This window comes from Meriones unguiculatus, chromosome 3 (genome assembly GCF_030254825.1).
Source record: "Meriones unguiculatus strain TT.TT164.6M chromosome 3, Bangor_MerUng_6.1, whole genome shotgun sequence".
NCBI classification, from domain to species: Eukaryota; Metazoa; Chordata; class Mammalia; order Rodentia; family Muridae; genus Meriones; species Meriones unguiculatus.
Genome location: NC_083351.1, coordinates 25512949 through 25798734, shown reverse-complemented (window position 1 = coordinate 25798734; position 285786 = coordinate 25512949). Strand labels below are relative to the sequence as shown.

The 285786-nt window shown below is 51.0% G+C and overlaps 1 protein-coding gene across 1 annotated transcript; it reads left to right on the top strand.

Moving 5' to 3' along the window:
* The first annotated feature begins 52509 nt into the window (after window positions 1-52509).
* Window positions 52510-270367, top strand: Grik3 (glutamate ionotropic receptor kainate type subunit 3). Its single transcript, XM_060379565.1, has 16 exons — window positions 52510-53084; window positions 182453-182629; window positions 192397-192654; window positions 199878-200059; window positions 202130-202183; window positions 210234-210407; window positions 211045-211188; window positions 216609-216716; window positions 219975-220088; window positions 228710-228913; window positions 243970-244193; window positions 248550-248668; window positions 250752-250969; window positions 261180-261402; window positions 261834-262084; window positions 264173-270367. Exons 1-16 carry the CDS (start codon window positions 52970-52972, stop codon window positions 264365-264367), a joined length of 2760 nt encoding a protein of 919 aa, XP_060235548.1. The 5' UTR covers window positions 52510-52969; the 3' UTR covers window positions 264368-270367.
* The last annotated feature ends 15419 nt before the right edge of the window (window positions 270368-285786 follow it).

Genomic DNA, 285786 nt, shown 5'->3' with positions numbered 1-285786 from the left:
CACTGGCTGCTCTTCCAGAGGTCCTGAGTTCAATTCCCAGCAACCACACGGTGGCTCACAACCATCTATAGTATGATCTGATGCCCCCTTCTGGCATGCAGGTGTATATGCAGATAGATCCCTCATATATAAAATAAAATTAAAAAAAAAAGAAATATACATATATTTTTAAAAAGTGTGGCATAAGGATAAAGAAAATACTGAAAAAAGCTGGAGATACAGCTCATCTGGTAGAAGGCTTGCCTAGCAAGCACAAACCCCTTGACTTAATCTCCAGCACCACATAAAACTGGTCTTATTAGCACATACCTGTAATCCTTCAAGCATACCTGTAAGCTTTCAAGGAGTGGAGACGGGAAGATCAGAAGTTCAAGGTAACCCTTGACTGGGCAGTGAGTAGAAAGCCAGGATAAATTTAATGAGACTCTGTCTCAAGAGAAATGGATTAATTAACTAACAATTAAAAGAAAGAGTTTTGGTGCTCCTTATTTTGCCAAGTGTAATGGTCGTGGCATTCTTTGGCACTCAGCCTGCTCCCTCTTTGCAAGGCAGTTGCTCTCTGTGATTCCAGGCATCCCCTCTTCAGCATTCCGTGCCCTACCTGTTGGCCACTCCCCAGCATCTTTACAAACTCCTCCTCTATTGTGTCTTTACCTTTGACCTTCTACCGGTCCCAGAATCTCCTGTCTGTCACGTTGCAGGCCTGACAGTATGTCAAGGGTACCTATTGGGCATTTGGGGAGCATACGGTCAAAACTGAGCTGTGTGTCCCCCAGAAACCTCCGGTCTGCAACTGTCTCCTTTCAGGCAATGCCCCACCCTGTTGCCAGTCTCCCCGGGGCTCAAGCTGCACCAGTCAGCTACACCTTTGATCCTTACTTTGTGCCCCCCTACCACTGGGCGAGTTGTGGTATGCACCGAGCTTCGTGTTCTGAATGCTGTTCTCTTCCTCTTACGCCGTGGTGTGCACAAACCCACCTCACAACTGCCAGATTTTTCTCCAGTCTGTCCCTTCAGCTAAAATGCAGCCTGTACCCCCTTGGTCTGTCCCTCCCTAAGTCTGTGGGAGGGACGTGTCTGTTCTGTGGGCTGGGAACCTGGTGCTCTCTCTCTCTCTCTCCTGAAGCAGGACATCTCACAGGGTTCAAGCAGCTCAGAGCTTCCTGCTGAGGCTCTGTTGCAACTTCACTGTGGCCTAGCGCCCTGTGCTGCTCATTTCTACTGTCCTCATGACCTCTCCCTGGGTGTTATTCTCATCGGTACCTCCCAATAGATGACCTGCACAAACACCCTGGATAGCAGGGTCCATCTCCTGGGAAACCAGACTCACAGCCCTAGTTAAAGCAACCTTGATTTCTCTCTCACTATAATCACCATCTAACTCATCTTCTGATTTTGCCCTTGCAAAATAATCCATTCGTCATGCAGCCACCAGAGTGATTTAAAAAAAAAAAAAAACTTAAAAAAAATTTTTTTAACAAAACGAAAATCAGGTCAATGACTTCTCTGCTTTCAACTCTGCTGCTTCACCCTTGCCCTCGGAACACCGTCATGCTCCCTGCCCCCTGTCCTGGGGTGACCTAGCTGAGCTGATGGCTCTTCTCCTGCTTGCTCTCACAATTCTGTTTTAGTTCCTATTCTTCTGTTTGTTCCTTGAACACCCTGGAAGTTTCCCCACATGATGGCCTTTGTGGTGTCTATTTTCCCCAACTTAACAATCAACCAGCCTCAGTAGTCTGTTGGCTGACCACCTCTACAGAGGGAGCCTTCCCTGACCACACAGTCTAAGCTAGCCTGTCCAGTCACAGTCTCTACCTCTTCCTTTATCCTGGCTTTCATCATAACACACACCACTCTGAAATCTTGGTGTTCGTTCATAGTGTCAACTTATCTCCCTCTGCACCTGGAAGAGACTCTCCGCTGGCAATAAGGACTGTGCCTATATCACTAAGAGTTTAAGTCCTGCATCTGCAGCACCCGAAAGAGTGCAAGTGGATGTAGTCTGTATGGATAAACTGATGGATGAGTGGACTGATAGAAATAAATGGGTGGAGGTCACTAGGATCCACCATGCTGGGTCTGATCAAGTTAGAGCCTTTTTGAAAGGGACCTGGATTCCATGTCTCCTTTGGACAAAGCTCTAAGGTCAAAGATATCAAAGGTCTCAGAGAAGCAAAACATAGGCAGACCCCAAGCCATCCACGGGATGTAGTCCACTAAGGGTGAATGGTGACCTTGAAGAGAACAGCTTCTGTGGAGGGGAGCGAGAGGGGTGAAGCCTTCCCAAAGCAGGGTAAACAGAAGGACAGGAAGCAAACACAGGAACCTGGCAAGACACTGGCTCAGCAGCAAGTGAAGAGGGTTTGCTTCTTTCTGCCCATTTCTTGAGGTGGGCTTAGCTCACACGAGCTAAGGGAAGGTGCTGATGTGTAGCCAGCAGCACCAACCAACAGTCAATGGCTGCTGGTTGGGCCAGGTTCTCTGTGATCTCTTTATCTGTGATCATTTTATGTCTCTGAGTTACCGCATGCAACAGCACACACTTCTTTATTTACAGTCTTCCTTAGTCCTGATATGGCTGCCAGGGGCCCTGCATAGGGTCTCATGGGCTCCAAACATGGAGCTGGGTGTATCTTAGCTGGATATGCAACTGAGAAAGGACACACGCAGTCTTAGAATCGATGGAACTAAGTTCCCTGTGGTTACTGCACCACAGGCCACGGCTCCCCGTTAGCTATCTGCCAGTTTCTGTATAGTTTCCAGAGACCCATCGATACTCCCTCCAGAAGCTACCCAAAGCCCTGCTGACCATGTAAACCCATAGCTTGTCACTTCAGCCTCTCCAACACGGCCACTTACCTCGTCAAGCTGGTACCTCGTCAAGCTGGTAGTCTCTATCCAGGTCACAAAGATGGAAGTTTCTATAAAGTGAAAAAAAAAATCAGAGTAGCATTCATTCCATCCCCTTCTGTTAGAAGCATGTCACAGATCCCGATCTCACTCAAGAGAAAGGGCTTACTCAAAGGATGGGCCAGCAGGCGGGGGGAGGGGTGTCAAGGAGGCCACTTTAAAAATCTGTCCACCCTAACTTCATCACTTTGTCTTCACAGAAACACAACAGGTGGGTCTTGTGGGTAACCTCATGCCGTGTGTGTGTGTGTGTGTGTGTGTGTGTGTGTGTGGAGAGAGAGACAGAGACAGAGACAGACAGAAAGAAAGAGTAGCTGAATGCATAAAACTCCCAAAACCAACAGGGAATGAGGGAGTACAGAGAACAGGCAAAGAGTTCTATAACCAGAGGAGACCCCTTAGTCAGTAATGTTGGGGATGGAGGACAGAAAGATACAGACACGCTTACAAGATCTAGTTACCATCCTGGCTTGTCCACCCAAGACAGAGGGAGATATGTGCACACAGAGACTTCTGTACTGTTGTGGTAGTGTCATTCTTTACCTTTAAAAAAAATGCAGACAGAACCCAAACATTCCTCTGTGGAGGATCCCTAAGCACGAGTGTTAGAGCCACACAATACCACAACAAAAGGGGACTAACCATTGAGAGGTGCTTCTCAGAAGAACTTCAAAGCCATTATGCTAAATAAAAGAAGTCAGACACAAAAGACCCCTTACCGCACGATTCCATTTATATGAAACGTCCAGAACAGACAAATCTAGAGAGGCAGAAAGCAGATTAGTGGTGGCCCTGGGCTGGGGGTGGTACAGCTCCTTTCTAAGGTGATGGGGATGTTCTGAGACTGAACGAGATGACAGCTGCACAGCTCTGTCAACACACCCCAGACCACTGTATGCTTCAGGGAGAGGACAACTCACAGGGAGAGAAAGATTTGGTCCTAAGTTGTCAGAGTGCCTCCAGCCCCTGTGATGGGCCTCTTCCTCTACCTCAGACACGGAGGGCGAGCCCTGAGGTTGGGATGAGGGCCACGGGGAAGAATGAGGACCAAAAAGGCCAGTGAGGGTGGGGCTGGAAGAGCTGCCGACGAAGTTGACACAGGGAAGGTGATGGAAGGTCACGCTGACAAAGCTGAGGCCTGACCCAGGGTGGAGACTGAACTGTGGACAGTCTAACAGTCTCTAATCCTGCTCCCCTCAGAAAGCCAATACCTAAGCAGGAAAACAAATAAAAAAGGGATCAGTTAGATTAAACCAGACTTGGCATTTAGCTGAATAAGGTGTGTGGGGGGAGACAAAGAAGGTTGGGGATGTTGGCAAGAGCAGGGCCATTGTGAGGGCGGTTACATCTCTAATGAGCAGGGAAGGAAATAATATCTGGGAATGGGGAGTAGCTGTGGGCTGAAAGGGCTGAGCCCAGTATGGCAGGGTTTTGAAGTACAATCAAAAGGGGACGGGACATGGTGCATGCTGGTCCGTATTTACCCTTCTTGCCCTCAATTTTGCATGCCATTCAGGAGCCTTTCCATCCCACTATGCCTGAAAAAGTCAGAATCGACTGCAATCTTCCTTAGTTACTCTTAGCAGAGGCTAAGAGCGTGAGATTTGTCAGCTCTCGAGTCCATCACTCCTGAACCCCAGTCTTCACCCCTCTCAGCATTAATTTCCTCATTGGCAAATAAGGAAAATGGCAGCATCAACCTCTCTCTGGGCCATCGTGGGGATTTGACAGGGCATTGCTGTAGAACCCCAAATAGGGCATAAGACTGAAGAAAAAGACTGGCACATGGGCAGCCAGTGGCAGAGTGTGGGCTGATACTGACACTGAGCTCTCTGTTAGGGCACAGGCCTGGAACTGGGCTGTTGTGAGCCAGCAGTTGGGTTTGGGACTCAATGGCAAAATTGCACATTTGTACTTAGTAGGTTTCATCTCCAGCCTCCTGGTCCAGCCTGAGGAAGTCTGTTTTAATCCCAGAGTGCCAGCAGCAGCCTCCTGTGGCTGTTTATTGTGTACAACTCAAGCAGCTGCCTTGAGTCTACGGTAGAAACACAGGCTCCTGAACCACGGTACCACCTCCCATTGTCTGACGCTGGGGCTCTGGTATCAGAGAGATTTAAATAAAAAAACACCCCCTTGGGGCCTCCAAGCATTTTCAGGGGGTGGGAGGACCCCACTTCTTCCATTTGGTTCCCCTTTGGGGCTCACTACCACCTGTCCCTGGACTGGGAGCCCCTCTGGAGGTGGAGGTGATGTGCCCCACCCCCTCAGCCTTCCCGCCCAGAGCACCTTCCATTCATGCTCTGCCTCCCCTAGGAAGAGGAGAGATCGATGCTTTCTGTGTCTCCTGGAGACAGACCTGTGCATTCCTGCAGAACTGGCTATCGACAGCCCTTGCCTCTCTCCCATCTTCCATACTTCATTTGTGAAAAGAACCGTAATTACCCTCGAGGAGTCATTGGAGGGAAAGTGTGCAAATTGAAAAGGGCTGGAAATGGGCACCCCTGGCTGCGTGGAAAACACTTTCCATATCGAACCATTCTCTCCCCAGCCCATGTACTTGCCTGGCCCTTGCCTCTCTGCCGCAAACCAGAGCCAGCTCTGTGCCCACCCTGACCATGGTTGTTTGACATCAACACTGCAAATTTAGTGAAGGATCGGGTTTTCTGTCCCCCACCTTCAATGGATAACCACTTTCTTTTCAACCCCTACCACTAAATAGCTTGAACAATTCAAATAGCTCCAGTTTTCTTTTTTTCTTCTTTACTTCCCATCTGGTTGTTTGCTTTCGTTGCCTAAGCCTAACTAAGCATCCAATGTCCTTGTCAACTGGCCCAACAACAACGTTGAGCTGTCAAGTGGGAAGTGCTCCGGATGCAGCAAAGAAAAGATCCCTCCCTGCTCAGAGGACAAGAGCTTTGACCTATAACTGAAGAGCGGCCTGGACCAGGGCCAGCCCCTGAGCCTCTGTGGCCACTCACAATGGTGCCTTTTAGCCCCGAGGATTTTCTGTTTTATAAACTGTATCAGAAAGGTTTGGAACCAGAAAAGTTCAGAGAGTTCTGTTCTTGTTGTTTAGCTTTTAGAACATTCTCACAGGATACACAGAACAGGATATGTTGGACTGTATCAGGTTTGGGGCTTTCAGATTCCCAACACTCAACTTGAACTGTTTTAGTGGGGAGCGGGATCTGCCATACAAATGACCACAACTAAAATTCATTCTTTCTCAATTTGGATGAAAAAAAATCAAGGTGTCCATTTTGTGGAGGGTCTGAGGAAAGGCCTGTTCCATGCTCTCCAGCCTTTGAAGCTGCCAGCAATTGGCAGGTCTCAGTGCCTTGCTAATAGAGGCAATAACCACAGACTCAGTTTTTAAAAAACATTTATCATCATCATCATCATCATCATCATAATCACCTTGCCCTCCCTATTTTTTTCATGTCTTTGCTTCTGTCTCTTCTAAGCATGCCTGTTGCTGAGTTTAGGGACAACTCTACTTCAGCACGGCCCTCCATCCCCAGTTCATGACCTCTGCAAAAACTCTGATTCTAAATAAAGCCACCTTCTAGGGGGATCTTTGGGGGAACAGGATTAAACAATTGCAGGAAGAAATCCAAATTGAAATGTTCTCCTTGTATGTAGGCCTTGTATGTGTTATGGTGTTACAGAAAGACACAGTATAATTGTATGCTGAGTATATCCCACCTCATTTCTACCCTTCCCTTCCTCCTCCTTCTCTTTTGCATAGGCACCCTCTGTCTCCCTAGACGGCTTCTTGTCTACTTTTATGTCACATATACATACAGACTGCATGTGTCTATGTGAAATCTAGGAGTCACATGTGGAAAGGGAAATAGATGATATTTTCCTCTCTGAGACTGGCTTAACTCACTTAATATGACCAATCTGTCCCAGTTTCGTTCATTTTCCTGCAGATGGCGTAGCCTCATTTATTTTTAAGGCCGAAAAAACTCCATCATTCAATGCAAATTTTGTACCCCTTGAAACTCAAATGCCCAGATGTTTCCAGTCCCCATTCTCTGGCCAGTCTGAGGGATGGCCATTGTCCAGGGCACCTAGTAGCTGCCCTATGACATTAGAGAATGCCATGGGGTAAATGTAGAAAGGGCATGAATAAGAGCCACTGCAGCAGTGGGTAGAGGGATGACTCCTATTTCCTGCTCCCCTCCTGTCTGCCCTGCATGCAGGAAGCCCTCAGATGCCATCCAGGGCTGGGGGAAGCTGGGGAACCCGCTGCTCTAAGCCCCCTTTCTTTTCATCTTGTCTGCCCAGTTCTAAACTCTCAACTCCAAACAGCCTTCAGTCAGGGCCCTGTGTTGGGCATTGTCCCCTTCTCCCGGTGACCTGTTAAGCTTTTCTCAGCCCTGATTCCCTCTGTTGACTTTCCTGACAAACAGTATTAAAAGCAAACTCCTGTCATGATTTCTCTGTGCCAGGCATCGCTCTAAAAGCATATATTGTCATTTAAACTTCATGGCAGATTGATAGAGAGGGTGCTGTTTCCATCACCTCTATCTTCTACATGAGGAAACTGAGGCACAGAGAGCTCTGCCAACCTGTGTACGGCAGGGTTTCTAGACGCATTGACGCTGTGGGTTGATAAGTCTGTTGTGGGACTGCTCCCTGCCTAGTCAAACGCCCAACAGCAACTTTGGCTTCTGTCATTCAGTGCTGGCCATGATAGCACCTTTTGCAACCCTCAGGCACGACAACCAAAAAGGTCTCCAGAGTTTGCCTAATGTCTTCAGGGTGGAGAGAGCGAAGTCACCCCTCAGTTGAGAGCCACTGAGTAGAAGTCATAAATGACAAGTGGCAAGGCCAAGGAGAGAAGCCAGAACTCTCCAGCTGGCCTCCTCCATCTATCTGAGCCTTTGCCAGAGTCCACAGTCAGTGAAATCCAAAAATGAGCCTCACTCACTTCACAGATTTCAGGTCCACCCAGCCTGTCACTTAGCATGCCTCCAATCCACCAGGGCGGGACCCTCAGAGGAGGGCACCGGCTTTTTTGACCTGCACTGGGCCACTTGTCTCTAGACTCAGACAACAACCTTGTGTATAATAAGCATAGCGTCACCAGCTGACACACCTATCTTCTGCCTTGGTTTCTCACATCTCCATCTCAGGGCAGGAGAAGGGATCTTACCCACTAAGGCTGTCTTGGGAACCTTGAAAGGACCACAGTCCACCTCCTTGAACAAGAGAGATTCCCATCCTGCTCGTAGAATTGGGGAGGGACACCTCTCAGCACTCTTGGACCGTGGCTGGTGCCAGCTCTAGAAAAAGCAAGGGTTTGGATGTCTATGGAGAAGGCAATTAAATGCTGTGTTAATTGTCCCAGTGGCCATGGCTTCCCGCCCTGGCTCATGTCCAGCTCCTCTTCCACAGAGAAGAAAGGAAACCCCCACTGCTCTTGTACACACACACAGCGTTCACACACACGGCAATGGTGAACGGCTCTGCATAGCTTTAAGAAGAGCTCTTCTCCATCCGATCCTAGAGCAAACAAGAAAGGCCCCGATCGTGTCACTCTCGGGAGAAACATACCTACTCCTTCTAAATACACACCGTCTCCGAGGCACTGGCTGCTTTTCATCATCTGCTATGATCACTCGTTTTTTTTATTGGCACATAAAAGGACTTCCTGTAAAACATATTAAAGCTTCCAATTCAGTATGAAAGGCACTGGATGTAAGACCTCCCCATGAGCAGGTAGAGTGGGGCTGTTGCCATGCTCCCTGCGTGGGAGGAATGGAGTCTACTTCTACATCGCCTGAACACCACCCCTCCAGGAAACGGGAATGGGAGAGACAGAGGATGGCTGGACCCTATAGAGCTCTGGACATGAACTGCCTCTCATAGGCCAAAAATGGCGAGGCGGGTTCCCACACCTGCCTGGAAGATGCAGAGTGAACCCCAGGCAAGCCTGATCCTCAGCTCCCAGGTGCCTGCTTTATTATTTGTTTTGAACAATTGCATTCAGATGATTGAATGATGAAAAGACTGTCATTATCTTCACGCACAAATAAGTGTGGAAATATTAGGGCATAGGATACGGAGACTACCAAAGTGGTGTGTAGTTGAGATGAGAACACAAGATTTCGGAGTCCCTCCTTGACTTCGGGCAGCAGCCCCCTCTGGCAGAGGCTCTTTGACAGCAGTGCTTGAGCTGCAGAGCGGTGCTGCCTCTCGGCCTCAGTTCTCCCGTGAGAGATTCAGAATCCTTTACAACCCGGCTCATGGCTGGGCGGAAAAAGGCCACCTGCCTCACAAACAGGCTCCTTGACTGCACTCTGTGAGGTCACTGGCACCCACCATGGTGCCTCTTGCACCCGTGCTGGGGGTCAAAGTTCAAAACAGACAATTAGCAGCTGACAGTAAAATCGTTGGAGAGCGGGAAAGTTCGCCGAATATCCCGCTGAGCTGAGAGCTCCATGCCAGCCCAATCCAGCGGCACCTCCTCCTACCTACAGTGCCCTACCCTTCACCTCCTCTTTTTTCTTTTCATTCATTTAATCAGGAACCAATTACACCTTCTCTGTGAACAGCCTTCCCCAAATCCCGCAGAAGTCATCCCTGCGGTCAACCTACTTTTCTAGCGATATGTCAGTCTCCTTCCCTCAGAAGGGACCTGTCTGAAGCAGGGACCTGACCTGTGGATTTTTGTATTGTTGTCCCTGAACACTTCATAGATGATCAGTATATTGAGTTGGCTAAGTGAGATGGAGATGAAAAGAAGTAAGGGGAGTTTGAATCCTGTCAGTATCTGTGGCTGTGGCTATAACAAAAGACTAGAACCCAGGTCATTTAGGGTGAGTGGAGGTTGATTTGGTTCTTGGTTCCAGAATGCCAGCATTTCTGAGTATCAGGTGAGGACCTCCTTGCTGCACCATAACATGGCAGGATGGATGGAGGACATGAAGAGGCAGAGCAGGTGAACCTGCTTTCTTCCTCTTTATATGAAGCTCCTAATGCAAGCTGGGCATGCTGCTGCTCAGTTGGTAGAATGCTTGTTTGCCTAAGGTCCTGGGTTCAATCACCAGTGCTGCATATAAGGAGGCACAGTGGTGAATTCGTAATTCCGGTACTTAGAAGGTAGAGGTAAGATGATCAGACATTCAAGCCTAGCATGGGCTACACGAGACTCTGTCTCAAGAAAGGAAGAAAGGAAAAAAGAAGGAAGAAAGGAAGGCCACTAATGAAGGTCCCCCTTTCATAACTTTATTTTATCCTAAGTAGCCCCCAGGAGCCCCTCTTTCCAACACTATTAGTATAAGATGTAAGACTTAAGGCTGCAGTGCATGAACTTGGGGTCGGGGCATGTCTAAACTATGAAGGCTCTGATTTGCAGCTTTGGTGGTATGATGACAATGACAGAGCTTGGAGATTTGAACCTGAGGTTGCAGGGACATGCTGGGCAAATTTAACACTGCAGAAGCCATCTTTGGGGAGCAAGGCTCAAAGCAGCCATGGTTTTGAAACTCTGCGCCTGTGTGCATTCATAAGCACACATGGGGAAGCCAGAAGAGGGCATTGGGTGTCTTCCTCTGCTAATCTCTACTTATTCCCTTGAGACAGGGTCTCTTAGTGGATCTAGAGCTTGCCATTTTGGCTAAGCTGGCTGGCCAGCAAGCTTCAAGGATCTGCCTGCCTCTGGCCTCCAACCCCGGGGCTCCCGGTGCATCGTGCAACCATGCCTCGCTTTTACGTGGGTGCTGAGAATTTGAACTGAAGTCCTCATGCTTGTGCCACAAGTGCTGTTACCCAATGAGCCAACCTCCCGGATCACTCCTGGCCCCTGTCCGTCCTAAAGACATGCGTGTGCTCTGTGTTCTAGCCACTGACACCGTCATGCTTGTTCTCCAGTAAGATAACGGGACTCGGTGCAGGTCTGTGATAAAATCAATGTCTGGAGTCACAAGTGCTGTGCAGTGTCAGAAGCTGTTTCTGATCTCTCGTGCGCTCCCTCTCAGATCACGAATCACTGTCTCCCCACACATCCTCCTTGAACACTTCAAGACCCACACCAGCTCAGGCCTTCCAGGATGAAGAGTTACCAGGCTTGGGGCTCAGCCCGTGGGAGCCAAGTGCCAGGCCTAGAAGCTTTGCAAAAGGGCAGACTACGTAACTTCTGTTTCTATGTCCATGACCATGTGAGGGGCTGCGACAGATCATGCAGTAGATCACGGGGTGACAGTCACAGACAATGTGTCTGGGGGACAGCTGCATCAACATCATTATCACCAGGCACCTCATTGCCCTGCCTGGCTGGAAGGACAGCAGCAGAAGGCCACTGTCCTGGCCTCACTTTCCCCAGTGACCTAGAGGCCTCTCTGGGGTTCCTTAGGAGAGTGGAATTGAGCCAGGGATACATGTGGTTTAGAATGAAAGAGTTTCAGGGCCCCAGGGCCAGTCTGTAGTGTCTTCTCTGTGCTGCTAGTCCCTGCAGGCCTCCTCTCTTTCCAGCCTGCCCAGAGCATGGTTTCTGAACCAGCAGCAGTGGCAACAGCAGAAGCAGCAAAAGCAGCAGCAGCAGCAATGAGGGTCCCACCCAGACCTACTTATGGTTACAAGATTGCCAGGTGATTAAAAGGTGAGACCCAGCCCTGTGAGCCAGGACCTGGCTAAGCTCTCCAACAATGCTGCCTCAGACCACTCCCTTCCCTGAGAGGCTCTGGAGCAGTGGTTGTCAGCCTGAGGGCTGTGACCCCCTCCCCCAAGACCATCAGAAAACAATGTCTACGTTACTATTCCCAACAGTAGCAAAATCACAGTTATGAAGCAGTAACAAAGAAAAATTATGGTTGGGAGAAACTGTATTAAAGGGTCAGAGCAGTAGGAAGGTTGAGAACCACTGCTTTAGAGACTGGGGATGGATTGAGTGTGGTGTCTGCTCAGATGGGTGACCTGGGCCATAGATGTTGGCAAAAGTAAAAGTAAAGATCTAACTGGTGCAGACAGCCAATGCCACAGGGTCCCATGTCCGTGGCATGGCCTCCAGGTGTACTATGACAGCATAAGTCCTCAGTCTTCATGTTGGCCCTGCTCAGAGCAGTGCCGTAAACAGCCCTCCCTTCCAAGAGCAGCCGCATGCAGAGGCTATATTCACACAGGCTGTATTCACAGATGGCGAGGCTCTCAGCACACACTCTAGCCTGGCCGCCTGCTGGGAGGGCAGGCCCTATTCCCAGGAAAGATCACTCAGCCTCACAAGGAAGAACGGGCTTCCCCAGCATCTCCTGGAGGAAGTGGCAGTGTCTGAACTGGAGCCTGGAGCGCCTGACATCAGCTCAGTGCCCCTGCCTCCCCCACAGGCTGCCTTTGAAGGTGGCTGCCCTGGCTGAGGCCCCTTGTCACAGGGTCCACAGAGCCAGCATCATAACTTACCAAGAGTTAGGGACCCAAGATGAAGTGGTGGCATGGTCCAAGGTTAGGGCTGCAAGAGACAGATGAGACTTCTGGAACCAGAAGTCTCCGGAATAATGGAAGTGTCCGGTCCCAGTGATCCCCTGTCGACCATATGCAGGCACTCCTCCGAGAGCTCTGTGTGTGCCAGTCTATTTGATCCTGGTAATGACCTCATTGCTATCGTTGTACCTATTTTTCAGACAATGAAACTGAAGCACAGACTAGTTAAGCAACTTGTCTAGGGTCACTCAACCAGGAAGTACAGGAGTTCAGAATCTGAGCACAGCTCATCCGGCTATAGAACAAAGTTTCACTTCCTTTTTGTGTTTGGTAGTATATTTGAGGGTGGTGAAGTATGAATGTATGCATGCTTCTGGAGGCTTGGGAGTCCATGCTTGGTGGCTTCCTCAATCTGTCTCCATCTTAGTCTCTCACTGAACGTGACGTTTACTGATTTGGATATACTTGGCTGACCAGAGCATTCCAGAGATCTGTCCTTCTGCCTCGCCAGCACTGGAACTACAGGTATATGTTGTTTTTCCTGGGTGCTAGGTATTGAATTCAGGTCTTCATGCATTTTATAAGTAGGCACTTTACCAGCTAAGGCCTCAACAGGCCCCAGAGCTGCCTCTTAAGCTTCATGGCATCTGCTTGTGTTCTCAGGGGCCAGCAGAACGAAGGCCCCGTACCACCTAGGAAATGGTTAGACATTCATTCTCAGGCCCTACCTTGAGTATGTACAACAGAAATGCTGGGGCTGGGGCTCAGCATCTGATTTGGAGAATCCTCAAGGGGTTTGTGTGCATGGTAAAGCTTGAGAATCCCCCATCACCCCATTGGAGGGTTCCACGGAGATGTTCTGGAAGTCTCAATAGAGCCTTTGGAAGATGTTAGCTTTTGCTGTGATCAGCTTACTTCTCAAGGGGAGAAAAGTAGGGCACTTCCTTAGAAAAGTGCCCTACTAGCAAAAGATGATGGTGATGGTGATGGTGGTGATGACGGTGATGGTGATGGTAATTGTGATGGTGGTGATGATGATATTAGACAAAACCTGACAGGAGAGATCTTAACAAAACCCACAGACTTTGCTCATCACCTGATCTGCCTAAATGAACGTAGCTGCCAGAAATGATCACCATCCATTTTTGTACCGGAAGGGCCCTCAGCCTCCTCCAGGGCCCCATCGTAGAAGGTCCTTATTTTGACCCGCTGACCTGATGGCTAGCTTCAGAGCTGGACCTGACCTCACTCTCCTCTCAGATGCCCCTATCTGCCCATGTGACCTTCTCGCCAGTTCTTAGCCTTCTGGGCATGCTTAGGAGTCACCAAGACCCTCTCCCAGTAGGATTGGCTAACCCCTCTTGTCACTGCAAGTCACCATTGGAGGTAAGCAGCCTTCCCCTTCCCCGGGCTGGGTATGTAATTGGCCTGGCGTTCCCCAGCGGTCCCTGGGGAATTGCTTCTGTCAGGGGCATAACAAGCTTATCTGTTAGCCTGAGTTATGTCACCATGTGCTCAGCGTAAATCTGACCGCCTTCCTGATGCGCTGGGCCTGGATGGATCTGTGAGTAATTTCACCACCACAATTATTTTACAATTTTGAATCTTCCCCGGCAACTTAATGCATAGTTTGCCGGGAGAAGCTGCATAAATCAAGATTTCAAACAAAGGCTCTCCATCCAGGCCAGGGGCTCCCTGGTCGCTCCCAGGAGAGAGGCTGAGAAGCCAGGGAGCAGAGTTGGGCTCTGTCTCCATCCCCCAGTGCAGGTCCTCAGCTCAGGGCTGACTCCTGCCAGAGGTGTTTGCAGCACTGTCCCAGGCAGACTTCTCTCCTTATTTTGGTGGACTGAGCCAATTTCACCATTTATAAATAAGGTGAGGGGTGACAGTGATTTCACCTCCTTTCCCGCTTCTAGAGCTACTTTCCTCTACAACTTCAGAAGCCCAGGAGGGCAGAGCTCACTGCTGAGGAACAGAGAGAAGTATGAGATTTTCCCCCGCCTGTCAATGCAAGTCCTATCTCATAGGACGGGCTCCTGTTGGAGTAAGAGGGTTGAGCTACTAACAAAATTCTAGAAGTCCCGGTCTTATCTAACCCTGTGACGTGAGGCTTAGGCACTTCAAAATGATTGACTGATAGGTTGATTGAGGTGTTGAGTCATTCTGCTGGAAAAGTGAGTTAGAAAGCTGAGCTTAGGAGTAGAGACCCCGATCCAGCTTCATTCATTAACTTGCTTGTGTGTAATTTTAAGCTAAAGGAGGCTTAACCCTTTAAGCATTCATTTCTTCATTCTGGTAAATGGGACCCAGAAGGTCTGTCCTGTGTAGTAAAGGAAGTAATATATGAAGTGCCTATTCCTGTGCCTGGCACATTCTGTACGCTCAGGGCATCGGTAAACTCAAGCTAATGTCATTAACTTGGGTCTGCTAAGCAATAAGAATGAACCACCCTGCAGCAGACTCCAGCTATGGGGAAAAGGAGAAACCAAAATGAATGGAGCATCCTTCACCTGCCAGGGACCTGCCATTTTGTCTTTACAGCAGGTAAGGGGGTGGGAGAGGGGGGCTCCCAATCTCCCTTTTTCTGGAATGAAAGCTGCAGGAGTGGCAGAGTGACCTTGAAGCCCCCCATTCTGGCCCTGGCCCTCCTTCCCCATATCAGGCATGTGCTGGCAGGAGCCTCCTCAAGCCTTCTAGCCAAAAGGACTCTGCAGGCTTGCAGGCTCTCAACCCAGCCATTAGCAGCTCTTTACTCCGCGTTATCTGTTTGCTCCCAGAATGTCTCATTAGCAGACTTTATTTAGGCTTTGCTGGCCTGACCAGGCTTGTGTTCACAGCCTTCTAGGCATGTTTATTAGCCATACTTTTGCCTGGTTGGGTTTTGTTTTGCTTTCGATGCTTATGCTAGTGCTAAAAGGTTTCCAAGGCCTTGCAGGTGGGAATAGGGAGTCTGGGGGGTGGGGTGGGGGGGCAGGAGTCAGGGGAGAGGGCACTGCTCTTGGTTTTTAGATTCCAGAAGAAGTCATTCTTCTTTTGGACATGGGAGCAGCATTCATTCATTCATTCATTCTTATTTATTCTTATTTAATGACTATTCTTTAAGCTTCTGTTTATCCTGAAAGCAAGGTGGCAAAAGAGATAGATCTCTGCCCTCTTAGAGTTTAGAGTCTAGTGGAAGAACCCTAGCTTTCTGAGCTGTGGGAAATGTGTGGGTCCTTACAGGAGAGAGTACTTTGCTAGCAACCGGATCTCAGAACCCAAGTCAAGACACAGCCGAGCAATGGTCCCTGTGGGGTCTAATGAAGAAGAGTCCCTGGAACAGGATCGTGCAAGCTCTTACCACAAACATGCCCATCTCTTGGCCATCTGGTTTCCAGCCCAGCCTGCCCATAGCTGCTTCATACCCCTTCCTCCTTGCTGATACTGGCAGAGCTAGGTAGAACACTAGCCCCTTCTGCTGTCACTGATGTTCTTTTTCCAGGCCTGCTTTTCTTTCCTGGCATCTGTCCAGGACCTGGGACAGCGATGAACAGAACAAAACCTTCCATTTATAATCCACATGTATGTGTGTATATGTGCATACATGTACAGGTGCCCACTTCACATACCTGCACATAGACTTGTACAAACAGGTAGGCAGGCAGGCATAAAGACTTATTTTCCCACTAATAGGTGCCTGCAAACACACACACACACACACACACACACACACACACACAGAGAGAGAGAGAGAGAGAGAGAGAGAGAGAGAGAGAGAGAATAAATTCATGCACATAGGACATGGAGGATGGAGGGAGAGTGGAAAGAGACAAAATCCCTAAATCATGGAGTTTAGATCTGAGGAGGCAAGGAAAAGACAATTTAACACAAAAATAAATACACAACATCAAATGGAAAGAACGCATTGCAGGAAACCAACAGGACTCCACGAGAAATAATAGCAGGGAGCATGTACTTGAATGTCAGAAGCAGAAGCAAACAGCAGGACGGTTTCAAGCATAGCGCACACTCATGCGGAAGCCCAGGGGGGGGGGAAACATGTGACACATTCAAGGACTAAAAGACAGAAGCCGGGGTCCTTAGGAGTGCAGCCCCTGCATGAGCAACTATGTGGATACAGAACACACATACAAGCAAGCCGGGCCCAGCACACAGAGAGTCACGGAGTCTCACAGTGCGCACACACAAGTGCATACCTATAAACAGACGACGCAGAACTGTGCACAGACTCGGGCATAGCAAAGACAAATGCACGCCCCGGGAGAACACACCGGCACGGCACAGCTGCCTAGACACACAAATTCGTGTTTGAACGCACAGACACTTACCGTTTCCCCTCATGGACACAGATACTACATAGGTGTAGTCTGTATCTTCACGGATCTGCCCCCCTCCCCCCAGGTAGCATTCACTCGTGTGTACACACGACGCATACGGAAAACCACAAGCTTCTGAAAGCTTGAAGATCCCTGAGCTGGAGATCATTGAATTTAACAATGGCTGTTAAGTAGCTAATCCCTCATTCAGGCCTCTGAACATTTAGGGGGCATAATCCTTGGCCTCCTCCATTTCTGGTGGCTTTGAAAGGATTCCAGAGGGTGAGGACAAGAGACAGGAGATTGGAGTCTCGTTAGGGCCCTTGCCAGCACTAAGCCTCTCCTCGGCAGCGGCTTCTCCTCCCCTGGGCTGCGGGCAGCTGCAGATCTCCTGGCTGTAGAGGGATCTTTCCTCTGTAATCCGTTTTCTTTTGCTTTTCTTTGGAGATTAGACACGTTCCCTGCTGGTCATTATAGCCTGCCTGAGCTGTCTGGGACCTTGAGGGCCTGTCCCCAGCCAGAGAGGGATTCTTGAAGGTCTGGGCAGCCTTCTGCACTGGTGGACAGGGGACCTCGGGGACCTCGCTCTCTCTAATGAGATATGGGTCAACCAGGGCGCCAAGAGACTTAACCAGAGTGAAAAAAGACATAAAGTAAACTTTAAAATAGAAACTGAATGGGCGTCAGCTAAGCCACTCACAAAGTCTTTATTTTGCCATCTGTAAGATGGGTCTGAGGGTACTTAGCTCCTGTTTCCATGGGCAGCTTGGAAGAATTGAGAAAGCTGCTCTCTGGCTTCTTCCCAGGACTACCAAGGCCTCTCTGAGCCCCTTCCACCTCCCTCACCATTAGTCCCCTCCTCTCCTTGCCCTCTCATGCCCCAAGGTCACATTACCACAACAACTTGGAAGAATGCCCCACTCTTTTTGAGGCCCCGCCTTTGCTTTCCAAGGAATGCCCAGCCCACGTTTGCCTGCAGGAAAATTGCTTCTGGCTTTTCATGCCCCACCAGGAGGTGTGGCCTCCTCCCTGGAGTCCACCTGGATCAGCTCTTGGTCACAGGACATTTATCCTCCAACTGTCCAGCTTCTTTCTGGTATCCCTGGGAAGCTCTTCCTCTTTGTTGGTGGTGCGCCTACAGCTGCTCCTGACCCGTTTACAGCCCTTGTGAGGAATTGAGGTTTGTCCCAACCATCTTCTCCATGCATTTATTTCTGAAGAGCTCAGAGCAGCAGAGATGACAAAGCATGCTGAATAAGGGAGGCCCTATCCATTCCAAAGTGACAACTTGTTTGTTCACTGTCCTGGAGACTGAACCCAGGCCCTGTCACACACTGGGCAAACATGGTACCACTGTGCTTCATCACTAGCCCTCCATTTTTACCTTGAAACACTAAGTTGCCAAGGCCGGAGCAGCAGCATGCAGTGAAGTCAGCCGTGAGAAACAGGTGCAAGTTGTCCCCAAGGCCCCCCTGGGGTGGGGGGAGACCTCCAGGATCTAGCAGGAACCCAGTAGCAGGACCTGCCCAGGAACTGGCGGGGCGAGGTGGATCGCATGATCACGTGCTACGGTGGGATTCCCAGCGCCTGGGGTGGGAGTGCCATGTGAGGGTGCACAGCCTCATTTTCTTGAGTTTGGGCCTCGGGTCTTCCCAGAGCTGAGGAAGACTGGCAGGACACCACCAGGTTTGATCAGCCACGTTGACTCTGTAGCTAAGAGGGCTTCTTAGGTGATACCTGTCCCTTCCCTAGCCGATCCCAGAAGGCGACGGCCCATGGGGATCAGTCTGCAGCTGCTCCCTGGCCGAAGTAGGCAGAGGCTTCATTGAGATCATTCTGACCCTCTGTGAGAGCCACTGTGTCAGCCCCTCCGCCTCAGCCCCTCCTGACTGCTGAGGACCCACAGAGCACGCGGGAGGCTCCAAACATGCCTATCACTCCTGCCCCTGGGGAGGCCTCGTAGAGTTCTCTTCACCGGCAGCCATTCGGCATGTCTATTAAATTAGATTGAGCAATTACCCTGGGCTTCAAGGTAGAATGATGGAGGGGGAGGCAGGCGTGTCAGGGAAGAGCATGTGATGTGAGGCTCCAGCCACAGCGTGAAGCCTTACACAGCCCAGCCTCAGGGTGAAAGCCATGCTCACCCATGCCAGGTTGTCCTGCCTCCCTGAGTGATGAGAAAGCCATCTGAACCTAACTTGGGCTCTGTGGCCCTCGGTGACTCAGGACAAGCCAAGAGAGAGCTCTCGACTAAAGGACTGAGAGGAAACACCAGCGAACAGGGGTTAGAACTGGAGGAGCTGAGCCTGGCTGGCTTGAGAGGGAGGCACAGAGTGGGGACACCATACTGGACGGCTTAGGAGGAACCCCAGAGCCTGCATTGCCAGAGAAGGGAGCAAAACTCATTTCTTCTTTTTGTCCAGCAAATATTTATTAGGAACCTCCTAGGGACCCAGAGTGCCTGGCCTTCGGGAGAATTTCTGCTGAGCAATTAGTTTGGGAAGTGGATGTCAAGACAAAGCACAGAGCCCCGAATGTGAACTTCAAGCCCCAAGTTCAAGTGCTTTTATTTCCTCTTAATCAAGAGAAGTTGGAGGAAGCATCCTTGACTTGACAGGGAGGTGGGGACGGGGAGAGGAGCCAAAGGTGGAAGTAGGAAATGAACTTGGAAGTGTCAGCAACAGCCTGACTAATGAGCCTCCGGTGCCAACCCAGTGGATCCTGCCTGCGCCTGAGGGCTGGCACCAGCCACCTCTGCAGACAGTGATGGAGGCCTTTTGCACTCTGACCAGCTGAGCTAAGCGGGACTGTGTGTGTGCCGAAGGGTGCTGGGTAAAGAGGTTGAGGGGCTGAAGCCTCGCCTTGCAAGGTTTCAAACCGAAGCCAGGGCTTATGCTCAATGTGTGTGTGTATGTGTGTGTGTGTGTTGGGGGGGTAGTGTCTCCCAGGTACAGGGAGCTAAGGGTGAGGTGGCCTGGAGACTACCCCTGCCGGTAACCTCTAAGCACTTGGAAGGGCTCCAATAGGCAGCATGGAGTGACTGGCTGAGGCCCTGGGCAGGCAGCACCTTTGACAGTGAGCTTGCATCTGGCTGGGATGTGGCTCCTCTCTCCCTGCCCCAGGGGCCAGCCTCACTATAGATTCAGGAGCCAGGTGACTAAGTGAATAGAAGGGTCAAAGGAAAGCCAGGCCAATGGAGCAGAGAAACTCGGCCAAAGCAGAAACCCCAGAGCAGTGCTTGCCTCCCCCCAGGACACCCTCCAGAAAGCCTAGGGGCCAGGTACATTCCCCACTGGCTTAAGCTATGTCTGGTTGTCATGACAACATTCATTTGGGCTTACAAAAGTGTTGGGGAGAGGGTTTTAGAGGAGGTGCCTTTTTAAGGCAGCCTGTCCTGGGGTATAGGACCTCAGCTGGCTCTGGTCAATCTCAGGCCAAGCCAGGTTGTCACTCAACAACGTTAGGAAAATGCATCTGAAATGAGAGGCTGCAGAAAACCGTGAAGACATCGGGGGAAGAGCATGGTCTGCTCCCGTTTTGGTCCATTCAACCAGTAACAATAAAGAAACATAATGGTACCTTGCAGAAGAGGTTAGAGAGCTGAGGCTGAGGAGACTACAAATTGGTAGCCCTCCCCCAAAGCTCACGTCTTTACTGTCTTGTAAAACCAAACAACCCAAATGCCCTGTGCCTTGGTGGTGCCTCTACCAGTTATAGATGAATAGAGACCCTATCACCGGTGCCCTGGGGGACACACGCTCAGGGCCACAGAGCAGCTGTGCTCCTCCCAGTCAAGGTAAACACACCTGCTCTTCACAGTGTCTGTTCTTAAACATAAAAACACTGGCATCTGGAAAAAGCCCAAACGTCCAGCGCTGGAGGAATGGCTGGGTGAATTGTGGCGAAGCTCCCACGATAGACCCGCACAGAGCAATGGAAAAAATGGAGGCGTTGAGACCACACACAATTGCCTTCATAAATCCCAGGAACGGGATGGAGTGGAAAGGGAACTCTCCAAAGACTGCAACCAGAATAAGCAAAACTTCCAGTTTTGTGTGCGAGTAGGTTCATGGTAAGGAGGAATGGAGGAAAAGGAGTGGAAGGAAGGGAGAGAAAGGGAGGAGGAAAGAGAAGGGGGAGGAGGGAGGGCAGCTGGGATAGAAAGGAGGAAGAGGAGGGAAGGAAGAAAACAAAGCAAGCGCCACCTAGAATGATGTGAGGGGAGGGCCAGTGCAGGATTAGAGCCCAGGGGAACAAGGCAGCTGTCTATGCCCTAACTAGCTGGGCAGAGACCTGAGTCCCTGGTTGTTTGTTATTAAGTAAAACCAAAAATAATTTTTTTTTCAAAAAAAAGAGGGTTGTGACTAAAGACTGAACACCCCAAGTAAAAGTTTTTGGCTAATCCAATTTTGTGGTCAGAGGTATTAAAAAAATTGGGGGTGACACCCTTAGGAGCCGCTTGGGAGGCCTCCTCTAGCCTGACTCTGTTGTCGGGGCTCCTAGACCACATTGCTCCCTTCATACAGTCACCCACCTGTTACACTGCTCTCAACAGCGTCTGACTTTGCTCAGCTAAGAGGGGCCTTTAGCAAGTGTTAACACTCAGAGCTGGGGTGCGGCTCCGTTGGCAGGGCCACTGAGTTGGCTGAAGTCACAGCCCCAGGTTCCATCCCAACGTAACTCAGGCATGGTGGCCCTTGCCTGCCATTGCATCATTTGGAAGATGGAAGCAAGAGAATTGAGTTTCAGGTCATTCTAAGGGACATGCAACCCTGTTTCAAAACCAAACCAAACCGAACAGGGTAATGGCACCAAAAGAGCCCCACCCACCCCAGCATGGGAGCCACCGCTGCCTCATTTATTGCTGCAACCTTGTCTCCAGGCTGCAGCCCAGGGAGAGCGGTGAGATATTTAGCCAGAATGGGAGAGGGTCGGCCATTCAGCCTCTGCATTTGTTCTCTGCCCCTCCTAGTCCCCTCAAGACAACTTTCTGCCTACAGGAAACTAACACTTAGAGGCTCAGAAACTAACTAACTAACCAACTTAACTAATTAACTAACTAAAATAACACTGTTCCTCCCACCTTTCTGGCTGTATCCATAGCTCCCTGGATATCCACTCTGTCAAGTGTTTTGGTTAAAGAGCTACCTTGGCCTGGCAATAGTCCAGCCTCTGGCAAAGGGAACCGCACCTTTGCCCTAAGTGGGGAAGAGACAGGGTAGGGAGACAGACAAGAGAGATCAGCTTGACCAATCCCAGTGTAGCCTGTGAAGTGCTGTGCAAGAAAGGAGTGGGGGCAAAGGGTCGATAGGGAGAGAGCCCGGGGTCAAGGCAGGTTTAAACAGAGAAGCATCAAGACGAATCCTACTTGAGGGATAACCTGGCAAGCAGCTGAGGGAGGTGAGAGGGAACATGAGGGCCACGGCGAAAAGCACTCTAGCAGAGGGCGTGGTGACACTTAGGGTCCCGAGAACAGCAAGAAGAGCCGGGCAGAGGAGACTCAGGGACCAGGGAAGAGGAAGACACAACAGCCAAGGCTTGTGAGGCCTGTGGCTTCCATTCTGAGTGACCCGGGAGTCACAGGGTGCCCCGGAGGCATGGGTCCCAAGGATCAAACTCATTTCCTCAGGTTTGGCATCAAGCTCTTCTACCCGGAAGGGCTTCTTGCTGCCCTGTACGTACCACGGGGGAAGGTGGAGGGTGAGCGCACACATCTGAGAGAGGCAGCAAGAACTGAGCCACGGCAGGAGCAAACCCACACCGCAGTAACAGCACTATTCCGAGCCACTTACTGACTTCCCAGAGGCCCCACTTCTCAGCACTGGCACACCAGGCTTCACTTCCTCCTGATACCTGGGACCCACATGGTAGAAAGAGGGAGCTGACTCCCACATAGTTGTCCTCTGACCTTCACACGTGTGACGTAGTACAAATGCATACATGCACACACACACACCACATGTACACACACGTGTGCATACACACATACACACACACACCAAATAAATAACATGTCATAAAATTTTCTTTAAAACTCCCAAAAATGTCAATTCCCGGTCCCCAGCCCAGGGTCCTCAACCTGTGGCCTTGTTTGCTGAGGTGAGGCTGTGGCCTCCTATTTCTAGCTCTGTATCAGCCTTTGGACTATAGTTGGGGCCATGAGCTGTCCTTCACTGGGCCTCAGTTTCCCCCTCCTGCAGAAATGGGGGTTGAAAAGAATCCAGCCTAGAAGAGCATGTGGCTAGACAAAGCCTGCAGAGCCATGGCTGATCCCTGCTGTGTCTGTCACAGGCCTCTGCAGGTACGTGTTCCTGAGGCTCAGATAGGTTTGGACACAGGAGCAGAGAGGTCGCCGCCACCCTCAGAGCCGCATTGTCACAGGATTCCACTCAGCTCTGCCACCACCCTCAGCTCAAACGCTTACCCCACAGCTGTGCGCACCTCTCATCGCTCAGCCCCTCCTCTTCTCGCTGTCTCCCTTCCTCCCTCTGCCTCTCACCTGCCTCCCCAGATCCTGAGAGAGGTTCATGGCCATTCTGTTCAGAATCACTTGTGAGACTAGCAGGTGCTTGGGGGACAATGGACTTGAGGCGAAGCCTGCTTCCTGAGGCCTCTTAGAAATTGGGGACAGCTTCTGAAGACACAAGGTTTGCTTTTTTTTTTTTTTTTTTTTTTTTTTTGGCCCTGGTACCACCAGTCCAAACAAAGGCATTTGCTGCTGGGAAGGCGACAATTGTTTCTGTTCAGCAAGCACTCGCTGCCAACACCAGTGTTTTCTCTTGGAAGCCAACGTTTGGTTGAGAAGACAATGCCAAGCTAAATATTTTTCTCTGCATAAAAATCCCTTTAATTTTTTAATCATTTGGCAAACATCTCCTCCTCCCTCCCCTCACCCTTCTGTTCCCGGGCTCCCTCTTCCTCTATCTGCCTCTGGCTGGGTCTCTGTGACATCCAACATCTGGGCAGGCTGGAAGGTTTGGTGGGCCACACAGATGTCCCCAGGCCCACAGATGCCAGGCTGTGTACAAACGCACGTCACATCTGTGCAATAACATTGCTTTTTAAGATGTCTTCCCGGGATGTTTGGCTGAATAGTTGAGATTATATGTTACTCTTTATCTCATGCACGGGATGGTAGCTCCATGTTTTAGGGTTTCTTTTTTTGTTTGTTTGTTTGTTTTGAGACAGGGTTTCTCTGTGTAGCCTGACTGTCCTGGACTCCCTTTGTAGACTAGGCTGGCCTCAAACTCACAGCAATCGCCTGCCTCTTCCTCCCTTGTGCTGGGATTAGAGGTGTGAGCCAGGGAGCCAGGCTCATGCTCTGTGGTTAATGAAAGCACTTGTCTGTTCCTTCTTGATTCCTCCACCCCTCTGAGAAAGAGGCCACCTACCTGTTCCACCTAGTGGCTAGAGCCCCTGGTTTCTAGGCTCTTGGGCTTCATGGGAACAGCGTTCCTGGTTCTCCACTCTGGATTCCATCTCTGCTGGACCTAGACTGCTTTCTTGTACTGCCATGTCCCCTTCTGAAGCCACCTCATCTTTAGTTCTCTTGGACTCTGTGGATACTCATGTCCACTGGGGGTGGTTTTTTTTTTCTATGCCAAGCCTTTAATTTGCATCACATGCAACTCTCCTGAGCAGAATCAAGAACCCCAAGAGAGGTGATGTCGTGAGAGTGGGAGCTGCAGAATGAACACAAATAAATAACTCAATAAACAGAAAGGGAGTGGATCATGGAACCTGTGAATAAATAGGTGAGGCACCAAATGGGTGAGAGCAGAAAATGAGCCCAGCCCTGCACCTGTGCCTGAGGACCTAGCATTTGTACTGTCATCAGTGGTGAGGCCGATAAATGGGAAATTGTACAGAACGAGCCTCGGTGGAACGCTGCGCTGCAGAGGGCGGTCATGTTTTCTCATCCTTCGTGACAAGAGCTCCTCCATCCACAGAGTCCCAGCGTTGTAATGTGGACCCTGTAGCTAGGCTTGGCTCCTGCCTTTGCCAGTGTTTGGTTTGTGTCCCTGACCAGTGGCTTTGCTCCTTTGAGCCTCAGCTTCTCATCTCAGCTTATGAGATGGTGTGCACATCCTTCATGGGTGTGCAGGAGCGGTGGGGGTCTGACCAGATGGCACTGGTTTTACCTTGCTTCTTGTATACATTAAGGAGGGTGAGTCTTTAGGCTTTGGGGCTGGAAAAGGCTAACTGTAGGCTCCAGGGACCATCTGTCCTTCCTCTGCAGTGACATGTGAGCGCCGGGACCTTTAACTTCCACAGGAACACCAGTATCCCTAGGAGTCCATCACATCCCTGTATCCTCTCCATAACCGTCCTAGCCTCTGATAGCATGTGGTCCAGGTCACACAGCTATATTTAGAGCAATCCTCCAGAGAGGAAGGAGGAAACGTTCTGGGACGAGCCACAGTGGGATGCCAGCACAGGAGATCAGTGGGCTCAGTGGTTTTCAGGCATGGTGCCCACCACAACCTCTGACCAGCAAGAAAAAGAGAGAAGGCCTCGCTGCTGGGCGAGGACCTAAGCAGGAGATACGTGCTGGCTTGTGACCTTGGCCATGTGGTTTGACCAGCCTGCCTCTGTCACCCTGTCTGTATGGCACAGTGGCAGCATCCTCCAAAATGCCTGGAACAGAGCGAGCGACGCACAAGCGTTAGCCCTTGCTGCAGACTCCAGCTCCTCTCTCCGCAAGAGGACTGTGTGACCTCACCTCACTGACTTTGACCTTGGCCACATAACTTACTTTGGCTGTGGAACGTGGGCAGGTGGGAGAGAAGAGGCCTTTTAAGGACATCTGCTGCTTCTCTATCAGAAAAGCACCGGGTGCTGAGAAATGGTGACTCCTTCGTCCTGGAACCCGGGATGAAAAGATGTGTGAGACCCAGCCAAGCGCAGCCGAGTGCAGGTGAGCCATAGCCCTCATGTCACAAGAGCAAGAGAGAAATGTTTGTTACCATAAGCTAAAAGATTTCAAGATTGCCTTTGCAGCAAGTGTGGACTAGTGGTCTCATGGTGGTCATTTTTCCATTTTATAGGTGAGGAGAATAACCATCGGAGTGACTCGCTCACAGTTACAGTCATTAAACAGCGAGGACTCAAAATCCCACTCGCTCAGCAGCTCTTAGCACAGCTGCTCTGTGCGGCTCTCGCAGGGAACCTACCTCTGTACAGGTAAGAAACAGAGTGCTAGAGAACAGACAATAACATGCCAGGCAGGCATACAAAGGACTAAAGAATATGAAACAGGATGATAAGGGACAGACACATCACTCAGTTGGTAGAGTGCTTGCCTAGCATGTTAGGGATCCTGGGATCAAATCCAAGCAATGCTTAAATCAGGCGTGGTATAATCCTAGCACTAGGGAAATAAAGGCAGGGGGATCAGAAGTCATCCTTGGTTACTCGGGGTGGGGGGGGGTGAGGCTAGCCTGGGCTACTTGAGGAAAGAAAGAAAGAAAGAAAGAAAGAAAGAAAGAAAGAAAGAAAGAAAGAAAGAAAGAAAGAAAGAAAGAAAAGAAAAGGAAAGGAAAAAGAAAAGGAGGAGGAGGAGACAAGACAATAAGTTCGTAGCTGAGAATGAGGGAAGGGGTGGTTTATAGGGAAAGGGAAGAGGATCTCCAAGGAGATCACATCAGCAGAGTTGTGAAGTGGAGGAGAACAACCTTAGAAAGGGTCCAGCACATTCAGAGACCCAGAGGCAGGAATGAACAGGGCACCCCGGAAGCCTGAAGGAGCTGCAGGTGGTTAGAGAAAAATGAAAGGCAGAAAAGAAAATGAAAGTGCAGAGTGAGAAGGGCCGAGAACAAGGGCCATGTCTAATGCACTCACTAAGGAGTGTGGAGTTTATGCTTAGCTGGGGGGTGAAGCACAGGAAAGAAGTATCGGGGCTTGTGTTGTCAAATCGCTGCTATTATGAGTGGAGAAGGGATGCAGGCGGTCAAAGATAGAGGTTCCTTGGGAAGGATAACCTTCCTGTGCCTTGGTGAGAGTGCTGCAGGCTCTAAGCTGGAGGAAGTGGGAGCTGGTGTGAGTCCGGAACAGAGGGAGAAACCAAGGACTCTGCATGAGACTGACTGCACAGCCTCCCAGGAAAGCTGTGAGAAGGCCATGAAAGGTTTCACACAAGAGGCCAGTGAGAGGTCAGGACTGGAGGGCAGATGTTGGCCCTGGTGTCTATCATCAAGTAGAATTGAATTAAGAAGATGTGAGGGAGTTGAGCCTCCAGAGACAGCATAGCCTCAGGACTTGTCGCTGCTAAATTCCAAAGGTGAAGCCCATTGTCTGTCAAGGATATTCCTTTGACATCATATAGAAGTCAACCCAGTGTGCTCAAGCACTCAAAACAAGGCTAGCCCACACTGAGATGAGTGGTGGGTGTACATTCGGAGCGGGTTCCAATATCTGACTGTGCAAAGCAGTGTGCAAAATGATCCCCCACTCATGTTCATATTGATTACACAACGAGACAATAAGGCTTCAAGTGCGATGGATCAAATTTAGTGATCAGACTGATTTGGCTTGATTCTTCCATTTCTTCTCATTTCAAAAACGGTTTCGTTGTTTTGTTTTGTTTTTGAAACATAGAAAATTGTTTTTGCGTGGTGGTGCCCAGCTGTAGTTTCAGGAATCCGAGGGCAGAAGGATCACTGTGAGACTGGGGCCAGCCTGGAAGACATAGGGGAGACCTAGTCTCCGAAGAATGAAGACGGTAACACCAAAAGGAAAGCATTCGGTGCCTCTGAACCTTGAAGCATGGGTGTGCTGTTCATGGGCAATCCTGCTGTGGAAGGGTCACCACAGGGGGCGCCCCCAAGTATTGTTCTTGTTGAAGCAAAAGACAGTCCATAGGTGTCCTCAAGACTTGCCTCCCTACACTCCAGGGTTCTCAAGCTCCCCAGCCAGAAGTGGGAGTCAGATGCATCTGCAAAAGCAAGAGTGAGACGGGGTCTATCTCCAGCCTGGACTAGACCCGGAGTCTCAGAAACCATTTTCATGAGAAATTTCTCAGCCAGACAGTTCAGGAAAGAGTGTGATGTCCCCAGTACTTTTCCATGCTACTGTTCTGCCCCTAGCACCTTCTCCAAACACAAAAGAGTTTGTCACATGGCCAAAGGACTCATTTGGGAACGTGTCTGGAGACCACAGTGTGTTGCCCTCTGGCCTCTACCTGCATCAAAAACGGATGCCCTTGCTTTTCAGAGCCTCCCCGTGGGTCTCAGAATATCCGTGGGCTCCAAGCAACAACCACTCGTACTTTGGCAAGGAAATCTGAGTCCAGGAGAGAGCTCAGGCAGTTTCTGGGAGGTGCCATCTTTTCCTTGGTCACCCACTGTTCACTGTAGGACACTTAATGTGAGGTAGTACTCCGGGGATGAGCCCAAAAAGCCTGCTAAAGTGCACAAAGAGAGCTGGTGAGAAAGGGACTCCAGGGAACACAGGGCAAGGAGGAGGCCTTCAGGTGTCCAAGCTCCAGGGACTAGGCCTAAGGGTTGCTGAAGGAACAGAAGGAAGAAAGTAATCCATTTTCACTTATGCCAATTCTTCCATCTCCTTGTACTGAGGAAGGAGCCAAGAGTGTGATAGAGTGGGATAGATCTGCCTCCTGCCTCCTGAGTTTACACCAGCTAACAAAATATGAAACAAATGAGCATGTAAGCCTATGTCTAATGAAATGTGACAGGCGCTATGAAGGATAGGAATATGGCGGTGTGAGGTTGCCAGCAGAGGCGTTGGAATGAGTCTGAGAAATGAGGAAAGGCTTCCCTAAGGATGACATCTGGGGCAGGCATCTAAAGTTCGGTTAACTGCACAGAAAGGAAATTGAAAAGGACAAGTAGAGAGAACAGCATGTGCAAAGATCCTGCGGGCAAAGGAATCAATTGGTATCTGTAGACTTTAGTCCAACCTAACCAGTACAGAAACGATTGGGGAAATGTGGTAGGAGATGTGCTTGAGAAGAAAGGAATGGCCATGCGAAGCTACATGGACCCAGCAGACAGAAATGGCAGACACGGGTGGGGCTGAGACTCAGAAGCCGCGAGACTCAGAGACTGGTCCACCAGTAAGGTAGGAGCATTGACTCGTGGCTGAGGGAGTAATAGAAAATGGTTCTAAACCATCCGGTCACATCTGGATACGAGCATACCCATTTGGTTCTCATCTCTCTGTCATTTTCTGGTTCATTGGGCCTTGGGCTGGGTCTAGAAACCCTCTGGGATTCAATATCCTCATCTATGCAGGATAGATGAGCTACTTTACTTTGTGAAGGTATTAATTAAACAAGACAACGCCCAGGAAGACTTGAGCAGAAGTCACTGTTGTATTACACTGTGAAGTAAGGATGAGGACTCTCGTGGAAACTACAGTAGAGCTGAGGTTTGAGGACAGGGTAGGTCCAGCTGGTAAGAGGAAAAGCAACTGTTGGGGAGGCGATGGGAGCAGGACAAATTCAGGCTCCCTACCTGCCAATCCTGGTCTAGGGACCTCAGCTCCGATGTCTGTTCCCACCAGCCGTCATGGTCAAGGGACTGCTCTTCCCATGTCTGTGCATACCTACCTGCTCATGGTTGGGCTGATGGCTGGTGTCTCCCAGGAGGGAGGTGGAAGCAGGGACATCCTGAGGCTCAGGGCTTGCATCTCTGTCTCAGCAGGGTCCTCAGTTCTCAGCCTCGATTAAAGAAGGAAGAGCCCTATCCTTACCCGGGTGACAGGGGACCTCTCCTGTGGAATCTGGTTGCCCTAGAACCTTCTGGATGGAGCCTTCAAGGGGGCAGGGAGGGCAAACTTCTGCTAAGGCTAGCATCAAAGGACAACCAGACTGAGCACAGGTTCCACGTGTGGGTTCTCCCAGCTCCCAAGCTTTCAGTCTGCCTTTAATTTTAAAATCACATTTATTTGTGTATGTGGGTGTGTGGGTGTGTATGCATGCCATGGTGCCACACGTGGTGGTCAGAGCACAACCTACAGTTTCCGTTTCCTCTTTCTGCCATGTTGGTATCAGGACGTGAACTCAGGTCATCATGTCGGATGGAAGGCAGCTTTCTCTCCTGAGCCGTCCTGCAGGCCCTTAGTCCGCATTTAAAAATTGCTCTCATCAGTTCAAAAGGTTTGAGGGTTTTCGTTAAATGTGTATAAAGAAACGTGAACAAAATAACTCGGGGAATTGGGGAGGTAATTAGTACACATGTAATATTTATTGGCTTTTGCTTAATTATAAAAGTAGCATATGTTCAACCTGGAAATGAGTAAACCCAGAATAAAAGCAAATTGAGTCACCGAAAAAGACCCGCTCAGCACAAGATTCCTACTGCTAAGCGTATTCATGTGTATTGTGTATGTGTACTGTAATGTGTGTGAGAGTGTGTGTGCGTGTGCGTGTGTGTGTGTGTGTGTGTGTGTGTGAACTCTTGTTAGGAAAATATAACCAAACATGTTGTGGTTTGGATGTGAACTGTCTCCTGCGGAGTCATACTTTGAGCAACGGTTTCCCCAGCTAGTCTCGTTATTTTGGGAAGCCATGGAATCCTTAGGCAATAGAGTCCTGGCTGGGGAACACGAGCCGTTGGACAGGCTTTTGAAGGCTACACCCGATGCCTGGATCCTGTTTCCTCCATGCTTCCTGGGCCGTGATAACGTGAATGGTCTCCACACATTCCGGCTGCCATGACAGGCTCTCCCATGCCTTCTCCCCCATGATGAAAACCCGACCCGACGCTTCAGCCGTTTTGGTCAGGTATTATGGTCAGAGCAATCGAAAGGAAACAAGCAGAGTCACTGGACAGGTGAGGTGTTGGGAGCAAGGGCCCTCATCTGTGAAATGAGCTTGTCTACAGCACCTCCTTATAGAATCCTCATAAAAAAAGAAGGTTCAGGCCACTCTCCGGTCCTTTCAGGGTCATTTGCTCGGGGTGAGCAGAGGCAGAACCAGCAGCACACAGAAGCCAGCCTGGCGCTGAGCTCCCGGAAGCCCCATCCCGCTTCCTGCCCAGGTCTCGTCCATGCCGTCCGCCTCTCTCTGCGAGTGTGCACACTTATATTTATACTTTGCTGACGACACCATCAGGCCCTGCTTTACTCTGCAGCGTCTCCTGTGTGCGTTGGCTCAAATCAACATACATTCTTCTGGGGCACTATTTTGAATGTCTGCATAGGATTCTGCAGTCTAGACAAGTGGCTGGTAAGCTTCTCTCAGTCATCTGGGAACTTGTTGGAATGCAAATCCTCAGCCCTCCACCCCCACCCTGATCCTTCTTGCATCTGAGATTCTGACGATGCAGTCCAGGAAGCCAGGTCTTTAACGAGCTGCGTCTTTAGATGTTCTGTGTTCTTTATAGCTAATCTCCTAACACTCGGTGAGGTCAGACTTGTTCCCAGGTTTGGACAATCAGGGTTCTTCATCTGTTCATATCTGTGATGATCCACAAAAGATTGTAAAATAAGGCGGGTATCGAAACCCAATCAAAACAAACACAGATGTAATCGGTGAGATATTTAAAAAGGAAAGCTGAGGAAGTTTTGGTTAGACTTAAGAAAGTACTGTCTTTCCCGGCCAGGAGGAATAGGGCTGAAGCTTTGCAAATCACGTTTGAGGACAATTCAGTCATCCTGGAAGGTTCCCTGTCTCCAAGCATTTCGGTGAGTGCAGGCCTTTGCTAACCTGGTGACTACCGGTTGAGATGTTTATTAACGAGACAGCTGCTGTCCAGGCCCACCCATCAGGGGGAGGCCAGAGGGCTCCGGAACTGCGGAGACAAGAGCAGGAGGGCAGGCTGGCCACTGTGAGGGCTTGGACAGCTCCTCACAGCTGCCCTGCCAGGCTGCATCCTCATTAGCCCAAGGCTAGTGCAGGCTTTCAAAATCCTCCCAAGCCCTTCCCAGGGTCTCAGAAGATGCCGTTTCCCCCTCCCCCATCTGAGACCACGCCGATCTCAGGCAGCAGGACCCTGCAGGACCTATCCTGTCACCAGCCTGTCATGACTGCCTGCCAGTTCTAACTCTCCAGTCAGCTCCCCCAGCCCTGCTTGCTGGCAAAGTTCCCTCTAATCTGCTAGCCTGAGAAAAGGCGTCTCGCTCAACCAAGAGGAGCACATTCAGGTTTTGGCACGTCTCAGTTTTCATGCCTGTGAAATGGGAAGGCAGTCCTGGAAAAGGGCAACCCACCCAGGCCATGATGGGTCTGCTTCCATGTTACAGGATTTTAGCATCATTGGTGTTTGCCCCAGGAGCTGCCGCCTCCAGCTGGAGAGGACACTGTGGGTACAGATTAGGGCTGGGATTGAAATCAAAGCTCACCCCTTACTGCCTGTGCAACCTTGGACAAGGTATGTCTTTCCGAGTTTCAGCCCGTTCATCATGGTATTTGCTTCACCAGGCCCAAGGAGCACATGGGCAGCTGGGGTTGGCATACCCAGCCGAGGAAAGAGCATGCAGGAGGTGGAGGTTTGATGGACTCAGGTCTGGGGAGCTCACCTGCCATTTTGGAAAGGTGGGACTCCTGTCAAGAACTGCCTTGTGACAGTGGGTACCACAGCTCCTCTGTGAAAGTGGGAGTACCGAAGCATCTGCTTGTGTGAGCACAAAATAAAATCATGCTCTGAAGATATGAGCGCCACCTAAGTATTGTTACGACCACGTGTGCAGACGGGACAAAGGCTGATTACGTGTGTTATCAGATGTGGGAAAGGGAGACAGCCCGGGGTGGGGAATGAATGCCTTTTAGTTTTGATCAGATATTCAGTCAAGAGACAGAGACTAAGCACCACTGCTAGCTGGCCATTTTCTGGCATCCTACCAGTCCTTTGAATTTGGCATCTGTGGAGGAGTTCACACTTGACAGAGAAGCCCCTGTATTGGGGATGGGAGGGGGTGACCACAGTAAAGGTCAGAGGAGGAGGTGGGTCAACCTCACTACCTTCAGGCTAGAAAGCCAGTTTTCTCGGCTTAGGCTCACATCCATGGTCATAGCCGACAGCCTCTCTCCCACAACCTCCATGAAGGTAAGACCTTAAGAAATTTCAGGTTAAAAATCGGCTCTCAGATTCCATTGTAGGTTATTCAAAGGAGAAAAAGAATAAAAATCAATGTGAACCCCCTCTCCTGCTCTGAGGAGCCGTCGCATCTTGTTTGTAACCCGAAGGGATCAATAAGAGATGCTCCTTCTGTTCTGTTTTTTAAGCTCAATACGATGGATGCAATTTGGTTGACAATTATGAACAATCAGTTATCTTGTAGGCCCACTCCCGCCGCCGGCTGCCCGATCGGCAATCATGAGCTATTACGGAGGTGGGGGGCGGCGCTGCGGAGGGACTGTTCCTGCGCCCTCACCAAGGATCTCTCAGAAGTGACAGAGTTCTCCGATCAATGGAGCCACTGGGATGTACAAGTTATGAATGCTTCAGCACCGAGTCCCGGCTCCTCGAGTTTTCAGACCCATTAGCCAGGGTGAAGTTTTTTTATTGATGAAATCATCTATCTCTCTCCCTTTTGGAAGTTACAAGGGGATGAGACTCTGGGTTAGGGCTTGCTGGCCTCCAAAAACCAGGTGTCCCTGGTTGTCCGTGAGACTCTGGGGAGGTGACGGGGTGTGACACAGAGAACTGAGCTAGGAGGATAAAAAGCAGGCAGGGGTTGGGTAGCTGGCTCAGTGGGTTAAGAGCTTGCCAGGCAAGCATGAGGACCCGAGTCTGGATCCCTAGAACCCATGTAAAACCATAGGATTACAGCAGTGTGTGTAATGCCGTGGATGGATAGAAGGCCAGAGAAGAGCATCCCTGAAGGCTCACGAGTCAGCCAGCCAGGCTTTGCAGCAGCAAACAGCAGGAGACTGGTCTCAGACAGGATGGACTGTGAAGATGGACCCCTGAGGCTGTCCTCTGACCTCTGTATGGTCACCAGGGCATGTGTGGCATCTTCTCTCTCAGCCTCTGTTTATCTGTCTTTCTTTCTCTCTCTCTCTCCCTCTCTCAGCCTGAGCCAGGAAATCTGCTGGCGAGATACAGAACATGTGGCCACCCCCCTGTGGGACGAAGCAAGCTGTCTGGCTGAGCCTCAGGACTGAGCAACTGGGCCTCCACTGCCTTTTGGGATCTTGCACCATTTTTGGAAAACTGCTATCAGCTCAGCATCTCATTCAGCAGTTCCTCAGGTACTCCAAGAGCTGCACATGATCTTAGGTGGCCTACGGAAGCCAGGATCACCGTGTCAAGCTAAGGTATTTGGACTCTGGCAACTTTTGGTTGGGCTTTATCACATGGAAGCTGTGCTACCCCGAGCAACCTCCCTTCATGCTCCAAAACAGCATTTTCTTTCTGTAATGTGGATGCAAATTACATCCACCATACAGAATTGCAAGATAATCCATGGGGAATGTAATCCATTTGCATAGTGTATAGTAAGTGATTAATAAACATTAGCAGCATTGTTAACGTGAATAGTAATGATGGGAACCAGTTTTAAGTCATGGGATATCTTTATGCTGCATTGATAAAATGAGAATACGTCTCACTATTTGTATTTACCCATTTGTTCATGCCTAGCTTCTTCACCTGAGTACATATTTCACAAGGCTAGGGATCAGCAGGCCAGCTTGTTTCACCTCTGATTTCCAGCTCCTATCTATGTGCTTGTCATGAGGTGGGTTATCCGTACATATTTATCAGTGACTAGATAGATGGAAGGATGGATGGAGAGGTTGCAAGGTATTCTACCTTTGTCTCTGTTCTAGTTTCCTCCTGCTATAAAACACTCAGACCAAAAGAAACTTATGGAGGAATGGGTTATTTCAGCTTATAAATTAAAGTCCACCACTGGGAGAATTCGGGGCAGGAACTTGAAGCAAAAATCATAGAGGACTGCTGTTTGCTGGCTCTCATACACAGCTCATGCTTACCCCTGCCTAGGGAATGCCATCACCCATAGTGGACTGGGTAATCCTGTATCAATTAACAATCAAGACAATCTCCCACCTACATACCACAGGACAATCTGAATCCAATCATGTCTTCAGTTGAGGAGCTCTTGTCACACGATTCTAGCTTGTGTCAAGTTGATTAGTAAGCTAACTAGGACACAAGAGCATCCCTGTATGACAAGGGAAAGGGAACAACTTACCATGGACAGCTCCTTCCGAACACTCAAAGGGGGCAGTTCAGGGGTGAGGGGGGAGAATCTCTGGGTGGGAGGGGGACTCTGAGGAGTATCTTATCTCTGAATCAGATTCTGGGTCTCCTCTGCTAGCCCAAGACATTGCTTCTAAGAACAGGATGGAGCCTGAGATCCTGGCTACATGTCAACTCTTTTGTCCAGCCTTTGCAACCTTGCCCTATTTTTCTTCCCACGAAATGCTGTGACCTTGTGGCCCATCTAGTCACTCAAGCCATCTCCAGTTCAGGAAATGATCTGATTCACTCAGAGTCCCTGAGATTTCACTGGATTCTATTCTTGAGGCTATTTGCATTTTAATGACGAACGATAAAAAATTTAAGTCCAAGGAGTGATGTAGAGCTGTGGAGACAGCCCTAGCCCTTGCACTGAAGCCCTTTCTTATGTTCAGAGGGAAAGCCTCTGGGTAAGAAGGTATTGGGCCCTGGCTGATGTGCGCTGGGGCAGGTCTGCAGGCCTCATGACATATTTTTCTGTCTCCATACCTAACTAACATCTACTGCTCCAAATTACAGAACAAGACTGAAATCTCAATGTTGGGTATCAGAGATCATTTCAGACCCTTCTCTGGGCTCTCCCTAGCCTTTCCCCTCTTCTGTCCTAGCCAGCCTGGCTGCAGCCCTGATTCTGTGTCTCTCAGAGAGGTGATAGCTGCAAGGAGAAACAGAGCTAGACCTAAAGCAAGTGGCTAAGCTAGACTGGCCTGCAGACAGTCTAGCCCCTCCCTGTAGTTAGGGAGGAGCTCATAGAGGGAGGGGCACCGGGGGCACGCAGACAGCTGGGAAGTGCTCCACAGCTTCCTTTTAAACAGCCCCCACCCCAGAACCCCACAGCTAGCAAAGACTCCGAGAACAGACAGAGGCAGCAGAGCAGAGAGAGATGGGCCAGGGGGAAAAAAGCCATCCCCCAGGCTTCCTGGGCAGGAAATTACTCCCCCAAGGAAAACCAGGCATGTTACAGCCCAAGTGGCCTGTCCATGCAGCGCTCACAGGCATGCACAGGGGTGGCATTAGCTAATGGCAAAACACCACATCTCTGGCCTGAAGACTCAGCATGACCTTACATACAGCCCTCTCCTCGGGCCACTCCGTGGCTTTCCATTAGTGAAAAGAGCACAGATTGACAATGGCCCGGTCTGCTGGACAGGGCCACAGACACACATCTGTTCATGCCTGCCTCCAGAGGCATGGCGGACTGGGTCCAGACCCAGTGCTGAAGTAAGAGTGACAGAAAAGGTAGCAACAAAGCCCTCTGAAGATCCTCGACGAGATATTAGATGCAGCTCATGTCACAGGGTGCTAGAGAGCTCAGTCAACAGGCTGGCTCTGTGGGGGAACACTTGCCTCACCTGCACAGTGCTCTGAGTTTGGTTCCCAGCACTTCAAGCAGCAACAATGAAGCAGGGTCAAGAGAGCGGGAGTCCAGTGCAGGAAAGAGGTAAGGACTGCCTGTATGACTATACCTGTGACACTGTACTGAACACAGCATAGGCAGAATAACCCTGAATCTCACAACGAATGTTCAGGGTGGTGTTACCAGACCACTCTACAGAGGAGGAAACTGAGATCAGGTGATTCTTTTAAGATCATGCAAACAAAAGGCAAAGCCAGAGTTCAGAGCAGTGGGTTGGATTCTAGCCCAAACATCAGGAAGTACTTCCATTCCATCCCACTGACCTCGTGACCCTAGATCCTCAGTTTCTCCATCTGCAAAGTGAAAGACCTTACGTCTTTTTCCCACAGAGTTATTGGAGGAAAGCAGGCTGTACACATCTCTACAGATGGGCAGACAGACAGATGGACATACAGAACTTTCTAAGCCTTAGATTTTTTTCTTCCCTTTCAGTCTTGGGATTAGGGATTCAGAATGTGTAAGCTGGCAGCAAGCATTCCAAATACTCTCAGCACAAAAATCCAAGCTCAACAACTTGAGAAACTTTCTTTAGCAAACGAGAAAGAGTGGAAGGGATACGGGGAGACAAAGCAGCCTGTGCCAGATTTGGCAAGGTCTAGGAAGACTTGAAGAGAGAGCGGTTCCTGACAGCTTGTACCTTGGCCTCTCTGAGCCCTGGCTCTCACCCATCCAGGAAACAGACAGGCCCAGAACCTCTTCTGCCTGTACCCAGTCATCCTTTGTCTGGTTGGCTTTGCTCCAAGTCACCTCTCCCAGGGCCAAAGCCAACACATTCACCGTGTCTGTCCCTGAATCAGAAACCACAGGGGAAGCCCCACGTCGATTCTCTGAGGATAGGGAATGATCAGCCGGAGGCTGCTTATCATACATGTCAAAGGGCACGTGACAGGCAGAGCCATCAAGGTATAGGTGACCTGGGAAGAATGTGGCACCAGACTTGCCATTTTGAATCTGCCCTTTCTCTCTTCATTCTTCCAGATAACAGCAAATCTGTAGCCACCCACAGCCACTGGTGGGGTATCTGCTGGCCAGGCTGCTTCCCCCAGTATGTAACACTCCAGTCATGGGCCTTTGAGATGAGTGTATTCCTGGAGAGGCAGATGGTGAGAAGCAGCAATGTGATGAAGTTGATCTACTGAATGCTTTGTCCATAGCCAGGAGGTCACTGTGAGCAGATTACAGGGTCCTGGGGGAAGGCCCCAACAGGGGCTGAATCTGAGTCATTGAATGAGGCCTTGCCTCCTCCTGCCCATCCTCCCTTTACTTGAAGAACTTTCTCCTCCTCTCTTTTGTTTACTTTGTTTTTGAGATACTGTCTCTGGTAGTCCCAGCTAGCCTCCAGCTCACTATACAGGCAAAGATGACCTTGAACTTCCTCTTCTCCCGCCTCCGTCTCCCGAGTACTGAGATTATAGGCATGGACCACCAAGCCCCATTTGTAAGGAGCTGATCACCCAAACTAAGGCTTAAACTCTCTACCAACTTTACACATCCCCCTTTGTGAGACTCTGCTCTGTCAAATGTGTGGGAATGTTTATGTTTATACGTGTGTTGCACGTACACACATGAGTGTGCTGTATGTGGCACATGTATGAATGCATGTGTATAGTAATTGATACTGTGTGAGCCCGTGTGTTTGCGTGTAAGTGAGCACTCCTACAGCTCCTCCCGACTCCCATCCCCACCTGGGTAACTGGGCTTCTGGGGTCTATTCTTGGTTTCTTCCTTCCAGAGTCTATGCTCTCTCCTGAGGCGCTCATTTCGCCCACAGCTCCTCCAGGAAACAAAGAAAAAAAAACCACACACACACAATCAAATATGTACCTCCAACACAAAGCTTTTTCCACACTCTCACACCCACAAAAGAAGGTCCGTAAGATCTGAAATACGGGAGACCAAAATTGTCTCCTCCAGTTTTCCTAAAGTCCCTGCAGACCTAATGGTGTCCACACTGGCACTGTCACCCTTCCGGGTTCTTTCACACTTTCATCTTCATAAGAGGCCTAGCTCCTTCCTGCGGTCCTCTCACCAGACCCTCACTGGCTCCCGACCCATCCGTTCAACTGGAGACAATAATAATAATATATATATATATACTATATATTATATATAGTATATATAGTATTATATATAATATTATATTATATATATTATATAATATATATAGTATATATATATTAAAGCAGATGTGTGGAGCCTGGTGGTACATGCCTATACTCTCAGCTAACTGGGAGGTGGAAGCAGGAAACTGGCAAGTTCAAGGCCAGCCTGGGCAACTTCATAAGACCTTGCCTCAAAGCGACAAACAAACAAATAAATAAATGGCTAGGGATGTAGCTCAGTGGGTAAAGGGCTTCCCTAAGATGCACAAGGCCATGTCTGGGGGAAAAACACCAAAACAAAAAAAAAAGAAAACCCCAGAGTTTTCTTGTTCCCCATTCAGACCATCTCCGGTTTGGTTCGAATCTCCCAAGCTGGTGCTGGCAACCTGTGGGAACGTGACCGAGACCTTTGAGAGTCCCACAGAGTGATGCAAAGCCAGCACAACAACACGGGGAAGTGCCGCAGAGTGTCTCATGTAATATACATGCTATGTAAACATGTTTTATATGTTGTATAAATATGTATGCGCATTATATAAAATATGTATTTTCTTAATTTCGGTTCTTTGGTTTGAGAGAGAAGCAGTGTAGCGTGTGTGTGTGTGAATTGGCGGATGTGTAAGGGAATGAGTACTGCAGTGTGCGCGGAGAGCCTGCCACTTAGCTGTCTTTTACTCCTTCATTCAGCATCTACTGACACCCGCTAAGTCCTATATGGTGGTTCAAAGATAGACAACGATACAAAAGTTCCGGCTTCAACATTTGGAATCCAATATGAACATCCTTTCAATCTTTAAGCCTGGGGCAAAGAGAGAAATCCAGTAATTTCTGTAAAGAAATTACCTTGTAACCTCCTAGAAGCCTGTTTCTGAGTTAGAGTTCATGAGGTGGTCGTGTATGGGAGGACTGGCTGGCCCTTTCCCTTCTCTGCAGAGGGTCTGGAGCCTCACCGCCTGGCGTGTGGGCCCGAGGCCCCACAGTCCTTTTATAGCCTGAAAGGGCTGTCATCTGTGGTGCTCTGCTCTGAAGTGTACGAACCCTGGCAGGTACAGGTGGGGGGGCCCAGGTGAGGGGCAGAGAGGGGGAGAGAAAGGCAGACAGGGGCAGAGGGAACAGAGGGGGAGCAAAGAGGGGCAGAGGGGACAGAGAGGGGCAAAGGGGGCAGAGAGGGGCTGAGGGGACCAGAGAGAGGCAGAGGGGGCAAAGAGGGGCAGAGAAGAACAGAGGGGAGCACAGAGGGGCAGAGGAGACAGAAGGGAACAGAAAGGGGCAGAGGGGGCAGGGGGCAGAGAGGGGCAGAGGGGGCGGAGAAGGGCAGAGAAAAGCAGAAAGGGGCAGAGATGGGAGGTGGAGGTTGGTGAGGCTCGTCAAAACTGAAGTCTCTCCAATTCACTTTCAGGAAGGAGCTCCATTAACAGGAGCGTTTGGGGAAAAAGACAAAAACACTAATCACCATCCGAAATGTACATGCTATTTCCCATCTGGTGTGCGGAATTGGATCGTCTCGGGAGTCTCGGGAAAATGCGGCAGATGGGCTGGGCTTGGAGCTCCTCTCCCCACAGGCAGTGGGGAAAAGAGGAAGTGGCTTGGCACGAGAAGCTGGCTTGAGCAAGGGATGGTGGGCCCCACCGGGTACCCATCAACTGTGGCCTGAGGAAGCTGCCCCGCCCTCTGACGCCTGGTGCCCGCAACAGCTGTGCTGGCTGCCCTGTGGATTTAGATCTGATCTGGAGAAGCGACGTGGGGAGCGCTGGGTTTACTGAATCTATGCTTAGTCTGCAGCGGTGCTGGGAAAAGATGCTCGGGTGTAAAACACCTGCTTGTGCACTTTTCTAGCTGTGCTTTTGGGAAGGGGAGGAAGGGCAGGGTAGGGTGGGGTGGGGTGTAGAGGGTGGGGTGTCACCAGGGATCATAGATGTCTCTAAGAGGTTCTCATGAGGCCACTGAGAAGCGATCTGTGCCTGGAAGTCACTACTTGTCTCAGACACCCTGAGCAGGACGGAGTTCGTCATGGAGAATGGGGCCTAATGATACACTCGGGCAGGAAGAAGACTCAGCCTAGAGCTCCTGGCCTGCCAGGACAAGTAAAGAGCTTCCCAGGGTCTCCTTTCTGTGCCACTACGGAGCAGTTGTGTGTCACAGGCCTGTGAGTGCTGTGAGGTAGGAAGGCTCTCTGGGAGCAAGCAAGAGTCTGGACCTATTCCTGGCAGGCAGAAAGAGAGAGATTGGAAAGGAGTAAGCAGAGTGAAAAGCTAGGTTTCTGGCAGGAAGGACCACACAGAGCGGGTGCTTATGGGACCATCTACTGCTGGGGTCCCATCTAGAGAGGACACAGCCCCTCCTCACATTATGACCCACTGATGACTTTTGTCCTATCAGACAGCAGGATGCTACCAACACTCTTCCTCTCTGCAGTGACTTTCAGTCTTTCTCCCCTGGGCGCCCCTCCTCCAACATCTAATTAAAGGGAGGAAAGTAATTAAGGAAGGGCATGTAACATTCCCTGTAATGCTGAACCTGGTAACGCCCCCAGCCCCTCCCCCACTCCCAATCCATCAACATGGCATGCAGAACAACTCAACCCAACACGGAGTTGTTTATCGCTTGCGAGGCTGAAAAGCACTTGAATTAACCTCCAGCATAAGTGGAGTTAGGAAAGATCCCAGCGTCTTTAAGTGGAAAGAAGATGGGGGCTTGACAGGCTTCTTTCAGGGAACTGAGGATGGGGCCTCATCTACCCATGTACCACCATCGTTTTACCAAGTGTCCGCCATGGTCTAGATCCTGTGTTCACATCTAGGATATTGAGGAAGTGAGGAGATAAATTAGCATTGATTCTACAGCTGGAAACATGTGATCCTCTGCAGTTTGAAAAAATGGCAGCTCAGGCTCTGGAAAGGGGAGGGCCAGAGGGGGGTGGGGGTGGGGAGCGGGAGAGGACTTGCTACTTTTCAGAGGAGGAAGACACTTCCTCCAGTGGAGCTCAAATGAGAGGGTTGCACAGCCTGCTGCACAGCTTTGCTGCTCCCGGCTGGACCGTAGCTCTTCATCACTCCTATCCTATAGTCCAGGCACTGTGGGGGCTGTAGACACCGTGAGGTCACTGCCTTGATTTGGCGGGGATCACGGTCAAAGTGGGGAGCCAGACAGCAAGGCTTTCCTTGTCCTATAAGGAAATTTGCTCCTTAATTGAGATGCCTGCAGAGCGCAGGGGAGAGGCGGGACTGACTCTGTCTGGGGAACTTGAAGAAAGGATCACAAAGGCACTGACATTGAGGCTGGATTTTGAAGCATCAACGGCGATTCCCAGCGGAGAAAAGGGTGTGGGAAAATCTAGGTAGGAGGAAACACTTGTGCAAAGGCCCCAGGGCATAAAAGGGCGGATGGCTTGTCTGAGTAGAACTAGGGAGGGGAGGAGGGACAGATCCAGTACAGTCTGTGAACGGAGGTGCACCTAGACATTAAGCCTTGAGAGCTGGCTGCCTGGGTTATGAACCTGGCTGATCACTTCCTAGCTGGGTCTCCATTATCCATCACATGAGAAGAACCGTGGAAATTTAAGAATTGATTTATGCCAAATGCCTAGAGCGGTGCCCGACACATAGCAAGCACTCAGTTCTTATAAATACCATTTACCTTTCTGGGAGGGTGGGGTGGGAGGTGTCTCTCTGTGTAGTTCAGGCTGGCTCTAAACTCAAGATCCTCCTGCCTCAGACCCCCAAGTGCCAGGATTACAACAGCATGTACCGCCGCGACCTGCTCATCATTTGCTTTTTATTGCCAGGCACCTTGAGATTCCTCTCTAGGAGCCATTTGATGGTTAGGAACAGAATGCCCTCTCTTCATTTGTATTTTGAAGAGGCCCCTCCAACAGCGGCTCAGTACCCACCAAACACTGATGTCCCCAAATCAGCTGGAGAATATGCTTAGAACATCGTCCCAAGAACCCCACTCCCAAACTGTTAATTCAAAGTCTTCTAGATTAAAAAAAAATGGGGGGGAGGTGTCCTAAGGAATATTGAAAGAAATGACAAAAGTGCTTTAAACCTGAACTGTAGGGATAGCTGCCCCACTGTGTAGAATAACCAGAAATCACTGAATTGGACTCATTGAACAGACGGTGTTTCTATTAGGTGACACCTAAATGAAGCCCATTAAAAAAACAAAAAACAAAACTCTTCCAGGTGATTCTAGTAAGTAACTAGTGTGTGTGTGTGTGTGTGTGTGTGTGTGTGTGTGTGTGTGTGTGTATTTGTGTTCACATGCATGTGTCAGAGTCTCCGTTCCTGACTGCAGGACTCATGGGTGCAGTGCGGTAGTGGACAGAGCCAGGACAAAGCTTGCTCTGTGCTCACCTGACATACCAATCCAGGAGGAACTGGAGGAAGAGGAGCAGAACACTCACCTCTGTTTCCATTTTAGAAAAGCCTCTCCAGCAGGCCTTTCCTGAGCTGATCTCCATCAAGGAAGCCAATGGGGTTGACTGGGGCTCTCTCTTTAGTTTCCAAAGCATCTCCTTGGGAGTGCTTGGTCCAAAATATGGAAGCTCTATTGCCAGGCTAGCCTCTTCAGGTGTCCTGAGAGCTTCTGTAGCGCAGGGACCGAGAGCTGTGGACAGAATAGGTGGCCACTGGACACACTCTGGGTACCCTGACAGTGTACTGCCCCCTGCCTTCCCACACTGGGCATAGGTGGAGCTATTTCATGCGACCCCGGGTTTCTGCCCTGTCTGCGTCTTCCTGAGAGAAGCCTGGCCTCCAGCCTGTGAGTCTGCAGCAGCCACTCTTGCTCCACCTTCTCCTCCTTTTCCACTTACACCTGTGTTTCCCTTGCTGGGGGGCAGAGACCACCCTATGGGGCAGAGATCTTGCCTCTGACACTGAATGAAGCCTTTGACTTTGTCCCCTCTGCTCTCTCTTCCCTTGGACATCACAGTCCCATGAGTCTTCCTTCGGCACTGGCCTGGGCCCCAGGGGTTCCTGCTTTGTATATGAACCCTAGGCTTGTTTTCTGTTGTGAGAGCTCAAGCCACAAGCATAGTTAACCTGCCCCTCAGCACCGAAGGTCAGTGGGCTGTGTCCGAGTTGCCTGGATGCCCTGAAAGATGAAGATGCCTGTTCTTTGTGCTCTAGTCTGGTCCCCACCTGTCCCCATGGGCATAATCTCTTTATCTTTTCCTCTGGCCCCAGGGACTCTATCTGCATCCCTCTGTCAGGGCCCCTGCATCTTGGCTTGCCCATATTGACCTCTTGAAACCCCACTAGTAACTCTACAGCCTTCCTGTGTGCACTCGACAGGCCTGAAACACAGTTTTCCAGTGATGCTTGGAATACAATAATGAATGGGTGAGGGAAGCAGCTGGGCAGGTTTGGGAAGTAAATTGTCCTGTGATTGGTCTTAAAGTGCTCTCCCTTGGACGATCTGGAAACTGGCTTCTATTTTTACTCAGTGGCCTGTGTGCACTTGGCAGGCATAGCCCCAAGCTTCCCGGCACGAGCTTCAGTATTCTTTCTCCTCCACACCTTTGTCTTTTGGTTCCTGCCTCTGGTCACAGGAGTAAGAATCTGCAAGCCCTTTTGCTAGGATCACTTGACTCCCTGAGACAGTTACCCCAAGGCTCTCTCAGGGACAGAGTATGACATACTGAAGCCATCCCAGGCCTCTCCTGTGTTTGTTCCTCTTCTTCCTGAGGCAGGGAGGGCAGGTTGCCTGACACAAACCATGAGCATAGTTAACCTGCCCCTCAGCACCAAAGGTCAGTGGGCTGTATCAGAGTTCTCTGGATGCCCGAACAATGAAGATGCCTGTTCTTTGTCCTCTAGTCTGGTCCCCACCTGTCCTCAAGCTCTGAGTACCCTGGGGCTTAGAAGGGATGTGTGTGCACATTCAAGAGGAAAGAGGCTTGGCTGGCTGAGTCTATATAATGAAATGAAGCCAAATCAGAGCAATGAGCCTGCGTGCCTAGCCCAGCCAAACCCAGGTGGAGGGTAGAGCCTGGGATTAACTGATTGGCAGAGCTCTGTTCTCTTGTCACTCGCTCCTCCTGCTGCCTCAGAGATAACAGAGCTGAGCCCGGCTCCAGCAGCCTAGCCTCCTCCATCATGGTCCCAGCCTTGCCCCTAGGCTCCTCTCTGCTGCCTCTGCAGCTGCTTCCATTTCTTCTGCCCCTAGAAACACTGGGGTACCTCACCCTAAGCAGTCAGACCTCTACATGGCTGGTTCCGAGCTCTCCAGACCTCTATCCAGGAACTTCTTCTCTTTCAAAGTGGCTCTCTGAAATGTCCCTTCATCTCAGAGGTCTAGCAGCTTCCCTGGGGAGGGGCAGGCCTTCGGCTGAGACATGGGGAAGCGTCAGCCCTTCCAATGACGATGGGATGAAGAGGAGGCCCAAGTAGGCAGGACTCTATTTGGGGCTCCATAGGGAGAGGCCTGAGGAATGTGAAAGGTGGCAACCCGTTGGTCCACTCGCCTTTAATTCTAGTGCTCAGGAGGAATAGGTGGGTGAACCTTTGTGAGTCTGGGGGGCCAGTCTGGTCTGTATCCTGAGGCTCCAGGATAACCAAGGCTACACGGCGAGACTCCGCTCTAAAGACAAGCACAAACCCCTAAGAGTAGTAGCTGGGAGGCAAGCCTGCATATGTGTGTGTGTATCTGTGTATACTCTGTATATTTATATGTTAAATGTATGCATAGTGTGTGAATATATAGTGCATAAAGTATGTGGTATACACGCATGGTATGTGAATGTGTGTGTATGTGTTGTGTGTAGTATGTATGTGTGTGTGTGTGTAGTGTGTATGAATGTATATGAATGTGTATGTGTATGATAATGTATGTGTATGTGAATGATAATGTGTATGAATGTAGTGTCTGTGAATGCATATGTGTGCTATATGTATGTATACATGTTTGTATGTGTGTGTGGCGTATGCATGTAAACGCATGTAGGAGCACACATCGGAATACTGTTCTTTCTAATAAAAGCTAGAGGAGGGCATTTCCCTATGGACCCAACTCTAGAATCTGGCAAGTCCAAGCAAGGAGGACAGTTGACTGCCAAGTGCTGCTTGCCTTCACAGAGGGCCAGACACAGTCCTAAGCACACTGTACATTCAACTCGCTCACCCTCTCAACAGCCTTGCAGGGAAGATCATATTATTATTTCCGCTCTAAGGACAGAGAGCAGAAGCATGGGAAACAAATCAAGAGCTAGGTGCTCACCTAGGAAGGGCTCATTGGCAGCCAGGACACCTGGCTTTGGAGTTTGTGGTTCCTTTCATCCTAGGTGAATGGTAGGACTTTGCAGAGCGTGTGTGTGTGTGTGTGTGTGTGTGTGTGTGTGTGTGTGTGTACCCGCACGCATGCGTGCAGTGGCATGGGTATACGTCTGCACCTATGTGTTGTTCGTGGCAAAGCACAGCTCTGGGGACAGGTTTTCTCGATTCTCATACAGAAATGAGAAAAACTGGTTCCCACTGAAGAAATCTTAAGGAATTTTCTTGTGCTCCCGTTTTCCCAGTGAGACTGTCGCTTTCCCCTCCCCAGACTGCCTCTGTCTTGGGTCAGTTCTATGAGGTTTTCTGGCCTCCTAGCAGCAAACAAACAAACAAAAGCAGAGGCACATCTGCATGCAGAGGTTCTGGTGTGTGGAGTGGGCATGATTCCCATCGTCTGCTGTGGCTGAAATTTTGGCTGCCTTCAGCCCCATTCTGGGCACAAACCCCAAGCGCTTTCTCCAGCATTTGCCCATTGCTAGAAATATCTTCTTTCTCTGGAGCAAGATGGGACAGGGGGAGGATGGATCACTAGGGATCTGCTATCCATGACTGGGGTGGGGCCTAGGCCTGCAACCCAGTGCCCACTTCTCCTCGCTGGCCCGCAGCGGGCAGGCAGCAAATCCCTTAGCCTGCTCTCCCAGCTTCCTCCCAGCTCCTCCTTCTAAGTGTCCAGGGCAGGCGCTTCTCCACCGGCAGCCTGGCTGCTTGCCACCTTGCCTGTCTTGCGGGCAGAGAGGCAGCATACCTGTGTGCCAGAGAGGCACAGGTGTGCCCGCGCCACTCACACGGCGTGCCACCTGCTGGAATCTTGGCGGAAGGCGGCCTTGGGATGGGATCCACGGGAGAGACAGTCTGTGGCATAATTAAGAGGGAGCAAAACAGAAAACAAAACAATGTTTTCCTTCCTCTCTCTTTTCTACCACTTGCCCTAATTATTTTCCCACTTTCAGATTCTACATTCAACTTTAATTAAGCTGGCCCCGGGCAGGGAAGTCTGGCAAACTTGGAGAAGTTCACTTGTTTATTTTCCTATCACTCAGTGATTGGATTTTTCACAGCGCACGCACTCTGTCTCTTTCTAAGGGGCGGGGGGAGTGCCAGCCTCCTGCCTAAGGAGGGGGAGATGGGTGCCTCTGAGAACTGGTTCTGCAGCTGCCCATCTCCACCCAAATCTATAGTTGGCCAACTATGCTTTAGCTCTGCCTCCTGTCCCCACTGAGCCTGCCCCTGCTTTTTTCTGAGGGCTGAAGATATGATAGAGGATGGTGTCCTTAAGAAGCAGAGACAGCGCTGGACTTGAGGGCTAGAAATTCTGTTTTATTACTTATTTGGGGGGGCACATCATTCATGCACTATTTCATTCATTACTCTCTCGTTCTTGTACATGTGGACTCGTTCTTCAATGTTCTTTCCCTGTCACAAGCAAAGGGAATGGCCTGCTTCCACTCTTCCTTGCAAATTCCAGAAGGTGGGTTTTTTGGCTCCTCTGGGCCTTTTCTTTGTCCCTGCACGCTTAGGTTATTTCAAGGGCAAGGGGGGAGAGCTGCAACCGGAAGCCGGTGTGACTCCTGGCTCCGCGTGGTGGCACTACATGACCTCGATAGTGTTCCATCCATCACCACACAGGCGCTGGGTCTTTCTGGACCTTCTTCTGTCTTTGCGAGGAGGACAGATGCTAGACCATTCCCAGGGCCAGAGATGCAGACTGAATCCTGCAGGTTGTTGAATTTCAAGGCTCTAAAGGATGCCTTGTGGGGAGCTCAGCACATTTCTGGGGTGTCTTGGTTTGTCATAAGCGAATGGGCGGTGTCTGAGGTTCAGCCCCCAAGGGGCTGGGCTAAGCAGCAGGCAGGTGTTTTGCTGGGTCTGCCGGGGAAGAAGTGTGAGGGTGACAGAGCGAAGGAGTGAAAGGACTAGTAAATGAGTGTGTGAGTGGACAAGCGAATGAAAAAAAGGAGCAGGTGACTGAGTGAATGTGTGAATGAAGGAAGTGGTGGATGTGAGAGAATAGGGAAGGGAGTGAGGGCTCTAGCGAGCAAATAAACAAGCAAAGGCTTCATGTAAGAGGGTGTCTAAGTGGATCAATGGGGGGGACTGGATGAATTAATTCGAGATTGACCATGTGAATGGATGAGGGGAGAATTTGGAAAGGGATTGAAAAAGAAAAGAAGTCAATGAGTGAAGAGCTGACTAAGGGGATAAAAATGAATGGGTGTCCTTATGAATTAATGAACGAATGACTACATAAATAAATTAATTAGGGACTATGAATGACGGTTGGAGCAAGCCAGCTATGCTAGAATCAGGAAGCCAGGAGGTGCTGGCCCCAGTGGGCATTCTCTGCTTTCCCCTCACCTCACAGCAATGGCTCCCTGACCCTGGGGCATCGTACTCACTTACAGCTGTTCTATCATGTACACACACAATAAGAATCTCCACATACGTGTATCTGTATAGCGTTCACTTCTCTACCAGAACTGTGCCCAGACCGTTGAAGAGCAGATGTCAGTAAAATAACATATCTCTCCGGTAGCTTGTCTACCTGTCTTCCTCACTGCTGAGAAATAACTTGCAGCAGCAGGTTAAGCTGACAATAAACACAGGAATTGACTTCGGTGGGAATGAACTTGCTTGACTGTTGACAAAAATCTAAGGTGATGTCATTTTCAGAGGCTCACAGTTCGGTAGTTGGTGGTTGAGTTCTGCGTCTTTCTCCCTCGGCACAGGCGGAAGGGATGAAGGCACCAGACTGATGTGCCTGTCTCTGAGCCTATAGGTCACAGTGTCCTGCAAAGGAGTCTTGGCTTTTGTGGTGAGCATGCATTTGGCCACTGAGGAGAGGAACTGGGTTTGGAGGCCTCCATCTTTCAGCCTCCTACGGTCACTAGAGATCGTGTGTGTGTGTGTGTGTGTGTGTGTCTCGGGAGGTGGCAGCTACCTCTTTCCAAGCCTGAACCCCTGTGACTAGACGGGGGAGATTTCCTTCTCTCATTCTCACCAAAGTATCAGACAAGAGGGTTGTGAAGTATAACCCCAGTGGGCCCTTTTCTGAGACACAAAGGGAAGGGTCCAGAGCCCACAGGGCAGGCTGGGCTTCAGTGTCCGGCCCATCAGCACCTGCCTGCAAAGCAGTTGACAATAAGCAGGCTTCAGCAGAGGGCACTCAAGTCCTAGGAATCTGCACTCAGGAACTGCGCTCTGCTCACTGGCTTCCCGGGGAAGCGGAGTCATGAATCTCAGTAACTCGAGCCCAGGGCCTCATCACTCACAGTGATTGTGGAGGGACTGAGAGCCGAGTGGATCAGTCTAAACAAAACATGCACACAGGGGACTCATCCAAAGGAGCTAGCTTGGCCACCCCTAGGGGCTCCCCTCCTTAACCACACAAGTAAGGGGTAGAGGAAGGGGCGGCGAGGCTGGGGGGGGGCTCTGACAGTGCCATCCCCTTCTTCCAAGCCTTATCCACACCCCCACCTGGGAGCCAGTGGGAGGCATGAATCTAGCTGGCAGCGGCTTGGGCCAGCTCAGCCGTTTTAGGGGATGTTAATGAAATTCGGGAGCACTTGTCCTTTCAGACAGCGGCCCCTTTTATTTGGGAATGAAAAGCTGCATTAGTCTGAATGAGGTTTGGAGCCTCGTAAATCCAGTGCTGGCTGCCTCCTGGGGGAGCGGGGAGCCGAGGCCTGGCTGGTGGGTAGGCTTGTTTACCAACAATTCCAAAAGCCACGATTGGCGGCTCCCATTCTCCAGAGATGGAGCTTGAGAGCTTGCCAATCCTGCTATCTGCTGGCTCTGGGGGTGGCCTGCAGAGGCACGTGAGAGAGGACTGCAGATCTCTCTTAAGATTTGGGGGTGGGGGGATGAGGTGGGGGCTGAGTACTCTCGTTTTCAGTTAAGGATCCCTGTCCCCTTCTGCTTCCAGCCTGCCCTCAGGCAGCCAGAGGCTCCAGGAGTTTCTGTGGAGGCCAAGAGGCTCTTGATAGAGCTGTTTCTGTTGAGCCCAGGTGGTGGAGGGCACCACAGGGGCAATACTGTCAACTTAACAGCCTGCTGGGCCTGTGTGCAAACCCGGCCTGGCAAATGGTACCATCTAATAAATATTAGTGGAAGGAAGTGAGGAAAGAAAGGAGGGGGCAGGGAAGGAGGAAGGAAGATAGCTGTGTGTGTCTTTGGATTTCTTAAGCCCTCTAAGCTTGGACTCTTCACCTGTAAAGTGGGAAAAAAAAATGACAAAAGATTCTCTTGGTGTGTCGTGGGGGAAGACTGGATGAAGTGATAGCCAAGGTTGTGCGTACCTTTCCTGGAACGCAGAAAACACGCAATAAACGCGAGAGTTGTGTTTGCCATCAAGGCTGATTTTTGTTGTGCTGAGCTTCCCACCCTTCCCCCATGGCTGGAAAGGAGGAAGCTGCTGTCCGTTTGGAGGCCCAGTGCAGTACAATGACTTACAGTTGGGTCAAGAACAAGGGTCAGGCCCTGGGCTGGGGATAGCAACTTCCACCCAAATCTACGCCAGGGCTCCAAGAGGAGCTGAGCCCTGGTTGAGTCTCACAGCCTCTGCAGCCAGGAGGCTGTTCCCACTGCAACCTGAAGGAAGCCTGAGACAAGCCTGAGCTAGGGAAACCTACCTGCTTGGGGATGCAGCTGGCCGGGCTGCTTCCTGGGGATGGTGAGGGGTCTCTGATGACAGAGAGAGACACACTCTCACCTTTGAGGTAGCTCAGATTTCCTTCTTCATCCATTTACTGCTGTGCTGCCCCCTCAGCTAACTAGCTTTTAGGGAGCCTGTTCATCTCCCCCACTCTTCAGCTCCTCCCTCTGGGCACACCTCTACCTTTCGGCTTCTTTGATTTCCTGCTAAGCCACTTGTCTCTGTACCCAGCCTACTCAAATCGGGGGGGGGGGGGGGGTTCTTGCCTGCAGAACAGGCCGCCTATAGAATTAGCCAGCCTTAGGCACAGGTCACAGCACTCTTTCCAGCCCTTTTCCTTTCTCCCTCAGGGCACAGAATTATCTTCCTTAGAGAACAGCCAGATCTTTTTGGTTCCAGGAACCGAACAAGCCAACTGTGGAATCTGAGTGCCTGAAATGGGCTGTCATGGTGTGTCTCCAATGACAAGCTCTCAGCTGTGTCTTAGGGGTCCTCTGCTCCCCTCTTCTCCATGCCTCCTTCATGGGTGCTTGGGGCCTGTCTTCTAAAATCTCTACTCCCTATGCAGAGGCGGCAGCTGCTGATTCCGAAGCTGTGATCTTTGTGTCTTTGCCTGTTTCTTTGGGCAACATTTGTCAGAGGCCGACTGGGGAACCAGCCAGTCTAAAGCCGGGGAAGGCCCCAAGTATGGCAGATTCGGAGACCTTCGTTTAACAGCTGATCACCTAGAATGTTGGGGGGGACGAGGTACACACTCCTCTCTCTTCTTGGCGTAGCCCAGGAACTCTGTGCCCCCAAGGCCACCGATGCAAGTTCAGAAGAGAAGGAGCCCCATCCTAATTGCCAATTGGCTCTACAGCTCTATTCACAGCCCCACACAATGCCTCGGAACCCGGATAGGGCGGGAAAGAAAAGACGGCAAAATTAACAGGCGGGTTTGAAGCGCTACACATTATCTATTTGTAGGAAAATTAAAGATTTGCTCTTCAGATGTAGGAGGCCATGCTCTTACCAGACAGCTGGCAAATGGGAGAGATTGGAAATGATTGAATAGATCAAATTATTTAAATGAGAAAAATAAATTCGCACACAGCCTAGCCGCAGCCCGGTGACAGATCCGTTTATTTATCTACTGTATCGGTACTGCTTTGTCTCTGTCAAAAAGGTCATTAAACTCGCCTAGCTGCGTAATTCGCAGCCTCCTGCTCCTGCCTCGCTCCACAGCCCTTCTCTTCCCTCGACACCCAGATCCACTTGGAAAAAAAATTATTTTTGGTAATAAACAGCATTTCTTTTTTAACCCTTTCAGCTTGCTCCCCCGCGAGTCCTACTCTGTCCCGTGGAAAAACAAAACAAAACAAAACAACAACAACAACAACAAAAAACCCAGTTTCCTCTGTATTGTTTCTCATGGGGAATCCGGGAGAGGGCTCCAGTTCCTCCCGCATAGTTGCGGAAGAGGACCGAGAGACCAGCGGGCTCCAACTCCAGCGGCCCTCGGAAGCGAAGGCTTTAGCGGTCTCTCTTCACAGCCCGCCCGCTGACGGTGCGCGGTCAAGCCCTACCTTCCACACAAGAGGCTCTCTCCCTCCCGGCTAGTTCCCGAAGCTCTGCACACCCCAGCCCAGCACCGCCAGTTCCCTGAATTTTACATGGTCCCCATCCCCATCCCCAACCCTCAAGCCCAGGGCCAACCCCGCATTCTCGTGGGCTGGAGATCAGGAGGGAAAAGCAGCTCCAGGTCAGTCCCCTGCCGCCGCCGTCGTCCAGCCAGCGCCGGCCGCGTGGGAGCTGAAGAGCGAGGCTCCGCAGACGGCGGGCTCCGGGCCCCGCGGCTCCCGGCAGGCGCGTCTCCTCCAGTCGGTCGGGCCGCTGGGGCTGCCGACGTCTCCCCGGCTCGCGGTGCCAGCCCTGCCGCTCCGCGCCGGGCTCCCCGGCTCCGCGCCTTGCCCCGGGGTGGGGGGTGGGGGGGCGGCAGGGGCAGACGGGGACGCCTGAGCCGCGGAGGAGAGTCTCCATCCTCCGGGGGTCCTCCTCACCACCACCCCCTCACCACCTCCCAAAGCCGGTCCAGGGTCCCCTTCCCCGCCCCCTGCGCAGGTGTGAGCGTGCGAGTGTGCGCCCGGGCGAGTGTGAGTGGGAAGCGCGTGTGCGCGGGGGAGTGCGCGGAGGGAGCGGCGGGCGGCGGGCGGCGCGGGAGGCGGGAGGCAGGGCGCGGGGGAGGGGGCTGGGAGGGAGTGTGTGCGCGCGTGCAACTCCACTCCGGGGCTTTGTGCGAGCCCGGGCGATAGCATCGGCGGCGGCTGGAGGAGGAGGAGGAGGAGGAGGAGGAGCGGCCGGAGACGGCGTGCCAAGCCCGCCCGGCAGCCGGGGCAGGTGGGAAGCCCGCGCGGGAGCGGAGCCGCCGCGAGCCGGAGCCTCCGCAGCCGAGTCCGAGCGGAGCCCGGGGCGGAGCCCAGGAGGAACCTCAGCTCCCGGGCTGGCCCCCGTGGGCGGCGGGCGAGGCGGGGCGGGCGCCGGCGGGGCGGCCCCCCAGTAAGATGTGCGCGGCGCCGCGGGGCGCCCCCCACTCGCAGAGGCGCTCGGGAGCCGGGCGGCTGGGCCAGGCGGCGCCTCGGGGGCTGCTGCGCGCCCGCGCCTAGAGCTGCCGCCCCAGGGAGCCCGCCACGGCCGCGCCCCGGGCACGCTCGGTGGCGCCCAACGATGACCGCTCCCTGGCGGCGCCTCCGGAGTCTGGTTTGGGAATACTGGGCCGGGCTCCTCGTGTGCGCCTTCTGGATCCCAGACTCGCGCGGGATGCCCCACGTCATCCGGATCGGTAAGGGCTCCCCTGGAGCCGGAGGGGGGTTGTGGGGAGGGTGGGGGTGTCTCTGCGCGCCCGGGTGAGGACGGGAATCGGGGTGCTGGGGCCCTGAACGTGATCCGGGAGATGGTCCCGACCTCCTTTTAGGCTGCAGGGCTCGGGGGTCTGCTGGGAGCTCCTGCCGGGGGAGGACAAAGTTCCAGAGCCCGGGTCGAGGGGCCTTACTTACAGGGAGGAGGCAGCCCGCGGCCACGGTGGCGAAGGGACCCGGGGGAGGGGGGCACGCTCCGGGGAAGGCGACTCGCTGGAGTGTGGCGAAGCTTCCGAGCCCCACGCCAGCGCCTCGGGGGGAATTTCGCCGCGACTGTCAGCGCGGATGGCCGCAGACCGAGTTGTCGGGACTGGCTTCCGCGCAGAGTGGGAGAGCCCTGGGGAAGGCGCCAACTTCTCTCCCCTTGTCGCCCCCCGTACCCCACTCCCCCCGCCACGGGCTCCTCGCCGGAGCTCAGGGACGGGCACGGGCAAGGGATGCAGGGGAAGGATTCGCTGGACGAGGGCAGCGGATCTCCTTGCCCCTGGCTGGCCGAGGCGCGGGGCAGGAGAGGGACAAGTCCCCCGCACGTCGCTCCGGAGGATGCCCCAGGCCCAGGCTTTTGGCGGCCAGGGGGAACGAAGGCTGGGGAAAAGGGAGCGCGGGAGGCAGCCCGGCGCAGCCGGGGACGGCGGCCGAGGGATGCGAGTGGCTTTGAAAGTTAGCCGAAATCCCTCCGCAGCTGGCGGCGGCTGGCGGTCTGCGCGCGGCTTTCTGGGGCTCCGGCTTCTCCGCTTCTCTCACCGCTGCGGATTTCTTACTCTGGGCTTTAACTTTGTTGTGGCCGCCTGAGGCATCTTGCGCGGCAGCACTCAGGGCTGGGCGGGAGCCGATGCATGTCTCTGGCCAGCTGACCCTCCGGGTTGGGCCAGGTTGGGCAACCAAGGAGCCTCCTCCGTTTACGGCGGGCCCAGCACCCGCGCCAGGCCGAAGACCTGAACGGCTCGGGTTCGCCAGGCAGGAACATCTGGCCAGCCGAGCTCTACCCAGCCAGGGCCACCTTCCTCCTCCTCCTCCTCCGGGGCTCTCCTCCAGGAGCCAACTTTGCTCCTGCAAGAGCGGACTTTGGGTGGCCAGCGGGGTGATGAAGATGCAGGGAACTCGGACCAGGCTTGGTTATCTGTACTTGAAATTTTTTCTAGGAGGGAGTCCTCGTCGCTCACTCTCCCTGGAGCCACGTCCTCTTGAACTCGGCTTCTGAAGGGGAGCATAGAACAATTATTCCTGTGCATGCCTGGGACCCAGGAACAGATTGGGCAGGCACACACCTGAGGCAGGGAAGGCCAGGCACCGGAGGGTACTCTGGGGACAGCCCTCACAGTCAAGGTTTAACCCTTTGAAGTCCGGGTTTCTCCAGGCTAGCCAAAAATATTCCTGCCCCAGTACTGGCTTGCTTGACATTCCAGCCAGTCGCTTAGCTGTGGGCCACTGTTTCCTTCATTTCCTCTCTCAGTTCTGGTGATTTTTAGGGGACCTTCACGGTAGAGTGTCCTTGAGATAGAAAGGAAACCTCAAAGGGTGCTGTGTGCCCCCCCCCCATGCTTTGCAGGTCTACCTTTCTTGCTCTTCCCTCCACAGAGAGGGATTAGTGTGTTTCCAGCCCGGTTTTAGGAATGGAAATCTTTGGAGACCCTAGAGAGACAGGAGCAGGATAAGCTCAGCCTCAGAGGTATGGACTGCAAATGGGCAGGGTAAAGGGCCCTTGTCCCTGGGACAGTATGTAGACGCACACATTCCAAACCTGTGGCCCTTTCTTGAGCCACAGTGTAATGGCGTGATTAAGGACAGCAGAGTCCCTCTCTCTTCTAATCTTCTTCATATTAAGCCCCAGGATTAATTAGCGTGTCGGCCTAGGCCATTTATATCCGAGATCCCTACCCTATTTGACTCCCAGCCTACGGACGGACCCGGGTGCTGAACGGATGCCAAACGTGATTCCTGGAGCACAGCCAGCTCTGGGTGGAGGATGGGAAGGACCTGAGACCTCTGAGCTTCTTTGGTGCTGCCCCGGGGAGGGGAGCTGAGCTTCTCCTTCTGGAGCTTGAGGTTGAACCTCAGCTGGGGTCAGGGCACCAGGAAGCAGGAAGCACGGTGAGAGGGAGGAGAGGGGGAAGAGAAGGAGGACCTGCTGCAGCCCAAAGATACTGCCTTGGCTAGAGGTCTTTTCCCATCTCTGAGATCTGAGGCCTCTTGACTGGGGCTGCAGGGATGGAAGCCCTGGAAATTGGGCTCCTCTGAAGCATGCTGGGTGCTTCTGCTTAGAGCCTGAATCCCTTCTCCAGCAGCCAGGCGTCCCCTGTGAGCACCAGACCAGGGAGGGTTTACCTGCAGGTGCAAGATGGGCTCTCTGGCCTGGGGAGCATGGTACCCGCCCTTTCTCTTTGTGCCTCTTTTGGGGGCTGAAATTCCCTCTCAGACAAGGAGATGGATAGCTCAGCAGTGTGACAGAGTGTTCAAACAATCTGTCTTGAATAGATGAATTGCATTGCTCTGTCTTTTTGTAATTGTGTCTATCAGAGGGAGAGGTCAAGGCATTGATTGCTTGGATGGTTTGCAAGTAACAAAGGAGAGTGAGGGAGAGAGAGTAATTGGATTGTAGTCTGCGGAAAAAAATGATCATTGATTATTTTATATGAATATGTGGAAGATGTATTCTGTGTGTGATTATCAAGGGCTGCCAATGAAGGCTCGCGAGGCATATTGTTCCACATTTTATTATTATTGTTGACATCGTTATTGTTTGGATGGATCCTGGTCTTAACTTAGGACAATAGTTAAATGCAGCGTCTTCTCAGCCAAATGAGCCTTAGTGACCCTCCACAGGGGACTTGGATTTATAGGTTCATATTCTAGAAACTGAAGAGGAGGGGTGACAGTCGCAGAGGCCGGAGGCTTGGATTTTATATTTCCGCTCCTAGCGAACTGGATCACTTTGATAAAATTCTGTTCTTTTTTTCCCCCCACTTTGGTGATCACTTTCCCCAAATGTATACAATTTAGTTGACATAAACTATGGTGTCAAGTTCCTTTTAAAACACGCCGGCGGGAAACGCTCATTGTCGCCCTAGGTTTCCTGGTTGCATCTTCCCCAGGATTACAGACCTACTCTATAGGGTTGAGGGCTGCTTGGGACCTGAGAAAGGAACCAGGCAGTGGTGGCAGCAGCTGGGGAAGCCTGCGTCGTCCTTGTGATGAGGAGCTTGGTGGCTGGTAGTGATCTCTGGCCAGCCAGTGGGGAAATTCAAAGCCAAATGACTGCGGAGACATAAAGCAGGTGTAAGGGGGCGGGCGGGAAGGGCACGCCCGGCTCCGCGTTCTTAGAGCAGCCACAGGCAGGGCAGAGCTAAGCCAGCCGTGTCTGAACCTCCGGGAGTCCAGCAGCCCTTCTCGGGGGAATGAATGAATCGCTGCACCACCACCACACTCTTCTCTCCCCCCTCCCCCCGCCTCCACGTGCCACTCCTCTGGTCAGATCATCAACATTGTCCCGAACACTTGTCTCTTGAGTTTGAAAGTCACTGCCTGTAAAACAATGAGGGATTCTCGTGACTGGCGATGTGCGGAGGCATTGCGCCTTGTAGGAACAGACAGCCGCTGAATGAAGATCAATAGGGTTTTTCCCCCCCTAGAAGTAAATAGCTTCAGACAATACCTGGCAGTGGCCCGAGGGGACTTAGAAAGCATTAACTTGAGGAATTTCTGCCTCACTTTTCTGCCCAGCTGCTCCTGTCAGCTCAGGCTTCCCTCCTTCTCCGGCTGGAGTCTAATTTCTCCTAGATGCTGGAACTGCACTGAGCAGTCTTCTGGCGTCAGGATGACCTGGGGTCTTCAGGATGCTTTGTGTGGGGTGAGCCAGGCCAGGCTAAGCTTTTCCAAGGTCATGGGCATCCTCCTGTGGCGGCTGTGCGGGGTGGGTTGAGTTTAGAAGTCTAGCCGGCAGTGCTTGCTGCTCTAAAGGGGTTTTCAATGGGTCCCATTCAGAAAAGCAGGAGTGCTTGGATCCCTTTAGTGTCCTTGGTGACACCCCGCCCCCATGCCCACCCTGAGCCTCTTTGAGCCCCCATGCTCACACAGGCATAACGTTCTAGCATCGGGAAGTAGAGTACCCTGCAGAGACAGAAAGTCCAGGTGAACTACCCTCTTCAGGGGGCAAGGCCTGTGGAAGGGAAGCTGCAGGCCCCAGGACTCTTAGAGGAAGAGGTCTGTGCTTTGTAGCTAGGCCTTCCTATCCCCTCATGGTCAGACACCCCTTTCTGCCTCCTACAGCTGCAAGCTGAGCCCTTGTGCCCAGGACCTTCTGGAGGCAACTGAGATCTGCTCATGGGTCATGTAAAAGTAGGTAGGAGATAGAGGTCCCCAAGATCTGCCTGGCAACAGAGAGGACGGACGTGCAACAATAAGGCCGGCAGCCGGCAGACCCTGGTGTATCCTCTAGAAGCTAGAGTGGTGGGATAGGAGCCCTGAGTAGGAAGAACCCCACAGAGGGAGCTGGGGCCTTGGCCTTGGCCTTTCCTGGAGAGAGCTTTGCTTCCAGCTGCCGATTCCTCAGCGGCAGCACCAGAGGGCAGTGTGTCTGTGCTTGATGGCCGAGGAGTCCCCTGCCTGGGGCCCCACCGAGTCTGGAGCATAATCAAAATAATAAGACAGCAACAATACCGTGGCCATAGTTTATTGAGCACTTAATAGCTGCCAGGCTGTTTGGAGTGCTTTCCAAACAATGACAAGTAGCAGAGAGGTAGTAAGTGCTCAATAAATGTCGCTGCAGCATTTTCTCCATTATCTGATCGAGCCTCTATGATGCTGCTTGCTGGTGCCTGCTCCCCATTTAGCAGACAAAGAGACTCAGCTAGGTGAACTCACTTGCCCAGGAGCACGTGGCTGGTCCTTGGTAGACACAGGCCTTGAACTGCAGTCAGATAGCCTGCAGATCTGACACTTGGAGCTGGCCTAAGGGGCTAAATGCAGGTCTGATGCCCATGGCTCTGGAAGTTGAGCTAGGTCTTGCTTGGTGGTTCTGGCTCTCACTGGCCCTGGATGATTTCTGTGCCACGTTCAGGCCCCTCAGGGCTCACGTGTAGGGTCAGGCTGGCTTACTGATGAGTCACATGGCAGGCTGCTTCCTTCTGTGAAAAGGAATGGATGCCCAGGGTGACACACACTCTTATGGTTTTTTTCTGTCCCCCCCCCCACACACACCTGGCTTCTTGACCATCTAGAGCTTTAATCCAAGCCCCGGATAAAGACTGGATTCTTCTGTGGGTGGGGCCAGTCTACTCAGAGAAACCCCTGTGCTTGGAGTTTCTCAAGCTACCCTCAAAGACACTGCCAACGCTTTGAGCCCCAAGGGCCTTGTGTGTACCTCACCTCCAGCCTCTGCCACCACTGAGCTGGCAAAGGGAGATTATGTTGCGGGTGGGCTCCCTTTGTTCTTTCTTCCCCGTCTCACCTCCCTTTTGCTCCCTGGATCTCATCCTAGTCTCCTCTCCATCATCCTCTCCAGGCTCCTGATAGTTTTATGTTGTTCTATTTTTAAGCAAGAGTCACATGCCCATCTTCTAAATGGAGCCTATCTGGTTTGGAACTGAGACTGGTGGGCAACGTACAGGGCATGGCGGTTGCTGTCGGCAACTGCCACTCTGCTAGTAAATGGAGCTTTATTGTTTACTCGCTGCAGCAGTGACACATTTAGGATTGGCTCGGACAGAGGGGTCGTCACTGTCCAGCGTCCCTGTCTACAGAGCTGGCAAATATATAATGCCTGTCTCTCAGGGTCAGATAGTGTGATGTCTTTCCAAAAAAGCTTAAGTCGGTCCAGGTCCAAGGATCAGCATTACTTCTTTGCTATTATTCTTGTAGTCAGAGTGGTTAGTTCAGAGCCTGGACTGGGGTGGAGGTCCCAGGGTGTCAAGATTTAAGGAAGTTCCTGAAAGGTAAAGACTTTGAGCTTGCCCCAGTGACACAACAGTGAGTGTCTCCTTAAATCCCCCCCCCCCCCCCCCCCCCCCCCCCCCGGTGAACTCCAGGTTCTTTGGTTCTTGGATTTAGAAAGGCGTAGCTGTGAGACACAACCTTAACCAATGGGGCTTGGAGAGGTGAGGCTGGAGGAGGAGCCAGAAGGGCAACAAGCCTCTAGATTTTGTTTCTCTTTCCCTTTTAACACATCTCACAGCAGCTGGGCCTCAAAGCCGTCAGCGTCAGTCACCCTTCCTTCTAATGACGTTGTTTCATTTCTTTGAATCACCTCCAGGGCCCAGGCTGTCCCCTCTCCCTGCCTCCTCTCCCGCTGGCATCTTCTTCTCCTCACAGCTCAGTTACAGTACAAGTTCTTATCTCTGCTTCTCTTGACCTTTATATACTTGTTTGTTTTATATACTTTCTATATAATAACAATAGTGCTATTGAGCTTGAGTGTGGTTAGGCCTGGGGATGGATTTGGACTTTCTCTAATGCTCGTGATTCTATCACCCGCTTTAGAGAAGGATCAGTCCAAGGTTGCCCACAGCCATCTTTCCTACGTCGATACCAAAATGGATGTTTCATAGTGATGAGTTTTATGAATGCTAACCCAGATTTTTTTTTTTTATGTTTTTACATAGAAACTAGCATGGGCCCTTTGTGCCACATCTGAGTTTATGTATGGATTTTTTTTTCTTGGCACCGCCAAATCATGGTGTGTGTGGGTTTGGTAAGATGTAGCTGACTGGCATTTCAGTGTGAATCTACTCGTGTGTGCTTGCTGCATGACCTCAGCTGAGTTACTTCCCCTCTGATCCTCTATTTCCTCTCTGGTGGAGACAGAAGTAGTAACATTTAGTGAGATTCTAGTCTGTTGTTTTTGACCTACAAACATTTTGTGTGGCTGAGCCTTACAGTGCTGCCTTCATGGGGCTGCTGTGTGGATTAAGGGAGATAACGCGTGTGAAGCTCTTTGTACAGAGCCTGACGTCTAATAGCTGAGGAGAAGGAAGGGGGCTCAGGAGCCTGTGCTCTGTGCTTTGTGTTCCCCCTGGCGCGCATACATGCAACTCTCAATGTGGCGTTTTCTCGTTGCACACATACCAGCATGCCCTAATGTGGAGTGGGCAAGTCCAGCCACTGTGCCAATTACAGGCGTAAGAGAGGCGCCCTTCCTGGGATACTCCTAGACCATTATTTATCACACACCTGCAGCCTGGGGCACTGTGTTTGCATTCACAGCGATTTAATTGAAATGCTTTTTAAAAGCATGCGTTCAGAGCTGGGAAGACCCAGGGGACGCTCTTGAGGGATCAGTCTGGGAAATTCTGGTCAGCCAGCCCCTGTTTGAATAGGGTGCTCAATGTTTGTTTCTTGGACAGGTCAGTAGGAATGGGAGAGGGTCTGTGGCTGGGTCAGAAGGACAGACATTGCTGGCTCTTTTGGGAGACTACAGGTAATGAAGGTAAAAGGCTGGGGAGGGGAGTCCCCACAGTGATGGAAGGATGGAAGATAATGAACCCAGTGAAAACTGGGAGGGAGTGTCAAGCCTGTACTCCGGGTCTTTTGGCGCTGTGCTGAACGGTGGTTAAGGGCGGCAGACGGAGAAAAGGAATGCTGCTGAGATTCCTGTTTGTGTCAAAAGGGTTCCAGTCCACAGAAGACAATTAAGTCCTCGAGCTATTCAAGAGACGAAGGGGTTTTATAGAGTTCTCAGAGCAACGGCAGGAACGAGCTCTTTAAATATGGCAGGCAGCGCCGGGGACCTCTGCAAAGCCTCCCTGCCTCTGCTTTGCAGAACTGAATGCGCCATTCCTAAAAGCTGCCCAATTGGGCGGAAAAGCGGGATCGGAAAGCCAAGGACTTCCCAGGGCTCTGAGCATCCCATTTCCTGTCTGCAGTGAAGAATCACAGAATCCAGGCTGCAGAGAGCTCCAGGGGTCGTTCTGGGCTTCTGGTTCTCCAATATTAGCATTCATCAGAACCATGGAGAACTCCTTCAAACACTGACTGCCAGGACCCCAGCTCCACAGGGCTGCTACTCGGCAGGTCTAGGGTGAGGCCTGTGGGTTAGCCTAAAGTGAGTGCTGCCAGCCTGAGACCTATTTCTACCTCACTCTTTTCTTCCCTCCGTTTCTCCTTTCTTCCCTCTCTCCCTCCCTCCTTCCCTCCTTTTTTCTTCCCTTCCTCTCCCCACCCCTTTTCTTGTTTCCTTGTTTCCTTGCTTGAGTCAGTGGCTCCCTTTGTAGTACAGGCTGGCCTGGAACTTACATAGCCCAGGCTAGCCTCAAATTCTCTGCTGTCCCTTTGCCTCAGCCTCTGGGGTGCTGGGATGATGGAGAGCCATCATGCTCAACTTGAGTGCTACCCTTTGAGAGACCACTGTCACAGCATGGTGGAGGATTTCCATGTAGTCTGTCTCTACCTGAATAACCCCAGTCTCAGGGAGCTTGATGCTTTTAGGGTCCACCTGTCCTTTAGCACAGCGTTGGCTGCAGATGCCCCCCACTTCATAAGCTGAAATACATCTGCCTGCAGCTCTGAAGAGGCAATGGGACTCCTATCTTGGGACCTCGAATTCTAGCATTCAGCTATGTAGGCTTAAAATCCCTTCCTTCTGGTTGTGTAGATTTGAATGAATCACTTCCCAGACTCTAGACCCCCTCATCTGTGAAATGGGAACAGTAGCTTTCACCTCATGGGATTTTGTGAGAACCAGCTGCCCTGGCACACACAGACACGCATGCCAAACACACAACACACACACACACACACACACACACACACACACACGCCAAAACAACAACCAGCGAACTTTTTTCTATTGAACATTGTGGTTAAGCTTACAGGCTCCTGCATCCTAACAGCATCCAGCATCCAGCAGACTAACTCGAAAGCCTGTCTCTGTGACATCACACCTGTGTGACCTTGGGCAAGTGGTTACGGATCTTGAGGTACTACTCACAATGATCACACCTGTCTCCCGTGTTTGGTTAGGATTGGGTGAGAGCTTAGAATTTCCCCTTGTAGGTACTCAGTAGCTACTCCCATCACTCTAGCTGTTAGATCAGGACCCTGTTTGAGGCAGGCTCCATGTCCTACCCTGACAAATACAAAGGAATTTCTTTGTCCCAGAGACGCCCAGCTCCACCACACCATGCTGGCCATTATACTGCTTATTTATTGAAGCCAATAAGGAAGTTGCTATCTCCCCGAATATTAGCCTTGACCTATAAATAATGTGACTCCCCGTTATTTCAGACATTTAAGCAGCCATTTCTCCTTACTGAGATACTACAATACCAGATGGTGATCATAAGATTTTTTTTCCCCTTTTGATACAGGGTCTCACGATGTAGACCAGGCCAGCCTCAAATTCACAGGAACCCACCTTTTGTCTCCAGAGTGCTGGGGCTAAAGGTGTGCACCACCACACCCAGCTCGTGCGATCTTAACCACAGGTTTCTCTGTCAGCCTATAAATTTTCATCCTTTTAATGACAGTTGATCTAAGCTTCAAGGTAGGGTCAGTCATTCAAGGGGTTCTGTTACTGAATTTTCATGTAGTTTTCTTTTTTCTTTTTTTCCTTGTCCACTGTTGGTGGACCATCCAGGCCTGTTCCCACGGCTCCATCTCAGAAAGTGGGTATGGATGTCACTGTCCCCTTCCTCCATGGCTTCCTTTCCTGGGGTCAGTAGAGATGAAGTACCTGTGGGCTGCAGCTAGGGACCCCTGTCCAGAGCAGCAAAGCTTTGGGGGACCACCTATTACATTGTGTAGCGTGCCTCATGTCATTGGAGCCTGAGATAGACAGGTCTTCCTTTATTTCAGCCATGTCTGGTTTGCTACAGGACATGGCTGACTTCTGAGCCCACTGGATTCATCATGTGGCCTTGGATTCCCCCACCCTAAGCCACCGTAACCAACTGCAAATAAGCATCAGTTTCTTACACCTTCAGGCCTTGGCGTTCTCCATGGCAGTGGCCATAGTCTCTGGACTCAGGCATGACCCATCCTCATCTCACACCCTCTACCGACTGCTTGAAGCCTCCCAGGAGGCTCTGCATCTCCACTCTCACCCCGGACATCCACCCTGCTTTTCTATCTGACCAACTCCTTTATACTCATACTCCCCTCTCAAAAAACATGTCTCTTCCTCCAGGAAGCCTCTCTTGACCTCCACTGCCTTCTGCAAGCCCCCATGGTCCCCTTCACTGCCCTGAGTAGAGTGCTTAGTGTATTGTTCTCGGTCACCTTAGAGAGAAGCACAGGGAAGGCATGGAGCAAGTCCTGCTTACTCTCCGCTGTACTCTGTATCCAGCACAGTTTGTGCTTGGCTCATCATAAATGATGAGTAAACATTTGTTGAGCAAATGAATACATCCACAACTCTGGTCATGTGGACAGAAGGCCCCTTCACTGCCTTGTCATTCAGCTCAGCACCTTCTCTGTTTAGTCCATGAGGATTTCATAAACAATCTGCATTCTTCTCAGAAGTCAAGGTACTCGTGAGGCCTCTGGTATTCTCCCAACACTCATGGAAGAGGTTGGCCTCTTCCATGCCAAGACCTTCTCCAGCTAATCTACTGGGTTCTACTGGAGTGGCCGGGGGCTATTCTTTCCAAGCCCAGGATTAGACATTCCATCCATTGTCTGATTCATATCGTGATAGCTGTCCCCTTGAGAGAGACACAGCTGTCCACTTCCAGAAGAGAGTGAGGATGCAGTCATGACCCCGCAGCCTTTCTGACCTCACCTCTCTCTTTCCCTCTTGCTCCTCAGCGACTTTGCTCCTCTCTTGGGAACTGGTCTAGGGATATGAACTCTGTGCCTCCTGGTCCTCAACATGCTGGTCGCTCAGGACAGCTGTCAGGCAGAGTTCTGGCTGAGCTGCTTGCACCTCTGCCAGTCATAGATGAGCTCTCCCTACTTCCTCTCCCCACTGCTTCTCTGGACCCTGCTGGGATGTGGAGACAGCAGACTGACATGACAGCTGAGGTGTAACGCAGGTTAGCCGTCATCCTGGAGACTCAGGATGCACGGTCAGCCTGAGCTGTTAAACCCGTGTCATCCCTCTGGGGGCTTGAAGTGTGTGTGCGTGTGTGTGTGTGTGTGTGTGTGTGTGTGTGTGCAGGGCTTGGTAGCTGTTCGTTGTCCGAAGCCCAGTGAGCGACAGCAGTCTTCCCTTTGGCTAGCTCGGGAAACAGGACTTTGGTGCTGGTCTCAATTCCCCAGTGACCTTTCCACCGCCATGGCATAGCTGAGAGATATGAGCTTATGACATAGCCCTTCCTACGCCCTTCACAGATGTAGCAGATGGGGACAGCCCCCTTCTGCAGCCAGGCCCTCCCATTTTCTCATGTCCTTCTGAAGGGAAACAGCGACACTTCCCGAGCAGCAAGAGCCTGTTGCTGACAGGGCCATTTTTTCCCTCCAGTTTAATCGTGGTGACAGCCGTCTATTTTACTTGTCTCGTAACGGTAAATAAAATAAGGGGGAACTCTCAGGTTAAACTGAATTACAGCTGATCCCTGGGGAGTGAGGGTTGGGGGAGCCTCCAACAGGAAGACCGAGTCTCTGACTTCTAGAGCCCGGGTCTTCCAGCTGAAACCAGGAAGTACTTTTTCATGCGGGAAGAGAACAGGTCACAGCGTTTGATGCTGTCAGAGGCCATGGAAGAACCAGATCACCACTGGAAGTGTCAACCACGGCCAGTGTTGGGACTTGCCACAGATAAGGACTTCGAGGACACAGAGAAAGGACCTGTTCTATGCTTTTCGGTGAGCTGTGGGAAAAACGAGATTGAAGCCTCGAACCCCTGGTGTTGGCATCCTTGAAGCCTTAACTTCATAGGCTTATTTACTGTTAGAGTCAGGAGCTCCCTTTGTTTCCCCGGGCTGGCCTCCTGAGCTCAGGTGATGCCCCTGCATCAGTTACTTAAGCAGCCTGGGCTGCTGACACATATCACTGCGCCTGACTAGCCACGCAGTCTTCAGAGATCTACATAGACCAGAATTTTCCAACGTGGAAAAAAAAAACACCTATGAAATATCTTTCCACACAGAGAGCATACAGATTGGGTCTGTAGGTGTTGATAAAAGCTCCCGGATAATAACCCTGCTAGGAGGGCCGCCCCGGACTCAGTTCAGCACCACGGAGAGCATCCCGCTTCTGGGCAGGGGCACACAGCTCTGTGTTGTTCTGAGGCTCCTCTTTCTGGTCCTTGTGTGGCCTCAGGTGTTGTGCCTTCCAGGACAGGTCCCCTAGGGCTCTGGTAAACACAAACAGGACATCTGTGTCCAGAGGCTTTAAGAAGCCCACAGCTGGTGGGGAAACACCAGGAATTTTGTTAGAGCCCAGGAATGCGCGGCTAAGGAAGATGAAGCCTCTGGGTGGAATTTCTTTCTTTTTTCCCCCCCTTCCACATAAACTGTTCTTAAATCTTCGGTGCCATGTACGGCTTGTCTGCTAGGGAGCGGTAGCAGATGACAAAATGCATGAGCATCCGCCTGTCAGATATCACACCTGATACGGCGAGTCTCGGCTCGGCCTGCCGGCGTCATCTTTCACATTGCATTTGGTAAGTGGGCTTCTGTAATGTAGTTTTAGTCTGCTCAATGTGATTTCTTAAACGTGTTTTCCATGTTATTGTTTCCCGAGTGGTGGAGCCCCGTGCACCTGTAATAGAACGTTATTTTCTGCTAATAAATAAAATTACTATTCATTCAAGTGATGGGAAGCCAGCGTGTCACAGCGTTGTGGTGTTCCCTCAAAAGCCCCAGCTCCAGGTACGTTGTCACCTGGCTGTGTCAGAGAAGCCTGGTGACAGGATGGCTGTGACAGAGGCCTCTCTTGGGCAGGAAGATGTGAGAGAAGGTCATGCAGAAGATGGAGGATGAGGGAGCTTTTGTCCATCGCTGGGGGACAGAGAATTGGCTGGCAGCACTTACCTTAGAGCCCAAAGAGACAAAGAAGGCCACGCATGTCAGAATAACAGAGGTGTTGCCTTGTGGGCTCTTGGGGCTTGGGAGGCAAGATGACCTTAGAAGCCTGCAGCAGATAGACCTACAAAGCGCCGTGGCCAGCTGCAGGTCGGGCTGCTTTGGGAGACTTGAGAAATGTCAGCGTCAAGGGACTGGGGATTTTTTGTTGTTGTTGTTGTTGTTATTGCTTCCCTCAAGAAAGCAGCAGGAAAAAAAACTGCTTTGGAAATGTGGCTATTTTTATGCTGTTTGTAATTTTGTGTTTATTTCCTGTCTTTTTCACATCGATTCTGGGCTGACTCATCGATTCACCAAACATTAGTGCAGCGCCCACTCCGTGTTGAGGAGTGCAGAGCACAGGGGACCGCCGGGGTGGGATGCATCCTGAGTGAGGGTCCTCATGGTAGGTCCAGGTCGTGATAACAACCATGGTCCCTCACTCTGCGTGTGTGCAGCCTACTGAAAGCCCCGTGCTTGGAGCATCCTTGTATTTTTTTTCTATATCCTGGGGAGAAGTAACAAGGCTCAGAGAGGCTAGGAGCTGCAGGTCACAGGGCAGACGTGGGTGGGAAGCCCATCTTCTTCAGCTTCTCTTTGCTTCTGCCCTACTAGCTTCCCTTACCCCTTCCAGATTAATTTTTTTTTCACCTGGAACTGTCATGCATCATGCCTCAACTTCCAGCCTCCTCCAAGGTTCATTTTATCCTGCTCCTAGACAGAATTTCACCTAACTCTTCTAGAAAGAGAGGAAGTTAGCGTGTGTGTGTGTGTGTGTGTGTGTGTGTGTGCGTGTGCGTGTGCGTGCGCGCGCATGGGAATGTGCAAGTGTACATGTACATATGTGTGTGTGTAACTCACACATGTGCATTTAAGTTAGCATGAGCGAACCTATACAAGAGCACCTGGATGCCTGCCTAATTACTTCTCCACCTTAGTTTTTGAGCTCCTTGTTGGGCCTGGGGTACACCATTTTGGCTGGACCGGCTGGCCAGCAGGACCCTGGAATCTCCTTGTCTCCCCCTTCCAGCACTGGAGTCCGGGTGTTCGAAGCCATGCCTGGCCTTCATGTAGCTGCTGGGCATCTGAACCCTGGTCTTTATGCTCAAACAATAAACACTTTCCCCACCGAGCCATCTCCCCGCCCCCAGCATCCACTTTTTGAGTGTCTGGGGGATGGGATTCTCCTTTATCTTAAATAGTTCAGATTCTTCCTACTGCAGGGTAAGGCTCTCCGGTCCAGGGTAGGACCTGGCCTTTCCTTAGGGCATAAGGAACCTCTAGTTTGAGACCCATTCATTTCCAGGGCTTTTCCTTTTGGAGCTACAGCAAAGAAGCTCTCAGACAATTAAATCGAAATGGCTACACACTTTCCCTCACAGGGGTTTGGACAGATTTATAATATTTTCTTTTTTAAAAAATTGGGCCCTTTCTCATAGAGACAATGATTTATGGAATAATCAATTTCTTTATCTACCTAATACATTGGAGTGATCCGTCAGTTCAGGCATCAATCTCCCTGGGGCTGGGGAGGGCAGACGGTCTGACAGACCGGCTCATCAGGCAAAGGGCAGATTTTCCTGTGAGAGCTGTTTTGCTGCCCAGACTGGACGGAGGGGCTCGGCAAGACGGCCTAAGCCTCCTGTAAACCCCACTTCTCCTCTGTCTCTGCAACCCCAGGGGAATGGGCACAGTGCAGACCGTCCCCATCACACAGCTTTGGAGACTGAGGGAACGGAGGGCTCCGCTGGTAAAATGCTTGCCAGGCGAGCACGAGGGCCTGAGCTTGATTCCCAGAAGCCACACAGAAACACCGGCTGTGGCTGTGGCGGTGCACACATGTAATTCCAGTGCCGGGGAGGTGGACATAGACTCTCTGAGCTCACTGGCCAGCCAGTCCGTTCTTACTTACTGAGTTCCAGGACAGTGAGAGACCCACTTGAAGTTGACATTGTCTGATGCCCGTGCACATGCGCACATCCGTGAACACATGTGCACACACACGTACACAGAGAGAGAGAGACATTCACATATGAGAAGGACAGGAACGTAAAGGCGTGAAAGCAAGAGTGACTGTCTGTAAAGTCCAGGCAGGTGAGATGGTTCAGCCAGTAAAGGCATTGGCCATCGAGCCTGCGTGAGTTCCAGCCCCAGGACCCACTTGGTAAAAAGAGAACTAACGACGTGAGTCGTCTTTCGATCTCCACACACGCATCTTCCTCCAGTGTGCAAATAAAATGTGATAAAAAGATCTCTGAGGTCTGTAGCAAGTCGGGGGGCAAACCTGGCCTGAGAAGTCCCTACAGGGCTGAGACTCGTGAGTGCTGGCCAATACCAGCTGTTTTATCCTTACTGCTATTTGGAGAGCCAGTAAACTGTCTCATGGGGGTAGTGGGCTTCCCGTAATGGAGACACACACAGCTTGGCTGCTGACGTCACGGAGGAGCCTGGGATTCTCCCCCTGTGAAATTCCCAGTCTGCCCAGCTGCGTGACTAAGGCTGTTGCTGAGGACATCCAGCTTTTCTGGGTTCCCTGAAAAGGCCAAGGCCATGCCAGTTCCGGTTCATGCAAACCCCACAGAGGCCAAACTCAAGGCGCTAGTTGTCTGCCAAAATGCCCAGAACCCACAGTCTGTTGCCTCCACTGCTCATCTTTGGTGATGCCTCCAGTCAGTCAGTGAGGGAACTGGTCACTGTAGCCAGCTGGACGTCTGGGAGATATTGCAGTAGGCACAGCGCAGACCTCAGCTTGCTTGGCTCCCGTCTCTGATGTGTGGAGCTTCCTTCTGCGGGAGCAGAGGCTGATGTCTGAAACGGAGGGCCAGAGGCCAGGCAGCGAACTGTCAGCGTGGGAGCTTCGTCCACAGCGTGGTGGTTCACCACAGGTGGCTCTACTTTGTACTCGCTGTGGGTCAGTGTTGTGCCAAGGTGAGCGAGGCAGGCGGGATCCTTGTCCTTTGGAAGCTCACAATCCGGTAGGAGAGGCAGACAGGAAGGTATGTTCCAGGAGTCAAGTTCGGGATTAAGAAAATGACTTCCATGTTAAGACTCAACGCAGCAAGAGGGGACAATTTGAAGGTGAAAGGGGAAGAATGAGGAAAGAGTTCTCGGGCAGCAGATACAGTGTGCTTGAATGCCCAAGGGGCCGGCAGTGGTGTCATTTGGACTGTGAGACACTACCAGCTTTGGGAGGCAAACACAACCAGCAGTTTCACATTTCAAGCTAACATTGAAAACCTCAAGGAAGTCCAGATGTGAGCCACATGTGGTGGTATGGGAAAGTGGTGCAGGTGATCCTCCTGAAGGATGTTTGAGTGACAGCGATGAGGCTGAGGGCACTGGGGAGCCACTGAGAACTCAGTAAGGGAGACGGACAGAACCAAACCCACGTCTCTGAGAAGCGATCCTGGTGGCTGTGGCACATGGCTTCAGTGGAAGCTGGAGGCCCATTGCTTGCTTTTTTCAGAAGACTAGCACCCTGCTTCACTGCCTTGGGCTCTTCCCGCAGGCCCGACTGTTCCTTCGCCCTGGGCCTAAGCAGTGGATGCAGGCTGGCTGTGTCTGAAGGCCCTGGCCCTCCTGAGAACCCCACATTCATGTCCTAGGTACACATGGGTGTCATCAGATGCAACCAGGCCTTCGGTCTCATTCACAGCTCCCTCCTCTCAACTGAAAATCCACAGCAAGTTCTGTCCCTGCTCAGACCGGCAGGCAGACTGCCGGTCTCTCAGCCCCCTCGTTGATCAGGCAGGGCCTGAAGTGTCTGGCCACCAGCCGGGTCTGCAGTGAGTCCGAGGGCTTTTCAAGGACCCAGCAGGGAGGCCTGAGAAAGAAAGTGACAGGGTCATTGTCTGACTTGGCCCTCATGCTTGGTCATTTGGTCGGTCGGTTGGTTGGTCTTCTTGGGTTCTGGAGCTTGGCGTGGATGAGGAGTCTTTCTGTGTGCCGAACATGAAGCAGTCTCGCTTCTCTTTAGCAGAGGGACTGGCAGAGGGAGAGCACAGTCCACAGGCCCAGTACTGGGCAGTACCAAGGACTGCTGGGGCAGGATCTTTGGCTCCGGGAGATCTGCTCGGGCTGGGCTTTTTTCCCCCCTTCCACCTTTCATTTACAACTGGCCCCGTCAATACAGTGTCACGTGATGAATCCAGACAACAGGGATCCATTGACAAGAGCGATCTATTGTGGACTCAGCCCAGGCCAGGCACTGTGTGAAGAAAGTTCCAGAGAGCCATGTCATGCACAGATTGCCTTTAAGAGGTGGGGTGCAGCCCTGACTCATGAGGAGAATGGCAACCTGGGCTAACAGAGGGGCTGTTCATTCAGCCCACATGGCATTGCTTTTCTTACCAGGCAGGGGGTGGGGGCAGAAACTCCATTTATCTTGAGGCTAAGCACCTCTACTTATTTCGTTGTTTAAATGTTTTTAACTTCTAATGAGAAATTGTAGTTGTCTGTGTTACCCAGGTGGGGACACAATACAATGTTCTGACATGTTGTTGCTAGTGTTAATCTCAACTAACAGCCAGGGAAACTCACTGCCCTGCTCTGCCCCCGCTTGTCAGGGGTGCTGGTGTGTGTGTGGAGGTGCACGTGTGTGTGTATGTGCATGTGTGTGCACGTGTGGGTATCTGTTTCCTTAGCGAGAAGCTGGCCGAGTGGGCTGGTTCAGCACAAGCTGGAGAAAGAGCTCTTCCTGACTCCCACAATGCCCCAGGGCACTTCCTCCTAGCAGCTGTCCCAGTTGAAGGGACTGGCCCTGGGAGGCAGATGCTTCCCTTCTGGATTTTGCGCTGCAGTTGCCCCCACCCCACCCCTCAGCCACAGGCAGCGTTGCTAAGACCCCCGAGGAACCGTTTCACCTCCACCATGAGCGGCTTGGCTGGAGTGCAGCGGTTCCAGCTCTGGCGCTTCGCATTTCCCCCGCGCGCTCCGATCGCAGCCTCAGCTCACCTCTGCCTCCCGTTGAATCACTTCCTTCTCATACTTCCTGCCTAGCAGAAGCCCTACCTGCTCTGGGAGTTCTTCACGGACGCACATCTCACGACCAACCCCTAAGCTTTTCTGGAGACTTCCCCTGCCATTGGAGGGGTGCTCGTGGCTACTGAAAACCTCTTCTGTCCCATTGGTCTTGCTGGAGGTTCTGGGTTTCAGGACTCCAAGTTCTGTGGACCTCTTGTGCTTGCCTCTGGCTATTTTCCTTTTAGGCTTTTTAAAAAGAAATTTTTATTTTTATTAAAACAAAACAGCACACCCATGGTTTGTGAGATCGGTCAAGCAGTCCTCTATGTGAACTTAATTTTTGTGTGTGAACCTGATTTTTTTTTTTAATCTGTGCCCCTCTCATCGATTCAGTTTTACGTTGCGTTCCTGTTTCTGTTTTGTTTTGTTTTGTTTTGTTTGTTTTCAGTCAGCCAGCCTTCAGACACCATCGGAACTTGTCTGCACCGTTTCGGCAACCACCTTTCTGCACAGTCTTCAACACCACAGAGCCCACCTTCCTTTTTTCAGGACCCCTTAGGTTCCTGCTTCAAACTGGCTTTCAGTCAAGTTCGGAGAGAAAAGGAATGCTTTGTGGAGCTGTGTTTTATTTTCAGGGGGAAGCAGAGCAGAGCCAGTACCGCTCCCTCTAACTTCCCTCTCTGACTTGTCCTGTTTCTATTTGGTGTATTCTCAGCCCCCCGAGTGGACAGGAGGGAGGGATTTGGTCCCGGTCTGTTGTGTTTTCATAGCTATGGGACACCCGGGCTTCTTACCAGTCCCTCCTAACCCCCATAGTCTCATCGGGTGAGTGGAATTGTTCCCTCCTTCCAGGTAAGGAGCAGGAGCCTCAGATGAAGAGAGCCAGTGAGTAAGAAGTCCAGGCTGGGTGTCCCCCCCCCCCCCAGTATGATTACCGATATGATTACTGATCTGCCCGGATGCAGCGGAACCCTTTTGCTTGTCCCCAGTGGCTGCTGCAGCTGCTCTCTGTGGCTGATGAGTAAGTCCTAGGAAGGCAGGTTGAGCAGCAGTCACAGGTGAGATGGACCAGGCAGGACCTGCCCCCTGCCCGAGGTGGGGAGCACTCGTCATGTCCCCAATGTTTCCGGTTTCACCTCCCCTCACCGGGAACCACTGTGCCTTTCCAGAGCACTGGTGCCTTCAGTTAAGCGAACAGGTGCTGGGTAGATATACTGAAAGCGCCCCACCCCACCCCCATGCACCACGATGTCTTTCAGGCAGGAGGACATGGTGAAGGTGTCAAGCTCAGCAGGAGCATTTTAATAACCTCTGTCCTTGTTCGCTCTCCGTACTGCCCGAGGTGGCCACAGGCTCATCACTAACATGGTCTTAACCACTAATTGGGCCCAGATCATGGGCTGGGTAAACGCCCTTTCCAGTCTCCTTCTGGGCTATAGTTGTGCAAGGCCAAGCCTTGTGCTTGGCCAGAAGTTGGGGAGAATTGCGGCTAGAAGGCAGGTGGTCCCCTGCTCCAGGCAGGCACAGGCTGCTGGGTACCTCACACCACCCAGTGGATTCTCTGTAACAGGAGTGGGGGGGGTTATCTGTTATTCAGAGTGCCTGTGGACATCGTCAGAAGGTGGCTGCTAGAAAGAGGCTCAACAAAGGATCCCGGCTCTCCACGTGCAAGGATCTGTGCCTGTGGCCCGCTCCTGCCATTGTGTCATCCTGCCGGTCCCTCTGAGCAGGTGGCCTGGGAAGCTTCAGAGAGAGCTGGCAGTGTTTTCTTTGCCCAGTCCCAGCGCTCTGTGCAAGTGGATTAAGTTCTGGATCAAATAGGGCCTTTTGATCTTTTGGCTCTTGGGGCTGGCTTCGCTTTTCTGCCTGTTGGGTTACGTGTTGGATAGTGTGGATTATCCCCCATATCCAAATTTAGGGATCCTGAGCCTCTGATTGTTCCAGTCTGGGAATCTAGACATCTGGCCTTGCTGGCCTGGAAATAAGTCCCACTCTGGGGATGGGTACTGGATGTCATGTCAGAGGTGTGGAGTGAGCATCCTGGTCCTGATGCCACCTAGGAGGGAACTTCTGCACGCTGTCTAAGCCCTGTGTCCTTGGACCATGTTCAGACCCCACAACCCACCACGGGAAGGGAGAGAGCCTGACTTTAGGGAAGTGACAGTGGCTGAAGAGATGGGAGTGGAGGCCCAGCTTCTGGGAAAATCTGTCTCAGCGTACCTCCTTGTTCCCAGGGTCTGGAAGTCATGCTGAGGTCAGTTACCCACCCGAGAGGCAGCCTCTCTGTATGGTCTCCACCTCCCGAGTGCCTTCCCTGGGGCCTAGCACTTCCTGTTGCAGCAGGCTCCACTGTGACAGGAGGTGCTAACCCCTTTCCTTGGGCCCTTGCAGCGCTTGAAGGGAGAGGAGCCCCCTCAGAAAAGGGTGACCCTTGGCATCTCTACTGTATCGCCTTTCCTTTCTCTTTCACTCATGGTGACCGAACTAGCTACCCTTACCGGCCCAACCAATAAAGGCTCCAGACCAGCCCTCAAACCAAGCAACCGAACAGAAGAACCAGACTGAAACCAGCCGTAGCTACAGGAACCACCGCGTCTGCTGGAACCAGCCATGCCTGACTGAACATTCATTGCACAGTGGCGTTGTTTTAGCACTTAGCAGTATGCCGCCTAAATCTGCATGCGAGGAAACCGAGGTCTTGCGAGACCAAGCCAAACTAGATAAAGCTGACTCAGGAAAGCCACCTGTATGAGGACGGTCCCTTCGATTTTAGTTGCTTTGTTGCTTTGGGAACAAAAAGCCAACGTTATCTGAAAATGCAGAAGAAAAAAAAAATCCAGGTGTCAAAGTGTCAGGGTATCTCTGCATGTGGTGGGGGCGGGGAGCTTGGTAAGCAGGTGCTTAGTAAATGTGACCCTCCTTCCCCCCTTCTGCTCTGTCCTTGGCCTTGTGGAGTGGGGGAAAAGCCACATATTCTCTTCAGCCCACTCATCCTCCCAGCCTCGCAAGCTCCAGGTTTGTTGTTGTGGCCTTGTTCGAGAAACGCCTTGATATTTGTTACCAGGTAGACAAAACATCTGGAAGATTGACCCATCTTTTTCTTCCGTCCAAATGTTTTGGTGTCATGAAGATAAAGCCACAGAGATGTAACTGCCAGGGCGCAGTTCCCAGAAGGCCATAAAACACGGGAGATCCTGCCGGGCCTTGCATGCCACAATCCAGCAAAGTGCTCCTCGCATTCAACACATGGTGATTTTTTACAAAATCGCTGAACTAGCCATGTTCTCTGTATTGATCAATAAATTACTTTGATGAAAACTCAATAGGCAAAGGCCCCTGGCATTCATTCTCTCACAAAGGAAGGGGCTGTGCACCTTCCCATCTCAAAAACCTTGCAGCCGTTCCCAGACCCATATTTTCTCTTTGGTGGGTCACTCCTAGGGCCGGCACCTGCTCAGACAGGCCTGATGGTCCGGGGATCGTAGGCAGGTTCTTGTCTCACCTAGACGCATGGAGGCTTGATGGGGTGAGAGTTAATCCACCTGTCAGACCCCTAAAGAACAGTTTCTGCTTTCTTGGACACTGAGTCTATGTATTACCACTGCTGTGTCTGGGCATTGTGAGACCCACATCCTGCTAACATCAGCAGCTACCATGCCACCCTCCTGCCGGGAGGAGTCCTAAGTCAGAATGGACCCATGGGCTGCCTCCAAAGTCACCTCCTCATTCGTTCGTGTACATCTTTTGAGCCCCTCATCCTTGCTGGAACTCTCTAAGTGCATTACTCAGTTTGGTACCTGAGATGAATCTTCTACGCCTTGGACAGAGCAACAGCCTTCCTGGTGTGCGTAGCAGGCAGGAAGTCCCTCGGGTTGGAGGGGACCTCAGAGTATGGTGGTTACAACCCTGGTCCACAGCACAGCTCATGACCTTCCTCAGGTTCTTAACCTTATCAATTCATTCATCCGTGAACAAGGCTAGAAAGAGTCTGGAGTGTGCGGAGGACGAGTGGGGGTCTTGTGGGGAGGCCTGGTAGTAGCCACGTTGGGCAGTTAGGATAAAATGAACACATGCATATAGTCCACAGACCAGTGTGTGTCCCCTAGAGCTGGTGTACGGAAGCCAGGACCACCCGCCCACGTAACTGTCACACTGGTACGGGGAGGCATTGTTAGGCTCCCCGCTTGGCAGATGAGAAAACAGAGGCTCTGTGAGGGCCAGGTGGACATCCCAGGTTTCACAGGGCTGCCTTGACCTCCGCTCATGGCATTTCTCCCAAGTGCAGGGCCGGTCACAGCTCTTTGGAGTTGGAAAGGAGCTGGAGGAGGCTGGGCCAACAGCGTGAAATGCAAACTGACTCCCAGGGAGAACGGTACAATCATACAATCCCTTCAGGGGTCACGATGCAACTGGGCACATCCGGATGGCTGACTGTTAATCCTGTCACCCCAGGTAGATGGGAGTCCCCTCCTCTCCAGGACATCTCCCCCCACCCCATTTTTGAGACTAGTTTTTCTTTAATCAGCCCAGGCTGGCCTTGCTGACTCAATCCTCCTCGCTATTCTAAGCACTGTGGCTTTGATTTACAGAAGAATGTCACCACGCCAGCCAGCAGCAAGCATCTTTGACCTGGATGTGGCATTGCTGTTCAGAGACTAGGCTGTTGAATCGGAATCACTGAATTGAAATCCTAAACCCCTCACTTTCCGACTTTGCCTCAGTTTCCCTAGAGCTATAGCAAGGGTCCAGGGAGATATGATACAAGTAACCTATAGGAATGTACCTATGGTCTGCTTTTACTTATTTAATTATCTGTGTTATAGTTATTTATTGTAGACAGAATCTTACCGTGTAGCCTAGGCTCGCCTTGAACTCACAGCAATCCTCCTACCTCAGCTTCCAGCGTCCTGGGATTACAGGCGGCCATCAGCGCACTCAGCTTTATTTATTTTCCAGCTAAAACGAAAACAGTAATTGTCCATTTTTACAGCTCTAAATCTATTTCCAGCCCAGTCTGACCCCAGATAACACTGGGGGACTAGAAGGTGGAGCTTAGCTTTACTCCCTCGTGACGGAGCCCAGTGCGGGGGTGGGGGGGAGGGAGGAACTCATTCAAGGTTACACAGCTGGCCGGTGGACTAGGCAAGACCCAGACTTCCAGCTGAGGGTTTTCCTTCTGCACCACAACTGTCCTCCATGTCAAAGCCCCAGGCTGCAGGGGAAGCCCAAGCCTCCCCAAGGCAGCTGGCATCTGCAGCAGAGCTGGCCTGGTTCTGTCTCCAGCCCCTTCCTCGGTGGTGTGGCCTCCCCTCCACTGCAGTCCCCACATTAGCTGCCTTTCTCGAATTAAATGGCCATTAGCTACCCCACCAGGCCCAACACCCATGCCCCGCTCTCTCCCGCAACATCCTCAGGACTCTGGCTTTGGGCCAAGGGACATTTTTCCCAATTACCTCGATCGCCTAAGTTCCTCCTGCAGCTGGCCAGGCCCAGCCCCATTTGCATACCATTAGCTATGATGCCATGCATTATGGATTCATATTTAATTTTAGTACTTTTTGGAGGCAACTCTAACCTAATTAAAATCTCCTTCTCCAAGAATCTGACATTTCCCCGAACTCTGGCTCTGCACGAATGGACTGCACACACACACACACACACACACACACACACACACACACACTCACTCACCTTGGTCTAACTATAGCTGTATATTGATACCTCGGCTCTAGCTCTTTAGATTCCTTTCTTAAATAAAAAGGAAGAATATTTTTTTTTTTCTCCCAAGGAAATTGCCAGCCTCAGTTTCTCCTCCTACTATAAGCAGTAAGAAGAGCACAGTTGTAACCTATACTGTACTCATATCCATAGCTCATTTGCACTTGGGAGCAATGAACTGAATGACTTTTAGGCCTTTTCCTTCCTTGAATCAAACCCAATAGCCTAATGTCTCCTCGGTGACTTGCCCCATGTCAATCAGACACCTTATTTCTCCCAGGGTTTGAGGCCAGCATTGTTGAGACATGCCCATTTTACAGATGGAAAGACCAAGCCCCAAGGGTGTAAGTACTTTCCCAGGGCCACCCAGTATTGGAGGCTGGATTTGACCCCACACTGCTTTAGCCCCGAGCCTTAGCTAGACCACAGTTTCCCGATTCCTTTCTAAAGGAAGGGATTGGGATAAGAGGCTGGAGTGGCTAATCCCCAAACCGATCCCCAGATGACGCAGGCCAATGTGTGACTGCCGTTCGTCTCCATACTGCGTCTCAGCGGTCAACCCGTCTTAGCGAGTCAGGCTCAGCATATTCTGACCTAAGGCGTCCAGGAGTAGCAGAGCTTGGGCGGGGCCTGGCGAGCTGGGCAGACTGCAGGTAATACCCATCTCACAGAGAGAGGGCTCAGCCCACCGCCTACCCGTGCTGGGAGCTGCCTGCCCACCCTCCAGTTCTTTCCTTCTTCACGTGGACCAGCCAGAAGGATGTAGCAGGGTGACAGCTTCGTCTGGGCCTCTACAGAAGGAAGAAAATGGACTGCTCAGCACCCCCAGTGCTTAGTTGTGACAGGACACAGATCATGGCACAGGAAAGTGCGAGGAGTGTGCAGTGTGCCTTCCAGGCATCTAATCCGGGCCTGCTTTGTGCTCCAGCACTGTCCCAGAAGGCTCCCTACTGACCCTTCAGCCCTTCCCCAGGCTTGGAGCCCTGTGGCTTCTTGCTCCCATTGCACAGAGGAGCAAGTTGGGGCACAGTTGGGTGAAAGGATTTGTTCAGCAGATGAGACTCCCCCATGGTGTTGTCAACAGCAGGATGCTGAATCCCCTGCACACTGCAGGCAAAAGTCTTCCTCACACAGACCTCTCTGGGTGTGGGTGCAGCCCGAGGAAAGATGTGGGTGCCTGTAGTGCCTGGCCTGGGAAAGATGCATGGCTTGGGAGGGAAGGCTTGCCTCAGCCCAGGCTGTTGGGGGGGTGTCCCCAGAAGTTCACCTCTGCTGCTGCCCCAGTGAAAGCCTGGCTTGGGCACCACTCCAAATGAGCCCTTCTGAGCCTTCCACAGCTCCCTCTGTGTTCAGCCACCCAGGACCACGCCTTTTCCCTGCTCCCACAGTGGCCTTTCTTTCACCGTGGCCTGAATCAGCCCTAGGTGGTTGACAAGAGTGAGAAAACACCTCCAGGGTGCTCTGCCTGTGGGGCGGGGGTATGGCTCAGTGAGCAAAGCGCTTGCTGTTCCAAGCATGAAGACCTGAGTTCGGATCCCCAGCACAGGGTAAACTCTGAGCATGGCAGTGTGTGGGCCTACCTCTGGAGGGGAAGCAGAGACAGGCAGATCCCAGATGCCTGCCAGTCTAGCTGAAAGAGCAAGCCCCAGCTTCAGCAAGAGACCCTGTTTTAAAAATATGTAATGGAGAATACAGAGAAGGACATGCCAGAGGTGACCTGGCTTCCACACACATACCCGAGGGTGAATGCACACGCACAGGCACACATCACACATGGTAGAGGAAGGAAGGAGACAGGAGTGAAGGCGTGCTCTGCCCAGAGCCTGTTGCACGGTAGGCAGGTTGCGTGGGTGCTGTCTCTGGGGCATCTTCTAGAACTTCCTAACAGAGCTCTGCCTCAGGCTCCATTGCTGCCAAATGCCGCTCTGTGTTCAGGTCTCCAAGCTTCTGTGTGCCTGATCTTCTCTTCCTTCTGGGGTCATCTCAGTTAGGGTTCTGTTGCAGTGAAGAGACACCATAACCGCAGCAAGTCTGATATAGGAAAACATTTAACTGGGGTTGCCTTACAGGTCAGAGGTTTAGTCTAGTATCGTCATGGCAGAAAGTATGGAGGCATGCAGGCAGACACAGTGCTGCAGAAAGAGCCAGGAGTTCTCCCTCTTGATCTGAAGGCAGCAGAAGGAGACTGTGAGCCACACTAGGCCTAGCTGGAGCATAGGAGACCTCAAAGCCTGCCTCCATAGGAACAAACTACCCCAAGAAGGCCACACCTCCTAACAGTGCCACTCCGTATGGGCCAAGCATTCAAACACGAGTCTGTGGGGGCCACTCCTGTCAAACCACCACAGTGGTCAAGGTCATGCCTTTGTTCCACCACGTAACTCAGTTAGCAGTGGAACCCAGGCCAGGACCTGGCTCCCATCTGTTGCCTACTGTCTGCCTTGAGTCAGCTACCTGTATGCTCCATGCCCAGCTGCCTCATAAGTAAGTCCTCACCAGGGACTGAAGCATTGCCATGGGACACTCTAAGCAGTGGTACTCCTTGTTTGCATCTTCTTTTCCTCCCTCTTTCCCTAGGAAGGCCTCAGAGACAGGGGTGTGGGCCTGTTTCTTCTGACAATCTCTTTCACAGCCCTGGAGCCTCACCCAGCTTCTTGAAGAGACATACCTGCAGAGCGGGGTGGCAGTGTTTGTAGTTCAGAACCATGGACAGTGCCTTGGCCCTAAATCCTGGGGTGGGGGATGGGGCGCAGATAGGCCTTAGTTCAAATCTTGGTGGTGACACTTTAGCCAGCCTGGGCCTCAGTTTTCCCATCTGTGGAGGGAATGCAACAATAGGTCCCAGCCAAGATGTTCCAAATAGGCTGGAGCTTACCCCCATCTACTGCCTGAGTGGTTCACTGAAGGCAGAGGCAACCAACCTCCCCCAGCCAGGGACTCAAGGAAGGCTGAGCGTCCGTATCCCCACAGTGTCTTCCTGGTGACTCCCCTGTCCATGGGTAGCGGCACCTGAAGTCCCCTGGTCCTCTGACAGGCCAGACTTTGGCCTGAGACATTCCTCCTTCCTTGGTCCGGCTGCCTCCTCCTTTCACATTCCACAGTGAGGCTTTGCAGGAAAAGTATTCTGTGTTTCCGTGTGTAGAGACAGATCCATGACTCTTTCTAGCCTGGCTGCTGTGATGTTGGAGCATCAGTCCCTGTGGGATCGGCCAGCCTCTCTGCTCCTGAGTGGCTTCAACTGCACGTGGCCTGCTTCTATATTTAGACCTGGTCGGGACTTTGAGTCCCTCTGTCCCTGCAAGCATTATTAAGGTTACTGATCCTGCTACAGAACTAAGCCGGGGGACTGAGGCAAAGCCCCTGCCTCAGTGGCCATTAGAGGGTCCCTCCAAGGTCTAGGACTCCTGTTGATGCCTCTGAGGGGACAGGAGAGAAAGGACAGTGCAACACAGGCACCCTTTCTTTTGCCTTTTTTTTTTTCAGAGCTGAGGACCGAACCCAGGGCCTTGCACTTGCTAGGCAAGCCCTCTAGCACTGAGCTAAACCTCCAACCCCACAGGCAGCCTTTCATGAGAGAGAGAGAGAGAGAGAGAGAGAGAGAGAGAGAGAGAGGGGGCAGCTTCCAGCCTTGGGCCTTCCATGTCCCCATGTCACCCCCTTAGGCTTAGGTCCACTCCATTTGCTCCTGCAGTTCAGCCCTGTTTGACTTTCTTGCCAGTAATCCGGACACGGCTCTGTCTGTCATCTTGCCCTCATTCCACAGTCCCCGAGGGCTCCCTATTACCTGCAAATGAAGCCTAACCTTAGCCTGGCATTCAAGGTCTTCTCCAACCTACTTCTCCATCTGCAGTAGCAGCCCTGAGCCCCTCCCAGAGTGAACCTTCACCGGGGCATAGGTTCTGTCTGTTTCACTGACCACAGACTGCCTTGGAGGCTGAACAGAACACTACGTGACCTGTGAATGCCTGCTGACCCAGTGGCTAAAAAGTGAAGCATGGTGTGATCATCTGTAACTTCCCACCCCTGTGCACACTTGACCTCCACCCTACCTCAGTTTAAGCTTCAGCTGGCCATCAGAGACCTCTGGTGGCCCAGTGTCCTCCGTGCTGGGCTTTTCTATGGCACAGCTGCTTCCACACGAGGCTGACCCTCCTTGAGGTCTGTAGAAAGAAGATGCCTCAGCCTGTGACCTTCAGTCCCTTTGAATTCCTGTGGTTTATGGAGGATGAGGCAGAACGAGCTCTGATAGAGCAGAGGGGGAGAGATGTCACCCCAGGCAGCTAGGGGACACAACATGCATGGTCTTCTCAGGACAGATTGAGGAGTTCAGAGGGGCTGGCAGCTGGCATCAGCTGGGTGGGCCCACGTAAGCAGGACTCCAGAAAAGCACAGAAGGTGGCCGAGCTCAGAGCAAGAGCCGAGGGAGTGGGAGGGTGTCAGACGTTCAAGGCAGCAGGTAAATGCTGGTGGCCAGAGCTGTGCTTCTGTCCTCATGGAAGCTGTCCTGGGTTGGTGGAGGGAGGGAGTGGCTGCTAGGCAGGGGTCTGAGGTGAGCCCCAAGGCCTGGAAACAAGGCAGGAACTGTGTGCCACACCCGGGTTAAAGTTAAGCCTCAGCTGGCCATCAGAGACCTTGCCTGCTCTCTTGCCATTCTGGGACGACTGACCAGGGCCCTCCTAGTTCAGCTGCACTGTACTTGCAGGCCCAGCAGGCTGGGGTTGAGGGTGGAGTGGGAATGTTGACAAATACGGTCTGCAGCCATTCAGATAATGGCTGTTCCCACTGTTGTCACTATGCCTGAGTCACGTATACCATTACCCCAATGGAAGGCATCAGAGGATGCGCGCTCGCGCACACATGCACACAGAGAGAGAGAGAGAGGAGAGAGAGAGAACAATAACGGAGGACCCATCCATGGCCCTGGAGACCTCCTCCTTCAGACTTGGCCCCTGCCAACTTGAGGCACAGGAGGGAGGGGCTGGGAGCCCTGTGGTGAGGCCACCACTCCCGCCATCCACATCCTCTGTGATTGTTTGGTTCCCAGAAGGGACAGTTGCAGGACCGATGATGTCCACATCCCTCACCCCTCCCCAAACCCTTTGTGCACTTTTCCCTCCGTGCACCCCTGTGATACCCAGATCATACAGGATTAGCCGCTCTGCTTTACAGATAAGGCAGCAGCTGAAGAAGGTCCTGGGGCTTGTCAGGGAGAGCACTGGGGTGAGGATTAGTCTAGAGCAGCTGCTTTTCCTCTGCTCTGATACGAAGCAGAGTTTTTGTCTGGCCAAGATGTCCTGAAGTTTCCAGGAGCCACGGTGGGAGCTAGGAGAAGGCCAAATAGGCCATAGACGCTCCTCTTCCACTGCTGTCTCTTAAAATTGGCTTTGGGATCCTGACAAGTGGCAGGGTCAGTATGGGGAAGAAGAGCAGGTTCTGGGGAGCCTGTGGCTGAGGAGGGGTGGCAGGGAGATAAGGGACACCTGTGGCAATTCCTAGGTACCTTGTCTGAGGACTCCAGGAGGAAGTTAGGAAGAGTCTAACAGGAAGGACAGGTAGTTGCTCAGAAAGCTTCAAAATGTGTGTGTGTGGATGTGGGTGTGGGTGTGGTGTGGGTGTAGGTAGGTATGTGTGGTATGTGGTGTGTGTGTGTGTGTAATTGTATGTGGTGTGTGTAGGCGTGTCTGGTATGTATGTAACTGTGATATATATGAGTGTGTGTAGGTGTGGTGTGTGTGTGGGTAGGTTTGTGTGTGAAGGGTGGGGCTTTTTCTGGATAGGATGTTGAGGTTTCCTGAGGAGTGGCTAGGAAAGCTCAGGCAGATTAGGTTATGTGCCACACCCAGGAACTGACCTGGGAGGGCATCTGTACAGTTTCCCATCAGTGATGTGGGCAGTGACTGGGCTTGGTCACTAGTTAACGAGTTGGTAAGCGCTCCATCTCACTCCACAAAAGTAACAAGAAGTTAGTTGTTCACAAGAATTGCAGCTCAAGAGCAAGGTAACCCGATGAAGGATTCACTGCCAGGAAAGCTGAAAGAATGTTTCTTGGGAATAAAGTAAAATGTCGGGTTTCAGTTATAGTGACATGTAGCTTCCATCACTGGGTCTCAGGGACAAGGGAAATACAGTTACGAAATTTACCTTAGACAAAAAAAAAATCAAAATTGTTAGTTTTTCCGTTACCCCCTCCCCCATTTAAAAAGAAACATTCATCCTGGCTTTAACATGGAAGGCTTGAAAAGGCAGCATCCTTCCAACACGTGGCTAGTGTAAGTCAATCTGGTCCTGACGGCATCGTAGCCTAGGGGAGAGTGTGAACCTGTGAGAGGAGCCAAGACTTGCCATGCCGTTCAAGGGTACAGTTCCATCGGGGCAGAGTTTAGAATAGCTGGAGAAGGGTGTCAGCCTGCTCCCCCAATGCCGTTTCTTTCCTTTAGACCTCTGACCGATACCGTCTAGTTGATGGTTGAGGTCACATCCATGTGACTGCGGGGCCGTTCCCAATCGTCACCAGCAGTGATGGTCGGCTTCCCCTGATGACCTGCCCTGGGAGGGCAGGTTTAACATTCACCCCAGTAAATATGACATTCTTTGTTACAAAGCTACACACCAGTACAGCCACGTGAATCTACAGACCTTACAAATTGCAGGCCATAGTTAACGAGAGTGGGACTTAAATAAGTAATTAAAAATGGTGGTATTCAGAGCCAGGTGTTGTGGCTTACACCTGTAATTTCAGGGGAGGCTGAAGGAGAATCTTGAGTTTGAAGCTAGCTTGGGCTACACAGTGAGACCCTGTCTCAAAAAAGCTGTGAGCGGTACATCGGCCCAGGTGGATGTTACTGGTGATGCCTGCCTTGTACTCAGCTATGGCCAGCCTCTTTGGACCCTTCTACGTTCTCCCACTGTGGCGGCTGAGCCCATGCTGTCACTCAGGAACACCACGATGGAAGAAAGTTAATGCTTCCTCCACTGGCATGCGGGGGCTTAGCCTTTGTGAGGACCCCTCCAGGGTCCCGCACCTGTGCCTGGCTGCCCTCCTGATCTGCCTCCCTTCCTCTTCTCCCACCCATGCGTCCTGAAGTCGTGTCTCAGGTGAACCACGTGATCTCAGTCCTCCCAGCCTCTGCCATGGGGAAGCCCTTCGAGGGTGGACCTGCCAGCAGAAAAATCAAGAAATCCAGTAAGGACTTTGCCTGACAAAAGAGGGATCAGCTTTTCTTCCCCTTGGAAACCAGTAAGGCGTCTCTTCGCCCCACTGAGAGTGGGCAGCTCTGTGCTGTGGTGAAGGTTTTCCCATGAAACATTCCGGGCCCTCACAAGGAGCAAGGAGAAATTGCAAGAAAGCTGGGGCCTGATCCGTGTGGCCTGCCACCCGCGGATCTGTGTGAAGTGCCCCGGGAGTAACCGAGTTAAGTTCTAAGCTAAAGGGAGCTTTGAATATAAGCTCATTAAATTTGCGAGGACAACTGCCAAATGCAATCGATTTTTGCTTTAGGACAATTGATTCCAGCCAATTTTTTCTGACAATAGGCAGATAAAGGGCCACTTGTCTATTGCAGCCATTCTTGGGTTGCGACAATAAAATGGAGCAATTGGCCCAGAAGCTCATCTTTCAGAGTCCTGGGGGCAGTGACATACAAACATATACATAGGTTCATACACATATGCAGAAATGAATACATTCATATGCAAACATGTACATGCAGACATGCAGACATAGGCACATACATACATAAACACATATACTACACACAGACATGTGGATGCAATTCACATGTATGTATATACAGATACACATATATCATATATCTACATAGACAACTCACACACATACATACATACATAGACACATAAGCATGCATGCATGGACACATATAATACATACATACATGCACATTCATATAGGTGTACAGTATACACACACACCGTACATATAACACATGAAGCATTACATGCATGCACACACCCTTGCATACACACGTGCAATCATGTGCACTCACATGTACACACCAAACATACATATACATGTATACACATTTATGCATAACACACGCACACACAAGCGTGGATACCCCAAAGCACACATATGCACCCATACGCACTCATACGCGCAGCACACACACGCATACATATTTCTCACACCGATTGTGTCTGATTTGGGGTTATTGCATCCAGATGGCTGCCTGGCAATCTCAGGAGCGCTGTGGAGAAGTTACTGGCAGGGATTGGCACGGGAACTGACTGGCCGCCTCTGCACATCACCCCCACACGCATCGGTTCTGCTCTCCTGGACAGGTGTTCAATGAGTTGGGTGCCCTCGCAATGCACTTGCTACCCCTCAAATGTGCATTTCAGACCAGGGAAACCCTCGAAGGTTTTTCACGCCGTGAAAGCAATTTAGATCTGGCCACGGTTTTCAAGGCTCACCTTCCTGCCACTGTGGCCTCAGGCCCTTGTCACTTCTGATGGGCTCTGGCTGGCCAGTGAGCCAGCTTGGATGTGGATGAGTGAGGGTGGGTTCTTGGCCCTGCTTCCTGCTCGTCTTTGAACAATCATGTGTCTCTGGACTGCAGTTTCTTTTTCTGTAAACTGGAATTATTGCCTGACAATAAAACAGTCACGGGCACCCACGATGAAGTGCGCATAAAGCGCTCAGCATGGCGTCGGGCCCAGGGCTGTGTGAGCTTGGATATGCTATTTTGTTTCTCTGAACTTCATTTTCTCCATTTGGTAAATTGGGTTAATAGTTTTCACCTTCTCGGGTGATTTGGAAACATCAGTTAATTAGATTAAGTGTGAAAAACCTTGACTGTGGGACCTGGCATACAGTAAGTGCTCAATAAAAGCCAGGTATTGGTACCTTCATTATTCCCTCCTGTATGCAACAGAGCTAATAAAAATAACAGTTTTCTTGTCTATCTTGGCAGTGAGGGGGGTGGTTGAAACGGGCCAGCAATGGGTGGGTTAAATGACACTATCTGGAAAGCTGCCTTGGGGCCCCCGTGGGTGAGGAGACAGAAACAGGGTGCTTTTCCAGAAGCTGCCCCGTGTAAAGCCTGGAAAGCCAGATCCTGAGTCCTGTGTTCTCCAGCTGTCTCAAGGCTCACGTGGCCCCGTACTTGCCTCCTGCAGTGTGGTTTTCTTCCCGCTATGCGCACTGCCCAGCTGGGACACTGTATCTGATGCTCCATCCACCTTTTGGGTGCCTCTTCCGTTCATGGTGTCTGGTTCCTTCCTGACTCCACCTCACAGACTCTCCTCCCTGGACTGTCAGGGCCACAGACTCACCCTGCCTCTCACTTGATGGACCTGAATTGCCAACCTTGAACACCTGAGCCTTCCATCGTCCCCTGTCCTTCACATCCCCATCAGACTCTCAAAACCCTCTCATTTTTGCCTCCTGTCCTCAGCTCTTAGTCTCTGTCTCTGTGTCTCTCAATCCTTTCTTCCCCCCTCTCCCTGTCTTTGTCTCTCTTCCCCAGAAGCTCAGCAGTATAAGACAGGGCTAGAAGAAACTGTAAATCCTGACAGACTTTAGAGACTAGATGCTGAAGCCTAGGCTAGACCTTGACACTCACTATGCTCCTTCCATTGCCTTGAGTAGAAATCCTAGCTGCTGTTCACAGTCTGGAGGAAGGGCTCTTCTCAATACCAGAGGTTTTGGGAGACCAGGGTAAGGGGGCATCCCTGAGCTTCAGACTCATTTTCTATAAAATGATGATATCTCATGTCATAAAGCCATCAGGAGTGTTAGGTGATGTGGTGGTTTGAATAAGAACGATCCCCAAAGGCTCATATATTTGAGTGCTTAGTCACCAAGGAGTGGCCCTATTTGAGAAGGATTAGAAAGATAAAGATAAGGAGGCGTGGCCTTGTTGGAGGAAGCATGTCACTGGGGGTGGACTTTGAGGTTTTAAAAGCCCACACCAGGCACTCTCTCTGTCTCTGTCTCTCTGTCTCTCTGTCTCTCTGTCTCTCTGTCTCTCTGTCTCTCTCTCTCTCTCTCTCTCTCTGCCTGTGGATCAGGTTATAGCTCTCAGCTCTTTCTGCAGCACCATGCCTGCTTGCCACCATGTTCCCTGCCATGATGATAATGGGACTAAGCCTCCGAAACTGCAAGCCAGCCCCCAATTAAATGCTCTTTTTATAAGAGTTGCCTTGGTCATGGTGTCTCTTCACAGCAACAGAACAGTGACGAAGACAGCTGAAGAGTCGGGCCCAGGACTCCCTAGTAGAATCTGACAAGTGACAGCCACGGAGGCCGAAGAGGCTGCTGCTGGGACCTTACGGCGTCCTCATGCCCATGGACGCGCACTAGTGATCTTCCCTGCGGAAGCCCTTGGCTGTCGCTGGAGATGCAGAATAAACTAACCCGAGACAGGTTCTTGGCTTCTACTGTCATTGCAAAGCCAGGGTTAAGCCCAGGTCCTGTCATAAGCAATCTGGCAGGGGTGGAAGGGAGCCCAGGACAGAGAAGGGGTCTTATTGACTCTGATGGAGAACTGTTCTTATTGGGTGGAACGTCAGAACGCCTGGCCAATGGGACACAGCAGCCTAGCCAGCTTGGGCCATGTAAGCTGGGCCTGGACTCCATTGCTCCTTCACAGCCACTCACTCATTTCTTTATTTATTCAGCTAGACCTGCCATGTGCCCAGCATTGCCCCCTGCTTTGAACTTCACAGCAGGGAACAAAACATACCTTTATCCCTGGACTGGCAGAGCTTAAATTCCAGTGGAGGAAGAGATAGCTATTAAAATGGGTTGGTCATCCTTTCCCACTGCAGACCCACTCTGGGACCTAGGCCAGCTACCGTTGGCACTGCTGTGGTTAAACTTGATCGTTCCTGGTCCTTCTGGGGATTTGACTAGATCTGAGCATCATGGCATCCCTCATACAGGTGGGGTCACCCCAGCCTCTCTTAGGCTGAACCTGGTCGCTCATTTCTTTGTCCCCAGAGCAGCCTGAGAAGCAGAGCTGGCAGCAGCTTACATCTGAGCCTCCCTGCCTTGGGTGTCCACGGCCATGCACGGCTGTAGTCTGAGGCTGGGGTTCATCCGTCCAGACCCCGCTGCCCCTTTACCAGGGTCCTGGATCTCTGCAATGACGTCTCCTGCCTTAGCATCTGTGTGTGTTCACTGCAGCTTTACTGCCTTAAAAATGTTTTCTAATAACCCCCAGGTGTTTCTCTTGCATACAATAGCCTGGCTTGTTACAGCCCAATTAAATCCTTATTTGAGACGCTTAATTAAAACTCTGAACAGAACAAGCCATAAAGCTTGCTCCTTGCCAGCCTTTCGCCAAAAGTGCCTGTCCCTACCCCCACTGCGGCTCCTTCCAGGACATGGTGCTGATGCCTCTCTCCTTCTAGCATTCATCTGGAGGGGTGGAGGCGTCCACCGTATTCCCTGGGGGCTGAGCTCCTGGGACCTGTGAGTTCCTAGCTCCTTTTCTGGGATCCATCTCAGGCAGCCAGATGACCTATCTCAGGGACAGTGCTGTCTGACTGCTAGTGCCACCTTCCTGGAGTTGCTGTCCCCCACACACCTGGCCTCTCTCATAGAAGGCTAGTGGCCTCCCCCCTGCCAGTGGTGACAACCAAAAATATGTTTCCAAACATTGTCAGGTGACCCCTGACAGGTGAGGAAGAAGTCACCCTCTCTGGGGTACCACCGTCTCAAAGGGAGGCGCCATCTCCTGCTTTTCCCAACACAGTCATCAAAATCGTGTGTGCCTCACCATCTCCCAGGAGATGCTAAACCCAGTCAAGGCTGCAACCTAAACAGGGCAGGCAACAATGGAGTTTAAACCACTGCTCCCACTATTGGAGTCCCTGCAGTCTGGGTGGAGCAACCCCTTGGAAGCGGGTTCCAGCTTCCTCCCCTACAAACAGAGAGAATTCTAACACATGGGGGCCACAGGAAGTAGAAGGTCCTCAGAACCCTGGGAGAAGAACCAGGGTGTGAAAGTTGATGGGCAGGACAGGAGGGGGCACAGCTCCATCCACAAATCAGCTCTTCTGCCCACAGTCTTGGTCGTCCCACTTTCTCTCACCTCTTAGCACAGAATACACTAAAGCCAAGCCACTTGCCCACAACTGTCTGGAAACCAGAGACTGTTGGTTTGGGATTCTAATCTGGAAACCTCCCCTAGCTATCGCTGACATGGAGACAGTGGATGGTCCATGTCAGCGACAGCCTCAGGCCCAGAGATACAGGAGGAGGGCATGATGGGATGGCTCACAACTCTGGCTCTCAGACAGAAGCATTCCTAACTGTGTTGGAAGAACCTGCTGGTTGAGGTTGTGGTTCTTTGTCTGGGTAGCCATTCTGAGCTCGGCACTAAAGTGCAGGGTTCCCTCTTTTCAGCAGGGCCTCTTGCTCTCAGCCTGACTTCATCTGGAGAGTGTCTTTAGACACAGACACCCCTAACTACATTTGATATATGGCCCCTGACATAGCTCCCTGCTAGCTTTCTTCTCCCCGCACCTATAGGATAATTAGGTACTGTATTTCCATTCATATGATAGGAGTGTGCTGTATAATGCAAATTGAGCATCCTTGAAGTGCCTAGTTCCAACCAATTAGGTACACCTATCCTTGGAGCCCCACCCACTCCCCAAGAGGTATATAGCCTCTGCCTTTTGGAATTAAGGTTGAATTAGCTCCCTCCGGATTCCCAGGGTGTGATCCCTGTATGGTGCTAGCCAGCCATCCTAGGCTCTCTTCTCATGCCCCTCCTGACTGCAGGGAGACAGCCCCCAGCCAAGAGGAGTACCAGGAAGCTGTCCTGGTGTCAGTCCAATTCCCAGAGTGAAGAGAGTGTGATGGGAAGAATCCACGGAATTCTGACAGGGAGGAGTCTAGTGAGAGAGCATGACAGGAAGACGGGAGGAAGCCACTTTGTCTGCTTGTAAGGCCCACAGCTGGGAGGGTGTAGCCCGAGTGTCAGCATGCAACAGGAAGGGAGGAGACACATGAGCAAGGGCCTGTGGTCGGGAGTAGGGAGCTTAGAGAGATGGGTCCCCTGAAAGTTCTTCTTTCAGTGAGCACTCAGAGCCTCACATCTGAATTTTAGGGAAGCATGGGCTGGAAGTATTATTTTTTAAAAGAAGTGTGTGTGTGTGTGTGTGTGTGTGTGTGTGTGTGTGTGTGTGTGTGTGTGTCGTTACCGACTGAAGCCCGAACCTGGAGTGGCAGGCAGTTGTAAGACACTCACCGGAGGTTCGGAAACTGAACTCCAGTCCACTGCGAGAACAGTACGTGCTCTTGATCGCTGATTGTCTCTCTAGCCCCACTGGAAGTATTTAAAACAAAACTGAGCCTGCGCTGAACATACACAGAGTCGTTCATTACCATCTTCTAGGAACCCTTAAGCAGTACAGCGCGACAGCTACTTTCGCAGCAAGTATATTGTGTTGAGTGTTCTGTCATCCAGAGGTGACTCGAAGTGGGGTTCGTGTGTAGTACTACATACATACGAATACCGTTGCATCTTGGGTAAGGGACTCAGGCAACCCTGGACTGTGCTGTCTATGGCATCCTGAGGCCAGTACTTCGTTAGTTGCTTTTCTGTCTCCATGAGGAGTTAGCTGACAGAAGCAACTTTAAAGGAGAAAGCTTTACTCATCCTCACTGGTGCAGAGGGCTCTGTCCACAGTCCCTCCACCCCATTTGCTCCAGTGGAGTATCACGGCAGTGAGAGTGTGACAAGAGGTGGGTGGGGCAAAGCCTTCTCAAGGACCTGCCCCACCCCCACCTCAGTGACTTACTCCTTTTAACCAGGTCCCACCTCCCAAGTTTTCCAGAGAACCTCTCAGAATAACACCATCATTTGGAGATCAAGTGATCAACTCTTGGATCCGTGGCGAACAGTTCCTATTCAAATCATCACAAAAGCCATGTGGGCACCTAGGGTCAACTAGCAAATCGAGCTAAGGAAATCGGGTTTGGGCTGTGTCCTGTGGAACCTATATTTTCTGGGATGCCCTACGAAGGCTGGATTTGTAGAAGGTGCATTTCAAAGATGGAAAAGAAAGAGGGTTGATCAAGAGGGCATTGCCTAGGGACCTGATTCTTAACCACACCATTCCCAAGGAGAACCTTGAGTCTGTTGGTGGGGAATGGTTTGAGACAGTCATGATGAGCTGTTGTGTACTGAGCACCTATTATGTGTGGTGCTGAATGCTGAATGGGTAACAGCTAGCGAGTCTTCAAGTAGCCCACAAGAAGGAAGAATTGGTCTTGGCTGTCCAGATGACCTGCCCAAAGTTATGTGGTCGGTGGTAGTGTGCCAGTGCCCCTGCACTGACTCTGCTCTCATCATGGTGGGATGATGAGAGTTGTTATTGGTCTTTCCTTTCTAGACAGGTGGTATTGACCTCGCCTCTGGGATGGGTGTACACAGTGATGGGTGTGCAGCTTGGGCTCAGCCCCTGTGGGGGCCCTTCCCTTTCGAAGTCCCATGGGTGTTGTGCAGGGCAAAGTCATAGATGGGCTAGGGGATGGAAAGAGAATGCAGCAGAATTGGAACTGGACGTGGGCAAAGGCTTCCCAGTTTGAAGGAAGTGTAGGTTGACCTGACCCTCAGGCAGAGAGGCAATTCCCAGGTGAAATGTGGAAGCCCCAGAGCCTGGACACAAGCGCTTTTACCTGAGGTTGTTGAGTGACCTTTGTGTGACCTCAGAATAGGATGGGGCTCCCTGGAAGCCTGAGGACAGGGGGAAAGAATCTTCAAAATCACAGGACAGAAAGCTTACTTGAGGCCAAGGTTTGGGGACACTTCTCTCCATCCACAAAAGCACAGCTTTGTTGAAGATCATTCTTATGTCACATGCTATGGTTCAAGGCCAAGGTCTGCTAGGTTAAACTTGCTTTTGGGGGGAGGGGGGCCAGAGGACAGCTAAACTTTAGGCCAGCAAGGTGCAGTGTGCCTGGTATTCAGAGTGATGTTTGAAAAACGTGTCGCCCTGCTCTCATGTGTACAAGATGGAGACATTCCAAGTATCCGGGAGGACCGTGGAGGCTCGTGTGGTAGAGGGCTTACCCGATGTGCACAAGGCTTCCTTTCCTGGCATCATGTAAAAGTGGACGTGGTGGCATGTACCTGTGATCCCAGCGTTTGAGACCTGGAAGTGGGAGAATGAGACGTCGTCATCCTCTACTCCCTATGACTACATAGGGAGTTCAAGGCCAGCCTGACAAACTGCGACTTTTCTTAAGGAAAATGGCCAACAAGATGGATCAGTAACCAGCCCAACTCTGATTTCCAAGACACAGCTGTCAGCTCTGTCCATGTGTAAAGGAGTCAAGAGTACCACAGGGCTCTGTGAGTTTTGGATGCTAGAGGAAGACTTCCTTTAGACTTCCTGCGGGTTTGTAGCTGGAAATGTGTGCATAGCACCCCACGACAATGTAGGGCTTGGAGCTTGGGCAGAGCAGGGGCTGAAAATCCAGCCTGGAGCTCTCTCTTCTAGACATGGCTGTCTGCCCGGCTTTCTGCCCAAGTCCTTCTCACTGCATCTCTGGCCCTGAACCTGTGCTCACAGACTACTACTCCTGTTGCCTTGTGCCTGCCGTTTGGGCCATGGCCTCTCTACCGCTCACCTAATGATTTTCTAGCTCCGTTTGCCAGGAGCACCACACCTCAGATTCCAAGGAGAAGGGTTTGGTGGGACTGCCAGTTTATTCCATGGGCCTTCGTCAGCCCTCAGACTGACTGCCAGCCTCAGTCGATCGTATGAAGCTTGAGCGGATGGGGGAGGTTGATAAGAGGCAAAGAAAAGGCACACAAGGACTGCCTTTGGACGGAGGTGTGGCTGGAACATGACCGGCAAACAGTTGTGATAATGAGTGGGTTTGCTTGCAACAGGGACAGGCATGCTTATTAAATTCATGTGTGAGGCAGAATGGTGGGAGATTGCAATCTCCCTGGATGACAACAGCCGCACGTCTGAGCTTCTCCATGGCTCTGGAGTCTGCAGGAAAACCACTCTGTCCCACGCTCAGGCACCTGTAAGGTTTCAGGTTTCCACTGCTTGCTTCCCCTCAGCTTGACACAGGAAGGCAACTCTCCATATTCTGTTTTATGGAGGGTTCCATCCAGGCTGACCAAATCACGCGAAGTAACAGTTACAGGTGGAAAATGGTTCTGAATCCTGCAGGAATCAGAGGCCTTTCAGAACTGGTGTGTGTGTGTGTTTGTGTGTGTGTGTGTGTGTGTGTGTGTGTGTGTGTGTGTGTGTTTGCCAAGAAGTTTCGAATGGTCAATGCAGTATGGCAACTGATAAAAATTATTCTTCAAAACTTCTACCATTATTGGAGATAAATGACCTAAAACAGGGCCAGTAATGGTACCCCCACTGCTCTACATGGGTAGCCAAGGGCTTTGCATTAGCTACCGCCTGGTGAAAGGGGAGTTCTGAAGGTCACAGCTGACATCTATGGAAATCTGTGTTCCAGACACTGTTCTGAGTATAATAGCACATCAACCCAAAGGGATGGATACTATTTCACAGGAAGTAAAATTGAGGAACAGAGGTTCTTAATTGTACTGGGGTAGGTGGGCCAGGCCAAACTCCAGAAGGTACAGTGGTCACCTGTGGAAGGAGTGTGACTTGGAGGAATCCCATGATGATGCTGGGTTAAGGCTAGCCCACAGCATTGAGGGTGATCTGCAGGACATCATGGTGCTTGCCATGCCCCCCCCCATCTCAGCCTTGTCATCCTCACCCATCTTGCCCAGAGGCATCCTATTCTGTCATTACAAGGACACCCAGCTACTGCCATGAACAGCAGGCTCTGAATTCCTGGGTAATCTCATGCTCTCTGGGGCCTCATGGGCCCGTGTTCCACTAATGCCCCGCTTTGTGGAAGGGGCTTGCAGATGCTCAAGAGTTTAAAAGGCTAGTTCAAGGACAGCCATCCAGTAAATCAGCACACGTGAGCTCCCAAACGCAGCTCCTGACCTAGCCGCTTGCAACTCACAGCAAGTCCCTGAGTCTCCTAGGCAGGTGACACCTGGTGACCACGCTTGATCACCTTGCCTGGTGGTTGAGCCGCTGAATACTCCTCTCCCCTCTCCTCACCAATCCCAGGGCTTCATCGCCCATGTCTCTGAAGAAGCTTCTAGAACGTCTCTTTTCTCCCAGCTCTCCTACGCTGATGTCCCAAGATCCCTCTAGACTCCATTTCTAACATCGGCTCATCCAACCCTAGTGTGAAAGGAGGTAAAAGCCTTGATTCTAATGCTGGCTTACCATACTCTAGCTATGGCCTTAAAAGGTATTTAGCCTCTTGTGCCTCAGCTCTCTCATCTGCAAAATGGGGATAATGGTGGTCTGCCTATCCCATAACTGCTGTTGATTTACCTGTCCCACACACACACAAGAGCACATGCATACACATTTACATGTGTGTGTGAGTGCATGAACACACACACATGGCAGGAGCAGTTAGCAGGTATTCCTCATCCTGTGCCTCCCATGGGATAAGTGTTTCCTCTTCACTTCTCTGTGTCCTGACCCTTCACCCCCAGCCTCCCCCATCACCACCAGCCCAGTGATGGTCTCGTCTTTCTCTGTTTCCTAGGAGGCCAGTCTAGCCATCACCTGGCTCTCAGGGCTGAGTAAAACGTTTCCTTGTGGCCCTCGGGAGGAAGTCCAGTTTGTCCGCATAGACGCTGCTGGAGACCCTCTCCTACCTCTGAACCTTCGCTTCCCTCTTGTCTCAGGCCACTGAAGGCCTGGCTTCTCCCTCTCTATTCTGCTCTGTGATCTTTCTCGTTGATGCTTTTCCAACTTCAAAGTCAGTCTCCTTAGTTCCCAAAGCCCACCAAGGGCATGAAAGGTAGCCTGCTCCTCTCTATGCCTGTGGTCCCTTTTCCTTTCGGATATCCATAAACTATAACTCTTTGCATGAGGCTCATGGCACCAGCTGCAAAAAAATATGCCTTTACTTCTCTGAGATCAGCAATCCCCAGGGCCACTTCCCTAGGCCCTGCAACTCTGGCTGCCACCCCAGGGCCCTGGCTCAGTGCCACAGCTGCCTAGTTGCCTAGGACATCGGATCAGTACTTTTGATGTCCCCATGCCATGCTTCCTACCCTCTCTACAACCTCCAGATTCCAGAAATGCCTTCCTTCATTCCCATTATAGATGGAAGGCATTTTGTTTTCTTCCTTTGTGAGTTGGTTCCCAGCCCAGGCATCTCCTTGGAACTCAAATATGATAAACAGCACATTCACAAGCGCTTGCCTGGGGTGCAGCCCCGAGAGTCCAGATGTTCCTCCAGAACTTCTCACTGGTCCTCCCACTGGCTTTAGCCACAACGGATCTGGCTTCCCCCCAGGAATCCTCCTGGCCTCTGAGGTTTGGGCCCATTGTTGGATCTGATGCAGAGGCACTGACCCTTCCAGGGTGGAAGGGAGGCAAGGGAAGATCTCATGTTGGAGGACCCAGGGGTGATGTGCAGTTGCACTGGGAAGGCCTCACCCTGGATCATCCGAGGGATGATGTAAGGGTGGGTATATAGGGAATCTTGACGGTCCAGGCCTCCCAAGCTCCAAAAGCAGGTCTCTAAGGGAGGTGGGGTGCAGGGCTGGGCAAAGTCTTTAAGGGTCATTAGGCAGGTGTAAGGATCTGAGGCTGCATCGTGACTGGCAAGCTGTGGCTGAGTTGGACAGCTCGCTTTGTTACTGGCACCTACCCCCACCCCTACTCCAACACACACACACACACACACACACACACACACACACACACACACCCTGACAAGTAACATCACTCCCCTCATCTGCAAATGGCATAAAGATCTCAGCATCTGCTCGTAGGTTCTTAGTGAGGTCCCAGGGGCATTGATTATGTCTGCAAGGGCCTCGGGCATGGTGCCACGATGGAACAGGAAGTCATTGCTCAATAAAGGGGGTATGGTTATTGCAGTTTGTGTGTGTCGGAGTGAGGGAGACTGAGTTAGAGTACACCTTCTGGCTGAACCACGGTGACTCTGGTCCCTGCAGCCCCCGAAGTAAGAAGACCGTGTAGTACCCGGGAGCCTGAGCCTAGCCAGGCTGGGCCTGTGTCCCCTGTGCTAGGGGCGTGGCTGGCAGGGAGCAGGAGGGGCCCAGCCTTATCAACATGAGGATCCCAGAGATCCAAGCATGTGATTCACAGGGCCATTTTGCTGACAGCTTCTTCTGCCTCACCAGACTCCAAGCAATTAACCAGCCAGGCCCCAGGGAGGGACGTTTGGCGGCAATCAGGGTAACCTTGACCTCCTTTGCAATGCACAGCCAGGCTCCAAGGTGCTCCGGTGCTGTTGAAGGGCAGCTCCTCCCTGCACAGAGAACTCCTCCTTCTAGGCCAGTTGGAGCAGAGGCCAGGGTCCCCTGCCTCAGCCACAGATGATGACACACAACTGACCTTATGTGGCCTTTACACAGTAAGGAATTTCTCATGGTCCTGCACATTTTGCTTCCTTGGAAATGTACAGCCTCAGGAGCTATGTTCTGTGCTGTGTGCTCTGTGTGTCTGTGTGTTTGTCTGTCTGTCTGACTGTGTAGGAGGGTGAGGGGTAGGTACATGTGCTAGGTAGCATATAGGAATACAGAGGAATGTGAATGGAGATGCAGGCGTGTCTGTGTGGGAATGGGAGGTGTGGACTGGACTTGGGGAGGGGGTGCCAGTGTGTGTGGAGTAGAGAGCATAAGAGCTCAAGTGAGTGAGGCAGGAGGAGCATGGCTGAGGGTGTGGGGAGGTAGGTTTTGGGATGTGGTGATAGCCCTCCCCTCCCAACCCCTCCCCAGTGGCTCAGGCCTGTACGTTTCAAATACTTCATTGTCGGCCCTGGTAAAGCCTTTATTTATAAAGCTCGGGTGTTTCATTCAGCTTAACTGAAAAGGCCTTTAAATCACCGCAGCTGGGAAGGGCTAATTGCAGTTAGAGTTGTCAAGGACTCTCTTGTCTGCTTTCGCCATCTGTGACATAGTGAATGCAAAGATCATTTTAAACATAGGCAGTTAATGTAGAGAATAATTTGAGAGCTTTAGATATTTATGGTAAATTATTTAACTTTATAGTTGAGTTTTATTGCCTCATTATTCTATGTGTGAAGAATCTTGGCGTTTCCTGTGACTCGGCACTTTGTGGAGTTTTACTTTGCAATGCTCTGGAGGAAAGTTACTCCGCCATGCCGAGCCTGGAGCAGACCTCCAGGCCACCCACAGAGAGGCTCTGGACCGATGTCCACGGGCACAGACCACGGCTGCTTTCCGCCCTGAGTCAGGGTCATCAGGTGCTCCCCAGGTCTGCCCAAGTTCCTCTCTCCTCCCCTTAAGGTCCCTACCTGATGGCCCTCCGCCATGAGGTGCTAGGATCCCAAGAGGGCAGTGTGCAGGCCAGGCTTCCTGTTTCATTTTAGCCTTTTGGACCCTAGGTTCACTCTTTCATCCCTTGCCAGAGTTCCATCAGGGCAGGTGTTTTGGTTACATGCTTGTGCTGCCTCTTGATCATTGCTCAGGGTGGAGCCTTCCTCTCTACCCAGGTTTCTCTAGAATGTCCCAGAAAGGAAGACTTCCCGTTATGCCGGAAGACGGAAGACAGTCCCTACCTCCCTGACACTCTCCCTTCCAGGTGGGATTCGGGTGACCCTGGCCTGAGCACTGTATCTGTCCCTGTGGCACTTGCATCTCAGCAGGATTTTGTCCCAGCTACTTAACGGAGGGCCTCTTCAGGCAACAGGCCCTGGACCCCTGAAGCTGTGTGGGGTGGCCCGCAACCGGCGATGTGCAGGAAAAGGAAGACAAACACCCTATTCTTCTGCTTTCTGGCAGGGTTAGCTCAGAGGATAGTCAGCATGTCTCCAAGGTTTCCCTGCAGGACCAAGGCCATCTTATCCCTGGCGACAACCAGTTCAGCCACCTTCCTCTTTCCAGCTTTCTTTTTCTCCAACTTACCTTCCTTTTCTTTTTTATGGGTGTTCTCTGGAGTGGCTCTCAAGTAAATGACTTGGATTCAAACCCTGTATCAAGCTCTGCTTCTATAGCAGTGGTCCTCAACCTTCCTAACGCTGCAGCCCTTTGATACATTTCCTCATGTCATGGTGACCCCAACCATAACATTATTTTTTGTTGTTGTTGTTGCAACTTCATCACTGTAATTTTGCTACTGTTATGAATCATCTGTGTTTTTCTATGGTCTTAGGTGTCCCCTTGGAAAGGGTTGTTCGGTCCTAAAGAGGTTGCAATCCACAAGTTGAGAACTGCTGTTCTAGGGGATACTTGGCCTGGCGGCACCGCCTGTCTGCTGACTTTAGAGCTAGGAAGTGGAAGGCTGCCTCCTTAGCCCATTGGCTTGACTTGGGCAGTGATGTGTCCACTGCTTTGGGCTGTGTTCAGCCTTTGTCAGACTCTCTTTAACAGGACAAAGGAGTGTCCAGGCAGCCTGAGTTAAGCACAGCCCCCCTACATCAACACACTAGGTAGTTCTAGGGGAAGGGTGTGTCTTTGAGAGGTTTGGGTAATTATTTTCTGTTCCTAGTCCATGGTCCCAAATGACTGTCTGAGGTTTGAACTTAATGTCTGGAGTGGATTTAGTTTGAACCCCGAAGTTATTAGTTGTGGAACTAAGGCTGTCACAGGATATCTCTGAGGTACAGTGGAATGGGCTCTCTGCTATCCCTGGTTTCCACACTGCCACCCGTCCTTCAGGACTCTGCGTAAATGTCACCTCCTCTGCCAGGCCTTTCTTAAGCGCTCCTCCAGGCTTGGGCTGAAGTGTTTTCACAGCACTTTGTTCATAGCTTGGTAATTGCACTTATCATAGTGTCTTGGCATTTATCTGCCTCCCTGTCTTCGTCCTCTCCAGGCTGGGAGTACCTTGAGGGCAGGAACAGTTTGATTCATCTTCTTCGTTCTCGGAGCCTAGTGCCTGGCAGGACCCCAACTCAGAACATGTCCTGAATTAGCAGATAAGGTATGGATGGATGGGTGGGTAAACAAATGAACAAATAGATGAACAGATGGATGGATAAATACACGGAGAGATGAAATGGACAGGTGGATGGGTAGATGAACAGATGAGATGGATGGATTTACAGATGGATAGATGGATGGTGTTTCCATCTCATTTCTGTTGCTGTGATAAAATGCCCTGACAAGAAGCACCTCAGGCAAGAAAGGGCTTGTTTTATCTCACAATCCCGGATTACAGTGCATCACTGTGGAGTCACAGAGGCAGGGGCTCCCTCAGCGGGTCACATATCACTTCCATAGTCAACATCTGAGAGGGAGAAATGCATGTGTGCTTGCTCATGCTCAGCCTGAGTTCTTTATTCTGTCTCCTCTCAGTTCACAACCCCCTGCCTAGGGAATGGTGCCACCCACAGTGAACTGGGTTTTCCTGCATCAACTAATTTAATTAAGACAGTCCCGAATTGACATAACCACAGGCCACCCCATTGCAGGCAATCCTTACTTGAGACTGTTTCTAGGCAAGTCTATGTTGTGTCAAGTTGACAATTAAAACTACCTGTCTGTTGTAGATGGACAAGTGTGTGAATGGACAGACGGATAGATGGATGAACAGATGAATGTATGGACTGACAAATGGATGGATGACAAACAGATGATGGGTGGGCCAACTGGTGTGTGGACGAATGCAGACTATCATAGGGGTGTTATGTGCTCACGTTAACACTCAGAACCCCAAAACACCAGCTTCCTCCAATAACTTTCTTCCTTAGGATTCTCCAGGGAGTGTTATTGCTGAGAAAGCAGGAAGTCTGGGTCTCTGGGTATAGGACCCTGAGTAAAAGTTCTTTTACCTTTGCAAACCCCAGCCAGAAATCAAGGCCGTCCCAGGAAGACTTGTTTTGAGACCTGTGTTCTGAGCACAGCTAAGTGGGGAAGAGGGTGGATTTGATGTTATTGTGGGCTGACTGGCAGGAGGAGGCCCATCCCCTAGGGAAACACCAGGTTTCCTGGGCTGCTGGCAGTATTACTAGGGACAGACAGGCTACTCTGGGGCCTGTGGAGAGGACAGGATAAGCAGAATCACAGCAGCCTGCCTGCACTCTGCCTCATTTTCCCCTGGAAAGCTCTGTAAAGAAAGTTCCTGCTTTGCTATCTCAGGTGTGTCCTATGTCCCCGAAGTTGGGAGCCACCCTAGCCTCAGTGGTCCTGGACATCCATTGTGGGGTCACTCTCTTTCAAAGCATGCTGAGTGTCAGGAATGTTCTTTTCATTTTTTTTTTCCTTTTCTCTTCGCCTTCCTTCTCCTCCCCCTCCTTCTGTTTTTAAAACAAGGTCTCTCTATGTAGTCCTAAATGACCTGGAACTTGATTTGAAGACCATGTTGACCCTGAACTTAGAGAGTTCCACCTGCCTCTTTCTGTGGAGTACCAGGATTAAAGGCTGGGAATATTCTTTCTCTCCTTGTCACTGACATGCAGGGCCCTGCCAACCTGGTCCCCATACCCCCTCAGCTGCCCATTCTGCATGCGCCAGGCTCCTCCTGAGCTGTCCCCGAGGCTTGGCATGTCCTGACTAACCCTCAGTCCTGTGCTCTGCTTGTTCGTGATGGCCCTCCTGGCAGGGCTCCATGGTCATAGGCTATATGCTCAGATGCTGCTGGTGTGAAGGTGCTTCTTCATCCGGTTGAGGAGGAGACCTGGAGGGAAGGGTTCTGGCTGTCTCTCCACAGTAACTCGCTATCTTCCCCCTGTTCTGTTCAGAGTTTTAGGCTCCCTGTTCCCTTCTGTCCCCACAACCCACCCTTCGCTTGCTCCACACATATGAATGTAGTCTAAAAAGTGTGCATGGGTGTGTTCAGTGGCTGTATAAATGTGAGTGGGCTGAGAGTTACAGTTAAATGTATGTGTGTGTGCTGTGTGTGTGGGTATGTATGAGAGTTGTGAGAGAATGTGAGAGTGTGCAAGCATGTGAGGGTCTGTTAGATTCTGTGCCCATGTGTGTGTGTTTGTACACTTGTGTTTGCCCGTGTGACAGTCTACCCATAAGAAGGTGGAAAATGAGGATGGCATGTGTCTTCCAGTCAGCATTTGAGTCTGGGGACCCAACACGCTTCACTTCCATTCTCATGTGTGCAGAAGTAAGACTATTACAGTGTGACCATGTAGCCCATTCATTCATTGTCTTGCACTCTGGATTGGTGGCACTCATGAGTGGTGGCTCATGCCTAAAGCAGAAGCCTCGCCTCATAGTGGGCAGCAGTGGGAGGGCCAGAGACCAGGTTCTAGCAGCCTGGTGTCTGGCAGTGCCTGGCACCATTAGATGCAGAAGCGTAGAGGTGACCGGAGGCCACGTATCAGAGGGTCAAGAAGGGCCTCCATTGTGATGGTTGCATGCTGTGAACATCACACAGTTGAACAGTAGAGAGCAGTGGCCAAGGGCTTAGATTGGAGGCCCAGATCAGCTGTTTAGTAGTTCTGTGACTTTGAGGAAATACCTCCAGTTGTGTGGAAAGAGAATGGTCGTGGCCTCCTCTTCTGGGTCACAGAAGACCTAGAAGGCCATTAGAACAGAGCCTGGGACATTTGAAACTCCCAGCCAGTCTTACCTGCACTTATTGCTTCCCCTGCCTGGTGTCGGGAGAGGTGAGCAGAAGCCTGAGGGAGAGCATGGGCAGAGAAGGTTCAGTAGACACTTCCATATACCCTATGGTAACGCTTGCATGGTTGGGTGCATGTATACAGGGTGAGAATGTTGTGTTTCATGGGGCAGGGTATGCATATGTGTGCGTGCTCATGAGCACCATGCCCAAGATAGGTAGAGTCCAAGAGCGCATGTGATTTTGCAGGGCCCTCGAAGAGAAGGGTACGTGTGAATGCATGCTTGTGCTCATGAGGATTGCAGTGAACATGTCACTGTGGCCACATGCTACTGTGCACAATGGCTGGCCTGTGCCACATGCAGGTACAGCCACAGAAGCATGTGGGCCAAGGTCTGCTAGGACCTCTTTGGAGAGTTGGAGACAGTGGCCTCTAAAACTGTGATAGGAATGACAGGTCCTGGAATGGGGTGCTTGGTTGTCCAGGGACCCCTGACAGCACCGGTGATCCTTGCTCTACCTTTTGGCCAACAGCTGCCTCTTCCCAACCATCTTCTATTCTCTATTCTCCCCCCTTTTGTCCAGCCTCAGATCTGGTCCGCCGTTCACCATGCCTGCCTGATGACTGGCTTGGAAAGGTTAGTGACCATCCCTCAGAGACTCTGCCTGGGCTGGGGACAGAGCACTGCGTAGTCCCTGAGTGCCTGTGGAGGTCCCTTAAATAAACGGCCTCAGGCAGAGGGGGATCTGTCTGCATTTCTAGCATGACCCCAGATATACACTTGGAAGAAGGACCTTTAGCTGGAGACTCAGTGGTCCTTCTCAAGGACTGCATCCCTTCACTCTTGCTGTCCTCTCCAGATGGTGGGCTGAGCCCTGTTTCCATGGAAACCATAGGGACAGGTAGAGTGTGAGACTGAGCGGAACCTGGAGGATTGCCCCCACCACACCTGGTCCAAATCTTGACCACCTACCCAGACAAGCAGGGGTGAACATGCACGAGAAACATGGCTTTGGGGTATAAGCACCTTCCCCGACTGGGTTGGGGCTGCTAATGACACCAAGGATGGGACTGAGGAGCTAAGCCGGAGTGGGGAAGACACGGAGACAGTCTGGAGGACCAAGCGTGGCTCTTTTCATGTGCTGCTCAAAGTACATCCTATTGTTTTCCTGGCCATCACCAACTATCTCAGCTGGTATCTATTCTCCAGAAGGGACTTTCTTCAGTGTGGTATACTCTGTGCCTGGGACAGCTTGGCATCTAGCAGGCACAGAATGAGCATAAGGCATGACTGTCCCCAACCACTTATCTCATGTGTGGCACAGCCAGTCAAGTTGGTCAGAGAGGAAGCCACAGAGACAGATGGAGTTTGAAACCAGGGCCTGATGTAGGCCTGGGTGCACTTCCTGATTTGACCGAAGCATCTCCCTCACCCCCTGCCTTTTTCCTTTACACATCCCTCTGGATGCTGGATGGAGAAAAGGCTGGTGGTCTGTGGCTCGGTTCTTCCTGTCAGTCTTGCAGTAATAAAGTCAGACCCTCGAAGGGATCTCTTCTGGGAAGCTAGTGAAGACAGGCCTGGCGTGTGAGTGCATGGAGAGCTGTCTTGGACTTGCTGAGTGGCAGCTCAAGAGGCCTTCCTCTCAAGATGTGTGCAGAGCCGTGCTGGATCGACAAAGCCTCTGGAATCCAGGAGCTCTGGAGAATAGTCTTCCTCCATTTCTTTCTTGCCACCGCCCCGCCTCCCATCTTTGAGCACTGTAGGTTCAGGAACCAATTGTATGTTCTTCCTATCCTCTGCAGTCCACAGCTCTGGGTCCCATCACTGCTGTGCACAAGGGATCCGTCTTTCTCTCCCTGGCCTGGCATTGCCTCCTGAGCATTCAATAGCAGCTCCTGCCACCACTGGCCAGCAACTCCCTTCTGTTTCTGAGTGCCAATTCCCAGGAGATGAACTGATTGACTCAGCCATTCTTTATGATCCAGGCCATAGGGCATCTATCTTCAGGTCAAGTGCCTGACCTCTTATTTGTCAGCTGAGTCCAGGGAGCATGGGATGCTGAGTGTAAGCATGGGATGTTCCATGATGGTAAGCTCCTGGGAAAGAGCACACAAGTGGCAGGCCCAGCACTGGATTTATGCACGCCGTGAGCATTCCTGAACCAGAGCTCTGAGCTCTGGCTTTTCTTACACAACTAATGGCTGGGTGGCTTCTCTCATGAGATCTAAACCAGCCTTTGAGCTGGGCCATCATCGTCAGTTTATAGTCCTAATCCGGGTCTGTGGGCTGACTGACCACGCCATTGGTCCTCACAAGGAAGCGAATTGTTTTTTTGAGGGCCTACCATAGAGTCGGGGCTCTGGGATCTGGAATCTCCAGAGCCCAGTGGCAGGTACATTTGACCAGAGTTGCATGTCACACTGTGACCACTGGTAACCCATCCCTTCCTACTGCTCCAGCTGAGGAAGGTATGGACAGAGCCTGGTTAGCACCAGCCTCACCAGGGCTTTGGTTAGGTGTGCTCACATGTCTCTAGCAGGGGTTATGGCAAATGCAGCTCTTCACTAGTTCATCTGTTTATGATCTCCGCATTGTCTGAGTGTCAACTATGGAGAGGAGGGGATCTGTTTCTCTCTCCTCTGATGGGCCTGCCCAGTAACAGTTGGCTAACTTGGCCAACGGAGCAGAACAGAAAGGATGTCGTGCCACTTCTAAACCTAGACTTTTAGAATTCCTGCAGGCGCGAGGGGCTGGAAAGATGGCTCAGTACTTCAAAGCACCTGCTGCTTCGCCAAAGAACTGGGTTTGGTTCCCAGCACCCATGTGGTCACTTCTAGCCATCTATAACTCCAGTTCCAGTGTATCTGATGTCTTCTTCTAGCCGCCATGGGTACCTTCCATGTGTGTGGTGCACATACATAGCACGCAGACAAAACAGTCACACAAACAAAATAAATAAATTTTAAAGAAACTAAAACAAAGAATGCCTTCGTGCTTGCGCACTCTTTTGGATTCCTACCGTTGCCTCCCAAACCAACCTGGTAGGTTAGATGATAGGAGACGAGGGATCAAGTCACCCCCAGACCCTGATTGATAAACAGTTCGTGGTTAGGCACTACATGAGGCCATCCTAAACACGATCATGGTCCCTTCAGTCTGCACACACCCTAGTAGCCAGGGTAGAGGTAAAGAAGGTTTAAGGACAGAACTAGTAGAATGTGATCTGATCTGGGTAGTCCAATGATGGCCGCACACCAGAGAGGCTGAGCCTGGTAGCTGCTCTGTCCACATGCTTCAGCAGTTCCCACCTGATGCTGGATATTCAGAGGATTCCTGGAGAGCCACTGGGCCTTGGTGCATGTTGGAAACCCAAAGAAGTTGAGTTTTGAGATCAGTGAAGTGATGCCACAGTGGAGCCAGCAGCAGCAATAGAGTAGATGCACTCACCAGCAAGACACAAAGACAAGCAGGCAAAAAGAACAAAGCTTCCCCTGCCCCACTCCTCTCAGACCTCCTTTATCTAAGCTGCAACAGAAAATGCTGCTTACATTTAGATGGGGCTCTTCACACTTTAGTTAACTCAACCAAGAAAATTCCTCACAGATGTGCCCAGCAACTTGCCTCTTAGCCAATTCTTGATCCAATGAAGTTGACAACCAAGATTAGCAATTCATACTCATCCTAGGTTTGCATAGCTGGCCCCTGAACCTGAGCAATAATGCTTGCTTCTGTCTCTGTAAACTGCTGAGTCGTAGAATGCTTGTTACGGGGCGGCAGCTAACTGATACACCTCCTCGTGCTGAGACCTCAGAGGTTGTTTTGACACTTGCTTTCTAACTCAGTCTCTGAGACTAGGGTGGTCTCTGCTCTGGAAGGCAGGAATGAAAATGTGTTTGGACCCAAGATGCAATGATGACTTGGTGTATTGATAGATGCCCTGTAATCTGGGTGCGGAGCGTGCCAGGCAGCTGCACTTCCTGCCACTTACAGAGAATTTGCTGTAATGCATTGTGAGGCATTAGCATAATAATTGCTAAGCATTCGCAAATGAATAGCTCACTGACTGATGGATTTTGTACAGAATCTGTGAAGGTTACATCGAGGGTGAAAACATTTCACTGTGTCAATGAACATACTTAATTTCTCTGGAAGTGCTATTTAAATTGCGGCGTGCTATGACATTAGCATAACAAAGACATAATGCATTCGTTTATGCTGTAGTAGGGAACGCTGCCATAATCAGCGGACATGACGGAGGCAGTGTGGAGAGGGGTCTGGGAGCTGCGGAGGGCAACCCCATTGGGTCTCTTGGCCAGGCAGGGGAGGTTCTGCCCTGTGGGTCCCGCCCTCCGACTCAGCTCCAGATGGGGCTCTGGGGCTCTCGTGGTGGGTGGACTCTTGTTTATTGGCTTGTTTCCTTTCCGCTGATTTTTCTCTTCCCGCTGCTCTGGCCACCAAGTCCTGCTAATGGGTGGGTGGGTCTTGGCTGTCAGCAAAGAAGCCCTCAGGAGAATTAGGAAGCATTCAAATCTGGCAGGATTCATCCGCCCCCTTCAGCAGGGCAGGACGGCCTCCCCAGAATCAGCCAGCTGGTCCAGAGTGCTGTGCCGTGGGACCTCCATCTCTCCAGCCCTCTCCCCTGAAATTGTCATCAGAGCTGTCACAAGAAGCCTCACAGGGAATGGCTTTATTACCTCAATTTTCAACATGTTCTGCATATCTGCCTCTTCCGAGGGGGAGTGTCGGGGGAAGAGAGTCTGTTAATTGAGCACCTACTGGCCTGCCAGGGACTGAGCTATTTTGGTACACACTAGCTCGGCTCCTCAGCCAGCTGTGCACAGGACCGGGGCAGATTGGTGAGTTCAAGGTCCAGCACCGGCTTCCTTTTACACAGAACTTGTCAGAGCCTTTAGCACAATAATGACTCACAGGTCTCCCAAGGTAGGTTCAGACCTTGAAAACAACAGGGCCTGGTGTGGGGGGAGCTGCTGGGATTCGGTTTGAGACTCGGTAAGAACTGAGCAAGTCAAGGATTCTTAACCCCATTTCAGAGCTAAGGAAATGGAGCCCCATGAGGATGTAGTTTGCAGAGAGCAGACTGATGGCCCGCATGGGATCCGAATCCTTGGCTGCTTGACTTCCATGGCAAGCAGGCTTCTTAGGAGAAAGGAGACTGACAGCCAGCTTTATTGGGAGAGACAGCTGGGAACAATGGCAGCAGCTTCTGGCCATATGTCCTTGGACACTCCCCGCCTGGTTGGTGAGGGGGCCTGGCTCTGTCAATGGGGGGGGGGGGGCGGGGTTCACAGGAGGGCTCAGATGGACCAGTAGATGTTCCCAGATGTAGGGCTCCTAGGAAAGGTCACAAAAGGTCCCAGCACATTAGGACTGGGCTGGTGTGGAATGGAAGGGGTGATAGGCCACGCAGGCTCAGACACAGGTAATGATTTAGGGAGGAGGGAGGAACTGGGAGCTAGGAGAGCTATGTGAGGGGACAGGATCGGGCCCTGTTGTCCCCTTCAGTGGTTGGTTTCCAAGTCCTCATCCTCGTGGGGGGGTCGTGGGATCTGAAGGGTGCCTGAAGAGCACCCCAACCCTCTCTTGCCGAGACCCCAGGTCCCCAGAAGAAGGGAGAGTTTGAGGGGGTACCTGTCCACTTTCACCCCACCCCAGCCAGAGATTCTGAGGGTTCATCGGGTACTTTCATAGAGCAGGTTCACAACACCGAGGATTGGGATTGCCGAGGCAGTTAGTTGGCCCGGCCTTGAATGTCCTCTTGGACTGAGCCCCTGGCAAAGGAGAAAAGGCAGAGACTCCCTGTTAGCCTACAGAGACAGCATCAAGCTCCCTGTGGACTTTCTTGACTCTGCAAAGCTAAAGTAGCTCTTCCCCACTTCCTAGAGACCTCCACGCTTACCCCTCCTTCCCTTCCCTTCAGCTGGGCGTTTGTTTGTATTTACCAGACACGTTCTGCTTGCGGAAGTCTGGGACACAGGGAGAAACAGACGTGCGGGTTGCTGCGCCTGGGACCCACAGGACAGCGGGGAAGCAGTCAGGGAAGCGTTTGGTCTCAGGAGAGGTTGTCTTGCGTGCCCACAGTGATGCGGGACAGGGCTTCCCACCTTGCGGCTTTCCCTCACCTCAGCAGGCCACCTGTATTGTTTTCTTCCCGTTGCTTGCCTTTAAATAAGCTTAAAATGGGCTTGTTGGTTTGCTGTGCTTGGCCTAAGGAATGCCGCCTGTCAAATTGTGGGTCTTAATTTATGCTTCTTAAACCGAAACTTTAGAGTTGTTCATTGTGGCAAAATATGCATAACGTAAATTTACCTGTTTTTTTTTTTTTTTAAGTAAACAGTTTATCAGCGCTGAGTGCATTCATGGTGTTGGGCAACAGCCACCACTATCCATTTCTAGAACTTTCCCACCACCTCAAATAGACCCATCCACCCTTCTACTCATCCTCCCCTCCCTCCTTCTTCCCACCACCCAGCCTCTGGTAACCTCTGCTCTACTCCCTGTCTCTCTATGGGTCTGTACTAGGTATTTCCCATAAGTAGAAGAGGGCAGCACGAGCCCCTTTGTGTCTGGCTTGCTTTGCTTAAGGTGTCTTTGAGGTTAAGCTGTGTTAGAGTGGATAGAGCATGCCATCCTTTCTGCAGGCTTAATAGCATTCGCTGTGTGTCTGGACCACACCGCTTCTTCGTTGGTCAGGAAGGGACGTTTGGGCTATGATGTACACAGTTTGTATTTTAACCTGTGTTCCCATGACTTGGTAACTGTTGGAGTCCTTCGCCATTTTTCTCTGATCACTGCTTCCGAAAGCAGAAGTTCAGATGAGGACACGAACGCAGGTAGCTTATTTGGGAAGAAACAGGAGTGGAGGAGTGGAGACTGTGTGACAGGAAAGGGATCAAAGCCAGTCGCATACTGAGCTGGTTATTGCTGTGGGCAATTGGGGCTCAATCTTAATAAGGTTTGAAGAACCGGGCAGACACACCTCAGACGCATCCCACCGGAGGGAAGGAGGCTGACACATACCTGCAGTCCCCAGCCCCTGCCACTGCACCCCTTCCTCCCAAAACTGAGAAAAGCAGAAGAGCCCAGAGCAGGAACCTGTCCACAACAGCTGTGCTGGAATCAGGTGAGTTTAGGATGCTGTGAGCAGTGTTGTGAACACCTGCTGTGCTGTCTAAAAACATTTCGACACCTTTTCCCAGGCTTGGAGAAGATTGCTCCTTAAAGTGGCAGGCTAATGGCTGAAGACAGAGCAGGGGCCGGCCTGACTGTGCTGGGGGGTGGGGGGGTGGAAGCATCTCAGACATAGCAAGCTTGTGCCTAGAATGGGTCTCTCGGGGGTGGGGGAGGAGGGGGAAGGCCCTGCCAGGAGGTCTCTCAACTGTCCCCAGAGCTTTTGGAATCCTTGGGGGGATTTTTTAAAATGTGGGATATGATCTGTCTTCTAAAAATTGGCCATTCCTCTGTTGGCCTGGGGTGGTTGCCAGGCTGGCAGGGGGTTGCTGATTCTTTACTGGCCTCCCAGGGAATCCCAGTGGGAATCCCCCTCAACTCTTTGCACTTGATATGCAGACACGACATTGATATTGATGATAACCTATCAGGGCAAGTTGGACCCCTTGGGGTTCCTTGGCTGAGCTCAAGCCTTCTTAGCTCACAGCGTAGAAGGAAATCTCTCACGGAGTTGATTCCTGCTTCTACTATCAGCTAGCTCGGGCAAATCACATCTCCTCTCACCCTCAGTTTCTTGGTCTGTTGGATGGGAGTAGCCGTGCCTAGTTTACATGGTTATTGGGCAGACTCTATGAGAAAAATATTTCTATGGAAAGGGCACAAGACATGGGGCGTGTCCCCAGGAAGCTTGGCTCATAGAACCTAGGCCTGCCTGCCTGAGGGGTTGTGGAAGAAAGTCCTGGAGGTGGTAGGCGCCTTATTGGAATAGTATCCATTCTTCCATGGCCTGTTCCTCCCATGGCCTTCCCTTCTGCCATGGGAAGTTAGCAGGCAAGGCCACTGAATGCCATGTAGTTCTTCATCTAGGAGCTCACCGGGGCACGATGCACCTGTCTGGATCTTGAAGCCTAGGGAGAGTGAAGTCCTTACAGGCATTCCTGAGTGTTCCAATTGCTGTGGGGCTCTGTGAGGCAGTTCTCAGGTCTGGTAGAGTTTCTTCTGAAATAGCTTCGTTGAATGCCAACCAAATGGAAGACGTATCAGGAGCTCTTGTGTGTGGAGTGGTTGGGATGTTGCCTGAAACTAAGTAAACTGTCCATGCTTCCTCAAGCCCTCTCCTGCCTGGATCCCTGATTCATTTCTGTTTAGGGAAGTCTTATCATTGGTGAAGGAGGTTTCTGATTGCAATGGTGCCAGGCCCTGGGAGGGGTTCTGCTTTGCAAATAGGTGCACTGGGGACATTCTCCTACATGACCCCAACAGTGTCTTAGGTCTCTGTGCCTCCCAGCTCCATTTGCATAATGAACAGGGGAAAAGGAGGGGCACATGGGTGCTGATGACTTTTTCAGAGAAGTCATGGGAGTACTTTCCTTTGCTCTACCACTCACCTGGAAATCTGGATGGTCAGAGCTGCTGAGGGCCACCAGGAGCCTTCTTAAAATTGAGGCAAGGTCCTTGACCCCCAAACATAAACATTCCCACCCAATGAAAGCAGAGCCACTTTGTTGTTTCTTGTCTCTCCTCATGGTACAAGTAGAACTTGACGCTTGTTGATTTTAGAAGCCCAAATCCAAGGAGCTTAAGCAGAAGGAATTAGCAGGATGCTGCCATTGGATGATCTAGGTACAAAGTGTTTTAGAAATAGCCAGAGCTAGGGGCTCAGGTCAGAACATACTTGACTTTATTTCTGTGAGACCCAGATGTAGCTTCCCTCTGCTCTTTCTATAGCACAGGCTTTCTTCCGTGTGTGGGAAAGACTTTCCCTCTGCCAAGCCTCATGTAATACTCTCCAAACTGGCCTGAGTTTGGTCACATGCCCATGCCCATCCTGGAGTCCATGTCTGGGCACGGAGGATGACTGCTGACTTGCCAGCTTGGGTGCTTACCCATTCCCATGGCAGCATGATTGACAGCTCCATTGGTATCGCATGGAAAGGCTGCAGAAGAGCCAGTCTGACCTTGTCCTGGAGGTCCAGAGATAAGTCACCCAAGGTCACCCAGCATCATACTGGGGTGGGTAAGTTAGGTTTTACTGGGCTACTGTTTGGTTTGGTTTTGTTTTTGTGACTTGGCACTTCTCTCTTGTCACAAGCACCTCACCTCCTCGTGAGTTCCTCTTGTGGCTTGCCCAGTGTTCCAGGACCAGCCCGGAGGATAGAACAGCATCCTTCTTAGGACATTTGCAGGCTACACGAGAGGAGAAGTAATGAAAAGGCAGTTGCAAAACCAAGATCCTTATAAATGGCACTTCAGGGTGGTTTGGAATCAGGCCCAGTTTGTTTCCAGTGAGCAGGCAGACCCATTTCTCAGGATCTAAGAGGCATGGGCAATCATCATGGTGCAGACCTGAGGAGGAAGGTGCCCAGGAGAGAAGTGTCAGGAGCCAGTTTGCAAAGATGAGATGGATTTGGGCAGGGAGCCACCAGGAGAGCATGTGGCATGCACTCACCAGATCTATCCACGGTGAGCAAGGCCGTAGAAGCTAGGAGGCTGATGATGCTCAGAATGAGCCGGCGAGGGGACAAGCTCCAGAAAGGTGGCTTGGGTCAGTTTTAGGAACTTTGCTGTCAGACTCAGGTGTTTAAGGATCTTGAAAGAGCAGTGAGGACTGGGAGGGCCCTTACGCTTAAGTTTTTAATTGTGGACTGACTTGTCTGGAAAGAGAGTTTTAATTGAGGGATAGCCCAGATCAAGTTGGCCGGTGAGCCTGTCTGGGAGGGGTTGTCATGACTGTTAATGGATGTGGGAAGACCTTGGCCACCGTGGGCAGCATCGTTGTCTAGGCACGGTGCTTTAAACTATGTCAGAAAAAAAGAAACGGAGCAAGCAAGCGGCATGACCGGGTGTAATGCAGCTAGCTCCTTCCAGCTCCATTGTGACTTTTCTGCTACGGTGGCCTGTAAGCCGGAATCAGAAGACAAACCCTTCTCTCCCCTACATTGCTTTCTGTCAGAATTTTATCGCAGTGACAGAAAGGAAGCCAGAACAGTCTTCCTAGGCCAGACAAGGGAGTCAGGAGCAAAGCCATAGCCAAGCACAGCTCTGGGGGAACTTGGAGAGGCAGAAGCTGTGTAGTTAATTGTAAAGCTACACAGTCACCTCTGCCCCCGGGCATTCTTCCTGCCCCTCTGCTTCCTGAAAACACTGGTCCCTAGCAAGCAATAGCAGCTGATGAGGCCAATGACCGTCTTGCCTTCCACATGAAGTGTCTCTGTCCACCTTGTCACCCTCTCCCTCTACACTGTCACTGGCGATGAGGCTCCTGTTACATGTTACCTCTTGATCATGGTTTGTCTCAGCTGAATGGGTTTTTTTGGCTCACACAGTAGAGTTATAGCCACATTTCCATGGGTTTCTGTGGGTGGCTTTGTGATTTGAGGCGAGGGTACTGTACTCTAAATGTGTTTGAGAAGCCTGAAGCTGGCACCCAAGACTTCAGGGAGGCTGAGCCTCCTCCAGAAGTCCGCGTGTCTAAGTGCTCATTCTCCTGTCTCTTCTGCAGTGAAGCCCTTCGTGCCATCCACAGGAAGTAGTGACTCTCCCTACCTCCATTCCAGGCATATAGGTCACCTGAAACACCCTTCGCTCTACCCTTCCCCTGTTTGAGGGGTTTCATTTGTGTACTGGTAAGGCTTAGCAAGGAACCTGCCAGTAGGGCTGATATCAACAAATGGTGAGTGGATGAATGAATGAATGAATGATGATGGAACAGGTCTGCCGAGGGCTCCACGTGGGAGCCTGAGGAGACAGGTCAGCTAGTAAAGTGCTTACCGTACAGCATGAGGACCTGAGCTTGCACCCTAGCACCTCTGTAAAAAGCTGTATGCAAGAGGATGCATCCCAGTGCTGGAGAAGCAGAGACGGGAGGGTCCTTTGGGCTTGTTAGAAAGCCAAGCCAGCCAAATTGGTGAGCTCTAGGTTTAGTGATAGACCCCATCACAGGCTATAAGGTAAAGACGCTGGATGTTGACCTCTGGCCTCTACGCTCACGCACGCACCAGCACTTGCATATACACATATATACAATATATATATACACACATATATACATATTCTGCACAAACACCTGCACATTTACATGCACACACACAGACACAAAATAAGACTTTGTGTGTGGGAGATTAGTTTATCAAGATTAGAATTCTGTAACCCAAAGCGAAAGACCCCACTTCCGTTTCCACGTGGCAGACTTGCCCCTCTCTCTTGGTTACCCTGGAGTGAGTCTCAGAGCATTTGATGGCATCATCATCACTAGAAGTCCTCTCCGATAGTTTTGAGGGGCACGGTCATCCCTGGAGTTGTCTCTGTCTGTTTCTTTCTCTTCCCTGTGGCTGCCTTGGCTGTCTCCTTAGCCCCCAAGAAGACCCCTGGACAGAGACCTTTCCCGTGTGGACTGAGTGGTTGAACTAGAGTGTTTTCGTCTCGTGAGTCAAGAGTCATTTAGGCCAAAAGGAAGTGGCATTTGTTGTCAGGGCGTGATTCTTGATCTCCTGAGGGAAGCTGAGAGAGCAGGGTTTGGGAGCTGGCATGGCAGTGAGCACTTTGACGAGGCTACTTGCCCCCCTGGGAGACAGGAAAGGCTCTCGGCCTGGAGTTTTGCCTCTGGGATGAGTCATCCTGTTTACTCACATCGTGTACTGTCAAGAGCAGCAGAAGTGTGTCTCAGACGGAGGTTTCAGCAGCACATCTGCCCCCTGAGGCACCTGATCTTAGAGAAAATGTGCCGTGCGGCTTTCCAGTTAACGCCCTGGAAGTCTTGGCAAGGGCCTTGTGAGATTGTGGCTTCCAATGGTACTGGGGCTGGGGATAAGGAGCGGGATTTGTTCAGGTTGTAAGAAGGACATGGCTTCTGGGACCACAAGGATGCTGACAGCTGGAGGAGTTATAAGCTGGGTCTTTGGAAGGCAAGCGGATAATTTTATTTGCACTGTCCACAAGCAACCATAGAAAAAGGTTAAGATACTTCCTGCCCAAAGGATGAAGGATGTCTTAGCCTGGTATGAGGCTACCCAACCGAATCCTTAGCAAGATGGTCTTGACTTGTCTCATGGTAACATGCATAACCCCATAGCAACCAGTCATTCTGTGTTAGGGGTTATGGTGGGACAGGGAGGCAGGAATTGAAAGGAAGAGGGATAAAAGGCAAGCAACAGAATTTGAACACAGTCATAGAGACAGAGGAAGGAGACAAATAGGGATGAAAAGAGGGAGAGAGAGAGCCAGTCGTGGTGGTGCATGCCTTTAATCCCAGAACTCACGGAGGCAGAGGCAGGTGGATCTCTGTGAGATCAAGGCCAGCCTGGTCTACAAAGCGAGTTCAGGACAGCCAAGGCTATACAGAGAAACCCTGTCCTGAAAAACCAGAGAGAGAGAGAAAAGAAAAGAAAGAAAATAAGAAAAAAAGAGGGAGAGAGGAAACAGGAGACAGAGGGAAAGAGAAGAGGAATCTTCCATGCCCCGTGGTAGGAGTTCACAGGGATTGTCTGCTCTTGCCCAAGAGATGCTGAGGACAAACTGTGTCAGCAGGGTCACCTCCAGCATGCAGACCCGCTGCTATAGCTGCTGAGCCTCTCAGGTAGCCTAGGCTGAATCTGGCCTCTGTTCCAGGTTCTTGGTCCAGGCAGTACAGGACGCGCTTCTTGACAGTGAACATCACTACCGTGCTGTTAAAAATCGCATCTGCTGAGAGCTCACCGAGGCTCCCAGATCTGCCAATCCCAGTGCACTCTCACAAGGATGCACTTTAGTCCTTAGTTTCCTTATGTCGTGAGGAAGCTGAACCTTAAGAAGTCTGGGTAACCTGCCCATGAGTGGCAAAGCTGGGCTTCTAAAGATGCCCTCAGAGGTGTCTTCTTGATCCCTCTGCCTGTCAATGCACTCCTCCACCCTGCCTCCTATATGCCAAGTGTCTGTTACTTTGTACCCCTTCAGGCCTGGGACTGAAGTCTTGCATCCTGGTATTGATCCCTCCCGCTGACCACAGCTGACCTGCATTCTCTGCTCATCCCTCACCTCGCCCTATCCTGCAGGAGGTAGGGACTCCTGCCAGACTGCAGCTGTGCCCTGCTGTGCCCTGAGGTCAGACGACCAGGCCAGGACAGAGGACAATGAGTGGGAAATACACTCATTGTCAAAGACTTTTTTGGGACCAGGAGAGAGAACTGGGCTTTGGAGCCCACGTTCCCCGATCTCTTCTTTTGCTGTCCGTGGAAAAGGGAGGACAGGAGCTGAGGGTGAGAACTCAGACCTTGGAGGCCCATCTGTGTCCTGCTGGCTCATGTACTCTGTCACGGTGCTCATCTAACTGAGTCACTGTCACCCAGTGGTTATGCAGGCAGACTCTGGAAGCAGGATGGCTGGGGCCACATACTTGTGTCCTCTGCTAGCTGGGGGCTAGATTCTTGTGCCACCTGCTTCATGCCCCCCCACCCCGTGTGTGTGTGTGTATGTGTGTGTGTGTGTGTGTGTGTGTGTGTGTGCCTGTGCGTGAGTGGGCAGGGGTCATTGAGGCCAGATAGTTATCTTTTCCCGTCACTCTCTACCTTATTTTTGGAAACAAGGTCTCTCATTAAGCCCAGACGTCATGGATTTGAATAGACTGGTTGGCCAGTGAGCCCTTTGCGAATCCTCCTGCCTTCACTTCCTCCGTTCTACTTCCGGGCATGTGCTTCTACACCTGCTCTTTTCTGAGAATGTTGGAGACGGAAGTTGGGTGCTCGTGCTTGCGTGGCAAGCACTTTACCAACTGAGTCATCTCCACAGCTTCCTTGGGGCTGTTGGTCTTTCAAAGAACCTAGCCTCAATCCAGAGAGTCAAGTGGGACGATGTTTTTCGGAGGGGCCCACATTAAGACCTGGTATCAGTGACTGCCTTTACCCACTTCTTTGTCTTCATCGGTTCTTAAGGCTAGGGTTCCGCTCAAGGTCAGAACTGGTGCAGAGAGCAAATGCAGGGGTGGGGACGGACTGGAAGAAGGACCCTTAGCTGTAAGTTGCCAGCAAGTCTCTGGGGGATTCAGGCATGTCTCAAGACACCCAGTTTCAAGAGGAAGGCAACAGGGCTCTTGGATGGATGATGATCAACCACGCTATAGAGGCCGTCTGGCCTTTCTTTCAAGGTACGGACTCCTCTAGCCTCCACAGCTCAGGTGGGTTTGACGCCCAAAGGCTCTGGTCATCCCTGTCCATGCAGTCTTTTAGGAGCCTTCCCTGGTGCTGACCTCCTTGCCCATCTTTGTCCTGGCAGATCTCTAAAGCAGGCTAACCCAGTCCAAGCTGGCTGCTGAACCATCCAAGGCCCCTGTTGGTTTGGCAGAGTCTTTAACCTCAGTCTGGGCCAAACCTTGCTCTATGTGTCAGACACTTGGCTGCTGCCTGTCTGGTTCCATCTCCTGTTTGAGATGTCACAAGTCCGCTCTGGGCTGCCACAGCGGTTGAGGAACTCGACCTGTGGAGAGGGGGAATAGGGGCTTATATCGGGAGAGCAGACAAGGTACATGCACAGCAGTGCTTGAGGGGCTGGGCTTGCCTCCCGGGTGGCACCCTTCGTTGGCTCGCTCTCCTGGGACCTGAACCATATTTCTCTTCCAGTGCAAAACAGGTGTCACAGGTGTGGCGGAGAAGTGCCGCCTCAGCACGATGCTTCCCCTGCTAATGTAGCACTGTGGGGGCTCATCCCTGGAAGGACAGATTAATCATTTCCTCCCGGAGTCACCATCCGGGCCAGATTTACAGTGTCGGGAGCATGGGAGCCCCCAGACTTTATGGTCTTGTAAATTACAGGGCTGCTTGTGCAAGAGGCAGGCTGGGCTGTAAATCATGTGTAATTGCTTGTAAATTGGGAAACAAATAGTATTTTTCCTTAAATCACCCACTTTGTAGTGTTTCTTGGGGCGGGGATTGAGGGTGCGTAGAGACCTTTAACCTCCCTGGGATTGAAATACCCAATTTCAGAGTCTCCCAGGCCATCTTCCAGGAGATTTGGAGGCCCTCGGGTCAAATGGAGAAGAGTTGACTTTGATTGTCATAAGTTCCTCTTTTAGGTAGGTTTAAATCACTTTCTCCTGGGTCTTCCCCTACCCCCTCCCATTTCAAATTAACCCCAAGAGTCCTGTTTTGCCCCTGGCTGTGGCCTGCTCCCTCCCAGGCTCTGGACAGACAAATCCAGGCACTCTCCAAAGAATCCAATTTAACTCCTCTTTTTCCTCCACGCAAGGGCAGTGACTCACTGCAGACTGGCAAGCATGGCCTCTGCGCCTCTGCGCCAAAATGCTCTTTGCTTGCTTTTTCTCATCTTCTCCCATTTTGATAAAATTACATTTATAATCTTTTTTTTTTTTTTTCCTGCTGTGGTCAACTTTGAAGAGTCATTAAATTTGCTGATAGACAGCCTGCTAAACTTTAATTGAATCACAAATCACAGGGCCCCTAGAAGGTTTAGCCTACTGGGGACCTTGGGGATCATATAATTCAACTCCTTCATTTGACAGACAAGGAAATAGAAATCTAGGATGGGCAAGCGACTTGCCCAAGGTCGTTCTCTGAGCGAGGGATGCACTGAGGCCTCCCATCTTCACCACATACTGGGGACCTTCCACTCAGCTGCCACTTGGGCTGCTCTGCTGTGTGGTAAACCTAACGGGAGCAGCAGGAGTTTGTCTTATGACTGGGAGAATCCGAACCACTTCAGATCCTTCTCTTGGAAACTGACTCATTTAATGAGCTTGGTGGAGATGAAGCACCTTCCGGAAACTATGAGCTTTCCTGTGGACTCCACAGAGGACTCCTTGGGTCCCTTGAGAAAATCACTTTTACTTATTTTCTTTTTTATGTCTGTGGTGTGTGTGTGTGTGTGTGTGTGTGTGCCAAAGGTCAACATCAGGTGTCTTGTCTTCCATGATTGTTCTCTACCTTATTTTTGAGGCAGAGTCTCTTGGTTGAACTGAAAACTCTCAGATTGCCCAAGCTGGCTGGCCAAAGAGCTCCAGGCATCTGTCTGTCCTTCTAACAGCAGCAAGGTTACAGACATCCATGCTGAAGTACCCAAGTTCTGGGGATCCGAACTCAGGTCCTAATGCCTTTACAGAAGACATTTTACCCTCCCAGCCATCTCCCTAACCTGGGATTGAACTTGAGACTCAAGTTCAATGCTATTGGTAATCACTGGTCACATCACAGGGAATGTGGACAGGGCAGGGTAAGTGATGCAAATGGCCTTGATTCCAGGCTGCTATGGCTTGGCTGTGGTTTTGAACAAATTGTCCTTCCCCACCAACTTCCTCATTTGTCAGGAAGCTGCTCTCTGGAGAGTGGCTCCAATGGATGTCAATAATGGCACATGAGAAAGTGTCCAAGTCAGCTTGTCATGGAGCTAGCCCTGTCCAGGCTGGTTATAGCAGAAGGTGAGAGATGTTAGCTGAGTGATCTAAGCATTGGGGCTTGTCTAAGCATTGGATGCTATGGAAAGAAGAAAACAGAGAGGTGAGTATGCTGAGGCCACCTCGGGTCACTTGGAGTCGTTGGAGCTGATTTTTCTCCCTTCGGTGCCCTCATTAGTCACATAGATGTGGCTGTCAGGCCAGGGCTCATGGGTATGCTCACCAATCCTGAACCCTCAGAAATGCCTGCATAAGACAGAGGGTAGAGCCACAGGGGAAGATGGCCAGTTCTGTACAGACAGCTGAGGCACAACTCCATTCCCGCCAGGCCTCCGCCACTGCATTCAGTCATTCATGCAGAGGTAGAGATGGGGGCCTAGCAACCTGGACAGCATGCGAGAGGCCATCTCCCTGGAGATGGTTCTAAAGGACCTCGGCCTTCAGAGGTGGAGAGTTCCCACAGCGAGGCTGGCACCTCCTCACCCCTCCGTATAGATCACAGGGAATCAAAGATAAAAGCAGAGAATCAAATCTGGTTTTCACCACTTCCCAGCTTTGCAGCCCTGGATGAGTTCCCAAGCCTCTCTGGGCATTAAATGTTCAAAGGGAGTGAACACTGGTGTCCAGCTCAGAGACTCCATAAGATAATCCTTAGAAGAGCCCAGCACAGTGCTGGACAGGAAGTCGTCCTTGACCTCATGGCTACTTAACCACTAAAGCCTTCTTCCAGGCACACAGGGAGCCATTGGGGAGCGTGACAGGTTCGATGGCCACGATCCACCCAGTGTCCTGAGTGTCCTGGTCTCAGAAGGCTGAGCAGAGGCTGTGTTTATTCCTGGAGCTGTTTTCTCTGCCGCCTGCCTCCTGCCACCTCCTCCAGATACACGGAGAGAGCCAAATGGGCAGGAGGAGAGGGTAACAGTCCTGCCAGCCTGATGGAGTGGAAGCCTGAGATTAGCTCCTGTGGACAGACAGATGGGTGAGGGGGACACTGGGCACTCAGCCTATCCCCACCCCAGGCTTCCTGCCCAGGGCCCTGACCCAGCGCTGGCTTTGCCCCAGCTAACATGGCCCCTTCTATCTCCTTCCCCAATTCTGTCTTTTTTTTTTTTTTTTTTTTTTTTTAGTGACATCCTCCGGCTCTGTCCCTCATCCTTTCTGTCTTTGCTAATGCCCCTTCCCACCCACCCCTCAACCCCCTGATCTTCTTCTTACTCAGGCCCGGCTGCTTGTTGTCCTTTCCTTGCCCTTTCTCCAGAATCTAGAAGCATCATCCTTCAAAGGGGGATGGGGTTAGGCTGACCTCCTGCCATACATACTTGGGGGACATTGAACCCTCTAGAGAAGGAACAGAGGCAGGAGGGAGCCTGAGCCCCTGTGTCATGTGTTCTGAGAGGATATATTAAGCTGGCTCTGTGCCCAGGGTGGTGGCCAACAGAAGTGAGAGAGCCATGTGCTGGCTCTTATGACCTTGACACATTGTCCAGCATCATCAGGTCCAGTCCCCTGATCCTTTCCTTCTGTCCTTCTCTAGGTCCCTTCTTGGGCCTTCTTTGCTTTGAGGTAGTTCCCTGTCTTCCCACCCACGAAACAACTGTCCTTCATCTGCATTTCCAGAGCAGCCTCCTCCGGTCCTTAGACCAACAATTAGTGTGGGAAAAACCCCTGGCTCGGTTCCTCTACCCTTCTCCAGGCTGTGTGTGCCCTGAGCAAGGACTTTGGGCTTCTTGGAGCTGCTGTGTCTGCAATGGCCTTGCACAGTGCCTGGCACAGAGGGAGGACACACAGGTCCTTGGCTGTCGCTAATGAGAAGCAGGAATCGTGTGCGACTTATCTTAAGGAAGGACAACAGCAGCTTGAGGGTGACACATTCCCGGCATCTTGGGCCTACCAGCACCTCCCGGGTCTTATGTTGTCAGGCCTTCAAGGTAGAGCCAGCAGGGCCTTGGAGATCACTCTGTCAGCCTCCTGTTGTATGGCTGGGCCCTGAGGTTCACACACAGTCCTCAGTTGCTGGAAGGAAGGAGCTTCTTGCTTCCTGGGTGTCTCTGTGTCCCTGCTTACGCTGGAGATGATGTCTCTTAGTGCCTGTTGCTGTCTTTGGCTCTGCCCCTGGCTGTCTCTCTGCTACTTCCTAGTCCTTTTTCCCCTCCCTTTTCCTCTGATGGGATAATTATGCTAATCAGCCTGTCAGAACAAAGACAATTTGTGGTGGGCTATTTCAGACTTTGGAATTCAGGATGAGGCCACTTTTCTGCTGGCCTCTGAATGTCCCTTAACCCTATCCCAGGGACTGAGGCCAGGCAGGTCTGTTCAGGGAGGGATGATGGACCCTTGAGGGCAAGTGGGAGGAAGGAAGAGTGTGTGTGTGTGTGTGTGTGTGTGTGTGTGTGTGTAAGTGAGCACGTGTGCTTAGGTACAATGTATGGTCTGAGGTCCATCTCTGAGTACAGGAAACACACAGACATACCATAGCACCAATCATCTGCTGAAATCAGTTGAGCAAGGAGGAGATGACGAGTGAGCTGCTGTCCCTGGGATGTCACTACTGAGGATGTGGCTTCTCCCTGTACCATCTCCAGCTCTTAGGGACCGCAGACTCCAGCCGTGCTGCAATGGTGGCGATATGGGTGTTGCGGTTCCCTGAAGAGGGTCACATCAGCGCCTTTACCCTACAGGGCTGCATTCTGCCCCCAGGCCAGCTTCCCAGCTGGTCCAGGTGCAGGAAAGGTCTGGAGTGCTCAGTTCCTTGGCATGGCTGGTTGTTGAAGGGCAAGAGAGGAAAGGTGATGCTGTGCGGGTGCCAGAGCTAAACAGGCACAGCCCAAAGGGCAGCTCTGCATCTAGGAGCTTGCCAAAGGTGAAGAGCATGATTCGAAGTGCATGATCCAGGAGTCCCAGGAATACCGACTGAGGGGTCCAAGGCCTGGACAGAGGTTTTAAGCTGCTCCCTGCAGACAGTGGTTTCCCTGAGAGCAGTCTGGAGGAGGTGAGGGAGAGGATGAAACTATACATAGACCATAGACCATCTCTAGAAAGAGGGTGCAAAGCTTCAAAATTTACTTCCGAAATGCAAACAAACAAACAAAAAAAATTATCGAAAACTAGATCTGATAAAACCTTGTCAGCCCCCAGGGCCACCATTGACTGTTGGGGACAGCTGTGGTTGTCACCAGGACTGTATTTCCTTTTGTCTTAGAGACTCTGCCCTGGGCCTCTCCTAAGGTTGTCTGGCGGGGCGGGCCCCAGGCCCTTGTCAGAACCTTTGCTGCACAGAGGAAGGAAAAATCCACCTGGTGCACTGTGTGGTCTTCTAAGCAGACCTTTTTCTGGGACCCAGGAAGCCTGTGTGTCTGTGTGTCCCAAAGACAGGCTTAGCATGTGCCTCCCCCCTTGGGAATGTTTGGAACACTGCCTCTGGGCCACCGTTCAGATAAACAGTGGCAGTTGCACTGTCGAGGCTTTGAGTCATTTAAATGGTTGCGGGGAGACATTACATTGACTGATTTAATCTTGTGGAGGAACTCTCCTCTTCTGGGCTTCTGCTTACACAGCACCTCAGCCCCTTCATGCCTGTAGCTGAAGCTCCCGCCCCAGCGCACGGCAATGCCGCTATCCCTCTTGCTTCCAGGACTCAGCTCGTCACAGCCTGGCTGCTGAGGAAGCGTGGAGGTCTGAAAGAGGGAGTGTCGCGGAGACAAACACTTGGTTCTGTCCCTCATCTTTCCCAGTTCCGAGAATCCTTGTCCAGATGCTGCTGATCCTGTCACAGGGAGGCCTTGGATGCGGGCCACACCCACCCCTTGTGGTCTACCAGGCAGAGGGAGCCCAAGTCTTGTTGGCCAGAAGCGGGAGGGAAGGCGACTGGCGAGGGAGCCCTGACTGATACTGACAGGGTTGAGTCTGTGAGCCAGAGGCTGGCGGACACTGTGGATGTCTGGGGACACATGTGTGCAAGTGTGCGTTAGCATAGAGGGCATCTGTGCCCAGGCAGCATGTGTTAGGGGGTTTACCATCCATCTGCTGTCAGGCCGGACATGTGAGCAAGCCACGGGCTGCCTGAGGCTGTGTGTGTGCGGGCGCCTCTGGCGTGTGTGCATGTACCCTGGGAGGCTGGCAGCGTGGGAGTGTGCGTCCTGTGTCCAGCCTCTGTTGGGCGATTCAGCGCTGTGCTTCTCAGTAGTCTTTGGTGCTGTCTGTCAGCCTCCATGCGTCTGTCTGTGTGTTTGTGTGCTCCTCCGCCATGCTCACATGTGCATGGCCCATCTGAGATCAGGGTTCCATGCCTGTTCTTTCCTGCCCTGCTGACACCGTTGACGGTAGTGGCACGGGATCCTGCCATCGGCCATCTATCCACAGCGGCCATTTGGGGGAGGGGAAGCAGCTAACTGGCCAGGTGGCATACTCCTGGACCTCAGTGAACGGGTGAGTCGGAGGGCCGTTCTGGGTACCTCCTTACCCTGCTTTTAGGGGGTGATAGTGTTGCTGAGAGCTGGGAGTTCAGGGGGCGGGTCAAGCCTCTGTTACCATCCAGCCTGGCATGGCCAGGGCCACTACCACCCAGGGAAGAGCTGGCTAGGGCTTCCTGCCTGTGCGGAGGCGACTGCAGGCCTGTCTTCCTATGTGGGTACACTTGTCCTCTGCATACCTGAAGATGCAAATCCATCCTGCACTTCCCCTGGTGGGTAAAAGGACCGCTCTGCTCAGGGTGAGCTTGTGCGTCTGTACCTGGATGTCTCTCTGGGGTGACTGTGCTTCTGTTTATTGCTCCGTGCATATACACTCAGGGGTCTCTGTGGGTACACAGTCTTTCTGGCTTCAGATACGCTACAGGCCTCCACACACCACTCAAAGCTGCTCCTGCAAAACCCCCTTCTGTGGCTCCCCGTTACTTACTTAGTATAAAGGCCACGTGCTTGCTGGGAGCCTCCAGGGTCCAGAACAGCTCCAGGCTTCACTTGTGTTTCTTTCTCAGAAGAGCCCTTTGGCCTGTTGGCCCCTAGCCATCTCTGGGAGGCCAGGAGAGTACAATGGCAAGACACCAGACCTTGGTTGCAAGGAGTGGCACAGACAGTCAAGGTGGAGAGCGCTGAGGGGCAAAGTTTTCTGTCAGGAAAGCAATATCCAGTCTCCAACTGGAGAAACCCTCCCTGACCTCAGGAGTCCCTTGCTCAGCTCCTCTTCCTGGAACCTTTTTTCTATTCCCCTGCTAAAGTGTGCCCCCTGTGCAGTGTACACTCAACCTTGAGCCCTGGGAGTCCCTTTCCTGCTCTGGACTGGAGCTTGTCCCCGGCAGAGGCTTGGCCCAGCCTCCAGTAGAGATGAAGGCCTAGGGTAGTCTGATGGTAGAGGCAACCTCTGAGAAAGAAAAGCCTCTGGCGTCCTCTCCCCTCTGCTAGCCTTTTGCAGCAGTCTTCCTTTTAAGCCATCACCTCTCAAGTCCCCTTTGTCCTTCCCCTGCAGAGAGGTCTTTTAGGCTACCTTTGATGGCAAGGAAGCTGGGGATGTCCACATGGGCACCTCTCCTCTCCACCACACCCCAGGTCCCAGCCCTTGCCCCACGTCTCCACTGGGATATCTCAAAGACACAGCCAGGGATGGGTCCCTTAGGTGCCTGGACCCCAAGCTGGAAACAGGCAGGGTCACTGCTGATGCCCTCCTGCCCAGCCCATCTTCCTGTGGCGTTGCCTTCTCTGTACACCTGAGCTGCCCCCAGCCCCACTCAGCGTGAGCCTTTCTCACCTGCTGATTCTGTAAATGTCGTTGTGGTGCCCCTCCCCCTTTCCAACTGGAACCATCTACAGCTCACCATTGTTCTTAGAACGAGACTGGAGCCCTCAGCAGAGCTCACAAACTCCTCTGCATCTTGAAGACTTCTCAGCCCAGAGGTCTTTCCTCACAGAGGCCTCCTGTGATCTCTCTTGCTTACTCCTGGCTTGTACCAGGACAAGTCCCCGAACTCCACTCTGCTCTTGCTGGGCACCCCTTAGCACCTGCCAGCCATGGTAGGCTGTCTGGGTATGTTTGGTTTTTTTGTTTGTTTGTTTTTGGGGTTTTTTTTCGTGGCTTCTCCTAAGCTCTGAGAGGGTGAGCTGCCCACATGAAATCCTTAATGCCATGGTAAGTGAGGTGGAGCTGAGCCCAGCAAACAGGCTGAATGGGGGGAGGATTTGAGGGGAACACAGGTGTGGGCTTTCTCTTCTTCCTTGTCACCTTCTCCTCCAAGCAGCCCTCTGTCTGCAGGCCCCCTTTGGAGGCCTGGGTGCAGACATCTGAAGGTGACCCACTCTCCTTACCACCCACATCATGCTGTGTGGCCTGTGCCCTCTCCTGAGGTGAGCTTCCCTGTCACACGTGGAGCTTCTGCCCATCCTTTGCCAGCTTGAGCTGTTCCACCCTGAAGTCATCCCCTGCCCTGTACATGTGAACTGCACGCTGAGTCTTCTATCCCATCCTGCTCTTCTCTTTGGCTCTTACAGTAGTTGGACCTTCACTCATCCTATGTCTTTTACTGTCTGTCCATCCCGCAAACACTATGTCCCAAGCCGACAAGACCACAGGTGATGCAAAGGAAAAAGGAATGATGGGGAGATTGAAGTGGGAGGGAGGAAGAGGGCAGAGGAGGGGATGGGGAGGGATAACTAATAACCCACTATTGTATAAGTTTCACACACACACACATACAGACACAGACAAACACACATGGATACACACACACACACACACACACACACACCACGTGCTCACCACACGTGCTCACTTGCATAGCTCTTGAAGTAGGGTTTTGAGGGATGAGTAAGGTTTCATCACTGTGTCGTATTATAGGGCTCCAACCATCCCTGTTTCTTATCCTGCTAAAAGAAAGTCACTTTCTCTGGGAGCCTGGCTGTGTCCAGTAATGCAGGAGCTTGGCACTGCTTTGGCAGGATGGGGGCTAAAGAAGCACATGGGCAGGAATGATACTTGACCTTCCTCCTGTGAGAAAGAGAGAGAGGGAGAGAGAGAAAGAGAGATCACCTTACAAAGGCCTGCCCCAAAGGGGGTTTCCTAGCAGGGAGGGGGCCACTGCTTAAGGCAGCCCCCTCTCTTCCTTCCTCCTTTGCTCCCTTCCTCCTTTCAGTTCCTTCTCTTCTTCTTCTTCTGCTGTGCCCCCTTCTCTCTGCCTCCCCCGTTTTCCTCCTCCTGCCTCCCTCCCTCGTTTCTCTCCTCCTGCCTGCTGGAGGAGGAGAACACAAAGGGTAGTCAGAGTTAATTTAGGCTCAAGTATCTGGTCACCTGGAAACAAGGCCAGTCCCCCAACGTGGGGCCTCAGCCTGGCCTCATTAATCTGCGTGAGGCTGGCACCGTGATGCCAACATAAGTAGGGCAGAGGCGGAACAGCTGAGAAGGCCCCCAGCCGTCATGACCACTCTCTACACGTGCACTGGGGAGAAAAGGAGAGGGAAGGAGAAGTTAGAGACCTCAGTGTTGGTGATCCCTTCTTCCACGTGTCCCTTCCCTCCAGCCCAAGGACCCTGGATCCTGCCTGTCCTTTTCTGGAGTGCATCCTTGGTTGAAGTCTTGCTTTTCCTTGCCCTAAGCTCAGGTTATGACAGTTCTTCCTTGAGGAGGGTGCTGTGGGCCTGGCCATCGCCTGTATCCTGCTCAGCTCATAGGTGCTGAGCTTCAGAGGATGCTCCCCAACTGTCTCCCTGTCCTTAGATCCCACAGTGAGCATGCTGGGTGACCCGGAGCTGTCTAATCCCCTGACTTCAGCGGCACTGCCTTTTCTTAGGTGTTCACCCCAGCTCTTCCCCTCATCTCCGTGCACTCTGGAAACACTTACTTTTAGATTTGAGAACATTTGCTCTACTCAGTCTTGGCTACCATTTTGGAGACATCTCTTGCCCATAGTGGAGACCTGCCGTGCCTCACTCCAGACTTCCTGCCCTCTTCCCTGTTCAGTTTCAGGCCTGTGGTTATGACTGGTAGTTGGGAACATGGACCATTTGAGATCATGTCCCAGCTGTGACTCCCCCCTCCCCAAAGTGACATCTCTGCTATGCCTCAGGGAGTCGTCAATCTTACACGGAGGCTGTCCTAAGAGTAAACAGACCTGCCTTGATCCGGGTCTGTTTCCTGAAGCTGCCCAATGCCCACTCCCGGGGTTTCCCCTGAAATCTGATTTATCCAGAAGTGTGGGAAGATGGATCCCCACTCACGCTATGGCCTGACTGCAAATCTGTTAGGACCTGTCAAGCAAATTAAGGAGCGTGTGCACTTTATTGGAGAATATTACTTTATAAGCAGAGAGAAGAGGAGAAGGACCCGAGCCCAGACACTAACAGGGTTTTGCAGCATGGCGTCATTACAAGTGTTAATGTCTTCTCTTATGGTATTCGGTAGATGTGTGCTTAGGAAGAAGGGCTGATTGCATTTAAAAGTCTGAGTTTGAATGCCAATGCAATGGTGTCTCAGCTGTGCTAACTTTGGCAAGGCGCCTCTTCTTTCAGAGTTCCAATTTCTGCACCTCAAGGACTGCAATCATAAAACTGTAGATGTGGGTGTGGGTCTGAACACACATGTGTGTGCATGTTCACTCACTGCAGCGAGATCTGTACACACTTGGATGAATTCTGTGCGATAAGCACACGGGTACTCTGGAGGTGGTTGGTGCTTGAGCTCAAACCCTTACCCTGATACTGGCTGGACTGTATGATTTTAGGAAGGTTAGTGGCTCATTCTTTTCCTGTGTCTTGTCTGTAACATGGTGTTATGATAAAGAATAAAGGGATTAATAGGCACGAAGGGTCTAAGATGGTGTTTGTATACAGTGAATGCTCCCCAAATGCTAGCTGTGATTGTTGCTGCTTTTATTTATTTTTATTTATGTGTGTGTGTATGAGAGAGAGAGTGTGTGTGTGTGTGTCTGTCTGTCTGTCTGTCTATGTATACATACATGTGAGGTGTGTGAAGAGGTCAGAATGGGACATCAATTCCCCCAGAGCTGGAGTTATAAGCAGTTATGAGCTGCCCAACATGGGTGCTGGGAGCCCTCTGAAAGAGCAGTACCACTGAGCCATCTCTTTAGCCCCCTATTTTATTTGTAAATACATGGGTATTGTTTGTTTTCTGCTCTGTTCCCAGGCTGGTGGTATTCAAGGCCTTGTGGCCCTGTGGCTGGCTTCCTCTGCCAGGCACTGTCTGCCAGTCTGTTTCAAGGTGGAGAGAGTACCAGTCCTCTAGCACCTTCCATGCATGGACTGGAGGCCACCATAACATCTGGGATTTAGCTTTCACTAGGGTCAGAGGTCAGATGAGTTAAAGTCAACATTCAATTTGAGGTCAAGGTCAAGCCTGAGTTGAGGAAAGAATCTCTTGGCTGTCTGGGGTGGGCCCGGGCTGGTCTCCTGCCCAGTAGGGCCAGGCAGGGCCCAAGGCTTACTTTGCACTGCTGAGCTGTGCAGTCAGAATGACCGCTCACTGGCTCCTTCACTTACCCTCTGGACAAAACCACCCTTGTGCCAACAGCAGGATGACTGATGCCTTTTTCCCATGCAGGGCGAGCCGGCTCACAGTGCCCACTGACGTTCAGTGGGCTCCGGGAGCTCCCTCTGTGTCCTGGGCTCTAAATGTCTTCCTTTCCAAGGAGCTCTCCCTTCCTCCCCCCCCCGTCTCAGTTCAGCAGGAGGGGGCACCCCCACAGCACATGTGCCAAACCGTGGCTGTATCTAGAGCAGTTCCTGGGCATCCACCTGAAGGGTAGTGAGATGCAGAGCTGGAGACAAGCAGGCCGGGCACACCTCCCAAGCACCGACAGGTTGATAGAGGGCCCATCTGCTCCCTAGAGCCGGGCTGGGTTCCTGTGCTGGGCTGGCTGGTGAGGAGCTGTGTGCACAGATGGCCCTATACACACTTGTAATTTGCCAGAATAAATAGTTATTATTAATCTCTCCTGCGCTCCTTTCTTTCCCTTCCCGTGCCTTTCCGTGCTGTTACTGACTAGCCGAGAAAGGACCGAAGGTGGGGTTCGTTCTTCCTCATCTTGAGGAAGGATCTAGCACACAGTAGGTTTCCTCTCAGCGCAATGCTAATTTCCCACCATCAAAGGAGCTCCTGCAAACAAGGCCTATATGCAGTGGTGGTCCAGACTGGTACACAGTGGATGCCTCCTCCGAATGGTGCCTGGCACACAGTAGGGGCTCTCTCAGTATACTACTAGACCAGCGTGGTCATTCATCACGTGTGGTATTGGGGGCAGAGTCCAAACAAACGTTTGTGGGGTCAAGTTTTGATTCGTGTCCACTACTATGAAGGAAAGGTTTGTGGCCTGATGGGTACTAGGAGCTGTGGAGCCAAGTGAGATACAGACCTTCCATTCTTGCTTAAGGCGTCCAGAGCCAGGGAATGAAACACAAGCCCTTTAGAAGACAAGCCATCAGGAGGTGCAAGGTGTGATGAGCTGGCTGCCTGGAAGAGGTGACCTGAGGTGGGTCAAGGTTCCATTTCATCCAGATACCACAGGGAGAAGTCATCATGAACTGGATGTGAAGGGATGACTGGGAAGCATTGCTAGTTGATGCGGCAAATAACCCACACTGTGGGAGGGGGGAAGAAAGAACAGGGGGGGCAGAAAGAACCCATAGTGTGGGGAGGTGTGGTAGTTTCATGTGTATTTGATAAAAAAAAAAATGCCTGCTAGAGCCTGTAGGCATCGGAGAGCACCATGTTACGGCTTTGGATGTAACCTTGCCTGCTCTTGTGAGGTGTGAGGATAGGAAAAGCAACAGCTGGGAGCACCTTGAGGGAAGATGGGGAGCAGTAGAAGGTGTGAGCTCTTTGGGAATTCCTTTTGATCAGATGGCCTGAGCCCAGTGTGGAAAACTCAGGAGGGGGCAGGCGGAGGCTGGATGGATCCCAGAGGGTCTCGGCAGCCAGGAGGAAGATGCTGTAGGTGACAACCAAACCAGGGGCTTCTGAACAGCAGAGGGGTAGGAGGACAGGCATCGTGGGGGGGAAGCCACATTTCTGAGCAGTGCAGAACTGAAGGCTAAGGGTAAGGGCATGGCTGGTAGGAGGGAAGAAAGAGAGGGCAGAGGCTGCGGACTCTGAAGGTATACAGTCATGAGAGAGTGGGCAGAGGAGCAGATGGTCCCTCCCCCCATACCTGCCCTTGATCCTCCCTATCCCTCCTGTACCTTGAGCAACCTCTCTCTGTGCCCTGCGCCCTCCTTTTCCTCCTTCTGCAGCACCATCCCTCATAGTTTCAGAAACACTTCTGCCCAATCCTGGGCACGGCTGGTCTCTCTTTCTCCATCCATGCTTGTCTTGTATCTTGGCTCTGTCCTTCCTCACTCTTTGGAAGAGAAATTGAAAATCAAATCCCTGAGTGATGTCTCAAGGTCTTCACAGGCTAGGGGACATTTTTGCCGGTCAGGGGTAGCAAAGTGCCCTGATTTGGGTTTCAGTTCTGCTACTATAAGCAGCCCAGGGTCTGGGAAAGTGTTTAACATCAACCAGCCATGCAGGGTGGCATACAGATGAGGGTCTGTGCGTGACCATTGCTATTACTATTGCTGTCCCTGGGATTGCTGGTATACCCAACAGAAAGGCTGTCTGCTGAGATGGGGTTCGAGGACAGCACCATTGTCAGTGGGTGAAGGAATCTCTTGTGTATTGTATGAATTGATTAAAAAAAAAAAAAACCTATAGCCTGTGGCTGAGGCAAGAAATAGGTGGAACTTCTGACAGGCAGAAGGGATTCTGGGATAGAGGCAGACACACGAGATTCAGCTGGCAAGATGTGAGGAAGATGGCTGCATGGTGCCTGAGCTCAGGTACCCAGCCACATGGCAGAATTTAATATTATAATGGGTTAATTTAAGTTGTGATCTAGTCAGAGAAGAGTTTAGCTATATGGCCTAGGTGTTTGTGTATTATTCAATGAATCTCATGAGTCGTTATTTTGGGAACTAAGGGACAAGAGGAAAAGCCACCTGCAACATGATACCCACTACAATGGGTTATGTGTGTTTCAGAACCAGGCTATCTGTAAGTCACATCCAGTATCCTAGGGCCTCACTCAGCTTCCCAGTAGCCTCTTTGGCCACCATTTCCACAGTCACAGAAGGATCAGACCCTCTGTCTCCCTACAGAGTCTCAGGGGCTGCTAGCAGACTCTGTCACCTGATGGAACCTCGCACCCTGCACTGCCTCAAGGCCAGGACTCCTCCCTGCGATTTTCCTGTATCCCCTAAACCAAGAGCAAAAGCCTTAACTGTCCTGGGACAGAGCAAGGTTAGTGCCCAGTGTCAGAGTGCATCTTGGAGGCCCTGAGTACAGACTTTGCCCCCGCCCCTGGCTGGAGCTGCAGTTTTCATGCCATCTGGCACCTGCTCTCCTGGCTGACATCAGGCCCAACCACCTACCACACCCAGGTGACACTTTCTCTGGTTACATTTTAGAACTACGGGTCCCTTCTCACTTCTGTCAGGCAGCCTCTACCAGATAGAGACAGGATCTAGTATTTGTCATCCTGGGTGAATCCAAGGCACCCCAGAGGTTGGAGCTTCCTGGAGTACCAAGGGCTGGGTCCACTCTCAGGAATACATGGGGAAAAGAAACCCACTGTCATCTAGCATGCAATGGCAGGAAGAACAGAACGTCTAACACCATTGTCTACCGTGTGACCTTGGGCATCACCTACCTTCTCTGGGCTTCTGTTTTTGGAACTTTGAAGTACAAGTCATAACTGCCTTTTCAGGGAAGGAGTTTATACACACCCAAAGCTCCTCTGAAGCTGTGCATGCTGGGGAATATGAGTTACCCACGATTGAGTCTGGAGGCTCAGGCTCAGCCTCTGGCTTGATGGACAATCTTGAGCCATCTGTATTCTCTCCCGAATCTCCAGTGTCCTCCGATCTGTCCCTTGAAGGATCAGTTTAAATGATGTTGAGGGATCAGTCTAAATGATGTCGCAAGTCCCTGCCAGTTTTGAAGGTCTGTGATTGACACTTGGATTTTTCCATTCCCTAGCCAGAGCCCAGATGTCTGAGAACCCAAACAGAGGGCCCAGACTTCAAGACAGGGTCATACCCACCTCCAACAACTGAGTCCTAGCTCATTCCACAACACCCCTCTGCACCCCTTCTGCCTTTTCTACCCCAAACTGGCACATTGTCCAGAAAACTAATAGCTTTGACTCCACTGTTTATTTGGAGACAATACAAGTCGATTGAAACTGCCACATCAGGAAAAATATGTTCCACTTAGGTCTGGAAATTGCTCGGCACCCGCCTTTGATGAGGCTTGCTCGTGTCTTCCTCGTGCTTCTCTCTGTCATTGGCCATTGTGGTCCATTTGCTTAATGAACAGTGTGGCTCGTGGCCAGAGGGTGGGGCCAGCTGGGTACACCTGCTACCCACTGACCAGAGTGGCTGGGCAGCCTGGCTGGGTGCTGCCTGGCCCACCCCCACAGCTTGACAGCTGGTCCTTTGGGTCAGAACGGGCACTGGGGTTAGCCCAGTCCTTGCTAATGGCTTTAATATAAAGATGGCAACAGCTACAGTGTACTAGGCTCTTCCTGGGTTGTGCGCCAGGCCTGGGCCAAGTGCCCTGTAGACGTCACCTCCCTCAAGATGAGCAGCCAGGAGAGGTGAAGGGTGCAGCTCTCTCATTATGCAGATGAAGAAGCGCGGAGCCCCATCTCTGAGTACAGAGCTAGTGCTCCTAGCCGCTGCACCTCATGACCTGGAAAGCCACAGCGGAGCAGTTGCGGTGAGCAGCTAGCAGTGCAGCAGGGGAGAAAGCTTTCCGGTAGGAATGGGAGACCACAAGCCTTTATTTACCATCTCCAGGGCACAGTTCTTCTTTCTGGTCTGGTTCTGCTTGAAACATGAGAACAAGAACACACACACACACCCTCCGTCCTTGTACCCTTCAGTCTCCTGCTCTACCCCTTGATTCTAATACAAGGGGACTACAGAAGTCAATGGGAGGTCTGTAAGCCCTCCAGCCTAAGAGAACCTTCCAGAAAGGGTACTCCTTTGCAGCCCTCATAGCTGTCTCCAGGGAACAGCAGTCTCTGGTGCTCCAACTGCGTCTTGCCTGAGCCTTCCAGCTGTGCTGTTTGCTATCAGAGCAAGCCCTGGGAAAACTGTTTTCCCTCCCCCTCCCCCATCTCCCCTGTACCTCCTCTCTTCCTGCGCCCTGGGGATTCATGGGGCCCTGAATACAGCAGCCCTAGGAGGAGCCCCACCCCGCCTGCCTATGCCAGCTGTGGGCTCCACAGGTGGAAGCTGCCAATACATGGTCCTGTCTTCTCGTTTCCACCGTCCTGATAACCCCATGTGAGATGCTGGGTGACAGCCTGGAGAGCAGGGTGGGGGCAGATGCTTCAAGTACTGCTGCATCCATCGAGCCAGGCGGAGGTCAGCCTTCATCCAGCCAGCAACCTGCAGGGTTAGTTCACGCAGCGTAGAGCTGATACCCAGGGGGACCAGCTTGGGGATGGCCAGGTCAGGGCAAAACAGGCTTCCTACATTTCACCGATACCTTCTCAGCCTGCAGACACTCAAGGTCATGGCACATCCTCCATCCTCAGTGATGAGCATATTCAAGATCGGATGATGCATGCCAACGGGAGAATGAATGCAAGATACTATCATTGATTCAGCGACCAGTCATTCATTCTCCTTTCATTCGCTTTGCTCACTTGTTCCCTACTCTCGCCAAGAATTTTCTGAATTTTCTAGTCCAGCTTCTTAATGTGTAATTATCTCCGGGGCCAGGCCAGGGAGAGACTAATGAGGTGCCTCGGGCACAAAGTTGAAGGAGCCATTCACTCTCAGAGTCACATGAGTGATTGGCCAGCTCAGCTGCCCAAGTCAATCTTGCTGGTTAGGGACCGGAGACTCTCTCGTATGCATGAGGAAAATGTAGTGGCAGATGGTGGTTCCCAGATATTGGTGACCTCTGTCCTCTGTGTCTTGCTTTGTGCCTGTAGGTGGTCTTCAGTTTCCCCACCTCACCTGCTTGGGGATGGCAAGCCCTGGCCTGGGGGGATAAGGAAGAGTCACAGGGGCTTGCTGCCTTTTGTTGTAGTCTCTCCAAAGCCATCACTGGCACTAGGTGCCCAATGGCCCTGTGGCCAGGACCTCATCCTGTGCACTCCGTTAGGAAGCACGTGACCTTCATCAAGCCCACTTAAGCACTAGTGCTCCAGTGTCCTTCTTCTGTAAAAAGGAGCACAATGATCTTCCCTAGGCTGTGGGTTGTCAGGTAATGACACCCCATTAGGACGGTGCTTGCCACGGTGAACTTCATGGAAATGTCCCATGTCCTAGCCTGGGAGGTTTGAGGGGCTGCAGTGAGCCCCGAACCCTCAGCCTCTGAGCCCCCACCTTCCCAGCCCCAGAGCATGGAGAGCAGTCCCATTGCTCAAGATTGGCAATCTCAAGACGCCGGCTCAGCCCTTCTGAGAGATGGACAGCAGTGGGGGGGGGGGGGTGAGACTGGGCTCTGACTCCCGTAGTCCTCTCCAACTGCAGGCAAGAGAGCCTCTTTCTAAGCTCCTTGCAGCTTGCAGCTTGAGCTCTCCTGGAATTCACAGGAGGCTCGGAGAGAGAGAGAGAATTCACACTTCAGTGAAAATGTGTTTCAAACAATTAGCAGGTCTTTACCGTGGGAGCCTTTGAAGTCAGAGCCCAGACCCGTCTCTATGAAGGATTTCCCCAGAACTGACAGGCTGGCAGACGCTGACACAGCTCAGCCCTGGCTTGAGTGCCAGGGGCTCCCATCTCTGGGCCGGCACCTCAGGGTTCAAGTGAGTTCCTCCAGTGGCTCTAGTGTGGTCCTCTATTGCCGTGTGATCTAGGGGAGTCTATATCACTGAGACCCGGGGTCGTGTAGGGCAGCCAGCCTTCATGGCAGCCTGTATCAGGAACATAGGATTTCCTGTTTTCCAAACCTAACCCTGGGCTAGGCAGCAGAAGCCCCTGACTATGAACTCCAAACTCCAGCATTCTTGAACATTGCCTGGCCGTTTATGCTATTTCCAGCTGAATGGCTTTGATGGATTCCTAGAAGGATGCAAACAGATGGGCTCAGAGAGGGCTGGGCTAACTAGTCCTAAGGCTCTGAGCCAGACCAGGCTTTCCACGGAAGGGCTCATCCTGCAATAGACTGAGATTGGATCCTAATTCCCCTCTCCTCTGATTGAGCTGCATGATGTTGGGCACCTCAGTTTCTCTGTCTGTAAAATGGGTAAAGCAGTTTTTCTTTCCCAGGGCCTCTGTAGATCACAGGACAGAATCCTAGAAAGGGCCTAGATATGTCTCTGCTACATTTTTACCTCAAACATAACCAAAGTCTACCAATGGCCATGGTGGGAGGGACTCTTGGTACAGTACTCTATCCTGGAGTTTTAGAGCGAGGACACACACCCACAGACAGAGAGAGAGAGATCCAGAAAGGCTGCCCCCACCCTCCCGTCCTGGGTAGTGCCTGGCCCAGCCCAAGCCTCCAGACTCCTGTATGATTCCCTTCTCTGACATTTCCATCCATCATCATAATTGCTTCTCCCGAAAAATGAATTTGTAGTTGATTTCTTCAAAAGAGGGAATCAGCCAACAGATAAAAAGGTTGTTTTATTTAATTTGCATGAAGAGGCTGCCTGCTGCCACCCAGCTGTGCTGGATGGGTTGCAGGGAGGGCCTGATTCAGCAGTGAGTGAGCACAGGTAGGTACTGGCTGCTCTCTTGATCTGGCTTTCTACCTGGATTTCCTAGGTTCGAATCCCAGCCATAACCCCAGGTGTTTGTTTTGATTGTTACGTCAGGGAGATCCATGCTTGTCTCATATCTATTGTTGTGGGAGCAAGATAAAGCTTCTAGCCAAAGAGGCTGAGGCTCAAAAAGTCAGGCACTTGTAGAAGCAGAAACTCAACAGGCCAGGCCTTTGCCCAGTCAGAGAGCCAGGGCATATGGGTAGCGTTTTGTGCAGTTTTCTAGGGAGGGACTGTGCCCAGACATGGTGGTGCCTACCTGCAGTCCCAGTACTCAGGAAGCAAAGGCCAGAGGATCACTGCAAGTTCAAGTCTAGCCAAGTCTACTAGCAAGTTTTAGGCCAGCCAGAGCAATAAAGCAGGACAATGACAATGACAAATATGTACATTCAGGTCAAGTTACAAGCCACAAGCCTCTCTCCAACAACCTTCTCCAACGCTGTTTTCTTGTCTTTCTTCAGATGAAAAACTGGTGCTCCCTCTTGCCTAAGTATGACAGGAGCCTCAAACATGGCAGATGGAGTTCATCTTCCTTAGGGATCCTTGGGACAGCAGCTTAAAAGGGCAGGGCACAGCCAGTGCTTGGTGTGGAAGTTGGGGGTTAGGCAGGTTTGGTTGGCATGAGTGGGAGCTATCTTGCCCTCTGGGAAGCCTTTCTGGAATGGGGCGGCATCTGGAGAGGAGGCTCCCAAGGCACTGGGCAAAAGACAGCAAATTTCTAGTATTATGCAGTACCAGGGAAGATGCCAAACAACGTTCTGGCATAAGATGTTCCAGGAACCCAGAGACATGGGCACCCCATGAATGGGGGCACCATTTAACCTACCTTCTACATATGAATGCTACCATGACTGTGGTTTCTATTAACAATTACCAATGACAAGTGTACACAGCAAATGCAATGCAAACTGTGCTGTTACTGTAACCATCAACCAGAGGCAGCAGAAGTCAAGGCAGAGTGGGTATCCTTCAGGAGTCACCCAAAAGGATGCTGGGTAGTTTAGGAGCCACTGAGCATGCCTGGGCATTCAGAGCATTGGGATGGCCATGGAGGAAACAGCTGAGAAACAACAGCTGAGGACCCTCCTGGACTCCCTCTCCTGGGGCCATTGCACCCTAGGAAATTCAGCCACCCTCTCTGGGCCGTTTCCTCTGTGAGAAGCTGAACAGCAACGCGTCTTCTCTTTTTATTACAGGCTGTAATTGCCTTGTTCCCATATTTGTTTACTCGCTCATTGCTTGCGCCCTCGCCTGCCATTTAAGTCTTTGAGGACAGAGGCCTTGTCTGTCGTGTTCCCAGCGATATACCCAGCTCCAAACACAGTAGCCAGAACGAGCAGACCCTTGACAATGGATGCAGATGGGAGGCGTGGCCCTGCCCTCTCATTTGCAGACTGTATCGGGAGGGTCCAGGGTGGTTTCAGGGGAAGGCAAGTGGGCCTGATCTCCGCCCCCAGCATCTGCAGTGTTTTAATAAGAGTCTTCTTCTGCCTGCATTCTATGAGAAGGGTTCTCAGACTGAGGCACATGACCCTGGTTGCTGTGTGTGTGTGTGTGTGTGTGTGTGTGTGTGTGTGTGTGTGCATGCTTACACATGCTCCTGTGTGCACTGGTGTGTGTAGAAGCTAGAAATCAACACTGGATGTCTTCTTTAGTCAATCTTGTTTTTTGAGACAGGGTCTCTCGTTGACCTGGACCTCAAAGATTCGGTTAAGCTTGCTAGACCGTGAGCTCCTGGGATTATAAACATGTGCCACTCATTATACCTGGCTTTCATGGGTAGGCTGAGGATGAACTCAAGTCCTCATGCTTATTTGTCAAGTGCTTTTCCTACCTATCCCTCCTTCTCCCCAGCCCCATGACTGAACTTACTAAGTCAGGTCTGGAGTAAGTGGAGCAGGGCGTTCCCTGACTTTAAAACTTAGAGTGGTGACCATTGGATTATTGAGTGACAGAGTACTGCTTTCTTTACTCTGGCAAACCCCGACAGCATTGTGGACAGCAGGTAGCTCGCCAAGGTGGGTGGTGATACTGTCTTCTGTGGCTTCGTGCTTGGGTGATTCACGTTATTGCACCATTGGTTTTTGATCTTGTCCTTCTAAGAGGCGCATCTTCCCCCGTCTCCCCTCTGCCTAGTCCCACCTCATCTCTGAAGGCCTGATCAGCAGTTTCTCTGTCTGCAGAAGGGGCTGATCCACAAACCACAAGGCCAAATCTATGGCTCTCTCTCTCCAGTGTTTCATTTAGGAGGCCCCTTCTGTCTTCCTTGCCACAACCCTCTGGGAACAAGGCTGTTGCCTTCTCTGCAGGCTGCTACCATGCCCCTCCAACTCCATTTGAGATACATGCTCTCATGTTTGTAATGCCAGCACTGGCTGAATGGAAGCAGGATCAGCTCTTTCATGGTCCACTTCCATGTGCTAAGAGGACCCTAGATTTTGGCTGCAAAAGATTGAAGCTGAGTGTTAAGAGCTGATATGTCAGCCATGGCCACATGACAGAAGGACATGGTTGGCCTAGCTTGTGGACAGCCAGAGGTAGCTACTCAAATTGATTCCTCCATCATCCTCTGCAGGTCCTGCTTCTCTGGGAGTCAGGGCCTGTGGCAGCTCCAGGTTTTCATCTGTTATACTTCCACTCCAGAGAGGATGTGTTTGGAAACTCCAGGAAAGGATGCAGTCGGCTGAACTTGAGTCAGCTGCTGACTCCACCCCACTGCTTAAGTCAAGAGGCTTGGGGCACAATGAGAGGATACAAGTTCCTATTGAGAACTCAGCCTGGAGCAGGCAAATAAGAGGGCTGCTTTCCTAAAAAGAAGTGGAGCTTGGGAGTGACCCAGGCCTTGTTGCTGAAAAATGGTGTGAACTGCAAGGATTCCTTCCAGGTCATGGGAGACATGAGGGTGTGTTTCATCTCCTGGCCTTTCAACAAGAAAAAGAGAGAGAGAGAGAGAGAGAGAGAGAAAGAGAGAACTCCGAGAGTCATTCCAGGCTGAGACAGAACTGCAGATCCATGACATTCTTAGCTGACACCCTTGCTCCTTCCCGAGCAGCAGGGTCAAGGTCTTTCTGTTTGATCATTGTAGACATTACAGGCTGAAGCGTGGTCCAGGATTCAACTACAGTTCCTAGGAAACTGAGTGTATTACCCTACCAGTGAGGTCCGTGTCCCCACCTTTTCTCTCTGCTTGGTCTGTATTAAAGCTACCATGTTGGACTTGGTACCATTATTTTCTCTCTAGGGACACCAACTCCCAACACCTTCTATTGATCTTTGTCTGTTTGCCGCCTTTTCCGAGGCCTCGGATGACATTGAGATGGACTTTATTTTCCTGTTTTGGCCCAGGAGCATCAGAGAAACACGGGTGAGCATTGGTCTAACTTATGACTGGGTCTAGGAACACAGCTGTCCTTAAGGGAATGCTTCTTGAGCAGTGTATCAGCCGGCGAGGTTAACAGAGCTGGGATGTACCAGACAGAGTATGCTCAGTACAACACAGCCAGCGTTCATCAGCAGGCCCTCCCAGCTGATGACAGAGCGTCTCTTCCACCCACATGAGCTGATGGAGGTAGTGGTCCCTCTGTTGTGGTTGACTGATAGGGAACTTGATCATTCATTAGAAACCAGAAGTGTTCCCATTAGAAGGGCTGATTCTGAGAAGCTGCTTGCTTGCTTTCTTCCTCCTTTGTGTCTGACCTGGTCCTTCAATTGGATGGATGGTCAATCCCAAGAGAGCAGGACCGTGGCCTCAGTCGTTTCTGCTCTGTACTGCTAACCCCACCCCGAATCACATAGGGATGAGACCTCATCTCTCCTCCACTGGTTCTGTTTCTCTCGCTCAGGACAGTGACAACCAACAAAGGGAAACTTTCAGCAAATGTCTAGTTCTTGTTGGAGAAATGCCAGCTCCAACCAATCCTTCCTTCCTTCCTTTCTAACTCTCACTCACTCACTCCCTTCTTTCTGCCTTCTTTCCTTCCTTCCTTTTTTCCTTCCTTCCATCTTCCTTCTTTTTAGTTTTCTTTTGTCTTCCTGAGACAAGGCCTCAGTATGTAGGCCAAGCTGTTTTCAAACACTCAATACTCCTGCCTCAGCTCCCAAGTGCGGGATATAGGTACACATTACCACACCCATCTCAGCTCTGAAAGACTCTAGGCTGCAGGGAATTAACCCACCTGGGCCTTTCCTTTTGTTGTCTTCAATTGCCTTGTAATTTCTTGGCTCTCCCCTTGAACTCCACCATTTTTTCCCTTTCATCAGAGGCTCCTCATGACAAGGGTTTTGTTCCAGCTGAGGCCTTGTGTTTTCCTGCTCAGGTTTCCTCACCAAAGTATTCTCTCCCTCTGAGAATAATTTTCTCTGGCAAGGAAGAGTCAAGAAGTTTCTCTTTGCATTATTTATCGCCCCACCCCCACCCCTGGCTAAAATAGCCCCAATCCTTGGCTCTGAAATCTGCTTGTAGTTTTCTCCACCAATTCCTCTCTCCCCCTGAGAGTCAGGTTTCCAGGCGAGCATGTTTAGGAAGGAAAAAACAAGAAAAGTGCATTGTAACAGCACTTTTCCTTTTAAGTTTTCAGCCCACAACCTGGGGGGGAGTGGGGCGGGGGAGCCGTGGCAAGTCTTCAAGCACACCATCAATTTGCGGTTAATTGGTTTAGAATTCATTAACCACATTTTCCTGCCTGCCGCTGCCTTGTCTTTGGAACGGTGCTTGAGTTTTCCGATTCTTTGAGTTGCCAAACTAATAATTCACCTACTTTATTTCCTGACTCGCAGTTAGTTTGTTTTAGTCTAAATAATGCATATTCAGCTTCATTAGCATATATTTGGATCATTTCCGACTCGAATGTATTCAATCCCATCAATTTGCCATTAGTGAGATCATTCAGGAGGGAAGTTTCCAGATCTTTAATGCTTGTGTCAGTCATTCCCATCTTTTCTAGGGATGGGGGAAGGGCAGGGGCTAGGGGACAAAGGGGGAGATTGTTTTCCCCAGACACAGAGACGACTCTGGGACCCAAATATTCCAGTCTCAGAAGACCCCTCCTCCACCCGAGTGGAGCATACCTACGTAAACGTGGCTGGGAATTCCAAAGACTGAGGACTGCACATCAAGACTTGGTGACCTTCTAACCCTCCCCCCCGCCCCCCGCACAGCCACACAGAGTGCATTTGTAGGGGCTCTAGCCATTCCCTTAGAGCAACATGTACCGTGGCTGTGCATGGTGCCAGGCAGACCAAAGCATCCATGAGGTTGTACACCATGGAATTCGCACAGAACATTTAGCAAATAAATGCCCATAGTAAAATTCAAATCAAGTCATTAGTAACCTTCTTGCACCTTTCTGTCTTTGAGTGACGGGCAACTGTAGAGGAAGAGATTGGAGGAATTAGAGAGAGATGAATTACCCCACATAGGAGGAGGAATTACAGATGTAAAGGGGGAGGGTGCCAGATTGGAGGAGAACGTGGCCTCTGAGCTTGGGACTCTGGGCTGAGGAATTTAGGGTGCTTTCCCTGGGGGATGTGTGCAGACCCGACCTGCTGCTGCACAGTCATGGCCTGTTGAATGTCTGTGCCTTCCCCTGGGAGGGAAAGTCTGGTGAGGCTGAATCAAGGTGTCCCGGGGAGAGATCTATCACCTTCATAGCTCCCAGATATAATTACAATGTGTAATAAGTGTGATGGAGGCAAAGAAGAAGGGCTGGGAGGTCAGGGAAAGCCGATCTGAAGGTGTGACATTCAGGGCGAGCCCTGAAGGGGATAGTAAACGTGGAAGGGTGAATGGAACACCCCAGCAGCAAACCCAACGCTGTGGGATTCCTGAGCTGGGGAAAAGGCCATCCTTTTTAAGGTCAGCGTGTCTGGGGCAGAAAGAAGCTATGAGTTTGGGGTTTGAATGAAGGTGAGATTCAGAAATATATCTATATCTATATCTATATCTATCTATCTATCTATCTATCTATTTATCTATTTATCTATCTGACATCCAGGAAAAGAGAGTCAAGAAACTGGGGTCTGCCAGCAGACAAGTGGGGTGAGCAGAGAGGTCTTGGGATATCAGCGTGGGCTGTGTGCCGGGGAAGGGACACAGAGACCCAGGATAGGTGCAGAGACGGTTACTCAGGGGCAACCATCCAGACTACAGGAATTCCAGGATGGAAGAACTTTGCTTTTCCAACACCCTGTGACACTGATAGTGCCAGGTCCCCAAGGCAGGCCTGCAGTCCCCATTTCCCATGTACTCATGGATAGAGGCTTTAGGACAGCAGAGGAGGGACCTGGGAGCAACACTGCTCAGGTCATGGCTGGTGAGGCATTGTATCATTGTATCCCTGTCACAGTAAGTTTGGCCCAGGAAAGGGAGAAGCTCTTAGGAGAAGCAGAATCATACAAGGAGAGCGGAGGTCCCCCCTCACTTCCTCAACATGGAAGACCACTCCCTCTAACCAACAGAGGAAACGAGTCCTATCCCAGGAAACCTCCATCACCACCTCCAGCTAGAAGTTCTTGCCTTCAGGTCCCTGAACCTTTGTATAGAACTCATTCTTGTCCTGAGGAATGTTGAGGAAAAAATCATGCAAGGCACACGAGTGCCTTCTGCTGCCTCAAGCCAGCCGAAGTAGCTAGACACGTTGTACTCTGCCTCTGACTTCATTCAATACAGACACTTCTTTACTGTGAGTGATTAACATGCCTGTGGATAAACCTTGAAAAACAAATAAAAAAACAAAGGAACTCGTAGGCAGGGCAGAAGTTGAGTGTGTGTGCGTGCGTGCGTGCGTGCGTGCGTGCGTGCGTGCGTGTGTGTGTGTGTGTGGTGTGTGTGTGTCTGATTCCCATCAGCAATTGCATCTTTATCTCCAAAGGTTAACACTGTTTGGAAATAAATAGAGCCCGTTATGTCCACATTGTGTCCTCCCCCTCAGCAGTCGGTTGATGCAGCAGGCATTGCTGCGAGGGAGCCTGTGGGTGGAAATCCCTTCCTGAGTGGCTTGGCTGTAATTTATATGACCTGAGAGCTGACACTTAAAGCCAAGTGCAGTCATCCAGCCCACAGGTGCTATATGGCGGGGAAAGGCAGGTCTAAAACTGCTGGGCCTCGTCATATTGGCCCACACGGGCTGCCAGAATAGAGGAAACAAAGAGCTTCGCTTGCTGGGTGACAAACCCTGTTAGGGTAGGCTTTGTTCTCTCTTCATAAAAAGGGGAAAAAAATAAAAAGGGAAGCTATCTCGGATGGAAACAGACTGTAACAGACCGCAGAGTGAATGGTAAATGCGGTTCTACATATCTGAGGCTATTGTAACAGGATCTGATCGTGTTCAATCTGTGCTCCAGCACGCCTGGTTATTAGAGTGAGCAGTGATCTGGGGTTTTCCATTACTCCCCCTCACCATTTCTGAGCACATGCATTCACAGTAGATTTGTGGGCCAGACACTGTGCCAGAAATTCTATGGTGGGTAGACAGATACTGCCTGGCCCCGCCTCCCCAAGGCTGGAGAGATGGCCCAGCAGTTACGAGCGTGATCTGCTCTTCCAGAGGCCCTGAGTTTGATTTTCAGATGGCCCCCACCCCAGGTGTGGGGCCGGATAGCTGTGCAACTGAGCGAGGTGGCCTGGAGCAAGAGTGAGGTCAAGATGTGTCTAAACCCTAAAAATCTCATCTTGAGACTGGCAGGAATAGGAATGTTTCCTCCCTGCCCTGGGCCTGCACGTCCTGGTGCGTGTAGCCTTACCTCTGCCACCCTCAAGGTGGTCATATAGCCTGGTGGCCAGGTTACAGGTGAAACTTACTCTCTTCTAATAAGGTCACGTCCAGCAAGTACCCAGAATTCCTCTTCATGCAAATAACACATTCCCAGAACCTTGGACCCCCGTCAATAATGTGCCCTCACTCTGAAAGCCTCTACCCACTCCCCAAAGGTCTATACAGCCTTTGTCCACCCCAAAATGAAACACGCTGTCTCACTGAAGCCTGCCTCCTGAGCGTCTGTCCTTGTTGCACTCATCACCACCTCAGGTCTCCATCATCCCCTGCCTCCCCTGGATGTTCTGGTCTTTACTGATAGGGAGCAGAGTGGGAACCACAACCGGGCAACTCACAACTGTTCGTAACTCCAATTCCAAAGGGCTTTAACTGCTCTGGACCCTGCAGACACCTGTACACACACACACACACACACACACACACACACACACACACACTAATAAATGATAAATGAATGGCGATTCTAATGAACTAAAAAAAGAAACTAAGACTAGCCAAGTTGGTTTTGAGAATCATCAGCAGAAATCCGTAGCCACAGATTCACTGCCAAGCTCTAGAGAACAAAGGAAGAGTAAATGAAGAGGCCGGCAGGCCTGGAGGTGTTGGCCCTCCAGGAGGCTCAAGGGAAAACAAGATAACTCAGGAAAGGGGAGGTGCCGAATCTAAGCTGTTATAGCAAGAATCAAGATCAGAGAAGGATCACGAATCAGGAACTGGCTAGGAGACAGAGGGGCAGATAGACAGGCATTAAGCTTGAGACAGAATAGAGGATCCAGGAAGATCTTACCAGGAGCAGGTTGGACCAAGATGCAGCCCTAAGAAGTGGGCCTAATAAGAGTCAGGTTGGAAGCAAGCTCCAGCCAGGCAGCTGAGAAACACAGGGTTCCATGCCAGATGCCAGAGACATAGAAGCTGAGAGCCAGACAGAAGGGGACACTTGGGGCAGCCAATGGAGCAGGCTGGGCAAAGACTTCCTGTGTGTAGTGAGTTAGGAAGATGGGCTCTCTCAGAAAGGTCTCGGCCCTCCAGCACTATGGCCAGGGCAGATGTCCCTGCCCAGGCAGGGCCAGCCATTTACTGGGTGCTGGCACCATATTGAGCACAAATAAAATAGTCATTGTGGGGATGGGACATAGCTCAACGCTTGCTTCCCATCCCTGGTCCCGCAAAACCACCAACACCACCGACGAAAACTAGTTACTGTTTACGTGCTGATGAAACTTGCGGTCTTTTAAGGGAGAGGATAAGAAATTCATGTTCAATTGCAAGATATTTTAAGTGGTAAGAGTGAAAAGTCAGATTCACAGTGAAGAACAGGGTGAGGAGGCCATAGAGAAGATGGCGGGGGGGAGTGGAGTGAGGAGCAAGAGGCTTAAGCTGAAGAGCCCAGCTGTCTTCTTCCCAGGGACAGCAGGCTGAGGTGGAGTTACCTAGTAGAAGGTGCTTCCATTGTTAGGCTGTTTTCTCCCACCTTGCTGACTTTCCTTGTTGATTCTGCATTTATCAAGAGTCATCTCCCACCTCCCATGATAGTTGGACAAATTTACTTAGTAGAGGGAGAGCAGGCTGCTACAGAAACTCAGGGCCCATTGGTTTCCAACAGAAGGGGAAGGGTATTCTGCTGAAATAGTCCCAGATCAGGACAGAGATGGACGGCATTCTTAGGAACTGGCTGTGCCCATTCAGGCTAACCCAGGGACATGGGCCAGCGGACCTCTCAGATCTGCTCCCCATGTGGCTGCTGGAGCTCAGGAAAGAAGGGCACGGCTCAAGGGACTGGTTCTGATGGGGAAAGCTCTAATGCCCCTTTGGAATGTGATGGCAGAGTCACGGAGGAAAATGGAATGAATGCAGTCATTCATTCATCCAAAAGATTTTTATTCAGCATTGGCTGAGAAAATGTCTGCCAAAGAGAGAACAGGAGACTAGACTGTAGTCATGGTTGTCACTGAAAAGGGGGTATTTGAGAAAAATCCACGTACAAATCATCATAGAGCTGGTCGCATTTCCATACAATAACATGTCTGTGACAGCATTCATAAGTCTGTGAGTTCTACCCCAGCAGCAACAACAAACCACAATAACAAGGAGCTGGAGAGACAGGTCAGTGGCTAAGGGCCCTTGTTACTCCTGCAAAGGACCTGGGTTCAGTTCCCAGCATCCACATGGTGTCTCACAATGGGCTATAATTCCAGTTCCAGGAGTTCCAACACCCTCTTCTGTCTCAGAGCAGATGTATAGGCACCCATTTATACATACAGAATGGATAAAATTGTTTTAAGAAAGTTATAATCAATCCAGACTTAGAGGCTATGTGAGTTGTTCTTATTTTAATTGTGAGCTGCAGAATTCCATTTTAGCTTTATAAGGAAAATCGGGGTGGGCTGGGGCTCTAGCTTAGTTGGTAGAGTGCTTGCCTAGCATGCATGAAATCCTGAGATCTACCCCACTCCCATCAGGAGTTCAGAGGCCACAAAGGGCCTGTTCCATTAAATCCCTGACCTACCATACCAGCACAACTCATATCACCTCTGACCTGGAGCCTGTCATGTCCTTGATACTGTGTGGTCAGATGTGCAGGTAGTTCAGGGATTGGCAGAGGATGAAGTTGGAAGAGGTAGGTTTTGGGGAGCCTTCTTTCAGCCAGGGTGAATTCTGGGCTGGATTCCTAGGTAGTGAGCAACCAGGAAGGGATTTGAGAAACAACCGATGCAGCCATGCTCACATCTGGTGCAGCCTTTATAGCTGGGATGTGCCAAGCCATACATGTATACACCAGGCAGGATGCCCTGTGTGATAGATGGTCAGCAGGGGCTGAATCCAAAGCCAAAATTCTGCTGCGCTCGCCTCTGTGACACTGTTCTCTTCTTACAAATCTGCGACAGCACACACCACCTCACACTCGCTTGTTTACCAAGATGGCCTGTGGAGAAAGAGGTGGACAATGGCATGGAACGAGAGGCTGGACCTGCAGGCAGAGGTGGCTGGCTGGCCTGTCACTGCACGACTCCGCCTAACTACACCTGCTCTGCATACCCAGGATGGCAGAGGCCAGCTGAGAAATTTCAGTGTGAATCTGCCTCCACAGAGCTTGCCTCTCCTCTACCCAACGTGCTGTGAGGGAGCCACCCTGCTTTCTCCACTGAGGCATAACCTTGAAAGAGCTCTGTGGATGGCCCCAAGGCCTTCTCAGCTCCCCGAGGTAGGTCCTTTCTGGCAGGCTAGCTGGGAGGCACCCCAACTCCCTCCCAACCTTTTTCTTTGAGCATCGCAAAAGGTCTCATACCAGCAGATCCTGAGGAGCCCAGACAGAAAGCTAGACAACCTGTTTCTTCTTGCATCTGTGAAATCGGGAGTCAGAGGGCAAAGGTGGATAGGGGGGTCTCCAATTATCTCTCTCTCCCTGCCCCTCGGGGTCCTCACCCCCCCCCCACACACACACACCGCTCAGCACAGTCAACAGCCTCTCAAACCTGTTGAAATCCATTACCGACCTTTGGTCTCAGCCACCACAAAGGAGCTTTGCACAGCGCGCCTGCGGATTAAACAGAAATGAATTGGCCAGGGGAGGCTTTGCGACCCTCTGCAGTCCTGCCTCCCTCCTCCCCTTTCTCTCCTTCTATCTCACTTTTATTATTATTATTTTTCTCCCGGGAAGCCAGCTGGGCAGAGCCAAGATAAGGCTGAACAGATCCCCGAGGTCACCATCACCTAAACGGGATTCACTTTGTTCCTTCTGCAAAGTAGGGCATGGCGGAGCCTCTGCAGGGGCCTGTTAGTGTGGAATTCATCGCATCTGGCAAAAGTGAAAATAAAACAAAATGAAAAGCCCATAAAGTTGAACCGTTAAATATTTAGGGCTCGTGATGAACGGGGTGTCATAATATTTGTTGAATTGCATTTGCTATTCAATGCATCTTTACCACTTAGAGCCCCAGTTTTCTGAGGTAGACGGAGGAAACGAGAAGAATTAGGCTGCGTCAAAAATGAAACTCCGGCTTTAATTTAACCTCAAAAGACGAATCTGGCTGTCTGTGTGCCCTGGGCTGCACGGCTGTTAGTGCTCTCGGGCAGGGTCTCTGCCTCCCCTGGAGCCTGTTATACTGTTCACACACAGCTCCATATGTAATTAAGCAGGTGCCTTTCGATGCTGGATTTAAATTATCAAATGTCAAGACGCGACACTTTATTTGTGTATGTTTTCCTTGCTTAGCAATTCAGGCAGTATCTGGGGAGCCGGAATGTGTCTACCCGGCTCCCAAGAGGAGCTTCCTCCTGTAACTCAGTAAGGTCTACAACTCCACTCTTGGGTGTGGGGGCCATTCGCACTCCATCATGCAACACGCCCTCTCCCAGGAGAACCTGCTGAGCCACCTGACTTATCTGATCAGAGGGAGGGCCGGGATCTTTTCTTGAGATCAAGAAATGGGAGTGAGTGTAAGATCATGAACATCTAAGTTTGAACTGTGGTTGTGGCCCCAGAGGCATAACCCCCATCTATGGGGGAAGAAAAGAGACAGAGACAGAGAGAAAGAAAGGGGGATGGGAATCAGAGAAGAGGTGATGAGAAGGAAGAGGGAGAAGAAGGGAAGGAGAGAGGAAGATGATGGAAGAAGGAAAAGGGAGGGAGGGAGGAAGCTAGGAGAAACCCGGTGTGTGCACATTGTGTGAACACCACATCTAGGCCTTGAAGCCTGGGTCCTCTTCTTGCTCGTCATCTCATCCCTATGTGCTTTCCCATCTCTGTCTGCTCTGTGGTGCTGACCAGAGGCTCTGAGGAGAGGTTTGCTGCCTTGTCAAGATCACCAAGTAGGGGGCAGAGTGCAGAAGGCAGGGAGAGCCTTCTTAAAGTAGAAGTGGGGCTCCAGGAATCTGTTGCTGTGACTTTAGGGGCCTTCAGAGAATGGTCTTGAGGGTCTCTAGCTAATGACTTCTGAAATCCACATGCTGTGTCTTCCATTGTCAGAGGGTAGTGATCTTGAAAAATTAATGCAAAGCTGACCTAGGTAGAGCATTAACTTTATGTGACCTTGGGAACTGGAAGACAGTGACCTTGAAAATCAGTGCAGAGGTGGACCTGTAAGTGAGACTCCCAAGGGTGGGAGTTTGGTAGTGGCTGGGAGGATGCAGGTCTGGCACAGCTACCTAAGTGGCCAGGCCAGCGGGGGGCTGAGAAAGTGGGGTGTTGCTCAGGAGTCCTCCAACAGGTCCTATCCCAGCATGGAACACCCTCGCTTCCATGGGGCTGCAAGGACCCAAAGGCTACAGAGAGCCTCTGCTGAGTGACCAAGGCTTTTAAAAAACTCAGATCCCAGAGCTGAACCTCCCCCCTCCCCCCGCCTCGTTGGCCATGCCTGGCTTGTGACAATGGCACCCTGCCTGCATTTGTGACGGTGTACCTCCAGGCTTCGGGTCGGCCACCCTTCAAGGCCAAGATGGAGCCAAGTTGTAGATTTTAGCAGGCTTGTTTATTTCCGCTCAACATCTGGGTCTTCTTGCTACCATCTGGAGCTGATCCCCATCGGCCTCTCTCTCTCTGTGGTTGCCAGGAGCTGTCATAGGCATCAACTAAGGTGGTCTGACCAGAGGCTAGACAGCTTACAAAAGGGCTCTCAGCACATGTTTGCGGGGCTAGACAGAGAGGGTCCGGCTGCTGGGAGGGAAGAGCCTGGGAGCAGTCTGCTATGGGCTTGTTGTGCAGGGACATAAAGGTAGGCATGTGAGAACTCGCCAGTGAGGGCACATGTGCATGAGTCTAAGTCTGTGCACATAAATGTCAGCATACATGTGCCTTTGAGGGCGCAGATGTGTGTCGGTGTGCTCTTGGGGAGGATTCTGACACACAGTGACTGCTTTGTATGTAAGATCCCATGTTGTCAGCCGCAAGTGCATTTGTGTGTCCGTAATGCCAGGGCTCTCAGGTTCTGTGTACCGAGCCAGTAAAGTCCGCACAGCTTGTAGCTTTGTGCTGGCATGCACGCTCCTCCAAGCCCCCGTGAATAGGTGTGTGCGTGTGCGCTCGAGAGCCAGGCGCCTGCTAAATATTTGCTCTGCTGGGCCCTGGGGAGTGCAGTTGGCAGAGCTGCCAGCCTTACGTGCTGTGTTTTTGACAGCTCGAGCGCGGCCTCCAAATGTGTGAACTTTCTCAGGGTAAACAGCTAATGATACTGCCTTGCCTGCCCTGACCCCCTAGCAGGCCTCCTTGCAGGCTGGGAGCTGTTAGGCAGCTATCAGCGGTTGCCTCCCTGCCTGTTCTCTCACTTGGAATCCCAGGCCAGGAAGGCCTTGTGATAGGGCCGTGGGACCCAGTGTTCCCTCCCCTCCTCTTCTCTCAGCCAACTCAATAGTAGAGGAGAAAAACAGCCTTTTCTGAGCCAATCCCTCCTTGCCCTCAGACATCAGCACCTCGGAGAGCTCCCCACGTACTCCCCGGGCGGGGCTGAGGCTACCAGAACAGCCCAGCTCCTGCCCCAGCCTTAGTTCAGGAGCACTCAGTATGGGCAGGGCCTCTGGGCCTGTGGGACTCCGGCCACTGTGGGTCTCTGGATCAAGAAAAGCCCTGGTTAGGATATGACTGCCTGGTTAATGAATGCAAAATCTCACTCTTGCTGGAATTGGGTCACAGCTTCCCGGAGCTCCTGAAACCCTGGCATAGAACTGATTTTACTGAGGAGAAAACTGGCCCTTAGTCCCGTGCACCAGCAGCATCCTCCCTGTGCCCCTCAGCCCTAGCACTGTCCCTGAAGTGCCACCACCTGAGTGTGCCACATCGTTGCCCTTGGACAATGGAACGTCAGCTGTGAGGCTCTGAGCTGCAGGCTTGCTTGTATGTGCGTGTGTGCCTGGAAGAATCAGCTAGAACATACGTGTGCACCTGTGTGTCTAGGAATGTGTGTTCCACCAATGGCTAGACTCACAATGAGTGTTTTCTTGCACTTGCGTTAAAAAAGGCTTCCTTAAAGCCATGAGAGAACAGAAGATATCTGGGTACATACAGGTCACATGGGGTTCAGCTGCCACTGGCTTATCTATTGAGGGTGAGGACAAGATGAACACTGGGTTCTGACCTAGAAGCTGTACGAGGCAAGCAATATAGTGGGAAGAGAATGTTCAAGTTGATTGCTTTCTCTTTCCCCATCTGCAGATAAGGAAACTGAGGCCTCATGAGCAAGTTGACTTAATATGAAGTCACCAGGGGAGAACTAGGCCTCACTCTATAATCCCACTCTGCAGGTGATTCTAGTCCCTTGCTAGTGGCCTGCTGCTTCTGCTTGAGCCCTCTTCTGGCCTCCAGAAAAGCAACAAAAGCTTTGAGCGGATCTCTCAGCTCTCCATCAGACTCGAAGAAGCTCTTGGGTCTCTCTTCCCTGTCCTGCTCAGAGCCAATCTAGCAGAGGTCCCTTTAACAGACAGATCCGGCTTCCTGCTCCCAACCCCCTGCCGCTGAGCTGAAGAGAGCAAACTTTTTTCAGACAGCCCCTGTCTGTGTCTCATTACAGAGACGCAGCCATATTCCATTAATTCCTCATTTGCTGTGGGCAAAGCGCTGATATGTACGTTTTTACCTGGGGTGGTTTTAATCAGTTAATTTAACCAGAAACATTAATAATGTATTTCTTTGCCACTCGACTGCCCATCTGTTGAACAACTTACCTGTTGGAGAGCAATGTCACCTCCTGTGACTCAGAGCCCTCGGCTGCCCAGGAACAAGATGAGATGTTACATAGTTAATGGTTTCCTGGAGCAAGGGTGAGGACCAGGGGTGCCACGTGGGCTCCCAGGCTGCTTCTCTGTAGCATGGCTTCTCTCTACCCCGGGGCTCTGATGAACACCACCTCCCACCTGTGCATTTGATGCCTGGTTTGTTGAGGGTTGTGGCTTATGAGAGAGGCTGGAAGTCTCCTTGCAGCTCAAGGAGGGGAGAAGGTGTGAGAGGAGCTGCAAGGGTGGATCTGAGCTCCAGCATTTTCTGTTGCTGGTACCTGGTCACATGGATCACCTGAATCATCATGGACCTCTTGAAGTGGAAGGTTCAGGAAGAAAGGCCACTGGTGCTTGATCTAGGAAGGGTTCCTGCCTAGATGAAACACTCTTGGTCCTACGTCTTTGGGATCCATTCCGGGAGGGCTGCAGGTCTTAGTGAGCTTGGTGAGCCAAGGGTCATATTCAGTACATGTAACCTCTAGTCAGGAAGGTACGAACCTCTGTCAGCCCAGGCTCCACTCCTGTGGCCTAGCTCACTTGCTGGGTCACGGGTTGTTCCAGGAGCATATTCCTCAAGAGGAGGTTGAAGCAACAGAGAAGTTTCAGGATGTTTAGAAAGCTGCTTGGTTAAGGAGTGGAAGGGCATCCCCCAATCTTCTCTTCTGGGATATTCTTTGTCCCTCCTTCCCCAGAAACCAGGAAGCAACAAAGCTCTGGGGATCTTTGGGGTACCCTTCCAGTGCTAAACCCACTTTCCCACTAAGCTCCTGTCTTCTGAAGGGATGGGTATGCTGAGAGGGGCTTCAGCCCCCATGGCACTGCCATATTCTATGACCTGGTTCTACGGGCAGGTGGCCTCTCCCTCTGTGAGTCCTGGAGAGATGTGTCGATGTAAAGCAAGCTTCCTTCTGAAGCTCCCAGTATCCCTGAGGTGAGCAGAGGATTTGTCCTGGACAAGGTCCAGCATGGGTGCTGTGTACTCAGGGCACAGCAGGTCAGGTCCTCTGTGGGAGCGCTTCCTTCTGCCTGGAGCTGTTTTGGTTTCCTGAAGCCTGAGACACTGTCAGTTGTAAGTACAGACTTTCATGTACTTCCCCAAGAGGAAAAAAAAAATGCCACCAATTAAACTATGACACGGTGCCTTCTTATCATCTATTGCAAGACCCATCTCGATTTCAGGGATGTTAAAATGAAAAAAAAAAAAAAAAATCTAACGGTGTGATGCAGGATCAGTGGAATATGGAAATGAAAATAACGAGGCAGCCGTTTCTCAAGGGCTCTGTGCTCCAGGGACTCTGCTGATGGTGGCGTCTCATTAGATCCTCGTGGAACCCTGTGGTTAGAGATGCTGCTCAGAGAGGTTAAACAGTGGTGGAGAGTCACACAGATAGAGCTTACAGCTGGCAAAAGCACTGCTTGGTTAAACCATTCCACTGTCCTGTGATCAGCTAGGAGGGACAGAGCTGGGCTCTCAAACCTGCTCCACTTATCTGTAGCCTGTGCTCCAGAGAGCAAAGGCAGCAGATGAGGTGGGTTATGTCCCTGGATCTGCTGGCCCGATCCACCCCCTCACTCCGCAGCCATCATGGGATGGGTCATCCTTTGGGCCCTCCAGTCCTCTACAGGCTGCCCCCAGCGCACCTCTGAACAAGCATTCACTTTCCCGGCCAACTGCCTGGCGGAGGGGTGATCCCCACCTCTCCTACCTCCTTCAGATTCCTAACAGCCAGGCTATGTGAGCAGAGCAGCAGGCAGGCAAGGACGAGGCAGAAACTGAGAGCAAGAGCTGCCGCTGAAAACTCACAAATTGGTCCCAGAGAGCAATGGAGCCTCTTTTTTTTGCCCATCAGCTCACTTCCCCAACCATTACCAGGCAGCTAGCGTGAGGCCGGTGGCTGGAGCAAAAGCCAGGCGTGGGCGGGCATGGGGAATGGTATGGGATAGAGTGGCTGCTTTCCAGAGGAACACAGAGACCTAGGGCCGCAGACTAGTTCAATATCCTCCAGGAAGAACTGGGCTGGAGCAGGGGAGCTGGTGTGCCAGGGAGGAAGTACCAAGATATAGCTCAGCTAAGTTCAGGTGGATAGAAGATACAAGGACTTGCCTGATACCTAACCTGGGCAGGTGGTGCCTTCTGGCCTCAGACATCAACAGAGAGAGTTGGGTCCAGATCTTGCAAATTCAGGAACCAGCCTTCTTGTGAACCGCACATATAGAGTGGAGAGGAAGGAGAGCCTGCCTCTGGCAAGGTGCAGCCATTCTGTGCCAGGTACAAGGACATCTTCTTTTCACTCTGCCCGGAAGCCTTGGAAGGTGAATTGGTCATTTCACAGATGTAAAAATTAACTTGCAGAGGGGATAAGTAAGCTGGCCAGTAGCTGAGGGGCAAACTGCACCAAACCAGCCAAGGGCCAGGCCGCTGTGTTCTGGTCCTTCTGGGGAAAATGAGGCATGAAACAGTTGCCTGGCAGGGCAGGGTGAGCTCTTGGAGGACACGCTCTGAGTAGACCAGCCTCGGGGATGGGTCTGTTTCAGCTACTTAGAACCATGCAGAGCCTGGGATGGGACACACCCTGCTCTTAAGAACTAGGAGCCCAGTGTTGCCTACTCAGCCTTGGTGGCTGCAGCCTGCTGTCCTGCCAGGAGGGATGGCACGTCATTTCTCCTGAACCATGTGCTCTTCTGAAGACCCTCAGGTGCCCTGGCTGTGGGAAGGTCTGAGAGGCCACAAATCTTTTTTAAATACTTCTACATCCTCTTGTGCTTGCGTGAAGAGCCGGCGCTGCCTAGACATGAGGCGGCATTGCAGTGAGCTAGCAGACAGCATGGCCATGCTACGGAAGGGAGTGGAGGTTCCAGAGGCAAGAAAGGATTTGCCTGAGGAGAGATGGCTAGGCAAGGCATGACTTTCACATGCAGCTGAGGTCCACTCCCTCTTTGCTCTTGCTGCCCACCGGGCAGTTTCTCTCCTGCTCTGTTCATTTCTCACCTTTAAAGGCCTTGCCTGCCTCCTCTCCTCTGAGGAAACTTTTGGACCCTTCTCTTCATCCTCTCTCCTCAGAGCGCCATAGCCACAGCAGAGGGGCATCCTGTTGTCGGTGATCTCTTTATTTTACCCATCAAGCTATGAGCAAAGTGTTGTGAAGACAAACGTGCCCATTTGCCTCCTATCTGCAGTGCCTAGGGGCTGGATATGTCTGCTGTGTCAAATCTCTCTCGCCTCTCTCTCTGGAGCCTCTCCCTGCATACTCTCTTCCCAGTTCTTGGCACAAGAAGATGCCATCTTGAAAGCAGGGGCTGGCTCGCTTAGCTCCATGCTACGCTTCCCTTGCTTAGAACAGTGTGATGCAGCAGGCGTTTGGTGACTTTTCTGCTATCAATAAGGTAAGTGACAGAATAGTTGAGTCACACAGAACCCAAGGTGAGAGCTTTGTTCATACAGGCTCCATTTACTTGCTCCTGTGCCTAGAACAAGCAGCTCATTCCCCAAAGACTTTACTGTCTAGTGTGGGGATTGATATGGGTAGAGCCGTACAAATACACAAGGGGGCAAATATACAAGGTCACCAATTACCAGTCTCAGTGGTAATTGAGACTTGGCACATCCGCCTTCTAAGCCATGAGGGAGTTACCTCTTCTTTGGAACCTCAGCTTTTTCATCCATGTCAGTGAGTGTCTAATACTTAGGGACATGTCCCAGATTAAGCAAGACGATGTGCATGAGGCATCCGGCATGATGTCCGACATGTGGAAAGCTCCTATATGTTGTCACTACAAATAAACAAAAGCAAGGTCGTAAGGAAGTGACAGCTCTTAGCGTGGCCGAGCAGAAAGTCTGGTGTGACTAAATGGCACATTGCAGGAGGAGGCTGAGAGGGGATAAGACAGAGTGGTGGTGGCAGCTAGATTCATGAAGCCTGGTCCTCCGGGAGGAGCAGGGAGAAGGAGGAAGCTGGAACAGGAAGGGTGGAGTGGGCGTCATGCAGGTGGCAGGGCAGGTGACAAAGTAAGATGTGGAGAGGGAGGATGACACCCTGCTTTCCAGCTGGGACATGGAAGGTTATCGACGCCCTTGGGTGGGAGCCCAAGGACAAAGGTAGATTTGGGGAGCAGGAACTGTATTTGACTGTAGGATGTGTTGGTGACACGGTGGAGGACCCGTCCCTCAGCCACAGCCCAGACTCCACAGCTTCCCATCAAAGGCCACACCTGTGTGGGAGAGGAGGAGCAGGACAGGCAGCCACCCAAGCATGAAAATCCCCATTCAGCAGGAGGCTCCCACCCAGCCTGTCCTTTTGGGGGAAAGTCTATGTCTGTTTTAGCCTCGTGGCTCAATTGCCTTGACTTGAAATAGGTTTGTCTGCAGTTAATTATAACCTCGTGAGGCGATAAAAGAATTCATTGGAAATGACTGGAATGAGAGCCACATGTCATGTACAATAGAAAGGATAAAACTTGGAACAGCCTCTGGCGAAGAACCTGAAGTTCTAAGGATTGTGTGCTTCGGGGCCAACTTCCGGGGGACAGCCCTCCTCAGGTGGAGTGTGGGAAAAGCTCACCAGGCCTCTCGGATAGTCTTTCATCACCCGTGGGATTCTGTGCAGATTACTGGCCTTGCCTAGCCTTCTTTTCCTCATCTGCAAGCAGGGAGCCATGGTAGGACCCCCCCACACCAGGTTGGCATGAGGATTAGATGAAATCAGGATGGTGAGGATTCAGAAGGCAGGCTCAATGTGCTCTGCTGGTGTTTCTGTTTTTCTGGCTGTAGCGTTCGTTGTCTTGGGTCTCCCTGCTCAGCCTCTACCAGGTGGAGGTGCAGGAAATCGGGCCTTTGCATTTGCTCAATGTGCAGGTTTTAGGGAACTGCGCCTTTAAAAACAGCAACTTTAAAAATTCAGAACTACTTATTTTTCCCTGTTGCTGCTGATCCAAATTGGACACTGCAACTCTCAGCTCTGGCCCCGCAGATGCACCTGCCGCCCTTCCTGTCATAAACCTCCTTAGGCTCTCTGGCAATGATGAGGCGGAACTTACAGGTCTTTCTGGCTTTGGGCTAAAGGCATTCAGCTTTCTGATCTGGATGCTTCTGTGGGCAGTTCCCCCCAACACGCTTCCCTCCTGCTTAAAGGCCTAGGTTATAGTCTTAACTATGTGCAGTGTCACCTTCTGCCGCCTTGAGGCAGGAACTCTAGTTCAAAACTGCTCTCCACTTCTTACCTTCCTGGAGTTTTGCTGGCTAGCCATGGTATGCCTACCTATGCAAATTCACATATTTTTGTGCATATCCATTTGTATTCAAGAGCTGTTTTCGGAGTGACCCTTCTCTGTTGTAGATGGGCCAGACAGACACTTACATGGATAGAGTTTATAACCTATGGTGCAAGGTAGAGAACAGAACTAAGTAACAAGCAGATCTTTAACACTGTCATGAACCGGGGCCGGAAGCTGGGATGCAGCAGCTAAAGGGGCTTGCCACAAAGCTTGGGGACCTGAGCTTGGTCCCTGCAACACACCCAGTGGAAGAACAGAACCAACTCCCAGATGTTGTTTTCTGACCTACACACACGCACATACAGAGAGAGAGAGAGTCTAGTAAATAATGTAATAGAATTAAAAAAAAAGAGATTGCTGTGAAATGCATCATGGATTTGTGGAGTAAGCAAGGTGTTTGGAGTACTGTTTCATCAGCTGTGGGTCATGTGCCTAGTGCCTAGTGTTGGCTTCCCCGAGTTCAGGGAGGGGAGAGCCGAATGGCTGAACGTCTCTATCACTGGTGTTAGTGGACGACAAGGTCACGGGGGATTCCTTTGAACAGCCGCAAGCTCGTGAAGACTCAAGCAGCCTCATTTGCTAATGATCATAATTAAGTCAGAATCTCTTATTTCAGCCAAGGGCCCTGCGGAGAGACGCACAAAGCACGAGGCTGATGAATTGGCTCCCCATGCTCTCCACCCTGCTGGGCTTCCACCCAGGCAAGATGTGTGCCTACACCTGCCCAGGTGTGCACACACATCGGCGCACTAATGAGAGCCAGCGAATAATCATACCTGGGAGGCTGTATTTCAAGCAGCCAGCCTCCCAACTCTGGAAATCAGCCCAAGAGAAAGAGGGACCGGCCCCCTAGTACCCTCCTGGGGACAGCTAGACCTCTTCATCTTTTCTGCCTTCTTTCATGTGGAGTAGACTGAGATATGGGGAATCTAGCCCGAGTCTTCGTGTCTCGAAGCTCAGAAGCAAGGGCAAGGAAAACTTCTGTCCAAATCACTGGAACACAGCGATTCCCAAAGCGCGTTTCCAGTGAGATGATCTGCCAGAAAAGGTTTCCGCGGTTGTCAAGTCCGTGTGGCAGGGTTGCGGATCCCCATCTTAGAGGTTCGCTGCGCAGTGAGCAGAGCAAAGCCCGGAAAGAGCCCTGCTTTCTAGTGTGGTTTCCTTGGCTGCTGAGGTTGCAGTTCCTTCAACAGGCCAGACGTGCTCAATCTCTGCCCCACCTCAGGAGTCCACAGCTGAAGACAGAGCCTGGACTGGGACGAAAAGAGAAAGCTAAAGGACCCCGAGATCTTTCCAGCAGGTCAGAAGGCCCTTGCGTAGCAGAGTTTCAGTGTCCATTATTCAAGACGCTTGGGATCAGCAGTGTTTCAGATTCCAGGGCTCCTTTGAGTTTGAAACCTTTGTCATAGAGCACCCCTAAGTGCGAGATCTAGACGCTTCAAACTCTGAGATTCTCTGAGCATTACAGCATAACTCAGAGTTGAACATCTGGGGCTGTGTGTCTCCAGCTAAAGGACCGGAAGCTCCCGCCCCTGCCCAGACAACACTGAGCTCCATTGGCCTCCCAGGCAAGCCACTCCCACATTAGAAGGTGGGGCCCAAGGGTGCATGGCTGAGGGCAGGGAACATTGGGGTGGATCCTGGCAACCGCCCTGACATTTGTGGCATCTTACAGTACCGCCTTGGAGGGCTACTGTCTGGGAGCAGTTTGCTGGAGAGCCCTGCCGGAAGTGTGCGTGCGTGGGTGTGGGGGTGGGGTGCCTACTCTCAGTCTAGGAACCCTCTTAGAGGAGGGGAACATATTTGGATATCATCAAGTAGTAAAAACAACATGTGTTTTTTTTGCTCCCCCAGGCCCATTTCTGTCACTCCAGAAGCATTGTCAGAGAAGAACAAAATAAAACAGAGAAGAAGTTGATTCTATAATTAGCCCAGTTTCTTCACCGTTCATTCCGATCTCTAGAGATCAATTAGCTTGCTTTTAAGCTAAAAGGCATCTGAATAAGTGTTTAACCTGCATAGCAATTGATATTTAAAACAGAGGAGGGTAGGAGTGGTAATGTCTGACACCATCAGCCCCACCTTGACTCTGCTCCTGTTTCCCAGTGGCCACTGGGGCAGCGCTCTTTTCCTCCCACCAGCCCCCCTCTCCAGCACGCACCTGCTTAGAGCCCAGCCCTGTTCCTTGGGTAATAGATCAACAACCTCCACCATCACTGACTCGGAGGGCCTCTCTACAGTCACTTACCCACACGTCAGTCAGCAGTCACTGGCACCTTGGGTAAACAGAGGTGGGTCATGGCGTCTTTTCACGGCATCTTATCCTCAGTTTAGTAATGACCAGTCAGTGCTGGGTAGGGATGAGGAACTTCAGGAACGGGTCCTCCTGGCTGGGTGTCTTCATTGCTGATGGCCCTAAGGGTGTTTTTTATGTTGTCTGATATGTCATGTAAATATCAAAGACTGAACTGGAATTAGCTTCTTCAAGCAAACAGTGTGTGTGTGTGTGTGTGTGTGTGTGTGTGTGTGAACATCTTCAGAGCTAGGTGGTTGGGAGACCCCCTCATTCAGACAAGGGTGGGGGTGTGAAAGTTTATCTGGAGAATGACCCCAGGAAGCAGCCCCCTGAGACGCTGGGAAGCCGGAATAGGACAGAAGCAGAGCCAGGAGGGCTCATAAGCTGTGGGGCTGCTCTAGGCGCCATCATCCTGGACCATCTGAGGAACTGCATGGACTGTATGTGCTCAGCACACAGCTCCCTGGGGACTAGGAGCTATGTGTCTGTTCACATCCTCCTTCTCCTGGTTGAAGCTGCTTCTGGGCTGGTCACTGGCTGGCACTTGTAGCCTGGCCAAGCCTTGTGCTTCTTAGAGAATGTCAGAGATAGAGAACGCTGAGGGATGCAGATTTGATGTCGGTAGATGGCCTCCGGGTGGGACAAAGGAAAAGCAGTGAATGCCATCCGGGCTCAGAACAGAATCAGGGGCTGGATAGGGAGCTGGAAGGGCCATTCGGGCTGAGGAAAGTCATGAGCAAAGGGCGGTTGGGGGTGGGGCAATGATGAGGACTGTGAGAGAGAAGGGTGATCTGCGCTGAAGGGCTGAGGCTGGAGAGGACGATCCAAGCCTTTCAGGGTGTGCTTAACCTTTCAGCTCTTTGCAGGCATGCAGGAGGGGGGAGGGGGACTATGGAGCTGCTCTGTCATCGGTGGGTGCCCTGCCTGGCTACAGGAGGCCCATATGGTAGTTCTAGGTCTCTAGTCCTGCTGCCTTCTGGCAAGGGCATTCGCTGTTCCTCAGGCCCCTCCACAGCACCTGGCGCGGCCTTCTCCCCAGCAGCCAGGCTCTGACTCCTCCGCCTGATGACAGGCCATCCCTCATCAGGGTCTCTGGGCTGCTCAGGAGCCTGCAGCCATCCTCCTGACACGGTCGATGTCGCAGTATTTGACTTGTGCGTCCCTGAGTTGTACAGACAAAGCTCCGCATATCAGCAGATCAATTAAAACAACCTGCCACCAGGCCCCGGGACTCAATCAGGAGTACCCCCCTGGGACCTTAGGGGTGGGCACAGACCCTTCTCAGAACTGAACAGCCGTTTTTCTGAATACCCGAATCTCAGGCACAGGTTGTCAGCCTCCATATCATCCCGTGTGATTTCTGCTCTTACTGAGACCTGTCCGAGGCTGTTTGCTGATTTATGCTGCTAACGCTTTGGGATACCCTGTGTGGTCAGCACCAACAGTGTCCCCATGTCTGACCGAGCAACAGAAGCACAGGGCCGCAGAGAAAATGGTCAAGGTCGTGTAAGTGGCGAAGTGGTGACATCAATGCAAGGTGACTCTTCAATGTCCTCAGTTACACCGTGGGGTCATCTTTTGTACTTCTCTTCCCCCTTCCCAGAGCCCGCTCCCTCCTCTGCTCATCACTGATGAGTTCTAGAATAGTAATCCCTGTAGCACACACCTTCACCCTCCTTCAGTCTCCCCCTGCTGGCCCTGCCCAAGCACAAGTCCTTCTCATCATGATAGGCCGAAGTAAGTCTTCCCGCTCCTGGCTGCCATGCTCCTCCCACATCTGGGCCCAGGGCAGGTCATCGGTTGCTTCCCCTATGATGTCCATAGCCCTGTCTCTCCTGAGACCCCTGCTGTTTCAAGCAATCTCATCACGGGAGAGTTGGAGCCCGTATAGTGCTTTTATGTGCAGCCCACAGTCATTTCCTGTCAGAGCCCTGGGCTCCTGCAGTGCCAGGATGCTTTTATGGCTCATACTCGCCTGGTACCTGCGCTATACCCTCCTGCTCATAGCAGTGGCCAGTAATTAGCTGTGTAATGAATGAGTATGCAAACGAGTGAATGAATGAATGGGTGAGTGAAAGAAAAGGGAGGCACACATCTCCTGTCTCTTTTCCCAGAATAACCGAAAGCCCATCCATGGACCTCTCCGCCGGGTGCTTCCAACCTTTCTATTCCACATGGATGTGCCACTTGTCTTCTGATGGGGCTACGTCCTGCTAAATTCACTGAAAATGCATCACGTACACGCACCCTCCTGCACTGAACTGAAGCCAGGCACGCAGGATACTGGTGCATCAATCATTTCCCTCTTGCCAGTGAGTGCTGACTGATAACTGCCACTCATTGCTTCCAGCGTCACTAGAGTATGGTGCCTTGGACTGCTATGCCAGGACAAGGTCAAAATTCCAAGGCAGTTACTGTTCAGTACGCCTTGCTCTCATACCGTCATAAACTTGACAAACTATTGTAAGTCAGGATCATCTGTGTTGTGTCCAGCACGGAGAGCATGCCACCGTATCCTTCTGCTGGCTTCCCCTCCTCCCACAGAGACAAGGGCATAGAGAAGCCCAAGAAGCAAGTGCTAACAAAGGGCTGCCTGGTTGGGATCAGGGTTTGATCCTCCCAGGTCATGGTGTTGCAGGGAGCTACAGGGGCTCTGGCAGGGAGAAGGGTGTCCGGATCAGGAGAGAAAGGGAGAGAAAGGGCCTGAAAAAGAGATAGCCAAAGTCTCACTGCTCAGCATGTCAGTTAATCTCTAGGACACCCGAGAAACTTCAGGAAGAGAACAAAGTAGCCTGGATAGGAAGAGAGAAGGGCCGTCACCTGTGGACAGGCCAATCCCAGGTCGGATACTAGAAACAGGCTTGTCTCTCCTGGGCCCTGCTGCTGGACATCTTGCTTCAGGCCTTGCTTGTGTCTCTCAGGCTCACTGTCATAGGATCTGTTGGCTCAGCTGTTTCTGCAAATTAAAGAGAAACCTCAGCAAGGGGGTCAGCTTTTCATGCCACCTGCCTGGAGGCTTTCTGGGGCCATCTTGATTCCAGGGAGTTTGGAGATGTGGGATAGTGGACCTCCTCTTGGGCCTGTAACCTTGATGATAGGGATGCAGAGCCAACAACACTCTTCTATGATGGTATCTGCAGTCATCGCCACCTTGACTATGCTAGCCTAATGTCTTCACGTGGAAGGCAAGAGGTGCTACCACATAGGTATGTTCCTAAGCGTTTAAAAAAGCAGTCTTGAAAATATAGGAAGTGGGGAGAGATTGTTCAGTCACTAAAATGCTCGCCGTGCAAGCGTGATGAACTGAGTATAGTGCTCCAGAACCCACGTGAAAAAGCCAGGCCCGGTGGTATGTTCTTAAAGTCTCACTCACTGTCTTTTAGGTGGGGTTTCTATTGCTGTGAAGAGACACCATAGCTATGACAACTCTTATAAAGGAAACATTTCACTGGGGCTGGCTTACAATTTCAGAGGCTTAGTCCATTATCAGCATGGCAGGAAACATGGTGCCATGCAGACAGACATGGTGCTGGATAAAGAGCTGAGAGTTCTACGTCTTGATCCACAGGCGGCAGGAAGAGACTGTGAGCCACACTGGGCCTAGCTTAAGCATAGGAGACCTCAAAACCCGCCCCACAGTGACACGTTTCCTCCAACAAAAACAAAATTCCTTATAGTACCACTCTCTACAGACCAAGCATTCAAACACATGGGTCTAGAGGGGCCATTTCTAGTCAAACTACCAAACTCAGTGATGAGGAGCCAGCGACCAGCAGATCCCCGAAGCTGGCTGGCCAATCAGCAGAGCCTACTTGGTAAGCTCCGGGCCAATGGGAGAAAGCCATCCAAGGCTGTCCTCCGGCCTCCATATGCATACACACACATAGGTGCACATACCCACAAACGCGCACACACAAATCTAATCCGTGATGTTTCTGAAAACACTCCCTCACCTGCTGAAGGAGGAAAGGAGCAAGATAGAAGGCTGTCCAGGGACTCAGTGAGTTCTGTCAGTGAGGTGTCACGAGAGGAGGAGCCCCCAAAGCTGCAGAGCTCCTCAAAGGCTGTGGCACCTTGCCTTCTCAGAGCCTGGGTGATGAAAACAGGTTTGAACAGCATTCTGCTGACAAAGTGCTGTCCACAGAGCAAAGCCTTTTGGTAGCTTCTGCTGATTTCTGTGGTGTCAGTTCTCTGGCTCTGGCTGCCGTCAAGCTGCCAGCAAGCATAAGCTCTGGCTTCGAAAGCCCCTGAAGATTTAACTCCTGCCTCTCAAAAGCTGGCAGGGGCCAGCCCTGCAACACCTCTGCCTTTGGTGGCAGAAGAGAATTTTCCACTTAGTCATATTAACCATATACTTAGTGCTCCCGGGCCTCTCTTTTCTCTTGGAGAAAATGGGAATAGTAGTTCCTGTCTGTCAGGTCTTCAGGAGTGTGTGAGAAAGGGGGTTGGGGACTAAGTGTGTTCCTCTTACACAATTAGTTTCTGTCAGGACTGTTGTTTACACACTAGGCTTTCAGGAAAGTCTTGTTTTTGAGACTTGTTTTTGACTGTGTCCCAAGTCACCCATGCTCCTCACATCTCCTGGAACAACTCTCTCTCTCTCTCTCTCTCTCTCTCTCTCTCTCTCTCTCTCTCACCCTATCCCATTTCTTCAGCGGCCCTGGTGTCATTGCTCCATTTTATTAAAGCAGAAAGCAGTGACAATTATTTTCATAATGAACTGGCTCTTCAAATTAATGCCAATTACACTATGCAATCATGATTAAGATTGTGCATTAATCAACGGTGCCAACCTACTTATTAGCCTCTTTAAATACTGCTCGTGAGGAATGTATGGGAAGGGAGAGAATGGAGATGAGCCAGGGGAATCGGGGAGCTGCCTCCAAGTGGGGTAGGAGTGCTCTCAGGAAGCCAAAGCCCAAAGGAGCTTGTGTCTCACAGGGGCGGGGCTTGTGCTCCACAGGGTCAGAGCTGTGCTCCACAGGGGCGGGGCTTTGCCTTACGGGGGCGGGGCTTTGCTTCGCGGGGGCGGAGCTAGGATCAGCACGCACCCCACCAGACACCTGGGCTCCTGAAACAGTTCTGCAGAGGATGGGAAGGTCAAGAAGGGCACCTTTCCTCTCCCCCAACTAAAGAGAAGTGCAGTTGGTACCGCCCCTTAAAGTGTCACCTGTGTCGTAGGTCAAATCCCATGGATGCAGGGCCTGAGGCAGGGATGCCATTCTATTGTGTTTATAAAGGGATGTGCAGGGTAGGTTAGAGGAAGAGGCAAGGCTGGCAGGGATGAGGTAGCCTCAGCTAAGGTTTGGCATTTTATGAAACATGCATTGGCTTATGTTATCTGGAGGTTCCTTCATGGTACAGAGGCAGAGTTTGAGTCACTGCAACAGAAATCAACTGGCCAGTAGGGCAGAAATGTTTGGTCTCCGAATCTCCACAAGAAAATCTCCACAAGGTGCTTTTGGCGCCTGCCCTGGGATATGGAGGCCCAAATTAATTTCATTTTTCTAAATCACACTATTTCCTCCTGTACTGGCTGCCTTTTGAGACCTCAGCGTCAGCACACTCAGCTTTGCAGGTGTCGTTCTTGCTCCGAGGAGTCAAGCTTTGGATGGGCACCCCAGTCTGCACACGGAAAAACAAGTCTTGGGAACATGGAGAAGCTTCCTCGGGTGGAGATGTCTGGGCCTGAGCAAGGCATGCTGTCTCCGAAGCCTAAACGGAGCATCTTTCTACTGTCGCGTGAAAGAATGGAGTCACATACATGCCGGCTGCCCGATGGTCATAGTCATGGGCTGCTGGGCTGAGCATTGTCGGAAAACAGGGCCCGTGCTGATGAGGGTACAGTGGCACAGGTTGGCACAGGGCAGACACCAGCGGGTTTTTGCGGAACTGAGTGACGTAGGGTAAGCCTCAGACTATGTCAAAAGGGCTGTGTTCCACAGCCTTGGCATGTGCAGGGGAGCCTTCTTCTTAGAGGAAGCAACCAGGCTCTAGGACGCTCTTGGTTTTATTTTGTTCTGTTTTTTGTCTGTTTTGCTTCTTTTGTTTTGTTTTGTTTCGTTTTTCCAGAGAGGGTTTCTCTGCGTAGCCCCAGCTGTCCTGGAACTCACTCTGTAGACCAGGCTCGCCTCAGCGTGAGAGATCTGCCTGCGTCTGCCTTCCAAGTGCTGGGATTGTTTTTTAAATTTGCTTTTTTAAAAAAAAAATTTTTGCTTTCAAAAAAATCTTATTTGTTTTTTATCCAGTTATTTGCTTTTGTATTTAGCACGTATGCACATGTGTGTGCAGAGGCCAGGAGAGGACTTTCTGAGTCTCTGACTCGTCCCCTTGGTACAGAGTCTCTCACTACTGCTGGCTGCTCACGTAGATGCTGGGACCCAGATTTCAGCGTGGCAAGTGCCCTTACCCTCTGAGCCATCTCCTCAGCAAGTATGTGTGCACACACACACACACACACACACACACACACACACACACACACACACGCACACAAGCACGTGTGCCCATGTACCCACATGCATAGGCTTTTAAAAAGTTATTTTTGGAGTGGCAATACATGTTTGCTACAAATAATTTGAAAACCTCAAGGAAACAGGAAGATCAAAATGACCCATTAACCCCTTATACCCAGACTTAGTCAATTGTAACTTTTGGATACAAATCCTTCCCTCTTTTTTTTTTCCCCCCTGTGGCTATAAATAACTTTTAAAACCAGAGTCTCATTTGATAAACAAGTACGGTATGAAATCGTTTGCAGTTCTTTGAGGGAAGAGGATGGCTGCTTTCCATGCTATTAAATATTCTTTAAGAGCGTGTTAAAACTTCTCCTACTGCCCAGGCCTTTCCCCGACACGCAAGGCTTGCCAAACAACAGCAAAAAGCACACGCTCCATTATGTTTTTCCACTTTCTAGAAAGTACCACTGTTCACATTGTGGTATGTGTCCTTCTGGTGTGTCCTTTTTTATTTTAATTGGAATCGCATTAAATTTATAAATTAATTTGAAGAGAGCTGACGTTTTTACAATATTGAGCCGGCCCTTCCGGGAGTAAGTTATGTCTCCCCATTTATTCAAGTCTTCTTTTATGTCCCCCAGTAAAGTTTTGTACTTGGCTTGATGGAGGAATTGCACATTTATTGTAAAGCATTTTACTGTTTTTTTTTTCCTGTTGCTTTTGTGAGTAGGGTCGCTTTTATTCCTTGCAATCCCTTGCTGTTTATGGCTGAAGCGCAGGAAGGTGTTCGTATGCTGGCCCTTGAGGGAGCTCCGGGCTTGCTTGGCTTCTGTTTTCATCTGATTCCCTTGAGTTTTTAAGGGAACAATAATAAATACCATCTGCAAGTTGTGTATGTGTGTGTGTGTGTGTGTGTGTGTGTTAGAGATATACATACATGTGTACATGTGTGTGTGCATTAATGCGTGGAGGTCAAAGTAGGTCCTCTGGTGTTTCTCACTAAACCTGGAACTCAGATTTTTCTTTTTTCCCTTTTTCTTATGTTTTTCTCTTTTGGCTAGGCTGGAGGCCAGCAAGCCCAAGAAATCCTAGTCTCCTTGCCCCCTTTGCCCCTGTTCCAGTGATGGGGTCACAGGTGACCAAAGCCATGCCTGGCTCCTTCTAAAAAAAAAAAAAAAACCAACAAAACACAAGTGCTGGGGATCTATACTCTGGTCCCTGTATTTGTGCAACAAGCGGGGTCACCTACTGAGCCACCCCCTCAGCCACTGTGAGTAAGGCTGATTACGTCTCTTCTGAGGGTGAAACCTCAAGTCGTTTGCATCTTGTTCAGACCGGGACCTTAAAAGAGTTTTATCACGAAGGCCGTGAGATGCTTCTGGAGAGATGAACCCGCTGCGTTTGCGTGTGCCCCTCATGTGGCCTGTCTCTTTGGACCCATGCCCCCTCACACCCTATGTGCTCCCGCTTCTCTCCAGCTCCTCCTGTACTGTAAAAGCAATTTCACTGTATTTTGTCATTCTTTATCCTCACTGTTATGCTTAGGTCCTGTTTCACTGTGCTGGTGGGTTTGAGGAGGTCCTTTTTTTTTTTTTTTTTTCAGTATTACAGGAAGATATCCTTCTACATAAACGCATTTAGACAGGGGGAATCGCCGCGTCCTGTGGTGTTTTGATCATTTGTTTCCAATTTAGCACATAAACACAGCGGTGTGATGGCTCTTCTCATTCGAAAGGGCGCGCGTGCTCAGTGCAGAGGTTTCTGGAGGTACAGAGGAGGAAATGAGTCATTCAGAGGTGACCCCTCAGAGAAAATGTCCCTTCGCAGTCTGGCGCATTCTTTTCACCTTGCATCCTGCTTGTGTGAGAAGGTCTATGCCCTCCTACACAGGTTCACAAGCGTGTGTCCTCAGGGGTTAAAACTGGTTGTTGGGCTAACGTCCTCTGGGAAGGGTTGGATTTGCTTCTTATTCTGAAACATATTCACGGCTTCCCTCTGATTTTCTCTTTTCTTTTGTCATTTTTAGTTATTTTTAGCCTGTCTGTGTCGGTGTGTGTGTGCGCATGTGTGCTCACTCATGTTCATATAAGCACACATGCTCGTGTGGATGTGTGGAGGTCTGAGGATGAGCTCAGGCGCCGTTCCTCAGGGCCTATCCACGTTTTTTAGACGAGGTTCCTCACTGGCCTGGAACTTACCTAGTAGTCTGGCCTGGCTGGCCGTGGAGCCCCACAGATCCTCCTATCTCAGCCTCCCACGACTAGGATTAAAAGCACACACCGTCACGCCTTTAGTTCCGGAATGTAATTTTTTTTGTTACTTGTTATGTGGCACCCAGGGGTTGAACTCACGATTGCAAGGCGAGCACTTTAGGCTGAGCTGTCCCTCCGCCCCTTCGTTCCTCTATCCGACGGACATAATTTGAGGGAGGAAGCTTTAGGCTCACAGCAAAACAAAGGAGAAGGCGTGGAGATTTCCCTCGTGCCGGGCTCTTATGTGTTCAAGGCATCTTCCATTGTCACTGCCAGGCCCTAGAGTGGTGTATTCCTTACAAGCGCTGAACTTGCATTGACAAACTGACTCTCCGAGTGTGATTTAGGGTAAGGTTCACTCTCGGGGTAGCAAACAGTCTATGGTTCTGAGAAATCCATAGTGACATGAGTTCACCGTTGCAATGTCACGAAGCATGATCTCACTGACCTAAAATGCCTCTGGTGCTTCCTCCTACGAGGCTCTCTCGTCTCCCAAGGCGTGGTGACCACTGATCATTTTACTATGTCCGCATGCTCCCTTCCCAGAATACAGTCTGCAGCCTGTTTCAGGCCGATTTCTCTGTGTGAGATGTACCTGACTTTCCTCCACATCTTCTCCATCTTTTCACAGCTTGAAGTAAGCGTGGGTTAATATCTCACTGTGTGAATACCCTGGTTTGTTTGTCCGTTCACCCAAGTGAAGAGCATCATGGTTGCCCCTCCAGTTTGAGCAATCTTAAATAAAGCTACTGTAAACACCTTTGTACCAGCTTCTAAGGGGACTTAAGTTGGCAGCGCCTTTGGGTAAATTCCAGAGAGCACAGCCGCTGGATTGAATGACAATATGTGTTTGGTTTTCTTGGGAGGATAAGGCAGGAGCGATGGGTTGTTATGAGTCTGAGGCCAGCCTGTGCTACAGAATGAGTTCCAGGCAGGTCTGAGCCATGGAGTGAGATCTTGACTCAAAAAAAGAAAAAAGAAAAAGGATATTGAGTTTTGTAAGAAGCTGGAATCACAGTTCTGCGTTCGCTCCATTGGTGGCTATTTCTGTTGCTCCTCATTGTCACCAGCATTTGCTGTTGTCAGTGTGTTGGTTCCCTTTCTCTTTTCTGTGACCTTAAGGGAGGAAGGGTTTATTTTGGCTTGTGATGTAGTCCATCGTGGCGATGGCATGAGATGGTTGGTTATATACCACACTCCCGAGTCAGGAAGCAGAGAGAGGTGAATGCTAAGGTTCAACTCAATTCTTTCCTCTCCCCTTTTTATTCTGTCAGGTGCTCCAGCCTAAAGATGGTGTCAAGCATGTTTAGAGCAGGTTTCTTCCTCCTCCTCTACCTTCTTCCCTCCACCCCTTCCTCTTTCCTTTTCCTCCCCCTCCTCTTCCTTCTTCTTTTCCTCCTCTTCCCTCTTCCTCCCGCCTCATCCTCCTTTCTTCTTTCTTCTCTTTCTTTCAAGACAGAAATACATTTCTCTGTATAGCAATGGCCATGCTGGAACTCACTCTGTAGATCAGGCTGGCCCCAAACTCACAGAGACCCACCTGCCTCTGCCTCCCAAGTGCTGGGTTTAAAGATGTGTGCTGTCACCCACCGCCCCACAGGTCTCTCCTTCTTAATGCCCTCTGGAAACACCCTCAACGGCACATCTAGAGGTGTGTCTCCTAGGAGATTCTAAGTCCAGCCAAGCTGACAGTGAAGGTGAGCCATCCCAGTCAGGGTTCTATGCCATTGTTTCTAGTTGCATTACAAGGATGCTATAAGACACCAGTGTCTTTGTTTGCTTTCTCATCTTCCGTGTATCTTCTGTGATGAGCTGCTTGTTACTGTCTTCGGCAAGCTTTTATGTCTCTTTTGTTTCCTTACTATCAAGTGTGGTTTGGGTAACAGTCCTTTACCAAAAGCATCCCATCCCACGGCTTATCTTCATTCTTCTGAGCATCTTTTGCAGCGCAGACAGTTTGAATTTTGATCAGAGTCCAGCCTATCAAATCCTTGTTTTGTGGAGCCTGCTGCTGATGTTGTATGGAAAAGTCATTGCCGGGGACTGAAGAGACGGCCAGTGGATAAATGCACTGGCTGCTCTTCCAGAGGACCCGGGTTCAATTCGCAGCACCCACATGGCGGTTCACAACTGTATGTTACTCCTGTTCCAGGGGATCCGAAGCCATCACATAGACATGCACGCAATCAAAACACCAATGCACATAAAATAAAACAAATTAATTTTTAAAAAGTCATTGCCAAAGCCAAGGTCTTCCTTCTCTTGTCCTTCTAGGGTGTCATGGTTCACACCTTGTTGTGTAAAAGATGTCTAGGTCTTTCCCTTTTGCGAATTGATATCCAGTTATCCTGTCTCCATCTGGTTGAAAAGCCCGTGTTTTCGCCGTTGCCTTTACTCCCAAGGCAAAGATGAGCTGGCCGTATTCAATGTTCATCTACGCAAGCTTCTGGGCTCTGTTTGAGCTGCTAACCCTCAGGCCGGTACTGAGCTCTCTTGATTGTTGCAGCTTGATTGTAATCTCTGTGCGTATGTGTGCATATTTGTGACTGTGGCTGTGCATGTGTCTCTGCGCACGTGTGCAAGTCAGAGAACAACTGTGGGTGCTGGTGCTCACCGTTTGCCTCGTTTGAGACAGGGCATCTTTGTTGTTTTCCCACTGTCTATGCCAGACTAGCTGACCCAGGAGTGTCCGAGGGGACTCAGTCTCAGACTCCCGTGTCCCCAGAGGGCTGTTGCGATAACACGTGTTCATACTATGCTGCCAGCTTTTATGTGCACTCTGGAGATTCGAACTCAGATCCTCATGCTTGTTCAGCGAGCACCTTTATCCACTGAGCCATCTCCCAAGCTCCCTGTTGTCAGTCTTGAGGCAGAGCAGGGACAGTCCTACAGCTCTGTCCTCTTTCAGTTTGGGCTAGCCCCATGACACCTGCCACGGCGTGTTGCAGCGCTCAGCTGTGCGCCGCTAAGAAGAATATCTCCTGTCTCTCCACGCTCAGTGTGGAATCATTCTGCTAACAGCCACAGAATAGCTTGCTGTGGGATTTTGATTGAGAATGCACTGAACCCATAGATTAAGCCAGAAGCGCTGTAACAATATTGACTTTCTATCTGGGTTCATGGGATGGTTCTCTGTTTTTTAAATTACCCCTTTGATTTCTTTTTTTTTTTAATCAGAGTTTTGTCATCTTCTTTAAATAGATCCCATGCAAATTTTTCTAGATTTAGTAAATACTCCTTTTCTTTGATTGCTAATTGTGGGTAGTATCGTGTTTTGTTTTTGTTTTTGTTTTAATTTTTCAAATCTCACTTGTTCTTCACTGATGTATGAGAAAGCAGGCAACAGTGTTTGACGTCTTGGGCTAATAGCACTTAGCATGATGTCTTCATTGTCTATTTGTGTCATAGCATGTGTCAGAATTTATTCTCTTCTTATAACTGGATAATATTCTCTCGCATATAGGTACCTGGTTTGGCTTTACCATCTCATCTTTTGATGTACACCTTGGCTCGTCCCTCTGTTTTCACTATTGTGAGGAAAACGGCTGCTCACATGGGTGTGCAGACACATGCCCATGCCCCTGCTGTTCTTTGGAAGTAGGTCCCGTGTATGGAACGGCTGGGCTGGATCCCAGGATGATGATTCTGTTTCTGCTGTACTGCCCTCCAGAGTATCTGGACCGTTTTACATCCCCATCAACAAGATACACGAGTCTCCATTTTCCGAAGCCTTCATCTATGTCTTTGTCTCCTTATTCTGTTATTAAGATTGCATTTCGATGTGGACTGTCCATGGGTGGGAGGCGGGATGTGCATGCTACGGTGCACACGTGTGGACGTCAGAGTAAACTCCTCATCCCACCTGTGGACCCTGAGGACTGAGCTCAAGTCGCCAGGCTTGCTGGCAAGTGTGTTTACTGCCCGAGCCGTTTCCCCAGGCCACCAGCAACCTGTTCACACCTCTTATCCACTGTGCTATTTAGTCATAGGTTGTTTGGTTGTTTGTTTTCTTTTTTTTTTTTTTTTTTTACTTTTATGCCAATTAAAAAAAAATTTTTTTTTCAAGACAGGGTTTTTCTGTGTAGCCCTGGCTGTCCTGGACTTGCTTTGTAGACCAGGCTGGCCTCGAACTCACAGAGATCTGCCTCTGCCTCTTCCGCCCACCCCCACCCCAGTGCTGGGATTACAGGTGTACACCACCGCACCCAGCATTATAAACATTTCTTAATTGGAGTTTCTCTTGCAATGATAAGACACCACAGCCAAAAACAACTTAGGAGGGAAGGGTTTACTTGACTTACAGATCTTCGCTCACAGCTCACTGTGAGAGACCAAGGCAGAAACTCAGTCTGTGCAGGAACCTGGAGGCGCTGATGCAGAGGCCGTGGAAGGGTGCTGCTTACTTACTGGCTTGCTCCTCATAGCTTGCCCAGCCTGTGTTCTTTTAGAACCCAGGACCATCAGCCCACCGGAGGAATTGCTTACAGTGGGCTGGGCCTCTCCCCATCAATCATGCATTAAGAAAATGCCCTTCAGGTCTGCCTGCAGCTTTATCTTATGTAAGCATTTTTTTTCAGTTGCAGTGTGGAGGTCAAAAGAAGGCATTGGCTCCCCCAGGACTGGAGTTGCATATGGTTGTGAGCTACCATGTGGTTTCTGGGTCCCCAACCCGGATCCTGCGGAAGGACACCAGTGCTCTTAACCCCTGAGCCACCTTTCCAGCCCCCTGTCCTTATTTTAATGCCTTTAAACACCTTAGAGAAAGAAGGGGTTATCTTGGCTCAGAGCATTAGACATTTCAGCCTTTGCTTGGTTGTTACCATTTGCTGTGGACCTGAGGTGAGGCTGAACACCTACCTGGTCAGGGAACAAAGCAGTTCACCTCATGATGGACAGAAAACAGAGAGGGGCCAGAAAGTGACAGTGGCAACAATATAGCCCAATAGATCACGGTAGTGACCTACATACTCCAGCAAGGCCACACCCACTAAAGGTTTCAGCCAAATTGGCATCACTGGCTGGGGATTAGACTTCCACAGGTAACCTGATATGGAGGACAGTGGGAGGAGCATGTAACTGTAAAATCATAACATCCCGGGGGGTGGAGAGATGGCTCAGAGGTTAAGAACACTGCTCTTCCAAAGATCCTGAGTTCAATTCCCAGCAACCACATGGTGACTCACAACCATCTGTATTGAGATCTGGTGCCCTCTTCTGGCATGTAGGTGTACATGCAGACAGAACATTGTATACATAATAAATCTTTAAAACAACAACAACAACAATAAAAATCATAACATCCAGACTTCTAAAAATTTGATTATTCATTTTACTTTGTATATGAATGTTTCCCTGCAAATTTGTATGCATACCATCTGTGTGCCTGGCGCCCATGGAGGCTGGAAGAGAGCCTTTGATCCCCTGGAACTAGAGTTACAAATGGTTGTGAGCTGTCTTCTGGGTGCTGGGAATTGAACCTAGGTCCTCTTGAAAAGGAGCCAGTGCTCTTAACCACTGAGCCATCCTCTAGCCTCTTAGCACCCAGCTTTAAATTAGGTTTTTGTTTTTGGGTTTTAGAAGTTCCCTGTGTATTAATTTTTTTGTCATTCATGGCTGGTAAATACTCCCCACTCTTCAGGTTTCCTTTTCACTCTCTTAACTGTGTACTAAGATTTCCACTTAATTTTTTTCATGAAACTCAGTTTGTCGAGTTTTTCTTCTGTTGCCAATGCTTTTGCCATTGCCATCCAAAAAAAAAAAAAATCTGCCAAATCCCATGTCATAATGCTTTTGCGTTTGCCCTATTTCCTTCAATGAGTCTGTAGTTTTAGACCTTATATTTAGTAAGTGGAAAGTTTGAAATTAGGAACAGAGTTTTCTAAATTTGTTCCTTTTCAAGATTGTTTTGGTTATTCAAAGTTCAGTGAGTGTCTCTGTTGATTTCAGAATGGAGTTTTCTGTTTTTACAAAATTAAGTAAATAAATAAAAGAAGCATCAGGATTTTTGACTAGACTGCATTGACTCCAAATTATTGGGGGCAATATTGATACCTTGATATCATATTGTCATACCCGTGGCCATAGGATGTTTCTATTTATTTACATTTTCTTTAGCTTTGTTCAGCAATAATTTGTAGTTTTCATCATGCAAGTCCTTCATCTCCTTTGCTATGTTAGATCACAACTATTTCACTGTTTAAAAAATTATTAGTACAAGGGCTGGAGAGATAGCTCAGTGCTCAAGAGTGCATACAACTTTCGCAGAGGACTGGAGTTTGGTTCCGACATTCATCTGGGTTGTCTCCTAACCTCCCGGAACTCCAGCTCCGGGGGTATCTGACAGCCTCTTCTGGACTCTGCAGCCACCAGCCCATGTGTACACGTGTGTACCCCACATGCATGCACGTGTCATTAAAGCCAAATCTTTTACACCTTCTTGGTACAGTTTTATGCTTTTTGATGATGTTGTATGTGGAGCTTTTTTTTTTAATAATTTTCATTTAGATCATTCATTATTAATGTACAAAATGTGACTTTATCACATTGACTTTATCATCTACAAAACTTAAAACTTACTAGTTCTATAGGTTTTCATGAAGGATTCAGAATTTTGTATATTCAAAATTATATCTGCAAATAGATATAATTTTTTTTCTTTCTAATTCAGGTCTTTCTTTCTTTGCCTAATTGCTTTGGAAAGAACTGTCACTAATATGTCCAATGCTAGAGGCAAAAGCATCTGCAATCATCTCTTTTATAACTGAGAGAAGTGAGTCAAAGGTGGGTAGAATTATTTTGTTTGTAGTTGCAAAGAATCGCAACTACTTTCACCTCAGTCTGAGGTGAAAGGGCTTGCTGCTGTGGCCTCTTGCACAGTCTTGACTAGAAAAAGGATGCAGGATGACTAGGAAAAAGAGCAGGCTTGAGATATAACCTCAAATGCCCACTCCCTCGACTTAACCTCCACCAGCCATGCATGCCAACCCTAAAGGTTCCATTGCCTACCAAACAGCAGGCGCCCAAACACTCAAGCCAATGATGGACACCCCAAACTCAGTCTGTAAAAACACCCTTGTCTTATTTGTGGTTTTTGAGAAAACCTTCCATTCTTTCACCACCGACTGTGTTTGCTGTGGGGTTTTCATATACGGCTTTTACTTGATTCACAGTTTCTTAAGTGTTTTTATAAAACAAAACAAAACAAAACAAAACAAAACAGCTGAATTTTTCAAAAGATTTCTCTTGGGGCTTGAGATAATCCTGTGAGGTTCTCCATCCCTTTCAGTTAGTTAATGTGTTGTATTAACCTTGATTAACCTTAATCATGGTGTTTCCAACCATCCTTGCATTCCAGCACTAGGCCCCACTGCAGACAATCCTTCCACTCTTAACCTACGTGCCTTTACTTAAAGAACCCTCTCAAATACAATATGCAGTTGGGTCTTATTTTCTTTTATTCACTCTGTCAGTGATTTTTGTAGCTGCACTGATGTTTAAAGCCAAATTTCATATAGTTAGGTTAACACAGTTCAAGTTTCCACCGTTTTCTGCCTGCTGCCCTTGTTGTCACATTTCAGTTCTCTACCCTTTCCTCCACCTTTTGCTTTAATCAAACAGATTTTATGATCCTAGTACCTTCCATCATTTGGATGGAATGGAAGGTACTTTGACATCTTTCAGATGTCAGCTGTATTTCTCTCTCGGTTTAATGCAGTGACTCTCAACCTTCCTAAGGCTGCTAATGCTTCCTAACACAATTTTTCATGCTGTGGTGACTCCCTGTCTTAGGGTTTTAATGCTGTGAAGACACCATTGTAGCGGAAAGCCACATATATGCCAGAAGAGGGCACCAGATCTTATGATAGATGGTTGTGAGCCACCATGTGGTTGCTGGGAATTGAACTCGGGACCTCTGGAAGAGCAGCCAGTGCTCTTAAGCTCTGAGCCATCTCTCCAGCCCTGTAGAAGGCTTTTTAAAACCTCTACTTTATTTGGGGTGTTTAGGCCTCTACCTCTCTTCCACCAACCCCCAACCTTAAGTAGGAGAGGGAAAAGGTTAGTGAGGAGAGGGGCCCAGACCCTTTACTTCTCCCTGCTAGTTAGGGTCAAGGGGTTCTTTTAGGGCTCTATACCAATCTCCGTCAACCACAGACACAGATAGCAGGCTCCTCTATGCTGCTGCACCCCAAAGCATTTCTCTCCATCTTTCTGCCCCAAACCGCCACACCGTCTCTGGTCTCTGGTCTCTCCAAACTGCTCCATACCACACACCGACACCGAACACCACCACATGCACCTCCTCTTCTTGTTCTTGGCTCTCATATTTATACTCTCAGAGTCCTAGACCACACCCCTCTCTGCGCCACCCAGGAAAGGCACATGCTGGCAATTAACGTGACAGTTAACAGGTGTGGACAAACTATAGCCCAACCAAAATGCCCCATTTGGGATTAAAAACATTTACATAACATAACTGAGTTTACAAAAACCCAAAGTTTCCATTACACACCATGACCATGGCAACTCTTATAAAGGAAAGCGTTTAACTGGGCCTGGCTTACAGTTCAGAGGTTTAGTCTGTTATCATGGCAAGAAGCACAGCAGCATGCAGGCAGACATGGTGCTGGAGGAGCTGTGAGTTCTACATCTTGATCCACAGGCAGCAGAAAGAGACTGTGTGCAACACCGGGCATAGATTGAGCATATATGAGACCTCAAAGCTCACCCCCATGGGACACACCTCCTTCAACAAGGCCACACCTCCTGACAGTGCCATTCTCTATGGGCCAAGCATTCAAACACATCAGTCTATGGGGGCCGTTCCTGTTCAAACCACCACACACCCCCACCCATAAAATTATTTTGTTGCTACTTCATAACTGTAATTTTTGCAGCTGTTGTGAATTGTAATGTAAATATCAGGTAGGCAGGATAGCTGATACACAACCCCTGTGAAAAGGGTCGCTCAGTGTCCCCCACAAAAGGGGCCATGACCCACAGGCTGGGCACCGTTGCTTTAGTGTTTCTCCCAAAGTTCATAAGGCACATTTATAGCTCATCCAAGTCCTCTCCCAAGTAACATTATAAATCCCGCAAAGCAAGTGCTTCTTAGGGCAATTCTCCCCTCCGTCCTTGCACCTGTGATGCGTTTATTTGGCTTACAAATGTGTGTGTGTGTGTGTGTGTGTGTGTGTAATTTTAACTGTTATTTCAAGCGAACAGTTACTTGTTAAATCAATTCAGAATAAGAAAGAAATAATTTTGCCTTCACTTAATTTCTCTCGAGTGTTTTTCATTCTGTTTTGCTCCCCACTTCTGACCTACATCATTTTCCTCCTCTCCAAATGTCTTTTTGCATTTCCTGAAGTGCAGGTTTATTGTAAATAAATTCCTTCCATTTGTGTTGTTATTTCTCTTCACATTTGAAGGAAAATTTCTCCCGGTAAAGAATTCTAGGTTGGTGTTTATTTCCTTCCGCACTTTAAATATTTTGCACAACTTTTTAATCAAGGTGGTCTCGGGTAAGTCAAATATAATCCCATCTTTGCTAGTCTGTAGGGAAGGTGTGCCTTTCCTCTGTCTCTGAAAGGATTTTTTTTTAATCCTTTATTTGAAAATGGTACCCTTTGGTGTGACTGGGGGTGGGAGGGGTTTATCCTGCATGGTCTTTCTCAAGCATCCTAAACCTGTAGTTTCCTGTTTGACGTTAATTTGACAGGCATTTTCAGCATTTATAATTTCCGTTATTTCTTCTTTTCACAACTCTCTTCTGCAATTCCTCCCCGCCCCCTTTTTACTTTGAAATAACCTGAAGTTCTCAGATACCATGTCCTTCTACTTTCTCCTCCCCACATCTCCCTCCAGGTTTTAGCTTTGGGTATTTATGGAGAGTTCCTTAAGCTCACAGTCCACCTGCTGGGATCCCTTCCCGGCATCTTCGGCATCTTCGTTTCTGTTACAGTGCTCCGCTCTCTGGCATTCGTTTTTGTCTCTTTCTCAGAAGTTCATTGTCTTCTATATTGTCCACTTTACCACAAGAGCCCTTAGCATATTGACAGAGTTGGTTTGAATTCCTAGTGGGACCTTTCCAACATACTTACCATGACTGTGTTTGAGTCTGATACTTGTCTGTGTTTTTTGCTTGTGTGTGAAGGTGGGAGGGAAAGAGTAGTGGATAAAGGAATTGATGTGAATCTGCCTTTTCAGTGATGTGCTAGTGTGTGTGTGTGTGTGTGTTTGCAGATATATGCATACACATGTGGAGACTAATAGTCAGAGTCTTCCTCAAACACTCCTCTAATTCACTGAAGCAGATTCCTTTATTTGAACCCAGAGCTACCTGGCTCTGGCTAGCCACCTTATTCAATGACTGTCCTGTCTCTGCTTTGAAGTGCTGGAATTACAAGTGGACTGCCATTCCCACACGGCTTTTACACGGGTTCTGGGGATCCAAATTCCAGTCCTCACCCTTGTGAAACAAACACTCTTTGCTGGGCCGTCTTCTTAAGCCTAGGATGGCTCTTTAGGGAGCCTAAGCTTTACTCCAGGACTATGACCCTCCCAAGTATTTCTCACTTCCCCACCCCTGGCTGAGTCTGAATCTCCTTACCCTCAGGTCCATTAAGGCCTGATCAAGCTCCAGCAGGTTAGGCTCTAGTCAACTGATTTCACCTGAGACAGACCTCATAAGGAAGAAGAAAAATCTTTGGCATGTTTTAAAATCATTCCTTTGTCTTCTACTGTCGAATACACTGGGGGAATCCCTATACCCCAGTAGTCACTGTAAGAACCTGGAGGGGCTCTGTGAGTGAAGCCCAGAAATGTGGGAACCCGGCAAGTGGTGCTCCCTGAAAGTTTTGGCCCTCAGGCTTATCTACAACAGCTCCAGCAACTTGTCAATGGCAATTCAGGTTTGCCTACTGAATCCTACAATGGTTTCTGCTCCTAGGTCTCTGCTGCTGCCAACTTTCCTCATCGATGGAACAAAATACCTGACAGAACAGCACTGTGGAGGAAGGTTTTATTTTTAGCTTACAGTTTTGTAGTGGGCAGGCGAGGTTCGGCACCTGGAACTCTATCTTCAGCAGTCAGAAGCAGTAGATGGCTTGTTATACCCCTGGGTCAGGTCAGGAACCTGGATGCTAAGAAGACCTCAGGTTGGAAATGGGGCTAGCTATAACCTTCCTGCCCTGTCCCTATGTTTTTTGTTTTGTTTTAAGATTTATTTATTTTGTATACTATGTTTTGCCTACACGTGTGCCTGCACGCCAGAAGAGGGCACCAGATCTCATTCTAGATGCTTATGAGCCACCATGTGGTCACTGGGAATTGAACTTGGGACCTCTGGAAGAGCAGCCAATGCTCTTAACCTCTGAGCCATCTCTCTAGCCCGGCCCCCTACCCCATGGTTTTATGTCTGACAGCTAGATCCTATATCCAAAAGATTCCACAGCCTCCCAAAACAGCGCCTCCAACTGGGGACCAAGTACTGAAGCACATAAGCCTGTGTTTCCCATTAAGGGTTCCAGTGTACTGGGATTCTTCTGTTCTCTGGGCTCTCTGGCCAGTTTTTTGGGTGGGGGGAAATGGTGGATTTGTGGCTTCATGCTTACAGACCCAAGAAAAGTTGTTGATTTGTTAGCTAGAGTGAAGACTTCCAAGCTTTTCACATGGCAGACCAGAAACTGGAAGCCACATTTTTTTTTCTTTGAGCTTTCCCAGATAATGGAAACAACCCAAATGCCCATCAGCTGGCAGATGGATAGGTGAGATGCAGCACATCAATGCACAGTAATGCTAGTTAAACAGAACGAGGTACTGACCCATGCTACATATCGGCAAACACCGAGCACACTGGGCACAAGAATCATCTCCTTCATACTCAGAAGAACATCCACTATGTGATTCTGTTTGTATGAAACATCTAGGAAAAAAAAATATTTGGAGACAAAAAGCAAATGAAATGGTTTCCTGGGGCTACTGGTGCAAACAGTGAAATGGCTGCAGGATGTACTATTGGATGATGGAGGAGTGCCAAACTTGGGTTGTGGTATGCTCACATGACTTTATAGCTTACTCAAAACCACCACCCATGTACACAAAACAGGTCAATTTTGTGGAACCCAAGTAATATCTCAAGAAAGCTCATTACTGGAAGAATAAAGGCTTATCCATAAACACACGACAGTACTGAATGAGCAGCGGTTCCCCGCACCCAGCGGCTCTAGCCCCTCTTCTCTCTCTCCTGCATTTCCTCAAAACTGCAGCAACAGACACATCACGTGCATTTTCCACATCGCTACAATTTTTTAAAAGTAGCGCGCGTGGTGGTGCACACCTTTAGTCTCAACACTCGGGAGGCAGAGGCAGACGGATCTCTGAGTTCAAGGCCAGCCTGATCCACAAAGCAACTTCCAGGACAGCCATGGCCACACAGAGAAACCCTGTCTAAGAAAACACTTTAAAAATAACTTGGGGGGAATTATGATTATATCATCTCCCCCATTTTCTTTCCTCCCCCCATTCCTCCCATGTACTTCGTTTGCTATTCCTCGAAATCATGGTCTCTTTTTTATCTTTAATTGTTGTTATACACAGATACACACACACACACACACACACACACACACACACTCCTAAATACAGAAATACAACCTGCTTAGTCCATGTAATATATGTATATGTTTTCAGGGCTGCCATTTGGCATTGAGTAACCAATCTGTGTACCCTTCCGTGGCAAGACTATTTCTCGTGTTCTCAGCATCCCTTAATTGCCTTTGGTTCTTGTCCTGGGTTGAGGCCTGGTGAGATCTTCTTCTTCTTCCATGTTAACATGTCTGACAAAGCAACAAGCTTGCTCAGGTCTTGTTCAAGCAGCCATGTTGGTGAGACTTCTTGGGTACAGCTTCTCTGACATTTCTCAGAGACACGAGCTTCTGGTCCTCTGGCTCTTTCGGTGCCCTCTTCTCCAATGATCCCTGAGCTCTGGGTGCAGGTGTTGAGCGAGGTTGGGTTGCAACTGAGCTCCACAACTCTGTGTTTTGATTGGTTATGGTTTTCCGTAATGGTTGCCATCTGTTCCAAGTAGAAGTTTCCCCGATGAGGAGTCATATCTTCAAATGTTTATAGTTCCACAGATATACATGGCTTACCGTCCCCAAGTTGGGTATTTCTAGATCTAATGATAGCTTGTTTGCATTTTTTTGTCAATGGAAAATCCATACTTTTCCTTTGCACCTGCTTAGGCTGGGATATGAGGTTTTGGGGTTTGGTTTTTGTTTTGTTTTGTTTTTGCTATTTGTTTGTTGTTTTTTTTTTTAAGTGCTTTTTATAACATTAACTTTTATGCTGCTGTCTATGCTACAGATTTTTTTCTCTAGTTAGCTTCTTGCCATTCAAAGTTGTTCTTGGTGATTTTGGTGCGTAGAAGTCTTACGTCACTTCCTCAGAGTTAGCAGTCTTTCTCCAGCATTTTCTGACTTCATTGAAATTCTTAGACAGGTTTCTTCCACTCTAATATTATATTGCTATTCACCCATATCCTCTACATTTGGCAATTAATTATTTAGTGTTCTTTTTCCCCTTTCTGTTTTCTTGCTACTCTTTAATTCATCTGGAATGTATTAAGGTTGGAATCTAAAGAACCAGGCATGTAGCTCAGTGGTAGAGCACTTGTCTAGCGTGTGTGAAACCGTGGGTTCAAGCCTTGTACCAAAAGAATGAGGGGACTTGAAATCCCAAATAATAGAATAATTATCAAGACACAATTAATGAATAATTCATTCTTTTGCTGCTGTGAAACTTCCTTCTCATTCATGTTTTAGATACTTGTCTCTGCCTGAGCCTCTTTCTAAGGCTTTTTATCTCGTTCTCTTGATCTTCCTTGTTTTCAGACGCTATTACAACATGGTTTTAATTATTTTGGCTTAATGATATATTTTAAAATCTGATAATACAAGTCACCTTTCATCATTCCTGTAAAGACTTTTTTTTCAGCCATTATCTAATGTTTAGCTCTCACATTTTAGAGTCATTTTTCCAAGTAGAAGAAAAATCTTTTTGTGGTTGTGATTGGGGTTGAATTAAACTGAAAAGTGTCTTTGGAGAAAACTGAGACTTGAACCTTTACTTTCCAAGGAGTAGCAGCGTTAGAGCTATGTATGTGTCTTTCTGTTTCTCTCTGTCTCATCGCCCCTTACCAGGGTATCACTGTGTAGCTCTGGCGTTCCTGAAACTCACAGAGATCCACCTGCCTCTGCCTCCTGAGTGCTGGGATCAAAGGCATTCACCACCACCCTTGGCTTAGTTATCACTGTTGGTTAAGGTACTTCATTTGTTTTCATAATTTGTAGAATCATCGTATGTTTGTACTTGGGCTGTTATTTGTTGCTTAATATTTGTGCAGAGGCGGTCAAGGGAAACCTTTTGCTGTTTGTTTTGTTTCCCTGTGAGTTTTCATTGATATAAAGAGGCGCTATTAAAATGTGCTAATTAGCGGGGCGTGGTGTCACACGCCTTTAATCCCAGCACTTGGGAGTCACAGACAGGCAGATCTCTGAGTTGGAGGCCAGCCTGGTCTACAGAGTGAGTTCCAGGACAGCCAGGGCTTCAGAGAAACCCTGTCTCAAAACAAAACAAAAACTGGAAAAAAAGAAAAGTGCTAGCTAGTTATCTACCTCTCCCTAATGGCTGCTCTTACCTGTCTTTGTGGTTGGGGGTTGCTTGCTTGATTGTTTGCTTGTTTTTGTTTTGGTCCATCCCATCCAAAGGTACAATAGCAGCTAGCATTGGGCAACCAACCAATTCCTGATTGGATCTGAGGCCTGCTCCATGGGAGGGGCTCTATGCCTGGTGCTATGTAAACCTGTGCAAAAGCCTACAGCTAGGCATATTGCAGGCCTCACAGAGGAAACCTACTACTGATGATTTGATAAATGATCACGCCGTTGAGCTGCCTTCTAAACTTTTCCTGTTTATACCCGTAACTTAGTGCAGTTTTGGGCAGAAGAAAAGCCTCTGCGGGCTCTATGCTGATTCGTGAAGGTTGAGCATTCAGCCCCCCCAGAGACGTCCACGTCACCCCCTGGGAGGTCTGGGGAACACTGCAGGAGGTGGGAGGACCGCAAGGGCCGGAGGGTGGAAAGCAGTGCGGTGACTTGCTGACTCAGGGCTGTGGCGTGGCCATGGCAATCGTGAGCATGCAGCAACTGTGACCACCTGCACAGGACCCGTACTCACACACAACGAGAAAAAAGAATCACGAAACCAGAGCGCTGGCTGGGAAGGGGTGGGAGGGAGCTAAGAGGTGGTAATGGGGAGAGGATACAATCACAATACGTTAGCGTTTCTGTCATGTGCAAATAAGAACCTGCGCCTTTGCGGGGCCCTGTCTCATAGTTCACTTTATCTCGTTTTTGGCTGGTTAGTGGCATGGTGTGAATCTTTGCCAACGCTTTTTTTTTTTCTTTTTTCCTTTGACAAGGACACCTCTAGTGTTTCATTAGGTATTAGTTAGTGTGATGCTAAGAACAATGTGAGCTAAAGCCGCTTGAAGGAAGTGTCTCTCCTGCTGCTGTCTTATTAAGCGTCCTTTATGGCATCCTTCGTAGACACTGACTTTCTTCAGACGCCTTCCTGAATTTTGTGAGCCGATCGTATTTTCATCTCCTTTGAACTGTTGATATGGTGGAATGGTATTCATGGATTCCTTTCTATCGAGCTGGTCTTGCATTCCTGAAATAAAACTGTGTGGTCATGGTATGTTAGCCTTGTAATATTCTGGTAGACTCTACTTGCCAGAACTCTATTAAGAATTTTCATAGCAGTCTTAAGTTGGTAATCTTATTTTGGCCTGTCAGATTTTGTTAGCAGGAATTTGCTAGTTGGGTAAAATGTATAATTTTTGAACATGGAAATTATCCAGGATCCTACTGAACACTGGGGGTGGGAGGACCTGGTCCAGAAGACCTGAGAGGAGCATACTTGCTCCAGCCCCGTCCCTCCTCCCACACACAGCTCTCTCGTCTCTCACAGGAGGAATCTTTGAGTATGCAGACGGCCCCAACGCCCAGGTCATGAACGCCGAGGAGCACGCCTTTCGATTTTCTGCCAACATCATCAACCGGAACAGGACTCTGCTGCCCAACACGACTCTGACCTATGACATCCAGAGGATTCACTTCCATGACAGCTTTGAGGCCACCAAGAAGGGTGAGTGTGCAGATCCTCGCTGTGTACCTGTGGCCTGGGGGAGAGGGGAGCCTTCCCACTGGGTCTAGGGACCCGATGCTGTCTCGGTCTACAGCAGGCTGTACCAATCCCCCAGGAGAAGGGGTGGGGGCTGCGAGGGAGCCCCAGGCAGCCAGGTATGATGCTGTAGCCTGTAATGCCAGCAGTTGGGAAGCTGAGGGGAGATTATGAGCTCAAGAACCTGGGCTATATAGCAAGTACAAGGTCAGCCTGAACTACACAGCAAGACTCTGGGAGGTTATGAAGGGCGTCTGGAGAGCTGAGGAAAGGTGGACAAGGGCGAGATTCCTGAGAGGAGGCCAGACAAGGTCTCCAGGACCTTTGAACCAACGTGAACGCTTTCAAGACTGATTTCTCTTTTCTCTTACTTTTACTTTCTAATGGACAAATATTGTAACTATTTATGGTGTAGCACGTGCTGTCTGGATACATGTGTGCTCAAGTCAGAGGACCTCGCGTGCCTACCCCATCTAGCCTTTATTATGTCTTTATGGTAAGAAGATTGACAATCCTCTCTTTCAGCTCCTTCAGAATAGGCGATACGTTATTACCAACCATAGTCGCTTGCTGGGAAACTTATTTTATCTTCCGTTGGTATCCTACTGGGGTAGCCACAGATGCACATAAAGCAGACACTGTATTAGCCCGAGAGCACATCATCTGCCTGCCATAGAAATGCGTCCTGAACACAGCACGCTGCCCAGTGCCTGCAGCAACCTGACCCTCGAGCCTACCGATGAGCCCTGAAGCCTGGCACTGGCTCCGTATTCATATGGGTCTGTACATTCTGTCACTGACAGGCACTAGAAAGTCCTGGCTCACAGCGGCGGGTTGCGGTGAGTCCAGTTAAAGTTGTCTCGCACGTGAATTCTTAAGAAGTAAGATTAAAACGGATATTACCCGTATCTTTGCCAATCAGGAGACACATTTCAGAGAGTGAAATTCCTCTGCCCGTGGGTCCTCAGGAACAGTGTCTGACTTCTCAGTATCTGGATGAGCAGCCATCTTCCAGTGTGCTACACAGCACCCCTGAGTACACAATGTTTTGTTGTTGTTGTTGTTGTTACTATCTTTTGTTTGTTTGGGTTTTTTGTTGCTGCTTTTAGATTTTTTAGATTTTTGTTGTTGTTGTTGTTTTTAGGTTTTTCCCTGTGTAGCCCTGGCTACCCTGGAACTCACTCTGTAGACCAGGCTCAGAGACCCACCTGCCTCTGCCTCCTGAGCGCTGGGATTAAAGCCGTGTGCCACCGCTGCCGGGCTTGTTGAAAAGACTTGCTGATTCTTGCTTTGTGCATATGAGTGTTTGCCTGCATGGGGCACCACGTGCCTGCAGAAGCCAGAAGAGGGTGTCAGGTCCCCGCCCCAAATGGCATCTGGTTGTGAGCTGCCGTGTGGGTGCTGGGAACCGAACCTGGCTCCTCTCCCAGAGTGCCGAGCCATCCCCGTAGCCCCACGTTAGTGTCCTTTCACTACGCATACCCATGCATGCGCTCATGCACACAGTCAGCCCTGCAGGCTCATGGGCTCTACGTCTGTGATTTCAACACGCCACTGAACAAAAACACTCGGGGGAGCGGGGGGGGGGGAGGGAGAAAAAAAAACCAATCGCTTCTGTACTAAACATATATAGACTTTTCTGTGCCATTTTCCCTAAACAATAAGCACAGCGCCTATTTACATAGCATCTGCATTGCATTGTGGGACGAGGCGTCTTGAGACTTTAGAGCATAAGGCAGAGTATGTGGAAGATATATGCAAATGCTGAGTCTCTCTGCGCCACGGACCCGGCATCTGCGTGTCTGCTATCTGCAGGGGGTCCTGGAACCAATTCCCTGCAGATCCCGAGGGAGGCTGCATATCTGAACTATATTTTTACATATATATTTAATTCAAATTCAACTTAAAGGCTTAGATAACTGGAAATAGCTTCCAGTAGAACCTTAGATTTCCATGTAACCATTTAAAGATCTCAAGCTTAAGGAATCTCATTTCCAAAATGACTAGGTCATCCTTTCCGAAATATGATATCATAGCCCATCAAAGCTCATATCACAGTTTTTAGTTAAATCGTTGTGTTTTTAATGTACTTTCTCTTCTCCCTCGCATTACTGAAGGGAAGATTCTCTTTTGGTATTTGGTCTATTTCTGGGGCACCTGAAGGGTCAGAGACTATAGTAACTGCTCAGTGAAGCGACTGTTACATGACTCATTGAATGATGGGAACCTGAGAATCATTGTCTCGGAGCCCTGTAAGCCGAGTTTAGGGGTCAGCATCATCCATGTCTGTCCAGCAGGCTGAGACTCACCCGTCTCTCTAAGGAGTTCCTGATTTCTAAGCCATATGATCTCCTGGGCTGCCAGGGGCAGAGCAGCCAGGCTGTTACCTGCTGGTGGTTCCGTTTTCCAAAGCCCCACAGTGGTTAGGCTTCTGAGCCCAGAGTCTGCAGTGTGTGGCTGTGGAGCCAGGCTGCCCAAGCTGGCGTGCCGACAACCCCGACCTCAGCTGGGTTGAACAAAAGTACCCCAGTTCCCTACTCTGTGAAATAGTGCCTTTATTAAGTGCCAAGGACTGTTCCTGACACGCTAAAGAATAGTGTTTGGCTCTAGGTACACTCGGCTCCTGCTCTTCATGCACTAGGTCAAGAAGGCGAGGACTGACTCCCAGGGACTTTCCCTGCTGCCCCCCTCCCACTGTGTGCCTATAGTCGGAGGCACTGTGACTTTGAACTGTTACCTTTGATATTCAAAGCTAGCTTAGTCCTGAGCCCCGCCTTCTCCACTAAGCCCCGCCTCCTAAATTGGTGGCGGGGAGGGGGGGTGGGGATGCTTATTTTCTGCATACCCTACGGCCAGCACCTGGAGGCAAAGGATCCATCTCCTTGCTACGCTGACACCCAGGAGCAAATGACTGCATTGGATCAGACCTATTCAAAGAAATTTTAGGACTCAGCAAATGCCTGGAGTCAGATCAGAGGCCCTCATGGGTTCAACCAGGCCAAAGGCTGTGCAATCTGGCTAGTGAGTGATGCTTTGGGATTCAGCATCCGCACCTTCCCCGGCCTGGTGGCAGCACAGAACAGCTTGGGAGCCTTCCCAGGGCACTCCCAGGACTTGCACTCCCTATGCAATGGTGCCAGGTTGTCCGCAGAGAACAGAGACAGAACCATCCGCCCCAGAAGTCTTTCCTTCCATATCAGACCACACAGCTTACCCCCTAAAGCCTTAGATAGTGAACCCCAACCCCAGGTCATCAAATGCTGGCCAATCTAGCCCCAGCCAGACCTTCTGCCACATCTGTGTACCCAGTTCCTTGCGCTCAGTTACAGTTTCTAGCTCTGCGTCTCTCCTCGGGGATTTAGTACATCCTGTTTACCCTGCTCGTAATTCCCCCAAATACACACACACTCTACCCCCATGCAGCCCCATGGCTTCTGCCTTTGTCTTTATAACCCTAGGCTTTTCTTTCACAATGTCAACTTCTTGGTGTGTGGGTGTATGAGTGTAAGGGTGTGTCTGTGTGTGTGTGTATGTGTTTTGTCTCTAACACTAGACAACAGGCTCTGTTACGTTTCATTACGGTACTATACAACCTAGTGTCCTAGTTTGCCTGTGTTGCTACGATAAAACACTGACAAAATCCAATTTGGAGGAAAGCCAAGGCAGGGACCAGAGGCAGGAGCTGAAGCAGAGACCATGCTGACTGCCTCTCTTCTTAGACAACCCAGGACCACCCGCCATGGGTGGCACCACCCACACTGGGCTGGGCCCTTTACATCATCAGTCAAGACAACAGGCCAATCTGATGAGGACAATTCCCTAGCTGCAGCTCCCTCCCCCAGGTGTCTCTAGTCTGTGTCAAGTTGACAAAACTAACCAGCACACCTATCATGGAACTGCACCCAGGGGCCACAAAGCCATCACCGATGGTTTGATCTGATAGAGAAGTGAGAGGCTGTATGAAGGCATTCTTGGTGTCCTGAAATCACTGTAGGTTTCTCCTCATCATCCCAGTGTGAGACGGAGCTTCACCCTCTACAGGTCACAGCTAAGAGACTAGCAATTTGGGTCAAAGGACCAACAGCTACAATAGCCAGAGAGAAGGGTAACGAATCATACAAGTGCTGGCACATGCAGGAGGGCTTCCTGGAGTAAGAGATGCCTATGCTGTGCTCTGAAGGATGGTGGGAACCAGTAAGGCCAGGGGCAACACAGGAGGCAGGGTGGATTTGCTGGGTGAGCGTTTGCTGTGTGACAGAAGTCAGGCATCCCAGGGTGAGAACAGCAGAGGTGGACCATCCCTGCTACTGCAAGACTTCTTTGATGTGGCTCAGGAAGTGAACCCAGGCCTGGGAACTGCAGGGAATGATGCAGGAGAGAAGAGTGAAATCGGCTTGGCCGGCGAGTACTCAGAAGAAACAAACCTGTCTAAACCCGATCAAGACAACATCCCTAGCACCCAGATCAAGCCAGAGACCAGACAAGGCCTCCTATGCCTCTGGGAGGCCCTGTGCCATGCCACCTACTTGTGGCTCCCACGGCTCCATGCTGTTGCCATGTGCTGATTCAGCCTGTCCTCAGAGGTCACGAGGTTAAAATCGCTCCGCATCTCCATTTTGAGCCCTGCTTGTTACCAGGCCCCAGGACCGGCCTCTGAGAGTCATCTGTAGCGTTGACCCCAGCAGCACTCCCCGGCCTGCTCTCAGTGAGGCGATCCACTAGAGAAAGGACAACAGACTGATGACCCTTTGAAAAGCGCTTCACACTCTCCGCCAGCCCTTGAGCCGCTCCCGCTCGGGAGGGAGTGTTACTAGCATGGCGTTTCCATGAACGGCCACGTGCTTGTCTTCCGGGGCAGAGTTACCCCGTTTGGTTGAGTTTATTTTTAGGAGCTGAAGCATGGGGTCACGGCGTTCAGCCAAACAGTTTCATAGGTGGTTGCACAAATCTGCATTCCCACGGCAGCACAGGGCTGGCAGGTGTTCTGCATGGGAGCTGACATGCAGGAAGGTCAGACTTTTTCAGGTTTCAACCGTTCTGCAGATCTTTCGAAGTGGTTATCCTGTTGTGGTTTTCTTTTCTACTTCTCTGACGATTAGACAGTGGAAGTACCTTTTAATGGGGGAAGGCCTCGTTTTGTGCTTCTGTGTCCCATTGCCCCGTAAGACCTAACATGCCCCGCTCTGCTAATCTGAATATTGAATAGGTCACTTGAATATCCTTTTTCCCTTTTATGGAATCTTTCAATGACCTTTTAAAAATTGAGTTGTTTGGTTATGAGTCTCCGCATCTGCTTTGATACACTGCTAGGTAGAATCTTTCAGAGGCCTTCTGTGGTAGGCTCCTGTCCTGTTACTTGTTTTCTCCTACTTCCCCTGTCCACCTCATTTGTCTATCTAAGTGGGGATTGATCATCTTACTTCAGGTCCCCCTTCTTGTTTATCTTCTTTAGGTGTATAGATTTTAGTATGTTTATCCTATCTTATAGGTCTGTATAAGTGAGTATATACCGTGTGTGTCTTTCTGCTCTTGGGAAACCTCACTCAGGATGATCTTTTCTAGATCCCACCATTTGCCTGCAAATTTCATGATTTCCTTGTTTTTAATTGCTGAGTAGTATTCCATTGTGTAAAAGTACCACAATTTCTGTATCTATTCCTTCATTGAGGGACATCTGGTTTATTTCCAGGTTCTGGCTATTATGAATAAAGCTGCTAGAAACATGGTTGAGCAAATGTACTTGTTGTGTACTTGAGCTTCTTTTGGTTATATGCCTAGGAGCAGTATAGCTGGATCTTTTTTTTTTTAATTTTTTTTTATAGCTGGATGTTGAGGAAGCCCTATTCCTAATTGTCTGAGAAAGTGCCAGATTGATTTCCAAAGTTTACATTCCCACCAGCAACGGAGGAGGGTTCCCAATTCTCCACAACCTCTCCAGCAAGAAGGAAGGGGATGTTAGTATGACCTAGAGAGGACAGAAGCTCCACAAGGACAAATATATCAGGGCACGGGGCACTTTATGAGACTGTTTCTCCAACCAAGGACCATGTAAGGCTATAACCTAGAACCCCTGCTCAGATGTAGCCTATGGTAGCTCAGTAAGCAAGTGGGTTACCCTAGTAAGGGGACCAGGAACTATGTCTGACATGAACTCAACAACTGGCTCCTTTACCTCCCTCACCCCACCAAGGAGGAAGAGTCTTGCTAGGCCACAGAGGAGGACATAGCAGCCAGTCCTGAAGATACCTGATAAGCTAGGGTCCGATGGAAGGGGAGGAGGACCTCCCTTATCAGTGGACTTGGAATGGGCAGGGAGATGAGGGAGGAAAGGTGGGATTGGGAGGGAATGAGGGAGGGAGCTATGGCTGGGATACAAAGTAAATAACCTGTGATTAATATAAAAAATTAAAATAAAATAAAAAAGAGTCATTTTGGGAGTGAGTGAATAATACATTTATATATTTACTATATTCATTATATGTGGGGTTGTCTTTAATACTTTCTCAGTAGTTGTATCTAATGAGAAGCAAAGTCCTTAATTATAAGAAGTTTGATTTATTAAAATTCTCATTGTGTGTTCTGGTTGAGAACTCTTTTCCTGTTTTAAAGACAGTGTCCTCTGTTTTCTTCTAGGAGTTCTGTAGTTGTGTCTTTCACGGTTGGCTCTCTGATCTATCCTGAGTGATTTTCTGTATGTGGTGAGACATGTATGTTGAGATATTTTTTCTTGTATGCAAGGTTGGTAGGATAGATTCAACTTCACCAAACCTTTTGCCTAGAAGGATGTTTCTATCTAGTCAATTTTCTGTTAACAAACAAAAGCTAGAGATGGATGAGGGGACCATCAAAAAAAGAAAAACAAACCGATCAGCACGTAGTTAAACAATGGAATTTTAGTCAGCCAGAAAGGAATGAACTCAGGTAGGAGTGCAGCTCAGTGGTAGAGTTTGTCTGGCATGTTCCTTGGTTCCATATGTCTCTCTCCTTCTCTCTCACAAACATGCACACACACACAAACCACACACAGAGAAAGACATACAGAAAGACACACACACACACAGAGACATACATAGACACAGACACACACACACAGATGTAGGTGGGGGAAGAGAGGCTTTAGTATATGGCACTGTATCTCAGTTTTTCAAATCTGGCAGGTAGCCTCCCTCTTCCACAGATGGCAGCAACACTGTCTGATCCTCCAGGCATTTCTTTTGCTGGGCCAGCTTTCACTGAACACCCCCGCCCCTTCCCCAGGAGCTTCACATTCTCCTGGTCTGTACTTCTTTTGATCTTTGATTTTTCAGGCTGCATTCCTCAGGAGTTTCATAAGGACCTTCCAAGGAGATGCACTTAGGCCCAGTTCTGAGGCATCCAGTGATAATTAATTGTTCCTAGATGGAAGTTACCACCACCATCACCCCAACCCCGTGAGCTGGATTCAGCCACCTTAGGGCAAGTGGGGTGAGGGGAGACAGCAACACAAAACCTGGCACCAACTACCCCACCAGCTCTGGCTGAATTAGTCCTTTCTCCTGCTTGAGGCCCAGGAGGCCTTTCGCCATTAAAAGGAACTTTCACTATTGCCTTTATTTTGAAATGTTTTTGTGGAAAATTAAAAGAAGAATGTCTGCCAGGCAGGCTCTGAGCCAGCAGCCCAGAAAGCACTGTTTTCTTCCAAGCCTGGCCAGAGCAGGCTGGAATCGACCCAGCACTCCCCAGGCTCCTCTGCCTGCACTTATTCTCTGGGTGGCTCAATTCCTTTTAAGACATAAATTGATTGGGATAATTTCAGCTATAACTACAATTGCCATGGAAGGGGGGTTGTATTCAGGCTGGGAACTCCTACAATGACTGTGAACCATTGAGTTACTATAAAATGACCAGAAAATGGATTCAAAATTGAAGCCACAAATAATGTAATTACTGCTGTGTATGCACGGGACTGCCAGGACAAGGTTGGCTGCTGCCTTGCAAACATCTGGAAGCAAGGGTGCTGTTGTCGCCGATGCTGTGGCTGTGATAACCCCTGTCCTGGGCCTTGTTGATAGCAGGGTTCTTCCATCCTGCAGGATCCTCAGAAAGTAGAAGAAACAGAGGGACTAACTAGAAAACAGATGTAGAGAGGGGACAAGGAGAAAAAAAAGCAATGAAAATCAGGAATGATCCCAAGTAGGTCTAGACTCTGGAGCTTTAAGAGAATGGAGTCCAGTGTGGACATCACTGTCATCCATCACCACCACAAACATCAGAACCACAATTCTTGTCATCCCTATCTATGCTATCACCCCCATCCCTACCTCTACTGCCATCATCTCCATCATTGCTGTGACAACATCTTTATCATCACTAGTCTTGCCAACACCAACACCATCCCTCCTAATGTCCTCACTACCATCATTTCTCCAACAAAAACATCTTTATAGCAGCAGCACCCATGGCTACTGTGGTTTGCAGTAGCCTCATTTTTGTCTCCTTTTCTCTCTCCACTCACATCTCTTGCCATCCCTGAAGGCTGCATCTCCATGACTGCAATGCCAGAGACATCTTTATCACCAGCCCTGCCCTCCACACCAACACCAGCATCTCAGCACTGTCTTCTGCATCATATACCTTGCGCCTGCTCTACTGTGCCCTGACTCAGTCAGAGATAATTCTCAGCCCTTAGTCCAGGATAGGAGCATCACAGAAGGGGGTGGAAAATTTAAGGATGAAAGATATGCTGCATTCTTGGGTTGCCTTTTTCAACGTCAGAGCAAAGTGGGGACCCATGAGGAAGATTTTTTTGGAGCGGTGCAGGGGGAATGACACAAGCTGTTTAGTCAAGTCTTCAGCCTGAGCATGCTAGCAAGGGTGTACATCCTTTTTAAAAAACTCCTATTTGGTGTGGTGTGGTGGTGGTGCTGGTGTGTGTGTATGTGTGTGTGTGTGTGTGTGTGTGTATGTGTGTGTGTGTGTGTGTGTGTGTGTGTGTGTGCGTGCATGTATGTAAAAGAGAAGGGACGGGATGGGGATTGGTGCATTCATCATGGTAGGAGGAAAAGACAGACTTTGTTTTACAATGTGCCTGCCTTCCCAATGGAATTTAGTCTTGGAGGCCCCATTTTGTAGACCTTTGAAGCAAAATCTCCAGGGTACAGAGCTTAGAGAATTGGGGAGGGGAGACTGGAGCTGCTGTTAGAGGCTGGGCAGTGATGGCTTCCCTAATAAGACATACAGATACAGAGACCCCTGGGAAAGGAGAGAGTCAGACGGATAGCTGAAGGAATGAGTGTTCTCACTGTGCTTGGGGAATGTCCTGGAAGTCAGCAGGACTGTAGCGCTATGAGAGAGACGGACAAAGGCGGGAGATGAAGCAGGAAGTAGCAGTGGTCATAGGAACAGGGGTGAAGGAAAGCTGCAGTGCGTAGTTCTTCTAGGGTCACGATAAGAACTTCAGCTTTTACACCGATGGAGAGCAAAGATGTGACATGAGCCTCCATGTAGGCCCGTTCTGGCCGCTAAGTGTGGAGATGACAGGGAGGGTGGCGGGTGTCTACTGCAGGAAGATGATGGCAGTGGCTTTGCTCCAATGGCCGTGTAGGGTGGCATCCATGCTGGCTTGGTCTATGGGTATGTCTGTCTTGGTCTATGGGTATGTTTGGCTCTTTTCTCCACTTGTTCATGCAATGGTAACGCTCCCAGCACACACAGCACCTCACTGACCTGTGTCGCCCCCCACTCTGTTGCAGCCTGTGACCAGTTGGCGCTGGGCGTAGTAGCCATCTTTGGGCCATCCCAGGGCTCCTGCACCAATGCTGTCCAGTCCATCTGCAACGCCTTGGAGGTGCCCCACATCCAACTGCGCTGGAAGCACCACCCCCTGGACAACAAGGACACCTTCTACGTGAACCTCTACCCTGACTACGCCTCCCTCAGCCACGCCATCCTCGATTTGGTCCAGTCCCTCAAGTGGCGGTCAGCCACGGTGGTCTATGATGATAGTACAGGTGAGTGGCCAGACCTGCCAAGGCTGGGAGGAAGAGGGAGGGGGCAGAGTCCCAAGATGAGGGCCATCTGCTTGCCTAGCACAGCTGGCCTCGGAGGAGAAGGTCCCGTCTTCCACCAGGCACCAACAGCAGCCCGTTACACTGACCCCTTGCACCTGGGTCTCACACCCATGCAACACCAGCCACACACACATGCCCCTTACTCAACCCCATCCTGGCTCATACCTGTCTCTTCCCTCCATATGCAGAGTCCTGAGATATGTGGTTGGCACTTGCCAAGCATTGACCTGTGCTCACACTTCCACGGCCACATAACCCCCACCTGCACTCCTACATCGGTACCCTCCCACCTGCAGGAGGTGTGTCTGTATTCTCCACATCCGTTCCCAGTTTGCTCACGGTGTGGCCTGGTGTTCGGGCTGTTTGTGCCGTGTGTAAATCCCAGCTCTCCTGCCTGCTGGCTGGGTTGCCACTCTGTACATTTATCTCCTCGTGGGGAGTCTCTGGAATTAAGAGGGGGAGATCGTAATTAGAAACCTGGCTCAGAGCTCAGAGGAAGGTTAGTTCCTGATCCCGCTGACAACTGCACGCAGCACCCTCCTCCCAATCCCTTGCCTACTCTCAGGTACTCCTGTTCATGCCCGACTGTGCTCATATGCCGGCCTCCTTCCTACTTACATGATTGCTGACCCCAGCTAAGGCCAGGTTCGTAGAAACGGGCTCCGGGCTTGAGTCTCATCCTCCAGAGGGAAGGAAGGAAAAGCCTGGGCTCTGAGTTTCAGCTGAGGCTGGACCACAACCCCACTCCTACCCCCAGGGCAGAGGCACCCGTCCTGCACTCACGCCCTGCCTGCTAGACTCACATCGGCATTCATTCCTCTACACAGGCCTGCTTAGCCCTGCCTAGCCATCCAAATCTATCATGGTGCTTACCTTCCAGAACCCTCTTAGAATAACATGTTACCCTTTACTTCCCCTTGGTGAGCTCCTGGAGCAGAGCCACTAAGGGTCCAGCAAACATTCTGGGTCTTTCCTTTTGATCTTGGGATCAGTGACAAATCCCCAGCTGCTGTCTTGGCAAAATGTGCACTATGGGTGAACGCAGAGAGGGTCAGGAGAGGAGGGGAGACCTGCCTTCATCTTCAGTGGCCCTGAGGAGGCTTGCTGTCTGGAGACAGAGCGGGCAGACCTCGGTGCATGGGGGTGCACGGGAGAGACTGCTGTGTGTAGCGAAAGTCAGGCAGTGCTGGGAGTGTCTCTTTTAATCCTGCAAGTCTCCCAGTGAGTCTGTGGCATGGTAAATCAGAAGCAAGGCAACAGACGCAGCAAGGTAACAGACCCCGCCCACTGTCAGCAGCTAGGATCACAGCCCGCACAATGCTGCAGGTCTGTCGGAACCCAAGGCCACTACTGTCATCCGGCACTGAGATGGCTCCCTCCACCCCCCTTCTTTCCAATGACTTGAATCTCAACACAGTTCTTAGCCGAGCCTCTTCAGAGACAGTGACCTTGGCAAGTCACTTAACCCATCTGGCCTGGCTCTTTCCATGTGTGTGGAGAGGTAGAGTACCCAGCCTTGAAAAGCCCTCCAGCTCTCAGCTACTTGCAGCTCCATGTCAGCTCTCGATTAGCTCCTAATGGGGACTGGGAAGAGCGGGATGGAAACCCCACAGACAAAATGATCGGATGCCGTTTATCCATCTCAGAGTTCTGTAAACAGCTAGAGTGATGTGTTACTAGCAGTGCTCAAAAGCCAGTCCACCCCTGAGATCCCAGCTCAAGGCTCTGTCACTGTGGGGCACTCCACAGTGCCCAGTCCCCTCTGGCATCTCTGCAGCTTGGTGGCCCTATCTTTCTAAAGCAGTGGTTCTCAACCTTCCTGATGCTGTGACCCTTTTACAGCTCTTCATGTTCTGGTGACCCCAAACCATAAAATCATTTTATTGCTATTCTGTAGCTCTAATTTTGCTTCTGTTACGAATTGTAATATAAATATTTGATATGCAGGATATTTGATACATCACCCCCTATGGGGTTCGTGACCCACAGGTGGAGAACCTCCGTGGAAAGCTTGCCTGGGACCCCATTTCTGCTACCAGACTGTGGGGTTCTCTGTGCCTCCAGGACTTAGCACAGGGATTGATATCATACGGACATTTTACAGAACTGGTTGAACTGACTTAGGGTGGGTTGGAAATCATATTGAATTCAACTCTATGTCTTGCAGGAAGTGATATAAGGGTGCAGAAATAAAGATACCACTACCCTGTTTTATTTTTGAAGAGTTAATCATATTCTAGGAGAGCAGGTGTGTTGCTCTGAACAAAATCTCAAACGTTTGATTTTTACCAAAGAAGACGTGGGAGCCAGATGCTGGGGTGAAAGCTTATAAGCTCAGAGAGGCAGAGAAAGCACCCAGCTGACCTTCCTCCTCAGCCTGTGTCACAGAAGGAAAAGGAAGCTTCCTTCCCCACACCAAACTGAATCTTTCTCCCTTCTACTTCTTGTTTGTCTCCCTGTCTGTCCTCCTGACTTCCTCTCACTATCTATGTTTTTTTTTCCCCCATGTATACTCCTGTCTGCTAGTTGCTTGCTCCACCTCTTGACCTAGGTTAAATTTATTTAATCCCATTTACAGAAAGCTCTTGGATTAAAGGTGTGTGCTAGGGCTGAGCCACACTGCAACCAGAAACAGGTTATTCCAGTAAACAATGCAATCTTGGGGTTCACAGTGTGATCAGATATCCTGCAACACGGGTGCCCAGTGATAGGTCACTGGTAACTCTTGGCCATCAGAGCTGAGAATCAAGTAGCAAGGACAAATAGTGAGAGCTCCAGATAGCTACATAGGGAGAGAGCTTTGTGAACTTGGCTGGTGTGTGATGATTTACCAGAGGAAGAGAGAGATTTGTCCTGGGCCTTGAAGATAGAGAGACCGAAGGACAGAATAAGGCATGTTGTGGGCACAGCAGGTAGAAAGAACTGTGTGAGCAGAGGAGAGGAGGTGGGACAGGATGGGCCAGTGTTATGGAGATTCCAGCCTCAGCTGGGAAGAGGGTTGAGTATGAGTGTGAGCAGAGAAAACCAGACAGGCAAGATTCACCTGGCTGTGCAGGGCTGACACCCGGCCTCAGGCTTCAGACTTTTATGTTTCGAGTAACCAAGCACTACCGAGTGTTCTCAAGCATAGCCTTGGAATAATGAAAGATGAGTTTCGGCAGGCACCCCAGAGAGCAGCGGACGAGGAAGGCTGGAAGGAGAGCAAAATGCTGGGGGGATTGGATGGTCCCCACTGCAGCAAAGGAGGTGCGACTTTTCCTCAAGGTGTTGCTCAGAAGAGAACCTGGGATCAGAACAGAAGAGAAGAAACAGACGTGGACAGGATGGCTATAGTGTCACGGGTAGAGTGGGCAGAGCAGATGCTGGCTGGAACCATTGCGGAGGGTGCGGGGCCTCCAGGCTGTGTGCTGTGGGAGGGCAAGGCTTGACAAAGACCTATGCCAGGATGACAGGGCACCATGCTGATGGCTCTGCTCAGAGCTAACACTTAAGCCTGGAGCTTCCTGTCTTTGAGCCCATCGCTCTACCCACAAATCCTTGTCCCTCCATCCTCAGGTCTGATGGCCCGGAATTGCCAGTGACCTCTAGATGGTACCATTTCCGCTATTTTTTTTTTTTTTTTTTTGTACAGGATACTAGAAATCAAACCCAGGCCATTGCATTACCACTGAGTTCCACTCCCAGAACTCCACTCTCTCATAATCTGATTAACCATTCAAAAAAAATAAAAAGGTGGGATGGCTGCGCCTTCATTTCTCCGCCTGCCCAGTGCCTAATGGGCTTTTTTTTTCTTGCAATATTTCATCAGCATTTAATTCAGTTTGATTTTCAATTTGTCTCAATTTAGTTCAGTTTAGGAAGTACTTATGGCCGAGGAAATGAGATATGGGGCTCGATCAGGAGAACAGTGGGTTCTAGGATTCAGAGCCGCAGTCAACAGTGACGTAATAATGCAAATAGGCCGTGGGAAGCAGCAGGCAGAAGGCAGAAGGCACGCTCCTTCAACCACGGCATTTCGCCAGGGCTGGACCACCACCCTTTGGGGAGCACGGTGGGTTCAGCAATGTGTGTGGCAGGGCTGTGCCCACATTTTAGCTGATGGGACAACCCAGCAAATCGCTTCAAGTGATCACCACTTTGTTTTCTGGTGGCTACGGGGGTGTGGGGCTGGATCTTTCTAGGGTTTGTTTAGCAGCTTGACAGGGTCGGAGTGCTGGCCTGACTGTTCACACTCCTCTTGACCTTCTTCTCCTTGGCACACGAGTGTTGCTGCAGCTCCAGACATCACCTCCGATGCCGACACCCCAAGCTGGAAGGAGACAAAGAAATTTGTCTAAGTGTGACTCATAACCCTCATCCATACGAAAGGTCTGCCTTTGAACCTTCTAGAAGACAACTCATGGGGTGCCAACCACTCCTAGGCACTGTCAAGTGGGAGTAAGATGGCCACTGACTGGCTCTTTACAGTCATGAGGACTGGCACCTTACCACACTTTTTGAGGCATGTCAGCCGAGGACGCATCTGCTAGCCCTTTTTACAATAAGCCATGTAACAAACCACCTCCACCCCCAAAATCCAGTGGCCTAAAACAACAAACATTTCTTTAGCTCCTGAGTCCACAAGGGCAGTGGCTCACTGGGCCTGGCCAGCTGCTACTTTGCCTTCAGCTGGCTTACTTGCCTGCCTGCTGGTAGCTTTAGCCTGGCCTTGGCTCTCTTCCGTGTGTTTCTGTCCCCCAGCAGGCTCATCCAGGCATTGTTGTCCTAACTATGGCCAAGGAGCAAGAGAATCAGCCAGGATGGAGTTCTATCATGCCTGCTAATATGGCACTGACCAAACCAAACGACAGTGTTGAGCCTGGTGGGCGGGCACTGCCCGGCTCCATGCAAAGGGTATGGGTCTGGGGGACGGGGTGAGGAGTTTGGCTTATCCTTTTCACAGCAGTGGCCTCAAGGAGAGTGGCTGTGGAGGAGGTGACCTTTGAGCCATGCCATGTTTCCATCTTCCTAATCCAATCTGTGCACAAGCTCCTGCCAGGGCTGAAAGGAAAAGGTTTAGGGAGGAAAAGAGCTGTAAGGTGGAGAAAAATGTCTCTGCCTAGAAGGCAAAACACGGCTGCTCAAAACCCAGTCCCACCTGTGGCCTGGTTCAGAACTAAGGGTGCTCCCTTAACCTCCGTGCCCCTCCAAGTCCTTACCTGTCCCACCAGCGTGAAGGTTGCTGTTCTGTGTGCCTCCCGGGATCCAGACGGAGATGGTAAAATGGGGCTATGAGCACAAAAGTGCTTCGTAAGTGAAAAAAAAAAAAATGCCATTCCAACAACCGTGATTCAGTGTGGATATTCTGGGAGGGATTGATTAAGGCAGGCAGAGAGGCTCAGTCTCAGGCAGACACAGACAGCCCGGTCCTCTGGAGGTGGGCCAGAAGGAGCCCCCGTCTCCTTGGGGACTACACTGATGGGAAGGGAGTCTGACATTTGCTGCTGGAGAATGTGGGTCGTTATGCATTACACGGGGTGATGTGCTCTGTGACAAACGGGCCCTGGTGGCTTCCACTCCAGCGTCCAGACTGTTCCCGCCGTCCTCGTGATCTGGGTCTCCAGAGCCCACGGGCCTGCTAACGCTCAACAGGGTCAGAAAAAAATGAATGGGCAGAAGTGTCGTGCGCATGGAGGGCCTCCAGGTGACAGACGTTGAGAGGCCAGCAGAAACAGCGCAAGAAGTTGAAGCTGGAGAAGGTGGGCCTCTGGGTGGGACAGGGGTAATTTACGGCCCCTCCTATGCTGAGGTCTATTGATCCCTCCCTCTCCTAGGTGTTAGGAACCCAGAGGCCTGTTCGAACCAGGGTTCTTCTACCTGTGTATGCAGAACCCACGAACGTTTTGGAGTTCTTTGGGAGGTTGGCACAAGAGGCTGGTGGAGGAAAACCCCCAGAAAGAAAAGGGGGGACTGGACGGACTTAGGCTGGGTACTAGGGACTGCTTTGGACGCTGGGATTCCATTGGAAGGGTTCTAGAGTTGAACATGAGAGTGGGAGGTGCTGCCTAGATAGGAAACGCTGTGACAGGTGACTACATCCGTTAATTCAGTGCCCATTAGCTTTAGAAATGCAGGGATGCATGTGTGTGTGGTTCTTATTGGCGCCCTCGGAAGATGTTAGAGGACAGCATCAGTTTATGGTACTCTTTGACCCAGAGGTTCAAATGAGCGTCATCAGAACATCTGTCCTCTGCTTTCCATCTTCTCTGACATCCGCCCTAATGGATCCTATCTCTGGTTAGATGTGTTGACCCCGGACCTACACCCACCTTACTTGCAGACAAAGGGTTGTTTCTTACCTAGCACTAATTAATCACAGAACCGCTGCGTTCCTGTCCCCAGAGGACATGCTTGCTTATTGGCCAGGTTGGGGCCATGTGCTTTGTTCCTAGAGCTGGGATGGATTTTTTCCTGAGTCACATAAACTCGGAGTGGGGGAGCACCTCTTCCACTTATTTATCCCAAGGAAAATTAGGATAAGTGCGTGGGGGTGGGGCACAGGTGTGTGACCCACGTGGAGCTGCTGTGCCCACCCGAGCTCAAGGCACAATGCAGAGAGAGAGAGAGCGTGTACCTGCTGGCTCAGCCCCTCCTTCGATGGGGAGGGCCAATGGAGAGCAGCAAGCCGCTTCTCTCCCAGAACCTACCGAGGAGTCAGCAAGAATGGAGCTTGAAATGGGGAAGGAAATGAACTTAATTAGACCTAACCAAGCAATTTGTCTCCAGGAAGTGACATTCCGTTTTCCCCTGGAAGTCCCCAGATTAAGTGGTTTTTACAAAATGCCAAGATGGAGGATAGATTTTTTTTTTCAATGTGGGGAGAGGAAAATAGTAAGTCTATCCAATTACAGAAATGTTGTTTGAGTACTCCCTGAGTGTTGAGGCCCTGGGCCAGGTGCTATGGGGCTCTAGTCATGGCAGAATGAGTGGGGGATGGGGACCAGGCAGAGGAGGCTAGGGGATGAGCCACCTAAGCTGGTGTGGATATTAGGGGGTGTTTGAGGGTAGGGAAACGGTTCTGAATGGAACAAATTAGGAAGGCTCCACGGAGACATCCAAATAGATGCCTGGGGTGGTTTACGCCAGCATGTACATGTGTGTCTTCTGTGTCCCGGGCCCCTCAGGTCTCATCCGGCTGCAGGAACTCATCATGGCCCCCTCCAGGTACAACATCCGCCTGAAGATTCGCCAGCTCCCCATCGACTCGGATGACTCGAGGCCCTTGCTCAAGGAGATGAAGCGGGGCCGGGAGTTCCGCATCATCTTCGACTGCAGCCACACCATGGCAGCCCAGATCCTCAAGCAGGTGGGTGGGTGGGTGCGCGCCAGCCAAGCTGTGGGGTTTGGGTGGGGACCTGCCACGGCTCCACATGCCCTTTTCTAGGCACAGGTAAAGAGCGGGACCCCAGGAAGCATCCTAGCTGTCTCTCCAGCTGGCTGTAAGACCTTAGGGGCCACGATGTCACCCTGTGCCTCAGTTGTACCAGCAATATAATGGTCCTTTTTCTCCAGCTGTGTTAAAATCTGCCCCATGTCACGCCCAGACTCCAGACTGCCCTAGCATAAACACTACCTTCTAGCCCACCTCCACTAGCCTGTCAAGGGGCACGAGAACAGCGCGCTGGTGGTCAGAGGGGAGCGGGGTACAGGGAGAGCCTTGGCTTCTCAGTACAGTCCTCGCTGCCTCTCCCAGGGACTCGTTCCCCACTTCCTAAGTTACTCCCTAAGACTGGGAGACTGCTCTTTAAACAGTGTGTGAGCTCTGCAATGATGGTAGATGAGGAAAATCATTCTCCAGACTGGATGGTCCTCCACTCCCAAACACGACTCAAGCTGTCAACGAAAGCAAGAGGATCATGAGTTCAAGGCTAGTCTGGGCTACATAGTGACATGTGGTGTTAAGAGAGATACAGAGTGTATCTGTGTCCTGGGGCCTCACTCTAAGTCTTGGTAGAGTGCTTACTTAGAATACAGGAGGTCCCAGGTTTAATCCCCTGCACCACGTAATCCACATACGGTGGCACATGCCTGTAATCTCAGCAGTCAGCAGCAGAGGCAGAAGACTCAGAAATTCATTATCATCTTTAGCCATAATACAAGTTCAAGGCCAGCTAGAGATACATGAGGCCCTGCCTAAGGATCAGGAGGAGATTTTTTTTTCACTATTGTCCTGCCTCTTCCCTTCCATGTTCCATAAGGAAAACACCACTATCTCCTCTGTGGACAGAGTCCATTCGTAATCCCACCTCAGGCATCTCTGGGGGCATCTGTGAGACAGGACAGCAGAGATGGTGTTTGTGGCACAGAGCTGGCATTGGGCCTGGGACACCCTCCAGTCCCTGTGGAGGACCCCCATGCTGAAGTCCTGTACCCTTCACTGTCCCAGGGCTTCCCCTCTCTTCCCTGCATGTGTGACAGAATGGCAGTCATAGCATTGGCGTACCCAAGAGGCACTCAGCGGGTATCTGTCCCTCCCCATTGAACCTGAAAGCAGGGCCTATTAGTACAGCCAGATGACAGGTGAAGAAACTGAGGCTGAAGGGAGAGCAGCGGGCCTGAGGTCATCCAGCTGGGAATTCAGATTAATCCCTAGGACTGTCTGACTGGAAAACACATAGAGTTAGAGCTGACGGCCCTGGGCTGAGCTAAAAAGTGGATTAAAGGAGGTTGAGGCCTTTCCTGGCTGCTGGCCTCCTCCCAGCCCTCCCAGTGCAGATGAGGGTGACAGAGATCATGCAGCAGTTCAAGGTATATTTGACCCTGTGGCATTTCCCTCCAGCGCCCTCGGTGAGCCCTGCATGCTGGGGAACTCTGTAGAAAATGCATTACAGTCATTAGTGTTATAGATTACAGGCTGCTAATAAAACACACAGATACATCACACAGAGACCTCGTGCTGCTTGCGACGATAACCCCAGAGGAGCGTGTGGTATGTTGTGCGGCCTGATGGGATCAGGGAAGCATGGAGGTTTCATTGCTCCTAGGGGACACTCATGCTAAGAATTGGTCCCCCGGACCCTGGTTGACTGGGGAAACTCAGCCACGGAGAGCTAGGCTCTTGAGGCAGCCCAGGTTTCTGTCAGCATGTCTGAACGACAGGCCCAGAGACACTGACTGGAAATCCAGACAGCTGGGTATCTCCCTGCTGCCCTGCAGAGCTGGGGGTCTTTTGGACCCCCAGGTGAGTTTTGCCACACCTCGAGGTGGGAACCTGCTGCTGTCTGCCAGCCAGTCCTACCCAAGGTCTCACCCTGAGTCTGAGCAGATAATTTCACACAGCCCACATCCTGTCCTGACCCCCAAGCCCCTTGCCCCCGATGAATGGAGGGCTGCCAGGGAGTTCCGTACTGCCGGCTGACACTCTGCTTCCCCACAGGCCATGGCCATGGGCATGATGACGGAATACTACCACTTTATCTTCACCACTCTGGTAACGTACCTCTGGGTCCTGGGAGGAAGGGTGGGACCTCCATGAATGGGGGTTGCTTGAGCTGGGCCTGGGCCAGCCTGGTGGGGATGAGCGCTATAGTTGGAGGAGACCCAAACCTTCTTAAGGAATAGGGGTGGCTCCAGAGGAGGTCTCAATGATCTATCTGTGACCTGCTCACTTCTGAGAAGCCACGGGCATGGGCTCGGGAGCCAGAGTAGAGAATGGCTTCTCCATGGGCTAGTATGGGGACCCTGGATAAGGGACCAGCCCTCCGTGCCTCTGTTTTTTCCTCTGCAAAATGGGCTTCTACCTCCTTGGGAGGCCTAGGAAGCTGATCAGGCCCAGGGGTGAGAGCAGAGCTTGTTTGGGGTGGAACTGGCGAGAGTGGTCATTGCCACTCTTCAGACTGCCCTCCCCCCCTACATCTATCAAAGGGCCCTCATCACACCTGGGGTGACCACCTTAGATCCTGCACATCCATGCTGAAGTCAGCCCCTTGCACCCACCTGCTGGCTCCAGATGGATTCTGTCCAAACTCTGAGAACATTTAGGGCCATTTAAACCCATTAGAATAATTAGTTGTGGTCTGAGATCAGCAAAATCATGGCATCCTGTGCCAAAGAGGGGACCAGTGCTGAGCTGCCTGGCCTTAGAGCCATCCTCACCCTCCCTCCCTGCAATCTCCCATTCAGGAACTAGTGGCCCCACTCTTGCAGTCCTACAGTCCTCTGGATGATTTGTTCATTTATAGATCACCGGTCACCATTCTTCACCAAGCGTCTGGACGTAGCTGGCGATTCTGCCTTCCTCTACATATCTGGCTCTGATACAGCTGGCCTGTGATCTCAGGCAGACAGCCATAGGGAACAGCACAAGGAGATGCTCCAAGCTGTCAGGCTGGTAGGAGGTGGCAAGTTGGAGACAGGCTTTCTAGAAAAGGATGCTCTTGAGCTAAGCCTTGAAGGATCAATAGGAGCTCACCAGTGGGTAGAGGAGGAAGGAAGGGTATCCCACACAGAAGGAACAGCACAAGCAAAGGCCAGAAGGTAGGTTAGCTCTTCAGTAATGGGTTGGAACTGGCTTACGCTGGAGTTGGAGGATCAGCCATGTTCTCAGGGCTCCATATTGTATCCTTAGCTTGCAGTCCTCTAGTGTGAGATGTATACCACAGCAGTGGGCCACTGCTGCCAGCAAGGGTTTCTCCCCAGCACAGAATAGTCACCAGCACGCTCTGGTTGTCACACACCCTCCATTCGAGACACACTGTGCCCATGCAGAGCTCAGGGCTACCTTGTCCATCCTGCTGGCTGTAAAGCAGAACTAGATACCTGATGAAAGTACCAAGGGGAGACAGGGACCCTAAAAACTGGGGACTGAGACCAGGTACCTTCTCCCTAAGAGGCCACCTCAGCCCAGTCACTTTCTGCCATTCTGTGTCCTAGAGAGCCACCAGGGGGCTTAGGATAAGGTGCTCAATCCCTGCCAGTGTCCCAGACCAAGATCAGAGATGGTAGCACCCCTCTCGGTCCCTGTGCCTTCTGCAGTGATGCCGTTTTCCACGGAGGTCAAGATCAGAGGTCTCAGGAGAAGCATACCAACACCCCAGACCTCTCGTCCAGCCCCACGCACTGCCCATCCGTCCTAGAGTTTGCTTCCTTATTGTGTGTGTTCATTTACCAAACGAATGCTGGGACCCCCCGGCTCTGAGCTGGTATGATGAACATAGAGATGGACCCAATGACACACAGCTCACGCACCAGCTCTGAAATGTCCTGCTGTGAGCAAGGCTGTCTGTCTGTAGTGCCCACGGAGTGCCTGGCCCACAGCAGGTGCTCTGTGATGCCTGAGTGGGAGACGAGTGGATGAGAGGCCGCCATGCAAATTAGACGGTAATCAGCAAGATCAGTACTCATCACCACTTGCAACAGGCGGTTGAGACCACGGGCCCTGGTGTGTCTGATTGGGATTAAGATACTTCATTTCGGAGGGTGGGAGATGGCTCAGTAGTTAAAGTGCACTAGCTGCTCAAGCCTGAGAACTGAGTTCAAGTCCCCAGAGCCCACGCTGAAAAGCTGGGTGTGGCTGCGCACACCTATAACCTCTGCCGTGGATGTAGTGGATAGAGACAAGGTTCCTGGGGGCTTCCTGGCTCCAGGTTCAGTGAGAGGCTCCCTCTCAAGGGAGTAAGGTGGAAGGGGATAGATCCCAACACCCAGCGTCTTCCTCTGGTCTCCACACAGACGTGTGTGTACACATTAACTACAAACTACTCACACACACAGCAACACCAGAAATGACGTGTCACTTCCTTAGGCAAGGTACCCCCCTTCTCTTTGCCTCGTGCCTGTATCTGTAAAACAATGACAATGGCAGTGTTACTCCGTAGGGTGAGTGTCCGAAGCCTGGACGGTGTTGAGGTACTTAAGGTACCTCCTGCTTTGGCTTCCCGTTGTGTCCTGCATCCCCCAAAACAAGTCTCAAGGGAGCTGTGACTCTCCCATTTCCCCCAGAAAAGTGGAAACCGAGGCTCAGAGAGAGATGACTAGGCGACAAGCAGACAGCAGGGATTTTCCCAGCACAGGCTTTCCAGCTGCCAAGGCCTTTGCCGACAACTGTCACTGCAGTGCCCCAAGCCTCCTCTGGCAGGTAGACTCTTCATGATGTCTAGCCGTAATGGTCCAGCACGGTGATTGACACTAATGGGGTAAACAGAGCCTTCACAAATCCCAGAAGCACCCACACTTAAGGCCTTTGCCTGTGTCCTCTGATTTCCCCTTCCAGGCCACCAAGGGAGAGTGTGCTTTTCTCTCTTCACCAGCTGGTGGGAAAATGGCATCTGAGAGATGACATGACTCGCCCAAAGTCTCACAAAAGATCAGTGATAGTGGCTCAGGCTCTCGCTCTGGGTCTTGCCCTGCGGCTGCTCTAGGGCACTGTTCTCCCTCCTGCCCTTTTCTGGGGCACAGGAGACCAGGCTCTTCCAGGGAGCTGTGGCCTCCATAGTGCAGCAGACAGCTTTATGGTGGAATGTGTATCGGGTGTCTTCCACGGCAATCCCAGTAGCTCCCATGTGTCAGGGCATCCACCATGTCCCCCTTGGTCCTCTTCCCTGATCACAGTCTGTTACTAGCTTCAGGGTCTTCCTTTCAGCCATGTTAGCTCAGGACCCTCTCTCATGACGCTCCATTTTCACGCCCAGTGGTCAGTGGTGGCACTATTGGGAGGGACTATTGGGCATTTATCTTAGGAAATGCACATTATCAACCCTTTCCCCTTCAAAAAAATTTTCTCAAAAAGTCGCTTCTCCCACGCGGAAGACATTTTAATGACCCCAGCTGCCATTATCGATGTCAGCCAGCTTTGAGCCATTCCCAGATAACCCAGTGCTAATCAGCCCCAGCTGAGCCCGTGGTACATGTCACATGTAGGTAAGAGCCTGGAGGTGAAAAAAAAAAAGAATTATAATAAATTAATAGATAAGCAATCACAATTAATGCCACTTCCCGGCAATAACAGTTACATCATGGGAAAGATATTTTCATCTGTCGTTCCTTGAGGCCATGTTTTCCGAGCATCGGCTTCTTCCCATTCAGACCCATGGGGTGCTAATGAATTAGTCTATTATGTTATGCTGAATGTTTCTAAAAGGTCCCCAGTCGACACTGAATTCAGTGTGTCAACATTTGGCATCGGAAATGCAACTTTTTTGCCAAGCTGCAAAGTTACCCACAGTTCACCGTGTTGAGCACTTAGGGTCTTGGCCCGGAGCAGTTGGAACAAAAAAACAATAACAGGAGCTGGACAAAGAGGCCTCTTCAGCAGCTACGCAGTGTCACTGCCCTCATGCCACAGGGATGGGAGTACTCTGTGTCGCTAGGGGACTTTGTAGAGACCAGGGAATGGCATGAGGAGAAGTGGCTCTTAGCCCTGACACCCATGAGAACCTGTTATGACAGAAATCTAGGATGTCCCCCTACTGGCTTGGCTCATGCTTTGGATACTTGTTCTGTAGCTTGTTCTGTTCTGTGGCAGGATTTTTGGAGGCTCTAGGACCCCAGGAGGTAGGACCAGCTGCTATAAAGAGGTATTTCAAGGCTCTATACAGCCCCTGGTTCCTGCCATACTTTCTGCTTCCCGGCCCACCACGGTATGAACAGATGATCCAACACATTCCCGCCTCTCTGCTTTTCCATCCGTCCCCCTGACTAGGATGGGATGAAACTGTCTGAAACCATGAGCTGAAATAAGCCTTTCTTCCCTTGAACTGTTCTGTCGGGGATTTTGTCACCACGATGAAAAAAAGCAAACTAGCAAGCCCCGCCCTCTACCCGACCCCTGCCACCAGCCTGTGGCTGTCCTGTCAGATCAAATGTTGCAGCTAAGGACCAGGGAAGGGGGCTTCACTAGCACACAAGCCTCCCCAACAGTGGTTGTCCACTTTTCTAGTGCTGTGACCCTTTCCTGCAGTCCCTCCTGTTGTTGAGACCCCCAACCATAAAATTATCTCATTGCTACTGTAGATTTGCTACTGTTCTGAGTCGAGATGTGAATGGATGTCTGATGTGTAGGATAGCTGATAGGTGATCCTTATAGGAGTCGCTACCCATGGGTTGAGAAGCACTACTCCCCACCAACGTAGAAATGCCTGACTTCACACTGAGTCAGGCTGGCCTCTGAGCCCAGACACGGGTAAACTGAGTCAGGGACCCTGAGAAGGCTACTGTTTTTAGTATCTGTCATCATTTGAGACATCAGGTCGGCTTCGAGGCTGAGAAGAGGCAGAGCCCCTTGCTGAGAAGGGTGAGGATGGTGGGTGTCGGGCATGGTCCCAGAAGCTCAGCTGCAGCCCCAGACTTGGATATACCCATTGCAAAGCACAATATGCTTAGCTCGCCAGGCCTTCCTAGAAAGGTCTCTGAGGCCTGGCTCTTGAAACAAACTCCCATCAGACGCTTACCCTCCTTCCCAGGCAATTCACCAAGCTACTTCCAACTTAACATCCTCACAGAGAGCCTCCTCCAAGGGGGAAGGAAATATTTAAACACTCAGGAGGTTACTAGCCAGGCTGACCCTTTCCACACAGGGGTCAAGAATGCTCAGGAGCTCATAAGGATTTCACACCCAGACCTTACCAGTTGCTGCCTGTTAGGATGAAAGCCTGGGGGATGGGTGGGGTCCCAGGATCAGAGCTGGGTCTTTGATAGACCTCGTTGTGTGTATGTAAAGGGACAATAGGGGAAGCTACCAGGAAGAAGTGATGCTTTTCTGAGTCTAAGAGAACAGCCCACAGACAGAACGCCGTAGCCTAAGGAGGCCACAGACAGCAGGAGTTTCTCCAGCTCACAGCTCTGTGGGCTGGGAAGTCTGGGAATTTGGTACTGGCCTCCAGTGGGGACCTTTGAGCTTCATCATCGTCTGGTGGATGAGCCTGTGGATGGCAGCCCAGGAAGTCTGCTGAAGTCCTTGAGAAGTCTCCCTCACCTGACCAACCCACCACCTCTCGAAGTGTTTCCTGAGGGCAGAGTCCTTGTGACTCAATCTCCTCTTCTGCAAGCCACCCCCACTCCAGTACTCTCTCCTTATTTGTAAAATGAGAAGGGAAGTCACTTTGAAAGTTAAAGGTGGCTGGGTGAGGTGACACACACCTTTAATCCTAGCACCCGGGAGGCAAAGGCAGGAGGATCTCTGTGAATTCGAGGCCAGCCTGGTCTACACAGTGAGTACAGGACAACCAGGGCTTGTTACACAGAGAAAACCAAGAGAGAGTTAAAACGTGTTATGGTCCCCACACTCACTCTCCATTGAGACTGGTACCATTTAGACACCCTCTAGCCATCTTAGTGTTGACTTTTTCCTACTTCCTCCTCATTGTCCTAAACACTGGCCTAGAGGCAAGGCCATAGAGAGTTGTTCCTTAATATCCATAGTATTCATGGGGATGGGGGAGGGGAGGTTAGCTTCAGGACCTCCTTGGATAGTAACTTCTGTAGATGCTTGTCATAGTTAGGGTTTCTATTACTGAGACGAAAACCATGATCAAAAGCAACTTGGGGAGGAAAGGGTTTATTTCACTTATAGCTCCATAAATTTAGGGCAAGAACTCAAACAGGGCAGGAACCTGGAGGCTGGAGCTGATACAGAGGCCATGGCAGGGTGCTGCTTACTGGCTTACTTTCCATGGTTTGCTCAGCCTGCTTCCTTCTAGAACCAGGGATGGCTCCACCCACTGTGGGCAGGGCCCTCCCCCATCAATCATTAATCATGACATTGCCCCGTAAACAGGCCAATCTTAGAGAGGCACTTTCTCAATTGTAGTTCCCTCTTCTCAGATAATTTCTTGCTGTGTCAAGTTGACATAAAAGTAGACAGCACAATGCTCAAGTCTCTTGTATAAAATTGCGTTGTATTTACATATTACTACTACGTGCTCTTGTCTCCCTTAAATCAACTCTAGAAAACTTACAGTACTCACTGCAATGTAAATGCTGCATAGGTCACTGTATTGGAATTGGGAGGAGAAAGTCTACATGTTCAATATAGATGAGCAATAATACATACATACATACATATGTGTGGATGTATGTGTTTAAATTCACGGTGGGTCGAATCCACAGATGGTTTGGGCTGGTTAGGATAAGACGTTCTTGCCTGGGCTCCAAGTCCTTCTCTTCTCTGCAAAGCAGAGCTGAATGCACACGGTGCCCTTCCAAAAGGGTCCTCCTGGAAATGCGGGAGGAGCAGGAGTTTTTCACCAAGAAGGAGCCATCTAAGAGACCACAGGATGCCCAAGTATTGTTTGAGGTCTGCCCTATGGGCCCCAGCCTGTGTCCCATTTGATTGTCTGGGGTAAGGGCAGAGGTGAGAGTGGGCTTCAGGTTCAAGGTGGAAGACAGCTCAGCGAATGGAAGTAGGAAAATACAAACAAAGGACTCAGTTTCCCCAGTCCAGGCTTGCAGCCAGTCTACGTTGTCCAAGTATTTGTTTTTGAAAATTAAGACATTTGTCTGAAGTAAATGTAGACTGGATGTGTTTCTAAGTCAGGAGGGAACGGCTGGCTGATGAGGGGAGCATCAGTGTTTCAATGGACACAGAGCAGGGCAGCCAGGTCACATACAAAATAGATTAGTCTGCAAAGCAATAAAACCACAGCCTTAGGGATGACCTTTTGTGCCGGACACAGATCTCATGTTAACCAGAAGTTTGGGCTTTAACTAGCGTCAACGGCAGTCCCTAACCCAGTGGAATTAGGGGGCACCTCCCCAAACCCTTCTCCGCCCCCCCCCCCCCCCCGCCGTGACCTGCAAGCAACTGTTCCTTTTGAAAGCATGTGATGTTCCTCTTGTGCCTCTTTGAGTCTGGAGTCATTTTGAACCTCTGGTGCCCTGTTTGACTCCTGTGAAGGCTAACTACCCCCTCCACACGCTCTCTTCTCTGCTCTGGGGAGCTGGCTATTCCCACTGTCCTGCCTCTTGGGTCCTTGCCACACCAGCCCATTGGCCTGAGCTGGGGCTGCAAGAGGGGCCAGAGCTGGCTTTATATCCTGTTCTCCTGGGCTGGCAGCCAAGGCCTTCCCATCTACCAGCCTGCATGGGACCTGACCATGGAGAGTCCTCTGAACAGCTGTTCCTAGGAGGCAGGGTGAAAGGGCCCTGTGCCATGGAGAAGAAGGAAGAAGGCAGCAGATTTCTTTAGACCCCATTCACCTGTCTATGAAGGGGAATTTTTTTTTCCTCTGGCCTTTCTGCCTCCTTCATTGTCACTTGGTGATGCCCAGGCCCAGTAACCTTTGTTCTCCCAAGGTGAGAGGGTTTCTCTGGGTTCTGTAAAGGGGAGTGGCCCCCATTTTGTAGATGAAGAAACAGGCTCCTTGGTTCCCACAGTCAGCATGTGAGGTCAGTATCAGAAGATCCAGGTGGACTCTGTGGGTACTTCTGTCACCTTTTATGCACAGGGCTCTTCACAGGGCCACGGCTCGGGCCCAGGGGTACCCAGGGCCAGGGGAAGGGGAAACTGGCCACCCGTTAACCACATCAAGCCTCTCTCTCTTCAGGATCTCTATGCACTAGACCTGGAGCCCTACCGCTACTCGGGGGTGAACCTGACTGGGTTCCGCATACTAAACGTGGACAATCCCCACGTCTCAGCCATTGTGGAGAAGTGGTCCATGGAACGGCTACAGGCAGCTCCCCGGGCAGAGTCAGGCCTGTTGGATGGAGTGATGATGGTACAGTGGGCAGATGGACAGATGGGCCCCGGGGATGCCCCCTCTCTTCCTCCTTCTTTCTTTCCCTCCCTCCTTCCTTCTTTTTTGTCTCACATTCCTTCCTTCTCCCCATATAACACTTCAAAACCTGCGTAGACCTTGTCCTATCTAGGCTTTTCTTCTTGCTAGTTACTGAGGTCCTTCAGTAACTAGGACCTCAGTCACTAGCTGAGACCTGTCCTATATCAGCCAGATCCCTCTGAACAACAAAAGTCCCACCCCAAGGGCCCCTCTGATGGAGACACGGCCTAGTTATAAGCGGCTTACAGAAAAAGGAGTAAAAGACCGTGAACTTTGGTGGTGGCTGGCAGATGTGAGGCTAGGAAGGCAAGAGAGGAGTAAGAAGTGGGTGGGATTAGGTAAGGGGTTGGGCAGAGAGGGTCTGGCTGCAGAAAAGAGAGCGGTACTGGGGTATCCATAGACCAGTAGGGCCACTGAGGCTGGCCTCTCTTCAGGTAAAAGGGCAGGGCTCCCCTCCGGGCGTGAGGGCCTGCTCCCTCCCCCAGGACACCACAAGCTTGCTGTGGGGGAGGGGCAGATGGCACAGGAGCTGAGACGCAGCAGCAGCAGCCCTCAGACAGGCCTGTGCCCTCTGCAGACGGATGCAGCCCTGCTCTACGACGCCGTCCACATCGTGTCCGTGTGCTACCAGCGAGCGCCGCAGATGACCGTGAACTCCCTGCAGTGCCACCGGCACAAGGCCTGGCGTTTTGGCGGCCGCTTCATGAACTTCATCAAGGAGGTGAGTCCCCACATCCTTTCAGGGAAGCTGCCGGTGGCCATGGATGCTCAGAAGTAGTGGAGAGCCTCGGTGCTCAGGTTCGGTGGTCAGATGCAAGTGGTTTCTGCTGTGTGAAGACTTGGGCAGGTCACCTCACGTCCCTGAGGCTCGGTTTTTCCAGTCTCTAAGGGGATTGAGATCTCTCTGTCTCCGACCTCTCCACCGTCACTCTGGACACAGGGTTTACGGCTCCCGTCTACAGACCGACAGATACACTCAGTCAGAGCTTTGTGTGCCAGGGCGTTGCCGCTGGCTAAGCGGCTTGGGGTGAGATGGCCAACTCTGTCCCTCAGCTCAGAATTGTCGGGAGACAGAGGGCCTGACCAGTGTCTAGTCTCAGCAACCAGGAAGAAAAGAAGGCTACATAGGATGAGGTCTAGGGCTATCCTGCAGCAGAGTGAGTGGGTGACCGTGACCAACACAAGGGGCTCAGGTGAGGCCCTCTAGGAAGGTCCAGTCTCCTCTCTCTCTCTCTCTCTCTCTCTCTCTCTCTCTCTCTCTCTCTCTCTCTCTCTGTGTGTGTGTGTGTGTGTTTTCAGAGACTAAAACAGGCAAGCTGCTTTGGAGTCCATTCATTTACTGACAGCCTTTGTCTGGGGATTGCTCTCAGCGCTGTGCTCCACCTGACAGCTCTGATTTTTCAATTACCATCATCTGTAGTCACTCTAACTTCCTTTGGGGTGGTGGGTCCCAGCCAGAGGGCCCACAGCCCATACTGCTTCAGGGGCCCCATCTTTTCACCCCTTGCTCCTTGGAAAGCATGAGGCTCGGCCATGAATGGTCAAGGGGAGCAGATTCTCCATTGCCCAGACTAAAAAGACAGATCTCATTCCCTCCACCGGAGATCTCCTACCCAGGCTGGCGTGGACACTCCCAGCCTTTATAGAACTCCTTCTGTTCTCAGGGCCGTGGGGGTCAGGCAGGAGTAGCCAGGAGATGCTCACAGTCTATAACTGGCCACTTTGAGAACCCAGGTACCCTGCAGAGTCCAGTCTTCCCTTTGTCCACTTCCAAGTTGCCCATCTCCCTGTCTGACTGTGTGACAGTAAATCATTTTAAAGACTTGGCATTTCCGTGAGGAGCTGGAAAATACCAGGCCGGAGTTCAGAGTGTGCAAAGCATCTTTCATTTAGCAAGTCCCGAGCCTCTGCTAGAGGGGGCGGGTGGGCCGGGAAATGTCACGGGGAGGAGCTGCCCGTGGCTCCCTGTCCTGCCCCTGCCCACCCGCCCACAGACAGGCCGCACCTGCTGGCATTTAATTCCTCTGGCGCTGACAAGGAGGAAGGCCTCCTCTGCAGGAGCAAGGCAGCTGAAGACACCTGCTGAGATTTCCCTGGGGGCCTGCGGATAGCCTGAGGGTGTGGGCTGCCTCAGAGAGAAGCCAGAGGGGTGGGAGCCAGCCTGAGGGAAGCCGGGCCTCCCTGTGAAGTCCTAAGCAGAGCTGTTCACCTTCTCTGATGTGGCTTTTAATCTCCATCCCCTTGCTTGGCTCCTAGCTTCCCCAGCTCTGTGTATGTGTGTGTATGTCTGTATGTGTGTGTCTGTTTGTGTGTATGTGTCTCTGTGTGTGTGTCTGTCGTCTGTCTGTGTGTCCCAGCTTCCCAAGCTGTATATGTCTTGTGTGTGTATGTGTGTGTGTGTGTGTGTTCCAGCTTTCCTGGTTCTGTGTGCTTGTGTGTGTGTGCCTGTGTCTGTGTTGTCTTTGTGTGTGTCTGTCTGTATGTGTGTGTCTGTCTGTTTGTGTGTCCCAGCTTCCAAGGATCTATATATCTTGCATATGTGTTTGTGTGTCTGTGTGTGTGTGTGTGTGTCCCAGCTTCCGTGTGTGTATGTCTTTGTGTTTCTGTGTGCATGTCTGTCTTTCTGTTTGTGTCCCAGTTTCCCAGGCTCCGTGTGTATGTGGGTGTGGGTGTGGGTGTCTTTGTATCTCTGTATGTATGTCTATCGTCTGTCTGTGTGTGTGTGTCCCAGCTTCCCAGGCTCCATGTGTCTATGTATGTGTGTGTATGTGTCTATGTGTGTGTGCCCCACCTTCCCAGGTTCCATGTGTATGTGTCTCTGTGCATGTGTGTCTCATCTTCTGAGGCTCCATGTGAGTCTGTATGTGTGTATGTGTGTGTATGTGTGTGTATGTGTGTGTGTGTTTCAGCTTCCCAGGCTTTATGTGTGATTGCGTGTCTGTATGTCTGTGTATATGTTTTTGTGTATTTCAGCTTCCCAGGCTCCGTGTGGATCTGTATGTTGTATGTGTGTGTGTTTCAGCTTCCCAGGCTCCGTGTATGTCTGTGTGTCTGTATGTGTGTGTGTGTTCCAGCTTCCCAGGCTCCGTGTGTGTCTGTGTGTGTGTACATGTGTGTGTATGTGTGTGTGAGTTCCGGCTTCCCAGGATTCTGTGTGTCTGTGTGTGTCTACAGGTGTGCATTCATGTGGAGAGTGGAGGTAGATAGTATCTTCCACTACACTCTCTGCCCTGGCTTTCTTGAGCCTAGGTCTCTCTGACCCTGGCTTCACTGGTTAGGTGGGCTAGCTGACCAGTGAGTCCTGGCGATCTACTGTCTCCATCTCACCCACACCCAGCTCTGGGGTGACTGGTGTCTACAGCCACACCTGACATTTTCATGTGAGCGCGAGGGAATCCAACTCAGGACCTCAGGCATTTTACTAACTGAACACTCTCCTCAGTGCTTCAGTCCATCTTTGAACCTCAGTATTCACATCTGGGAAATGGAGACAATCATGGCCCCCACCTTGCAGGATCACAGTGGAAGTTCCGTGGGCTCCCTAAGCTCTTTGCTATAAACTTCCTTCCGGAGCCTGACCTTGCCTAAAGGCCAGCTCTTTCTCCATTTCCAGGAGCCTCTTGGGCTCCAGAACCCACAAAGGAAAGGTGATAACTCATAACACTCAGTCATACACACAGACGTAGTACTGGGCACCACACCCACCTCTTTGAGGACCTGCTGACCAGTGGCTTGTTAGACAGATCAAGCCTATTTTGTTCTGCAGCCTCCTGGGGCTCCGCAGTACTGACTGTGAGTTGGGACACCTTTGGCCTGTTTTCTTTCCTTCCTTCCTTCCTTCCTTCCTTCCTTCCTTCCTTCCTTCCTTCCTTCTTTCTTTCTTTCTTTCTTTCTTTCTTTCTTTCTTTCTATCATTGAGGAGGGCTTGAGACAGTCTCAGTAAGTAGCCTAGGAATTCACAGTCTTCCTGGCTCTAACCTAGCTACCATCTACCACTATTTGTAAAAGTCCACAGGGGTGCCAAGCTGCCCAAGGACAGGAAGACCCTGTAGGCCTTTAGTTTGGATTCAGAAATGAGCTTTTGGGGCCCAGAAACTTGAAAAGTGTTGACGGGTACTGATACTCATTCCAGGGACAGGCCAGGAACCCTGCTCAAAATACAGGGTTTATGCCCAGACCAGGGCTCAGCCAGGATTCCATCATTCAGACCTCCTGCTATCCACACCTCTCCTCTGGATACCTCATTCCTCCCCCTCCACTCACTAGCATGGCTGAGGACCCCCTGGCTGTCTCCCTCCCATTTTCCAGGCCCTTCTCTGTACCCCATGACCTCAGGAGGGGTGATGGGTCTTCTTTATCCAGAGGCAAAAATCTAACTGCAAAATACCCACCAGCACTATCCCCAAGGAGAAAGACAGTGAAGGGGACCAAATCAGAGGTCCAGCTTGGCTCTGCCTATTGTATAGTGCAAGCTTTGGCACTTGCACCACCCTCTCCCTCTAGGTCTGTTTCCCCACAAATAACATGGCCAGCTCTCGAGGCTGCTGGGGAAGTTGAGTGACACAAACATCGCGGCTGTTTCTAATGGAATCACCTCTCTGCCAACAGTGAAGCACCTGCTACACAAGCGAGAGAATTGAAGTTTGAGTCCCCAGAACCCACATGTAAAGCTGGGCACATCGTAGATCTGTAATGCAAGTGCCAGGAAGGCAGACAGATGAATCCATAGGATTCCCTGGCCCGCCAGCCTAGCTGAATCCATGTGCCCCAGATTCAGTGAGAGACACTGTCTCAAAATACAAGATGAAAGGGCTGGGGAGCGGGCTCTGCAGGTAAGAGCTCATGCTGTGAAGTCCTGAGGACCTGAGTTCAAATCCCCAGCAGTCACATAAAAGCTAAGCACATCCCTGCACATTGCCGCAGCCTAGACATTGACAAGCAGAGAGAGGCGGATAAAAGAGCTTGTTGATCAGCTACCCTAGACAGAAGGGGCAAGCTTCAGGTTCAGAGAGACCCTGTCTCGAGAGAGTAAGGTAGGGAGTGAGAGAGGACACCTCCAGCCTCTGCAGGGCCATGGGCTCCCACACATGTATTTGCAACACACACATTTATATTATTGTTGCTGTTAATACTTTAAATAAGGTGGGGAATGACTGAGGAAGACATTCAACATTGACCTCTCACTGCCACACGCATCTGCACACACCAGCATCCATTTCTACAGGCACACCACTCACACACCACACACACACACACACACACACACACACACACACACACTTGTGTGCACAGAGGATGGTAACTTGGGATCCCCCAGGGAAGATACAGTCTAGAGCAATAGCCAACCCTGGCAAGCCTGAAGGACCCCAAAGACGGAGTAATGGCTGTGGGCTAATCACTATTCACAAGAACAAGCCGTGGCAGGACTGCCCCCTCCCCGACCTAGAAGACAGTCCACACAAAGTTACACCTGCCTCTTTTGTTAATGACAACAAAGCTGCCATTTACCCAGGGTCTTCATTAGGCCAGGACTCCTCTCTGGATTTCCTGGCTTATTTCAATCTCGAAGCATTTCAGAAAGACGGACACCACAATGGTTCATTTTCTAGCTGAGGAAGCTGAGGCAGAATACTGTAGGTTACAGGGCTAGCGGCGTTGACCCCAGAGTTCTCAACTGTGGCACGGGGCCTCGGCAGCAGGCTGAGGGACTTTGAATTGAGGGCTAGTGTTCCAAGGATGTGGCTGTGTCCCAGAGCCTGCTGGGCCTATGGGCATTTCCACCCCTGGGTGAGTCTCACGGGCTCCAGCTCTGCTCACCTGCCTCCCTGGCCCTCCCCGGGGATCTGACACGGGCTCCCCCTTCCCAGGGCTTCCAGGCGGGGGCTCATTTGAGCGCATCCGAGATCGATGTTGTACACGAGAAGGTGCAGTTGTAGAGCTGGCTAAGGAGCGTAATAGAATTTGTGGAAATCGCTGGCTCGCACCGCGGCCCGAGCAATGATGGAGGTGATTATTAATTAATCATGGTCTTGGGGGAACAGTATCAGTGCAAGGAGTAATTAAAATGAAGCATTGTACAGTTGTACCGAATGATGATTTATGAGCTCGAGGAACTGCCGCTCTGCCCTCTCCCCTCCGCAGGCTCAATGGGAAGGATTAACGGGGCGGATTGTTTTCAACAAAACCAGTGGCTTGCGGACTGATTTTGATCTGGACATCATCAGCCTGAAGGAGGATGGCTTGGAGAAGGTGCGTGGGCTCTGGAGGAGGCTCAGCAGAGGGCCGGGATCTTAGAAGTGCCCTCCACAAAGCCCCAGGCTGAGGCCCACGGGCTGCACTCTTTGAGATTCATCTGACCCCCACATGGTCCCTGCAGACCTATGGGCCAGAGGAAACCCTAGGGTCCTCTGGCATCAGTCTTGATGGCATCAGTCTCAGTGGCTTAGCTATGACAGACACCTATGCCACCACTCTGTGAGCTAGGCCTGGCAGGGAAACACAGTCAAAGACTTGTGTCACAAACTGACTGTCTCTAAGACCCTGCAGGGCTTGCTTAGGGATGAGGACATGCATGTTCTTAGGTTAAACTACCTAACCTCCACAAATTCCCTTCTTGGGGTAGTAAGCTCATAGTCCCTGGAGGCATTTAATTATTTAAGCCTGTCTTACCTCAAAGAGATGTTGGAATTCTTGAGGTCTGGGCTCCCCTCAGTTCTCACTTCTCAGACCAGCATTTGGTCAAAGAAAGCAAGCCTATCTGGACTTGAAGCCTCTCTTCTGACCAACGCAGAAATGTTCTAACGAGGCCTGTGACAATCCCCAGGGATCTTCAGCATGTGCTATAAAAGTCAGGCTCCCAGGCTGGGAGGGGGCTTTAACCTGAAGCCCCAGTTTTCAGCATTGGCAGGAGCCAGCGGCTCAGCCACACCCATCCCACTGCAGCTGAGTGTCCCTCCAGCCCTGACATACGGCATTTCTAAGATATGAAGAGCAGTGGCCTGGAGGCTACAAGGACCCCTTTGCTGTCACTGGGCCTGTAGGATAGTTTTCCTGTGTTCAACCTCTCCAGAGGGTTATTGTAACACCCCTCCCCCTCCCTGCCTTCTACCTTATACTCATCTATCCTGAACCCTCATCTACCCTTAATGTACAGATGGAGTTTCACCAAGCTCAGCTCTGCCCTGCCATGGCTCCCCCGTTCCAAGTTGGTATGCTGTAGCCCTCCATTAGGGCCTTTCAGACTGAGGAAATCTTCAGCTGGCCTTCCCACCCAGTCCAGTTTCCTCTGCTCCCTGAAATACCCCACGGCTGACTCATGTCCCTTCCCTCCTAAATTTCTGGGTGTCATCTCACGCTGGTGCCCTGAAAGTGCCCTGAAAGTGACATCTGTTCCCCCAGGCATGGACCTAGCTCTGCTTGGCCTCAAGCGCTAGCCTCCATATACCTTGGCCAAAGCTCCCCAATTCGCTTCGGAGTCCTCCCATTCACAGTATAGAGGAGGAGTGGCGAGGAATCCTCACGGTTCATCTACAAGTACTTCACATCACGGGTGGCATTAATTCCCAAGATCGGGGTGGAGGCCTCCCTTTCTAGAATCACCGATGCCCACTCACTGTTCCAGCCCTGGGCATACTCCATGAGCCTCCCTGCCCCAACCCCCCCCCCCCCAGGGCTGGAGGGCACCTGCCCTCCTCAGCCATAGCACAGATGACATGCTCACAGGTAACTGTCCTAGCTTTGCTCTCTCAGCCACTCCTCTCTGGGGACAGCGTCAAATTCTAGGGACAGTAGATGGATGGCACACATGCCACCGCTTTCCGCTCCTGTGCCCGTGGCAGGCATCAGTAATTGATCATTGGAGCACTCTTTCCATCTGAGCCCACCCTGCAGCATCCATCTCCCAGCAGCCCTCCAGGCAGCTGGTACAAATTGACCGTAGCTAACACTCAAGAAAAACTCTATTATCCCCGGATGGAGGTTGGCCTGCAGGGTCCCCACAGAGGCTGCCGGTCATAGCCACCTGGGCCTGTGAGCAGAGAACCTCCTTTCTCTTGTTCTTTCATCCACATCCTGCCTGGACTCTACCAGGATACCCTGTCAGGGATTAGAAGAGCTTGCTGGGCTGAGGCTCCCTGCTGTTCACCCACCTCTGGACAGATGTTTGCTGAGTGCCTCCTGCACCTAGCCCTCTTGCTCAGCACCCAGCCTTCTGCTCAGCATCCCTGCAACTGAAATTGGCCCACTTCAGAAGAGAGCCTTTTCCCTCCTGTCTCTGCCAAGTGGTCCATACAGGCAGAGAGTGTGCTGAACCCTCAGTATAGCCACAGCCTCTTGTTGCCTCATTCTGTTTGCTAAGCTGGGTCAGAGCTGATCCAGCTAGCTCCAGCCGGTGGCTTTGGGAGGATTAAGGCAGAATTACCCAAGCATAATTACGTATCTCCCTGCTATCTGTAGTGCACAGCTCTCTGAGTGGGTTGTTTGCTCTTGGCCTCTCTGTTTAATTGATTAGGTTTTCTGAGTACCCCCAACTGGGCCAAGGACAGAGTGGGCATGCTGACGCTTTTCCTGAGAGAGAGGAGCCAAGATGAGGCCCAGCTGAGAAGTTTGCTCAGAATGCACCTGCAAGAAGCCTAGGGCTTTAGAATGACTTATAAAAAATGTATTGCGTTTATTTATTCATTGTGTGTGCATGTATGGACTCAAGCCACTGTGCACCTGTGGACACCAGAGGACAACTTTCAGGAGTCAGTTCTATCCTCGTACCAAGTAGGTCCCGGGGATCAGACTCGGGTCATGAGTCTTGGCAGCATGTGCCTTTACCTGCTGAGCCATCTCATCAGCCTGGGATGGCTTTTCAACCCTACCTCTCCATCCTTGACTTTAGCCTCTGGCTTGATATTTTAAGGACGCTGTGAGGAGTTTCCCATGGAGACTAGGGTATATGCCTACGTGAAGCCACAAAGCAAGCTGCCTTCAGCCCTGGTGTGTGCAGTTCATAGGACTTGTGTTGTCACCCAAAACAGTTTCAGAAGCCGGCCTGCTGCCTGCTCACCCACAGCTTCCCCTTCACCTAGTCTAGACAGGTCAGCCCTTCTCCCTTATCCCAACAGGAGCACCGCCTCCATTCCAGGGTGAGCTGGGCTTTGCAGGTGTCTGGTCTGAAAGAGACCAAATGAGTAAGCCGCTGGGTGCCCAGTGTCTTGTCAGGAGGTGGCCCTGGCTCTTCTATCCCTGCTGGGCATCTGCTCTGTTTTTCCAGCTCCCCTGCAGCTCCTCTGCATTTCCCCTTCAGTTGAGACCATGTCAGCCAGAGGAAAAGGGAAAATTCACACCTTGGAGTCTCCTCCGAAGAGGGAGGGCAGCAGAGTTGTCATCAGAATTGTTTGCTCAAAACAGAGACAATCGCAATGAGAAAGGCAATGGTGTGACAATCAGAAGCAGATGGCCTTGTCAGTGAGGAGAAAGGAAGGACTTAGCACCTGTTTTTTTGTCTGTTTGTCCATCCAGGTTGGGGTGTGGAGTCCAGCGGATGGTCTCAACATCACTGAGGTTGCCAAAGGCCGAGGTCCTAATGTCACTGACTCTCTGACCAACAGGTCATTGATAGTCACCACTGTGCTGGTAAGAGCCTCATGCCCCGCTGGAAGGGCTGTCCGACCTAGAAGTGGGCTGGCCATCTGACCTGAGGGACCCCTTCTTCCCTGACCTGTCACATCTCGGTGCCCCTTAAGGAGGCTCTCGGGAGACAATAGCAAAGTGGATCACAAGAAAGTAGAAACTTCTAGGACAGTTCAGAGAGCTCTTAGAGGGAGGTGGGAACGCAGGACCTCTCCCCTAAGTGAAGCCTGTGTTTGCCGTTTTACCCACCTGCATGTCAGATCCCTGCTTTCTCAGTAGGGCCACAAGAGAGACTTGACTGTTCTCCCATCTCAAGTCCCAGGGACAAGGTTCTTCCCCGGTGCTCCCCTCCCCCTAGCTGTGGCAGGTACTATGGCCACACCAGGGAGCCTCAGGAACCTGTGCAAATACCATACCGCACAGAGATTATAAATCCTGAGAGCTGGAGGCTGTGACCTTTGCCCCTGAATAGAGCCACATCCCAGCCTCTCTGTGATGAGCCATCATCATCCCATCATGCTTCGATGGGGCTCCCACTTGCCTCCCCTCCTGAACTGAGAAAGTTCAGCCAAGCTTCTCCACGCCTTCCATTCTCCTCCTGTCTTTGTTCTCCTGACCCGCTTCAACCAGGAAGTGGCTGGTGGGCTCTCTTGCAGCTTGCAGCCACCGCTCTCCCTTACTGGCCACTGCTGTGCACCTCCTGGGCGGCTGCAAAGACAAACACAGACTCAAAGCAGACGCTTGTGCTGTCTTAGCACAACTCTCAGAGACAGTTCCTTACTTCCCCCAGGACCATCCGAGGAGCCTTGCCACGGCCAAGCAGAAGCTGAAAACCCTTAGGGAACAATTCTGGCCCAAGTAGACCTTCAAGAATATAGCCACTAAGTCTATAAGACCCATACGTGGGTACCTGGGCTTGATCCTCTGCACAAAAGCAGTCTTGGGCCATTAGGATTAAGGAAGCCTTCCATGGTTAAGGCCTGGACCCAAGTACTGGGAGCTTGCCATGGTGCTTGGATGGGGGTGGCTTCCCCTACCTCCCCATCTGGGGCAGTTCCACCAGGCCATAGGAGATCATCCTCCCCTCTGGTCTGACTCACTGTGATTATATACAGTGGGTGGGTGGTGGGCATCAGGAAACAGGGAAGGAATTACACAATGCCCTCCTTCTTCTAGGCCTCTCAAGGATGCTGGATTACTATACATGTTGAAGGAATTTTAGCCATTGGGTTTCATCTTCAGGCCCCAGGGTCACGGTCACTGAGAAATCCCATTAAAGATCATAGAAACTGACAGGGTATTATGGACAAGCTACTGATAGAGCCAGGGAGGTATCATGCCGCCTTTGCAGGGGCAAGAACCCCAGGAATCTTCCATGTAATCATCTTTAGGGATTCACTTTTTATTGAGGAGACAAATACTAAAGACATGATTTAAAAAAGATCTCAACAGGAATAGGAGGAAAACTAACATAAAATATGAATGATAAAAATAAACAAAAAAACACCCAGGGATTTAAGGGAGATTGATGAGCAATTAAAGGAATATGGATATGGATAAAAATAGAAAAGATAAAGGACAGCAAGAGGAGAGCTAAATAGAAAGGTTAGCAGGGAAATAATGAAGAGAAAATGAGGTGAAGAGCGATATTAAAAGGGAAGATATTAAGAAATACGAAAAATTAAATAATTTACAGTGCTGGCTAGACAAGGTAAAAAATGTTCAGGCAAAAAATGTCAAAAAGCAAAAGGATGAAAGTGTGACAACGCTAAAATATAAAAGGGTAAAAATAAAATAATAAAAAGGTGGTAAAAGATTAAAAGCAGAATTGCATGAGATGTGAGATATAAATAAAACACTTTTTGCAAGGCAAGATTAAAACGAGGTGAGAGAAATATGATTTCAGAGATGAGGAGGAGAGACAGGTACAGGAGCTGAAGAGACACAACCACAAAACAAGATTCTAAACAGAGCGGTGAGCTGCGGACTCCCGAGCAGGATGCAAAACACAGCCACCCCAAAAGGCCACTGGGTCACTGTCACTAAAATGGCAGCTGTTATGTTTCAAGAGCGTGGAACTGGCTGGGGCCATGGTGGCATACTCCTTTAATCCCAGCACTCAGGAAGCAGAGGGCAGATGTATCTCTGTGAGACAGAGACCAGCCTGGTCTACATAGTGAGTTCCAGGATAGCCCCTCTTCCCCCCCCCAAAAAAAAAAAAACCAGTATGAATTGTTCTGCAGAGGCACAAGCCTCTTTTGTATGTTTGTATGTTTGTTTGTTTGTTTCATTTTGTTTTGTAAGAAGAGCTGAATCAGGCAAGGAACCCGTACTCCCGACCTGTCAATCTTCACAGTTTATTCACCATAGTAGCCCTGGTCCCCAACCTGCTGGGCTCACTCCATCCCCAGAGTTGGCTGGCTCCCAGGAGCCCCAGGAGGATGTGGGAGAGATAAGCCCCTCTTGGCTCAGAGCCTGGACACAGCTCCACCTGAGCGGCTCCTCAGCCTCAGGTCGGCTGGGTAGAAATGGCCTGACCCAGCAGCCCTTTGGCACCTGTAGGAACAGGGAGTGAGCAATCGCTGAGAGCCCAGACTTTAGGGTTGAGTCCTGACCTCTCTGTTGGCACAGTGTGTGCTCCTGAGGCATAGCTTTCCTGTTCTGTGCCTGTGGCCTATGTGACAAAGGAGAGGTGGGAGTGAACACAGCTACTTCCTAGAGTTGAAGGGTGGATGTTTATAAGCTCATTGTGGGGTGAGTGTAGTTACTGTGACGTTGTGCTGTTGATTACGTATCCAGGACCCAGTGAACTCAGACTGATTACAACACACCAACCATGTATGGCCACAGGCGGAGCCCCGAATTTCACCCAAGACTTAGCCTAGTCAGAGTGACAGTTCCTGGCCTTGGCTCACATTGTCTTATGAGCTTTCTGTTCTCACTTGAACATTTCTCAAGCCCAGTGAGCTCTCCCTGGCCTACCTCACAGTTCCCCAGCTGCCCCAGGTTTACGCTCTACTGTATAGTTTCAACATTTGTCACCTCCACCCTAGGACCTTGTCAGAGCTCTAGCCTCGCAGAGAGACATAAAGCCCTAGGTTGGCCTCTACCTCCTCCCCTCCCCTGGCCACAGTCCTGGGCTCCTGGCCCTGGGATCAGGCTGATTATCGATATCTCTCTGACCTCCAAATCAAGCTGATTATCTATTTCTGGGACCGCCACACAAGTCATAAGGAGTGGTTCAACCTGGCTCTGGCTGAACTGTCCTGGCTGGAAACTCAGCCCCTTGCTTAGCTGCCTGTGTGCAGGGCTAGAACCTCCTGCTGAGAGCACAGGCCCCTCCCTGTCTTCCCTGGCATTGTCAAGACAACCGTGCTTTGATTGACAGGCAGGTACCAGGGCACAGGATCAGAACATCAAACTGTTCTGCCCCTGGAGACCAGGATGGGGAGGTGAGCGCCCTCGTGAGAAGGACACCCTTCTTCCTGGGATGTGGCCACGGCAGCCTGTGTGAGCTCACCAACGCATCTGCTAGTCTCTCTGTTATAAACCTCTGGGGTTAGGTACTCAGGGTGCTTTGCCCTGAGTAGACCAATAGACAGGGGCCTGTCGGTGCCCTCTGGCCACTCTCAGAGCACAAGCCAAATCCTCCCCCATTCCAGAGTGGAAGCCTACCCCACCACCCTCCCTGCAGGCCCAGCCTCTCTGCTGCCTCTGCTCTTCCACAATCTCATGAAAGATTCATGTCCTCAAACCTCAGCTCACACCAAGAAAGCAAGCGTACGCGATGTGCTCCCGGGGCCCTGCTTTTGAAGGTTCAAGGTACTTTTTGGTGTGGATGTGAGTGGCAATGGGGGTGCACGTGGGTGGATGTGAATTCTTAGGACGGGCCACGAACGGCCTCTGGTTACACACCAGGAAAGTACACACACCGTGATCCACATAGGCTCAACGGCAGGGCAAGCTGACTCCCAGGACCCAGCAGCAAGAGAAAGGGGAAAGCCAAGACCAGAATGTGGGCCAGGAAGCCCAGGCCAGCGTTCTGGACACTCCCAATGGAGAAATGAGATCCTGAATGCCCTGTCTTGTTCTGTGCTGTAGCCGCCAAGGCCTCTGGCCAGGGTTCTTGGTCTGTGTGTCCAGGCACAGGCAGACGGCACTGAGAAGCACATGGGCCAGATTGCCAGTGTATATACAAGTGCACATGAGCATGGATACAGGGAGACAGGGCTTGAGGCAGGACACCTGGGGAACCAGCTCTCAGATGGCTAATCCCTGAATCAGTCCCCTCTGGGGGCTGCCTGCTCCCTGCCTCCTCTTTCAGCCTCCTGGCCCCGAGTCTGGGAGAGGCTTAGCTCTGGGCCTGGCCTCTCTATTGCTAAGTGATTGTAGCTAAGCCAGATGGAGAGCCCTGTGACAGAAAGTCGGGAAAGGTTATTTTTCTGGACCCCTGTTTTCGGTGACTTGTTGAGGAGAAATATTACCCCTGGTCCCACGGCTCTTCTCCCGGAGCAATAGGAGAGCGTGAAGTTATGAAATTGAGGGCACCTTCACTGAGCAATCGATTAGCAGCTGAGGGAGCCGGTGAACTGGCTGTCTGGACATTTCCAGTAATAAATTGTGAAATAGTCCATGAATAAGTAGTCTCGGAGTTGAGAATTACCCCCTAGGAAATGTTGCTGGACTGGAGACGCATTACTAAGGCGAGCACCATTTTAATGCCCTGGGCTTCAGCTGTTAAATATGTATGCCATCCGCAAAGCACTTCCCGAAATTAATGGCATTTTGCAGCTGCTCCGAAGGCAGCGTATTTAGATGGAGATGTATAGATTCTGGGACTGTGGTGCCTTCACAAATGAAGTGCTAATTTTAGAGGCTAAGGCCAAGGAGGGGCGTGGAGGGGGCGGGTCCGGAAGAGGGCAGTCTTCAGGGCTTTCCCTCTTGAGTCCCTCCACTTCCCCTGGCAGCCACGGATTGTGACCCTCTGATGACGTCGGTGTGACCTCTAAGGGGGAAAGGTCACTGAAGTAACGGGCCAGACAGTACACAGGAAGAAGGGATGGGTGTAAACAGTAATAATAAGAAGAATAGTAACAGTAATATTGGCAGCGGACACTCGCCAGGCACTGAGTGCTTTGGCTAGGTGGTTCCATCTTATTCTTGCTCTCGTTAGGATGAGTTCTGTTAGGATCGACGTTCTAACGAAGGGAGAGGGCAGCTCTCCCTGTCCTGGCAATTTCCCTGGGACCGATGGTGCCCTCCCTCTAATTCTCTGGCTAAGCTAAATGAGGTCAGGACCCCCAAGTACAGTGGTCCATTTTGTTCATTGTACAAGAGCATCGGACAAAGTGGTAAAATGGACTGATAGCCCACCCATGCCCCCTACCCACTCAGGCCATCCCCAGGATGAGGGTGCAGTATTACCTGGGGAAGGATCAAAGAGTCCACCTTTATTCAGCCCGAGCTCCTGACCCGAGCCCACCTCTATTTCCTCCATCCCCACCTTCCACCCTGTGGCAAACTGCTTGCCTGGGTGTAGCACCCGAGGCCCTGAGGTCTAGGGTGGGACTAACCCTGAAGTCTATGCTCCTATGTGGTCAGACTTGAAAGCATTGTCCTCGGACTCCATGGATGATCAGGAACCCCTTGGAGGTCCAGATACTCTCTGGCTCTTTCTCAGAAGCCCCCAAAGGACTCCAGAAAGCTTGAGCAGACCAGTCATAAGGTGGGGTGGCACACTGGGAGACTGGGGGTCCAGGGTAGAAGAACAGAGCCTACCTGCCACAGGGGGAGGCTGGATTAAGGCACTGGCAGGCCTCTGCCCCTGAGGACATTCAACAATGATCACCTGAGCCTTCCATTTCCGACCCTACCCCAGGGGCCTGGGGGGGGTCAAGAAAATGGTCCTGTCAATGGGGAGAACAATGAGACACCCCTCTAAGTAAGTACTTATGCTATTAGGGGCATGCTCTCTGTCAGTGGACGGCTCTCAGCTAGGAGTGGAGGCATTTAGACAAGAGTGAGGTGCTGCTGTGGGTGGTGTGGGGAAGGCGGCCAGCAGGCCAGGGCAGAGAGTGGGTCAGGACTGAGGAAGGAAGTGCAGGAGATCAAAGCAGATGAGGAGATAGCAGCTCTCAGCCTGAGCTCACGACCTGCAATAGCCAGTGAAGTCAGGAGGGTCTGAGCCGAGGAACAGAAAGGAAAGGAGCTAGGAGGAGTTCTCTGAACTCCGCCGATCTATTTTCAACTGCTGTGTGGCCTTGGGTAATGTAGTGTCCCACTCTGAGTGAGTCTATTCCTTCATGTATAAATGGGGATGAGACCCATCTATTTCAAATACTAATGAGACTTAAACAAAACAGGCCGACAAGAGTTGAAAATGGTGTGTGGTGCACAGTAGCAATTCAACAAATGCAAGTCTGCAGGTGCAGTGGTGGTGTGGGGTCATTTAGCTCAACCACCCCAAACTTTGCCACAGGGGTTATCAACAGGGGATAGGTTTTTGAGGCCACAGAATCACCGGCTAGCATTTTGACCTGGATTCTGGAGCATCTGGCTCTTGCCACATTTGAGCATCTGCAACTGGATGCTGTCAGTTCAGTCCTTCGCAAGGGCTTCCTGCCTCTTCTCCTATTTCCATTTGTGGCACAGCCAGGGGTGTGCTTTTGAAAAGTCAGACAGCGCTGAGCCTTACTCTGTGCCTTCCACTGGCTTCCCATCAGCTGGAGAGAGGTACCTGACACAGCACAGACCTCCCCGGACTCACAAACTGCCTTCTTGAGGACCAGCTGATTCCTGGGAGAGGCAGAGCCACATACAGATGAAGTTACCATGGTAGTCAGTGTTGGCGCACTACCCGGTCCCGAGCTGGGCACTGAGAGGACCTTGGGAATAGAGGTGGAGTCAGGAAGGGTGTGTCTAGTGGGTTAACTAATTTGTTAACTTGTCAGCTCTGGAGTAAGTCAGGAGGTCACCATACCCGATGAAGGGCTTTGGCTGTACTGTCCTCCAACTTGAGTGAACACAAGGCTCACCTGGATGTAGCTCCTGCCTCAGTGGGTCTAGTGTGGAGCCCAAGAGTGCTTTCCTAACTGGTTCTAAGGAACACTTGTACAACAGAAAACCTGTACTATGAAGTCAGGTAGTCCCCGTTCCAACACTCGATAGCTCTGGATCACCGGCACCAATGTCAGTCAGCAGCAGCAGGACTCTGTCCTCTTGTGCTGGGAAACCATCCCTGTTGGCTTTCAGAAAATGGGCTTGCCATCTCCTCGCTTCTAGACTGTTGGTCCAAGCCAGTTAGACTAATAAGGTCTGAGCCTGGGGAGCTGGGATGGGAAAGTGCTCACTGTGCAAGCAGGAGGACCTGAGTTCAATCCCTGGAACCACATGAAAAGCCAGGAGTGTTGGCTCAGGCTTGAAACTCCAGTGTTGGGGAGGCAAAGACCGGAGGATCCCTGGGGTTCTGTAGCTAGTTAGTTAATTTTACTCAGCATGCCCTAGGCCAGTCATAGACCCTGTCCCATAAACAGGGCATATGACCCAAGATGGTCAATGGTATCCACTCCATCCCACGAAGCAAAGTGGTCAGTTAACTTCAAGTGGTCAGTTTTGATTACAGGAATACGAATACTTTTGTTTTAAAAGGGGTTTTTCTTTTCGAGACAGGGTCTTATTATTGTCAACCTGGAGCTCTCTATGCAGACCAGGCTGGCCTCAAACTCACAGAGATTCTCCTGCCTGTCTCCAGAGTGCTAGGATTGAAGGCACAAACCACCATGCCTTACTAGGGGGGAATATGTTAAAATATATTTTACATTTTGTTGTATGGTGACACTAATATTTACTATTGGTACATCTTCTGGCAAAGCTTGCTGTTAATCCTAAACAGCTGTATAACCAAATCACCACACAGAGACTGGGTTTCTTTAGTTAACCTAGAACACAATGCTGGGCAATAGTTACTCCCTCCTAAGCCTCTAAGCCCTCATAGTTTCCTAACATTTAGATTTCCCACATTATACTTGCTTTTAGTGAAATCTTAGGTCCAGCCCATCTCTCCACATCGTTCCCTGATCTTTCCTCCAGCTCTGCTCTCCTAGCTCTCCTCTCACCCTTTCTCCATCCACTCATTTCCTGCCTTCTGGCTCCTCCCCCTGCTCAACATTGTGGCTAGTTGCTTTATTTTGTCCTGTTCACACAAAGTTGAGACAGGATGCTTAGAATAAGTATCACAATGCAATATCCATATTGAAACCAGAGAGTCGGGGGAGAAATCAGCATTTGAATGAAGAAGGGTAAAGCATATACATTTCAAAAGAACATTATACCAACAATGTTTAATGCATGTTACATTTATTATTACTAAAATGGAAGTAGTAAAAGAAAAAGTTGATAGTACTTGAACAATGACACTCATGTTTGACCACTGGCCTCCACATCATGTAGCTTACACACATGCACATGTACTCATATACACACGTGCACCCAATGAACGTGTGTGTGTGTGTATGTGTGTGTACACAAGAGCCTAGGCCAGGTGTGGTGGCACATGCAGTCTGAACCACAGAGTCTACCCCACCCAGCCACTTAGCCTAGCACCCATCTCTCCTCTGTCCCCACAGGAGGAGCCTTTTGTCATGTTCCGAAAATCTGATAGGACCCTTTATGGCAACGACCGGTTTGAGGGCTACTGCATCGACTTGCTCAAGGAGCTGGCGCACATCCTGGGCTTCTCCTATGAGATCCGGCTGGTGGAAGATGGCAAGTACGGGGCACAGGACGACAAGGGCCAGTGGAACGGCATGGTCAAGGAGCTCATTGACCACGTAAGCCAGGGCTTGGGCATGGAGGTTGGGGTAAGGACAGGGTGGAGGTTCTAGTGAACCACCATTTGAACATCTGGGCATCCGAGCAGGTGAAGGTCTAAGGACTGGGGACCTGGAGATGAAAATTGTGTTCTTGGAGACTGGTTGAAATCCAGAAGAGGTGTGCCCAGCTCGGCTGGGCCTGCCTGGCTAGGCTGCCTACCTGCCAGCATTCCCACTGTGTACATAAATTGACCCCTCTGAGGATGGGCTGTCCCAAGGCATCTTTGCTGAGCTTGCCGTCGAGAGGATTCCTACATCTCCCCAGCCCTTCGCTCCTTGAAGGCTGTCCCAGCCCTGGGATTGAGGAGCCTAAACAAACATGCCACTCAAGGCAGGGACATACCAACCTATCGGTCACTTCTCTAGTCACTGTGGGTCACTCAACGAGTGGGCTTGGGGCTGGCATCATGGGGTGAATAGGACTACACTGGGCAGCACCAGGAACCTCTGCCTGGGAGGGGGAGGATCTGGGGAGTAAGGAGCCATGCAGACAGGGTGAAGATGGGGAGATACCTATGGGAGGAGCCTCTGTTTGTAGACCATGACGGAGAAGACAAGGAAGCCACGGGCCAAGAGAGGAATTGGGGCGCTCAGCTGTAGGCACAGGCACATCTAGCCTCTGAGCAGCTTCCGCCTCATGAAATGTGCAGGTCCCCTTGCCATAGCACTGGGAAGGGGCACAGGTACCCATGTGAAGCAAACAGCAAACACACCTTTAGCAAATGTGCAATGTGGGAAATTTTTCATTATACACACACACACACACACACACACACACACAAGTCTTCCTTTTAACCGTAGGAGTAACTGCCAAGGCCACAAAGGAAGGTGCTGGATTACTGCTAGGTACTGTTTGTCAGGCTTATGGGGCACATATGGAATACGCCCCACCTTCCACCTCAAAGTCCTCAGCAGTACAGAAGCAATGCCTATCTGAAAGAAACCCCGCCTACAGTTAAAGGAAGCAAGGACCAGATCTTCCCTGGACCCCCTAGGCCTGGCCTCCTCCATCTTTAAAGCAGCCCACTCAGGCAGTGCGGAAACTGAGGCAGAGGCAGCAGGGAGCTAGGAGCTCCCTGGTGGGCTGGATGCAAAGCCAGAGGGTCTTTTAAGGCTCTGTGCCTAAGTGGCCCTGGACTTGGATATCGCTAGAGAGACCACGCTGGCCCAGAGCCAGGGAGGAAGCACATTCATGCCTGCCAGACTCCAGTGCACCATAGTCCGAGTCAGTGTCTGGACTCCTCGCTGTTCCGTCTCTCCAGGTAGAGGCAGCTGCACCAGGCCTTGGTAAGTGCCCTGCCCCCACTGGGCATTGGTGAAGGTATGGTATGGAGACCTCAGAAGCAAGCGGTAGGGAGGAAAGTGAGGCACAAGAGTCAAGCAGGGTCTGACATGGTAGACTTCTGTCCCTGGCCTGATAAATGTGGTTTGTGTGGAAGAGCCTGGCGGTGGGAGGGAAGAGTGCTGAAGAACCCACACTACAGCTGCCCCTTGGTAGCTCTGTGTCCCTGGCCAGCCTGTGAATGTGTCTGTCCTCTCACCTGTAGAGAGGGCTGGAATGCACAGAACTTGCCTCCCGGGGGGTGCTGGGAGGACTCAGTTAACAGGTGAGCTTGGTGCAGTTGGCAGAGCGTCAGCCCTTGTTGTCATTGCTTTTATTTTTATCCTCACAGTTACTCTTTGGAGAGTGAGGAGGGGGTTGCTCAGGAGTCCTTTTGTGTCCCCAAGCTCCAGTTTCCTGCCTCCACAATAAGAAAGATGATAACTGTCTCTACTTTCCTCTGCCCACTGTGAGGCTAGAAGAAGACAATGGATGGGAAAGGGTTTCCAAGCTACAGGCTTCCATGTAAATGGGGAGCCGTGTTGTCACTGTTATTAGTAATAACTGTAATTATTATGGAAATGAGGCAGGACCGGATGCACCCCCTCTTTACCCGCTTCCCCACGCCCTGTGGGTGGGACTCTGGAGCCCGCCATTTGCAGAAAGGATGGGAAGAAGAAAGATGGAAAGGGGGAGGGCAGAGCTTCTGTAAGAGGAAGAGCCTAGACCACATCAGAAGGGCTTATTCCTGCCATGCTGCGTCTCAGTGGCCCACGAACTTTGAAGGGACAACTTTTTAAAGGGACATGATGAGAAAGGCTGGCGGCAGCCAGACCCTCAGTGCCCCTCTCCTGAGGAACCCCAGGGAGCCTCATCCACAGCCTCCGTACTGGTGGGCAGGGCTTTGGAGGCCTGGTACCCATCAAAGCCAGGGGCCTGGATGGGACATGCAGGGGACCTTGTTAAACCCAGTTCCCTACAATTGATGAGCCTGTTAATCCTAGCTTGGTGCCATTTTTAATAGTATCATAACCATTTATTAGTGTCGTCAGATAATTAGTCTTCTCACTAGCTCATAGAGAGCGTGGAAAAGACTTGGCAATATTATTACTTCCTTATTAGGGATCCAAACGGGGGCATAAAGATGATGGATTTCCATCTCTGGAAATGCCTGCCCCCCGAGGTCCATTTGGAGGTCCTGGGTGGACCCTCCGACCAACGGGACTTAAAGCGTCCTTCCCTGACACTCTGTTGGCCTCTGGCCCATGTCCTTGTGGCTGTTCAAGGAGCTAGCATTGTGGGAGGTGGATACCCAGAGGACGAAACCCCTCCTGCGGACACACCCACCTTCCCCAAGTTGCCTTTAACAGCTGCAAATGTGATTCAGCCTCATGTCTCTCTCCACTGCTGCCTGCTCCTTCTCATCCCCTGTTTGGTGTCTCTACTCAGCTCCTTGCTTTCAGTCCTCCCGTGGGTCCTAACAACTCTTGAAATCTGATGGAAATAGATTCAGATTCCAGGTTGGTCTTGTTTCAGCTCACACAAGGAGAGTCCTCTAACCTCTCTGGCTTCCATCCCCCAGCTGCCAATGCAGACAGGGCCTTAGCCTTGATTCAGGCTCGGTGAGCGTTCACACAGGAGAGGTGTCCTACTCAGTACTAGCTGTGCCAAGTGCAGCCCGCTTCCACCGCATCTCATGTGTCTGTGCTCAGACGTGGTGGCAGTGGGAGAGGAACCCCATCAAACCGTAGCCATCCTGCTTGACGAGACGCAGCCTAGGACTGAGCAGTCCAGGCCCTCAACCTTCCCTCAACCCAACAGACAGCCTCGGGGGCTGACCCACTTTCTTCCAGCTCGTGGGGAGCTGAGGCACACACTGAAGTGCCAACCTGATTAGAACATGGACATTTTTTTCACACCAAGAGCCCCTGCCTGCCATTTAGAGCTTCCATGTCCTGGTACAGGTACCAAGGAGCATACTAGGGGAGAGAGAAGGAAAAGCTCTAAGAGGGGAAGAGCCAATGGAGGGCCATAGATGGAGAGGGAGACAAGATATAAGCCTTGAGTGTTGGGCAGAAACTGGGTTGTTTTATTTATTTATTTATTCTATTTGGGGGATGGATCCTTGGACCTTACATATGCTAAGCAAGTATTCTATCACTGAGATACATACCAAGCCAAATTATTTAATTTGAATATTGAGTGCTACAGGGCACCACCAATGGGGGGTGTGAAGCCAGGGGGTGACATGAAGCTGGCTCTAGAGGAAGATTGCTCCACCCCTGAGTCAACCTGGAGCCAGCCTGGGCAAGTGGCTGAGGCCTGGATGAGAGGGGAGGGTGCCGTGGGAAAGGAGGAAAGTGAAGGCCCATCAAGGAGATGCGAAGACTGCAGACTGGTGATTGGTGAATGGAGGGGTAGGAAAAGGGTGGTGATGAAGGACCAGGCAGTGGATTCTAACATGGACCTCCGAGGAGATGGTGGGTTTTATCCCCAAGTTACAGGCTCCCTAGAGAAGTTATTTGAGGCATGTCTGGACCCTGTTCTCAGCAGGTGGCTAGCCATAGGTTATGAGGAGAGAACCATATAAGGGTGAGGGGGAAAACTTCTCAGGATGCCTAGCCTGGCTAGGAAGAGAGCCAAGAGAGTTATTGGTAAGGAGGTCAATGAGACCATGCCTGGATGTATGGCCTAGGGCTTCCCCTGGTCTCTAGATAAGCTTGCACCTAGATAGGGGACAAAGAATGGTCATAGGTAACCTTGATAGGTCACCCTTCCTTTGTGAAGAAATAGCCACACTCAGATGTCCCCTCTACTCCTCTAGCACAGAGTTCAGCCAGGGAAGACGGGACTGTGTTCTGCTTGACTCTTCTAGGCAGGAAGTCACTGAAGCCTTAGCTTGACCATTGCCCAGCAGGCATCTGTGGATCATGACTCGTCTGTGTGTGATGAAGGTCTGGTATCAAAACTGTGACCTCATCATCTAATGGGTCCATTGTTCTCCTGCCATAAGCCAGTTCCTCATTCTGGCCGGCCCACACTAGTGCTGGACTCAGACCCCGTTCTTGTGTCCAGGAGAAGCTCTGCCCACTCTACCTCGTTCAGGCCGGGCTGGTGCGCTTGGACGTGAGGCACACTGTGAGGTCTCCTGGGGAAAGGTCAGAATGCTTCAGGGGCAGTGCAGTTAGGGCAGGGGAAACAGATGGCTACAAAAGTGGAGTGCGGTCGAGACAACAGTTTAGTTGACCCACAGCTAGACCTGAAGAGTGTTGGGGAAGTTCACCGGGTTGTCAGAGTAAATCTGGGGAGGACTAGGGAGAGGCCTGCAAATGACGTCAAACAGGTACCAGGGAGGACCAGGCATGAGGAAGCTGTGTTGTAAAATGGTAGTCAGAGGGGAACAGGTCCAGTGCCTGGGACAGGCAAACTCCAAGCAGGGCATCATGCTCTCCAGTGCCACTGTCACCTTGGGCTCCTAGAGTGCAGAGCCACACAGAAGCCTGACATTGCTTAGCCAGGGAGGGCGACGCTGGGAAAGATGGAGTCAGGCAAGAGAAGCTGAAACTGTGAAACCGCGTTAGTTCTTTTTTTCATTGCTGTGACAAAGCACCTGACAAAAGAACCTTAACAGAGGTTTCTTCTGTTTCGTAGGTGTAGTCCACCGTGACAGCTGGTCACAGTTGCCTACACAGTCAAGAAGCAGAGAGAAGTGAATGCCAGGGCTCACCTTGCTTTTGCTTTTTTATTCATTCCAGGACCTCAGCCCATAGGACAGTGCTGGTCTTCCCACCTCAGACAACCCTGTCTAGAACCTCTCTCACAGGCACACCTGGAGGTTTGTCTCCTGAGTGATTCTAGATTCTGTCAAGTTGACAGTAGTTGTGTGACTCTGCACCTTAGAAAAGCCCTATGCCATCTTAGGACCATCCCATGTGGTAAGGAGAGGCCGGGGTTGGCTCTGACTTTGGTGCAGCCTGGCTGAACTTGGTGACTATGGGGACTATCCAGGACCCTGCAGCTGTGTTCACCAGAGCACTGGTCTAAGCGCTTCTAGACAACAGTGCATGAGATTGACTTCAGTGGAAGATTTGAACTGGTTTATGAGGGTGTCTGAGACCATCCCCAGCCAATAACAGGCCGGTGGGGGTATGGGAAACAGTGTCATTGGGTATGGGTGTGACCAAGCCAGAAAGAAGCAATGGATTAGACAAGTGAAATACCATCAGGGCTTTAGCCACCGGCACAAAAGGAAGATGATGGTGCCTGGAGGAGACTAAGGCAGAGGACAGTGACACAGGTTGGTCTGATCTGTGGCTTGGAGAAGAAGGGAGAGGTATCCATGCCTGCATAGGGTGTCTTCTGGGGTGGCCACAGCCACGGTGGTGGAAGTCTCCCACAGTTAGGGCCTGGCTGAGGCTGTAGCTGAGCACATAGGCATCCTCAGTGCAGGCAGCTCTGGAGGCCTGGGGATCCCCACCCTGTGCACATCAGAAAGTGTGGGGGAAAAGGGATTCTTTTAGGAATGATAGCTCAGGGTGTGCACTGTGACACAGGGAAACCTATCCAGCCAGAGTCAGGTACAGTGCCGTCTCCGGGGGTCTTAGGGAATCGCACCACTGTCCCAGGCACAGGAGAGGCCACTGTCAGACATCCTCAACCTGGGAGGCTTATGTGTGCACTGTAGATGAAGGACCTGAAGGTTGACATTTGGGGATTTTTCTAGTCCCTGTCTCCCATCTGTGTGAACTGTTTGTGTGAACTGTTCAGAATGCCAGTTCCGGGGTTACTGGTGGTCACAGTGCTCACTGTCAGCTTTGTCAGCTGGTTGAGGGTGTCCGAGCAGACACCGTCCGTGACTCAGTGCACTTCTGAGAGCATCATTGTGTTGCTTCTGAGAAGGGGCTTTCTGGGTGGCATCTTTGAAGCCTTCCAGTGTTCACAGTGGTCAAGCAATTCAGTAAATCTGTCACCTGAGGACTTGTGATAGATGCTGTGGATACAGGAGTAAACACAGACAGGGGCCCTCCCCTGAGCCTCAGGATGTTGTGTTCTAGCACAGGAAATGAACAGATAGCTGGAGGTGCGTCTCCAGCCACTGAAAGAGTTCATCTCTCAGCAGGAGACTGGGCTGAGCTTCCAGCCAGGCTGATGCTGCTAATGCGGAAGGCAGCTAGCTGGGCAGGAGAGAGCTTCTCTAGCTTCTACACAGACTGAGGGAGTGAGGAGTTGCTGTGACCCATTCCAGAAAGCCCCTGAACAGTGGTTCTCACCCTTCCTAATGCTGCTACACTTCAACACAGTTCCTCATGTTGTGGTGACCCCCAACAATAAAATTATTTTCGTTGCTACTTCATAACTGTAATTTTGCTACAGTTATGAACCGTAAGGTAAAGGATTTTGGAGACGGAGGTTTGCCAAAGGGGTTGCAACTCACAGGCTGACAACCACCGCCCTAGAGGGAAGTGTGAGAGACTCATGCAAGGAAGAAGGGGATCACCGCTGTCCCAGCAGCACGTGCATTAATTCAAGGAGGACTTGAGTCCACTTCTGGTCCATAGTACACAGACTGTGGTAGTTACTACGGCAAAAGAAAACACAGGATTTGGGAAGACATGCTCTGCAGCTGTCATGGCCACAGAGCTGTGAGCACTGGTGTCCCATCCTGCCGGTGTGTTAGGAGTAGCAGCTCACAGAGACACACCCTTACCACTTGTATTGTGTGCTGTACCTTCCCTACCCTGAACCAGGCCTTGCTTCTGGCCTGTGTGCCTGAGTCCCATGTCCTGTTTGCAAAGTCAGGCAAGCCTGTTTCTAGCCCTGAGCCAGGGTACTTCAAAGCAAGTCATAACGGACGTTCACCTAGGGGCAGAACAGGGCCAGGTGGCAGCAGGGGAAAGGGACAACACAGACACCAACAGCCAATTCTCCCCAGGCAGTGGGAGCTCTGAGGAACTGAAGTAGTCCCTAGACACCCCACACACACCAAGGTGAGCCCGAGGTCAGGTGGAGACTGAGTAGTCAGGGAAGAGGGACAGAAGTGCAGGTTGACCCATCAGGGCTACCGTAGGCAGCAGTTCCCACTCTGGGAAGATGGAGGTCAAATGGTCAGAGCCAGTCTGACTTCAGGAAAAGTATTCATGCTAAGTGGGAAAACTGAGGCTGAAGGGCAAAGCAGGACCTTTGCAAGAAGGACTTTCATTAATGTGTGTGTGTTTTGTTTTGTTTTGTTTTGTTTTTTAACAATGAGAGAAAGAAACAGAAAAGTGGGGGAAGGATTGTGTATGTGTGTGTGCGTGTGTGCATGCATGCATGCATGCCTGTGTGTGCGTGAGCAAAGGTGTACAGGTCAGGTGACAACTTGTGGGTTTTGTTCTAATACCATGTGGGCCCCGGGGATCATACTCAGGTGGTCCTCTGGGGCAGGCGTTCTAATGCTCACTTGCCTAACAAAATTTCCCGGAGACGTCTCTTTATGTTGGGCTTTGCACTAATCTTGAGAGGTCCCTCAGTGAGGGGTCCAGGCTTAATTCCCGCTCTCCTGAAGTTTATATACTGATAGGGAAGCCAGAGATTAAACAATAGCTTGCAAAGAAGAGTTCTGCTGTGATCAGAGCAGCATGGAGCTATGCAGGGTGGAGAGCAGGAGGAAGTATAATAGGGATCTGACCTGCTTCAGAGAGAGGAGGTCACAGCCCCATCCCCCCTGCTAGAGCAGGTCCCACCAATCTGGGGTAACACCACTATTGGGAGTTTGGGGGAGGACTCAAAGTGACAGAAGATGGGTCCTCTATCCTAGGTCTGGTGACTGGGGAGCAGGCTGGACCTGCCATTCTTCCTGATAAAGACACTGGCACAGTATGGAGGCTGCAGGGATGAGGGAATGAGGCCTTTCTCTAGGCCTGGGAATGGCACCCACATCATCCCTCCGTCAGCCATCACGGCTGCTCCTGGCTCTGGAAGTGGACAGCTGAATCCTAGAGGCTGGTCTGAATCCTAGAGCTGGTGCTCAGGACTTTACTCACACCTGTCCGGGTCTGTTCAGACATGTGGGAGCCTCAGATGACCCTTGGTCGGGTTGCTTCTCAGGCTCTACAAGATGTGCCTTGGTTCCTCACCTCAAGGGGGAGCATCTAGTTAGAGGAGCAGCGTTTTGGGGGAAGGGCAGAAGCTGAATTCTGGGGGTGCCTCTGCGTAACTCAAGTTTTCCATCATTATAATAAACAGAGAAATTCATTTGTTAAAAAATCCATGTGTGTGTGTGTGTGCATGTGTGTCTGTCTGTGTGTGTGTGTGTGTGTGTTGGCACTGTCAAGACATTGGTGCGCATGCAGGGGTCAGAGGAAAACGCTGGATGCTGGTCCTCACCTTCCACTTTATTTGAGACAGATTCTCTTGTTCACTGCTGAATACACCAAGCTGGACCATGACCGTCCCAGGATGCTCCAGTCTCTCCCTCCTATGAGGTGGGGTGAGGGGAGCATGGGGATTATACATGCATGCTACTATGTCTGGCTTTCCGTGGGCTCTGGGGATCCAAACTCAAGTCCTCATGGTTAGTGCTTGAAGGAAACACTTTAATTGGGGATTATTGGTATTGGCTCTCAGTTTCGGAGATTTCAGCAGCATAGTCAGCTTGACCCCACTGCTGGTGGTCTGCAGTGAAGCAGGACACCATGGCAGCGGAGCATGCAGCAGCAGCTTCTAGCCTGCTAGCTCCTGATAGACAGAACGCAGAGACAAAATGCCCTTCGTAGACACACCCCCCCCCAGTGACCCACGTCGCCCAATGAAGCCTCTCCCTCCAATAACACTGTTAAAGGGTAAATCTATCGGTGGTTGGTAAGATGAAGGCATTCATTATCCAGTGTTGAGGGGTCTCAATGACTGGATCCACCAACTTAGGACAAATCTTTAACATACGAACCTCTTTGGTGATACTTCATATCTAAGCCCTAACACCCAATACTAGAGACATGGGAGGAGGAAGCCAGCAGACAGAGCTCCTGGGATGAATCAAGCCCCTTCATTATTATCAGGAATGTGGCTTGGTTTTCTTGGTCTCCAAGAGGGACCTGGAAGGCTTTAGGAATCCAAACCCCATCTAGTGCTACAGAAAGAATCCCAGCACAGCCGCAGTGACAGGTGTAGTCGGAAGCCAAGGAGAAGTTCAGGTGTCTGGGAACGCAGCGTGGCCCAGAACAGGACCCAGTGGGCACAGCCAGCAGGGCTGAGAGCAGAAGGCAGAGGAGCTCTGTGCATCCCACACCGGGTCTAAGTGACAGGTGTATTAGTTTTCTTGGGCTGCTGTAACAAATCATAGCAAACCAGGTGCCTTCAAAACACAGAAATGTATCTTCTCAAGGGGCAGAAGTGAGAAATCAGCATGTCAGCAGCGCTGGCTCCTTTCAGAGGCTCTGACGGTGAATGGGCGCCATCCTGATGTGGCCATCAGCCCTTGGTGCTCCTTGGCTTGTGTCTGCATTGTCTTCACCTCTGTCTCCATTGCCACACACGCTTCTCTCTGTATATCTGTGTCTCCTCTTATAAAGGCACCAGAGAAGAGGCCACCCTAATTCAGTATGGTTCCATCTTAACTTGGTGACTTTGTTCTGCAAGAATTTTATCTGCGAGACCTTATTCCAAATTAGGTCACAGTCACAGAACTGGGATGTAATTAAGGCTACATGCCACTGCCACACCACCGCCCTACACTTGGCTTGTAGGAGAGCGTGGTAAAATGTTGGATTTTAAGGTCATAATGAATCGAGTACGAGAACTGGTTCAGCCACTCACCAGCTAGAACAAGCATCCTGCCTGCTCCAGCCACCAATTCTTCATCTGAAATGTGGTAATGACTGCTGCCTCCCAGGGCTCTAGGGAGGAATTCATGAGGCACTTAGCGGTGCTTGGCCTGTAGGCAGCATCCTGTAATGATGGCAGTTCTTGCTATTTTAATATAACAGTTCACTGTCTGAGCAGGCAGTCACTCTGGGGGTTCCCAGCTTGAGGCCAAGCATAGAGATGTGGAATCCAGTGGTGACCATACTAGAGAAGCCAACAGGGAGTGCCAGCAAGACCCAGGGAGTGAGCTGGGACCAGGCTCTGGCGACTAGACTTTGGTATCCAAAGAAGACTTTTTGTCCTAAGGGAAGACAGGTTGGTGACAAGTTGCCAGAACTCAGACAACAAGATCTATTCCGTTCTTAGTCTGGTAAGGGGTGGGCCAGATTTTTATGATGGGAACATCATAAAATGCTCAGGGTCCAGGCGAATGTCAGGATAACTGGATACCAAGGTCCAAAATATCCAGCTAGACTTGGGTAAGTACTTCTTGTCATCAGTATGGGCTCTGGGGCTGGAACCAAGTAGACAAGATCAAATGGCTTCATGGGTAGAAGGGAGGTTGAGCAGGGATAGAGTTGAGGGCCTCCCAGTAAAATCTTGGTAAGTAGAAGCTGCTTACATGGATAAAACAACATCCTCAGAAGGCATCCTGCCTGACCCAGACATTTAGAAGATGTTAAGAAAGGTACTTAGTGAGACTGGAGAGGGAAAATATCACCTGTAACACAAAGAAGGTATGGGGACAGGTCAGAGCTTTGGTTGTGTTCAAGGTGACGATTTTGTAACATGAGAACAAAGGACAAACAGCTTCTCCGAGCCTCAGTTTCCCCGTGTAATAAAATGTGGAGTTGGGGCGGATGTTCCTGAAGGTCTCTCATCCAGCTCTGACAGCTTGTGATTTCATGAATCACACTGGACGAAGTATGCATGAGTGGGAAGAGCCGCCAAGACTGGGCCTTTCATTCTGAGTAATGAACCGAAACCGCGAAGACTTGACATCTGTTCTGATCTTTCAAGGGAAGTTGGACAAAATAATGCCTTTTTCAGGGAAATCGTTACCAACAGTGAAATATAGTATTTTCTGCCTAAGCCAAAAATGAAGTGGAGAATGCCAGCTTTCTTGAAGCCCAGGGGAGAGCACTCATCTGAACTCCCGAAGAAGGTCACGTTGGCCAATTACCTTGCTGCCGTAGGCAAAGAATGCGGTGGACACCGCTGCTGCCCAACCCCATTAGAGCCAGAAAGCAGGAAGAGTGGAAGGGAGGTGCTGAAAGCCCTGAAAAGATTGCTGTTGGCCTGTGCCTGGCTTCCTCAGAAGCCCCTGGGACATCCTTGTGGAATGAGCACTGTGTGCAATCACCTTGGTCTTATGCAGCTTGCTGTCAAAAGTCCAAGGAGGACCCTCCACCACAGATTTGGAGGTTCTATTCAAGCCGGCAAGCCACTGCAAACCCAGGGGCCATTCCCAGAGAGCAGCGAGAGTCCAAGTGCATGCTACCTTTGGAGTCAAACAGAGCCTCCGGATACAGTGTACCCTGAAGGGCCTGGGCCTGGGGAGGCAGGAATCAAAGCACTGCTGGACCCCTGTCATTGTAGAAAATCCTAGAGTTTCAGGACTGAAGGAGTTCTTCAGAGTGCTCACCTCAGCTGCTGGGCTGCCCAAGAGCTGTCTACACCCAAAGCAGGGGCTTACGGCGCCAGGTCTCTGGTTCATTTCTGTATCCAACCTAGGCCAGCGTCTGGACGCAGTATGTCTTGATCAAGTGTATATTAGACAGTCTTCACTGTCTGTCTCTGAGCGTTCTTCCCTCCTGTCCATTTGTTCAAACCCTGCTGACAAGGGTCTAGGAGCTAGCACAGCTGCCCGGTTTTACTTTTCTGTGCCTGCAAAGCCAGACAAGTTCTAACGCGCACACTCAAAAATCTATAAAAAGGGGACTTCAGTGCAATGAGCCCTTTCCATAGCTTCTCTAACCTGTATTGCCTAGAGTTAGTTTGTTTTACTTGATTGATTTACTGGTTGGTTGGTTGGTTGGTTGGTTGGTTGGTTGGTTGGTTGGTTGCATATGTACATGCGGGTACATGTTCATGTATGCAAACCATGTCTCACGTTTAGAGGTCAGAGAACAGCTTGTGGGAGTTGGTTCTCTCCTTATACCATATAGGTTCCAGGGATCCAATTCAGGTCATCATCAACCTTGGTGGCAGGTGCCATTTATTTCATGGGCCATCTTGTTAGCCAAATTCCATCAGATCCTTGGGCCTCAAGTATCCATGTTGGGGAGTTAGGGGTGACATTAGAAGAAGAGGAGAAATACTAGGGATTGCAATATCAGAGTATCTCCAAGCTCCCCCAAGCCTGGGGTACTTACAGAATGGTCTAGACTGAAGTTTCACGCATATTAGCCCTTATCTGCTGATGTGATTTCTTTTGAAGTACTGGTTTCTCTTCTGAGATAACTAGAATCTAAGCTAGTGCTGATTTGATAAGCACTTTGATTGATACCCTTCTCCCCTACTAGACCTTAAGAGCCACAATAGCAAAAACTGTATCTGTCAGTGACAGCTGTCTAGTTCCTGGTGTAGCTATAAAATAGTGGGTGGGAAGGTGGCTAGACTGATGGTGTTTATGTTGATGGATACGTAAATAAATGGATGGATAGGTAAACAGATAAGTGGTAGGGATGGATGGAAGGATGAATAGATAATGGATGGATAGATGGATAGAATGATGGGTGGCCAAGTAGGTGGACGGATGGAAGAATGGATAGAGGGATAATGGGTGGGCGGATGGGTCAAGCCAGCAAGTGGCTGCTTAGACACATTGTCTTGGCAGGGTGTCCCTGAAACATGCTCCCTCCTGGCACAGGGTCTTGATTGCTGGCCTTCTTCCTTTCAACTGTGCCCTTATAAAGACGGGAAATAAAAACTTGACATAATTTGAGACACAAAGACCCACAGGAGCCTAAGAGGCAGCCTTCTCCAGGCAAGCACTACTAAATATTGCAGAGTCTAAGTGGGGGTTTTGAGGAGGGGGGAGAGCGGTGGGTCAGCCGCAGCCCTAGCATGCAAGGAGCCCGTGAGTGTATAAGCAGATGCACGCCTCATGCACACTGAGCAGTGCAGACCTTCCCTTGGGAAAGGGTAAGCTTCCTGAGAATCAAGAACTGAAGGTTGCCAGGGAGGGATCTCGAAGAGGCAGCATGTGTGAACTAATACGAACAGTCGGAAGAATTAGACAATGAGAGAAGACACAGTGGGCCAAAGGTGGAGATGAAGAAACGGTCACGGTCACGGGACAAGACAGCATTTAATGGGGTCCCAGGTTAAGAGAACCACAGATAAGATGCCGAGGGAGGATTTTTAAATTTTTAATCGGGAAAACCTCAGGACCAATTTAAGAACATCCCTCATTAACTTCGTGATGCAATGGCCTGTATTAACGTACTGCATCTCCAGCTTTCCCTCTCCTGACTCCATGTTAAACCCTGCTAGTGAGGCCTTGCCTGTTTGCTTTCTTGTCCACCCATACCCTCTAAGGATGGTATTTTTGTTTGTTTTGTGTATGTCTTGTGGGGTGTGTGTCTGTGTGTCTACACATACATCAACATCAGTTGCCTACATGTTGTGTGTGTGTGTTAGAGGTATGCATGAGTGTTCACATGTGTGTGCATCAATGCATGGAGGCCAAAATAGGTCGCACACTTTTATCAACATCAGCTGCACCCTATTTCATGAGACAGGAGCTCTCTTTGAACCTGGAACTGACGACCTGGCTACATTAGGTGGCCAGGAAACTCTGGGGCTTGTCACTCAAGCGCTTGGATTCCGAGCTCTCTTGGTGAGCAGCTTTTTACAGGAGTGTTGGGGTCCAAACTCAGGCTCTCGTGCCTGCACAGAGAATATTTTACCAACCGAGCCATCTCCCCAGTTCCCAAGGAGGATGTTATCTTTGTCTCGATAGCTTTTGAGCGGGTTTCAGGGTTTCATGACCATCCTGAGTGGGCTAACGTGGTCAGCAAGTGACTGAGAAGGGGAAGGTGGGTGAAGGAAGTTGTCGTGGCTTTCATGTGTCCCTCGTGTTTGGAAGAGCCAGGTAAGAGCATAAGCTAATTCTAACTGCCGATCGCTGAGCTGCATTCATGTGACACAGTGCCATCTTGAGAAGGGATGTCATGGGCTTCCATTATCTGCATGCCTTTGTCGCGGCCCTCTTCCTCCTCTTCTTCAAAGCCATCAGCTCTTGGAGAACAAAGCTTTAGCTGGCCTGTGTTGATGTACGTACATCCTTGTCTTCTGACGCCTTTGGCAGTCAGTATTGAAACTGAAGGCGAATAATTGGGCTGGAGAGGTAGTTTAGTCAAGGACCGGTGTTATATCCCAAGAATCCATGTGTGGGGAAGGCCAGGTATGTTAGGGCGGCATGCACTGAATGATCTCGGTACAGAGGAGGCAGAAACAGGCAGATTCCTGGGTTCTGATTGCCAGACAACCTAGCCTACTGGGTGAGCTCCAGGCCAGTGAGAGACCCTGTCTTAGAAAATAAGATCAGGGCTGGAGAGATGGCTTAGGTGTCAAAGGCTAAATTTCACACACAAACACACACACACACAAAACAAAACAAAAAAACAAGGTCAATTGCAACTCAGAAATGACAGCTAAAGTTGTGCTCTGGCCTCCACACTTACACAAGCATTGCTGTCATTCTCACGCATGCACGAACCCCCTTGGGAGTGATTGAGTGACTAAGGCGACTGGCACCACCTCAACCCGTGATCCGTGAGTGGGTTCTCCATCAGCTCTGACCCACGGCCTTGCTCATTGTCCGTCTGCCTGTGTCTTGTTACAGAAAGCAGATCTGGCTGTGGCTCCCCTGACCATCACTCACGTCCGAGAGAAGGCCATCGACTTCTCTAAGCCTTTTATGACCCTCGGAGTGAGCATCTTATATCGCAAGCCCAATGGCACCAACCCCAGTGTCTTCTCCTTCCTCAACCCACTTTCTCCAGACATCTGGATGTACGTGCTGCTCGCCTACCTGGGTGTCAGCTGTGTCCTCTTTGTCATTGCCAGGTAAGGCTGTTCCTTGCCCAAAGCCCTGGGCCAAGCTGGAAAGCACTGGAAGCTAGGCAAGTCCCCCTTGGCTCAGAAAGCCCCAGGTTTGGATTGCTATGGTGTACCTGACATTCTTCTCCCCCCCACAGTCCCCCTCATGGCTCAGATTTCTTTGTCACCTAGGAATGCTCCATGTCCCCCTGAACTTAAGTCCTCCAGTCTTCCCTCTGGTCCATGTCCATGACACTGAGCTGTGGTAATTGCACTTAGGTTCCTAGAATAAGCTGGGAGAAGCCTGGAGGTTGCTTGGGAATGCATTACCTGGGCTGGGCACGTGGGATAGCAGACCAGACTCAAGTGCCCTGCATGGCCAAAAGAGTAGCTTAAAACATGGAAAACAAACTATACCCAAGCAGTCCACAGGGCAGGAGAACCAATACCCCTCTCCCCCAGCTATGCACATGCCAAATGCAGAAACATGGCACACAGACATGTATGCCCGGGATCCATGCTTGCACATATGCCACCCGCCTAGAGTCCGTGCTTGCATTACCCATGGTGCTGTTCACCGGAAACAGAAAAGGTAGTCCCTCAGTAGCGGTTATTGGAAGTGGGTCATTAGGGAAGCAGATTCTGCCCACGTTTATCAAGTACCCTCTTCTGCACCCTGGTACCCCTCCATTTTCTCAGACAGCCTCCCTTAAAGACACCCAAGACCCACCGAGGCCATACAGCAATAAGTGCCACATCTAGGATGTACGCTTAGTCTCACTGAGGCTTGGCCTGTGATCCATACCTCTCCCCACTGTTTGGTCCCCATCTCAAGCTCCCCAGACCCTCCCAGCCGAGATTCTGCCCCTCCCTCCAGACCCCATCCTTGCCCCTGCCCTGGGTCCTCTTTGCTCTAAAGTCTAACAAGGTATAAAGAGAAACTTCTCTGGAGAGGCAATTTGAGATCCAAGGACCTGGTGTTTCGCCTTTTTCCTCTAGAGCTTCCTTTGAAAGCCGCCCCCCTCCCCTCTGCTCCCTTCCCTCTCTGCCTCCTCCCACAGAGAGAGAGACCAAAGGAAAAAATGTGAGAGGCAAAATCAGCCAGCCTCCCAGGCCTTTGCTGCAGAGCCGGGTGCTGCTACAGCTGCCCTGCTTGCTCAGCCCAGCCAACAGCTAGCCATCACAGAGAGGCCTTCATCACCCCTCTCGTCACTAATGGTCTAACAAGCCTTTGAAAGCAGAGCTGCTCTCTTGCGCTCTCAGCGTAATTTTCTCGAGGCTCCAGTGGCCTCTCAGCCACCCTCCCTTCCGAGACAGCAGCATTTCCAGCGCTAGCTCTGTCTGTTTGATGTGCTTCCCCACCCACCCCAGATATGTGCCATCCATCCGCTGCAGGCATCTGGATCTGTGTCCAGCCTCTCTCTCTCCTGGCTAGGAAGACAGCCCTCCCCCCTCCAAAGACTGGTCTGGGAGGCTCAGGAAAAGTGGGGCTCTCTATATTGACTAGGATGCCATGGGATGCCTAAAGGTGATAAACAAATAAATGAAATACACATTTTAGTGATAGAAAGGAAGGAAGGAAGGAAGGAAGGAAGGAAGGAAGGAAGGAAGGAAGGAAGGAAGGAAGAAAGAGGTGTTGAAGTACACGGATCACCCGGTGGAACACTCATGCAGCACCACTCACAGCCATCGTGTCTGCCCCTTATGATGGTTTCTGTAAGGTGGGGAGAACCATCCCCATGTTACAGAAGCAGAAACCAAGGCTCAGAGAGGTTAAGTCAATACCCAGAGTCACAAAGCTTTCCTGGGGGGGGGGTCCCATTTTAAAATAAACACAGTCCTGGGCATTAGGGAGCAGCAAACGGCAGTGCACACAGATGGCTCACAGGGGCGCCACTGAGCACCTGAAGGCTTGGGGCCGGACAGAGTTAACTGCACACGGCACCTCCCTTGCCCAGCCGTCGTCCGTTCCATCCTCTTGTCTTCCGCACGGTGAGGTTCCAGTCCCCTCCTACACTGTAAAATGGGTACCCAGTGCTGTGAAGCTTGCTTGGTTGGGGGAAGTTCAACCTTTGAAAACATTACCTAAAGGTCCCTTCTATAACCAACTGCATTTATTGGAATAAGCATTTCTGTCTCTGGGAGCTTGTCCTGTGAAAGCCTCACCATTGAGTAACACTTTGGAACCTAAAGTCCTTTACAGTAGGGCCCAGAGGACTCTTTGGTGTTGGCCACAGAGGTGCATCCGGGATTATTTTCCCCCAGCAATGAGAACCGGGTCAGCTTCAGTGCCTACCCGTAGTGAGTGGTTAGAGAGCACAGAGTGGTTCATTGGGGGTTGATCTGGAAAGGGGAACAAGTTTCTACATAGAAATTTCTATGGCAGGATCCTGAGATGATGATGTGTGTGTGGGGGTTAATGTTAGAAATTATGTATGTGTTTTGTGTGTGTGTGTGTGTGCGCGCGCGCGTGCGCACATGTGCGTGCGCGTGTGTTTCATTGAGAGGATTACCTAGGACAAGCGAGATGGCTCAGCCAATATAGGTGCCAAACCTGAAGATCTGAATTGTGTCTCAGAGTCTCACATGGTAGAAGGGAAAACTAACTCTTGCAAATTATCCTCTGACCCCACCACAGGTGTGCCATGTTGCACATGCCCACACACATGTGATAAGCAAATAAATGAAATACAAATTTTAATGGAAGGAAGGAAGGAAGGAAGAAAGAAAAGAAAAAAAGAAAGAAGGAAAGAAAAGAAAGAAAGAAAGAAAGAAAGAAAGAAAGAAAGAAAGAAAGAAAGAAAGAAAGAAAGAAAGAAAGAAAGGGAGAGCCAGCTGGTCCCACAAGCTCTGCTCGGAACTCATCTCTTCTGCTCCTAGCTCTGCAGCCAGGAGGGGTCCCAGAGGAGCCAGGTCTCTTGGTCTCCAGTGAAAAGCATTACAGCCTGCGGCCTTTGGCTCACTGCCAGAGCAGTGCTAGGTCTCCCTGAGCCACAAACTTTGTTTCTGTCTAGAAGCTGGAGGCTGAGGTTCCGTGGATTTCATAAGATTGCTGCCTTGGCTCTTTTATAAATTCTCCTTTAGCCTCAAAGTGGTCCTTCCATGATCTCCGGGCCTTATTAGGTGTCCGTTCTCCCCACCCTCATCTCCAGCTCTGCGTCTCCTGTAGCCTGTGGCTTCTGCCTATTGAAGTCCATTGCTTTTCTCACCTGAACCTGAAACAGGTTCCCATCTGTGTGCACTTACCTCCTGCATCCTACCCCATCTCATCCCTTAAAACACAAAACAGGCAGCTGCCCTAATTCGGAGCTTCTCAGTCTCTCCATCTCTTTGCATCTTCAAACTGACTCCTTTGTAAGCAGAGCTTGGTCAGTCAACCAGGCTTCCCTCCCTCTGTTCCCTTAGAAGGGGATGGGGTGAGGTAGAGTCTTAAGGCAATCTTTTCCTGTCAGACGTATGTTCTTATACTCAAACACAAAAATCTGAAATTAAATCCCACATTGTTCTCTCCATGGGGTGGGATTCTGGGGCACTTATGCCTTCTCATTGTATTCTTGTACACTATTTGAATATTTTACAATAAATATCTCTTCCTTTTTCATTTTTTTATTATACAAGAAATTCAAATGTATTTTCTCATTTTCAAAAAAAATTCATGTAAATACAAATAAAGCAATAGGCTTGGCTGAAAATTCCTTTTGCCCATCTTAATTCTCCCCCACCCCAGAGGCACATGCCAATATTTTTATAGATGGAAACTTTTAGACCTCTTGGTATGCATTCACCTACACATTCACCTACAGAGCTGTACGACCATGCTAGGTAACCTATAGAAAGGCGACTGTATTGCTTTTATTTCTGATCACTTTCTTTTCATCACATAGTCTGTGCTGAAGATCTTTCCCTGCCTATGGGCGTCTAGATGCATGCTGTTTGACAACTGTGTGATATTTTGGTGTGGCTGTGGCATGGCTTATTTAATCATTCCTCTACTGAAGGACATCTAGGTTATTTTCAGGTTATTTATTTATTTATTTTCTTGCTCTTGCAAGCAACACTTTGATAAACATCCTTGAGGACTTTCCTGTACGCCCCTGCATGGCTGTTTTTCCTAGACAGATAATGACTTGCAGCTTCCCAAGGCAGAAAGGCATACACGCTTTTAATTTGAAGAGGTGAGTCGGAATTACTTGATAACCAGAAAAGGGCACCAGCAGCAAAGTAAAAGACAGGAAGAAACCCGGTCCCACCTGGCCCTGGCCTATCACTGCAGCCAGACAATAAGGAAAGGGGCTCTGGAGTGGTTGGTACTGTCGTGCTGGTATTTGTTGCTGGCAGTCGCCTGCACACTGCTTGCTCTCACTGCTTCCCTCTGCCCTGCAGATTCAGCCCTTACGAGTGGTATGATGCCCACCCCTGCAACCCCGGCTCCGAGGTGGTGGAGAATAACTTCACGCTGCTCAACAGCTTCTGGTTTGGAATGGGCTCCCTGATGCAACAAGGTGTGTGTCTGCTCTCCTCGGGGCCTTCTCATCCGAGGATGGTAGCTTTTCTCCCCAGAGGCTCCTTTGGCCTCTCTAAAGTCAGCCTCGGACCTTTGATAACCTATCAGAAGGCTCACACAGAGTAGCCCCTGGTGCGCGCCCTCACCCCCCAGATTCACAGCCTGCTCCGCTGGGCAGAGCCAGAATCTGCAGCCGCTGGCCACCCAGACCTGTGACATTGAGACACATTGCCAGTGCCTTCTGCTGCTGTTGGGATGGACAAGAAGCTCCTGCCTGCTGGACTGACTACTGGCTTCTCCGCGGCAGAACAGAGCTGTGAGGGATCATGGCTGAGGAGACCAAGAGAACTTCCAGATATCGTTAGATCAGGGCTAGGTGAGGTTGACCGAGGCTGTCACTTCTGCCTGAGGACATCAGAGACAGTGTCCATGGAGGAAAACTGTCTTCCATCCTAGACTGTCTTCCATCAAGCTGACTGGCCCTGAGCATGGGTCCAGCCCTTTTGGAATGTCTGAAGATGTGTAATCGGCTAGGAAGCAGTCAAGCGTGGTTGCTCACATCTGTAATTCCAACATCTGAATGACTGACTGGGCCTGGTGGATTAATGTGGGTTCAAGGCAAGCAAGTCCTGAGCTACAGAGCAAGGCCCTGTCTCCAAGTGAGAAGCAAGGCATTGCAGCAAGATAACTCAGTGGGTAAAGGCACTTGCTGCCAAGCCTGATGACCTGATGGGAGGCGCTCTACCTCCTCTAACTGCAAGGCTCTTGTCCTTCATGCTCCTATGTGAAGCCTGAGAGTGAGCAGGAACCCTGGTCTTTGGGAGGCATGACAGATGAATGAGGGGAGAGAAGAAGAGAGGGAGGGGTGAAGGGAGAGAGGGAGGGAGGGGCATTTTCCTTAGTGCCCATCACACACCCTCCACTAGACTGTGACTTCTGTGGAGCTGTGAGTGTGGCAGAAGAGGAAACAGACCTGTTCCACCCCTGACCGGTGGGCTCCAGTAGCTGAGAAGTGACAGGCAGCTTTCATGGGAAGTGCTTCCATCTGTCCCCTGCTATTAACAAGCACCCTGAAGCCTCACCTTGCTTCTTTGCCTGTCATCTTTGTTCGGTGACAGTTGAGAAAGTCCTGGCAGCCCCTTCAGTGCAGTAAGAACTTCTTGGCTGCTGTCTGCTGCTACTCAAAGTCCAGGCCCCCAATGCATTCCCCACATGGTTTTGATTAGGAAGGGGGAAAAAAAACTAGGTATTTGAAAAACTCTCCCTTGAGTGACTTCTTTGAGAAAAAAAAATCATCCATATCAAAGCAAATGCTTTCAGATTGCAGGTCCAAATATTCCAGAAAGTTCAGGAGGCGCTTGCTATTTAAATCTCTTGAAAGCCGTCTAGTTAATTACTTCAGTTAGAAGGTTTCATCTGAATTGTGCTCTGCACCTAGGGTCGGAGAAGAAGAGTGATATATTTCAGCAAAGAGCTTCCAAAAATGTTGATTTTTCTCCTCCTGCCAAGTGCCTCCCAGCAATCTCATATTTGTATACTGCTCGTATTTCTGATGCATCTCTCTTCAAATTATACCATTGCGGTGTCGCAGTATCTTGGTGAGGCTGGGACAGAGGAAGGACAATTCTTCATCCTTTGCAGAATCCAGAGCAAGGAAATTGTCTGGCCTAAGATCACCCAGAGAATCGGGAACAGGATTTTCTCTCAGAACGCATAGGTTCCAACCCTTATATTGTGGTCCACGGACAGGCATTAGAACCTTTGAAATGGTGTGTGTGTGTGTGTCTGTCTGTGTGTATGTGTGTGTGTGTGTGTGTTGTTTGAGAACATCCATTATAAAATACCATCCTGTCTTATACATACACGAAGGGATGTGTGCATTGATCACACACATTGCTCATCCCTCCTCTCAGTTTTTGACTCAGTTGGTCTTGAAAGTGGATCCAAGAATATGCATTTCATATTCTGAGGGACTGAAACAGTCTCTCAGCACCTCTGGGAGGATCCACTAATGTCCTGACCCAGGGACTGGCACACCCCTGGTCTATACACTGTAAGGTGTTTTTCCTCCCTCCTCCCAGGATCTGAACTGATGCCTAAAGCTCTGTCTACCCGGATCATTGGCGGCATCTGGTGGTTCTTCACACTCATCATCATCTCCTCCTACACGGCCAACCTGGCTGCCTTCCTGACCGTGGAGCGCATGGAGTCTCCCATCGACTCCGCTGATGACCTGGCCAAGCAGACCAAGATAGAGTATGGTGCTGTCAAGGATGGGGCCACCATGACCTTCTTCAAGGTAAGACTCTCTTCTTCCTGGGCTCTGTACTGAGTAGAAAAGGGGAGCTCTGCCCCTCCCTCCCTCTGAGCTGTGGCTCAGAATCCAGGGGCCTAAAACCACAGGACTCAGCCCATCCCTGGTGAAACGCGTGAACTTTAGTGAGTTGTGATGACATGCCACACAGACTGGTCTCGAGTACTGAAATTTGCTGGGGCTAGCGCTGTGAATCATTGGATAGAGAGAAAAGAGTGGATGAGGTGGGAGGAGAGAAATGGCCCAGTTCCAGACAGCCCTGGGACCATTGGTACCTTACTCTTGGCTTGGGGTCTTAGTCTATCTCAAAGAGGCTGATGTGGTGTGGATAAGATTCCCATTTCCAAGAGCGGAGGGCACATTCCCTCCTCTTAAAATACCACTGTCAGAGAAAGTCTCTGTCATCTGCCCATGCAACTGCTTTCACAGGAGCCACAACTTTCTTGCTCCTCCAGCTTTGAAAGTGTTGGCTCAGTTCCGCTGCCTTCCTACTTCTATCACTAGCTGAGGTCAAGGGACTCTGGAGGACCCCAAGAAGCAGTGGGTTCAGGGTGCTTCTAGGTAAATAACCGTAGCTGTAGCCCTTAGCACTCACAGTGGGACAGACTCTGCCCCTTGTTTGGCCTCTGTTAACCTCCTCAGAGCCTATGAGATTAGCACTGTAGTTATTCCCAGTCCACGTGTGGAAACTGAGCCGCTGAAAGATCAGGACATCCAAGGAGTCTTACCTGGAGGAGCTGGATCCCAGCCTCATCTGCTTCTCCCCAAAATGTAGGTGCTAAGCCAGCGGGGTTGGGACTGTGTGTCTGAATGCCACAGGGGCCTGTGTCATCAGAAAGGACTGAGTACTGGTCACCTCCCCCACCCTGCACCACAGACACGCGCACACACGCAAATGCACAGGTTTGACTCAAGTGGCCTAGGGTAGAGGCATAATGGGTCTCCTGGGCTGAGGATATAGCTTATCTGATAGAGTGTGCCTATGGTATGCAAAGCTCTGAGTCCAGTCCCAGCACAGCAAAGCAGAAAACAAACAATAAAAACTAACAAACAAACAAAACGGCGTGTATAGCGGTGCATACCTGTAATCTGAGTACCTGGGGGTCGGTGTAGAGGCAGAAGCATCAGAGGCTCAAGGTCATCCTCAGCTACCTGGGGTGTGGGAGGCCAGCCTGAGCTACTCATGAGGCTCTGACAGGAGGCAGGGAGAAGAGGCAGAGGTGTGGGGAGAGAGAGAGAGAGAATTCTAACAAGTTCCCAGTGCTGCTAGAGTTGCAGCTGGGGGTGCTGTGAGCAGGGGTCCTCTAATTACCTCTTGGAAGCATCAGGCTTCGGGAACTGCACAGGTGCGCCGGTTGGCTTATTAATCAGCCGCCCTCTGCCAGTCTGGAAGCCTGAGCATTTCCCTTTACTCAGGGGCTCTGGTTCTTCATCCCGGAGCCTTTGCCTCAGAGACGTCAAGAAATGGACTGAGCCCCAGCGGGGCCTGAGGAAATAAAGGAAGAACTTAGAGTGGAAAATGCCTTTATCCCAGGGGTGCTGGAGCCCCAGCACTTTCTGCCAGCTCCCTGTGTCTCTCCTGAGGCTGGGGACAGCTACTTACTGAAGAGAAGAGGGAAAGAGGCATTCCCTTGCACACGGCTACTGCCACCAGGAGCTGGTCACAACATCTGCTCCGGGTGGGGTAGGGGAGACATCGTGTGCTGAGATCAAGGGGAAATAAAAATGTTGTCACATTAGGCACTTGTTGAAACCTCAAGAGTGCGAGCAAGTCTGGCAGTATGTACACACTTGTATGACGGTTTGTAGAGTAGATGGCGTATGTAACTGAGCAGTTTGCTCATCACACGTGACATGCATGAGAGTCTGCCTGAATGTGTACGTGTAGATCTGTGCTTGGACATGAATGTTTTCCTGTGTGTCTGTGTCTGTACGCTAATGACCAAATGCATGATCACAGTCTGGGAACATATGTATTTATGAGTATACACAAGTGCATGCCAGAGTATCTGTGTGTGTGTGTGTGTGTTTGCATAGACTGTCATCTATTTAAATATCCCTATGTGTGTGTGCGTGTGTGCGTGTGTGTGTGTGTGTGTGTGTGTCTGTGCGCAGACATGCCTGCTCACTCCACTTCCTGTCCTAGGGCCACAGCCCAGCCCTTTGACTACTGGAGCTTCTCATGCATTAGGCATGAGCCCGTCTCTAAGCAGGGCTCCCGATCAAAGGGAAGAGGCATAAATAAGCCCAGTGCAGGCTCATCTCGGCTGATTGGCGGCCCCGCCTCCCTCCATGCAGAGATGCTCAGATTGCCTTTGCAGAGCCTGGTCCCAGCTCCCCACTGAGCCTCAGTCCTCAGCATCAAGCAGCCACTGCATCCTCACCCTCCTCCCCTGCAGTGAGGAAGGCAGAGTAGGGGTGCAGGAATATGGAGGTCAAGGGTCCATTAGCCAGAAACAGCAGCCGAGTGTACCCAGGCAGGATCACCCCGATTCCATGCTCTCCTGACACCAATTAATCCTTCTCGGCAGCCGGCCTCGTTGTTCCAGGCATGTGCCCACACTTGACCTGTTTCTCTGCCATTCTCCTCCTAGCAACCCTAGGAGACAGATGAGTGATAGCCCCTCATGTTACACACAGTGGAAGCAAGGCTCAGAGAGGCTAGCTGCTTGCCTAAGGACACACAGCTAAAGCCGCAGAGCTGGGATTTGAACCACTTTGTCCTTTCAATCAGTTTCCCTTAGGATCTCACCACAGCCCTTAGTCGTCTCCCTTGGGGTAGAAAAAAGCCACGGTGGCTTGAGCCGTGCCCGCAGCCCAGCACAGTCTTGGCACACTGTAGTCACACAAAGGATCAGTGAAGTTAAACATCTGGTGCTGTGGAAGGGATGGAATGGAAAGGTGGCAAAGCCAAGAGGAGCTGGTGCGGGAGGCAGTGGTGAGCAGAGGCATGGAGCAGGCGGCACCCGCCATGCATGCCAAGATTAAAACGAGTTAACTTTGTTTCTGTGGTTAAGGTATCCCTCGTTAGGTGGTACACATGGGGCTGAGGACATGGCCCGGTCAGTAAGGATCTTAACATGTAAACATGAAGCGTTCATATCCCCTGCACCTATGTAAAAGCCAGGCCTGTTGGCACTCACCTGACACCAAGCATTGGGTATGGATTGGGTAGATACAGGAGGGCCCCGTGTCTGGCTGGCCAAGACTAGGTGAATCGGTAAAGCTGTATGTTCGACAAGAGACCCTGTCTCAAGAAATAAAGAACAACTGAGAAATATACCAGATATTGGCCTTTAACTTCCACAAGCATGCATATATGCATGCATGAACATACACACACACACACATAAGCATTGTAGACACAGTCCAAAATAAATCAGTAAATAAAGCTCCCATGGCTAAGAGTAGAGCATAAGAGAGGGGACAGCAAGAAGGGACGCCAGGCTCTTGGGCTCCAGGCCCCTTGAGCTCAGGCAGCTGCTTGCAGGAAGCTGGGTGTCTGGAGTCTGCCCCTTGGCTCTGAAGCGGGCTTGCTGGGAGAATTGTCAGGGAGCAACAGACATCGCAAACAGCGTCTCCTGTGTTGTCCTCCCTCCGACTTGGAAGATAAAAATTAATTAGGAGATGAAAAAGGAGGCCTTTGAAAGCACTGTTTGGCTGTAAAAAAAAAAAAATGTGTAGGCAAAAAAATGTAAAGAAGGCTGTGGGGGAGGTGAGTTCCTTGCAGGGAAGCTGGGCCGCTTTGAAGGGGGAGAATGTTGGAAGAGATTCTGCAAGGATTGTGGCCTCTTTGAGTGGTGGAGCTGGGCGCTCGCTCGGCACAGTGGGGCTGCTGGGGGAAAACATGGGAGTCTGAAGCCTCAGAAGCCAGGCACCCCAGCCCTGTGCATGGCCAAGCCCTCCCTCTTACAGCCTCAACTGTAGCATCTTACCTGGAAGGGACGGGGTTGGGGGGGAAGGCTGTCCTGCTTACCCCAAGCCCCAGATGAACAGGGAGTGCTCCCCCAAGCTGAGGGGCTATTCTCCAGCACCCTCCCTTCCACTGCCCTCCTTCCCTTCACAGCCCCAGACCTAGTTTGCTGCACAAGCAGGGTGGGAGGGCCAGGCAGCAGCTACTGTAGGTCCAGCCTGGTGCAACCAAGCAGCACCGCTTTAAAATCAGATGCACGGGGATGTGTCCCGAGTGGTGTCTCTGATGGGTGACTCTGAGCAAGTCACTTCACTGCTCCCAGCCCCAAGTTGCATCACCTGGACAAATTAGGTACGATTCTTACCTGTGACAGGTCACTAGAGGACTCAGTGAGCTCCTAGACCTGCAGGGCTCATCAGGGGCCGGGAGATGTCTTGTCCCCAGAGCCCCCTCCTGAGACAGGTGAGTCAGGCAGAAAGCACCCTCAACTCCTGGACAGTCTCCTCTCTCTTGGTCCACTGGACTGGACCTGCTGAGCTTTGTGGTAGACTTTGTGCCTCTTACCATGACTGTGTGCCTTTCCACATGAAACAGAGAGGAAACGGGGAGTCCGTTCTTGGAAGGATTCAATCACTGGGGAGGCAGAGGCAGGCAGATCGCAAGGGGTTCAGGGCTAGCCCAGTCTACATAAAATTCCAAGCTCTATTGTGAGGCCCTGACTCTAAGACAAAAAGGAAGATTTTAGATGGAGCTTGCAGGAAAAAAAAAAAAAAGCAGGTACAGTCAAGGTTCAAGGATGGCAGAAAAATCACTGAAAAGTCCTAAGCTTCGTAAGACCTCCCTGGACCTCAACTTCCCCTTCTGTGAACTGTGACATCCTCAACTTCACAGAGTTCCTGAGCTGATTAACGAGCAGATTCCTACAGGTTCCTACAGGAGACAGCCCACGATACTGAGTAGCCTAACGTTTACTAGTGCAAACTGGTGGCACAGGCCCCCATCCACCCGTAGACATGGTTCCAGGGCGGTCCTTTCGCGTGCTTTGATGCAGAAATATTTTTTTAGGCTGGTTGTCAGCATTTTGAAATTTAGAGCCTTTTGCATCTGAAATATTCACAACTCCAGTCTCTTGAAAATGTGAATAGTCTGGCATCTCCAAGCTGGCACTCCTGCCGAGCGGCTCCTGGAGCACAGAGGCAGTGGCTGGCTCTGCCTTCCCGTCCTCCCCAGCCTCAAACCATTTCCCATACTAGGGCTGGTTCTGTTAGCACTTGAGTTTCCTGTGTGTGTGTGTGTGTGTGTGTGTGTGTGTGAGAGAGAGAGAGAGAGAGAGAGAGAGAGAGAGAGAGAGAGAGAAGAGAGGGACACTTAAGTGCATGAATGTTTTGTGTATGTGGTTGCAAGCATACCTCAGGCATTCTTTCTAAGGCTCCACACACCTCATTTTGAGATAGGGTCTCTTGCTGGCCTGGCACTTGCCAGATATGTGAGGACCAGTGAGCCCCAGAGATACACCTATCTCTGATTCCCTAGTGCTGGATTATAAGCCATGTACCACCATACCCAAATTATTATTATTTTTTTAATGTGGGCTCTGGGCATCAAACTTGGGTCCTTGTGCTTGCGGGGCAAGCACTTCGCCAACCGAGTCATGTCCCCCAGTCCCTTCCCCGTAAGTTTTGAGTCATTTATTTTCCACAACCGCTCTGCACTATGGAGATTTTTTTCCTCTTTCTAAATGGGAAAACTAGGCTTTTGGGAGAATAATAATGACCCCAGCCACATATAGAGCCTTCCAGTCTGGCCTTTGTGTTCATACTACCCCACCCTGTCCCCCAAGCACGCCTTTCCTTTGCTGAGTTTGATGAGAGACAGTGCAGTAGCCATCCCTAAAGGCTCCATTTTACAGACCTGGAAAGTGAGGCTCAGAGGTGTGATGTGACAGAAAGAGCTGGCATTTGAAGACAGGCTGGTGTGACAGCAGGGTCCGTGTAGTGGAGGTGACCCCGCTGTCATCTCCATCTCCACCCACAGCCCTCATCTCTAGGTGCCCTCCGAAGTAAGCCTGCAGGTCCTCTCAGGACTGTAATAGCAGAGGCAGGGCACTCAGAGAGGCCTCCTGGTGCCCACAAAAATAACCCGGGAGACGTGAATGACTGCTCCAGGACCGTTCTGATGGGGCCAAGGATTTCCCCATCCCGGGGTAGGCAAGCTAATTAGCCAGGAAAAGGTCTCCTCTTCAGAATGGAAAATACCCAAAGTCTCGCATGGAATCACACCAGAGCTGCCTCTCTCCACACACTCCCTGAGATTTAGTTTCGCTCAAAGCTGATAGATTCGTGTTTATATATGCACATATAGCCCCATATACATTCTCTTGTGCAGAAATGTTAAATTCTCGAGATTAAGTGTCTTCAGTTGGAGAAAATCAATTCACTTCTTTGAGGAGGCTGAAATGGAGAGTCGTGAGCCTGGAAGTTTTTTTCTTGCCAATTTTTCCTGATTTAAAAAAAAAAAAAAAAAAGCATCTTCATCCTGGCAGATCGCCCTGTGTTGGCTGCTCCAAATGATTCCATTAATTGATTTAGGTGACTGGCTCTGCAGTAATCCTTATTAAGGTTCCCACCAGAGCCAGGACAGACGGGCCATTGGCACATGGGACTCCACTCCCCAAGGAGGTGGGCTGCAGCTCAGGCCGGTGGTGGTAAGGAAGCCCATGGAGCTGAGGAGACCTTTGCTTCTTTCTGTATGGTGGACATGGGGGGAGGGGGAGGGTTCGTGGTTGTGCTCCAGAATCACTGAACTATTCAAGGATAAAGCATGATGGGCAGAGACCGTGAGCAGGTGTAACTGAGAGTGGGACCCCAGGTCTGGGTCAAGAACAGTAGGGGACATCCTAGGGAAGCAGGGTGCAGACTCATGTGACAACAAGCCAAAAGAGGAGGTGAGTTTGGAGGCCCAGAATTGGAAGGTGGAATCCTTGAAATGCATGTTGCAGCCGGCTTCTGCCTGGTGTCACCTCCCATCTTAACTGGCCCGCTCTCTCTGCTGTCCTTTGTTGCTCCTTGAGGAAGCCCCACTCGTGTCTTCCTCAAAGCCTGTCTGTCTCAGTACAGTCTCCAGGCTCAACTGAATCCCCTGCCTCTATAACAAGCATTTCTGCTGGCCTCCGGCAGAGGCCTTAGATAGGAGGAAAGGGGGGTAGTCAGGGCAAGGTGGAGCTGAGACAGAACGGTGTTCTGATCACATTCTGAGGCACAGGAAGCAGGGAAGGCTCACAGAAAGGCTCCGGTCGCTTTTCGCCACGACTAAGAAGCTGTAGGTGACGAGTTTCCTGGGAAAGTAAGCGGATGTGATGGGTGAGAGGGCAAAAGAGTGGATGGGTGGCTAATGGTTAGGTGGGGAAGAGGATGGATAGATAGATATGTGTGTAAGGAACGGAGGTATAAAGAGGTCACAGGTCAGATGAGGAGTCGGACAGTCAGCTGGATATCTAGGATATAGATCAGTGAGAAGGGGAAAGAGGAGTGGACGCATGCATGGGTAGACTAGTGGAGTGGATAGACAGACGGACTGACAGGTGGCTGCACTGACGGGTGGGCGTGTGGATGGATCGGATTAACAGTGGATGAACTAACAGGTAGATGCATTAGGAGGTAAGAGAGGGTTGATGCCTCATCCAACCCTGCTTCCCACCTCTGTAGAAAATAGTTTGGGAGGCGGGAGGCAGGAGTGTAAGGCAGCCGAGGAGCTGGGGTCTTTGAAGGGAGAAGAGCAGTGAGGTCAGAACAACCAGGATGCAAGCTAGTCGGGGGAGCATGCATCTGGCCGGAGTGGAGATGGTTGGATCTGGGAGATTTGATTACAGAAGTAGCTGGAGTTCTTGATTATCCATCTACTCGGCTCTATCAGGAACAGGGCAGCTCTTGGGAACACGCATGTGAGAGTGTATTAGTTATCTGCTGCTTAACAAATTACCCCAAACTTCAGGTCTTAAAACAACATCTGTTACTTGGCGGCTTGTGGTCAGGAACCCAGCGAAGCTCTGAGAGTTCTCTGGCCCAAGGCTCGCCAGAAGGCTGTGAGCCAGCTGTCAGCCAAGGCTGCGGTCACTCCGAGGCACGACTTCTAAGCCCGTGGCATGGGCACACACTCAGTTCCTCTCACGTCACTGAACTGAGAAAGAGAAGTGCTGTTCCCCGAGAGTTGGCCAGATGCTGTCCTCTGACCCCTGCCTTGGGCATCTCTTCTTAAGGCAGTTCTCAGTGTGACAGGGTCACCACCAACACCTGGGAGAAGAGCAGAGGAATGCACGTACCATTTTCCCCCTCTGGAGAGTAATCCAAAATCTAACCAAGAGGTCCAAGCCCACACTCGGGAGGAAGAAGAGGGACTGAACAAGGGTGTGACTGGTGGGAAGTGGGGGTCATTAGAAGCTTCGAGGTGCCCGGGGAAGGAGCGGGAAGAGCAGGAAGAGGGGCCAAAGAAGCTGGCAGAGGAGAATCTGCATATCAGAAATTATCCGGAAAATGAGAAACATCTGGAGCATCAGAAAAGCCAGAGATGAGAGTTATCTTTGAGAGAAGAGGTGTTGGCGGGGGGAGCACTTGGAGAGTAGGAGTGTGGTTGGGGGGGGATCACGTGGGGATGAGCTGAGGTGGAAAGAAGGCTGGAAGGTGGCAGGGTGCGAAGGTTGTGGAGGTGGGGCAGACAGAGCGGGAATGGCTGCAGGCAAGAGCAGGTGGGTGAACTGGAGAGAGTGAGAGCTTCAGAGCCCTTTGGGCACTGGCTTTGAGGCAACTGAGTTTGCAGGCAGGGGAGTGACTGCAAGGGCTCCATGCCCTGTAGCACTTAGTTGATTCCATCTAGATGGAGTCCAAGGGCTCCTGCTTGCTTCTCTGGCGCTCGCTCCTGGGCTATGGCCTCCTTCCTTGGGGCTTGCTGTGGACTACAACAGCCAGTTTCAGAGGGCCCATCCCTTGCCAGAGCCAAGAAGCACCCAAAGAGAAGAAAGTACACATTCCTCTCAGGCTCCTTGCCCCCTTCTGGCAGGCACAGCCCCATTCCCTGCCCTTCCCCCAGGCCTGTGCCAGCCTGTGGGAGTGCACCCATCTTGTCACGTGCACCAGAGCTGGGCTGGGTGCCAATCAAACAGGCTGACGTCACAGAAAGCCACAGCCAGACTTGGAAACAGTCGATACAATGGGGCTCTCAGAACCATCTCTTCCCCTGGGACTAAGGGACTAAGGGGCAGAGTTGGTCTCTGCTGGGACTAGGCAGCTGGCGTACATTAGGTTCCCAGGGAGGCCCAAGAACACCTAGCACACCCCGACAGCAGGGGACGCTCATGCCTAGCCCTCTCTCCTGGTCCCAAGGACCTCCCTGACTCTTCCTGGGGCAGACAGTAGCCCACCCACCAGGCTTCCCATCCTGCCTATGGTCTCAGGCATGAAGCAGTCGCAGGGACCTGATGACCACTGCTCCCAGGATCCTCGACGTCCCCTCTGCCTGCAGTTCTCATTGTGTCTCTCCCAGTACTGAGAGCCGGACCCAGAAACCTGCTTCAGTCCTCTCCTGACGCAGAGTACAGGAAAGAGAACCAGCTTTGCCGGAAGTGAAAGTGGGGAGTCAAAGTCCGGAGCTTTGCCTTCATTTGTGCCCCCTAGTGGTTGCTTGGCTACAATGCATCTGTGTGGGTAGGCACATGGATTGTCTCCAGAGGGTACAGATTTGAAGCCCACTATTTCTTCCCTGGATAGCCTTGGGTGAATTGTTTAAGTGTCTCGGCTTCCCCATCTGCAAAATGGGGGCTAGTGACACTTCCTGTGATCTCTGTGGGGGATCAGCGAGTTCATACACATAAGGCCCTAGCCGATATTGGAGAACACTCATTTTGAAGAAGTCAGTCTGAGAGCCGAGACTGCAGGTAGGTTGGCAGAGCGCCTGCCTCAAACCTGCCTCAAAAATTAATTAATTGATTCCAAAGACCATTGGTTTTGGACTACGGCAAAAGTCCACGGCTACCGGGGAGTGGGCCAGAGTCTGAACCTCAGCTTTAGCGCCTTCCAGCAGTGCACGCCATCACCTCAGTTTCTACTCGTGCAGTGGCGGTGCACCCCACCCTACAGAGTACACCCAGAGTTGGAGGTGGCGCTCCCCTACCCTACGGAGTATTCACAGTGTTGGATGGCTGGAGCCAGGCTGAGTGACCAAAGGGAATGGAGCATGGGGGGGAGGAGCTCCGTGACTTTGGTTTAAACACTGTCATCCCTTGCCGCCCAGAAATCCAAGATCTCTACCTTTGAGAAGATGTGGGCCTTCATGAGCAGCAAGCCCTCGGCGCTGGTGAAGAACAACGAGGAGGGCATCCAGCGGACGCTCACAGCCGACTACGCTCTGCTCATGGAGTCCACCACCATAGAGTACATTACACAAAGGAACTGCAACCTCACCCAGATCGGGGGCCTCATCGACTCCAAGGGCTATGGCATCGGCACGCCCATGGGTGAGCGGGGCGCAGGGAGAGGGGTGCGGTGTAGACGGAGGATCCTGGGCACGCGGGATCCACCCTCCTCTCACGGGCACATGGCCCCCAGGATCGTTCCACTGGACCTGGGAAGATGGTGTTTCCTCAGGCGGGAGCAGAGGGGTAGAGACCCAGCTGTGGTTTGGTCAGCCCTGGCCTTGAGCAGTGAGAACTGGGACAGCTTCCCCTTACCCTCTCCCTGTTGATGCAGCCCACATACTCAGGGCCTCCCCGGGCCACACCCAGTGTGTGAGGCTTCCCTACCAAGATACCTTTCCTGGACTTGGAAGGGGGCCTTGGTGAGCGGAGTCCTTGCTTTAAGCTGGCGGAGGCACAGTCTCGGAAGCTCTAGTAAACTGTCCCCCCCGCCCCCACCCCCGCTCACTGACTGGCCCCTGCCCTCTCCACAGGCTCCCCCTACCGGGACAAAATCACCATCGCCATTCTACAGCTGCAGGAGGAAGACAAGCTGCACATCATGAAGGAGAAGTGGTGGCGAGGCAGCGGGTGCCCCGAGGAGGAGAACAAGGAGGCCAGCGCCCTGGGCATCCAGAAGATCGGTGGCATCTTCATCGTCCTGGCCGCTGGCTTAGTACTGTCTGTGTTGGTGGCAGTGGGCGAATTTATATACAAACTCCGCAAGACAGCGGAGCGGGAGCAGGTGAGGTCCTGGAGGAGGCTGCGTTGGACAGGGAAGGAAGGCAAGGACAAGACTAAGCTGGTTTCATCCTCCCGAGGGCATGCGCTCTGGTCTCACCTCACCATTCTGTCCGCCACCCTGCATCCCACCCGCCAGAATCCGGCCAGCTATTCATTGTCCTGACAGCTCATGTTTTCCCATCACCCCTGCTCCACTCCATCCCAGGCCAGTGTGTACAGCCCAAACTATGCCCCAGCCTCCGCGGTGATGCCCCAGCCTCCACTCCTTCCCTTCTACCTCTGGACGCCTCCTTGCCTCCCACCCACCTGGCTTCCTAAGCCTCCACCCTTTCTCTCCATGCTGGCCTGCCCCCTAGGTTGACATCCCAGCCTCCAGTGCTTTCTGCCTGCATTTCTCCACCGCCATCTACAAGTTCCACAGCAGCCACTGCCGTGTTTCAGACTTAATTCAAACCGTGTCAGCTCCCTTCCTAAACCCCCAGGGTAATTGTTGAAGCTGGGTGACGGAGGCACTGGGGTTCATTATATTGTACAGCCTGCTCTTGCATATATCGGGAAATTTCCATAATAAAAAGTTTAAAAAAGCAAAGTTCTGAGGGATGGCCCAAGTGTGCAAACAGTAAAGCTGGTCTTCCCCTGCCTGATTAATTCAAGCGTGGTCGGGGCAGGAGCCCCGGGTCCCGTGGCAAATTAGAAGCATGGAGAGAGGGTTTTAAGTGCTAATACCCTGGCCTCACTCCCAGAGACTCTGTTTTAATTGGCCCATGGTAGAGCCTCGCTCTGGAGTGTGCAGAAGGCCCACGGGGTGATTTAAGCCTGCACCTGAGCCAAGAGCCTTTGGGCAAAGGAATCGCCACTCCCGGTGGAAGTTCAAAAGCGTCCAGGCTGAGTGTGGTTGACAGGAGCCTGCCGCTGGGTCACGTTTGGAGGGCCCATTGCAATCAGTGCCTGATAGATCCGTCAAAATGAGCTGGAGTTGTTTAACAACCAGCAAGGCTAAGTCAATCGAGAGAAGGGAGAGATGGCCCTGGCTGTGCGAGTTAGCCACTGCCTTAGAGAAGCCTGAACAGGTACAGTCCCAGGAGACCACTCCACAGAAAACAGTCTTTGAAATCAGCTGCGGGGCTGACTAGCAGTTGTCTGAAGTGGTCAAGGATATGGATTGTTTTGTTCAAGGGGATGTTTGTCTAAGTGTGAACCACAACATAAAATACCTAAATGTCTAACAGGGGATGGTTAAAAATTATGATAGATTGAAAAAGAATGGATGCCAGGATCTTTAGGGATCCCTGTTAAGACTGAACTGAGTTCTAAATGGCAGGCTCTTTCCCATCCCCCTCCCTCACCTTCCCTTTTGAGTCATTGACACACCTAGCATGGACCTTTACACTTGCTGTTTCACCTACCTGGAGGACACTGCTAGATTTTAACCTATGTCATCTCCTTAACTAGCCTTTCCTAGCCCTCATTCCTTACACTCTTCTCTTCCACATCACAATTTTAGCCCCTTGGAGTTGTTTTGTTTCATTTCATGTGCTTTAGTGTTTTGGCTGCTTATGTCTGTGTGAGGGTGTTGGAGCCCCTGAAACTGGAGTTACAGATAATTGTGAGCTACCCTGTGGGGACCGAAAATTGAACCCAGGTCCTCTAAAAGAGGAGCCAGTGCTCTTAACCGCTGAGCCATCTCTCCAGCCCCATGGCTTTAGCCTCTTAATAGCAGTCATGACTGGCTGGAGGACTGACTTGCTCACATGCTTACTCTCCAGCTCTAACCCCAGGCCAGGCCTAGTGTGTGTGGGGGAGGGCGGGGGGGCTGGATTCATGAGGACAAAACCTTAGAGTCTAGGGGAACCCCCAAGAGGTTCGTAAGAGCCCCTCAGGCTCTGTGCACATGCCGTGTGGGCTGCTGTGGGCTCCTCTGTGAGACAGAGTCGAAGCCACCGCCTCTCCCCCTTAGTCTAGAGAGAAGTTTCCAGTCCTCTCTCTGGGGCTCGAGAAGTTGGTGGCACGTAGGTGAGGCCCAGGTGGCCTCGGTGTGGGGTGAGGAGGAGGAGAGGGTCTGTCTTACTGTGCCTTTGTCCCTCCCCAGCGCTCCTTCTGCAGCACAGTGGCTGATGAGATCCGCTTCTCCCTCACCTGCCAACGCCGTCTCAAGCACAAGCCACAGCCTCCTATGATGGTCAAGACGGATGCGGTCATCAACATGCACACCTTTAACGACCGAAGGCTCCCAGGCAAGGACAGCATGAGCTGCAGCACCTCGCTCGCCCCTGTCTTCCCCTAGACATGGGTACAGCGAGGACTTCAGGCCCAGTCCACGCAGAGGAAGGCAAAGGAGACCCGAAGGGACATCCTCATCTCATGCTGGCCTTGGGGGTGGAGCTGCTGTCCGCATCCAGCCGTGAACCCTCAGCTCTTACCTACCAGGAAACCCGTGGGCCCCGGGACCAGCTGCTTGGGCTTCATCTCCTCTTGTCTTTTCTATGGCTTTCTGAAGCTGTGAAGGCCAGCGGAAGCACATGCCTCTCAGGCTCCACCCACCACCCCTCTCTTCTCCATAGCCGGGTATTTCTGCCATGGCTCTGCACAGGCCTCAGAACACAGGAGATGGTTCTTATACCCCCCTCCTTTCCCTCAAGCCCAGGACTTCTAGCACGCAGCTTCAAGAGCAGAGACTCCAACTTTGAACCCTTTAAGGATGTTCTAACGAGGCTGCCAGAGTGAGCCCAAAGGCAGCCATCCCTACGTGGACAGAAGCAAAGCTTCAGCCCTTAAGAGCTATTTACCTGGGTCTGGTCTTCTCAACTTGGCTTCGCCCACAGCAGCAGCAGTCCCCTGGCGACATGAAAAGCAGTGTGGATAGGAGGGGTAAGGACAGCGTGGGAGAGAACGCACAGACGGAGGCTGCAGTCTCAGATGCTTGAGGTCAGTGTCCCAAGAGGTCAGTGTCCCAAGACGCCAGTGTGCAGAAAGTCTCCAGGAATGTGAATGAGGTAGCAACCACAGAAAATTCTTCTCCACTTCTGCACAAAGAAGGCCCCCCTCCCTCACAAGGAACGTCCAAAGACTCAATTGACATTGGAAGGCCAGCGGAAGAACTACAGATTCTATCAAAATCCAACAGGCCCTTGAACCAGAAGACCACCTTTGCTGGTAAATAAGCCAGCATTCAGGACCCTGGGTTCTCCACCCTCTTCTCTTTGGCAATTGATTCCCTGTCCCTGACCGTTTGAATTTGACCTCCCTCTGCCATCCTGAAAAGAGAAAAGCAGCCTCAACTGAAGTACGAGTCAAGTCATACCTCCTCAAAAGAGGGGTTGGTGTCCCCGTGCACAGACTAACTTTGGGGTAGATGGGAGAAGCCAGGCGGGACCCAAAGAACCATCTAGAGAAAGAAAGCTTTCAGGGGTGGGATATGAGACCTCTGGAGGCCCCCCTAAGATAGGGAGGGAGAAGCTGCCTCCTGGAAAATTAACCAAAGACCCAACACAGAGACACAAGGCCACCCTGGCCCCTGGTCTCTTATCTGGAGCAGCTATGGTCTTAGGGCACTGGCAGGGAGGAACCCTAGAGGAGAAACCAGGGAGGAGACAGTGAAGGGGTTGTGAGCAGATGGCCTGTGGTTCCATCTCTGGATATTTAAAGTCATAGGGAAGATTCAGATGTGAGGGGTTAGGCAAAAAGTGTCCTTACAGAGAGTGTGACAGGGCCATGAGGGCCCTCGCAGCTAAGGGTGGAAGCCAGTCTCCGAGCAGGGACCAGGATAGGCGATATGGGTTGAGAACTGAGAACTGGGGACACCAGTCATCCACACTCCCTCACTTTATCCTGGTGCTGCTGGGGGTGGGCGAGCTTGGAAGAGCTACATCCAGATCCCAAGTCCTCTCAGCAGAGGTGAAGGAACCCCTTCAGCCAAGCTGTCCCCTCCCCCGATGGGCACATATGACTAATCCCATCATGCTGGTTCTCAGGAGCTCTGTCTGTCTGTCTGCACTGAAGGAAGTAAAAGAGGGATGACCCACAGCCAAGGCCAGTGCATGCAATGATAGGAAAAGCCATGCTGGCAGGAGGGGGGAGCATGCTATGTCTGTGTGTTTGACTTTGTGTGTGTGAGTTTTGGAGGCTGGATTAAGGACAGACGTGGGTATATAAGATAGTCAAGAGCAGGCAATAATAAGGGCCTCCTTTGGGCCCTTGGTGGTGGTGGTGGTGGTGGTGTGTGTGTGTGTGTGTGTGTGTGTGTGTGTGTGTGTGTGAAATGAGTGAAATGGAGAGGAAGGAGCTCAATCAGGACCAGCAACAGAGCCTCATCTATGTAAAAACAGGAGAAGCCATGTTGAGATGGGGTTCTGGTGAGTACATGTATGGATGCAAGCGTGTGTCCGTGTGCGTGCATGTGTGTGTGTGTGTGTGTGTGTGTGTGTGTGTGTAATGAATAGCAGAGGATGGGATACAGAGCAGGATACAACCTGCAGCATAGCCAAATACTTAAAAGGAGAAGCCATGTCATCAGAGGTCCTTGTGTGTGCGCGAGCGCACACACGGATATGCAGGCTTGTGTGCCCTGGAGGCAGCAGAGGAGGGTGAACCAGATTGCTGTGCCCCATGGAGGATGCGTGCTGTGCATGAGGAGTGGTGAAAATGGACTGTGAGTGAGTGTGTGTGAGAGAGGACAGGAAAGAGAAAGAGTGAGTATATATGTGTGTGCTGAGAGTGTACTCACACCCATGTATGTGCAGACGTGTCTCTGAGTTCCGGTTCGCATCCTGAGTTGAAGCAGCAGGGCAATCAGGGAGGCAGGATAGCAGGGTTTGTTTGCACGCCTGTTCTGGGAGGGATGCTTTGCCACAGCTTCCCTGAGGCTCCGTGGGACGACGCGCAGAGACACAGCCTCCGAGGCTCACAACTGGTGGTGCCTTCTCCTCTGCTGTTCACAGAGTGTCCTGTGGGGAGGGGAAAACATTCCTTTTCTTTCTTTCTTTTCCTTTTTTATTTTTATTTTTTTTTTAAATTAACCCTGCTGACAGGATTCGAGTGAAACCATTCTCCAATCTGTTCTCATCCACTGTAGTCAGTAACCGCTGTCTTATGTTGTCTGGTACCGTTTTCTAACACACACCCACATCCGTGCTCATATCACACATGTGCTTTTGTGCATGACACTGCAGGCGTGTCATGTTCTTCTGAGGCTATGCACATATGTAGACTGTGATGGGAGAAGGAACGGGACATGGTTAGTGGGAAGGACGTTTCTCAAGGTAATGAACGGCTGGGTGAAGGCGCCGGGATGGTTTATAGACTCATTCGAGGCAGAGGGCTGGCCCTGCTGGAGGATCTCCCTTCCACTCGAGCCTGATGTTCAGAGGTGTGGCTAATGCTGGCCCTCTTGCTGAAGTCCTGTGTTTGTCCTAGAGACTGGCCCAGTGCTAAGCACCCTGGAGGCCATCCTTCCCGGCTGAGCTGTGTCTTTCCCGGGGTAGGGAAAGGCCTAAAGAGGGAGGCAGCTCATCCAAGTGGAAACCTGTCCTAGTTCCCTGAGGGGTGCGCAGAGCTGGGGCCGGAGCACGCAGAGGCACTGAGGGGCAATGGGAATCGCAAAGGCTGGTTTGGATGGAGTAGATGAGGCATACCTGAGCAGGTGCCTGGCTGGCTGGCTCTGTCTGACCTATGTGCCAGCCTCTGAGGGAAGAGCACCTCACGCCATCATGTCTGGGTCTAAGCTCCACCTGCATATAACCAGCTCAAAGGAAGGGCAGCACCCACCCTGTCCAGGCTCTAGGGGCTGTTGTCATGGTCTCCTTCTGCCTCTACCCTGGCCTGCATGTGGGTTCTCTGCTGTGGACAGATGCTAAAAGCTGAGCACTCTGGGTGCTCAGGTGGCTCTCATCTGCAGATGTCTTACAAGAGGGAACATGTGGTATTGGCGGGCAAGTTGGGCTAAGAATCGCTGAGGTAGGAGACGCCCTCCTCAGCCTGGACTGTGGCTCAGCTGGAAGAGCATTTTCTGGGTCCTTGTAGCATGCAATGGGGGAGGAGCTAACAGATGAAACATCTCCATGAGAGAGCAGAAGTCAGACGAGACCCCCATTCACTAAGAACCGTCTGTCCCTTCAGACCCACCTTCTTCTGTGGTCCAGGAAGAGCTAAAGGTGGGGTGCAGCTACTGCTGCTTCATGCCACACGAGGTCATGCCACACACACACACACACACACACACACACACCCCAGAGCCATTCCCTACTGCAGGCACCAGCATCTGAGCAGGACAAACTCCACGCTCCACCTCTGGAATCGTTCTGCGTGGATGCCCATTCGGAAGGGCCCTCATGTCATGGACAAACAACCGCATGGAGTTAACATCTGGGACCCACCCAGCCCAGTGGACAGATTTGAGAATTGGGCCCAATCCTGGGGGCAGATCTCTGAGTAAGATATACCTGGACGTCCCAGGTTGTTGAGGGGCGGGGTGCACATCTGGGATTGAGCTAGCCACTTGCCCCAGTGGAAGGGGCCTTGCCCTCTGCCTCCATGTCCTGGAGTTGAAATTTTAGAGCTGAGGTATACGTGAAGTCACAGAACTGTTTTTAGGTAGAAGGCGACTGTTCTGTACAATATATATATGAATGTAAAAAATATATATGCTTATATATATGCGCAGTGTATATATGACCCACAACCCCTGTGTATACAACTCTTCCCTGCACGTCTGCACACAAAGCGTACAGAACCCAGCCAGTATGGGTGAGGACCCAGTGAGAGATGAGGGCGGCAGCAGAAGGGTCAGGTTTGCACAGCCCTCTGGAACAAGCCAGGTCTTGCCAGCGTCAGTGCTACGGACCATAGCAAAAAGGGTAGAATAATGTGGAGCTGACAGGTGAACCGGGGAGGAGACAGCCCTGGGTGAGAGTCTGCGCATGGGAGTTTAGGCCCTGCTGGTCCTTGATCTCCGAACCAACATCACAGTCTGGTCCCCGCATCTAGTGCTGGGGAGGAGAGTGAGGAAAGCAGAGACACTTCCCTGGGCCTACAGAATGGCTTGGAAGATGTCAAGCTGCATCAGAAGCATCAGACATCAGAGGACCTTGGGTGGCAAAGGCCTCACGAACGCAAGATGCCCACAGCTCATGGCTAGAGCGAGGCTCTTTTGAAGAGAAAGGCCCCCTGAAGTCACTGCTGACATGCTCGTTCAAGATCCCAATAACCTAGTTATGAATCTAGCTCTTGTTCCCCTGCCTTCTAGAACAGAGGCAGTCCAATCACCCGTAGCTGTCTGTTTTACTATTAAAGACCAAAACTCCGAGGCCTCCCAGTAAAAGGAGGAGCCATAGAGTCAGATGCTAGCCAAGAGTCTGCCCAGTTCATTCTGACCCGGGCATAAGAGTGAGGGAGCTATCAAGGAACCAGAGAGATGGGAGATGAGAGATTCAAGAAGGCAGCACCCAGCCTTTCACAGCCCCTTAGTGTCTGCCAGTCCTTCTCTCTGTTGCCTCTTCCTCAACAGGGCAGCTGCTAGGGAGCCCCTGATAGCTAGGTTCACAGACCTCTGTCCCTGCTGTACTTGGATCTGTCTGTTGCCAGCAATTTGAGGCCTTCAGCCCCTTCCTGGGTCCAAGCATCTATAGAGTGTGCTGGGGAGAGGAGACTGGGCTTTGCTTTTGTGTGGTCTGCAGCCTGCCCTTTGCTTTAGCCACAGCCCTCAGGCCATCTGCACTTAAAGGCCAGGCCCACTCCTGCAGCCATGGCCAAGCGCATCTAAATCCAGCCGCCGCCGAGGAGGGTCCTGTCCTGGCTCCACAGAGACCAGAGGCTCCAAGAGCCCTCACGCCACTGTGCTCTGAAACCCCAGCCCCTACCTGCCTGGGCTGACTTCCTGGCTGGGCCTCGGTGGTGGGGACCTCAGCTCCCTGCTCTTGGGCTGAGCCCCCAGACAGCACCATGGGACTCCAAGAGCCATGGCCTGTCCCACTACCCAGACCAGAGTGCCTGGACGCTCTCCCCCTTCCCACTCAGCAAGGTTCCCACACACTGGTCTCTGGGCCATTCAGGGGGTGCCCTTTGTGGACATGCAGAATTTCTATGAATATAGTTTTTTGTAAACATTTTGTAACAATTTGGGTTTCATAGTAACTGTGTTACTTGCCAATCATTCTAAGCAGATGTAAATAAATTTCCAAACAAATCTGATTATTTTCCTTTTTAAGACACTGTGATATATCAAAGTGCACAGTTTGCTGTATGAAGTAATATGGTTTTAAATTTTAAATAAATGTTTTTAGAAAATGGGTTCCTCCTGAGGCGTGTTTTCTGTTCCTCATCTCTCTGCAGAACCAGAGGTCACAGGCAGTTCATGCTGGCCATCTCCCCCACCCCAGCCCCTACCCTGAGGATGATAGTTTTCAGGGAAAGAGACCCTGTGCGGAGCAGGTAGCCACTCCCAGCCCTGGCTCCCAGTTCCATTTCAGGCGTTAGGGCCACAGTGTCACCTCAGTACTGGCTGATCTCTGTCTTCCCCTCTCTTGGGCATGTGGCTATACAACTAAATCACCACCATCGCAGGTTCTGAAGGAGCGACTGTGTACTTAGGTGGCCCTGTCCCTTTGGTCATGGTTGATGAGGTCAGACGAATGTGTCACCAGAAGTTGGCTAGTCACATCTCAACTCAGCTATTCTAGGCTGGGAGAGAAAAAGCCCTGTGGATTACTCTCTGGAGATGGAAATTTGATGTCCTAGTTCAGAGTGATTGTTTTAAGCAGGAAGAATTGAATGTCAGTGGACGAGATGAGAAAGGAAGGCCAGCCTGGACCCACAGGAAGAGCTCCCAAGACAATACAGAGCTGGTCCCACCTCCTTGCTCTCAGCCTGGCACAAGAGCTTGGGAAGGAGAGGCACACGGGAGTTGCAATCCAGGAATCTGGAAGTCTAGTTTGAAAAGCTGCCACCTGTCACAACTCTTGTCCTTAGCATCTCATTGTCCAAGAAGCTGGAAGTGGGGAACTTGCTCAAGTTCTCATGACAGAAACATTCTGGACAGGAGTGGGAAGGGAGGTCCACATCCCTTGGCCTCTCAGACTCCATAGACAGATTCACTTAGAGCAGTGGTTCTCACCTTCCTAATATTGTCCCCCCCCATAATGAAACCCCCCCCCATAAAGTTATTTCCATTGCTACTTCATCACTGTAATTTTGCTACTGGTGTGACTCGTGATGTAAATATCTGATGTGCAGGATATTTGATGTAGAATCCCCGGGAGTCATTCAACCCCCACCCCCACAAAAAGGGTTGTGACCCCAGGTTGAGAACCCCTGGCTTAGAGGCTGATTTCCCTTGGAACCTTCAATGTTGCTCTATGACAGCCAGTCTGTGCCTAGGGTGCCCCACCAGGTGGTCCTGCCCTAAACTCTCCCAGTGGGCAGACCTATGTCAAGCTCTCAAGCCTGTGTAACTGGAATTCCCAGGAGAGTGAAGAAGCTTGGCTCAGATGACCATTTGTGGTCCCATCAGGCATGACCCGAGGAAAGAGAACGATCACTAAGAACAGTCATAAGACGTAGGCTCATCGAAGGACTGAAAGATCTGGAGAATTTCAGCAACTATGTGGACAGGCTGCATCCTGAAATATTTACTTTCCTGTCCCATCACCTAGCAAGGCTCAGACAAGACCCCAACAATCTCAGTGGAAGGAGAAGCACCCAATACCCAAGCACCCAATACAGTGTCAGAAAACATTTGTTTAACCTGGAGCCACAGCCAGGTAAGAAGGCCCAGAAAGGTCCTGGATTGAAGGATGTCTGTCCGTCATCCGGAGAAGAAGGGCTGGGGGGGGGCACACTGGGCTTCCAGGAGGACTCCAGCAGAGAGAGAGGAGAAAGGAGGCCATGGTAGGGATGAGGGAGAGCAGTACTGTTCATCTACCCATTCCTCTATTGAAGACTTTAGCATTTTATGCCACCTACTGGCTGTGTAACCTTGAACAAGCCACAGCCTCAGTTTCCTCATCTGTGAAACACATGATTGTGAGGACTATACTCTCCCGGGGTCATGGTGTAAACAGCTTGTCGTAGGCCCAGCCTGTGAGAAGTCAACAATAATGAACCCTTTCTTCGGCCATCTCCCAAGGCAGCCAGAACAGACAGCATGGGCTCAGAGGGGAATAGGAATTTCAAATCCTCCCAGCTCTGCCTTGATTTTTAGCAGGTGAGTCTGCACACCTCATACCTCACAGGGTTTTCGAGGTTCTCCTGTGTGATGGGAATGTCCTCTCTGCTGCCCTGGAGAGCTAGCATGGATAAGAAGGAAGAGATCCAAAAACCGTGTTTAGGGAAGAATGTGAGAGGACTGCTCTCAAGGGGCTTTCCTGACCCTCAGTTGAGCTCCTGTTCTTTGCTTCTGTGCCCTGTGAATGCCAGGCGCAAGCCAAGGAGAGGTCAAGGCTAGGGCGCTAGGACTGCAGGCTGGACCAGATCCTGCCCCTGGGGACTTCCTCTGAAAAACAGAAGCTAAGTATTTAAGAAGCATCTGTCATTTATGGAAACAAAGTTGCCAGGCCATTTTTTTTTTCTTCTCCTATTTTTACTGCGGGTTCATTATCTTATGCAAATGAGGCCGCTGATGAGGCCTTTCTGCTGGGTGGCCCATGCTGGGACCAGCTCCACTGAGGGGATTTATTGCCCGCCTCAGATCCCACAGAGATGGCTTCCAAAACAGCAGCCCCAATGTGAGACAAGCCTTCCTCAGGCCCAGAAACAAGGCCCTGGACAGTCCCTGACATGTCAAGGTCCTTAGCCTCCAAAGACCCACTCTCAGCCCTGCATCTTTCAGGCCTCTATAGCAGATTCCCCAATATCTAGGGCCTAGCAGACTGATATCCCCAACGCAATATAAGGAAAACAGAAGACTAAGAGAAACATGCAGTGTGAGCCTGTCTCTGAGAAAAAGACCTGGACGACCAGCATGGACCATGTGTCAAAAGAGTTCTCAACTGACTAGCAGAGAGCCAGCGTGTACTGCCACCAAGCCCTGACCATTTTTGGCTGGCCCCCAGAGCCTGAGGTCCGGGAACAGGTTCAGAGCCTAAGTCAGGACCCTCTGCCTTTCCAACTCAAGAAGCCGATAGCACCTCACTGTTCACAGTGCAAACCTCAGGTCCCTTGCCCAGCCCCCGCCCCCCACCCCCAATTCCCTCTGCAACTCTGGGCTTACTGACATTCCCCACCACCCCAGCTGGCTCTAGGCTGTCTCCCAGGCCATCTCCTCAGTGATAAACATGTTGACAAAACACACATTCTCCCCAGGGAGCCCAGCAGCTTCTGTGTGCAGAGAAAGTTTTCATGTGCCTGTGAGCCTCTATCCAATCCTCATGCCGAAAGCCTTTCCTTTCACTACACTGTGAAGACCAGCTTCCTTGGAATATTAGCCAGTTTATACACATAATAACATGTCTGAGACAGGCTAACTTTATAAAGAAAAGGGGCTTATTGATCTTGTAGTTTGGAGGCTCAGAGGCATGGCCATGGTTTTGGTGAGGGTCATCCAGCTGCATCACATCATGGATGATGGCGTTGGCAGGAGTTGATGGGGGCTAACTCTGCTAACTCATCTCCTGGAACCGGAAGACAGCCAAGTATTTCCCGAGAGCCTTGTAAGTACGTGTGCTGCGTGGATGCGTTACTCTGCTGGCAGCTCCAACCCCCCCCCCAAGCTCCCTCCCCATTTCCCAGAGGCTGCACAATGGTGCGATGAAAGGTGGCAAAAACAGAAGTTCCCCAGATCCACCTGCTGAGGGTGAAGACGAGGTTTACAGCAGTCTCTAAATCCAATGTCACCAGCTCTGTGCCTCCTTGCACGACCTAGACTTCTAGCTCTGAAGGTCCAGGGGACACTCAGAATCCCCTCCTGTCTGAGAGTGGATCTAAGAGCTCATGGGGCCTGCCCCTTTAGCAAGAGGGCTTGATATAAGGGACAACAATAAATATTAAGATGTCGGTGGCCACCAGTTGCGGCCTCAGCTCACAGGAGTCTCACCACACCACTCTCTGAGCTTTGGGACCTCATTCCAATACTGCAGACTTACAAATTGGGAGAGAGGAAGTCACCCACAACAATCCAGTAGGCCGCAGAAGGAGACCGCCCATCTGAGGCCTCTACTTTGTAGATGTGGCAAATGAAAAGCTAAACGAACAAAGGAGTGAATTGGAAAGCAGTCCACGACAGACAGTGCTCTTTAGACACACCATACAGAGGGGAGGAAAATCCAGACTTGATTGGGCCCAAAAATGTGAATTACTAATTACAGTCACTCACAGGAACGACCTACCATTTATGCCTAATTGCAGTGCAACCCAATAACAATTATGCACATCAATAAATGTGTCAGATTAACTTGGTTGCAAGTTTTATTTGATCACTGACACTAAACCCCATTTGCTGGTTGCTACGACTTGGGAGGTTGTGGCCACCCCGCCTGGGCCTCCCTGACATTTCTGGCTCACCAAGAAGGACCACTGAGGCTGGAAAGGAAGTAGAAGGTGAAAGAGGAAGGAAATACCTCCTTTCTCTGCTGAAGCAGATTGGGTCTGGGGAGCGCTGGGAATGAGCAGCTCAGCAGGGGGTCTTTGCAGGGTGTGCAACCCCATCGGAGGCCTCCCCTCCCTTCCCCGATGCCAAAGGCAGCTTCCTAATTAGAACATCCATAACCCTCTCAGCATCTGCTCCAAGAGAATTCAGCTGCTGCTCCGAGACGGAGAAGTCCATTAACTTTATTGCACAGAACGTCAGACGTGCTTCTAGACAGAGCATCACTGCCAAGTGAGATAAACTGCCCGGACTTGCCAGAGGGACGGGCCTCAGCCGGGTCCTCGGGACTTCTCCTCTCACTGTCCAATGCCCCAGGTAGTCGTCTGATGTTACCCTGGGAGGATCGAGCCAGAAAAACAGTGACTTCCAAACACAGGTGGAGCCCAGCCATCCCTGTGCAAACCCGCAGTCTGCTGGATGTCAGCCCCAGACAGCTCCATCTGACTCCCAGAATGCACTGGGACTGCCACCCAGGAAGCTCATTCTACCTCAGCAGATATCGGAAAAGCCCTTGTCGCCAGAAGCAGGAGAGCAACGGTGGCTCAGAGTGGCGTTTGGAAGCAGATACCCCTCAGGCTGAATCTCAGCTTGGCCACACAGAAGTCTCGTGTGACTTTGCAAAATTGAGCATCGTCCTGAGCCTGGCCCATAAAATGGGCCAGCGCCCACCGCTAAAACGGCAATGCCTGAAACTTTTAGTGCAATGCCTGGCGCATGCGGAGTGAAGCTCTTTAAATGGGAGCAGTCCTTCCCTGTCCCCGTGTGGTAACCAAGAGGAGAGGCAGCCACATAAGGAGATGAAGCACGCGCCACGGTAGAGTCAGACAGCCTCGCTTGCAATCCCAGCTCCACCATGTGACTTCATCCCCTAGGTCTTCAGCTTCCTCATCTGTAAAATGGAGTTGGTGTCCTCTGGCCTCTTTTCCTCACAGGCAAATCAAGAAGATGGGGAAACGCTCGGAGACCACCCAAGGGGGTCCTCCGATGAGAAGCCTTCCCGCTCCAGTTACTAAGGCTGGCATCCTAATGTCTACTATTCCCTGGGATGTTCCAATCTCGTGACTGGCTGGCTGGCTGGCTGTTGGGCCTTTCCCAGCTATCTAGGATGGAATCCATCTCTGTTTGAGCACCCCACACATTGGCCCTCCCACCTCCTCCTGGGTGGCCCAGATCCTGGTGGGAAGCGGCCAGAGACTCCTAGTCCGGATGGATGTCTCCCCCAGTGGGCCTCCCAGCCTTCCTTCTCAGACTCGGATTCCTTCTTAATATGAATAATTAGCAGAAACACTCAGAGGGGGAGACAGCAGCCATAGCAATCGACCCCAGTGATTTCCGAGCCTCGGGGAGAGCCCAATTTTGCTCCAATCCGGGTGCTGTAAATTCCCATCAAGCTAAGAAAATATAGTGCAATTTAGAAACACTGATACGGCAATAAAACACAGATCTCCAGCAAATGGAATTCGGCAACATCTAAAAATGGAGCCATACATTACTGGGCCTGTGACTCCCTCCGGGGACGTGGTGCTGGGAGAGGCTGGGAGAGCTTTATGCTCAAGTGGCTCTTTCTTTTCCAGAGGAAGGCAGGGACACCCACAGATAGCCCCGGAGTCCCCCTCAGGCAGGACCTCTCTCTGGATTCAGCAATGGGTCCCAGAAGGGTCTTTTCAGAAAGAGAAGACTTCTAAGGCTGCCCCTGTCAGCAGGGGCCATTGCAGGAGCATTCACCAAGTGGGAAGGCTGAGAGAGCCCACCAGGAGCCCTCACAAGCGCCTTTCCAGGGAAATGTGATTGTTTCATTTATCAAATGAAGACACACAGCCAAGACATGCTCAAGGTCACCATGGGAAACTGGTTAAATCTGGAATTGAACACGTACGCATCTGTCTGCCTATCTTGCCCTACTCAGGACCCAGCCTTTGGATTAGCGAAAAAAAATCAAAAGTAAGCCCAGAAATGTTACTATGTTCTGGGCCAGCAGCAGGCCTGGCCGTGTGGCAGGTACCACAGTGGGTGCGGCTCTGCTGAGCTGTGGGGAGAGGGAGGCTTTGGAATGGATAAGGAAGACCTGCCGTATTCAACATCTCCTTGGGGGAAGTATTTGCTCTCTCTGCCTGGTCCCCTCCTCCTTCTTCCTTATCTTCTTCTGTCTCCTTGCTGACCATCTCCGAACCACTCTCCCTCACACAGGCACGTGTTTGTGTCTGCACACACCTGAGCCATGCAATCCATGTGCCCAGCTGTGTCCTCCACCAGAATGGCAACCCCACAGAGCGGAGAATCATCATGTGCCTGAAGCCCTTGATTGTCCCTTCCTCCTTGAACTGAACACAACTCACAGACTCTACTCAGGTTTGGGACACTCTATGGACATCGTTCCTGTGCTCATGGATACCCAGAGCCTCATGGGGCAGAAAACCCAACAGGCATCTCTGGAATGGGTACAGTGAGAAGGACATTATGGAGTCAGGCTGGCCTGGGCTTCTGTTCCACCTCGTGGAAGGTGCTTCACCCTTGAGCCCCAGTTCCCTCATCTGTGACAATAGACTCTGCTGGAAGGTTGCTCCAAGGACTAAGAAGATGATGATGAGAATTTAAGCATGATAACAGTCATTCCTGGGGTCCAGGACCACTGCTTCCAGGACTCTCCCAGACAACATCTGTAGATGCTCAAGCCCCTCATGGGAAGTGGCATAGCATCTGCACAGAACTGGCACGGACCCTACTTGACTTTAAATCATCTTGACCTGACTTATAATACCTAATACATTGCGCAAATTCTATGTCGATAATCATGATATTGTATTGTCCAGGGAACCGTCTACATGTTAGGTCCAGACACTAGAAAACTAAGGTCCAGAACAATAGAAAACTATTGTTTTCTAATTTTTCAATCTGTAATTGGATAAACCCACAGGTGTCAGGGGGTTGGGAGAGAGACTGAACCTGGCACAAGGTAGGTGATTTATAAACAGTAATTGCATTCATTGGGATAGGGTAGGCTACGCCCAGAGAGCAACCAATCCCCGTAGTGGCTTAGCACAGACGTCTTCATTTGTCCCACGAACTTATCCTTCAGTTCTCTGTTGTGAAAAGCAGCCATAGCCGGTTTGAAGGGCTAAGGCAATCCCGTGGCTCTGCCATCTCAAAGGGAAGCCTTCTTCATCATTGCCTAACCTGAGCTGAAGGAAATGGGCTGAAGGGCCATGCTGAGACAGTCTTTCCATCTAAGCCTGAGAGACAAGAGCTGAGGATGGTGGCAGGTGGCACCAGGAACGTATCTCCCACACATCCGGGAGGGAGGAGAGGCTGGCCACCGACGGGCCTCAGCAGACTCTTCCTGTGTGTTCGCTGCCATGGGCCTTTTCATGTGGCTGTCTGGGATCCGCAGCCAGCTCTCAACCTGACTCAGATTTCCACATTCCTCCCTTTGCTTCTGCCCTGTGTCCCCACCCCCCAAAAATACAAGCTACCACTGTCCCCAACCTATGCTCATCTAGGATTGACGTTACAGCCAGAGAGAGGGAGAGGTATACCCGAAGCCTCCCCTTTGGCTCCTGTCCTGTGACTGAAGGGGCTCTTATCAGTTTGGTGACATCCTAGCACGCATGCTCCGGTATCTGACTACAGTGTGGCCCCTGAGTGTCAGGGACAAATGTCTGTCATCGCCAGAAAGATGCATATGGTAGCAGTGTTGGCAGAGACCTCAGAGAGGATGTTGACCCCCATCAAGCTCCCTCCGTGAACAACTTGAGTAGCTGGTGCTCCTGCTGGATTTGTAAACTCTCACTGGGGCAAAAGAGATTCCAGAAACCATAAAGGGGGGGGAGCTTCCCGTGAGGAGGGTGTGTGCCTTGGAACCTCTGCCATGGGTGAACCAGCTAAAAGCGGTGTGCTCATGGACCAAAAGCACAACTTCTCTGAGATGCTACGTCGAAGAAGCCTTGTGAGATGGTGGTGTGCAGGGAAACCCATTAGCTTTGACTCATACTTCGTCAGCCTGGGGGAGAGGCAGGAGAATACCATTCCAGAGGTGCAGAACCACCAGGGCAGGCTACCCGGCCCCCCAACACACACCGGATCTTTTCCACAGCATGCTAGTCCTCCACTGCTCTGGGGTAAGGGGCTGGCCTGGATTCCCAGCAGCCCCCTCTCGGGGACAGGCACCTTTGTCCCCAGGAGGTTTCGCTTCCCTTCCTGCTTTTGCATCACCGGAGGAGGCTCAGCCAGCTGCCTGTGAGGAAGCCTTAGAGAGGCTCCTGTTTCCTGAGATGAGATGCAGTGGGCTCCTCATTCTAGAGTAAGGCTGTGCCCCTTTAATATAGTTCCCCACATTGTACTGACCTCCAGCCATAAAATTATTTTCGCTGCAACTTCACAACTGTAATTTCACTACTGTTGTGAATCGTAATGTAATCATCTGTGTTCTCCGATGGTCTTAGGCAGACCCCTGTGAAAGGGCCATTCCGCCCCTCAAAGGGTCACTACCCACAGGTTTCGAAGGCTGTTCTAGAGCTGATGGGCGGAGTCATCCTGAAGCTACTCTCCTGCTCTAACATCCTCATTTCTTAGCTTCTGCACCTGCCTCTTGGGGATCCTTCCCCCACCACACTCCACCAAGCCCTTCTTCCTGAGAGCCCTCACTCAATCACAGCTACCCCCGTCCCAATCTCAGGCTCATCATCTGGCATCTAGAGAATAGAATGAGGACCCAAGAATGGGTACCAAGGCCTACAGATGACCCCGTGACTCAAGGCTGGACATGCTGAGCAGCAGACAGGCATGATGCTCAGAGGCTGAGGCCTGTGGTGAACTCCGACCCCTCGCTGCTGTGAGTTGGAGCTTCAGGGAGAGAAAGGGGGAAAGACAGAAGAGGAGGACGCCCAGGACTCTCCAATTCTTCTATTTATTGCTTTATTCATGGAAGGCTTATCCCCATGTACTTAAACAGGATTTGAGGAGCTTAAAACTAAACACATTTAAAAGGAAACGATTGTGAAAGCAAAATAGCACAGAACCGTGTCGGAGGAGCCCAGTGTTTTATTTCCTGAGAGGCCAGCTGAGATAATGAAGGCAGAACCTTTTACCCAGGCCACCAGGAGAACAGGTTACAGGGAGTGGGCCCCTGGGGACTCCACAGTGATCACTGGGAATTCCATATTGGTACCCATCTCCAGACCCCCGCCCTGAGTATTTCCACTTCTTGGAGCCCATGAGGCACCTCTCTTTAGAGAGCAATCACCAGTGCTGAAAGCAGGCATCCGGTCACTGTGCTGGCGCAGGGGGGGCCATGGGGGCCTACGCCACTTAAAAGGCATTTCTAAGAAATGCTGAGGCAGGATTAGTGGACAGTGCCAGTTCCTGCTAGCATCCGGCTCTCCGTGCTCCCAGAAAATGGCATCTCCTGAGCAGCACTAGAAAGTTTCAGACACAGTTCGGTGCCCAGAAGGAAACCAAGAAACTCCTGGGTAAGGTGCCGCTGCAGCCTGAGGATGGGAAGTCCCGGTGAAATCCCAGGCAGCTGGTACTCACTCCGGCTGGCATCAGACGCCTCGGCAGTAGTGTTTGGACACCCTGGCGTTTCCAGAGCCCCCGAGAAACCCCACAGTCCCGAGCAGCGGGCGATGGTGGGGTCGTCATTGCTACCTTCCCACAGCCAAGCAAAGTGTGGCTTGAGGGAAGCCGAGGCGTGAAGAATACGGTCAAGCAGGTGGGTGCTCCTCTGGGTGGTGCTCACACAGGTAATCCAAGCACTTGGGAGGCTGAGGCAGGAGGACTGAGAATATATAGTGATCTATATAGTGAGATCCTATTTCAAAAAGCAGAAAATGAGAGGGGGAGGTAGGGAGGAGGGAGAGGGGAACTGAACTACAGTCTGGTTCAAATCATAGCTCTCTGTTCTATGTCAAGTTCCATAGTCTCTCTGGACCTTATTTTCTCTCTTGGGCATGGTGGTGCACACCTACAATTTCAGCACTCAGGAGACTGAGACAGGAAGGTCAGCATGAGTTTGAGGTAGGTCTGGGCTAACTAGTACATTCCAGGCCAGCTTAAACAAACAAGCCTGTCTAAAAAGTAGGGGGGGGATAGAGAAAAGAGAGAAGGAAAGAGGAGAGGAGAGGTGGGGGGGATTTCTTCTCCAGGGATAGCTATGTGAATTGGGTGACGGGATAATGCAGCAGCTCAGACACTGGGTGCTCAGCAGACCCTGCAGCTTTGATTATTGGTGAATTGTTCAGGTCAGGTCTGGTCAGTATTTACTGACCTCTTGGTGGGAGTCACTAGGAAACATGGTCAAAGAAACCATTCTCTGCTCCTGGGGATGATGATAGCAGGAGTTGCCCAGGACCAGGTGTAAGGGGACATGCAGCTATAGAACCCTAGAAAGCCTTGGGAAACCAGAGCCCGTCGTTCTGCCGCACCAGCCTCAAACGTCTGCAAGAGGCCTTGGTGTGGGGGCAGAGGGAAGGCGAGTAGGAAGGTCAATGTTGGGAGCCCAAGGTGAGCGTGGCAGGTTGGGATTTGGAAGTGAATCACAAGAGATAAGAAATGGAGCTGAGTTTTAGGGGTAACACCTCAAGACTCAAGGGGCGAGAGGTCATTAAGTGAACCTCAAGAGGTGAAGGCTAAAAACAAAGCTTCAGTGCCCCCCCACCCCACGAGATCCACTACTGCAGGTCAGAGCCAGGCTAGAGCCAGACAAATGGCTGGGCCTGTCTCAGGGCGTGTGATGTCTTCCTCTTGCTGCTGTAACGAATCACCACAGATTTATTGACTTTAAAACAATTTCCCCACCCTTTTGATCTGGTACTGGAGGCTGAACCCAAGGCCTCATGCATGCTAGGCAAGTGCTCTACCACTGAGTCACATACAGTCCCAGATCTATTTTACTTTTTTAAAAAAAATATTGGCACCAGCAGGGGCGGTCCCAGCACTCGGGAGGCAGGGGCAGGTGGATCTCTGTGAGTTCAAGGCCAGCCTGGTCTGCAGAGTGAGTTCCAGGACCACCAAAGCGACACAGAGAAACTTTGTCTTGAAAAAAACAAAACAAAACAAAAAAGTAACCCAGGCTTTGAATGTGCTATCCTCCTACCTCAACCTTCCCAGAGGCTGGGACTACAAGCCTGCACAGTCAGACTCCACAAAACATGCACATTTCAATGATGGGGGGAGGGTGTTCCTTTCTTTAAGCACATACATACACACATCTACATTGTATCGGTTCTGCAGGTCAAAAGTCCCAAGTCAGCTTCACAAGGCTAAAGCCAAGATGTCGGGTATGTCTATTTCTGTCTCCCTCACCCTTCCCCATCTCTCCCACTTCTCTCTTCTCTATCCCTAGCCCTAACCCAAACTCTACCCCTTCCCAGTCTCCCCCCACCTTCCCTTCCCCTTCTTAGGTGGTAATGACCTGGCCCTGTCTCTGCAGCTCCAGGCAGCAGGCAGGCAGGCAGGCAGGCAGGCAGGCAGAGCTTCTTGGCTTCAAACCAGTACTGCCATCAAAAAAATAAAATAAAATAAATTGCAAGAGACATTTCCTGCCACCTGTTATTCATAAATTCCAGACAAATTTACTGAGCGTTGAGCTCTGAGCTGGTGAAGGACCCAACAGCAAGTTAGACTGAGCTGGTCTTGCAGGTGGTTCCCGGACCCTCCTCTGGGGGCCGCAGGAGCCGGTGGGGCACACAAACCCAAGGGAGTCCATCATTCAGCTTCCAGGGATTTTCAAGCCAGCTGTTGAACGTGGCCCTGATTAAAAATCCAATTATGTTAACTTGCAGTTAAATAAATTGTATCAGAAACAAAGGTAAGGAAGAAAAGCTCAAATCTGCTATGATGTCTTAATTGTTTTGCTGTCCTGTCCTACTTCCCGTGCCCCCGAGGTCGCACGCTTCTGTGGCATCTGCAGGCTGAAATAAACATGTCACCTGCACGGCTCTGCATCTCTTCCCCACTCCACGCTCGGTAGCATCGCCACTGCTGCTTTAAAATCACAAGCGTTTACCGCCTAGAACCTGGCAGGGACTACACATCAGCCTTTGCTTGGAGAGCCAGTTACTAAACATTTACAGCACGTTACCACCTGTTCCTGTGCTGTGCCCAGCCCATCTTAGCCACCCCCCTCAGACTGGAAGGCTGGAGGCAGTGGGAGGCTTCAGCAGCCCCTGAGTCCTCCTCACTGCCTCCCAGCTGGTCTCTAGGTGAGTCCTCCCTCAGCCCTCCGTCCCCCTTCAGGGGCGGCTGAGTCTCACCTCCCCCAAGTAAGAGCCAAGAAAACAGCTGTTTCCCCCTCCCCCAGGCTTGCAGGCCTTAATTCCGATTACCGACACAGCTGGACCACAGCTCCCAGGCCGCCATGTAACTAACTTTCACTTTACTCACATTCTCAGGAAAATTGACGATTTTCTGCCTTTTTATTACACTTGGCGATAATTTAAAAGGCAGGTTAGTGCGCCCATAAAACCGACTTTGCAACAAGCTTGTGATGGTAGAAAAATACATTTGGCCAAGACCTATTGTTTGCCGTCATAAAACAGAGACTAGGGACTTCCTCCCACTCCCGGTCCCCCAACCCATCTTGTTTCTGGGAAATGGAGAGGTAGGTCTCTTTCTTGCTGTCCCTCTCTCAGGTGACTGAGCATAATGACGTGGACCCCGTTCCTGAGGATGCCCTTGGTCCATGGGGGCGGGAAGGTCCCCAGAATCTTGGGGCCCGAGGACCAGGACACTCCACAGGAGGCCTCCAAGGGCAAAGCTGGCTTCCAAAAGAGAGTTTATAGCCGGCTAATCAAAGCTTAATTACAGCAACTCAGCAGGCTCCAGAGGAACTCGGGCCGTGGTGGTTTTGCTCGGAAACTTTTTACAAGCTTAAGCAGAAGCAGCAGATTAGCAGGAAGGGGAGGAAAATCATCCTGCCTTCACCGTGTTCCCAGAGCTGGAAACCTGCAGCTACCCTGCGGAACAAGGCAATGGGCATCCGGTGCAGTGGAGGAGGGGAGGGGCGAAGGGCAGCCTGGAGGAGGTTGCCTACAGTTAGGGGGCTGCCCTGTAAGACGTGTGCCTGTCCCCATGGCTGAGGGACCAACAGGCAAGCCGATACCTTCTTCCCTCTTCTCTCTCAGTAGCCCCTGGTCAAGGTCACACTCCTTGGAGCTGGAGGAGAGAGATCTGACACATTCTTAAATGCACCCCCTGGATTCTGGGCTTTTCTTGGCTTCTGAGGAACAGGTTCCTACCCTTCACCTGAGCACTACAGAATTGCTCTGCTCTGGGTAAATCTTCATTCAGTCTGTCCTGCGCCCAGCTCCCAGCTCCACTCCTCAGGAAGGCCTCCAGGTACTACACACACACACACACACACACACACACACACACCATGCAATGTGCTTCCTTTCTGCCTCCTGCACTTCTGAGAGAAGCTCCTTTGTGGCCATTTGGAACCACACACATCTGGGTTCAAATCCCATCACTGCCCGCTAACTAAAGGGTACTGTCCAAAGCAAGTGGTTTAGCCTGACTGAACCACACGGGTCTCTGTCTGGGAAATGGGAATGATGAAATCCATCTCGGGGAGTGGCTGGAAGGCATTCCGTTAGGTGACCGCTGGGCAGGTAATTGCCACACCTCAAGCCGGTAATTGAAAGCTGCTGTGCTTAGCTGTAAAACCAAAAGGAGAGATCCCAGGGCTGAGGACAGAGCTCTGCAGAACGAGCATGTGCAAGAGTTTAGATTAAACCTCTCAGCACCAAAAAGAGAGGAAGAGACAAAGGAGAAAGGTGAGGGTGGATGGGGAGATGGCGCCGTTGGTAAAGTGCTTCATGCACCGACTTGAGGATCTGAGTTCATGCTGATCCAACAGGGTGCCCGGCTGCAGGCTGCATTTCCCTGGGGGAGACACAGACAAGATTGGAGAGCCCAGGTCTTGGAGAGAGAGCCTATCTCAAAAGCCAAAAGAAACGGTTCCTGAGAAATGGCACCGAGGTCCATCTCTGGCTTCCACGTGTACCTGTATTGTGCACATATGTGCACATGAAGAAGGGGAAGAGGGAAAAGTAAAAACACTTAAAATTCGAAGTGATCTCAGTTGTCCCCTAAAAGAAGGCCCGGCGTTCAAGAAACAAGCAGAGAAGCACCACACCTTGTGTTGATGACAGCGTAACGCAAATCCCCGGCCTTGAGGCTGACCGAGGGGAGAGTCTCCCAAAGACGTGTGGGTAGGATCAGCCTGGCAGCCGATGGCGGCTGAAATCTGGGAACAGGAACAAAGGAAGGCAGGTCCCCATAGATACTGTAGAGGCTAGAGGCGCCAGGGCAGGGGAGTCCCGCTGAGGATGAGGAGGGAGGCAGACTGCAACACCCAGGGGTCCAGGGCGGGGGGTGGGGGCTGCGAAGGACTGGTTTCCATTGGCAATTCAAGTGGGCCTCTGCTGCTCACCGTTTTGTTGGTGAGTTACGGGCTGAATGCCGCTTTGTGCTATCTCACGGAGATGCTCCCTTTCAACTTTATGGACTTCGCTGACAATGAATAAAAGCGCTCTGGCATGACAGGCGCCTGCATTATTCTGTGCGATTCCTGGTTCCTAATGTCATCAATTACAATAATCAGATCACCGTAACACGGGGCTGGAGCGGGGAGACCACAGAGGGGCAGGCAGGCGCGACCGCGGCTGTTCGGAACTGCTCACTTGTGTGTCTCCAAAACGCCGTAGATGGCTGGGAAATGTGATTGCCCTTAAGTTTCAAATTACCTGCAATCATTAAAATAATCTAGTTCATATTCATAAAGCCGTGATTATATTTCACAGACCCAGTAAACACTTTATGAGAAAAACCCACAGTTCTGCAAAGGAATAAAGAGGCGAGATCTGCCGGTGTCAAAATGGTAAATCGTGTTGGCGTGAAATCTGCTACAAACATGGAGCTGGGACTTGAATGCTCTCCACGGAGCACATTCCAGGCCACGGTGGTGGGTGGTAGGGTGGGTTTTTGCATGCAGAGCAAGATGGAAAAGAAAGGGGGAGGGGAAGGCAGCCATATTCAGGACTCCTGGTGTTTCCCTCAGTCTGTGCCCGTTAGAAGACCACTTAGTCCCCACACACACCCCGTGACACAAGCAGGCAGAGGTCACCGCC

Coding starts and splice junctions, on each gene's coding strand:
- Grik3 (XM_060379565.1), top strand. CDS start 52,970: ATGACCGCTCCCTGGCGGCGCCTCCGGAGTCTGGTTTGGGAATACTGG. Junction 182,630..192,396: donor CTTTGAGGCCACCAAGAAGG/GTGAGTGTGCAG, acceptor ACTCTGTTGCAG/CCTGTGACCAGTTGGCGCTG. Junction 200,060..202,129: donor CAGCCCAGATCCTCAAGCAG/GTGGGTGGGTGG, acceptor GCTTCCCCACAG/GCCATGGCCATGGGCATGAT.